Source organism: Hylobates moloch, unplaced genomic scaffold (assembly GCF_009828535.3).
Source record: "Hylobates moloch isolate HMO894 unplaced genomic scaffold, HMol_V3 SCAFFOLD_10, whole genome shotgun sequence".
Lineage (NCBI taxonomy): Eukaryota > Metazoa > Chordata > Mammalia > Primates > Hylobatidae > Hylobates > Hylobates moloch.
The window spans coordinates 30,441,878-30,712,523 of record NW_026652285.1 but is presented as its reverse complement, the minus strand read 5'-3'; the positions used below and the strand labels follow the sequence as shown (position 1 = coordinate 30,712,523).

General features: G+C 44.0%; 5 protein-coding genes, 1 long non-coding RNA gene and 2 pseudogenes across 30 annotated transcripts in view; 3 read left to right on the top strand and 5 right to left on the bottom strand.

Annotated features, from left to right (window-relative positions):
* The first annotated feature begins 24,785 nt into the window (after window positions 1–24,785).
* On the top strand, window positions 24,786–26,165 carry LOC116475020 (inosine-5'-monophosphate dehydrogenase 1-like; annotated as a pseudogene).
* Window positions 26,166–32,887: 6,722 nt separating this feature from the next.
* Window positions 32,888–157,793, top strand: DCAF12 (DDB1 and CUL4 associated factor 12). Of its 2 annotated transcripts, XR_009215068.1 has the most exons (13): window positions 33,894–34,049; window positions 34,384–34,638; window positions 54,287–54,493; window positions 55,365–55,425; window positions 63,982–64,175; window positions 65,719–65,784; window positions 69,397–69,559; window positions 73,252–73,430; window positions 74,661–75,170; window positions 77,202–77,254; window positions 142,714–142,861; window positions 147,530–147,584; window positions 157,474–157,793. XR_009215068.1 is itself a non-coding variant. In XM_032163991.2 (9 exons), exons 1-9 carry the CDS (start codon window positions 33,234–33,236, stop codon window positions 74,817–74,819), a joined length of 1,362 nt encoding a protein of 453 aa, XP_032019882.1. In that variant the 5' UTR covers window positions 32,888–33,233; the 3' UTR covers window positions 74,820–74,852. The 2 variants fall into 2 exon arrangements, 1 of the variants encoding a protein (XP_032019882.1); XM_032163991.2 differs by lacking the exons at window positions 33,894–34,049; window positions 77,202–77,254; window positions 142,714–142,861; window positions 147,530–147,584; window positions 157,474–157,793 and adding an exon at window positions 32,888–33,311 and having other exon boundaries at window positions 74,661–74,852.
* On the bottom strand, window positions 36,173–120,057 carry EFCAB13 (EF-hand calcium binding domain 13). Of its 11 annotated transcripts, none has more exons than XM_058444735.1 (13): window positions 117,704–117,827; window positions 116,897–116,979; window positions 113,763–113,906; window positions 111,618–111,692; window positions 101,434–101,577; window positions 92,497–92,568; window positions 88,056–88,550; window positions 85,090–85,233; window positions 80,696–80,839; window positions 72,862–73,036; window positions 55,674–55,791; window positions 52,439–52,533; window positions 36,173–36,182 (listed from the first exon to the last, which is right to left on the bottom strand). In XM_058444735.1, exons 2-10 carry the CDS (start codon window positions 116,967–116,969, stop codon window positions 72,972–72,974), a joined length of 1,356 nt encoding a protein of 451 aa, XP_058300718.1. In that variant the 5' UTR covers window positions 116,970–116,979; window positions 117,704–117,827; the 3' UTR covers window positions 36,173–36,182; window positions 52,439–52,533; window positions 55,674–55,791; window positions 72,862–72,971. The 11 variants fall into 11 exon arrangements, with proteins under 11 accessions (XP_058300718.1, XP_058300728.1, XP_058300725.1 ...); XM_058444745.1 differs by lacking the exon at window positions 36,173–36,182 and adding an exon at window positions 119,948–120,057 and having other exon boundaries at window positions 52,248–52,533; window positions 117,704–117,831; XM_058444742.1 differs by lacking the exon at window positions 36,173–36,182 and having other exon boundaries at window positions 52,248–52,533; window positions 113,763–113,837.
* Window positions 93,142–95,839, bottom strand: LOC116475016 (UDP-N-acetylhexosamine pyrophosphorylase-like; annotated as a pseudogene).
* Window positions 123,708–137,762, bottom strand: LOC131384333 (uncharacterized). The gene is made up of 5 exons (XR_009215069.1): window positions 137,635–137,762; window positions 135,213–135,374; window positions 133,237–133,351; window positions 126,582–126,742; window positions 123,708–126,273 (listed from the first exon to the last, which is right to left on the bottom strand). It is a non-coding gene; the product is annotated as an uncharacterized LOC131384333 (long non-coding RNA).
* ITGB3 (integrin subunit beta 3) lies at window positions 151,084–206,043 on the bottom strand. The gene is made up of 15 exons (XM_032163990.2): window positions 205,965–206,043; window positions 185,167–185,252; window positions 177,784–177,979; window positions 176,636–176,888; window positions 174,914–175,076; window positions 174,111–174,272; window positions 171,625–171,720; window positions 171,130–171,219; window positions 170,310–170,444; window positions 168,669–169,098; window positions 161,728–161,950; window positions 160,671–160,771; window positions 158,413–158,532; window positions 153,647–153,813; window positions 151,084–151,149 (listed from the first exon to the last, which is right to left on the bottom strand). Exons 1-15 carry the CDS (start codon window positions 206,041–206,043, stop codon window positions 151,084–151,086), a joined length of 2,367 nt encoding a protein of 788 aa, XP_032019881.1.
* Window positions 206,044–230,842: 24,799 nt separating this feature from the next.
* Window positions 230,843–265,773, bottom strand: MYL4 (myosin light chain 4). Of its 4 annotated transcripts, none has more exons than XM_032163989.2 (8): window positions 265,592–265,773; window positions 244,970–245,132; window positions 240,692–240,719; window positions 234,464–234,613; window positions 232,673–232,846; window positions 232,071–232,148; window positions 231,466–231,509; window positions 230,843–231,013 (listed from the first exon to the last, which is right to left on the bottom strand). In XM_032163989.2, exons 2-7 carry the CDS (start codon window positions 245,096–245,098, stop codon window positions 231,481–231,483), a joined length of 588 nt encoding a protein of 195 aa, XP_032019880.1. In that variant the 5' UTR covers window positions 245,099–245,132; window positions 265,592–265,773; the 3' UTR covers window positions 230,843–231,013; window positions 231,466–231,480. The 4 variants fall into 4 exon arrangements, with proteins under 4 accessions (XP_032019880.1, XP_058300868.1, XP_058300867.1 ...); XM_058444885.1 differs by lacking the exon at window positions 265,592–265,773 and adding an exon at window positions 265,389–265,518 and having other exon boundaries at window positions 230,871–231,013; XM_058444884.1 differs by lacking the exon at window positions 265,592–265,773 and adding an exon at window positions 265,363–265,497 and having other exon boundaries at window positions 230,871–231,013.
* Window positions 265,758–270,646, top strand: part of CDC27 (cell division cycle 27) — a 65,154-nt gene continuing 60,265 nt past the window's right edge. For 5 of the 11 annotated variants that reach the window (XR_004249801.2, XM_032163986.2, XM_032163983.2 and 2 more), the window contains exon 1: window positions 265,794–265,917. Coding sequence is in view for 7 of the 11 variants with exons in the window: in XM_032163986.2 (XP_032019877.1) it covers window positions 265,891–265,917 (27 nt within the window). In the remaining 4 variants the exon portion in view is untranslated. Of the gene's footprint in view, window positions 265,918–270,646 lie in introns of all 11 variants that reach the window. The other 6 variants (XM_032163981.2, XM_032163980.2, XM_032163978.2 and 3 more) reach the window with 5 other exon arrangements.

The following is a 270,646-nucleotide window of genomic DNA, read 5'->3' as shown; positions in this document are numbered from 1 at the left end:
ATAGATAGATAGATAGATAGATAGGGTTTCACCATGTTGGTCTGGCTGGTCTTGAACTCCTGATCTCAAGTGATCCACCTGCCCTGCCTCGGCCTCTATTTAAAAAAAAAAATAGAGATGGGGTCTCGCTCTCTTGCCTAGGCTGGTCTTGAACTCCTGGACTCAAGCAATTCCTTCCCACCTTGGCCTCCCCAAATGCTAGGATTACAGGCATGAGCCACTGTGCCTGGCATATATATTCTGAAGGGACTTTCATCATCTGGATACACCACAGAACATCACATTGTTGCCGGTATGGAGGACAGAAAAGTAATCAGACTGGATGTGTAAAAAATGGCAAATTCATTGGAAGTCTTTTAAAGATGTATGTGCTTTCAAATGTGGGAGATCAACTTGATGAAGATTCAAAGGTCCACCACAACAGTTAAGGGTTTTTTTTTTGTCCGTTTTGATTTTTTCGAGACAGAGTCTCACTCTGTTGCCCAGGCTGGAGTGAAGTGGTGCCATCTCGGCTCACTGCAACCTCTGCCTCCCGGGTTCAAGCGATTCTCCTGCCTCAGCCTCCCAAGTAGCTGGGATTACAGGAGTGCACCATGCCCGGCTAATTTGTGTGTGTGTGTGTGTGTGTGTGTGTGTGTGTGTGTGTGTGTGTGTGTTTCGAGATGGGGTCTCACTGTGTCGCCCAGGCTGGAGTGCAGTGGCGCGATCTCAGCTCACTGCAAGTTCTGCCTCCCGGGTTCACACCATTCTCCTGCCTCAGCCTCCTGAGTAGCTGGGACTACAGGCGCCCACCACCACGCCCAGCTAATTTTTTGTATTTTTAGTAGAGACGGGGTTTCACCGTGTTAGCCAGGATGGTCTCGATCTCTTGACCTCATGATCCGCCTGCCTCGGCCTCCCAAAGTGCTGGGATTACAGGCGTGTGCCACTGCACCCGGCCTAATTTTTGTGTTTTTAATAGAGACAGGGTTTCACTGTGTTGGTCAGGCTGGTCTTGAACTCCTGACCTCAGGTGATCCACCCGCCTCGGCCTCCCAAAGTGCTGGGATTACAGGTGTGAGCCACCGTGCCCGGCTAACAGTTAAGTTTTGGGTAGTCTAGTAGTTTGGGAAATGCTGGGACATTCCCTTCAAGTAAAAGACAAATTACAATATTGCATCTCTCATTCCCCACGCCCTCAACTAAGGTGTCTTTGTTCTGGAGGCAGAGTATTAGTCCTTACTTGGGAATATCTCTCTAATCCATATACTGGCTGACACAAAAGGCTGCCAGCTTCGAGTGGGTCCAGGATAAGTGAAGTGCTCAGCAGCAGCTCCAGGCTGGGGTGCAAATGGTCCTACTGTTGGAACCATAGAACCCAGCAGAACCTATGGTGGTGGCTGCTATAGTCTGAATGTTTGTGTCCCTCCAAAGTTTACACTGAAACTTAATCTCCAGGGCAATAGTGGGGACTTTAGGAGATAATTAAGTCATGAGGTCTCCTCCCTCATAAATGGTATTAAGACCCTTATAAAAGAAGCTTCACAGTGTTCAGTCCTTTTTGCCCTTGCTCCTTTCACCATGTGAGGACATAGCGAGAGGCATCATCTTGGAATCAGACAGCAACTCTCACCAGACACCAAACACGCTGGCTCCATGATCTTGGACCTCCCAGCTTCCAGAACTGTGGGAAATAAATTTCTATTCTTTATAAATTACCCTATCTCAGGTATTTTATTAAAGCAGAACAAACACACTAAGACAGTGGCAAAACGCATCATGTGGAGTTTCTGACAAGCTCCAATAAGAGAATCACAACCTAGACCCCTAGGGTTCCACAGTAAGGCTATGACATCTGCAGCAGATAATTACAAATTTTTAAAGAATCAGGCTGGGTGAGGTGGCTCACGTCTGTAATCCTAACACTTTGGGAGGTTGAGGCAGGGCAGGTGGATCATCTGAGATCAGGAGTTCAAGACCAGCCTGACCAACATGGTGAAACCCCATCTCTACTACAAATACAAAAATTAGCCAGGCGTGGTGGCATGTACCGGTAATTCCAGCTACTCAGGAGGCTGAGGCATGAGAATTGCTTGAACCTGGGAGGTGGAGGTTGCAGTGAGCTGAGACTGCACCCCTGCACTCCAGCCTGGGTGACAGAGTGAGGCTGTGTCTCAAAAAATAAAATAATCAGCATCTGACCATGGCAAAGATGAAGTGCCTGACCGTAGGACATCAACCACATAGACAATACAATCCTTCATAAATTCTGTTTCTCAGGCCGGTGTGGGGGCTCAAACCTGTAATCCCAGCACTTTGGGAGACCCAGGTGGGTGGATCACTTAAGACCAGGAGTTCAAGACCAGCCCGGCCAACATGGTGAAACCCCATCTCTACTAAAAACACAAAAAATTAGCCAGGCGTGGTGGCACATGCCTGTAATTCCAGGTACTCGGGAGGCTGAGGCACGAGAATTGCTTGAACCTGGGAGGTGAAGGTTGCGGTGAGCCAAGATTGCACCATTGCACTCCAGCCTGGGCAACAGAGCGAGATTCTGTCTCAACAAAAAAAGTTTTGTTTCTCAGACTCACCACATCATAAGGTGGATGGGCCAGCAGCAATCTGTTGCAATGCAGAAGTGGTACATTCAGGAGCAGACACAAATACAGCTAAAGTGCATTAGCTGCAGGTGGCACGAGCCCCCAGTCATCTACTGCTCTTACCTTAGCACCTCTTAGCTTATATCTATTGCCATATATGCTCTTGCGGCCAGCTAACAGAGGAGGTTGGCTTGGTGGGTGAGAAAACACAAGCAGAAAATAGGACATAGTGAGGACCCTGAAAGACAAGGTGTTAAAGAGCAATCCTCCTAACTGGGAAGCTTTGGCAGATGCACCATCTAATTTTGGTGAATAAAAGTAGCCTGAGGTTACGATATATTCAGAATCATGGATAGTGGTGAGTGACTTGGTTGGTTGGTTAGAGGCCTTGAATGAGAAAGACTGGAAAAATCGGGAATAAGGAGATCTAAGGACAAAGAATTCCAAGTGAACATATAGGAAGGGGCATGAGTATGAAGATCTTTGTATCACATGGGTACTTGTTTGCTAGGGTTGCCATAACAAAATACTATAGACTGGATGGATTAAACAACATAAATTTATTTTCTCACAGTTCTGGAGGCCAGAAGTCCAAGGTCAAGATGTCAAGAGGTTTGGTTTCTTCTCAGGCCTCTCTCCTTAGCTTTCGCCTTCTCACTGTATCCTCAACTCTATGCCTTTTCTCTGTGCACTCACGTCTCTGGTATCTCTGTGTGTCCAGATTTCTTCCTTATAAGGCCACCAGTCAGATTGCATTAGGATCTTTAATCACCTCCTTAAAGGCCCTGTCTCCAAATACAGTCACATTCTGAGGTAAGTGGGGTGGTTAGGACTTCAACATGAGAACTTAGAGGGGCGGGGCACAATTCAGTTCATAACAACATGTTAAGGCATACCAGAGAGAATGCACGACCTAAGAGGCACTGAACGGCCAAGTAAACAAAATGACTCAGCTAGTTGATGATAGACTGTGTCATTAACCCCCCCAGAGCAGGCACAGTGTGCACATGAACAAAGTAGCCATACTGGCAGGAATGCAGGCTTTTTGTAGGTCCAGGGCCATGAATTCCCACTCACCACAGCTTCCCCATTTCTCCAAATTGCGTGTCAAACAGATTTCTTTACACTGGAACCAAAGTGTATGAAGGTAGCTGTTTTGCTGTATTCTTGCCAACATTTAAAATTTTTTTGATTTTGCTAAAAAAAAAGAGAGAGAGAGAGAGACAGAGTCTTGCTCTGTCGCTGAGGCTGGTGTGTACTGGCCCAATCATAACTTGCTGCAGCCTCAAATTCCGGGACTTAAGTGATCCTTCCGCCTCAGCCTACAAAGTAGATGTGACTACAGGCATGCACCACCACGCCCAGCTAATTTTTTAGTTTTTTGTAGAGACAGGGATCTTGCTATGTTGCCCAGGCTGGCCTCAAACTCCTGGGTTCAAGTGATCCTTCCACCTTGACCTCCCAAAGCGTGAGCTTTGGGATGGTTACAAGTGTGAGCCATCCTGCCAAGCCAATGAATGGTTTTTCATTGGATTTTAATTTGTATTTCCTTATGCTGTATATTTCTTGTGTTTATTGACCATTTGTGAATTGCTTGTTATTATCCTCTGCCCATTTTACCACTGGGTTGTTTCCTTTTTTCTTATGTATTTGAAGGAGCTGGCATATTCCATACATTATTCTTCTGTTAAATATATTTAAAAAGATCTCTCCTTGCCATTTACCTTTTAAGTCTTATGGTGTCCACCTTCATTTTTTTCCCTTTTCTTTACTCCAACCCAATTAAATTAATTATTAAAAGTTTATCAAAAATGAAATCCTAAGTTCCTCTAATAGTTGTTACTGGACTTGCCCTCTGGTGATAAAGAATGAGAAAAGTAGACAAATTTATATGAAATACCTATTATCAGACACTGGACAAGGAGTACAGGACTCTGTTCCCTGAGAGACGAAAAAAACAAATAAGATGAGCCTAAAAACACTTTGGCTTTCTGCCTGTAGACAGTTTCTAGGCTTCTGCTCAGGGTGGGGAAATCCAAGCAGAACATAGCAGTGTTCATGAGGTGAGGAAGAAGAGATCAAGTTTGAGGAAACTAAGGCAGCTGGGATTTGGGGGGCAAGTTTCATACAGAGAAGAGCTGTATGAAAAAGAGGACCAGAAATGTATTGTGGTCCCACTGAGTCTGATGCCGAACACTAAGCCACATGTAAATAGAGTGAAATTCCATAACGCTGGTCAACATCTTGTCAAAGATAAACAAATAAACTAGTTACAGTGGTAAGGACACATATTCATCAGTAATACTCCTTTGCAATAGGGAAGAGGGTGCAGCATGAACTGAACTCAGCTTCCATTTTTAGAGGTAACTAGGCTTTACAAAGAGAGAAAGACATAGGATGTTAGTTGTGGGCTTAAAAAAAAATTCAGGCCAGGTGGGGTGGCACACACCTGTAATCCCAGCATTTTGGGAGGCCAAGGCAGGTGGATCACCTGAGGTCAGGAGTTCGAGACCACCATGGCCAAAATGGTGAAACCCCATCTCTACTAAAAATACAAAAATTTAGCCAGGCATGGTGGCGGGTGCCTATAATCCCGGATGCTCAGGAGACTAAGGCAGGAGAATCATCTGAACCTGGGAAGCAGAGGTTGCAGTGAGCCGAGATCGTGCCATTGCGCTCCAGCGTGGGCAACAAGAGTGAAACTTCGTCTCAAAAAAATAAAAAAATAAAATAAAAATCGGTTTGCCAGGCATGGTGGCTCACACCTGTAATCCTAGCACTTTGGGAGACCGAGGCAGGTGGATCACAAGGTCAGGAGATGGAGATCAAGACCCGCTTGGCCAACAATAGTGAAACTCCATCTCTACTAAAAATACAAAAATTTACCTGGGCATGGTGGTGGGCACCTGTAATCCCAGCTACTCAGGAGGCTGAGGCAGGAGAATTGCTTGAACCTGGGAGGTGGAGGTTGCAGTGAGCTGAGATTGTGTCACTGCACTCCAGTCTGGGCGACAGTGTGAGACTCCATCTCAAAAAAAAAAGAAAAAAAAATCGGTCAGGCGTGGTGGCTCATGCCTGTAATCCCAGCACTTTGGGAGGCTGAGGTAGGTGGATCGTTTGACGTCAGGAGTTCAAGACTAGCTGGCCAATGTGGCAAAACCCCATCTCTACTGAAAATACAAAAATTAGCCTGGTGTGGTGCACCCAGCTACTCAGGAGGCTGAGGCAGGAGAATCACTTGAACCCAGGAGGCGGAGGTTGCAGTGAGCCAAGATCACGCCACTGCACTCCAGCCTGGGTGACAGAGGAAGACTCTGTCTCAAAAATAATAATAATAATAAATTAAAAAATAAAGACAAAGACTGAGTTGTGGGATAGAACAGAGGGCGCTGAGTCAGGAAAAATTACAAAGGATTGGTTGGTGTAAATGCCAATTAGGCCACCTTGGCAATTAACGAGTTAGAATTCTATCCTCCCAGAGAGACTAGGGGACAGAGGCCCTATCCTTTCCAATGATTACATTTCAATGGAATAGCTTTCAGGTCCTTGAGAAAGACACTCCTGAATTATGGGAGATACATATATCTTTCAAAGACACAGAGGAAGGATCCACAATTCTAAGCCCTTTTAAGTAAATGCTCTAAGAAATGGTGGTCAGGAACCTATCTGTAGGTGCTGCTTTTTTAGCTTCCTCGGGCAGACACTTTAAGCCAGCAGGTGGGGCTAGGCTAAGGTCATCCTAGGAATGCAGACATCAGGTATTAGAAATTATGTTAGTGTGTATTTAAGTCTTTTAAAAATGGGGGGGGGGGGGGTGTTTGTGGTCCTTTTTTTTTTTTTTTTTTTTAAGACGGAGTTTTGCTCTTGTTGCCCAGGCTGAAGTGCAATGGCACAATCTCGGCTCACTGCAACCTCTGCCTCCTGGGTTCAAGTGATTCTCCTGCCTCAGCCTCCTAAGTAGCTGGGATTACAGGCATGTGCCACCATGTCCAGCTAATTTTGTATTTTTAGTAGAGATGGGGTTTCTCCATGTTAACCAGGTGTGGTGGTGTGTGCCTGTAATCCCAGCTACTCAGGAGGCTGAGGCAGGAGAATCACTTGAACTCAGGAGGCGGTGCCGGGCACGGTGGCTCACGCTTGTAATCCCAGCACTTTGGGAGGCCGAGGCGGGCGGATCACGAGGTCAGGAGATCGAGACCACAGTGAAACCCCGTCTCTACTAAACATACAAAAAAATTAGCCGGGCGTGGTGGCGGGCGCCTGTAGTCCCAGCTACTCGGAGAGGCTGAGGCAGGAGAATGGCGTGAACCCGGGAGGCGGAGCTTGCAGTGAGCCGAGATTGCGCCACTGCACTCCAGCCTGGGCGACAGAGCGAGACTCCGTCTCAAAAAAAAAATAATAATAAAATAAAATGAACTCAGGAGGCGGAGTTTGCAGTGAGCCAATATTGTGCTACTGCACTCCAGCCTGGTCAAAAGAATGAGACTCCATCTCAAAAAGAAAAAAAAGCCAGGCGCGGTGCCTCACGCTTGTAATCCCAGCACTTTGGGGGGCCAAGGCGGGCAGATCACAAGGTCAAGAGATCGAGACCATCCTGGCCAACATGGTGAAACCTCGTCTCTATTAAAAATACAAAAATTAGCTGGGTGTGGTGGTGCGCACCTGTAGTCCCAGCTACTTGGGAGGCTGAGGCACGAGAATCATTTGCAGTAAGCCAAGATCACGCCACTGCACTCCAGCCTGGTGACAGAGTGAGACTCCGTCTCAAAAAAAAAAAAAAAAAGAAAGAAAACCTCTTTTACATTAAAAGAGGCTTAAGGAACATAGCACCTGGATTCTAAGATTTGAAGTGTCATCTGTGATTGGATCCTAGTTTGGACAGAATGCGTGTATAAGTAATTTTTGGTATAATTGGAGAAATTTGAGTAGAAATTATGAATTAAAACTTTTTGACTATGTAATATAAGAGAGTTAAGAATGTCTACAGTTATTTTAAAACACTTCAGCATAAAAAACTTGAAAGGGAAAAAATCATTGACTAAAATCCATAGACTAACATGACTTGAAGTGACTAAAATTAAAAAGAAATGTTGACTTGTTCCTAAAGCAATTACCACTTTTCTAAAATCATTACAATGTTAAATTTAATTTTTTAGAATTATTGGTTAAAAATTTTTTAAAGAATAAAAAATAAAGTAAATGAAATTATTGGTTTAAGCTGTGTGCAGTGGCACAAGTCAGTAGTTTCAGCTGCTTGGGAGGCTGAGGTGGGAGGACTGCTTGAGACAAGGAATTCAAGGCTGCAGTGTTCCATAATCACACCTGTGAAAAGCCACTACACTCTAGCCTGGGCAACATAGTGAAACCCTGTATCTAAAATAAATTAATTTTAAAAAGTAAAAGACAAAAACTAGGTAGCTACAGAGATCTAGATGGCAAAAACTATCGGATAGTCTTTTCAGAATGACACCTGGTATGAATCAGCTCCAACCATTTTCCATCTCCATTTCACCCCCAAAAGGATTCAAATTACAGGCAACAAGGATCTGGCTAGCCTAACTTGGGTAATATGCCCACTTGGCTGGAGAAGTAGGGAATTTTGACTGGCAGTTTTAGCATTAGAGTGTGCAGAAGAGGAAGGGCAGTTCCCTAAAGAAAAAATCAAATTATGCTACCAGAAAAAGGAAAAATTAGATTCTAGAATGGGCAAAAAAAAAAAAATAGATTTCACAACTTCACATGTGTTTGGCATACACACACATCATTTCATTTACCCTGCATAATAACCCTATGTAGTAGGTATTAACATCTCAGAGAAAGGCTCAGAGAGGTTCTGTAACTTATCCAAGATCACAAAGCAACTAGGCAGCATAGCCAGCATTTGAACTCAGATTAAAACCCTACTTTCAAAACCCACGCTTTTTCTGTTACACCATGTGTGTACTGGGAAAAACAAACTAAACAAACTGTTTTCTCCTACTATACTCTTAACATAGAACACTTCTGTAACAAGATGTATGGGTTTTTTTTCTCCCATACACCAGGCAGTTCTCCAGTGGACACCAACTGGGTGTCATATAATTCAGTTCAATTCTGATACTATCTACATGAAGTTAGAATTAGATCCCAAACCTTAAGGGCTCAGTCCCACCAGACTGCCCTGCACCTCAGATGCCAGTTGCAAGTTTGGGCCTCCAGAATTTCTGGCTATAAATTGGGAGTTCCCATCACTCCCTCCTAGTTAACTTGCTAGGGAGGCTCACAGAACTCAGGGAAACATTTTATTACATCTATTGGTTTATTACAAAGGATATTACAAAGGATACAGATGGACAGACACATGAAGAGATACATAGGACAAGGTCTTGAAAGGTCCTTAGCACGGGTGCTTCTGTCCCTGTGGAGTTGGTATGTACCATCCTCCCAGCACATGGATGTGTTCCCCAACCCAAAAACTGTACCTTTGGGTTTTTTTGTTTTGTTTTTTTTTTGTTTTGTTTTGTTTTTTTGTTTTTTTTTTGAGACGTAGTCTTGCTCTGTCCTCTGTCGCCCAGGCTGCAGTGCAGTGGCATGATCTCGGCTCACTGCAACCTCTGCCTCCTGGGTTCAAGTGATTCTCCTGCCTCAGCCTCCTGAATAACTGGGATTACAGGCACCAGCCACCACGCATGGCTAATTTTTTTTTTTTTTCTGAGACGGAGTCTCGCTCTGTCGCCCAGGCTGGAGTGCAGTGGTGTGATCTCAGCTCACTGCAAGCTCCACCTCCCGGGTTCACGCCATTCTCTTGCCTCAGCCTCCCGAGTAGCTGGGACTACGGGCGCCCGCCACCAGGCTTAGCTAATTTTTTGTATTTTTAGTAGAGACAGGGTTTCACCATATTGGCCAGGACAGTCGTGAACTCCTGACCTCAGGTGATCCAGCCACCCTGGCCTCCCAAAGTGCTGGGATTACAGGCGTGAGCCACCGTGCCCGGCCACCTTTGGGATTTTTATGAAGGCTCCATCATGTAGGCATGACTGATTTGTTTTTTTCTTTAAGACAAAGTTTCACTCTGTCACCCAGGCTGGAGTGCAGTGGCGCAGTCTCTGCTCCCTGCAACCTCTGCCTCCCGGGTTCAAGTGATTCTTGTGCCTCAACCACCCGAGTAGCTGGGACTATAGGCACCTGCTACCATGACTGGCTAGTTTTTGTTTGTTTTTGTTTTTTTTGAGGCGGAGTCTCACTCTGTTGCCCAGGCTGGAGTGCAGTGGTGCAATCTCGGCTCACTGCAACCTCCGCCTCTCGGGTTCAAGTGATTCTCCTGCTTCACCCTCCTGAGTAACTGGGACTACAGGCTCACACCACCACACCCAGCTAATTTTTTTTTTCTATTTTTTGCTATTTTTAGTAGAGACAGGGTTTAGTAGAGACATGTTGGCTAGGCTAGTCTAGAACTCCTGACCTCAAGTGATCTGCCCACCTTGGCCTCCCAAAGTGTTGTGATTACAGGCGTGAGCCACTGTGCCTGGCCATGACTGATTATTAATGCCATTTCCAGCCCTCTCTCCTCTCCAGAAAATGGGAGGTAGGGGTGAAAGTTCCAAGCTTCAAATTATGACTTGGTCTTTCTGGTGGTTAGCCCCCATCCAGGAGCTCACAGAGTTGCTTCAGAGCAAAATGCACTTCTATCAACTGAAATTCCAAGAGATTTAGGAGCTCTATATCAGAAGCTCCAATCACTCAGAAAATTACACAGTTCTTAGAAGCTCTGTGTCAGACAGGAACCATGGTCAAAGACCAATACGCATATTTCTTATTATTTTACACCATGCCATTACGCAAGGCAGACAATTACATTTCTTCTATTCTTCAGTTTCCCAATCAGTAGAAAGAAGTAACAACTTGCTCTGGGTCTCTTGAGTAGCTTGGATATCATAGCTAACTAACAGGTTTGCAGAGCAGCCAGAGCTCCCTTGGAAGTGACTTCCTATTTCCTTAATTTTTCTGACATTGATTAGAAGGGGAAAAAAAGGAAAAAAAATGAAATGCATAATATTAACGACTTTTAAAATACTTCTTTTGTTCCAAGCGTAGTATTTTATATCTCTCTGTGCATTCAGTTCTCTTAATAGTCCTGTAACGAACACAGTATTATTAACCCCAATTTGCAACGAAGGAAACACGTTTAGAGAGTGGAAGTTATTACTCAGGATCACTGGCTTTCAACCCAAGTCGGTCTGACTCCAAAACTGGGTGCTCCAAACAACAGTACCCCACTACCCACTCTCCTGATCTTTTTGCCACTGAGGCCCGAAGATGCCTTCCCTTCTTGATGAGAGAAGGGGTAGTCTCAGTCTCCTCGCCTACATAATAAAGGAGTCAGAATCACTTCTTTCCCAAGGCCGCTTTACCTCTGACTGCTGCTGCTACTGGCAAGGCCAAGAGCTGAGTTCTGTGCTGATCACAGAGAAGAGCAAGGCCTCACTGAGTGAATGGACTTTATGTCCCAACGGGAGCTCTCAACTAAGGTACATGACTTACTCCGGCAAAGAAGGGGCACTCTGGATGTCTGCAGATAAGGAGGTGGGCTGCAGATCAGGCAGAGAAATTGCTGGGTAGAATCAATAATGATAGACAAGAAAAAGACATTGATAAGAAAAGCAGGCCACTTTTTGAGGCAACCTTTTTCTTTTTCTCCTCTGGCCCTCATCTTTAGCTCTCTTTTATTCGTCTCTCAGATTCTTCAGAGAGTGAGGAGGGGTAGATGAAATTGAAGGGAAATTGCTGCTCAATAGCTAAAAATAAAAGGATGCACGAGGGTCACGCCTGTAATCCCAACACTTTGGGAGGCTGAGGTGGGCGGATCACGAGGTCAGGAGACTGAGACAATCCTGGCTAACACGGTGAAACCCCGTCTCCACTAAAAATACAAAAATTAGCCGGGCGTGGTGCTGGGCGCCTGTAGTCCCAGCTACTTGGGAAGCTGAAGCAGGAGAATGGCGTGAACCCGGGATGTGGAGGTTACAGTGAGCCAACATCGCGCCACTGCACTCCAGCCTGGGCGACAGAGCGAGACTCCATTTCAAAAAAAAAAAAAAAAATAGGATACAATAACTTAAATCAACTTTCTCCTCTTCCCAAACAGCCTGTAATAAGTCTGTCTCATTCTAGACAGTAAATAGGAATCTGAAAAACCAATTTTTGCTTGTGGCTTTTCATTATAGAGAATAATTTTTGTTGCTGTTGTTTCCCAAGTAGCTGAGACTACAGGCACCCAAGGAGTAAAGTGCCCCCCACGTTCACCATGGAGACTTTTGCAGTTTTATCTCCCTTCAGCAGACCTGACTTGAGTTCAAGGCTGAGTCATCAGGGTGAGCATGGGAGTATTTTTCTTATGCTTAAATACAGGTTAATGACATTATAGCAGAATTCTAGTAAAGAGGGCATGTTTATCCAGTTAAAATTTATTCTTGGCTGTGCGCAGTGGCTCACGCCTGTAATCCCAGCATTTTGGGAGGCTGAGGTGGGGGGATCACTTGAGGTCAGGAGCTTGAGACCAGCCTGGCCAACATGGTAAAACCCCATCTGTACTAAAAGAAATACAAAAATTAGCTGGTGTGGTGGCACGTGCCTGTAATCACAGCTACATGGGAGGCTGAGGCCAGAGAATCTCTTGAACCCAGGCATCAGAGGTTGCAGTGAGCCAAGATCATGCCACTGCACTCCAGCCTGGGCAACAGAGTGAGACTCTCAAAAACAATAACAACAACAGCAACAAAATTATTCTCTATAATGAAAAGCAGAAAACAGTAGGCAAACAACTGCAACAAACAGCAGTAAAGCAAAAAACAGTAGGTTTCTGCCCAGACGCAGCTCTTGGAAACTGGCTGGTGACCACTGGTGGCTGATGTCAAATGGTCCTCTGATGATTGTCAGTCCCCAGAGTATCAGGGGCACAGCTGTGCGGGGAGGATTTCTGTCTAGAGCTCCATCTCCCAGTCCTACTCTCTGACAAAAGTGATCCCATAGCCAATTGGTGGGGGATGAGGAGTAGGAAAGCCTGGAGAAAAGGGGCTTTGGCAGAGCACCACATGGTTCTCTGGGCAGAGCAGGGACTCCTGTGTCAAAGCGGGGCACAGATGGTCTTCCAAGTAATTAGAGAAATTAAATCCCTGGCATATTTTAATCCCTGTACAGCTAGACTGCTAAAAAAGGAAGGAAGGAAAAGGAAAGGAAAAAGAAAAGGAAAAGGAAAAAAAAAGAAATGGACAATTCTTGGTATTGTCTAGGATGTGGGGAAATGGGCACTCTCATTTACAAGGAAAATGTAAAAATGTAAATTAGAATTTTTTTTTTTTTTTTTTGAGACGTTGTCTCAATCTGTCACCCAGCCTGAAGTACAGTGGCGCAACCTCGGCTCCTTGCAATCTCCGCCTCCCGGGTTCAAGCGATTCTCCTGCCTCAGCCTCCGGAGCAGCTGGGATTAGAGACAGCCATCACCACACTCAGCTAATTTTTTTGTATTTTTAGTAGTGACGGGACGGGGCTTCACCATGTTGGCCAGGCTGGTCTCAAACTCCTTACCTCAAGTGATCTGCTGCCTTGGCCTCCCAAAATGATGGGATTACAGACATGAGCCACCACGCCCGGCCGTAAATTAGTATCTTTAGAGGACAATATGACAGTATCTTCTCCACTCCACTCCAAGTTTCAAAACAGAACCAGGCCAGGAACGATGGCTCACACCTGTAATCCCAGCACTTTGGGAGGCCAAGGTGGGAGGATCACTTGAGGTCAGGAGCTCAAGACCAGCCTGGCCAACATGGTGAAACCCCGTCTCTACTAAAAAAAAAAAAAAAAAATTAGCTGGGCTACTCAGGCGGTTGAGGCACAAGAATCACTTCAACCTGGGAGGTGGAGGTCGCAGTGAACCAAAATTGTGCCACTGCACTCTAGCCTGAGCGACACAGTGAGACTCTGTCTCAAAAACAAACAAACAAACAAACAAAAAAACAAACAAAAAAACAGGCCATGAAAAGGAAGAGAGGTCTCCCTAGATCACATATCCATTTGACAGATAAGGAAACCAATGTTCAGATATATTCCCCAGATTTGTTCAGAGTCTCTCTGTTACTATGTGCCAGAGACCCTAAATGTGGATGGACATGGTGGCTCACACCTGTAATCTCAGCACTTTGGGAGGCCCAGGCAGGAGAATTTCTTTTTTTTTTTGAGATGGAGTCTCGCTCTGTCACCCAGGCTGGAGTGCAGTGGTGCGATCTCGGCTCACTGCAAGCTCCGCCTCCCGGGTTCACGCCATTCTCCTGCCTCAGCCTCCCGAGTAGCTGGGACTACAGGCGCCCGCCAACACGCCCGGCTAATTTTTTGTATTTTTAGTAGAGACGGGGTTTCACCGTGTTAGCCAGGATGGTCTCGATCTCCTGACCTCATGATCCGCCCGCCTCAGCCTCCCAAAGTGCTGGGATTACAGGCTTGAGCCACCGCGCCCAGCCAGGAGAATTTCTTGAGCAGAGGAGTTCAAGACCAGCTTGGCAACATAGTAAGACTCCCATTTCTACAAAAAAATACAAAAAAATTTAGCTGGGCATGGGGGTGTGTACCTGTAATCGCAGCTACTGGGGAGGCTAAGCAGGAGGATCCCTTGAGCCCAGGAGGTGGAAGCTGCAGTGAGCTGTGATGTGCCACCGCCCTCTAGCCTGGGCTATAGAGTGAAACCCTGTCAATACCAACAAACTTAAACCCCAACTGATGCCTTTTTAAATTTCTTTTCTTTTCTTTTTTTTTTTTTTGAGACAGAGTCTCGCTCTGTCGCCCAGGCTGGAGTGCAGTGGTGTGATATCAGCTCACGGCAAGCTCCACCTGCTGGGTTTACGCTATTCTCCTGCCTCAGCCTCCCGAGTAGCTGGGACTACAGGCGCCCGCCACCACACCTGGCTAAATTTTTATTTTTTATTTTTAGTAGAGATGGGATTTCACCACATTAGCCAGGATGATCTCGATCTCCTGACCTTGTGATCCGCCCACCTCAGCCTTCCAAAGTGCTGGGATTACAGGTGTGAGCCACTGCGCCCGGCCTGCCTTTTTTTCTTATAGCAAAATAAAACACAAAGGAGGGACCTTCTTGCTAGAAGGGACCATCAGTACTTTCTGGAATAAGATGAAACTTAATTACATTCATCAAAATCTGGGTAGGCATATCATCTGCCAAAATGTCATTTAGAGAGCTGACAAATAGTTTTTATATCCCTTGTAGATTAGTCAAAAGGTATTTGGTTTCCAATGACAGAAGCTCTACTCAAACTGAAGGAGCTTCCCAGACAGTGTCATCAGGATTGGCTTCTATCTCTTGGGTCTATGTTTCTCAGTGTTGACTTCATTCTTAGACAGGCTCCCCTACCGAATGGCAAGCTGATACCAGCAGCTCCAGCCTTATATTCTTCTAGTATATTAGCCCCAGCACTAAGGAGCTTTGTTCCCAATAGTTCCAGCTTTGGAAAGAACTAGATTACATATCCAATCCTAGAGTAATGGCCAGGTCGTCCCCAGTCAAACCACATAGCCTGAAATTAAGAGTATAATCAGGATTCTCTATCAAAAGAAGGGTGCGCAGATACCAGGAAAGCCAAAACAATAGTTATCCATTCCACCCTGTAAGGGAATGTAAACAAGGAAGAAATTTTTATGGAAAAGGGAGCATAAAGCATTTGTGATCTCCACATTTAAGACTTCCTCAAAATATCCTTTATGGAAAGATACAAAGCTTCCCAAGAACAACACAGCCCCTCTATTCCCTTCAAATATGATTGTACAAAGAAAGCAATACCCTTCTGCCTACTATGAGTGAATAGATGTGTCTGTCCACTGTCTGGCCAGCTGTCAACTGCCTCACTGTGCCCTGGAGAGAGTTTTTTTTTTTTTGAGATGGAGTCTCACTCTGTGGCCCAGGCTGGAGTGCAGTGGGGCGATCTTGGTTCACTGCAACCTCTGCCTCCAGGGTTCAAGCAATTCTCCTGCCTCAGCTTCCGAAGTAGGTGGGATTAGAGGCATGTGCCACCATGCCTGGCTAATTTTTTTGTATTTTTAGTAGAGACAGAGTTTCACCATATTTGCCAGGCTGGTCTCCAACTCCTGATCTTGTGATCTACCAGCCTTGGCCTCCCAAAGTGCTGGGATTACAGGCGTGAGCCACCGCGCCTGGCCCTAGGAGAGAGTTTTTTTTGTTTTGTTTTTTGTTTGTTTGTTTTTTTTTTTGAGACAGAGTCTCGCTCTGTCGCCCAGGCTGGAGTGCAGTGGCATGATCTTGGCTCACAGCAAGCTCTGCCTCCCGGGTTCACACCATTCTCCTGCCTCAGCCTCCCGAGTAGCTGTGACTACAGGCACCCGCCACCACGCCTGGCTAATTTTTTGTGTTTTTAGTAGAGATAGGGTTTCACCGTGTTAGCCAGGATGGTCTCGATCTCCTGGCCTTGTGATCCACCCGCCTCAGCCTCCCAAAGTGCTGGGATTACAGGCGTGAGCCACCGCGCCCGGCCAGGAGAGAGCTTTTTGAGGGAGGAAATGGTTTTCATTCTTACAGGCTGTTTCACAGGAGGCTGGATTGACAGGAAAAACAAGAAGATGTAAATCTGTCTATATATCTGGTGCTAAAAATCTGGAACCAGTGAAATATGGAGGAGCAAATCTGTGTGTGTGTGTGTGTGTGTGTGTGTGTGTGTCCCTTTATGTAGACTACAGGAAAAGAAGGGTTAGAAGAAAGGGAAGGAAAACCAAGAGAGAAAAGGCCTGGTCTGCTGGCTCATGCCTCTTGTGCCTGTAATCCTAGTGTTTTGGGAAGTCCAGGCGGGAGGATCCTTTGAAGCCAGGAGTTGTAGACCATGCTGGCCAATATATAGTGAGACCTTGTCTCTACAAAATTAAAAAGTTAGCTGGGTGTGGTGGCATGTGCTTGTAGTCCCAGCTATTCCGGAGGCTGAAGTAGGAGGAATGTTTAGGCCCAGGAGGTCGAGGCTGCAGTAAGCTATAATTGTGCCACTGCACTCCAGCCTGGGCAACAGAGGGAGACCCCGCCTCAAAAAAAAAAAAAAAAAGAGAGAGAGAGAGAGTTTGATTTTCTAAGCAGGTTTTATTTTTTATTTTATTTATTTTTTTTTTTGAGATGGAGCCTCCCTCTGTTGCCAGGCTAGAGTGCAGTGGCATGATCTCGGCTCACTGCAACCTCTGCCTCCAAGGTTCAAGCAATTCTCCTGCCTCAACCTCCTGAGTAGCTGGGACTACAGGTGCGTGCCACCACGCCCAGCTAATTTTTGTATTTTTAGTAGAGACAGGGTTTCACCATGTTGGCCAGGATGGTCTCGATCTCTTGACCTCGTGATCCGCCTGCCTCAGCCTCCCAAAGTGCTGGAATTACAGGCATGAGCCACTGCACCTGGCCAACAGGTTTTATATTCTTATTGTCTTTTTTTTCTTCCTGTTTTCATTAGTTAGGATATTGACCAGACAGAGACAAAATTATCAGTGGCTTTTTCAAGGTAGAAGTTCTGTATTTCTCGGCTGGGCACGGTGGCTCATGCCTGTAATCCCAGCACCTTGGGAGGCCGAGGCAGGTGGATCACCTGAACTCAGGAGTTTGAGACCAGCCTGGCCAACATGGTGAAACCGTCTCTACTAAAAATACAAAAATTAGCCAGGTGTGGTAGCGGGTGCCTGTAATCCCAGCTACACAGAAGGCTGAGGCAGGAGAATCACTTGAACCTAGGAGGAGGAGGTTGCAATGAGCCAAGATCGCACCATTGCACTCTAGCCTGGGCAACAAGAGAGAAACTCCGTCTCAGAAAAAAAAAAAAAAAGTTCTGTTTTTCTCCCAGGTAAAAGTCTAAGCTGGCAGATTATACAGGGCCAGTCAGGGACTCTGTCCCCCTAGGCCCTCTGGGACTCATTTCTTCCATCTCGTTGCTTTGCCATCCTCCATGGTGTTACACTTGTCACAGGATCAGAGCTGACTCACCTCCCATACATCTTAAAGGGGGGAAAGCAAAGGGCAAGCAGCTTCTTATTAAGGCATGATCTGAAAGTTGCCAACATCACTTTCCCTTTGGCCAGAGTATTGTCTCATGGTCATATCTAGATGCAAGAGAGAGCTGCAGCTGGCAAGCACTCAGCTAAACTCAGGGGGAGGGCCGGGAGCAGTGGCTCACGCCTGTAATCGCAGCACTTTGGGAGACCAAGGCGGGTGGATCACTTGAGGTCAGGAGAGTGAATACAGCCTGGCCAACATGGTGAAACCCCGTCTCAACTAAAAACACAAAAATTAGCCGGGCATGGTAGTGGGTGCCTGTAATCCCAGCTACTCAGGAGGCTGAGGCAGGAGAATCACTTGAACCCAGGAAGTAGAGGTTGCAGTGAGCCAAGATCACGCCATTGCACTCCAGCCTGGGCAACAGAGTGAGACTCCATCTCAAAAAGTAAAAAAAAAAAAAAATTCAGGGGGAATCCATTACTAAAATGTGGGGATATTGGGGAACAATTAGCAACCAGTCTCCTTCACTCTTCTTTTTTTTCTTGAGACAGAGACTTGCCTGTTGCCTAGGATGGAGTGCAGTGGAGAGATCCTAGCTCACTATAGCCTTGACCTCCTTGGTTCAAGTGATCCTCCGACCTCAGCCTCCCAAACAGCTGGGACTACAGGCACCTGCCATTATGCCTGGCCCTTCTTCACTCTTCTAATCAAAGCTAGTTCTACCCATTTCTCTCTTAAAATCCTCTACACTCTTATTTGCTTATGTGACTTCATTTTTTTTTTTTTTTTTTTTTGAGATGGAGTCTCTCGCTCTGTCACCCAGGCAGGAGTGCAGTGGCGCAACCTCGGCTTACTGCAACCTCCAGCTCCCGGGTTCAAGCCATTCCTCTGCCTCAGCCTCTCGTGTAGCTGGGATTACAGGTGCCCACGACCATGTCCGACTAATTTTTGTATTTTTAGTAGAGATGCGGTTATGCCATGTTGGCCAAGCTGGCCTCAAAACTCCTGACCTCAGGTGATCCACCCGCCTCAGCCTCCCAAAGTGCTGGGATTACAGATGTGAGCCACCACATTAGGCCTATGTGACTTCTCTCTTTTTTTTTTTTTTTTTTGAAACGGAGTTTCGCTCTGTCGCCCAGGCTGGAGTGCAGTGGCGTGATCTCAGCTCGCTGCAAGCTCCACCTCCTGGGTTCACGCCATTCTCCTGCCTCAGCCTCCCGAGTAGCTGGGACTATAAGCGCCTGCCACCATGCATGGCTAATTTTTTTTGTATTTTTGGTAGAGACGGGGTTTCACTGTGTTAGTCAGGATGGTCTCGATCTCGTGACCTCGTGATCCACCCGCCTCGGCCTCCCAAAGTGCTGGGATTACAGGCGTGAGCCACCGTGCCCGGCCATGTGACTTCTTTTAAGGCGCCATTCTTGATCGTCTTCCTCTGCTGAGCTCCCACAGCTCTGTTCATACTCCTTATGGTCCTTAGACTACCAAGTGCTTTAGTTGGATGGGTTCCCTACTAGTCTATGAGCTCCTTAAGGACAGGGAGGAGAACCACTTCACATCTCTGCTTACCCACCACACATATCACACTGTAGGGCCTAAGAAATGATTGCTAAAGGAATGAATCTTTTTCACTTTTCTGACAAGAAATTGGAAATATTAGAATGTTGGAAAGTTGAAAACTCGTAAGTACTGTATTTCAGTGTTCATTTCTTTTTTTTTTTTTTGAGACAGAGTCTTGCTCTGTCGCGCGGGCTGGAGTGCAGTGGCGTGATCTCAGCTCACTGCAAGCTCTGCCTCCCAGGTTCACGCCATTCTCCTGCCTTGGCCTCCCGAGTATCTGGGACTACAGGTGCCCGCCACCATGCCCAGCTAATTTCCAGCTAATTTTTTTTTCGTATTTTTAGTAGAGACGGGGTTTCACCATGTTAGCCAGGATGGTCTCGATCTCCTGACCTCGTAATCCGCCTGCCTCGGGCCTCCCAAAGTGCTGGGATTACAGGCATGAGCCACCGCGCCCGGCCCAGTGTTGGCTTCTTAAAAGCAAGGACCAACCGGGCACTGTGGCTCATGCCTGCAATGCTAGCACTTTGGTAGGCCAAGGCAGGTGGATTGACTGAACTCAGGAGTTCAAGACCACCCTGGGCAACATGGTGAAACCCTGTCTCTACTAAAATACAAAAAATTAGCCGGGCATGGTAGTGGGGGCCTGTAGTCCCAGCTATTCAGGAGGCTGAGACACAAGAATTGCTTGAGCCTGGGAGGCAGAGGTTGAGCCGAGATCACACCACTGCACTCCAGCATGGGCAACAGAGCGAGACCCAGCCTTCAAAAAAAGAAAAAAAAGCCAGAACCTTCTCTTACATAACCATATTTTTTTATTGTGGTTTGACAGATGTTTCCTTAAATGCCTGGAGAAAAGGAAACAAGGGAGGGGAAAAAAGCAGTAGAAAAGAAAAGAAAATTTTCCAGGCCTTTGCAGATTGGCTCTATGTTGGATCACTCCTTCTATGTTTAGCCATGCTGTTTGCAACTCTGCCTTAACCTCCACTTCTTGCTTGCACTGAGTCTAAAAATCAGGCAGAGGTGAAAACTCATGGTCTTCCCAGTTTTTCTCTAAGCATGTGTCCTTCTCTTGGCATGTGTGTGGCCTTCTAGATTCCCCAGTAAACATAGAAAACTTTCAAAGCTCTTATTGTCCCCCAAAATCTCATTCTCTGGATTTTCCTCTCAGGCTTTCAACATGTCTGTTGTTTGATCTAGCTGTTTTTTGATTGTTTGTTTTGCCCAGGCCATGGCAGTTCATTCATTTGTTCTTAATTGCTTTTAGGAAAAGACTGTGTAGCTGCTCTATCCTAGTAGAGTTCCAAGTTAGTTACAACAAAGAGAAACCCTAGTTAGGTTCAAAAGACAAATCCTGGGCCGGCACGGCGGCTCACGCCTGTAATCCTAGTACTTTGGAAGGCCAAGGTGAGTGGATCACCTGAGGTCAAGAGTTTGAGACCAGCCTGGCCAACATGGTGAAACACCCTCTCTACTAAAAATACAGCAAATTTTTTTATTTTTAGTAGAGACAGCGTTTCACCATATTGGTCAGGCTGATCTTGAACTCCTGGTCTCAGGTGATCCATCCGCCTTGGCCTCCCAAACTGCTGGGATTACAAGCATGAGCCACCGCACCCAGCCCGTTGCTGTAAACTTTTAACTATCTCCTAGCATTCTGATAAGGTTGAATTCCGACAGGTTTTGCCAAGTTTTTCAGTGTTTCTGGGGAGAAATGGATCCCCTACTCTGCCATTTTCAATTAATGCCACTTCTAACCTCCATGCCTTTTTACTATACTCAATTTCTATCTTTTTATGTTGTTCTCTCTTTTTTTTTTTTTTTTTTTTTTGAGGTGGAGTCTCCTCTGTCACCCAGGCTGGAGCATAATGGTGTGATCTCGGCTCACTGCAACCTCCACCTCCCAGATTCAAGTGATTCTCCTGCCTCAGCCTCCTGAGCAGCTAGGATTACAGGCACCTGCCACCACACCCAGCCAATTTTTGTTTTTTGTTTTTCAGTTTTTTTGAGATGGAGTCTCGCTCGGTTGCTTGGCCTGGAGTGCGGTGGTGTGATCTCAGCTCACTGCAGCCTCCGCCTCCCCAGTTCAAGCTATTCTTCAGCCTTAGCCTCCTGAGTAGCTGGGATTACAGGTATGCGCCACTGTGTCTGGCTAATTTTTGTATTTTTTAGTAGAGATGGGGTTTCACCATGTTGTCCAGGCTGATCTCGAACTCCTGACCTCAGGTGATTCGCCCACCTCGGCCTCTCAAAGTGCTAGGATTACAAGTGTGAAACACTGTGCCTGGTCAATTTGTATGCTGTTCTCTAAGCCACTTCCTTAGAACCGTCTTCTAATTCACTAACACTCTGTTTGTCTATGTCCATCTAAGATAATGTATATCTAGTTTATTGAGGGTTTATTCCCAATAACTTACTTTTTCATTTAGGAAATTATTTCCAGGATTTCTAATTGATTCATTTATTTTTAATTTTTAAACTTTTCATTTTGAAATAATTTTAGATTTACAGAAGAGCTTCAGAGATAGCATAGCAGATTCTTGTTTATCCTCCACCCAGCTTTCCCTAATGTTAACAGTTACGTAATATCTTGCATAACTCTGAGACATTTATCAAAAGTAAGAAACTAAACTTGATATAATACTATTAACTTTATTCAGATTTCCTTAATTTTTCTTTTTTCCTTTTTTTCTGTTCAGGACACCATGTTGAATCTAGTTGTCAAGTCTCAAACCCGTGACTGTTTCTCAGTCTTTCATTGTGTCATGACCCTGGCATTTTTAAAGAGTACTGGGCAGGTTATTTTGTCTAATGTTCCTCAATTTAGGTTTTTGTCTGATGTTTTCTGTTAAGCCAGGGTTATAGATTTTGGGGAAGAATGCTACAGAGGTAAAGTGCCCTTCTCATCACATCATATAAGGGGATATAAGATATCAGTCTGACATTATTATTTAGGTTCACTTGATCACTTGGTTAAGGTGGTATCTCCATTGTGCAGTTGCTATTTTTCCCTTTCCATATTCTATGCATTAGAATTGAGTCACTGAGTCCAGGCAATACTGAAGAAGAGAGAAATTGAGCTGTACTTCCCGGAGGGAGATGAATCAAAGAATATGTGTTCTTTCTTTCTTTATTTATTTAGAGACAGGGTCTCACTATATCTCCCAGGCTGTTCTCAAACCCCTGGCCTCAAATGATCCTCCTGTCTTGGCCTCCCACAGTGCTGGGATTATCGGCATGAGCCAATGCACCAGATATCTTTTTACGTTTATTCAATTTGTTGTTCTTCCTTTATCCCTTTGAGGATCCAAGGCATACTTGTGTTGAAGCCTTTTATTTCTGTTGGTTTTTTCTTAGATTGAGAGTATCTGTGGAAAAAAGTCTTTTAAAGATTGTTCTTTGCATTTATCTATAGTGAATTACCCTCCTAATTATGGAGGATTTTATTTTGTTTGTTTTTTTGGGTTTTTTCTTTTTTTTTGGTGGTGAGGAATCTGTCCTGTCTACAATTAATTTTAATAAGTTGAGGAAATTTGTTTGCAGATTCATCTTAGAGTGGGAAGTTTTGCAATTTTGTTCTGTTTTGTTTTGCTATATCCTTCCTTCTTTCTCACTGCTCTCACCATCCTTATCTAGGGTTTTTGTGAATTCAGTCATGGCCCTGTATGTTTGGCACGGATTCCGGTTTTGTGGCCATGTCTTATGTTGGCCTGGTTCCTGGGTATGAGAGTTACAAAAGCTGCTGTCCCAGGCAGCAGAGGGCAGCAGCTTGTTTCAGCCTTTTTTTCTCACCTCAGCCCCTAGTTTTATGTATAAACAGGATTTCATCATGTTGCTCAGACTAGTCTCGAACTCCTGGCCTCAAGTGATCCACCCATCTCTGCCTCCCAAAGTGCTATGATTACAGGTGTGAGCCACCATGCCCAGCCAAAAATGATGTTTTTAATAGACACAAAAATAAAATAGATAAGTTCTCATAAAATTACTATATTTAAGCAATAGGGGCCAGGCGCAGTGGCTAACACCTGTAATCCCAGCACTTTGGGAGGCTGAGGCAGGCGGATCTTTGAGGTCAGGAGCTCAAAACCAGCCTGGCCAACATGGTGAAATCCCATCTCTACTAAAAACACAAAAGATTAGCCGGGCATGGTGGTGGGCACCTGTAATCCCAACTACTTGGGAGGATGAGGCAGGAGAATTGCTTGAGCCCGAGAGGTGGAGGTTGCAGTGAGCCGAGATCGTGCCATTGCACTCCAGCCTGGGCGACAGAGCAAGACTCTGTCTCAGAAAGCAAACAAACAAACATACAAAAAACCAACAGGGAAAAATTTATGTCTGCAATTTTATTTCAATAAATAAACACACAAATAGGTGGTAAGAATACACACACAGAGAAGGAACATCACAATATGTATTGCATTTATTTCTTGGAAATGGTTTTTGGTTGTTGTTTTGAGACAGGTCTCACGGCAAACTGCACCTCCTGGGCTCTAAAAAACCTCTAACCTCAGCCCCACCCCCAGTAGCTGGGACTACAAGTGCACACCACCACACCTGGCTAATTTTTGTATTTTTTTGTAGTAACAGGGTTTCACCATGTTGCCCGGGCTGGCTGTAAACTCCTAGCCTCAAGTGATCTGCCTGCCTCGGCCTCCCAAAGTGCTGAGATTACAGGCATGAGCCACCACCAGCCGGTAATGGTCTTTAAAGACATTTTTGGACATTTGTGATCAGAGGAAAAACGTTGCCTAATTATCTAATAATTTTTTTAAAATATTTGTTCCATTTCGTAAGCCATTTTATTTTCCTATCATTAGTTGATGCCTATGTGTTTGTTTTTATGCCAAGACTGTGTTGTATTTGAGTCAAAAAATATGACTGATGGAAGATTCCTCAACAAAATTGGTAGGTAATATTTGTGTACAATTTTTATATTTATCTATAACCCCACGTTAGTCATTTCAGAAATGTATGAAGGTGGTAGGAAGATAGCATGAGAAGGATGAGGTACATTGTTTTTCTTCCAATTCGCTATTTGTCTATTTTTTATTTTATTTTATTTTATTTATTTTATTTTTTGAGATGGAGTCTTGCTCTGTTGCCCAGGCTGGAGTGCAGTGGCACGATCTCAGCTCACTGCAACCTCTACCTCCCGGGTTCAAGTGATTATCCTGCCTCAGCCTCCCTAGTAGCTGGGATTATAGGCGCCTGCCACCACGCCCAGCTAGTTTTTGTATTTTTAGTAGAGATGGAGTTTCACCATGTTGGCCAGGCTGGTCTCAAACTCATGAACTCAAGTGATCCATCTGCCTCAGTCTCTCAAAGTGCTGGATTTACAGCCCCCTTGTCCAGCCATTTTTTTAAAAAGTAAACTTCTTGGCCAGGCGCAGCGGCTCACCCTGTAATCCCAGCGGTGGCGGCGGTGGCGGCCCAGCAGGTGTTTCTGTCGGGTTGCGGGGTCTCGCGGCAGCGTGGTGGACTACCTGATCAGCGGTGGCACCGGCTACATGCCCGAGGATGGGCTCATCGCGCAGCAGCTCTTCGCCAGCGCCTAAGGCCTCACCTAGGACGACTTCCTGATTCTCCCAGGACTCATAGACTTCATAGCTGAGGTGGACCTGACCTCAGCCCTGACCCGGAAGATCATGCTGAAGACACTGCTGATCTCCTCCCCCATGGACACTGTGACAGAGACTGACATGGCCATCGCGATGGCTCTGATGGGAGATATTGGTTTCATTCACCACAACTGCACCCCAGAGCTCCAGGCCAAGGAGCTACGGAAGGTCAAGAAGTTTGAACAGGGCTTCATCACGGACCCCATGATGCTGAGCCCCTCGCACACTGTAGGTGATGTGCTGGAGGCCAAGATGCGGCATGGCTTCTCTGGCATCCCCATCACTGAGACGGGCACCATGGGCAGCAAGCTGGTGGGCATCGTCACTTCCCGAGACATCAACTTTCTTGCTGAGAAGGACCACACCACCCTCCTCAGTGAGGTGATGACGCCAAGGCTCAAGCTGGTGGTGGCTCCAGCATGTGTGACGTTGAAAGAGGCAAGTGAGATCCTGCAGCGTAGCAAGAAAGGGAAGCTGCCTATCGTCAACGATCGTGATGAGCTGGTGGCCATTATCACCGGCAGCGACCTGAAGAAGAACCAAGACTACCTTCTGGCCTCCAAGGATTCCCACAAGCAGCTGCTGTGCGGGGCAGCTGTGGGCACCCGTGAGGATGACAAATATCGCCTGGACCTGCTCACCCAGGCGGGCGTCGATGTCATAGTCTTGGACTCGTCCCAAGGGAACTCGGTGTATCAGATCACCATGATGCATTACATCAAACAGAAGTACCCCCACCTCCAGGTGATTGGCAGGAACGTGGTGACAGCAGCCTAGGCCAAGAACCTGATTGACGCTGGTGTGGACGGGCTGTGCGTGGGCATGGGCTGTGGCTCCATCTGTGTCACCCGGGAAGTGATGGCTTGTGGTCGGCCCCAGGGCACTGCTGTGAACAAGGTGGCTGAGTATGCCTGGCGCTCTGGTGTGCCCATCATAGCCAATGGCGGCATCCAGACCGTGGGGCACATAGTCAAGGCCCTGGCCCTTGGAGTCTCCACAGTGATGATGGGCTCCCTGCTGGCCACCACCACGGAGGCCCCTGGTGAGTACTTCTCAGACGAGGTGCGGCTGAAGAAGTACCAGGGCATGGGCTCGCTGGATGCCATGGAGAAGAGCAGCAGCAGCCAGAAATGATACTTCAGCAAGGGGGATAAGATGAAGATCGCGCAGGATGTCTTGGGCTCCATCCAGGACAAAGGGTCCATTCAGAAGTTCGTGTCCTACCTCATAGTGGGCATCCAGCACGGCTGCCAGGATATCGAGGCCCACAGCCTGTCTGTCCCTCGGTCCATGATGTACTCAGGAGAGCTCAAGTTTGAGAAGCGGATCATGTCAGCCCAGATCGAGGGTGGCGTCCATGGTCTGCACTCTTACGAGAAGCGGCTGTACTGAGGACAGCAGGGGAGGTCGAGGTGGTGGAGGGGGCGCACCCCAGTGTCCCCCTTCGGGCACAACCTCCCTCCATGACTGAGTGGTCCACAGATTTGCATTACGGGTTCCCCAGCTCCTTTCCAGGGAGAGAGGAGGGGAGGCCCTGAGGGCTCTCCAGGCCCTGAGCCCTCACTGGGCATCCCCTGCAGAGTCAGGACTGCTCCCTGGGCCAGGCTGCCCTGGAAGCCCCCTGAGCCCAGCCAGCCGGGTTCTCAGGCTCTGCACCTGCCTCAGGTCTTTCTTGCTGCAGCCTACTCCAGCCCTGCCCCCATCCCAGGGGCAGGCAGCCCCTCCTGGTTTCTCCTGTAGGGTACCTCCCTGCCCCCAACCCCCCCCAGGAAATGGTGCTCTCCTGGCCCTGCCTCTGGCTCTTCCTGGGCCGCTGCCCCCTCAGCCATGTGGCACTTCTGAGCTCCTGACCTAGGCCAAGGGGAGGTCTCTGCCCTCTTCCCCAGCCCTGGGCTACCCTTGGGTCCTGCTCCTCAGGCCACTCCCCGTCCCTGGCCCTGGGGAGGAGGCTGCCCTGGTCATGGCCATCTGTCTGTCATTCCTGACTCATCACTGTCCCCAGTGAACCATTCCTGCCCTCTCCTCAGCTGCAGTTGAAGGCTTTAACTTTGCACACTTTGGGATCATAGTTGCATCATTGTGTATTAAGTATTTGGAATAAATCAAGCAGGTCTCAAGGCCGAAAGAAAGAAAAGAAAAGAAGGAAGGAAGGAAGGAAGGAAGAAAGGAAAGGAAAGAAGGAAGGAAGGAAGGAAGGAAGGAAGGAAGGAAGGAAGGAAGGAAAAGAAAGAAAGGTAGAAAAGAAAAGAAAGAAGAGAAAAGAAAAAAGAAAAGAAAAGAAAGAATTATTAGACCAGAGTTCATGGGTTCCAGCTCTGGCTTATCTCTTGTCTGGCTGCATGACTTGTCATTTTGGGCCTTAGTTTTCTTTAAAACTGTAAGTTTAAGACATGAGCTGTCTCTCTATATCTACCACTTTTTTTTGAGACGGAGTCTCACTCTGTTGCACAGGCTGGAGTGCATTGGCTCAATCTCAACTCACTGCTACCTCCACCTCCCGAATTCAAGTGATTCTCCTGCCTCAGCCTCCTGAGTAGCTGGGATTACAGGTGTCCTTCACCATGCCTAGCTAATTTTTGTATTTTTAATAGAGGCCTCAAGTGATCCACCTGCCTTAGTCTCCCAAAGTGCTGGGATTACAAGTGTGAGCCACTTCGCCCAGCCTATATCTTCCACTTTTAATAACCTATGCCCAGGATCTGAAAAATACTTCCACAGTGGTTGAAGTAATTACGATTCCATGCCTCAGAGACCTCTAACATCCCTACGTCATCAGACAGCCGTTTTTGCACGCTTACCATCTGTGTTCATTTGTGTCCTATGTCCTCCGGGTCTCTTTCCTTGCTATGTTTTATTATGTTTGTATGAATTAAAATCCAAAATCCTTTTTCCTAACAGAAATACTTTCCTCCTGAGCTCTCACTTGCCCCTTTGCTAGCAAGATAGTTAATTAGCTCCAACACATGAAGGGTAGAGTCAAACAGGGAATTGTATTAACATCCGCTTTGGGCCGGGTGCGGTGGCTCACGCTTGTAATCCCAGCACTTTGGGAGGCCGAGGCGGGCGGATCACGAGGTCAGGAGATCGAGACCACAGTGAAACCCCGTCTCTACTAAAAATACAAAAAATTAGCCGGGCGTGGTGGCGGGCGCCTGTAGTCCCAGCTACTCGGAGAGGCTGAGGCAGGAGAATGGCGTGAACCCGGGAGGCGGAGCTTGCAGTGAGCCGAGATCGCGCCACCGCACTCCAGCCTGGGTGACAGAGCGAGACTCCGTCTCAAAAAAAAAAAAAAAAAAAAAAAATCCGCTTTGTTTGTTCCAGGAAACCGATGCAAATAAACAAGAGAACATTCTGTTACTAAGCAAGTATAACACAATTCAGTTTGCCCAAAACACTTTATAGTATTTCTTATTGTTTATTCTTCCTGGCAAGACCAAGGCAAGAGAAGGTAACAGGTGCAGGTCCATTAATGAGCCTCTAGCAGCACATTGCATTGTGATGAAATGGTTATAAGAACTGAATTGGAGGAGTGGGGTTAGAGAAGATTGGAACTGTTGGGGTTTTTATTTGAGGCTACAAAATAGTATAGTTTGAGGGCCAGACACTGTGGCTCACACCTGTAATATCAGCACTTTGGGAGGCCGAGGCATGCAGATCACTTGAGGTCAGGAGTTCTAGACAAGCCTGGCAAACATGGGGAAACCCTGCCTCTACTAAAAATACAAAAATCAGGGCCAGGAGTGGTGGCTCACCCCTGTAATCCCAGCACTTTGGGAGGCCGAGGCAGGCAGATGACCTGAGGTCAGGAGTTTGAGACCATCCTGACCAACATGGAAAAACCCTGTCTCTACTAAAAATACAAAAAAATTAGCCAGGCATGGTGGTGGGCACCTGTAATCCCAGCTACTCAGGAGGCTCAGGCAGGAGAATCGCTTGAACTCAGGAGGCAGAGGTTGCAGTGAGCTGAGGTTGCGCCACTGCACCCAGCCTGGGCAATGAAGTGAGACTATCTCACCAAAAAAAAAAAAAAAGAAAAATGAAAGATATTTCCAGGCTAGGCATGGTGGCTGATGCCTATAACCCCAGCACTTTGGGAAGCCAAGGCGGGTGGATCACCTGAGGTCAGGAGTTTGAGACCAGCCTGGCCAACACGGTGAAACCCCATCTCTACCAAAAATATAAAAATTAGCCAGGTGTGGTGGCGCAGGCCTGTAGTCCCAGCTACTTGGGACTGAGGCAGGAGAATCACTTGAACCCAGAAGGCAGAGGTTGCAGTGAGCTGAGATCGCACCACTGCACCCCAGCCTGGGCAGGAGAGTGAGACTCTGTCTCAAAAAGAAAAAAAAGAAATTTCCAGAACCTCAGAAGGCTCCCTGAGGTCCCCTGCCAGTTAGTAATCCTGCTTAAGGGTAATGACTGATTTCTCTTACATGGATCAGTTGTGCCTGTTTTCATACTTCATAAACATGAAATTAGGCATTTACTAATTACATTTAGGAATTACTGCTTTGGTTGGGCTCAGTGTCTCATACTTGTAATCCCAGGACTTTGGGAGGCCAAGGTGGGAAGACTGCTTAAGCCCAGGAGTTCAAGACCAGCCTGGGCAACAAGGCGAGACCCTGTCGCTACAAAAGATAAAAAATGAGCTGGGTGTGGTGGCACACGCATGCCATGCCACTGCACTCCAGCCTGGGCAACAAAGCGAGAGTTTGTCGCTCAAAAAATAAAAATAAAAAAAGGAATTACTGCTTTGTGTTTGATTTTTTTGGAGGCAGGTCTGGATCTCCCAGGCTGGAGTGCAGTGGCATGATATTGGCTCTCCACCTGCAACCTCCACCTCCTAGGCTCAAGCTATCCTCCCACCTCAGCCTGCCAACTCCCAAGTAGCTGGGACTACAGGTGCATGCCACCCCACCCAGCTAATTTTTGTATGTTTCTATAGAGACAGGATTTTCCCATGTTGCCCATGCTGGTCTCAAACTCCTGAGTTCAAGCAATCTATCTGCCTCAGCCACCCAAAGTGCTAGGATTACAGGGGTGAGGGGTGAGCCCCGTGCCCAGCAGTGTGTTTGATTTTTTTTCTTTTCTTTCTTTTTTTTTTTTTTTTTTGAGACAGAATCTCATTCTGTTGCCCAGGCTGGAGTGCAGTGGCTCGATCTCGGCTTACTGAAGCCTTGGTCTCCTGGGTTCAAGCAATTCTCCTGCCTCAGCCTCCTGAGTAGCTGGGACTACTGGCAGGCATCACCACGCCCAGCTAATTTTTGTATTTTTAGTAGAGACGGGGTTTCACCACGTTGGACAGGCTGGTCTCAAACTCCTGACCTAAGGTAATCTACCCGCCTTGGCATCCCAAAGTGATGGGATTACAGGTGTAAGCCACCTCGCCTGGCCTGATATCTATTATGCAATATTATAAAATTCATTCATATAGTTTTGTCAAGGTGAAATAAAATATATAGACGAATCTCTGAAATTAAAATGTTTTGTGAAGCAGGAATTGTACTTCAGGGCACACGCAGACTGGGTGGTCTTTGGCATGTCTGCAGAACGAAGAGAAGGTTGGAAGTTTTATAAAAAGGAAAAGTGTTACGTATTGCTCTTCAAGAAAGTTCACTGGCACTAGTAAGGTTTTGGGGAGCTGGCACATTTTGATTGGTAAGTGAAGGCAATAAGTAAAACTATTTCTGAGAGTCACAGTAGGTTGTTTTAACAGCTGTTAGATAAAACTGCTTTCAGATTACAGCAGGCAGTTTCAGCAGTGAGGCTCACTAAGAATGCCATTCTTGGAGTAGTTACGTGCCCTGAGTACTTTTTCCCCCAGCCACTCTACTACTTTACTATTGTTATCATTATTATTTTATTATTTTATTTTTTAGACAGGGTCTTGCTCTGTCACCCTGGCTGGAGTCCAGTGGCATGATCTCAGCTCACTGCAACCCAGCTACTCAGAGGCTGGTCTCGAACTCCTGACCTCAGGTGATTGGCCCAACTCGGCCTCCCAATGTGCTGGGATTACAGGCGTGAGCCACCGCACCTGGCCTGCAGTCTTTTAAAAGCAATTGTCAATTAAATTTCCAAAATGGACTTTCATTCTGTTATTTGCATAGAAATGGTGAGCTCTTGGCCAGGCGTGGTGGCTCACACCTGTAATCCTAGCACTTTGGGAGGCCGAGGTGGGCGGATCACCTGAGGTCAGGATTTTGAGACCAGCCTGGCCAACATGGTGAAACCCCATCTCCACTAAAAATACAAAAATTAGTGGGCAACCATCCTGGCTAACACGGTGAAACCCCATCTCTACTAAAAATACAAAAAATTAGCCAGGCATGGTGGCGGGCGCCTGTAGTCTCAGCTATTTGGGAAGCTGAGGCAGGAGAATGGCGTGAACCCGGAAGGCGGAGCTTGCAGTGAGCCGAGATCGCACCACTGCACTCCATCCTGGGCGACAGAGCGAGACTCTGTCTCAAAAAAGAAAAAACAAAAAATTAGCTGGGCAACGTGGCGAGCACCTGTAATTTGAGCTACTCAGGAGGCTGAGGTAGGAGAATCACTTGAACCCAGAAGGCAGAGGTTGCAGTGAGCCGAGATTGTGCCACCGCACTCCAGCCTAGGCTACAGAGTGAGACTCCATCTCAAAAAAAAAAAAAAAGAAAAGAAATGGCGAGCTCTGCCATAAGGTGCATTTGGGGATGGTTCCTGGGATGTGAAGATGAAGTAAAGGAACTTTGAGAAAGAGACTGCAGCAGTGCCCAGTGTGCCCCTCTTGGCACTGACAGCTCAATCTGAGCCTAGAGATTCTCAAAGGATTCCAGACTCTTGCTCAAGGGCTCCTGGGTCATCCAGAGCATTGCAGGGCAAGACAATTAGAACAGACTCAAAAAAGAAAGCTGACCCACTCATGACCCATTCACTATGTGCATATCTCTAAAGGGACAGGCCTGACCAAATAAGATGGAGCTGCCTTTTCCAAGACATTAGGGGTTAGTGGCAGTGCCAACTTGGGATGGCAGGAGACCCTGCTTCAATCTGGTCTTTGATTCGGCTTGGAAAACAAATCCAGATCTCCTTGTTGACAGAACTTGAGATGGTCCAACAGAGTTCCTTGGAGGTATAAGGCCTGAGGCCTGAAGCCTGAAGGGACCAGCAGGTAACTGGGCACCACAGCCTGAGGCCAATCAGCCCCAAGCAAGAGCATCCTGCTTCCTCAGAGGGTTTGTTTGCCTGAGGAAAGTGAAGGCTGGCAGTCATATTCCTTCAAGATCCTCCAAAAATGTTGGCAACGGTGATCCTGATGAAGCCCCCTTGTTTGGAGGCCAATGCCAGCTCTAACTGGACTGGCAAGCCAAAAATGACCACTCTCTTTCCTGTAGTTCAGAATTCCCGACCTGCCCTAATGGAGACGCAACCTGAATCCAAGAGTGAGGCAGGCAGCGACAGATAAGTTACAGCGTGATGCCTACTTCATAAAGCACAAAAGACCATGTGGTTTAGATGGCAGGTCATGGAAATCTAAAGGGAATGGTGAAGTTGCACCGTAAGGGGAAGGTGACGGAGGGGCTGAAGCAGTTCGGACAGAAGAAAAGATCAGGAGACAGAGCGGAGAATGGAGCCTCAGGGCTATCCAGGGGTGGGAAGAGGGTAGCCAGAGACTCGTGGGGCGGCCTGGGTTTGTTGTGCTGGGCAGGTTCTCAGTGGTGGGAAAGTCTGGCCACACTGCCCTGGCTTCCTGACTGGACTTCACCTCGAGGGTGGGGGCGGTTTCTGCCCCACCCCTCACCCCCCTGTCCAGCCCTTGGAGCCAGGGCACGGTTTGTGACAGATTCCGGGAAACGTTTGGTGCCAGATGGGAGGTAACCGGTGGCGGCTACCGGGTTAAGGCCTGCACTAGGGAGGATTCCTTCCCCCAGCAGCGGTGGTGGTCCTCACTTCCGGGGGCCTGCGGTGGACGGGCTGGGGTCGGAGGTCGGCGGCCAGAAGTCAGATTCCCCTGGCCCCAGCTCGTCCACTTCCATCCAGCGGCTGCCAAACAACAGTTGAAAATGGCCTGGCGGCGGCCGGGAAACACCAGCGAACTATTTTCCAACCCCGAGATCCCGCCCCTCTCGTTCCGGCCGTGTTTCCGTGGCGACGCTGTCCGCAGTGCGGCTGCGCAAGGGTGACGGCGCGCGAGCAAGGGGGCGGGGGGGTGTTTTGGTTCTAGCCGCTCGCCGTCCTTGCAGGCTCTGCCGTTGGAAAGCCTCTCATTCTCGCTTCCCCTTCCCTTTCCCGGCCCAAGTCCTTCCTCTCTCTTTCTTTTCTTTCCGCGTATCATTTTTCTGCTGCCGCTCCGGGTCCGGGCCATTTTCCGGGCCGGGCGCACTAAGGTGCGCGGCCCCGGGGCCCAGTATATGACCTGCCGTCCTGCTATCCCTCGCTTCCCCCGCCCCATGTGGCTGCGGGGCCGCGGCGGCGCTGTCCACTATGGCCCGGAAAGCAGTTAGCAGGAAGCGGAAAGCGCCCGCCTCGCCGGGAGCTGGGAGCGACGCTCAGGGCCCGCAGGTGAGGGTTGAGAGGCCGGCACCTGGGTGGTGAGGCCGAGGAACCAAGATGGGCTTAGGGTCTGCAGATCGTGCGACAGGAATCGGGGTCCAAGGTCTGCAGTCAGAGGCAAAACAGGAATGGGGCCAGGGCCTATAGAGTCAGGACTGGACCCTCGTTAACTGGAGGGCAGATAGGCCAGGGCGGTGAGGAGCCAAAGGGGAACTCAGCAATGGGACATAATCCGCGGGAGGCCTGCAGTCGTGGATAGGGCTTGAAAAGAAACCAGAATCTTGGCTTTGGAGGAAGGGGAAACCGAAGTTAAGGGAATCGGAAACAAACTCTGGTAGAGTGAACTCTACCTTCCATGGGCCCTAGGAAGCTGGGATGATTGCGTCCCTCCTGGAAGAAGTTTCCCTATATGTATACCCAACCCTGAGCTGGGCCTTTTGGCATTTAGACCCCAAAAGAAACAACAGTTCCCAGGTATCATCTCTATACCGCCGCCTTTCGAGGGGAAGGCCTTCTTGGACATAGATATGGCCTCTGATTTCCCGGGGGCCTACTACCCCGTTGGTGGTTGATTTTTCGAATTCTGCAACTACCTGGAGCGCGGGCATGATGACAGAGGAACGGTCATTGATGATGCGTCCCTGGAAGACCTGGGAGCCAGGTCTGGCTCCTTGGACTGTATCTTCCCTGCTCCAGTGGGAGTACAGACTGAGAGGGAGAAGGGGGCTGGGTAGAGATGCAGCCCAGGTCGGTATGGGAATCACTCGACCTCTCATTTCCTTTAATCTTTCACTCCTAAAATGTCTAGTAAACCTTTTAGTCTGTTCTATTCTGCATTCATTCCCTTGACTTTCAGCCCTTGTAATTCACATAGGTAAGTTTGACTGTGAGCAATATCTTTTTAATGTTGGAAGAGTTAAACGACTTTCTGGATTGAGATTCTTGTTCTCTTGTGTTTGTATTTGTGTTGTTTGTAAATTCTGCAGTGTGAGTTATGAGTCGTTGGTGATTTCTGTAATACAGTAGGATCCGTTCTGAAGAAGAGTAGCCAAAGCCCTGATTTCTAATGTTGTTTCCACAGTTTGGCTGGGATCACTCGCTTCACAAAAGGAAAAGACTTCCTCCTGTGAAGAGATCCTTAGTATACTACTTGAAGAACCGGGAAGTCAGGCTACAGAATGAAACCAGCTACTCTCGAGTGTTGCATGGTTATGCAGCACAGCAACTTCCCAGTCTCCTGAAGGAGAGAGAGTTTCACCTTGGGACCCTTAATAAAGTGTTTGCATCTCAGTGGTTGAATCATAGGCAAGTGGTGTGTGGCACAAAATGCAACACGGTAAGTGTCTGGGGGGATGTGACCTCTCCCCTAGGTCGTGGATATATTGCTCCACTTGCTCTAGAACCTCTGCTAGTTTTCCCATCTGTTTCTTTTAGGAGGGACTTGCCTTACTCTCCTTTCCATTCTTTCCCGTTGGTGACTTCTTCCTCTTTTTGTGCTCCTTTTTTCACTCATACATTTCTTTTCTGATAAGTCTTCAAAGGAGTGTATTTCTTTAGGCCCTCTCTGGATGTGCTGCTTCTAGAGGGTTGTTTATTTGTTTTTGCCTCATCTTTTTATGCTGGTTTTTAAGTCATAGGCCTCAAAGAAAAGACTTAAGAAATAATGATGCTCAGAGCATCATTCAGGATACGTAACAGTGAAAACAGCCTAAGAACGTATGTCGAAGTATTTAAAATAGCACACTTGGCTGTTTTTTATTTTTATTTTTTATTTATTTATTTATTTATTTATTTATTTATTTATTTATTTATTTTGAGACGGAGTCTTGCTCTGTCGCCCAGGCTGGAGTGCAGTGGCGCCATCTCGGCTCACTGCAAGCTCCGCCTCCCGGGTTCACGCCATTCTCCAGCCTCAGCCTCTCCGAGTAGCTGGGACTACAGGCGCCTGCCACCACGCCCGGCTAATTTTTTGTATTTTTAGTAGAGACGGGGTTTCACCGTGGTCTTGATCTCCTGACCTCGTGATCCGCCCGCCTCGGCCTCCCAAAGTGCTGGAATTACAAGCGTGAGCCACCGCGCCCGGCCACTTGGCTGTTTTTTAGTGAACAGAATCTAAAAATACATAAACTGAAATATGAGAAATACATGAACTGTTTCCTATAAGGAAGGCAGGGAATGTGTGTCTGGTAGTATATTTCAGGGTATAAGCATTTGCTGTTTGGAAAGTAGCCTTTTTAAGAGTGAATAGAAAGACAGTTATAAATGAATGAAGTGAAAAATTTCTCAGTAAGCTTTGTAACCAACCCAGTTGTAGGCCAGGATAAAATAAGTCAAAGGGCGGAAATGTTTGGAACAGAGTCCACGAATAGCATGATGTCAGAGGATTGGCAAATGAAAAGAGGCAGGGCCTAGGGCCTAGGGGTGGGAAATGATTACGCCCAGCCCTCCCTCCGTTTTCACCTCACCCTGTGTGAATGGACAAGTAATGTCATAATGTGTGAGTAAATTGACCCTGGACTGAAACACATTTTGGATCATTAAAAGAGAGAAGATTGCTCTAGATCAAGAAAGTCTTAAGTACTAGGAGAAGTGTCTGTTTATAAAGGACATAGGCAAAAATTTAAACAGTTTTAAGGAAGGAAATAATAGCATGGTGGTTGGTCTGTTTATAAAGGACATAGGCAAAAATTTAAACAGTTTTGAGGAAGGAAATAATACCATGGTGGTTGGGGCCAACCTTTCGTTTCCTCTTCTGTTGAGAGTCGCTTGTCTTACACAGAAGCCTTTCAAAACTAAGTGGTGGCAACAGGCCTCCACAGAACTTCCTTTTCTTGGTCTCTCCAGCTGCCCACTCATGGTTGAGAACTGTCATCCTTGTCACTTGGAGAAGAAAAAGAGTCTCCTGCTTGAAAGAGTTCATTCCACTCCCTGCACATGCATTATAGTGTTTAGCCTAGCAAATATTACTGAATTGTAAACTGAATTAATCATCATAACCTCTTGCTTCTTGAATTTATTGACACTATTTTGAAGGCGAGCATAACAAGTAATAATTTAACCTACTCTTAATTCCTACCTCTTTCTGTCTTCCTACATCCTCATAAGTGTTTGGGGCAAGGGGAGCAAGCTGTTTTCATTTTATAGTTAGTATTTGTTTGTTTTTGCTTAGCTTCTAGAACCAAAGCAGGGAGCTAGGAATGGTGCTCTTCTCTGAACTTTGTGACATTGGGCAAATGATTCCCTTATTTGTGCTTTTGTTTTTGCATCAGCAAAATGGGAATGATAATACCTGGTGCTGAGAAGGTGTCTGCATGCATCTGGGAAATATTCTAAGTTAGCAAATATCTTACTTATTTAGAAGTACTAGTAGCGGTAAAAATGATTCCATAACCTTTTCCCACAATTTGAAGAGAGGAAAATTATTTAAAAATTGGAACTGTCTTTGGATAATGTGTGAAGATTTCAGAGGTGGGAGAGATTATGTTGTATTCTCAATAGTAAAGTTTTGATGTAGAATGTCCTTGTGCTGGGTTAACAATCAAACTAGGGCAGTCATTCAATCCCCAGATTTCTTGGCCCCAGCTAGCACAGCAGTAACAGCAAGGATAGCCAACTGTTGTTTTTATCATTAATTAACAATACAGTCATATTTTTACTCAACTACTTAAGTAGAGATGGTATAACCTTAATTAGAACATGGATCTGGCAGCTGGGATGGGTTAGGCATATGTTCGTGGTTTAGACTCACGCAAATTCAGATTGGCTGCAGAGCCAGACAGAAAAGCTAAGTGAAGAAAAGTTTGCTAGGCACAAGACAGTAAGGAGTAGTAGGGGCTGCAAAGAACTACAGAAGGCATTCTTGACTTTACCCAACTGTTGCCGTGTAGGAATTTGAGCCTAGTGTTAAAAAGATTTTCTTTTGCAGGGCAAGGTGGCTCACACCTGTAATCCCAGCACTTTGGAAGGCCAAGGCGGGCGGATCACCTGAGGTCAGGAGTTCGAGACCAGCCTGGCCAACATGGTGAAACCCTGTCTGTATAAAAGTACAAACAGGTTGGGCGCAGTGGCTCACGCTTGTAATCCCAGCACATTGGGAGGCCGAGGCGGGCGGATCACGAGGTCAGGAGATCGAGACCACAGTGAAACCCCATCTCTACTAAAAATACAAAAAATTAGCGGGGCGTGGTGGCGGGCGCCTGTAGTCCCAGCTACTCGGAGAGGCTGAGGCAGGAGAATGGCGTGAACCCGGGAGGCAGAGCTTGCAGTGAGCCGAGATTGCGCCACTGCACTCCAGCCTGGGCGACAGAGCGAGACTCCGTCTCAAAAAAAAAAAAAAAAAAAAAGTACAAACAAATTAGCTGGGCATGATGGTGGGTGCCTGTAATCCCAGCGACTCGGGAGGCTGAGGCAGGAGAATTGCTTGAACCCGGGAGGCGGAGGTTGTAGTGAGCTGAGATTGCGCCATTCTACTCCAGCCTGGGCAACAGAGCAAGACTGTCTCAAAAAAAAAAAAAAAAAAAAAATGATACTAATGCCTTGAATCTATGTAACTGGAAAGATGGCAGGGTGAATGTTAAGGAACAGATTTGGGTTTTGTCCTTTTCATCAATTAGTTGAAGCTTGGCAGAGAGTAAGGATTGAAGTTAGTGATTTGGCAGTCATTTATGTAGAAGGAATTATTGAAATTGTTACATTACCATGGGAAAGACAGTAGAGAGCAGGCATTCCTGGCTTGAGTTGTGAGTTGTGTAAACTTTCCCTAAAATTGCAAAGTTTTGATTATATGTGTACTTTCTGGGCAAGATTTTGCGGGGGGTGGTGTGGGAAGTAGTTCTTAGTTTTTGTCCTTAGATTTTCGAAGAGTGTACTATGAGCCAAAAATGGTTAAGAACCACTGATACTGACAGATAAGCTAAGGAGAGAACCTTGGAAAACATGTACATTTACACGGCAAGAAGAACTGCTGTGGGGGAGCAGGGAACTCAGGAAAACCAGGAGAATACAGAAAAGAATTCAAGAAAAGAGGACTCTATTTTTGTGTTTTTTTGTTTGTTTGTTTGTTTTTTGAGACAGAGTCTCGCTATGTCGCCAGGCTGGAGTGCAGTGGCGCGATCTCGGCTCACTGCAACCTCTGCCTCCTGGGTTCAAGCAATTCTCCTGCCTCAGCCTCCCGAGTAGCTGGGATTACAGGTACGTGCCACCATGCCCAGCTAATTTTTGTATTTTTAGTAGAGATAGAGTTTCACCCTGCTGGTCAGGATGGTCTCGATCTTCTGACCTCGTGATCCGCCTGCCTCGGCCTCCCAAAGTGCTGGGATTACAGGCATGAGCCACCGCGCCTGGTGGAAAAGAGGACTCTTGAAGGAGCTGGGGGTGGGGCGTGATTTGAGGAGAAGGATGGCAATCGGCAGAGTGATGATCTACACAGTTGGAGGTATTTAGTTTTGGACGTGAACTCTTACTTCCCGTTGTCAGCACTCTCCAGCCAAAGATTCTCAGGGACTGTTGTTGTAGCAGAACAAGTCAGATACAGTTGCTTGTTGTACCTAGGAGAACCTTCACCGTAGGGGAGTGAGGGACCTCTCGGTAAGAGTGCCGGAAAGGAGTTACAACACTGGGACTTGTTGCACGTGATTTGGGGGAAGGCTTAAGGATATAGCACTTTGCTCCAGATGGATACTGTCACGACAGGGGCAAATTCTATATTTGGGTATCTTAATCTTATCTAGCAGGAGGTTAAAGCTGTAATTGATAAAGATGAAACAGTCATTTATATTAGCCAGGTTAAGGGGATGTTTGATCTTTTTGTGGTTTAGGCAGTGTTCTTGGGTTTTTTGTTTGTTTGTTTTTTGAGATGGAGTCTCGCTCTGTCACTCAGGCTGGAGTACAGTGGCACGATCTTGGCTCACTGCAACCTCCATCTCCCAGGTTCAAGTGATGCTCTCACCTCTGCCTCCCAAGTGGCTGGGACTACAGGCACATGCCACCACACACAGCTAATTTTCGTATTTTTAGTAGAGACAGGGTTTCACCATGTTGGCCAGGCTGGTCTCGAACTCCTGACCTCAGGTGATCCACCCGCTTCGGCCTCCTAAAGTGCTGAGATTACAGGTGTGAGCCACCTTGCCTGGCCAGTGTGCTTGTTTTGGTCTGTGTTCAGGTATGATTATAGAGTGGTCTTGTTTTTGTCTTTATCACAGTTACAGAGTGGCCTTGTCTGATGTTGATATTCTCTGAAATTATTTATTTACACTAGGACACCAAGGCCTACCTGAGAGTATCAGGCTAACCCATTATGTCAGGGTTGCTTTGTTTTCTTTTTTTTCTTTTTTTTTTGAGACCACGTCTTGCTGTGTTGCCCAGGCTGGAGTGCAGTGGCGCGATCTTGGCTCACTGTAACCTCTGCCTCCGGGTTCAAGCGATTTTTGTGCCTCAGCCTCCCGACTAGCTGGGACTACAGGCGTGTGCTACCATGCCTGGCCAATTTTTGTATTTTTAGTAGAGATGGGGTTTCACCATGCTGGCCAGGCTGGTCTCAAATGCCTGACCTCATGTAATCTGCCCGCCTCAGCCTCCCAAAGTGCTGGGATTACAAACGTGAGCCACCGTGCCCGGCTGCTTTATTGTTTTTCAAGACAGCGTTTTGCACTCAGGGTGGAGTACAGTGGTGCAGTCATGGCTCACTGCAGCTTCAAATTCCTGGGCTCAAGGGATCCTCCTGCCCCAGAATCCTGAGTAGCTGGGACTATACCACATGCCATCATACCTGGCCTTTTTTTTTTTTTTTTTTGAGATGGACTTTCGTTCTTGTTGTCCAGGCTGAAGTGCAGTGGCTCGGTTTCAGCTCACTGCAACCTCCGCCTCCCAGGTTCAAGTGATTCTCCTGCCTCAGCCTCTTGAGTAGCTGGGATTATAGGTGCCTACCACCAAGCCCGGCTAATTTTTTGGTGTTTTTTAGTAGAGACGGGGTTTCACCATGTTGGCCAGTATTGGCTGGGCATAGTGGCTCATGACTGTAATCCAGCACTTTGGGAAGCCGAGACAGGAAGATCACTTGAGCCCAGAGATTCAAGACCAGCCTGGGCAATGTAGTGAGACCCCATCTCTACAAAATATTTAAGAATTAGCTGGGCATGGTGGCTTGTGCCTTTGGTCCTAGCTATTCAGGAGGCTGAAGTGGGAGGATGGCTTGAGTCTGGGAAGTGGAGGCTGCAGTTAAATGGGATTACACCACTGCACTCTAGCCTGGGTGACAGAGCATGACCCTGTCTCAAAAAAAAAAAAAACAAAAAAAACCCACAAAAGTACATAGTATTTGTTGAAAGAAGAGCCTAAAAATGTTATACCCTTTCGCCTAAAATGTTCACACCTGAGAATTTATCCAAAGGAAAAGTTGTTTTTAACAAGATCATAATTGGAAGCTACTTAATCTAAATACTAACAATCGAATACTTAAGTAAATAGTGATAAATCTGGATGGTATTATGCAGACATTAACATAATTATGGAGACTGTAATGTGTAAAGCATTCAATATGTTTAATGAAATGAGATACAAAATCCTGTCTCTGCTGATGATAGCTGTGCACAATTATAATATATATGTGGTTGAAGACTAAACAGGAACCTGACAAATGAAAAACAGATTTTAAAAGAGAAGATTCTGAGTGATCTTTCTTGCATTTTAAATTTCTGTATTGTTGATGAAGTATTGTTTGTACAATAAACACTCATCTTTTAAAATTGTTGTTTCAGTTAGAGGAACCTTGCATTTTCTTATCCTAAAATGATGGTGAGAAGGACTGAAGTAGGGGCTCAAAAATACAGTAGTAGAATATGCAACAAAAGGAGTTGCTCCTCGGCCGGGCGCGGTGGCTCACACCTGTAATCCCAGCACTTTGGGAGGCCGAGGCGGGCGGATCAGGAGGTCAGGAGATCGAGACCATCCTGGCTAACACAGTGAAACCCCGTCTCTACTAAAAATACAAAAAATTAGCCGGGCGAGGTGGCGGGCGCCTGTAGTCCCAGCTACTCGGGAGGCTGAGGCAGGAGAATGGCGTCAACCCCGGGGGGCGGAGCCTGCAGTGAGCCAAGATCTCGCCACTGCACTCCAGCCTGGGCGACAGCGAGACTCTGTCTCAAAAAAAAAAAAAACAAAAACGGAGTTGCTCCTCTTAGTCACACAGTGAGTTTTTTGGAGCTCAAAATAGTCCCTGGAGAGGGCTCTGGATTCTCAATGCGCAAATACACAACCGTATGGTCCTGGTCCTCAAGTCTTAATGCTGTTACACTTAGGAAGTAAGTGTGAGATAAGAGAGATATTATTATTATTATTATTATTATTATTTTCTTTTTTTAGACAGGGTCTTACTCTGTTGCCCAGGCTGGAGTGCAGTGGCGCAATCTTGGCTCACTGCAACCTCCGCCTCCCAGGTTCAAGCGATTCTCCTGCCTCAGCCCCACCAAGTAGCTGGGATTACAGGCGTGTGCCACCATGCCCAGCTAATTTTTGTATTTTTAGTAGAGACGGGGGTCTTGCCATATTGGCCAGCCTGGTTTTGAACTCTTGACCTCAGGTGATCTGCCCACCTCTGCCTCCCAAAGTGCTGGGATTATACGCATGACCCACCACTCCCGGCCATATTATTACTTAACACTATTGTTAAGAGTTTATAATCGCTTATACCAGATATGTATAGTTTGCAAGTTAGGGATAAAGCTCCCTGTTAATTCTGAGTAGAAGGCCTCATACCTGGAAATATCACCAGGGAACAAAAACCTGAAAGTTTCCTGTGTAGAGATTTTCTCCTGAATAACTTACATGTTAACTATTAGCATCCTTGAGTATACAGAAATCAATTTCAGGCCGGGCGCAGTGGCTCACTCCTGTAATCCCAGCACTTTGGGAGGCTGAGGCAGCTGGATCACTTGAGGCCAGGAGTTCGAGACCAGCCCAGCCAACACGGTGAAACCTCGTCAAAGGTAGCCGGGCGCGGTGGCTCACGCCTGTAATCCTAGCACTTTAGGAGGCCGAGGCGGGCGGATCATGAGGTCAGGAGATCGAGACCATCCTGGCTAACACAGTGAAACCCTGTTTCTACTAAAAAAAAAAAGTACAAAAAATGAGCCGGGCGTGGTGGCAGGCGCCTGTAGTCCTAGCTACTCGGGAGGCTGAGGCAGGAGAATGGCCTGAACCCGGGAGGCAGAGCTTGCAGTGAGCCGAGATTGTGCCACTGTACTCCAGCCTGGGCTACAGAGCGAGACTCCACCTCAAAAAAAAAACACAACAAAAAAAACCCTGTCTCTACTAAAAACACAAAAATTAGCCGGGCATGATGCCGCATGCCTGTGGTCCCGGCTACTCGGGAGTCTGAGGCAGGACAATCGCTTGAACCCAGGAGGCGGAGGTTGTAGTGAACTGAGATTGTGCCACTGCACTCCAGCCTGGGCGACAGAGTGAGTCTGTCTTTTTTTCCATCTTGGAAAAAAAACAAAAGAAATAAATCAATTTCCATCTTCTATAGGAAGAAATAAAGATTCTTATGAAATCAGACTATTGGACCAATCCTTTTATTTCGCCTTTCATTTTTCAGATTGGTATCAGTTGGAAATAGGTGATGGGATTTGTAAACGTAAAAGCAATACTAAATAGGGTTCTGATTTAACAGTCCAAGAATAATTTCTTTTTTTTGTTTGTTTTTTTGACACAGAGTTTCGCTCTTGTTGCCAGGCTGGAGTGTGATGGCGCAATCTCGGCTCACCGCAACCTCCGCCTCCTGGGTTCAAGCGATTCTCCTGCCTCAGCCTCCCGAGTAGCTGGAATTACAGGCATGCGCCACCACGCCCAGCTAATTTTGTATTTTTAGTGGAGATGGGGTTTCTCCATGTTAGTGAGGCTGGTCTCAAACTCCCAACCTCAGGTGATCCGCCTGCCTGGGCCCCCCAAAGTGCTGGGATTACAGGCGTAAGCCACTGCACCCAGCAAGAATTTCTTTTTAACAAATATTTGTTTAGATAGATGCTTATGGTAGCTAAACCTCTATTGTATGTTGTCAAAGTTTATGTGGTGACTTTGGTGGGTACTAGGTAAAATCAAGGTGTCTTGCCAAAGCTGGCTTTTAGGACTCAGTCGATTTTTAACAGAGACCTCCAAAATCAAGGATTAGAGGCCGGGCGCAGTGGCTCACACCTGTAATCCCAGCACTTTGGCCGGCCGAGGCAGGCAGATCACGAGGTGAGGAGATCAAGACCATCCTGGCTAACACGGTGAAACCCCGTCTCTACTAAAAATACAAAAAATTAGCCGGGCATGGTGGTGAGTGCCTTTTTTTTTTTTTGAGCTCCATCTCAAAAAAAAAAAAAAATCAAGGATTAGAAATCAATTTACTGCTAGATATAAATCTTATAAGAATTATGTCACTTAAATCCAAAATAATTGTAAATCCTAATGTGGCCCTCCTTCCACGAAGTCATGATTCTGTGGCGAAACATCAGAATTCAAGACCTGTTATGAAGTACCATTACTTATCTTAGCTAGCTAGTGGTGTAGCCCATCTTGTGTAGGAACAGTTTAGATTCACAGCTCAGAGTGTCTAAGATCTTGGTGTAGCGCAGACACATGGATTGATTGATGATTGATTTTTGAGACGGAGTCTCGCTCTATTGCCCAGGCTGGAGTGTAGGGGCATGATCTCCGCTCACTGCAACCTCTGCCTCTTGGGTTCAAGCGATTCTTCTGCCTCATCCTCCCGAGTAGCTGGGATTATGCACCCGCCACTGTGCCCGGCTAATTTATGTATTTTTAGTAGAGATGGTGTTTCGCCATGTTGGCCAGGGTGGTCTCAAACTTCTGACCTAGAGTGATCTGCCCCCCTCAGCCTCCCAAATGCTAGGATTACAGGCGTGAGCCACCGTGCCCAGCCGGATGTATTTATTAATTTATTATTATTATTTGAGACAGAGTCTTGCCCTGTTGCCCAGGTTGAGTGGTGCCATCTTGGCTCACTACAATGTCCACCACCCGAGTTCAGGCGATTCTCCTGCTTCAGCCTCCCAAGTAGCTGGGACTACAGGTGCACACTGCCATGCCCGGCTAATTTTTGTATTTTTAATGGAGACAGGGTTTCATTCACTGTGTTGGCCAGGCTGATCTTGAACTCCTGACCTCGAGTGATCTGCCTGCCTTGACCGCCCAAAGTGCTGGGATTGCAGCTGTGAGCCACTGTGCCCAGCCAGATTTATTTATTTATTTGTATTATTTATTTATTTATTTTTGAGATGGACTCTCACTCTGTCACCCAGGCTGGAGTTCAGTGGCGCGATCTCTGCAGCCTACCCCTCCTGGGTTTAAGCGATTCTCCTACCTCAGCCTCCTGAGTAACTGAGATTAGTAACTGCCACCATGCCCGGCTAATTTTTATATTTTTAGTAGAGACAGGGTTTGCCATGTTTGCCAGGCTGGTCTTGAACTCCTGACCTCAGTTGATCTGCCCACCTCCCAAAGTGTTAGGATTACAGGCGTGAGCCACCGCCTCCAGCCCTGGATTTATTTATTTAATTTTTTTCCTCCTTATGCCCCAGTACTAAGAGGAGGCCCTGGATTTCAGTAAAACAACGTTCATTGCCATGTTTTGTATTACTAAAAATTTAGACATGGCATAAATGTTCAATAATAGGGAATTAATTCAATTAATGTTAGTAAATTCATGCAGTGAACTACCTTATCGCCGTTAAAGGCATGTAGTGGCAAGGCATGATGGCTCATGTCTGTAATCCCGCACTTTGGGAGGCTAAGGCGGGAGGATTGCTTGAGCCCAGGAGGGTTTTATTACAACATGGGCAACAAAGTGGGACCCTGTCTCTATAATTAAAAAAGATGTACAGTAGTTCAAACTGTTCACCCATCACTATTTCCTCAGTGTAAGTTCCTAAAATTGGTATTACAAGCTATATATATATGGAGAGGCTGCAGAGACTGTAGGCTCCTGCTACGTATATATATACTTTTTTTTTTTTTTTGAGACGGAGTCTTGCTCTGTCGCCAGGCTGGAGTGCAGTGGCGCTATCTCGGCTCACTGCAACCTCCGCCTCCCAGGTTCAAGTAATTCTTCTGCCTCAGCCTCCCGAGTAGCTGGGACTACAGGTGCACGCCACCATGCCCAGCTCATTTTTTTTTTTTTTTTTTTTTTTGAGATGGAGTCTCACTCTGTGGCCCAGGCTGGAATACAGTGGTGTGATCTCAGTTCACTGCAAGCTCTGCCTCCCGGGTTCACGCCATTCTCCTGCCTCAGCCTCCCAAGTAGCTGGGACTACAGGTGCCCGCCACTGCGCCCGGGTAATTTTTTGTATTTTTAGTAGAGGCGGGGTTTCACCAGGTTAGCCAGGATGGTCTCGATCTCCTGACCACGTGATCCGCCCGCCTCAGCCTCCCAAAGTGCTGGTATTACAGGTGTGAGCCACCGTGCCCAGCTGCCCAGCTAATTTCTGTATTTTTAGTAGAGGCGGGGTTTCACCAGGTTAGCCAGGATGGGCTTGATCTCCTGACCACGTGATCCACCCGCCTCGGCCTCCCAAAGTGCTGGGATTACAGGTGTGAGCCACCGTGCCCGGCCGCTATACATATTTTTAATGTTTGATACATACTCTCTGTCCATTTTCCGTTGTGTTTCTTGGTCTTGGCTCTCTCCTTTGCTCCTCCCCACTGTCTCAGATTGGGATAGTGAATAGATTCTTCTGCTTTGATTTCACTTGTCTTTCCTTTCCCCACCTCTCCACAGACAGGTTGCCTACCTGTCTTTTACTGACTGCAACATAGTGTGTCTTGTCTGTATGACCTGCATAGAATTACTTTCCTTTCTCATTGGGCTCCAGTCTGAAACACCCTTGAATTTTAGAAACATTGTAAGGTTACCCCTTCCTCTTTTTTTTGTTTTTGTGTTTTTTGTTTTTAGAGGCAAGGTCTTGCTCTGTCACCCAGGCTGGAGGGCGGTGGCACAATTATAGCTCACTGAAGCCTTGACCTCCTGGGCCCATGGGATCCTCGTTCTTCAGCCTCCCAAACAGCTGGGACTGTAGGCTCCTGCTACCACATCTGACTCCTTTTTTTTAAGCTATCTTCGTCTTTGTGTACATTCATTTACATTTGTGTAGATACACATGAATGCATGCAGAGGTAGACTTACTAGTCTTACATGTCTCTTTTCCCCCCTGTCCTAGAATGTAAACTGCAGGGAGCCTGAGCCTCGAGCTTACCTTGCTGCACTGCTAGTTTCTGGCAGGGATCCCAGTAGGTTAATGTGGAGCAGGCTCATTCTGGGAAATGTTACTGGAGCTGCATGAATCCTTGGACCCTTGTCAAAGAGCTTGGGAAGAGATTCTGTGGCAGCTCATCCACATCCCTGTTTCTTCCCATGAAGAAGCCGGATGGCTCTATCCTTCAAGTGGTTCATTGTCATTCCTCTGCAATAATGAGGGTGAGGTTGGGGGCACACTCTTAGTTTAGCTAATTTTTGGATTTTTAGTAGAGACAGGGTTTCACCACATTGGCCAGGCTGGTCTCAAACTCCTGACCTCAGGTGATCCACCAGCCTCGGACTCCCAAAGTACTGGGATTACAGGCGTGAGCCACCACGTCCAGCCAAGATCAACTTTTTAAGGTTCTACATATAAGTGAGGTCATTCAGTATTCTGTACTTGGCTTGTTTCACTTAACATAATGTCCTCTAGGTTCATCCATGTTGTCCAAAGGATTTCATTCTTTTTTATAGCTAAACAGTATTGCATTGTGTATCTGTGCCACATTTTTTTTTGAGACGGAGTATTTGCCCTGTCGCCCAGGCTGGAGTGCAGTGGCGTGATCTCGGCTCACTGCAAGCTCCACCTCCCAGGTTCACGCCGTTCTCCTGCCTCAGCCTCCTGAGTAGCTGGGACTACAGGTACCCGCCACCAGGCTTGGCTAATTTTTTTGTATTTTTAGTAGAGACGGGGTTTCACTGTGTTAGCCAGGATGGTCTCTATCTCCTAACCTCATGATCCGCCTGCCTCGGCCTCCCAAGTGCTGGGATTACAGGCATGAGCCACTGCGCCTGGCCTGTGCCACATTTCTTTATGCATTTATTCATTGATGCACACTTAGGCTGATTCCATATCTTGGCTATTGTGAATAATGCTGCAGTAAACATGCAAATTCAGAAATGCCTAATGGAAGAGTTTTAGGGTAAGGCCTGGGAATTGTTTTTGTTTTGTAGTGTTTTGTATTTTTTTTTTCTTTTTAAAGAAAATTCAGCCTGGGTGCGGTGGCTCATGCTTGTAATCCCAGCACTTTCGGAGGCTGAGATGAGCGGATCACTTGAGGTCAGGAATTCGAGACCAGTCTCGCTAATATGGTGAAACCCTGTCTCTACTAAAATTTCAAAAATTAGCTGGCACAGTGGTGTTCACCTGCCATCCCAGCGATTTGGGAGGTTGAGGCACGAGAATCATTTGAACCCGGGAGCCGAGATCACGCCACAGATTCCAGCTTGGGTGACAGAGCTAGACTCTGTTTCAGAAAAAAAATAAGAAAAAATTCAGGCTGCGTACAGTGGCCCATGCCTGTAATCCCAGCACTTTTGGAGACCAAGGCAGGCAGATCACCTGAGATGAGGAGTTTGAGACCAGCCTGGCCAACATGGTGAAACCCCATCTCTACTAAAAATACAAAAATTAGCCGGGCGTGGTGGTAGGCACCTGTAATCCCAGGTACTCGGCGAGGCTGAGGCAGGAGAATTGCTTGTACCCAAGAGGCAGAGGTTGTGGTGAGCCAAGATCATGCCATTGCACTCCAGCCTGGGCAACAAGAATGAGACTCTATCTCAAAAAATATTTTAATCAGCTGTTTGGGGATCCCTGGTCTAAAAGCTACATGTTATGGTTGCATTGTCTCACACAACACAAATATGTGAGTGGGCAATTAATTTTGTTTCAGGAAATAATTTGAGGATTATCTGGTTAGGGATCATTTGTTTATTGTTAGTTTGTTTGTTTGTTTATTTTTTGAGACAGAGTTTCGCTCTTATTGCCCAGGTTGGAGTGCAATGGCGTGATCTCAGCTCACCTCAACCTCTGCCTCCCGGGTTCAAGCAATTCACCTGCCTCAGCCTCCCAAGTAGCTGGGATTACAGGCATGGGCCACCACGCCTGGCTAATTTTGTATTTTTAGTAGAGATGAGGTTTCTCCATGTTGGTCAGGCTGGTTTCGAACTCCCAACCTCAGATGATCCGCCTGCCTCGGCCTCCCAAAGTACTGGGATTACAGGCGTGAGCCACCGCACCCGGCCAATATTTTTTATTTTTTGTTTTTGAGACGGATTCTCACTCTGTCACCCAGGCTGGAGTGCAGTGGTGTGATCTCGGCTCATTGCAACCTCCACCTCCTGGGTCCAAGCAATTCTCCTGCCTCAGCCTCCCAAGTAGCTGAGATTACAGACTCAGGCCACCACACCTCGCTGATTTTTGTATTTTTAGTAGAGACAGGGTTTCGTCATGTTGGCCAGGCTGGTCTTGAAGTCCTGACCCCAGGTGATCCACCTGCCTTGGCCTCCCAAAATGCTGGGATTACAGGCGTGAACCACCACGCTGAGCCTGGGATCATTTGTTTAAAAGGGTAAGAAACCCACTCACATTTATTGGAAAGACTAGTTCACAAACCCCAAGAACAGAAAGTATTACTGGATCTCAGAGAGGAGTGGAAACAGGAATTGAAAAGCCACTAGGAACCAAGGATGTCCATGTTTCCTGTCTTTTTTTTTTTTTTTTTTTTTTTTTTTGAGATGGCGTCTCACAGTGTCACCCAGGCTGGAGTGCAATGGCATGACCTCTGCTCACTGCAACCTCCGCCTCCTGAGGTTAAGCAATTCTCCTGTCTCAGCCTCCCGAGTAGCTGGGATTACAGGCGCCCGCCACCACGTCCAGCTAATTTTTTTTTTTTGTATTTTTAGTAGAGATGGGGTTTTACCATGTTTGCAAGGCTAGTCTTGAACTCCTGACCTGAAGTGATCCACCCGCCTCGGCCTCCCTAAGTGCTGGGATTACAGGCATAAGCCACTGCGCCTGGCCCATGCTTCATGTCTTAAGTTTTCTTTTCTCAGAGGACTGGCTTTGGTAAAAAGTGGCCACCTAGGCAGTTTGGTGTAGTGCCACCAGCCAGTTACACATTCCCTAAAGAATCTGAATGGCCTAGTCCAATCTAGCCTTTGGACTGATTCTCCTGAAACTCCCTCTAGACTGTGCTGTGATCGGGGGGTCTAGGCTTATATCAAATAAAACAGCTACAGAGCCTCACCCTCAGGGGGATGTGGGGGCTTACTACAGTAGTTGGGCAGGCCCTCTGAAAGATGACTGTTGTAAATGCTTAAGTAGTTGCTGGGGCAGGATTGTAGAATCAAATAAGATAAATTATCTGCGCTTACAATTGGGAGAGAGTTAATAGCTTTATGAGGAAGACAAATAAGTAAATATTTTAAATCAGTGCGATATGGTCTAAGTGTTGTGGGTAGAGGGATATCTTGGGATCCTACAAGAGAGGCACTTAATCAGCCTGGACATTGTGAGAGTAGTCCAAGAGGACATGTCTGAACTGAATGATGAAAGATAAGTACATGTTGGCCAGGTAAAAGAGTAGGAGAGGCTGGGTGCGGTGGCTCATGCCCGTAATGCCAGCACTTTGGGAGGCTGAGGCAGGTGGATCACAAGGTCAGGAGTTCCAGACCAGCCTGGCCAACATGGTGAAACCCCATCTTTAGTAAAAATACAAAAATTAGCTGGGCGTGGTGGTGCACACCTGTAGTCCCAGCTGCTCGGAGGGCTGAGGCAGGAGAATTGCTTGAACCCAGGAGGCAGAGGTTGCAGTGAGCCGAGATCATGCCACTGCACTCCAGCCTGGGCGACAGAGCAAGACTTGGTCTCAAAAAAAAAAAAAAAACAAAACAAAAGAATAGGAGAATCATTTCTGGCATTGTGAACAGCATGAGCATAAAACAAAATAATTATATTTCATTGAAGAATTTTTCATATATATATATATATATTTTTTTTTTTTTTTTTTTTTTTTGAGAAGGAGTCTTGCTCTTTCACCCAGGCTGGAGTGCAGTGGCGCGATCTCGGCTCACTGCAGGCTCCGCCCCCCCGGGGTTCACGCCATTCTCCTGCCTCAGCCTCCTGCGTAGCTGGGACTACAGGCGCCCGCCACCTCGCCCGGGTAATTTTTTGTATTTTTAGTAGGGGTTTCACCGTGTTAGCCAGGATGGTCTCGATTTCCTGACCACGTGATCCACCCGCCTCGGCCTCCCAAAGTGCTGGGATTACAGGCGTGAGCTACTGTGCCCGGCCTCATGTATGATATTTATAAGCAATTATTTCTAGAGTTTGAAGTCCATGGCAAGACGTGAAGATAGTAGGGGCTGGACTGAGGAGACTCTTGGTTTTGTTTTGTTTTGTCGAGGCAGGGTCTTGCTCTGTCACCCAGGTGGGAGTGCAGTGGCACCATCACGGCTCACTGCAGCCTTGACCTCCTGGGCTCAAGTAGAGACAGGGTCTCACTGTGCTGCCTGAGCTGGTCATAAATTCCTGGGCTGAAGTAATCCTTCTTCCTCGGCCTTCCAAAGTCTGGCCCCGAGGAGAGTCTTAATGCCATGCTAAGTATCTCAGATTTAGGTGACGGGGAGTCATTGGATGTTTTTTAGTTGGGGACTGGCATGGGAAGATTTCCATTTTTAGGGAGATGACTCTGCTTATAATAGAATAATTCTGATAGCAGTGTTGCCTGAAGGCACAAAGACTAACTGTGGTTGTCCAAGGAGAAGTGATGAGTGAGGAAGCAGAGGAAGGAGCCAGCTGTAAGAATATTTAGGAGGTAGGTTAGGCAGGACTAGAATGATGGAAATGAGGGAGAAGGAGTAATCTAGGACAAAATCCACACTTGAGTGACAGGGTAGATAGTGGTGGTGTTAGGAAAGTGAGCAATTTGAGGAGCAAGGTTATTTGTTTTGGGCATATTCAGTTTCAGATGCTTGTGGGATGCATCAGCAATGATGCCAGTTAGGCAGGGAGTCTGCTGCTCTCAGGTAGTTGCCAGTTTGGGAGTGGTTTGTCTCCTCCTTCCCCCTGCTCCCACTCAGTTTCTGTCTGACACTCTTCTAGCTACTCCTCTCTCTCTCTGTCTCTAATAAATATATATAATATATATATTTAAATATATAAAGTACATATTTTATATATATATAATTATATGTAATTTAAATATTTATATATGTATCCAGTGTAATACCCCCACCCAAGGTGTTGGACATGGTGGTAGAGCCCTACAATGTCACCGTCTCAGTCCACCAGCTCACAGAAAACACAGACGAGACCTTTTGCATTGATAAGGAAGCTCTCTAAGACATCTGCTTCCGAACCCTAAAGCTGCCCACACCCACCTACAGTGTCCTGAGCCACCTGGTGTCTGCACTGTGAGTGGGGTCACCACCTGCCTGAGCTTCCAGGGCCAGCTCAATGGCCATGAACATGGTCCTATTCCCCCACTTCTTCATGTCTGGACTCATCCAGACCATCCAGGACAGCCAGCAGTACTGAGCCCCGATGGTGCCCTAGCCCACCCAGCGGATATTTGATGCCAAGAATATGATGGCTGCCTGGGACCCCCCTCTGTGGCTGTTGCTTCGCAGCTGCCACGTTCAGGGGCTGTACGTGCATGGAGGAGGTGGATAAGTAAATGCTTAATCTCCAAAACAAGGACAGCAGCTACTTTGTTCATTGAATCCCCCACAAGGTAAAAACAGCTGTTGGTAACATCCCACCCAGGGGGCTAAAGATGGCTGCCACTGTCATTGGCAACAGCACAGCCATCTAGGAGCTGTTCAGGTGCATCTCGGAACAGTTCACAGCCATATTCTGGCACAAAGCCTTCCTGCACCAGTACATGGGAAGTGGCATGGATGAGAGGGAGTTCACTGAGGCTGTGAGCAGCATGAATGTGTCCGAGTACAGCATACCACAGCCAAGGAGGAGAGACAGTTTGAGGAGTGGGCCTATGAGGAGGTGGCCTAGAGCCTTCTGTTACTGGGTAAAGGGAAGAAGTGATGTGAACTTTTTATTCACCCACAGTCTGTTCTGTGATAGCCATGTCTGTGTGTGCAGTTGTTCTTCATGTCTTGACATCACAGCTCTAAAGACACTCCAATGAAACCATTTTCCTAGTGAAAAAAAAACCATATATATATATAAGCATATACATAAAATACTTATATTTGTTTGAGACAGGGTCTTGCTGTTTTGCCCAGGCTGGACTCAGTGATCCTTATGCCTCAGCCTCCTGAGTAGCTAAGTAGTCGGGACTATAGGCACTGCAACCTTGTCCACCTCATTCATATATATATATGTGTGTGTATATATATATATATGTGTGTGTATATATATGTGTGTGTATATATATGTGTGTGTGTATATATATATATATATATTTTTTTTTTTGCTGGGCGCAGTGGCTCACGCTTGTAATCCCAGCACTTTGGGAGGCCGAGGCGGGCGGATCACGAGGTCAGGAGATCGAGACCACGGTGAAACCCCGTCTCTACTAAAAATACAAAAAAATTAGCCGGGCGTGGTGGCAGGCGCCTGTAGTCCCAGCTACTTGGAGAGGCTGAGGCTGGAGAATGGCATGAACCCGGGAGGCGGAGCTTGCAGTGAGCCAAGATTGCGCCACTGCACTCCAGCCTGGGCAACAGAGTGAGACCAAGTCTCACATGTTGCCCAGGCTGGAGTGCAGTGGCTCAATCCCGGCTCACTGCAACCTCCGCCTCCTTGATTCAAGCGATTCTTCTGCCTCAACCTCCCGAGTAGCTGAGATTACAGGTGTGTGCCACCATGCCCAGCTAATTTTGTAAATTTAGTAGAGTTTTCACCATGTTAGCCAGGCTGATCTCGAACTCTCAAGCTCTGGTGATCCGCCCGCCTCAGCCTCCTAAAGTGCTGGCATTACAGGTGTGAGCCACCGTGCCCGGCCCTTTTTATATTTTAAACTTAAGACTCACCTAGTTTCTCCTTTCATATATCTTCTGTGTAAGCAGCAGGTTTATTTATGTAAAGGTTTGACATGTTTGGCTTCAACATGAGAATTGCTGACAGGATTTCAGCCTCTTAGGCTATAAGGTGTATCTATTAGGGCAGATATTATTTCTCTCATTCATAGCTGTGTTTATAACACTTAGAACAGTACTGGCAAATAAGTGAGTGTCTGAAGGAATGAACTGTTGAATCACTGAAGAGTTTGACTCTTCTAAGGGCCGTCCTTTCGCTAAGACTGATTTTTCCATAAAGCATTTCTCTAAGTTGAATCTTGGAGGGTAAAGAGGTGGAAGAGAGCCTTTCAGGCAGAGGTAGCAGCAAGAGCAAAGGCAGGGAGGAATAGAACTGAATGGGATGTGTGTGTATAGAGAACAGCCATGAGATATTAATAATACTTCCTTGTCGTATGTCTCTGGTCATTCCAGAAAACTTAGTAATATTAATAGGTATATTAGTAGCCATGATGTGTTCTGGGAATTGTGTTTCGTTTAAAAGTTTCTGTGCATGGTGTGGTTAAGTGAGGATTCAATGTATAAAATATGACCAAACTGACAGAAAACTGTGTTGGTCTTGCTCTTTGTTTCCATGGCCTAATACAAGGCCTCTTGGAAATCTTCTCTGAATCCCAGGCAGAACTTACTACTTCCTAATCTGTGTTCATGTAGCATATTATTCCTATCTCTAATATTGTGTTATATTGACTTATTTCATGTTTCATGTCATTAGTAGTCCTGACCATGCCTTTAATAATTCCTAGGATCTAACATGTAGTAGTTGTTAATTAAATGTTGACGAACAGTTGAACAAAAGGATGTTTATACCCTGTATTGGCCACGTTAAATCAGAACTATGTTCAGCTTCTGTATCCATTTTTTCTTGTAGCTATTTGTAGTAGATGTCCAGACAAGCCAGATCACCAAGATCCCCATTCTGAAAGACCGGGAGCCTGGAGGTGTGACCCAGCAGGGCTGTGGTATCCATGCCATCGAGCTGAATCCTTCTAGAACACTGCTAGCCACTGGAGGAGACAACCCCAACAGTCTTGCCATCTATCGACTACCTACACTGGATCCTGTGTGTGTAGGAGATGTAAGTTTTCCCAGTAGTTGTAGTTAAGCCTTGTTTTCAAATGGGTCTCAGTGGTTAACATGGACCCTCCTCTCAGCAGCCCAGAGTGGGGACTGGACTCCCCACAGGGCACAGTATATGTTTGATAAAGGGGCAAGCAGCACACCTCAGGGGCCAACAGTATTGGGTTGCTGTTTGAATCCATAGTGTCCACATACTTCCCACTGCCTATAGTCAGAGAATAGCAGTTTACTAAATCATCCATTCATTCATCAGGCATTTATTGAGTCTTCTATGGCTAGGCGTTGTTTGAGACATGGTTTGAGACATAGCAGTGAACAGAACAGATAAAGCCCCTGTCCTCTGGAAGCCTACATTCTAGTGGAGGGTGACATATAGACCAAAATATAAACTATATAAACTAATATTTACCAGTAATATGTCAGAGTGTGATAAATGCCATGGAGAAGAATAAAGGCAGCATAAAGGGACTGAGAGTAAGGTGGAGGATGCTGTATCAGAAGATAAAGTTTCATTGATAGGATGATACTTGAGCAGGGAGACTTAAAGGAAATGAGGTACAAGCCATGTAGATGTCTAGATGTCTGGAGGAAGAGAGTTCCAGATAGAAGATGGGACCCAGAGGTAGAAGGCAAGAGCTATGTGTCCACTACCCACAGTAGTGCCAATTTCATTCCAGCTTTGAGCTCCTCAAGATAGAAGGTAAAGATTGATCATTCTCTATGGGTTGAGACCACCAGAGATCAGAGTTGTAATTTCTACAAAAATATTTTCAGTCTGACTTGTATGCTTCTTTAGAGAGTTTATTACAATCCTTATTTTACTAATTTCTTATTTTCTTCCCTGTACCTGTTACTCCCTGCTCTCCAAGGATGGACACAAGGACTGGATCTTTTCCATCGCATGGATCAGCGACACTATGGCAGTGTCTGGTAAAGTTGCCCTTTTATAGGGAGCTTTTGATGTGGCAGGGATTGGGGGCTAGAGATTGAAAAGAGATAGTAGTGTGATAGGAAACAGCCTAGCTGGGCGCAGTGACTCACGCCTATAATCCCAGCACTTTGGGAGGCTGAGGTGGGTGGATCACTTGAGCCCAAGAATTCAATACCAGCCTGGGCAACGTATGAGACCCCAACTCTACAATTTTTTTTTTTAATTAGTTGAGTGTGGTACTGCATACCTGTTGTCCCAGATACTCAGAAGGTTGAGGCAGGAGGATTGCTTGAGCCCAGGAGAACCAGGCTGCATCAAGCGGTGATCGTGCCACTGCACTCCAGCCTACATGACAGAGGGTGACCCTGTAGAATAATAATTTTTTATTTAGTGTAAAAGTGATGCACATTTATTGTAAGAAATTTTTAAAATATAGGCCAGGTGTGGTGGCTCACACCTGTAATCCCAGCACTTTGGGAGGCCGAGGTGGGTGGATTACGAGGTCAGGAGTTCAAGACCAGGCTGGCCAGCATGGTGAAACCCTGTCTCTACTAAAAGTACAAAAAAATTAGCTGAGTGTGGTCCTGGGCGCTTGTAGTCCCAGCTACTCAGGAGACTGAGGCAGGAGAATTGCTTGAACCCAGCAGGCAGAGGTTGCAGTGAGCTGAGATCGCGCCACTGCACTCCAGCCTGAGCGACAGCGTGAGACTCCATCTCAAAAAAAAAAATGGGCTGGGCGCGGTGGCTCACGCTTGTAATCCCAGCACTTTGGGAGGCCGAGGCGGGCGAATCATGAGGTCAGGAGATCGAGACCACGGTGAAACCCTGTCTCTACTAAAAATATAAAAAATTAGCCGGGCGTGGTGGCGGGCGCCTGTAGTCCCAGCTACTCGGAGAGGCTGAGGCAGGAGAATGGTGTGAACCCGGGAGGCGGAGCTTGCAGTGAGCCGAGATTGCGCCACTGAACTCCAGCCTGGGCGACAGAGCAAGACTCTGTCTCAAAAAAAAAAAAAAAAAAAAATGGATAGATAGATAGATAGATAAAAAAGGAAGTAAGGACCACCCACAAGATCTCTATCCAGAGATAACCACTTTTTTTTGTGGGTTGTTTTGTTTTCTTTTTGAGACAGTGTCTCATTTTGTCACCCAGGCTTGAGTACAGTGGCACGATCCTAGCTCAATGCATCCTTGAGCTCTTGGGCTCAAGTGATCCTTCTGCCTCAGGCTCCCAGGTAGCTGGGACTGTAGGCACACACCATCACACCCAGCTAATAATAACCACTGTTGACATTTTAAAATATAACTTGCTAGTTTTTTTTTTAGTACCTTTTTTCTTTTCCTTTAGACACAGGGTCTTGCTCTATCGCCCAGGCTGGAGTGCAGTGGCACCATCATGGCTCACTGCAGCCTTGAACTCCTGGGCCCAAGCTATCCTCCTGCCTCAGCCTCCCAAAGTGCTTAGATTATACAGGCATGAGCCACTGCACCCAGCCTTAGTATGATTTTTTTTTTTTTTTGAGACAGTCTCACTCTGTCTTCCAGGCTGGAGTGCAGTAGCACGACCTCGGCTCACCACAACCTCCACTTCCCAGGTTCAAGCGATTCCCCTGCTTCAGCCTCCCGAGTAGCTGGGATTACAGGCGCCCACCACCATGCCAGGCTAATTTTTCTATTTTAGTAGAGATGGGGTTTCACCATATTGTCCAGGCTGGTCTCAAACTCCTGACCTCAGTGATTCGCCTGCCTCGGCCTCCCAAAATGCTGGGATTACAGGCGTGAGCCTCCATGCCTGGCCCATATCTTTTAGTTGGTTAATATGAGATCATTTAGAAGATGTATATATAGAATTCTTTGTGAAATTCTTTCTTTTTTTTGGAGATGGAGTCTTGCTGTATTGCCCAGGCTAAAGTGCAATGGTGCAATCTTGGCTCACTGCAACCTCTGCCTCCTGGGTTCAAGCACTTCTCCCTGCCTTAAGCCTCCTGAGTAGCTGGGATTACAGGTGCCCACCGCCACGCCTGGCTAATTTTTGTATTTTTTAGTAGAGATTTGGTTTTGCCATGTTGGCCAGGCTGGTCTTGAATGCCTGACCTCAGTTGATCGCCTGCCTCGGCCTCCTAAAATGCTAGGATTACAGGCATGAGCCACTGCACCCGGCCTCATTTTATTACACTTTAAAATTTTCATAATAAAACTTTGATGGGGTAAGTGAGATCACACTGTACACAAAGTAATCTTCTGAAACACAGTTATCTAATTTTCTCACTCCGATGCTCAAATCTTTGAGAGACTTTCTAGTATCTGTAAGATGAAAAACCAATTTCATAGCACAGCATACAAGGCCCATGCCCATCTTTCCAACTTTCTCTCTCATAGCTTCCATGCTTGCACCCCGTAATCCAGCATAACAAACCATGTCTAGTTCTCCAGATGTGCCTTTGTCTCTGTGGCCTTTCCTAATTTCACATAATTAACATTCTACTTTGAATTGATGTGTCTGTCATTTTAGATGTTTTTTTCTTTTTTTTTTTTTAATTTTTGAGACAGATTCTCACTCTGTCGCCCAGGCTGGAGTGCATCTTGGCTCACTGCAACCTCTGCCTCCCAGGTTCAAACACTTCTCTTGCCTCGGCCTCCCAAGTAGCTGGGACTACAGGTGCGTGCCACTGTGCCTGGCTAATTTTTGTATTCTTAGGAGAGACAGGGTTTCACCATGTTGGCCAGGCTGGTCTCAAACTCCTGACTTCAAGTGATCTGCCTGCGTCGGCCTCCCAAAGTGCTGCAATTTCAGGCGTGAGCTACTGCGCCCCGCCTAGATGTTTTTTTCTATGAGGTGTTCAGGAGATTAGCAGTGTGGGAAGGGCACCTTCTTGGTCTCAAAGGAGAACTGGCAAATAACTTTACTGGAAAAAGAATTTTAAAACACATTTTCATTGTTGTTGTTGTTGTTGTTGTTGTTGTTGTTGAGACAGGGTCTCACTCTGTTACCTAGGCTGGAGTGCAGTGTGTGACTATTGCTCACTGCAACCTCGAACTCCCAGGATTAAGAGATCCCCTCAAGTAGGTGGGACTACAGGCACACATCACCACACCCAGTTAATTATTTCTATTTTTTATAGAGACTGGGTCTCGCTTTGTTGTCTGGGCTGCTGTTGAACTCCTAGGCTCAAGCGATCCTCCCACTTCAGCCTCTCGAAGTGCTGGTATTACAGGCATGAGCCACTATGCCCAGCCTAAAACACAATTTCTTGATACTCCATTTTATGGATATAATATAACCCTATTGTTGAACATACTGAGTGTTCTGAATAAACATCTTTGTATATGGGTATTGTGATAGTGGATTGTTTCTGAATGGGAATATAAACTTTTATTTTTGTTTGTTTCTCTTTTTTTTTGAGACGGAGTCCTCCTCTGTCGCCCAGCTGGAGTGCAGTGGCCATGTCTTAGCTCACTGCAACTTCCGCCTCCCAGATTCAAGCGATTTTTCTGCCTCAGCCTTCTGAGTAGCTGGGACTACAGGCGCGTGCCACCACGCCTGGCTGGTTTGTCTTTTTAGTAGAGATGGCTTACAACATGTTCGCTGGGGTGGTCTCGAACTCCTGACCTCATGATCCACCCGCCTCGGCCTCCTAAAGTGCCGAGATTACAGGCATGAGCCACTGCACCCAGCTGTTGTTTCTCTTTTTTTTTTTTGGAGTTAAGATCTCGCTCTTGTGACCTAGGATGGAGTACAGTGGCATGATCATGACTCACTGCAGCCTTGACCTCCCAGTCTCAAACAGTCCTCCTGTCTCAGCACCCAACCCCTGTCCCTGAGTAGCTGGGACTACAAGCATGTGCCACCATGCCTGGCTAGTTTTTTGTATTTTTTTGTACTGATGGTGTTTCGACATTTGCCCAGGCTGGTCTCGACCTCCTGGCCTCAAGCGATCTGCCTGCCTAAGCTTCCCAAAGTGTTGGGATTACAGTCGTGAGCCACTGCACCCAGCCAGGAATATAAAATTTCCTTGCTGCAGGTTGCTCAGTTGTACTCTAGAAAGATACCATTTTAGCTTGCCACCAACAGTATGTTCAGGGCTCAATTCACAGAAAAGTGTTCTTGTTTTTTGTTGTTGTTGTTTGTTTGTTTGTTTTGAGATGGAGTCTCTGTCATCCAGGCTGGAGTGCAGTGGTGTGATCTCGGCTCACTGCAACCTCCGTCTCCTGGGTTCAAGCAATTCTCCTGCCTCAGCCTCCTGAGTAACGGATTACAGGCACACGCCCGACTAATTTTTGTATTTTTAGTAGAGACAGGGTTTCACCATGTTGGTCAGGCTGGTCTCAAACTCCTGACCTCGTTATCTGCCTGCCTCAGCCTCCCAAAGTTCTGGGGTTACAGACGTGAGCCACCCTGTCTGGCCTGGGTTTTTAAGTGCTTTATTATTGTTTGCTAAGAAAACTGATTTATCTTTTTAAGCATTCATTTTATGTAAAACAGTCATTCTTTTGTTTTGTTTTTTTTTGGAGGCAGGGTCTTACTCTGTTGCCTAGATTGGTGGTGTGATCCCAGCTCACTGCACCCTTGACCTCTCCAGGCTCCAGTGACCCTCCCACATCAGCCTCCCGGGTAGCTGGTATTACAGGTTTGTGCCACCATGCCTGGCTAATTTTGTATTTTTTGTAGAGACAGGGTTTTGCCATGTTACCCAGCCTCCCAGAGTGCTGGGATTAAAGGCATATACCACTGTACCCAGCCTAGAATAGTCGTCATTATTATCTTTTTTTTTTTTTTTGAGACAGGGTCTCACTCTGTCACCCAGGTTGGAGTCTGTGGCACAATCTGAGCTCACTGCAACTTCTACTTCCCAGGCTCAAGCTATCCTCCCAGTTCAGCCTCCTGAGTAGCTGGGACCACAGGCGTGCACCACCACGCCTAGCTAATTTTTTGTATTTTTGGTAGAGATGGGGTTTTGCCATGTTGCTCAGGCTGGTCTCAAACTCTTGAGCTCCGGCGGTCCACCTGCCTCAGCCTCCCAAGTTGCTGGGATTACAGGTGTGAGCAGTAATTCTTAATAAAGAACAGTCTAGAACAGTCATTCTTAATAAAAGGATTGTGGGCCGGGTGCAGTGGCTCACGCCGGTAATCCTTGCACTTTGGGAGGCTGAGGAGGGCGGATCATCTGAGGTCAGGAGTTCAAGACCAGCCTGACCAATATGGAGAAACCCCATCTCTACTAAAAATACAAAATTAGCCGGGTGTGGTGGCACATGCCTGTAATCCCAGCTACTCGGAAGGCTGAGGTAGGGGAATCACTGGAACCCAGTAGGCAGAGGTTGCGGTGAGCCAAGATCGTGCCATTGCACTCCAGCCTGGGCAACAAGAATGAAACTCTGTCCCCCAACCAAAATAAATAAATAAATAAATAATAAAGGAATTGTGGCTGGGCACAGTGGCTCACACTTGTAGTCCCAGTATTTTGAGAGACTGAAGCAGGAGTTTGAGGTCAGGAGTCCAAGACCAGCCTGGGTAACATAGTGAGACCCCATTTCTACAAAAAAATAAAAATAAAAAATTACCTGGGCATGAGGATACATGCCTGTAGACCCAGCTATTTGGGACGCTGGGGCAGGAGAATTGCTGAAGCCCAGGAGGTTGAGGCTGCAATGAGCCATAATCATGTTATTGCACTCCAGCTTGGGTGACGGAGCCAGAACCTGTCTCATTAAAAAAAAAAAAAAAAAGGTTGGGGAGGGTTTGTGGTCCCTGTGGGTTCATGGAAAGCCCACGGATTTCAGGAAATCCATGGATCTCCCTGAAATTGAATGTAAAATGTGGTGTTTTTGGGTAATTTTCTAGAAAAAGAGGCCTAGTCTGGGTATGGTGGCTCACGCCTTTAATCCTAGCACTTTGAGAGGCTGAGGTATGAGGATCACTTTAGGCCAGGGGTTCAAAACTAGCCTTGGCAACAAATTGAGACCCCCATCTCTACAAAAAAAATTTAAAAAATAAGGCTAGGCTTGCCGGGCGCGGTGGCTCACGCTTGTAATCCCAGCACTTTGGGAGGCTGAGGCGGGCGGATCACGAGGTCAGGAGATCGAGACCACGGTGAAACCCCGTCTCTACCAAAAATACAAAAAATTAGCCGGGCGTGGTGGCGGGCGCCTGTAGTCCCAGCTACTCGGAGAGGCTGAGGCAGGAGAATGGCGTGAACCCGGGAGGAGGAGCTTGCAGTGAGCCGAGATCGCGCCACTGCACTCCAGCCTGGGCGACAGAGCAAGACTCTGTCTCAAAAAAAAAAAAAAATAATAAAAAAAATAAGGCTAGGCTTGGTGGCTCATACCTGTAATCCCAACACTTTGACAGGATGAGGCACCTAGATCACTTGAGCCCAGGTGTTTAAGACAAGGCTGGGCAATATGACAAAACCCTGTCTATACAAAAAAAATGCAAAAATTTGCCAGGTGTGGTAGGGCGTGCCTGTAGTCACAGCTACTCAGGAGGCTGAGGTGAGAGGATCACTTGTGCTCAGGAGGTGGAGGTTGCGATGAGCTGAGATTGCACCACTGCACTCCAGCGTGGGCAACAGAGTGAGGCCTTGTATTTAAAAAAAAAAAAGGCTGGGCACGGTGGCTCACTCCTGTAATCCCAGCACTTTGGGAGGCTGAGGCAGGCGGATCACAAGGTCAGGAGATCGAGACCATCCTGGCTAACACAGTGAAACCCTGTCTCTACTAAAAATACAAAAAATTAGCCAGGCGTGGTGGCGGGCCCCTGTAGTCCCAGCTACTCAGGAGGCTGAGGCAGGAGAATGTCATGAACCCAGGAGGCGGAGCTTGCAGTGAGCCGAGATCGCACCACTGCACTCCAGCCTGGGCGACAGTGCGAGACTCCATCTCAAAAAAAAAAAAAAAAGCCAGTCATGGGGGTGCATAGCTACTCAGGAGGCTGAGGCAGGAGGACCACTTAGGCCCAGGAAGTTGAGCCTGCAGTGAGCTATGATTGTGCCACTATTGCCCTGTCTACCCTGAGCCCCAAAGTGAGACCCTGTCTCTAAAAAAAGAGAGACATAAGGGGGTCCAAGGCTCAAAAGGCTCAAAAAAGGTTAAGCACCACTGTTCTAGAGGGGAGGGCTCCCAAGCCCTACTGCCCACTAAAAGTCAGCTGTGGATGCATGCCGAGAGACCTAAACATTTGGCATAGAAAATTACTAAGCTTTGACCAGGTGCACTGGCTCACGCCTGTAATCCCAGCACTTTGGGAGGTTGAGGCGGGTGGTTCACGAGGTCAGGAGTTCGACACCAGCCTGGCCAGCATGGTGAAACCCCGTCTCTACTAAAAATACAAAAATTAGCCAGGCGTGGTGATGTGTGCCTGTAGTCCCAACTGCTTGGGAGGCTGAGGCAGGAGAATCGCTTGAACCCGGGAGGTGGTGGTTGCAGTGAGCCAAGATCACGCCATTGCACTCCAGCCTGGGTGACAGAGCGAGACTTCATCTCCAAAAAAAGGGGAAAAAGAAAAAAGAAAATTAGTGAGCTTTATCAAAATGTATAAAATTCTCATTAAAAAATTTCGAGTAAGGCACGGTGGCTCATGCCTTGTAATCCCAGAACTTTGAGAGGCTGAGGCAGGTGGATCACTTGAGGTCAGGAGTTCGAGGCCAGCCTGGCCAATATGGTGAAACCCCGTCTCTACTAAAAATACAAAAATTAGCTGGGCGTGGTGGCACGCGCCTGTAGTCTCAGCTACAGGCTGGGGCAGGAGAATCACTTGAACCTGGGTAGCGGAGGTTGCAGTGAGCCAAGATTGCGCCTCCAGCCTAGGCATCACAGCAAGACTCCATTTCAAAAATAAAAAGAATTAGCAGGGCATGGTAGCATGTGCCTGTGATCTCAGCTACTTGGGAGGCTGAGGCAGGAGAATCGCTAGAACCCAGGAGGCCGAGGTTGCGGTGAGCCAAGATTGTGCTACTGCACTCCAGCCTGCGCGATAGAGCGAGACTGTGTCTCAAAAAAAAAAAGCAGGCCAGGTGTGGTGGCTCACACCTGTAATCCTAGCACTTTGGGAGGCCAAGGCAGGCTGATCGCTGGAACTCAGGAGTTCAAGACCAGCTTGGGCAACATGGTAAAACCCCGTCTCTACTAAAAATACAAAAAAAATAGCCGGGCATGGAGCAGGCACCTGTAATCCCAGCTACTCGGGAGAATGAGGCACGGGAATCGCTTGAACCCAGGAGACGGAGGTTGCAGTGAGCTGAGATTGCACCACTGCACTCCAGCCTGGGTGACAAAGTGAGACTCTGTCTCAAAAAATAATAATAATAAAAAATAAATTTCAACAACCATGTCAAACTTAAAAGTTATATTTTAATGCCTAGACCTTAGGTGAATAATCCTCTTAATGTAGCTATTAAAATGCCTACTGCTCTGTGTTTAGGGTGGGCCATCTGGCCAAGCTTCAGCACATATGAGGATGATGCACAAACAGCTAGACTATGAAAGCCCTCTTTGGCATCTGTGGGATTTCCCATAGAGGGGTGGGTATATCTGACATCTGTGTTCTCCTGGCCCTGCAGGCTCACGTGATGGTTCTATGGGACTCTGGGAGGTGACAGATGATGTTTTGACTAAAAGTGATGCGAGACACAATGTGTCACGGGTCCCTGTGTATGCACACATCACTCACAAGGCCTTAAAGGACATCCCCAAAGAAGACACAAACCCTGACAACTGCAAGGTTCGGGCTCTGGCCTTCAACAACAAGAACAAGGTATGAACTTGTATAGGGATCCGTGACGTCTATTCCTCTTGCTTATGTCTTGGGATATGCACTCCTTTTTCCTTCCCCATCAGTGCTTGCTACATAGCATGGTTCTGAGCCCACAGAACACCTCTTAAAGGCTGAGTGATGCTGGTGAGAAATTATAACTGAGGCTCTGAAACCCACCCCTTCAATTGGTCTCTGCAGTATTTCTCTGCGTGGTCTATATTTGTGGGTCAGCCTCACAGAATTCCCCTCGGGCCACCCTGATTTGACTGTCTCTCATTTGCACATGCCTTTGCAGGTGCTCTATTCCGGGCATGATTTTCATACCTGCTTCTGAAAACAATCACTTTTTTCCTCTTTGGTATTCTTTCCTTTTTTTTTTTTCTTTTTGAGACTGTGTTTTGCTCTTGTCACCTAGGCAGGAGTGCAGTGGCGCGATCTCAGCTCACAGCAACCTCCGCCTCCCAGGTTCAAGCAGTTCTTCTGCCTCAGATTCTCAAGTAGCTGAGACTACAGGCATGCACCGCTACACATGGCTAATTTTGTATTTTTAGTAGAAACGGAGTTTCACCATGTTGGCCAGGCTGGTCTCGAACTCCTGACCTCAGTCGATCCGCTCTCCTTGGCCTCCCAAAGTGCTGGGATTACAGGCGTGAGGCACCACGCCTGGCCAGTATTCTTTACTGCCTACTTTCTCTTCACATTTCCACTAAGTCTTATCTTATCGAGTCAAATCTGATGCTGAGGTTTTAATAAAAGCAGAGTGTCGCCCAGGTGCAGTGACTCGCACCTGTAATCCCTGCACTTTTGGTGGCCGAGGCAGGCAGATCACAAGGTCATGAGTTTGAGACTAGCCTGGGCCAACATGATAAAACCCCATCTTTACTGAAAATACAAAAAAATTAGCCGGGCATGGTGGCATATGCCTGTATTCCCAGCTACTCAGGAGGCTGAGGCAGGAGAATTACATGAACCTGAGAGGCGGAGGTTGCAGTGACCCAAGATTGCGCCACTGCACTCCAGCCTGGGTGACAGAGCAAGACTCCATCTCGAAAAAAAAAAAAAAAAAAAGCAGTGTCAGAATATATACCCAGAGCCAGAGAAAGGCTTCTCCAATATCTGAATCAGGCCGCAGTTTGAAGGGTAGTTCCCTGAGCCTCTTATCCCATCTATATTTATGGCCTAAGGGTAGATTCATCTCTCCTAGATTAGACTCTTCACTTATAGAAATTCTCACACTAGATTATGAAACTGTCCTTCACATGTGTGCCCTGCTTTAACTCTCCAACAGGATGTTGAGGGAGTGATAGCATAGTGAGGAGTTTTTCAACCATGGGTGCCTGTGTTATTGCTGGCAGCCTCAATTTAATATGCCATTCAGCTAGGTTCTGTAGGGTGAACTAATGGTCTAATAATTACTGGCACCTCTGCTGGAATCATCCCGAGACAGGAGTAAAGGACCCTGACCTTAGAATCCTCGCCTGCTTATTGTCGTACACTAGTTGCTATAGATGATAATATAACCTGGTTTTCATTGCTCTTGTAGGAACTGGGAGCAGTGTCTCTGGATGGCTACTTTCATCTCTGGAAGGCTGAAAATACACTATCTAAGGTGTGATGAACATGATTTTGTGGTTTTACCTAATAATTCACCTTACAGTTAAAATACTGTAATTCTTAGGCCGGGCGCGGTGGCTCACGCTTGTAATCCCAGCACTTTGGGAGGCCGAGGCGGGCGGATCACGAGGTCAGGAGATCGAGACCACGGTGAAACCCCGTCTCTACTAAAAATACAAAAAAATTAGCCGGGTTTGGTGGCGGGCGCCTGTAGCCCCAGCTACTCGGAGAGGCTGAGGCAGGAGAATGGCGTGAACCTGGGAGGCGGAGCTTGCAGTGAGCCGAGATTGCGCCACTGCACTCTAGCCGGGGCGACAGAGCGAGACTCCGTCTCAAAAAAAAAAAAAAACAAAACTGTAATTCTTGCTGAGATTTTTCATTCATGTTTATTTTATCTATTTATTTATTTTTGAGACAGAGTCTCGCTCTGATGCCCAGGCTGGAGTGCAGTGGTGCAATCTCGGCTCACTGCAACCTCTGCCTCCTGGGTTCAACCAGTTCTTGTGCCTCAGCCACCTGAGTAGCTGCTGGGATTATAGGCGTCTGCCAACATGCCCAGATTTTTTTTGTATTTTTAGTAGGAACGTGGTCTCACCATGTTGGTCAGGTTGGTATTTTTATTTTTAAAGACAATAAATATAGGGTCTCACTGTGTCACCCAAGTTGGAGTGCAGTCATGGCTCACAGATCAGTGCAGCCTTGAACTCCTGGGCATAAGCGATCCTCTTGCCTCACTCTCCCAAGTAGCTGAGACTATGGGCATGTGTTACCACACCCATCTGGTTGGTTTTGTTTTGTTTTGTTTTGTTTTAATTTTTTGTAGAGACAGAGTCTCACTATGTTTCCCAGGCTGGTTTTGAACTCCTGACCTCAAGTGATCCTCCCACCTTGGTCACCCGAAGTGCTGGGCATTCAGGCATGAGCCATTGCACCTGGTCTCAATTCTTGTTTAAAAGACCAGTTCTCGCGCGGTGGCTCACGCTTGTAATCCCAGCACTTTGGGAGGCTGAGGCGGGCGGATCACGAGGTCAGGAGATCGAGACCACGGTGAAACCCCGTCTCTACGAAAAATACAAAAAATTAGCCGGGCGTGGTGGCGGGCGCCTGTAGTCCCAGCTACTCGGAGAGGCTGAGGCAGGAGAATGGCGTGAACCTGGGAGGCAGAGCTAGCAGTGAGCCGAGATCGCGCCACTGTACTCCAGCCTGGGTGACAGAGCGAGACTCCGTCTCAAAAAAAATAAAATAAAGTAAAATAAAAATAAATAAATAAAAGACCAGTTCTCCAAAGGCCTGGGCATGTTTTTGCACAGTACATGAAATTTTGAGTCTGGTATGCCTCTCTTGCAGGAAAGTCTTTTAAAGAGTAAGACAGGGTGATTCTTTCATGTTGCATAAGCTTCCTGAGAGGCTCCTTTGACTAGCAGTCCTCCTCAACAATGCATTTAAGTATTTCTTTATAGATTGATGACTACTTGGCATGCTGTAAGGGAAGGAAAACCTAAGTGTTAGGAACCTTTGGCAATTGAAGATTGATCAAATTAAGATAAACCATCTCTGAAATAATCATGTAAGGTAATGAGAAAATAGACTTAATTTACAGTACAAATTGATCATCCCTAATCCAGAATGCTCCAAAATCCAGTTGGGCACAATGCCTTATGCCAATCCCAACACTTTGGGAGGCTGAAGCAGGATGATTGCTTGAGCCCAGGAGTTCAAAACTAGCCTGGGCAACACAGACCCTATCTCTGCAAAAAAATTTAAAAATTAGCCATACGTTGTGGCATATGCCTGTATTCCCAGCTACTGGAGGGTGGCGGTGCTGAGGCGGGAGGACCACTTGAGCCGAGGAGGTCACGGCTGCAGTGAGCCGTAATTTTGCCACTGCACTCCAGCCTGGGTGACAGAGCGAGACCCTATCTCAAAAAAAAAAAAAAAAAAAAAACGCTCCAAAGTCCAAAACTTTTTGAGCACCAACACAATGCCACAAATGGAAAATTTCACACCAGACACCTTTGCTTTCTGACGGGTCAGTGTACCAAACATTGTTTAATGCAGAAAATTATTTAAAATATTGCATAAAATTACCTTCAGTCTATGTGTATAAGATGTATATGAAACATAAATGAATTTTGTGGTTAGACTTGGGTGCCATCAAGTCTAAGCTATCTTGTAATGACAAGATAGCTCATTACGTATATGTAGATATTTAAAAATCTGGGCCGGGTGTGATGGCTCACGCCTATAATCCCAGCACCTTGGGAGGCCAAGGAGGGCGGATCGCAAGGTCAGGAGATCGAGACCATCCTGGCTAACATGGTGAAACCCCGTCTCTACTAAAAATACAAAAAATTAGCCAGGCGTGGTGGCGGGCACCTGTAGTCCCAGCTACCCAGGAAGCTGAGGCAGGAGAATGGTATGAACCCAGGAGAATGGTGTGAACCCAGGAGGTGGAGCTTGCAGTGAGCCGAGATCGCGCCACTGTACTGCAGCCTGGGCGACAGTGCAAGACTCCGTCTCAAAAAAGAAAAAAAAAATCTAGAGAAATCTGAAATTCAAAACATTTGTAGTCACAAGCCTTTTGGATAAGGGAGATTCAACAAGCAACCTTTACATAGAGTTAAACCTACTTGTGAATCATTTGTCTTTTTTTTTTTTTTTTTTTTTTGAGACAGAGTCTCACTTTGTTGCCCAGGCTAGAATGCAGTGGCACGATCTTGGCTCACTGCAACCTCTGCCTCCCAGGTTTAAGTGATTCTCCTGCCTCAGCCTCCTGAGTAGCTGGGATTACAGGCATGCACCACTACCCCTAGCTAATTTTTTGTATTTTTAGTAGAGACAGTGTCTCACCAGGTTGGCCAGCCTGGTCTCAAACTCCTGACCTCAGGTGATCTGCCTGCCTCAGCCTCCCAAAGTGCTGAGATTACAGGTGTTAGCCACCACGCCCAGCTTTTTGTCTTCTTCTTATCCTAGAGGACTTTGCAAAAGGAAGCAGGATTCCAGGAATTAGTGATTCCTTCATGTCACAATAGCCTTTGAGCTCCACTGACCTTGTATGCTGTCTTATGTGTAGTATGCACCCACTGAGGATTTGCTAACTGACAAAGACCCAGGGTTAAGGCTGATGTGGGTTATCTGGGATTAAGCTAATCACATGGGTGTGCTTTCTATAGCAAACAATTCCCATTCAGGTGGGAAGGTGAGCTGGGGGTAGCCAGAGATCAGCCTCTTTATCTGAAAACACTGAGGTGGCCCTTCCTGGCAGACAGAACAGAGTGGGACCATGGCTTTAGTGCCCTGGAGCGATTCCCAGAAACAACCTGAATAGTTGAAACAGCCTACCAAGAAAGTCCTTGGCCTTTCCAGCTACTTCTGATTATTTATTCCAGATTTACCTTTTCCCCAACCTGTCTCCTTCAGTATCTAGGTCTTACTGTTTATTAACAGTCACCTCCTCTTTCTCCTGTATACCTAGGGGTGGAACAGAGTGTTATTTCTGTAATCAGGGCTTGATTTTATGTGGCTTTTGTAGATGGGAGTCCAGAAACAATATCCCTGCCTTACCCTCTCTGCTGATGCCATGGTTATATCTCTCCTCTATTTTCAGCTCCTCTCTACCAAACTGCCATATTGCCGTGAGAATGTGTGTCTGGCCTATGGTAGTGAATGGTCAGTTTATGCAGTGGGCTCCCAAGCTCATGTCTCCTTCTTAGATCCACGGCAGCCATCATACAACGTCAAGTCTGTCTGTTCCAGGGAGCGAGGCAGTGGTAAGAGTCCCTGTGTGCACCTCAGGCCTACAGCTGCACTGCATATGGGTTCTGACTTTCAGTTTCTTTGTTGGTTTCCAAACAGGTATAGTGCTCTGTATGGAACATATGGAAGTGTGTTCAAAAAGGGGAGCGACGGCTAAGTGCGGTGGCTTATGCCTGTAATCCCAGCACTTTGGGAGGCCGAGGCAGGCGGTTCACCTGAGGTCAGGAGTTTGAGACCAGCCTGACCAATAAATATGGAGAAACCCCGTCTCTACTAAAAATACAAAATTAGCCGGGCGCAGTGGCGCATGCTTGTAATCCCAGCTACTCGGGAGGCTGAGGCAGGAGAATTGCTTGAACCTGGGAGGCGGAGGATGCGGTGAGCTGAGATCGCACCATTGCACTCCAGCCTGGGCAATGAGAGCGAAATTCTGTCTCAAAAAGAAAAAAAAAGGGTGTGGGGAGAGTGACACAAAAGGGCACTAGACTTTCAAACACTACAGACAAATGTGTGGCCACAGAAGCCTTTGTTGGGAGCCACCAGTCAGGATATTAGTTAGTAGTTTCCATATTCTTTTAGAAAGCTCTATTTTTTTTTTTTTTTTGAGACAGAGTTTTGCTCCGTCACCAGGCTGGAGTGCAGTGGCGCGATCTCAGCTCACTGCAACCTCTGCCTTCCGAGTTCAAGTGATTCTCCTGCCTCAGCCTCCCGAGTAGGTGGGACTACAGGCACACACCAACACGCCTAGCTAATTTTTGTATTTTTAGTAGAGGCGGGGTTTCACCATATTGGCCAGGATGGCCTTGATCTCTTGACCTTGTGATCTGCCCGCCTCAGCCTCCTGAAGTGCTGAGATTACAGGCATGAGCCACTGCACTTGGCCGAGAACCCTACTTTCTATCCTGTGGTAATTTTTTTGCTGTGGTCCTGCCTGAACTAAAATTCTATTTATGCTAAGATGTGGCATGGTGGGATAAGGAGAAAGTTTACAAAGGGCATGAGGAAACCTCAGGGTAATGAGTATGTTCATTATGTAGATTGTGGTTATGATGTCATGGATATATACATATGTCAGAACCTCAAATTGTATACTTTATGTGCTGTATATTGTATGACAAACCTCAATAAGGCTGAAGAAAATACTAAGTTTAGTTCTGACCGAGTAAATTAAGCTTCCACCTCAAATCTTTTATAACATATTCTCTGTAAGAGCACCCTCATTCTTTATTGAAGAGGGAAAAAAGACTTATTCTAGTGTACTTTGAAGGTTTCAAAATACCTTTTTCTGACATCCCATTTCATCATACCAAGAACCCTGTGGGAAGCAGATGAGAAAAGATAGTTTTACATATAAGACCTACAGCCAGCTAAATAACTTGCCCAGCATCACACAGCTTGATGGGGGAACAGCTAGGGACCAGAATCCAACTTAACAAATTGTATTTTCTTTACCTCACTTTATCCCGTTTCTCACTTTATCTTGTATCTCACTTTATCCCATTTCTCATGCAAAAAATATGGCTGTGTTATCCTGAGAGTCCTAAAAGGCACACTATGGATTACAGTTCACCCTCTCTTTTTCAAGTAGTGTTTATTCCTGTGCAGATACTGCAAAGTAGCTTTTGTTTGGGGTTTTTGGGTTTTTTTTTTTTTTTTTTTTTTGAAGACAGGGTCTTCACTCTATCGGCCAGGCTGGAGGAAAGTGGCGCAATCTCGGCTTACTGCAGCTTCCACCTGCCAGGCTCAAGCAGTCCTCCCACCTCCCGAGTAGCTGGGACTATAAGCATCCACCACCTCATTCAGCTAATTTTTGTATTTTTTTAGAGACAGGTTCTCATCATGTTGCCCAGAGTTGTCTCAAACTCTTGAACCACCCACCTCAGTCTCCCAAAGTATGTTCTAAGATTACAGGGATTACGGGCATGAGCCACTGTGCCCAACCATTTCTTTTTTGTTGTTGTTGTTGCTGTTGAGATGAGTCTTGCTCTGTCACCTAGGCTGGAGTGGAGTGGTGTGATCTCAGCTCACTGCACCCTCTGTCTCCCAGGTTCAAGCGATTCTCCTGCCTTAGCCTCCTGAGTAGCTGGGACTACAGGCGCGTACCACCACGCCCAGCTAATTTTTGTGTCTTTAGTGGAGATGGAGTTTTACCATGTTGGCCAGACTAGTTTTGAACTCCTGACCTCAAGTGATCCACTCGCCTTGGGCCTCCCAAAGAACTGGGATTACAGGCTTGAGCCACCGCACCTGGCCTATTTGTTCTTAATTATAGTTAAAATGCTTATATTTTAGAACAAAGAATAATGTATAATGAGAGTAGTAGAGAAAGGAATAAATAGGGCCGGGCACGGTGGCTGATGCCTGTAATCCCAGCACTTTGGGAGCCTGAGGCAGGTGGATCACCTGAGGTCAGGAGTTCAAGACCAGCCTGATCAACATGGTGAAACCCCGTCTCTACTAAACATACAAAAAAAATTAGCTGGAGGTCGTAGCGGGTGCCTGTAGTTCCAGCTACTTGGGAGGTTGAGGCGGGAGAATCACTTGAATCTGGGAGGCGGAGGTTGCAGTGAGCCAGGATTGTGCCACAGCACTCCAGCTTTGGCAACAGAGCTCAAAAAAAAAAGAGAAAAGACTAAATAGGTTTGGCTGTAATAATGTATGCAGTGAAAAGTTTTAAGAGATTTTTGGTACTGTTTAATGGGGGTAACTTTCATACCTAATAAGGAAATACTGGTTCCACAAATATTATCCAGTTCTTCTGTGCCAAGAGACATCTTCATATCCCAAGCACTGATTTGATCCCCAAATACAGCAGATGTGTTTTCCTTGTGATCTAAAGTAATTACATGACTTGTCTTAAACATCTTTGGGTATTTAAGTTCTGGGCTTTTTGCCACTTTCAAAACACCTAATACTAGATAAAGACTTCTTGCATTGTGGCCGGGCACGGTGGCTCATGCCTATAATCCCAGCACTTTGGGAGGCTGAGGTGGATCAGTTGAAGTCAGGTGTTCAAGACCAGCCTGGCCAACATGGTGAAACCCTGTCTCTACTGAAAATGCAAGAATTAGCTGAGTGTGGTGGCGGGAGCCTGTAATCCCAGCTACTTGGGAGGCTAAGGTAGGAGAATCGCTTGAACCCAGAAGGCAGAGGTTGCAGTGAGCCAAGATCACGCCATTGCACTCCAGCCTGGGCAACAGAGCGAGACTCCATCTCAAAAAATAAAAAAAGACATCTTGCATTTGCCACAGTAGTGGTTTTAGGTCAAATATAAGGAATCGTTGATGACTTAATGATTTATAAATATGCAGATTACCTTGAGTTGCAGTGTAGGTTGGAAACATGATGGAGAAAAGCTTAGAGTTAGGAAAGCTGATTCCGGAGTGAGTTGAGAGGAAGCAAGGAAGTTCTGAGCACTTATGGTCTTCAGCCAAAAGCATCTTGAGCATCATTGGGAATCTGACACTTTTCCAAGGCTTCTTGAATGGTTTCTGTTAGTGTGTGGATAGGCAGGATGGCATCAGGATTCTCTCTGCTTTTGCATGAGCTAACTTGCCACTGGGAAAACACTGTCTGATACTTTGTGGGGCGGGTGGAGGGGAGCGGGGTGGACATTGAAAACTCAGTGTTGGAGAAATTCAGGCTAGCAGACAGTCGAGCAAATATTCTCTCCCGCCTCACTGCCTTTTACTTTTCTCTCTTTCAGGAATCCGGTCAGTGAGTTTCTATGAGCACATCATCACTGTGGGAACAGGGCAGGGCTCCCTGCTGTTCTATGACATCCGAGCTCAGAGATTTCTGGAAGAGAGGCTCTCAGCTTGTTATGGGTCCAAGCCCAGACTAGCAGGGGAGAATCTGAAACTAACCACTGGCAAAGGCTGGCTGGTGAGTAAGCCCCTGCCTGAGATGACTGCTACACAGTAACAGAAAAATTATCTTCCTCTACCCCTCAGCCCCCACTGACACACCATCTACTCATACTTTTTCACTAGTAAGAGGCACTCATTGGAACAGGAAAAGACTTCCTCCTGATTTTGCTTTTATGTCTGCACATTGTCTGTGGGAAAACTGAGGCCCAGTAAAACACACTGGTAGACTTAGGATTTTCCCCAAGCCGTAATAGAGCAAGAAGGATAAGAGGATAAGGAACCTCCCACCACAGCTGTCAGCGAGTTGTTTTTTGTTTTTTTTTTTTTTTGAGACAGGGTCACTCTGTTGCCTAGGCTGGAGTGTAGTGGTGTGATCATAGCTTACTGTATGTAGCCTTGAACTCCTGGGTTCAAGCAGTCCTCCTGCCTCAGCCTCCCAAGTAGCTGGGACCACAGGCATATGCACTGTGCCTGGCTAATTTATTTTTTTTAGTAGAGATGGGGTCTCGCCATGTTGCCCAGGCTGGTCTTAAACTCCTGGGCTCAAGTGATTCTCTCACCTTGGCCTCCTAAAATTCTGGGATTACTGGGCCGGGCACGGTGGCTCACGCCTGTAATCCCAGCACTTTGGGAGGCCGAGGCGGGTGGATCACGAGGTCAGGAGATCGAGACCATCCTGGCTAACAGGTGAAACCCCGTCTCTACTAAAAATACAGAAAAATTAGCTGGGCGTAGTGGCGGGAGCCTGTAGTCCCAGCTACTTGGGAGGCTGAGGCAGGAGAATGGCGTGAACCTGGGAGGCGGAGCTTGCAGTGAGCCGAGATTGCGCCACTGCACTCCAGCCTGGGCGACAGAGCGAGACTCCGTCTCAAAAAAAAAAAAAAAAAAAAATTCTGGGATTACAGCCATGAACCACTGCACCCCACCTCCAGTGAATTATTCAAGTGTTTAGTTCTTCCTCCTGTGCCTAGCAGGTGGAGGGAAAACAGAACTTTGGTTCTAACTCTCCTGAGAAGAACTGAGCCTTGTATAGCAATTCTTCAGCTGCTCTGTTCTTCTCTAATGTTTAGTTGGAAAAATGAGGCCCTGATTCCCATGAGAACCAACCAGCCAATCTCCTGACATGAGGTTGTACCTGTAGAACCCTGTTCCCTTAAGGAGACCAGAAAGCATTCCTGTCCCTTCCTCCCCCCTTTCCTGCCCCATGGCTAGAGGTGCTAATTGTAGTCTCTTTCTCTTCCCGTAGAATCATGATGAAACCTGGAGGAATTACTTTTCAGACATTGACTTCTTCCCCAATGCTGTTTACACCCACTGCTACGACTCATCCGGAACAAAACTCTTTGTGGCAGGAGGTCCCCTCCCTTCAGGGCTCCATGGAAACTATGCTGGGCTCTGGAGTTAATGACAACTCCCCAAATGCAGAGATTTATACTAACTTCTATTCTCAGTTTCCTTTTTTCTTTTGATTTTTTTTTCCTAATTGTGTGAGGCTCTTGTGTTTTAGTGGGAACACCAAAGTTTGCCTATAGTTTAGGCACTTAATAGGAAGAAGCTCTGTACAGAAATCTGAAAGTTGTTTTGTTTTTTGTTTTCCCCTTTGATAATCAGAATTTTACTATCTTTTATTATTTCTGGCTTTTCAACCAAACGTTGCTAATCCCTATTTTTCTTTAAGTGACACACATTCTCCCGTCTCTGGCTTCTTTAGGCTGAAATGACATAGTCTTTCTCACCCTTACTTCACTCTTGAGAGGTAGGGCTCCTTTATAATTATATGGTTGCTCTCAGACTTTCTGTGAAAGTTTGAGAGCTGTGTGTGTGTGTGTGTGTGAGAGAGAGAGAGATCTTGTCTGCGTGTGTGTGTGTGATCTTGTGTGCCTGTAGGTACTGTGTGTCACTGAAATTACCTGGAGTGAGGATTACTTGTAATTAAAATATTTATAAAAGAAACAACTTTATTCACAGAGTCCAGCTTTGGGACTAGTCTGTATCTTGTTTTTTAAAGTCTAACAACACTGATAATAGGAAGTAAAAACAGAAAGGAAAAGAAATTACCACTGGGAAAATCTTTTTAGTTAGATTGTAGGCTTCCTGGGGCCTCCCGTGCCAGGACTGCAAAGTGATCCAGCCCTACCTGTCTTCCCACTTGTGTGTCCCCCATGTGGGAAGTTGGTGTCACTTCCCCTTCCCACCCTCACATCTGCTTAGCCAGTAGCCACACTCCTAAAACATCAGACTCACCATCCAGGTGCAGCTCTAGAGGCTGCAAAAGGCTTCATGGGACTTGAATCCCCATCCTAGCTTCTCTCTCCTTCCCCTCAAGACCTGATCTGGTTTTAAAGGGGCCTGGAGCTGGGAGTCTCAAGTCTGCTAAGATTCACATCCATAGTCCCCTTGGCTTTGAGGAGAATCCTCTCTGCCATTCTTTAATCTCCCCAATGGGTTTTGCTATTATTTTCTAAATTGGGTTAAGTCTAAGAAGGTGGGGGTGAGCAGGGGGTTTATCTGTGTGTAGTGAGTGCTTCATGTGTGGAATATTCATTTTCTCACTGCAGTGGGACTTGGGGTTGAAGCCACCCCTCCTACTCTGTTGGCTTAGCCCTGAGATGGTGACAGGCTGGCCTGCAGTCAGCATCATTGTGCATGTAACAGCATCAATGTGATTAGTAATTTGTCTGTTCCTCCCTTGAACTATCTGTTTAGTCTGAGGTTCTTAAACTTGCAGGCAGCTGACTGTGATGTCCTCTTGTTCCCTGATTTTTACACATCATGTCAAAGATAACAGGTGTTCCCACCCACGAATTCCTCTAAGCACATACTCCGCTTTTCTGTCAACATCCCATTGTGGGGAAAGGAAAAGTCATATTTATTCCTGTACCCCAGTTTTTTAACTTGCTCTCCCAGTTGTCCCCCTCTTCTCTGGGTGTAAGAAGGGAAATTGGGGGAAAAAAAAAAAAAATATATATATATATATATATATATATTCTCCTTTTAATGGTGCGGGGCTGCTGGAGAGGAGAGACAGCAAGTCCACCCTAACTTGTTACACAGCACATACCACAGGTTCTGGAATTCTCATCTTTGAACCTAGAGAAATAGGTGCTATAAACAGGGAATTAAGCAAAATGCTGGATGCTATAGATCTTTTAATTGTCTTAATTTTTTTTCTATTATTAAACTACAGGCTGTAGATTTCTTAGTTCTCACAGAACTTCTATCATTTTAAACTGACTTGTATATTTAAAAAAAAAAAATCTTCAGTAGGATGTTTTGTACTATTGCCAGACCCTCTTCTGTAATGGGTAATGCGTTTGATTGTTTGAGATTTTCTGTTTTTAAAAATGTAGCACTTGACTTTTTGCCAAGGAAAAAAATAAAAATTATTCCAGTGCAAAATGGTGTGAGTGAGTATTGTGTAGCCAGGAGCCTGCCAAAAAGGCCCCACATGACTAGTTGGAAGGTTGGCTTGAGCTGTTGGGATTGCTTGTGGCAGAAGGGGAATACAAGCCATTACCTCCAGGTTAGAGGCAGGTCAAGTGCAGACACAAATACTAAGACCTACTTGCTCCGGGTCCCCAACTCTAGCCCAAGATCAGTTGCTCTGAGGTCCAGCTGAGGGTGGATATGCCCAGGAGACTGAAGTAGTGCGACGTTACTTCTCTTACATAAGTAAGGGTTGGTAATAGGCCCTGTCTGCTTGGATGGTGCCCTGAGAATGACTCTGAAAGTGCTTGCATAGTACTCTGGGAATAGGATATTAATTTTTGTTTTTTGTTTTTTGTAGTTGGAACCATAGACCTTCACTGCCCTTTGTAAGGGGAAGACACAGTGACCACAGTGAGTGATGCTCTTCTAGAGCCTATTTGGAGCTGTAGCTGAGAGAAACTGCTAAATCATACCACCCTTCCTCACACAGTCATCTCTGGGAAACCCACCAGGGCTAGGCCACAGAGCCTGGCAAGGCCGTCCCTATTCTTCTGCCACATGGTACTTGTTCTTTCCAGGGCAAGCCAGGCACAGCTGCTCTATGCACCTGCCTTAGAGACCGACTGGTTCAGAACATGACACATGGGTTCCTATATGATCAAAGGCTGCAAGACAGGAAGGGGGGATGAGTAAGTTAAATCAATTTGAGAGGGCTCCCCAGAGGAGACGAGTTACATTTGGAAAGGGCTGAAACTAGCCTTTCCCAAAATGAATTTAGAAGATATTTGTAAAATCTTCATTGTCAGCCGGGTGCAGTGGCTCACACCTGTAATCCGAGCACTTTGGGAGGCCCAGGTGGGTGGATCACCTGAGGTCAGGAGTTTGAGACCAGCCCAGCCAACATGGTGAAACCCCATCTCTACCAAAAATACAAAAATTAGCTCGTTAACTCAGTCACCTAAATGGAGTCCCCTCTGAATCTAGTTCTTGGTATGTATAATCAAGTAGAACTAAATCACAGCTACTTAGAATTCTGGAAGGAAAGGAAGGGAAGGGAAGGAGAGGGGAGCAGAGGGGAGGAGAAGGGAGGGAATCGAAGGAGGGAGGGAGAGCGGGAAGGGAAGGGAGGGAGAGAGGCAAGGAGGCAAAGAAAGAAAGGAAGCAGGGAGCCATCTAAGGTCAACAGGTACTGATAACACTAACAAAATTTACAGCTAGCTTTGGACCTGTTTACCAAGGGACCCAAATCTGTAAGCATGACCTGTGATCTCATTTGATCCTTAGGTTCATATAACTTGCTGAAATAGAATAGCAACTACCGATATTAGGAAGGATTTCCTGGATATCTTTAAATAAATCCTGTGAAAAGACATGTGGATGGATAGAGCTGCTGTCAAGAATTTGTAGCTCAATTATTCTTTGCTAAACCACCAAAACAGGGTTAATCACAGGTGATGCCAGGTTGTAAAGTTAGAGCCTGAAACAAAGATTCAGATCTGGCTTCAATGGATATTGCATAAAAAATCATGAAGATAAGTTCAGAGTCTTGTTGCCAAGCCGAAAAGAAAACGAAGTTATTAAGCTAATTTCAAACACATCAGATATCAGAGTCAGGAGAAACAGAGAATATCAGTTTAAGTTTAAAAATCTAAAACAAATAAAGCTAGAGAAACCACCAGCAGAGAAGAGATTGTCCCAGGCCTTAAATGCCTAACAACACCTATTAATGATTTCCTCTAATTCTTAGCCTATGGATTCAATGTCTCACATTCACCTTGACCATTTTCCATACCATCTTACCTATTTTTGCTCAACACCAACTTTCTTCACCCAGGTCTTTCAGAAGAAACAAGAGAGCTCATAAGCTACATAACTAGATATTTGGGAAGCATTTCTGACATATGCCAAATGATAAATTATCTTTTCTATTTTTCAATGCTTTTTTTGTAATCATCATAAAATTATTTTTTAATTTTAAATATATTTTAAAATATTAAGGAGTCAATATGGAATACCACCAATAACCAAGAACTCACTTTTCAATTTCACTAGAGAGAATCTGAATCAGTTGTTTTTCAAGTTTTTTTTTCTGGTCAAAATAATACCCTAGATCAGTACTTTTAAGTTCTTTCTTATATTTCTAAGGTCTTATGGAGCTGTTTCAGCAGTCCACTTGGTCATTTCTCCCACTTTGGTCAGAGAAGCTCAACTTTAATTTTTATATATTAGGATACTGTATAAGATTTAATTTGGAAAAAAAGCATTCTGCTTTAACAATATCAAATATAAACAAAAATAACAAATCTCAAAATTTTGCAAACCACTGCATTAAAATAAGAACTAAATACCTTTGTACTAAGTGCACAATGTTAAAAGAAGAAATGATATGACAAATGGTGTACAGATACAGTTTGCAATATCATGTGTGTATTTAGGCTTAAATTGTAAAATCTGCATTTTATATACTGTCTTTTGCTTCATAAGTACAGAATAATAAACACAGGCCTGGTGCGGTAGCTCATGCCTGTAATCCCAGCACTTAGGGAGGCCAAGGCCAGCAGATCGCCTGAACTCAGGAGTTTGAGACCAGCCTAGACAATATGACAAAATCCCGTCTCTACAAAAAATTAGCCAGGCACAGTGCTGTGCACCTGTAGTCCCAGCTACTTGGGAGGCTGAGGCAGCAGAATCGCTTGAATCGGGAGGCAGAGGTTGCAGTGAGCCAAGACTGCGCCACTGCACTCCAGCCTGGGTGACAAAGCAAGACCTTGTCCCCTCCAAAGAAAGAATAATAAACACAATATATGAGTTTTTATTATCATAAAAAATACTTTTCTAGTTACTTTCATATCTCATAATACTTCGTTGGTCTCGTTCAAATAAATGCTATTACTTTCTGTGGTACATGTTGCTTATAAATTCCATTAACTTTAACAAAAACCTGAAGCACTGCCACAGAGAAAAAGGGAAGAAAATCTATATTATTGGGCAGAAATTAGCCTTCTTTTTATCATCAACCTTTTCACCTCAAATCTTCCAATAAACAAAATAATCAATACATTTAAAGCCCAAAACTGCTAGCCTCAACTAAACAGAAGCTTAATGGATGAAAAGGATAATAAATGATTACAGAAAAAGTTCTTTGCCAAAGACCCCTGACAGCATGCTCATGTTACTAATCTAGTTCTGTATAAACATTCCACATAAAAGAATATAAACGTACTAGGCATGTTTTTAACTTCTAGGCACTAAGACTATGAGAGAGTAGAAATGTCTACCTGTAGCCTGTGTGCTCTCCTTCCTGCATGTAGAATATCAGCAGTAAATGATGGAGACTTACTTTACATTTACATTTTTTAGTCTATAGTCTTTGTTATACAATACTTTTTTGAACTTTGTTTTTATTTTTTTTTTAACTTGCTAAATAGAGGTGGTAGCTATCAGCAGGTGTGTTTTTCTACCAAATTAAATAAAAGCCTATTTCAACAAAACAGTATGAATATTCCAAGTGCTGTTATTATAAAATTTAAATAGATCTTTTACCATTTCCTAATCATGCCCTCTGTGTTCATTGGGATATGCCATTTTCCAGTAACATACTACACAACTTGAAGGTACTCAATGCATATTTGATCAATTTAGAGCAATAATAAATTACATAATAATATTTTTATATTGAATAGCCAAACAATCTGAACTTTCTTTATACAGTATTTCCTAAATGCATATGTTGGCATTTCAGTCATATTGGAACACTCCGTCTCACCAAGTACAAGATACAACGACAAGAGTTGACAGAAAATAAAGTAGTATCTTGGTATACTTCTTAATTTTAGTATTTGTAACACTCACCATCAACTGTCACTAGTTTCAATGCAGCTAGAAATTCATCCTTTTTTAAATTACTATTCAAACTAGACAGAGTATTCCACAGGTCAGAAACACTCATCGTCTCCTTTCTGAGATTGTCGAGGGTTTCAGTAGCATCAGGCAATACTAAAGGGTAGATAAAACACAAGTTTTACGAATGCTTATGCAAGAAGTTAATACAGTAAACTGTCATCTGGAATAGACAAAAATTAAGGTTTTTATGGTTTAAAAGAATAATAAATATAGCATAAATGAACTGCCAACTTTCAAATATGAAAACATAATAAAATATTTAGCCTCAAATATAATGTATTTTTTAGGATCTTGAAATACTTTAAGAACTTACAGTGCCCCAACCCTGAATAAACATTATAAATAATAATTTTTATTGAATTTAGATTTTTAAAAGTGTGAATTCAGAAACATTTTCAATTGATAATACAATTAAGTAGCTTTTGTTCTATATCTCTCCCTAAAATTCTCCTCTGGCTCCTACTTCCTCTTCAATCTACCACTGTAGACAATAAAAAGAAAGACTATTTCAATACAAAATCACTGGAGCATCTTAAACAAAGGAGTGCAATTATCTTACTACAAATTTGTAAAAAGTCACTGTGCTGCTATATAGAGAATGGATTCTCAGGAAGATTAGACATTAGGAAGAGCTAGCAGATATTAGTGACCAAGATTTTGTTTATAACCTGTACAATCTTCCCAGCTATGTGATTTTCTCCAGAAATGCTGTCAGACACAAGAAGGAGGGTAATTGGGTTCATTTGGGGTTGAAAGTTTTGACAGATAGGTGCAACAAAAGTACACGGAGGCAAGACAGTCTAGGGTATTAGGTATATATAGATAAGATAATTTAAACTAAACAAGGAAGAAAAGTGAAAACAGGAGGAGACTGATGGATTAGGAGAAAGTGGAGGGGTAAAGGGATATAAGGTCCCAATGAGGTATATGGAACCAATAAAGAAGACATGCTCTGAGCAGTCTAATGAAGAAAAAAGAAAAAGAAGTAAACATAAACATGCAATATTAACAATGATATATAAAATACAATGACAGAGATAGATTAGGTAATATACTATATAACTCTGTGCTAATAAAATTTTAATCTCCATAAAACTAAATTTCCTAGGAAAAATGAGGTAACTGATAATCTCTTTCTCTGTATGATGTACCCCTGTATAGGAGACAAATTAAATCTTATATTGTAAGGTAAAAGGAGCTGCTACTTAAAATCTACTGTTACCTAACATATAAGAACAAAATAATACAATGTTACTTTCAGCCCCAATTTTTAGAATGCATACTAACTTCACTCCATTAAAAATATACATATGTGACCTTACACTTCTTTATGGTGAACTTCTGAGTGGCAAAACTATCTTTTCCATATTACCACACTTACAGCTTAACATAAAGCCTAGTACATATTAATGGTTCATAAATGTTACTGAATACATTGGAAGATAGAAAGAAATGGGAATAGATGTAACCAGAAATTCTCATATTAGTACTCAGGCACTAGATGGCATCATTTTTCCTAAGTTGAAAGACATTTTAAATCTTTTCCCCAAAACGAACGCTATACATGGTTCTAGCCCTCTATAAGTGTGCTAATGAAAAATAAAATTATGATAGCTTTTAATTCACTTGCATGTAGAAGACATTCTAGAATTAGGGGTCATTAGGGAAGATTAAAGCCAAATATAGCAGCAGGAAGCCAGGCATTTATTTGCCGGATGACCTGCAGGATAACCAGCTCTATAAGAGACTAAAAGAGTGTTTACGCTCTTTTAAAATCTGTCAAACCATTTGGTCCACAAAAACCAGAAGACATGATATTCTTATGTACATAATTTTTCAGAGAAGCATTCTGTGTTGCTCATCATAGTACTGATGAATTCTTTAAAATTCACTTTTTTTATTTCTACAGGAAAAAGAAACATTTTTTTCGGTATCTTTTAAGTATTAAATTATTATGAAAAATTTTGAATTATATAAAATAAGTTATATATTCAGAAATATATAATTATATCCATCAGGTAATATTAACCAATAAAAATACATAGGTATAAAGGGGAAAAGCAAATCAATTTACAGTAGAGAAGTAAACGCTGAAAAACACCAAGAAAACTGGTCAAAATTCTTCCAGTCCCTCTCAAGCATATATAATATTTTTAACTTTAATTTATATTTATTTATTTATTTATTTATTTATTTATTTATTTATTTATTTTTGAGACACAGTCTCACTCTGTTGCTCACGCTAGAGTGCAGTGGTGCAACCTCAGCTCGCTGAAACCTCCACCTCCCAGGTTCAAGCGATTCTCCCGCCTCACCCTCCCAAGCAGCTGGGATTACAGGCACGACACCATGCCCAGTTAATTTTAGTATTTTTAGTAGAGACAGGGTTTCCATTATATGAATACACAATGGTGTATACCACAATTTATGTACACATTCTGTGGATGAATATCATGTTGCTTTCTTTCTCCTTTTTTGCCATTAAGATCAGTGCTGCCATGTACATTCTTGAACATGCTTCCTGGTAATTAAGTCCAAGAGATTTGCCAGGATTTATAGCTAAGAATAGTATTTCTAAACCATGGGGTATGCAAACTTTACAAGATACTACATATTATTTTCCAAAGTAGTTTTACCACTTTCACCATATTTACCAATACTTAGAATAACATATTTCTTAATTTTTCCCAATTTTAGTGAATATAAAAATGTATCTCATGAGCCAGGCATGGTGGCTTGTGCCTGTAGTCCCAGCTACTCAGGAAGATGAGGTGGGAGGATTGCTTGAGCCCAGGAGTTTGAGGCCAAAAGATCCCTCTTTTTTTTTTTTTTTTTTAAGTATCTCATTATGACCTAAACTTTGCATTTTCCTAATTACTAAGGATGTTGAGAACCTTTTCATGTGATTATTAGCAACTTGTGTCTTCATGTGGAAAATTTTTATAATTTCTGTTGAGTTGTTAGTTTGTAAAAGTTGCCTATATATTCTCTACCATAATCATCACTGTTGTAAGTGTTGCAAATAACTAGTGTGTGGCTTGTATTTCATTCTCTTTGTTGTATCTTTTAACAAAGAGAAGTTCTTAATGTATTCAAAGTTATCAATCTTTTCTAGTTTCTTATTTCATATCTTAAAAAATCCTACATCAGAAAATTTTTCTTCTATTTGTTTTCTAAAACTTAGTTTTCACACCTGGAAATTATTGAATACGGAATGAGACAGGGATCTAACTCTATTCTTTCCATTTGAATAAGTAATTATTTCAGTACCATTTATTAAATGGTCCTTCTTTCCCCAGTTATCCACCACTTTATCATATATGTTGCCATGTATGTTTGTGGATATGTTTGGAAGTTCCTTATCTTGTCCTATTGGTAAATTTCTCTAGCCCTGTGCCATTCTCACACTCTTTTAGTCACTATGGCTTTAAAAGGAGTGTTGATATCCAGGAGAGATATCAACCCCCATCCCCCAACACACACACATCTCCACAAATGTTCTTCTTCAAGAGTGCTTTAGCTATTCTTAGCCTTTGGTCATTCATATAAATATTAGAATTAGCTTACAAAAAAGTCAGGGTTTTATTAGAATTGCTTTGAATAAATAAGTTAATTAGAGAATTGAGTCTTGGGTCTCTGAATCTACAGACATGGGATACATTCTTATTTATCTAGATTTTAATGTCTTCACAAAGTCTTATTCTCTCTATACAGGTGTCATACAACTTAGATATTCCTTTTTTTACTTTTTATTATGGAAAATGTTAAATATACACAAAATAGAATAGTGTAATATGTTCATATATTATCGCTAGCATCAACAATTATCAACTCATAGACAATATTTCATCTATAACCCCAGTCTCCTGTCGAGCCACTCTCACCCTTTCCCTTTAGAAGAGCTGCTACTAGGTTATATGGGCACAGATACTCAAAAATGGCATACCTTTATTGTGAATTGTAGGTTTTGACATAATAATGAATCCCTATTTGCCCCCATTTAATACCTTTTGTCCTGACTTCTACCTTGTCAGACAGCAATACCACAAATTCTGCTTTCTTTTTGTTTGCATTTTTGCCTAGGAAAAAAATCTTAAAAAGACTATTTTAAAAATAAATAAATAAATTTTTTTTTAATTAAAAAGACTATTAATACTGGTTATTCCTAAAAAATAGGCTTTTGAGTGTTTTCTTGTACTTTTGAGTACTTCCATACTTTTTGTATTAGTTTAATTTTAACATTTTATAATAAAAAAATTAGTCATTTTTCTAAGGAAAAAAATAACAAATTGACCCTCCTTCCAGATGTGTCAATGCAGTTTGCCTGAAAATATATCACTCACCACCAGCTTCAGTCAATTCTGTGATCTTCTTAAATTCTGGCTTAGAAAGGTAAATATCCAAATTTTGAAGACAAGTATTTAGATCCTCATAATCCATATTTTTATCTTTAATTTTATCAATGGCTTTAATGACACCAGGCAACACTAAAAATAAAGGAGTATGCTAATAAGTATTAAATATAAGTCAAAAATAAAACACCACTAATAAGATGAATTTTAGTTCTAACACTAAATTAACAAAAATATAAATCACTTCAGCAGTGTTATATACTAAAAGCACATCTAGAATCTTTAATTAAAAAAACAGTAAGTATCAAAATCAAAGTCAAAAATATATTATTCTAGGCCACACACAGTAGCTCACACCCGTCCTAACATTCTATAAACATTTATAATCTACTTGTTTGGGGGAACAGCCTGTTCCAGTGGCCCAGCCAATGCTGCTTGCTTCTGATTAAAATAAAATTAATGAGGCCAGGTATGGTGGCTCCTGCCTGTAATCACAGCACTTCGGGAGGCCAAGGCAGGTGGGTCATTGGAAGTCAAGAGTTTGAGATCTGCCTGGCCAACATGGTGAAACCCTGTCTCTACTAAAAATACAAAAATTAGCCGGGTGTGATGGCGCATGTGTGTAGTACCAGCTACTCAAGAGGCTGAGGCGGAAGGATCACTTGAACCCGGGAGGCAGAGGTCGCAGTGCACTGAGATCACACCACTGCACTCCAGCCTGAGTGTGTGTGTGTGTCTGTGTGTGTGTAAAATTAATGAGTCCAAGAAATAAAAACACCGAAGTGTTTTGTTTAAATTGAAGAATTCCAAGCAAAAATGTAGAGTTCTTCACCCTCCCATTAATTTACCCTACCATGTTTTCAGTTCATTAACCTTCAAAAAATAAAATCTTAGAAGCAAATACACGTAGACGTCATGTGCTTCTTACTATGATGCACTGAGATGGGTACAATATCACTTCTGAGGTAATCTGACCAAAAATGCATAACCTGAATTTATCTGTGAAGGAATAAAAGAAAAATCCAGAATGAAGGGTATTATACAAGACAACTAGTCAATACTCTTCAAAAGTGTCAAGGTCATGAAAAATTGAGGAAGCATCCCAGACTGAAGGAGACTAAGGAAAAGTGACAACTAAATGTAATGGGTGATTCTGGATTAGATCCTGGAATTGAAAAAGAACATTCATGGAACAACTGACAAAATTTGAATAAGGTCTGTAGATCAGTAACAGTATTGCATCAGTGTTAATTTCCTGGTTTAGGTCATGTCCTAATGGAAATGTTTGTACTATTTTTGTGACTCTTAAGAATGTAAAGTTATTTAAAAATGAAAAGTTAGAATTTTTTAATGTAAATCATACAGGCAGTCATATTCCATAAAAGTCCAATTACCATCAATTTGTTTCAGGAAGTTATGCCACATAAACTATTTCATACTTCTCTATATTCAGAACATTAAGTATGGCTGTGGTAGGTGACATAATTTTATTTTAGTGACACGAGAAAGGTAGATATCACTTTCTTCTGATAGCCTCTTCTACCCATGTCTGTCTGCTGTTTCATTATTCCTTTAACCCAAGGTTTTAATTCTTTTGAAATAAAAATAACTCTCAGAAATACAAATGAGGCACAAAGTAGCAGCAGTGCATTGGTAAAGGAATCAGAATCAGGATGATAATCACTGTGCCTCCTTAATAGATCACATTCCTTTTTTCCATCGAGTTATTTGAATTATGCACTAATGTATGAATCACAAAATTTTCACTAAACAATCATTTTATCTATTACATTAAATACTAAATGTGATATGAAGGTCAGTAAGTTTTTAAAAGAGCATAAATATGACTTAAGTAACTTCAGCAGAGGACTACAGGAAGAAATCTTTAATTGGGTTCCACACACACTGCTTCTATGATGAAAGTAATACAAGGAGAGAAAATATATTGGTTGGGAAACCATTGCTCATCTTTGAGAAAAATCATAAAGACTTGGAGACCTAGATATATACTATTATTTTTTCCTGATATTCTCCTTCCATAAGAGATAATACCTGAAGTACTATGAATATTATATATTTAAATTACAGCACTCTAAGCAAAAATTTCACATAGATTTCCTACTTGTTTAAATGTTTAGTAAATTACAAAATAAACATTTCTAAAAGAAGCCAGGCCTTCTACTTCCTAGGGAATATTGATGACTCCAATTAATCACTGAGTAAGTTTCTCAGGAAAAGTTAAGCTCCTCCCTAAAGGGGGCATCTGGAAAGGAATTATCATCAAAATCACAATATTATATCCATTAGTTTATGTGTCAGAAGTGGCAGGCCAGACGTGGTGGCTCATGCCTGTAATCGCAGATCCTTGGGAGGCCAAGACAGGAGCACTACTTGGGGCCAGGAGTTCAAGACCAGCCTTGGGAACATTATTGGACCCCGTCTCTATGAAAAAAGAAAAAGTTAGCTGGGTGTGGTGGCATGTGCCTATGCTCCCAGCTACATGAGAGGCTGAGGAGGTGGGACGATCACTTGAACACAAAAGGTCGAGGCTGCAGTGAGCTAGGATCACGCCACTACACTCCAGCCTGGTTGACAGAGTGAGATTCTGACTCAAAAAATAAATAATAAATAAACATACAATTCAGTGGCATTAATCACATGTACAAAGTTGTACCACCATCACTACTGTACATTTCCAGAATTTTTGCATAGGCATGGTGGTTCACGCCTGTAATCCCAGTACTTTGGGAGGCCAATGCAGGAGGATTGCTTGAGGCCAGGGGTTTGAGACCAGCCTGGGCAACCCTGTCTCTATAAATAATTTAAAAATTAAAAAAAAAGAAGTGATGGTTACCCAGGGTGTTAACAATTGAAATGCTTACAACTATCTAATAATTGATTCATGCTGTTCATTTCTGTGATGACTGAAGAACTCAAGAACCTAGATTTTTTCTTACCCAGAGTATTAATTGCAGTTTTTTCTGTAGACGAAACCTGTTTTAGGAGACTGGAACGCTTTCTTACAGCTGGCTTCTGAAGTTTTGGGATACTAGAAATATCACTTTTATCCAGAGACTTACTGAGGCTTGTACTACATTTCAAGCTTTGTGGTTTAGACTTTGAGTCATGAATTTCACCCTTCTCTGAATGTTTTTTAAAGTTTATGCCATTCTTTGAATATGGTTCTTGGACTTCTACATTACTGCTGCCAACCCCACCCAGAAATTTTCTTATTTGCCAAGTATTTTTTGGTCTTTTAGATTCAAGGTCATCATTCTCCATAATTTTGCTATAATATTGGTTGCTGTTTTTATTTAACTTTTTGGATATTGAAGGTTCAGGGAGTTTGTAAGACAAACTGTTTTTCTTCTTATATTTTAGATAGCATTCTGCTATACTTGATAACTTTCTGTCTGAAGTAATTTCATCCAAAGGTGATCCTTCTGTAATTGCTAAAAATAAGAGAAATATACAATTATTTCATTTACCTGTATAATTTGCAATACATTTCAAAAATAGCAACTAAGTCCTCATGAAAACTATTCAAGAAATTATCAGTTGCTTAAACATATAAAACAAACCGAAAAAATTAAAGAACTGACAGTCAAAAGATTGGACTATTAACTAGGTCAAATATAATGTGCTGCTTTAATATATTTACATATTCCCATCCAAAGCTATTTAAAGTTACACTGAAACTAAAATGATAGCCTAATGAAGTATATGGTTCTCATTCCCCACTCCTTCCCAATTGACAAAGATAACAGATTAATAAGCTAATACAGATAGAAATTCCTTACTTATAAAAGTGCAGAACTATGAGGAAAGGGGAGATTTTATTTATAAAATTAGAACTTAAGTAATTACTCTCCTAAATATTCTTGGTATTTGTGGAGGAAAAAATAACTTCATATATAAAACAACATCTTTAGAAAAATATTAACACAATGCCCCAAACTGGGACTTCATTTACAAAATTTATCTGATGTTTCAGAATCTTATCTTACATTTGAATAACACATTTTAAAATATTTCGAATGTTATAATATTTGATCCTCAAAACAACTCTATGAGACTGTCAAGCAGCAGCAGTATAATCTCAACTATGAATAAATTTTGCCTAGAGGAAATAAAAAAGTTTCTTATCTTAGACTCTATGAGAATAAACAATTGAAAATAATTAAATGACAATATTTTAATATTAAAGTCTGAAAATACTTAAAGATGGTGCTATACATGTATCTCTAAGTGCACTATGTATCAGATAAATAGGTTAGTGAGCAGGTAAAAATATAATCTTTGACACTTCTGATTTAGGCTTTTGGACCACACCAAACAACCTGCCCAGAATCTCTGATTCTGACTGATTAAGTGCCTTCCCAGTCCTTCAAATGCAGAGACATCAACATAAGGCAACAAGAAACATGAAAAATCAAGGAGACATAATGCTACCAAAAGAGCACAATAATCTCCTGATAGCTGACCTCAAAGAAACGAAGATATAGAAACTTCCTGACAGAATTCAAACTAATTGTCTAGAGAAAGTTCAGGGAATAAAATTAATGACATACAGAGAAAAAAATTCAGTGAAATCAGGAAAACAATAAATGACCAAAAATAGAATTTTACAGAGACACTGAAATTACACAAAAGAAAATAAATAAACAAAAATCAAAAGATGAAAAGTGTAATTAAAGAAATGGAAAATACAATAGAGAACTCAACAACATAACTGATTAAGCAAAAGAATGAATCTGTGAACCTGACAAGTTATTCAAAAATATATAGTCTGTGGTGAATAAAATAAAAAGAATGAAAAATAATGGGGAAAGCTTACAGGATTTATGGGACAGCATCCAAAGAGAAAATAGTCAAGTTATAAGAGTTTATGAAGGAGAAGAGAAAGACAAAAGAGTAGAAAACTTACATAAAGAGGAACAGAAAACAATCCAAATTTGGGCAAATATATAAATATCCAGGTACAGGAAGGCCAAATGCCTCCAATCAGATGAATTCAAACAAGACTACACCAAGACATATTATAATCAAACTGTCAGATATCAAGAACAAGAGGGAGATTCTGAAAATAGCAAGAGTAAAGTAAATAACATATATGTTCCAATAAGGAGAGCAAATTTCTCAGCAGACACCTTATGGGTCCATAGAGAATGGACTATATATTCAGAGTACTGAAGGAAATAAACTGCCAACCAATAATACTGTACCTAGAAAAACTGTCCTTCAGAAATGAAGATAAAGACTTTCCCAGACAAAAGCTGAAAGAGTTCATCCCCTATATTTGTCTTACATGAAATGTCAAAAAGAGTTCTTCAAGCCAAAACAAAAGGATACTGTTTAGTAACACAAAAAATAAATGTGTAAAACTCACTGGTAAAAGTAAGTACACAGTCAAAGTCAGAATACACTAATACCATAATGGTGGTGTGCACTTCACTTACATAGTATGAAGGTTAAAAATAATAAAAGCTACAATGATTTGTTAAGGGAAACAATATACAAATCTGTAAATTGTGACATCAAAAATTATAAATGCAAAAGGAGAGATGAGGTAAAAGCACAGTTTGTTTATGCAAGCAAAGCTAACTTGCTATCAGCTTAAAATTGCCTGTCATGACTACAAGAGATTTTGTAAGCTTCAGAGTAGCCACAAATCAAAAACCTACAGTAAATACACAAAAGATAAAAAGTAAAAAAACTCAATAGAGAAAAATCAATCACAAAAGAAGAGAAAAATAAGGAAACAAAGGATCTATGAAACAAGCAGAAACAATTAACAAAATGGTAGTAGTAAAATCCTTCCATATCAATAACTACCTTGAATGTAAATGAATTAAAATCTCCAAAGAAAAGACATAAAGTGCTATGTGGAACTGTGAATCAATTAAATGTCTTTCCTTTATAAATTACACAGTCTCACGTATGTCTTTTTTAGCAGCATGAGAAAAGACTAATACAGCAACCAAAACAGTATGTATAAAAATAGACACAGAGGCCGGGCACAGTGGCTCACACCTGTAATCCCAGCACTTTGGGAGGCTGAGGCAGGTGGATCACCTGAGATCAGAAGTTCAAGACCAGCCTGACCAATATGCTGAAACCCCGTCTCTACTAAAAATACAAAAATTAGCCAGTGATGGTCATGCATGCCTGTAATCCCAGCTACTCAAGAGGCTGAGGCAGGAGAATCGCTTGAACCCAGGAGGCAGAGGTTGCAGTGAGCTGAGATCACGCCACTGCACTCCAGCCTGAGTGACAGAGCGTGACTCCATCTCAAAAAAAATGGACACAGAGACCAATGGAACAGAATAAAGAACCCAGAAATAAAGTCACATATTTACACCCAACTGATCAACTGTTGGTTTACACCCAACAAAGCAACAAAGCCAACAAAGCAGTCAAGAATATACACTGAGGAAAGGATACCCTCTTCAATAAATGGTGCTGGGAAAAGTGGATAACCATATGCAGAAGAATGAAACTAAACCCCTATCTCTCATCATATACTAAAAACAACTCAAGCTGAATTAAAGACTTAAACATAAGATCTGAAACTAAAAAACTGTTTGATGATAACATAGGGAGAAGTCTACAGGACATTGGTCTAGGCAAAGATTTTATGACCAAGATCTCAAAAGCACCAGCAACAAAAATAAAAATAGACAAATGAGACTATATTAAACTAAAAAGCTTCTGCACAGCCAAAGAAATAACAAAATGAAGAGACAACATCTTGAATGGGAGAAAATATTTGCAAACTATTCATCTGAGAAGGGATTAATATCCAGAATTTATAAGGAATTCAAGGAATTCAAACAACTCAACAGTAAAAAAAAAAAAAAAAATCCCATTAAAAATTAGGCAAAGAGGCAGACACGGTGGCTCACGCCTGTAATCTCAGCACTTTGGGAGGCTGAGGCAGGTGGATCACCTGAGGTCAGGAGTTCAAGACCAGCCTGACCAACATGGTGAAACCCTCGCTCTACTAAAATTACAAAATTAGCTGGGCGTGGTGGCATATGCCTGTTATTCCAGCTACTTGGGAGGCTGAGGCAGGAGAATCACTTGAGCCCAGGAGGCAGAGGTTGCAGTGAGCCAAGATCGCGCCACTGCACTCCAGCCTGGGCAACAAGAGCAAAACTCCGCCTCAAAAAAAAAAAAAAAAAAAAAAAACTAGGCAAAGAATATGCATAGACATTTCTAAAAAGAGGACATGTAAATAGCATTTTGAGTATTATATTTCATCTCCCTGATTTAAGAAGGTAAATTATTCAGAGAAGGTTTTCAAAACCCTTTATAAAATAAAACTTATAAATTAAGATTTAATGTAAAGACTTTAACTATAAACAAAACTTGTCATAGCAACAAGAGCTCACTTACAAACATCCTCATACTGTTCCTGTAGCTCATTCAAAATAAATATAATATCCCCAATATCTACCATGTGGTTTCCTGTAATAGAATAAGTTCAAATACTGTATTTACTTTTGAACACAGATATATCTGCCATCCTATTCTAATATGAAAACAACACAGAATGTGTGGCTAGTAGGAACAAAGAGCCAACTATTACGAGTTTTGAATAAAACCTGAAATCATGAATTAATAACTCAGAACACACCCAACATAAGAGTAAGACCATGGTCTTTTCTCCTTAATAAAAGAGTTTTTCATCAAAAGAAATAGTCATGTTTTAAGCTCTCGTGCTAATCAGGATATTTTTTCATTTTACATGTTTTTTAGAGTTTATTACAGGTATTTATTTACTCTTTTGACTTCATTTCTAGATTGTGAACTCCTCAAGAACAAAGGATGTGTTTTTCCTTTGTTTCCCCAATGCCTCACAAAGTACCTACTTCTTATCACTAAAAATTATTTTTGGTTGAACAAAGTATACAGAAGGTGATAAAAAACAATGCAATGTCTACATAGTGAATAGCAGACAACGATTTACTTTGTACCTTCTCTGTGTCCAGCACTCATAACTTCCCACTATTCCTGCCCCTGCCCGTCTAAGATCATTTTACTTCTTGGATAATGCATGACTGAGGATATGTTCAGATGCAGTCACCTCGAATAATGTCATTTCAATTGTGCACAGAGATAGAAAATGCTTTGCCCAATAGTTCTTGCCTCCAAATATTTGATTTTGCTTGCCATCCAAGATGAAAAAGACTGAAAATTTACTTATCTATAATAGTGATGGTTTTTTTCTTCAGTCTATTCATAAGAAATCAACTGTTCAATAATATGCATAAGTGAAAACTCTGAGAGGAAGAAGCAAATTTTTATTGTTTTCCAGAAACAAGAAGATACGTTTATTTTACTGTCCAATTATTTCATTTAAAAAGTTGAATGTTTGATAAAATAAACTTTTGGTACCATAGAAACCTTTCAACATCTACAATGACATATTATTACTATGCACAACTTCAAAAACAAATGCCTCCAGCTCCAAGTAAAGTGATGTTGAACATCCTGACTATAGTTCAGCTGTAGGAAATTTCTTGTATTGCCAATGGTTTCCTTGCCTTGGAAAGAAATACACAATTGAAAAATATAAATAAGACCTTCAATGAGTTGGGAATCATAAAAATGCTATCTGAAGTTCAGTAATCTAGATCTTGGGAAGTTGCAGTAGCTCTAAGAGTTCAACAAGCAAAATAAAACCCTGTGAATATTTAAACTTCAGTCATCCAGGAGGTCCTGTAGGTTCACAGTTGGTCTATCAAAAACAAAAGCTATTCCTATTGTGGTAGAACTTGGTATCAGGCTCATATACCATTTTCACCACCTCATGAACTCCATTCTCATCGATGATTAAAGGTGCATGGAATTCTATATCTGCCACATAACTTTCTATTCCTTCCTCAGCATTAGAGATAAGAAGAGAGGTTTCACACTGGATTGGTACATCATTGGCATCCTTTAAGTGGGAAATTGCTGGAAGATGAGAGCCATTTTCATCTATAAAGTGACCCCTGCAATGAGAACCCAGCAATAACGAAGTGTGCCTTGCGGTAGTAGAGTTGTCTTTCCCATTCTGACTGTCAGCATTCTTTAGTGTGGAAAAGTCATCTTCCCCTAATACTTCATAAACCACAAACTTCTTTGCGAACTAGAAGATGTCAAAGACAAATTTTTCCATACTTATTCCACTGGGTTTATCTGGCTTAATTAAGTGCTGTTGGGTATCCACATAAGGAATCTTCTTTTGAGCCACATGGTGCTGCAACTGAGGTTCATAAACATTGACAACATCTCTCAGAAATGGTACAGTGAATAAATGGTTGGCAATATTCCCCACATTGAACAGCAGTCATCCATCTGAGCTTCATTTCTGAGCTGTTGCCAGGGAAATATCACTATATTCTACCACCTGGTAAAGTCCATCCACTTGGCAAACCACTCCAACCGGTTCTGTAGGGTTTGTTTTCTCTACCACCTTTGCTCCACAGTCTGCTCCTTTCTGAATGCAAAATCCAGTGAACCGTGGGTCTGCCATTTTTACTAATACGCTGTCAACACAATAGACATGAATGCTCCAAATGCCTCTTTGCTCCGTATCCTCCACAATATGCCAGGCTGCAAGAGCCCGATGAAGACCAGCATTCTCATCTGGAGCCATAGAAACTTTGTTCTTCTCTTCCAAAATAACTTGCCCATCAAAACTCATGGCAGGGAGCATTCCTTGCTGATAAAAAGATTATATATTTTCTATTTTTTTTAAACCAAAGTACTTGTGCTTGGTGAAGAACTCCTTTGTAGATTCTGCTGTTCTGCCACTGATCATTATATGGAATAATGCATTTGTTGCCATAATATTTTTCAGCTAACTGTTGTAGCTTCAGGATATGCTCTGCTTGAATCTGAAAAACTGTCTTATGGGATGGCAAACCAACATCATACATCCCCTTTGGATATGCAACGAGTCTAGTCCCCTGCCCACCAGCTAGAAGAACTGTGACTTTGTTCTGAGAAATCTGGAAAACTTTGCTTTCCCAGGCCTGGAGCTGATCTAGCTTCCCTGCAGCACTGCCCAGTACCTCTTGAGGGACAGGTTCCATTCACGCATCCACCTTTTCTTGATGAGAGGACTGGTTAAATCCTTCAATGGCCTTTTGGAAAAAGAAGTTCAGTTCCTGAAAGTTGATGGCCTGGAGCTCTGCATAAAGTTCTACCTGTCAGGCTTCTTCAAGCTCATTCCAGAAACGTAGTGGGTGTTCTTGCTCAGCTTTGGACAACCTGAGTTTGAGGTCATTAGTGTTCATAATGCTCTGATAGCCAAGCTTTGTGAAAATAGGGATGCAATGCATGTATCTATAAAGCTTCCTCAGCGCGACCACAGCTCCACCCGGCCCCTTCTGTGCCGGCGTCCTGCGTCCCCTCCAAATATATACGCTCATCCTGGGCCATGGTGGTGGGGCGGGGCAAGCCGGGACCAGGGCCGAGGGGAGTGGCCCAGCCACTCTGCCCCTCTTGCTGCCACGGGAAGCAAATATGTAAATCAAAGAATAGTATCATTTTGATCTTGGGTCCACCTGATTCACTCTGATTCTCTGAAAATTGGTAAACTATGTATTTCAGGTAAAGGCCTTTAAATCACTGCAAAGCAAGTACTATGTGTTTGAACCAATCAAAGAAATGCTAGACAAAATTGGTGCTAAACTGCCTTCTGATTAGAGATTGCTTCCTACATTCTGGTTTCTTATTTCCTTGGTATTTATCCTCATTCTGGTTTTGATTATAGTTCTAACACTTCCCATAACCTCCCCAGTAACTGGCACTTACGGTAGATTGATTCCATGTCCCATGTTCTTAGATCATGGCTTAAGTCCTAAGACAACTCAAAGCTTCAACCCTCAAGCTCTTGAATCTGATCACTGAAAAGTATTCTGTTAGACCATACATGTATTAATCCAGTGGAAAAGGCCGTCTTGCTTTTACCTGCTCTTCATTTAGAAAACTCCTTTCTCTGAACAGAAGTCCAACGTCAACTAGTAAGAGTATGGTAGTCAACCATGTTCACAGATTCATTAGCTCTTGCTCAAATTTATTCCTTGCATCTATGCAATAATAAACACCTATTATGAAACTCCCAAACAAATATTACCTACTTAAATAGTCCCTAGTGGCCGAAGATGCATTCCAGAATCTGAAATGACTATCTTGGTCCCTATCTAACTTAGCAAAACCTTAAAGAATGATTCCTGGTTGAAACCAAGGCAATCAATATGGTCATAGGTATCATTTATTTCCTAAGGTATATAATTCTGGAGGAAATTCATCCTGGAAAATGCAACTACGTACTGTGAGAGGAAAAAATGATCCTAATTATTAAGGTCATATATGCAAGGCAACATTACTCTGAAGGTGCTAAGTGACCATTAACACTACATTTCTGTAGTCTTCAGGTAGCTCCACGATATCAAAAGCCTCCTCTAGCAAAAACTGCACTAGTCACAACTTCCCACCCAGTTCAATTTCCAGATCTCTAACCTCCATGAGAGAAAAAAAAAAACAAAACTGCTATACCAATACACTATTTCAGAAACCAAAATACCTGGCCCTCTAAGAACTGCCATCAGCTGATTTTCCATATGGCACTTTTTGCCATATCTTAATAAAGCAAATCCTCCTTGGACTTTCCTGAAAATTTCAGGGGGCTAATTCCTTCTCCCTCATTGCAAACATCTATAAAGATGAACATATTATCTACCTATCATCTCCAACAATATACCAAATGCAAAAATAAGATGCTGGAACAGTACCTGCAGTGCTATGTCTTCTTTCAGCAGGACTGTGTTATATTATTCCTTACTGCAAAATTCTGCTACAGAAAAATTAACATCTCCTACCTGGGCGACCCAAAATTTTTGGCATCCTGGGGTCAACGTTTCCTTTAATATTAAAATAGCTCAGACCCCAGAGCATATACTAACATAAATCAATACCTTGACCAAAATTTGAGGATTCCTGGGTCACTTGTGCTCTTTTTGTTTATTTTTGCTTTGTTTCTCTATTCCCATGGACTCTTGATCTCACTCACATTATTACTTTCCACAGGTGCAATCCTCCTTCTGCCCCAAGAAGATCGAACATAGAACTTATAGGTCTTTATCCTTGAAATCTCCCCACCAACAATACTAATACAAGTCTATTATATATATCCAACTTTTATTGGTAATTTGCAATTGATGGGAGTAAGGGAGTTCTTAAGAAGCACAGCAAGCAACTACATACTATAGTCCTAAAGTTCTATGGTTACTCTACCCTCACTCACTCTTAGGTTCTATCCATCTTCTTCCTCCACTACTGAGCCACTACTATATTTCAAATTCCTGTTGCTTTCTTATGTACAATACTTTACCTTACCTTTTTGCTCAATCTAGGTGTTTCCCAGTATGTTTTAACTCTCATAATCTAACATATCTATTAAGATTATTTTCCTGGTCAAAAGATAAGGACCTTCCTTATGAGGAATTTTGTCTCAAACTGCAGCCAGCTTATTCATATGATAAAATGAAGAACATTTTGTTCTTTCTGACTGGAAGATGTGGCATGAGGAATCAGAATTATTCATTCATTCAACAAATATTTGTTGAGCGGTTAATATGTGCCATAAGCACCATGCTAGGTACTGAAGATACAATATTAAGCTAAAGCAGACATGATATCTGCTCACCTGATGCTCAGTCTTATTTGAAATATCAACGTCAATCAAACAAAAATACAAATTTCAATTGTGAATAGTGCTATGAGAGTGTATAACATGAGAATCTGACCTACTCAGAGAAGTCTGGGAAAACATCCCTGAGGAAAAGACAGTTGAGTTTGGATCTAAAGTATAAGTAGGAATTACCTAAGGGGAGAAAAAGGTTCAAGGAAGAGAAATGAACACATGCAACAGCTATTTGGCAAGAAGGGGAATGGTATATAGTTGAAACTCTAAGAAGGCACAGAGAGCAAGGAAGAATATGGTCTCAGATAAAGCTGAAGCTCTGGGTAAAAGCCAGAACACACAAGGCCCTGTAAACCACACTAAAAGAGTTATTTATCCCAAGAGGTATTATTAGATTTTATGTGAGGAGAATAACATGATCAGACCTGTACTTGAACGAAGATCATTATGGCTGCAGTATAAAGGAACATAAGAGTGGATAGGGATATACTTGTTAGGTTGAACTGCAATGGTCCTGAGGAAAGGTTATGTGAACTTGGACTAAGATAGGGAGATAAGGAGAAATAGATTACGTCTGTAATCCCAGCACTGTGGGAGGCCAAGGCGGGTGGATCACAAGGTCAGGAGATCGAGACCATCCTGGCCAACATGGTGAAACCCTGTCTCTACTAAAAATACAAAAATTAGCTGGGCATGGTGGCATGCGCCTGTAATCCCAGCTACTCGGAGGCCGAGGCAGGAGAACCGCTTGAACCAGGGAGTCGGAGGTTGCAGTGAGCCGAGATCACACCACCGCACTACAGTCTGGCGACAGAGCGGAGTAAAAAAAAGAGAGAAATAGAAAGACTTAAGAGATATCTATCTTATATACAGAAAAAAGGAGAAAAGTTTTTAAAAAGATGTATCTAAGACTTTAAATAAGGGAACTATTGCATGAGGAATAGAGAAGTAGAGTTGCCAAGGATGACTCTCAGGTTTCTGCCTCACCCTTCTTCTGTCTGTTCTAGGTGCCAAGCACTGTGATAAATGTTTATATTTAATTCCTATAACAATTCTATAAAATTAGTATCATTTGTCCAATATACCGCCCCAAATAAAGCAGGAGACCTGGAGACCCAGACCAGAACTCCATAAGCCAAAAAGCAAGGTACTGCAGCTATTTCGTATATGATTTCTGTTGTTCCTGGTAGGGCATGCCCTAAAGTCTTAAGATTAGTCTTTAAAATCCCCATTTTACATTTTCATACCCCATCATATCCTTCCGCTCATGCCTCACCCCAGAGCCCACCATACCTGACTTCCTAAGAGAACTCCATGTGGCCTGATTCTATCTCCAGACCACATATCAGCAACCAAAAGCCCACTACAAAACCACCATTAATAAATGACAAAAACTAGTGGAAGCCCACTCAAAAAGATGTCATGTCTGATTATTTTTCTGCCATATTTACACAAACTGTTCCTTTGGCTTAAGATGTTTTTCTCACTCTTTGCTACCACCTTCAACTACTTAATTCATACTGATCCTTCAAGATTTAACTCAGACATCAGGCCCTCTGATAATCTTTCCCTAAGGCTTCCAGTATGTATTAGCAGCCTATGTACACTCTATTATAGTATTTGCCATGGAGCATTTTAATTTTCAGTGTACTTGACTCTTTCCACACTTGAACGTGAGCTCCCTCAAAAAAAAAAAGAAGTGTGTTTTATTCATCTTTGCATCACCTAGCACAGTTCCAGGCATAGTAGATATTAAATGACTGACTATCTGATTCATTAAGTGAATGAATCAGGCTGGGCCCAGCGGCTCATGCCTGTAATTCCAGCTACTCAGCAGGCTGAGGCAGGAGGATCACTTGCAGCCAGAAGTTTGAGACCAGCCTAGGAAACATAGCAAGACCTCATCTCTACAAAATAAAAATTAGCCTGGCATGATGGTGCACACCTATAGGCCTAGCAATTCAGGAAGATGAGGTGGGAGGATTATTGAGCCTAGGAGGTCAAGATTACAGCAAGCTATGATCACAACACTGCACTACAGCCTGGGCAACAGAGTGAGACATTGTCTCTAAAAATAATAAAATAACTGTAGGGTCCAGCCCCACAGGGTCAGTGGGTTTTCTGCCCGTGTGTGCAGATGAGAGAGTGTAGAAATAAAGACACAAGACAAAGAGATAAAAGAAAAGACAGCTGGGCCCGGGGGACCACTACCACCAAGACGCGGGGACCGGCAGTGGCCCCGAATGCCAGGCTGCGCTGACATTTATTGGATACAAAACAAAGGGGCAGGGTAAGGAGTGTGAGCCATCTCCATTGATAGGTAAGGTCACGTGGGTCGCGTGTCCACTGGACAGGGGGCCCTTCCCTGCCTGGCAGCCGAGGCAGAGAGAGAGAGACAGAGAGACAGACTGCTTATGCCATTATTTCTGCTTATTAGAGACTTTTAGTACTTTCACTAATTTGCTACCGCTGTCTAAAAGGGAGAGCCAGGTGTACAGGATGGAACATGAAGGCGGACTAGGAGCATGACCACTGAAGCACAACATCACAGGGAGATGGTTAGGCCTCCGGATAACTGCGGGCAGGCCTGACATCAGGCCCTCCGTCAGGCCCTCCACAAGAGGTGGAGGAGTAGAGTCTTCTCTAAACTCCCCCAGGGAAAGGGACTGCCTTTCCCAGTCTGCTAAGTAGCGGGTGTTTTTCCTTGACACTGACGCTACCACTAGACCACAGTCCGCTTGGCAACGGGCATCTTCCCAGATGCTGGCATTACCGCTAGACCAAGGAGCCCTCTGGTGGCCCTGTCCAGGCATAACAGAAGGCTCACACTCCTGGTCACTTCTCAGTATGTCCCCTAAGCTCCTATCTCTGTATGGCCTGGTTTTTCCTAGGTTATAATTGTAGAGTGAGGATTATTATAATACTGAAATAAAGAGTAATTGCTACAAACTAATGATTAATGATATTCATATATAATCATATCTAAGATCTATATCTAGTATAACTATACTTATTTTATATATTTTATTATACTGGAACAGCTCATGCCCTCAGTCTCTTGCCTCAGCACCTGGGTGGCTTGCCGCCCACAATAATAAAACAAATGAATCAATCAATTAATCACTAATTATTATAGGACATCCTCTGGTTACAAGTAAACATGTAATACAAAACACCTGCTAAATATTTTTATCATGTTTAAAGCAATCCACATTGTGCAGAGAGCAACTGAAGGGCATAGCAAAATTGTTTAATCAAAGCTACATAATAAAATTGAGAATTCAAGAAATTTAGGTCTTCTAACTTGTGGAGTCAATGCCCTTGACACTACAAGAAACTACTTCTCCACAAAGACCAGAAATGACTTGGAAAAGAGATATAAGGCTGAACTTTTTAAAATTCATTTTATTCTTTAACCAAACATACCAAACTATAACAATTTTAGAAACCTCTCATTTAATTTTTCTAGACTATTTCTTACTATAGACACCAGTAAACAGTGTCAATGGCAAAATGTAAGAATCAAGAGAAAAAAGGAGAAGCAAAGGACAGATCACAAAATTGATATCCAGAAAAAAATGTATAAATATATTCACATATATATTGACATACATATCTCAATGCAAATAACTCACTGTCAATATAGGTATGTTTTATCACTTCTTCTAAAATTTCAGGGTTTACAGGGATACCCATGCTATCCAAAACAGCAAACACTTCATCAGTTGAAACTCGACCACCTTTTATCCTACAGTAAATCTTCAAGGCATCCTGGAATGCTGCAAAAAACAAATTATTATACCATGAGAATCAACAGCTTTTCTTGGAAAAGGAGCTGATTTTGTGTCAATAGCCTTCTAAGGGAAAATAACCTTGTATAAGCACGGGGTTTTATAAATATTTATCTACAAGTAAACCACTGTTATAAAATAACTTTATAATAGTGGTTAAAACATTGGTCTTTTATTTCTCCATAGGAATTTCATATTCTTATGTTAACAATCCTTAGCATATAAAATGAATTGAAAAGAACCTATTCAGAAGGAAATATTCAGCATGGCCCTGACTAGCAAACCAAATCTGGGGGTCCCCAAGACATCTACTTCTGAATGTTAGATTCTATAATTTTAAAACAATTTAACTAAAATAAATTAAATACCAAATCACTTTATCATTTTCTAAAATTTTTAGGGTCACATCAGAGAGCTCAGTATATTTTTAATTTTAAAAAGAAAATATTCAGATAAATTATAATTTTCCACAAAAAACCTTAAAAATTAAACAGATTGAAAGCAGATTGAATATAAACTGCTAAATTTATATTCTCCCTGACCACTACACCCCTAAATTAGCCTTGACAAAAAAAAAACACAATTCCCGTTATCAATTTCAGATGGAAAATCATTTATAGTCAGACTAGACTTTCTTGAAATTCATCATATAATAAACTAATGATTACTAAGTTCTTTGATAAGCACAGTCAAAGAGGAAAAAATGGGCATTATTTGTTCATTCAATTAGTCTTTTTTTTAATTAATTAATTTTTTTTTTTTAAGACAGGGTATCTCTCTGTAGCCCAGGTTGGAATGCAATCACACGATCTCGGCTTACTGCAACCTCTGCCTCCCCAGCTCAAGCAATCCTCCCACCTCAGCCCGTTGAGTAGCTGGGACTACAGACACATACCACTACGCCCCGCTAATTTCTTTGTATTTTTGTAGAGATGGGTTTTTGCCATGTTGCCCAGGCTGGTCTCGAACTCCTGGGCTTAAGTGATCCACCCGCCTTGGCCTCCCAAAGTGCTGGGACTACAGGCATGAGCCACCATGCCTGGCCTCAACTAGTCATTATTGATCAAGTGAACAAAAATAGCAGAGGAAGGGACCTCCAGAAACCCTCTCCTCCATAAAAGCAATGAGAACTCTGGCAAAAATGATCAGAACCAACTTGTTTCAAAATTCTGAAAATAAGCCAAAGGCTTGCAGCTATCTGAGGAATTTCTTCAAGAAAAATGACTGAGTCTTAGTAAGAACAGTGAGCTTTGTGGCATTTAAACTTGCCCTATTCCCATCTACCCACCTCCAGGTTCCCTGGAACATTGAAAACCAGTACTCTACAATCATGATGAAAATGTGTGTGTGTACTATTGAGGTGAGAAAGGCCCCTTTAAGCACAACTCAAAACTCATAAGACATAAAGAAGAAATAATAAATTTTGTGACAAAACGTAACAGTCCCATTCCAAAAACCAAAGACACCATTTCAAAATTAAAAGAGAAACAATAGATTAGAAGAAAACATTTGTAATATACATAACAAAGGATTAATAGCCAGAATATGAAAACTCCTACAAATCAATGAGATGAACAACCCAGTTTTTTAAATGAAAAGTGTATATGAAAAGCCAATTCATAGAAAAAAATATATGAATGACCAGTAATTATATTAAAAGATTACTAATTTCATACTAGAGAAATATAAGTAAACAAGATAGTTCTTGCAAAACAAGGTGGCAAAATTTCTTTTTCTCTTAAGAAAAAGATATTTGCATTTTTCCCTTTTATTTTTCTCTAGGGAGTCTCTTGATTTCTAACTGTATGCTTGATCTTTTTACTAGTTTCTATGAGACCTAGGTCCTTTGCTTCCACTCTGCCTAGTAATTGATAACTCATTTTGCCTTGACAAAACATAAATTATATATATGTATGTGCATATAAAAAGAATTCTCAGGTCAGTATTAAACTGTAGCAATCTTAGAGGGGTTAAAGAAAGTCTTTCATATCTTTATACACATATATTGCTTGGATATTTTATTAAAACAATATATTCAAGCATTATGTGTGTTCTTTTAAAAGGAACAAAAGAAACCTGAGAGTTCTTGATTAGTCTCAGAACACTGTCCGTAAACAGAAAATAAGGTCAAAATAGGAAACCAGGACTTGAAAAATCAAGGAATATAGGGAAGTAAATAAGCTATTCTAAGTTGTGATTCAAAAAGTGGTCTCTACACGCTGCTCTGTCTGTCCGAGTGAAAGCTGCAAGTTAGTCCTGCCTCCCATCCATCATTTTTCCCTATTGTCTGGAACTCAACTTACATTTTTTTCTGACTATAGATTTATATGTGTGTTTGGACTCCTAAGTACTGACCACAGATACATATATATAATTTATGTTTTGTAGCAGGGCATAGTGGCTCACACCTGTAATCCCAGCACTTTGGGAGGCCAAGGCAGGTGGATCGCCTGAGGTTAGGAGCTCGAGACAGCCTGGCCAACATGGTGAAATCCCACTTCTATGAAAAATACAAAACTTAGCCAGGCATGGTGATGTGGGCTTGTAATCCCAGTTACTCAGGAGGCTGAGGCAGGAGAATTGCTTGAACCAGGGAGGCAGAGGTTGCAGTGAGCGAGGTCGCGCCATTGCACTCCGGCCTGGGCAACAAGAGTGAAATTACATCCAAAAAAATAATAGTAATTTATGCTTTGTCAAGGCAAAATGAATTATCAAAACGTCAAAATAGGAAACCAGGACTTGAAAAATCAAGAAATATAGGAAAGTAAATAAGCTATTCTAAGTTGTGATTTAAAAAGTAGTCAGTTAGTAGACACTCACATCGTGAACTTTTGCTCCAAGAACTACTGCAGGAACATACCAGGAAAGCCAAGAGAATCCACAGACCCCTTGAAGAAGGTGGATGCCCTTGCAGGCTCTTGGGACAGGCAAGTAACTGAGTCGGCTTGCTTTCTCAGTGGGGAGGCTTGTAGCTTGGGGCAAGTTCTCATCCCTGCTCACCGCCTGCCTGGAAATAAATTCGGTGCTATAGGTGAAGCACAGTGGGAGTGAAACCAGTCTTTCAGACTGTGGGCTGCGTGGAAGCTGGGTGAGGCCTATCGCTGCTGGCTTTCCCCCACTTCCCTGGCGACCTGTCAGGCAGCAGAGGCAGCCATAATCCTCCCAGGAACATAACTCCATTGGCCTGGAAACCACACCTTCACCCCAACAGCAGCTGCAGCAAGGCCCACCCAAAGAGAGTTTGAGCTCAGACATGCCTAACCTGCCCCACCTGATGGTCTTTCTCTACCAATCCTGGTAGCAGAAGACAAAGAACATAATCTCTTGAGAGCTCTGTGGCCCTGCCCACCACCTGACCCTAGGGCAAGCTTGTAATCTCCCTATACTACTGCAGCTGATGTGCTCTTGAAAGTGCCACCTCCTGGCTGGAGGCCAACCAACACAAAACCAGCACACTAAACAAAAATACAACCAAGGACCCTAATAGAGTCCGCTTCACTCCCCTGCTACCTCCATTGGTGCAGGTGCTGGTATTCACGGCTGAGAGACCTGAAGATGGAACACATCACAGGACTCTTTGCAGACACTCTCCAGTACCAGCCTGGAGCCTGGTGGCTCCACTGGGTGGCTAGATCCAAAAGAGAAATAACAATCACTGCAGTTTGGCTCTCAGGAAGCCCCTTGTCCAGGAAGCCCTATGTCTCAGGAAGCCCTTAGGGGAAGGAGAAAAGCACCAAATCAAGGGAGCACCCTGAGGGACAAAAGAACCTGAACAGCAGCCCTTGAGTCCCAGAGCTTCCCTCTGACATAGTCTACCCAAATGAGAAGGAACCAGAAAAACAATTCTGGTAATATGACAAAACAACGTTCTTTTACATCTCCAGAAGATCACACTCAAAAGCTTAGCAGCAATGGATCCAAATCAAGAAGAAATATCTGAATTGCCAGAAAAATAATTCAGAATGTCAATTATTAGGCTAATCAAGGAGGCACCAGAAAAAGGTGAAGTCTAACTTAAAGAAACCAAAAAAAAAAAAAAAAAAAGATACAGGATATGTATGGGAAAATCTCCAGTGAAATAACATAAATAAAAAACAATCATAACTTCTGGAAATGAAGGACACACTTAGAGAAATGCAAAATGTGCTGGAAAGTCTCAGTAATAGAATCAAGTAAGTAGAAGAAAAAACTTCAGAGCATGAAGACAAGGCTTTCTAATTAACCCAAGACAACAAAAACAAAGAAGAATTTTTTAAAATGAACAGGCCAGGTGCAGTGGCTCACACCTGTAATCCCAGCACTTTGGGAGGCTGAGGCAGGCGGATCATGAGGTCAAGCAATCGAGGCCATCCTGGCCAACCTGGTGAAACCCCATCTCTACTAAAAATACAAAAATTAGCTGGGTTTGGTGGCGCGCAACTGTAGTCCCAGCTACTCGGGAGGCTGAGGTAGGAGAATCACTTGAACCCGGAAGGCAGAGGTTGCAGTAAGCCGAGATTGCGTCACTACACTCCAGCCTGGTGACAGAGCGAGACTCTGTCTCAAAAAAAAAAAAAAAAAAAAAAAATGAACAAAGCCTCCAGGAAGTTTGGGATTACGTTCAATGACCAAGCCTAAGAATAACTGGTGTTTCCAAAGCAGAAGAGAAATCTAAAAGTTTGTTAAAACATATTTGAGGGAATAATCGAGAGAAACTTCCCCGGCCTTGTGAGAGGTCTAGACATCCAAATACAAAAAGCTCAAAGAACACCTGAGAAGTTCATCGCAAAAAGATCGTTGCCTTGGCACATAGTCATCAGGTTATCTAAAGTCAGGATGAAGGAAAGAATCTTAAGAGCTGTGTGGCAAAAGCATCAGGTAACCTATAAAGGAAAACCTATCAGATTAACAGCAGATTTCTCAGCAGAAACCCTACAAGCTAGAAAGGATTGGGTCCTATCTTTAGTCTCCTTAAACAAACAATTATCAGCCAAGAATTTTGTATCCAGTGAAACTAAGCTTCATAAATGAGGGAAAAATACAGTCTTTTTCAAACAAATGCTGAGAGAATTTGCCATTACCAAACCAGCACTACTGACTGCTAAAAGAACTGCTAAAAGGAGCTCTAAATCTTGAAACAAATCCTCAAAATACATCAAAACAGAATCTCCTTAAAGCATAAATTTCACAGGACCTATAAAACAATAACACAAGAAAAAAAAACCCAAGATATTCTGTCAACAAATAGCACAATGAATAGAATAGTATCTCACATCTCAACACTAACATTGAATGTAAATGGTCTAAATGCTCCACTTAAAAGGCAGAGAATGGCAGAATGGATAAGAATTCACCAACCAAGTATCTGCTGTCTTCAAGAGACTCACCTGACACTTAAGGACTCACTCACATAAACCTAAAATAAAGGGGTGGAAAAAGATACTCCATGCAAATGGACACCAAAAGCAAGCAGGAGTAGCTATTCCTATATCAGACAAAACAAACTTAAAGCAACAGCAGTTTAAAAAGACAAAGAGGGACATTATATAATAATAGGACTAGTCCAACAGGAAAATATCATAATCCTAAATATATATGCACCTAACACTGGAGCACCCAAATTTATAAAACAGTTACTACTAGACCTAAGAAATGAGATAGACAGCAACAGTAGTAGGGGGCTTCAATACTCAACTGACAGCATTAGACAGGTCATCAAGACAGAAAGTCAACAAAGAAACAATGGACTTAAACTATACTCTAAAAAAAATTGATCTAACAGAAATTTACAGAACATTCTACCCAATAAATGCAGACTATGAATTCTATTCATCAGCACATGGAACATCCTCCAAGATAGACCATATGGTAGGCCACAAAACAAGCCTCAACAAATTTAAGAAAATTAAAATTACAGCAAGTACTCTTGCTACAGTGAAATAAACTGGAAATCAACTCCAAAAGGAACCCTCAAAACCATGCAAATACAGGGAAATTAAAGAATCTGCTCCTGAATAATCACTGGGTCAACAATGAAATCAAGATGGAAATTTAAAAATTCTTTGAACTGAACAATAATAGTGACACAACCTATCAAAACCTCTGGGATACAGTAAAGGCAGTATTAAGAGGAAAGTTAATAGCATAAAATGACTACATCAAAAAGTCTGAAAGAGCACAAATTGGCAATCTAAGGTCACACCTCAAGGTACTAGAGAAACAAGAACAAACCAAACCCAAACCCAGCAGAAGAAAAGAAATAACCAAGATCAGAGAAGAACTACATGAAACTGAAACAAGAAAAAAAATGTAAGTCAAAAACCAAGTAGACAAAAGAGAACCAGGAAAATCCTAATGCCATGGAGTCCATCAAAATGCCAAAAAGAAAAAGCAAGCGAAGCATCATATCTATATTATTCACTGCTTCATATATAGGCATAATTAATGTTTATTACATAAATGAGTAAATAAGTATTGAAGAGTTTTCATTGCCTTTTACTTGCTAATCCAGTTCTATAAAGACTATCACATTCACATATCCTTGATTCTAACAAAATAAAATCTGGGCCGGGTGCAGTGGCTCACGCCTGTAATTCCAACACTTTGGGAGACCAAGGCAGGCGGATCACTTGAGGTCAGGAGTTCGAAATCAACCTGGCCAACATGGTAAAACCCCATCTCTACTAAAAATACAAAAATTTAGCCAGGCATGATGGTGCACGCCTGTAGTCCCAGTTACTTGGGAGGCTGAGGCAGGAGAGTCCCTTGAACCTGGGAGGCAGAGGTTGCAGTGAGCTGAGATTGTGCCACTGCACTCCAGCCTGCATGACAGAGCAAGACTCCATCTCAAAAAATAAATAAATAATAAATAAATAAATATACAATCTGATTCACTATAAAAGGAACATACCTCAAAATAATAAAGGCCATATACGACAAACCCACAGCCAACATCCTACTGAATGGGGAAATGTTTAAAGCATTCCCCCTAAGAACCAAAACAAAACAAGGATGCCTACTTTCACCACTCCTATTGAATATATTACTGGAAGACCTAGCCAGAGCAATCAGGCAAGAGAAAAAAAGTAAGAGGCATCCAAGTTGGAAAAGAGAAAGTCAAATTATGTCTGTTTGCTGATGATATAATCTTATACTGAGAAAACCCTAAAGACTCCTCCCAAAAAACCCTTAGATTTGATAAACAAATTTGGTAATGTTTAAGTAGATAAAATCAACATACAAAAATCGGTGGCATTTCTATACACTAGTATCAAGCTGAGAACCAATCAAGAAGGCAATGCCATTTAGCTTAGCTACAAAAAACAAAGTACCTAGTAATACATTTAACCAAAGAGGTGAAAGATCTCTACAAGGAAAACTACAAAACAGTGATGAAATAAACTATAGAGAACACAAACAAGTGGAAAAACATCCCATGCTCATGGATCAAAAACTTAATATCATGAAAATGACCAAAATGCCCAAAGCAATCTACAGATTCAGTGCAATCTCTATCAAAATGCCAATGTCATTTTTCACAGAAATAGAAAAAATAATCCTAAAATTTACATGGAACTAAAGGAGCCCAAATAGCCAAAGTAATCCTAAACAAAAGAACAAAGCTGGAGACATCACATTACCTGACATCAAATTATACTATAATAGTAACCAAAACAGCATGGTACTGATATAAAAGTAGAAACATAAATCAGTGGAATAGAAAACAGAATCCAGAAATGAAGCTTCATATCTATAGCCACCTGATCTTTGACAAAGTTGACAAAAACATACACTGGTGAAAGGACACTCTTTTCAATAAATGGTAAAGGGAAAATTGGATTGCCATTTGCTGAAGAATGAAACTGGACCCCTATCTCCCACCATATACAAAATCAACTCAAGATGGATCTAAACTTAAATGTAATACTTGAAGCTTTAAGAATACTAGATGAGGCCGGGTGCGGTGGCTCACGCCTGTAATCCCAGCACTTTGGGAGGCCAAGGCGGGCGGATCATCAGGTCAGGAGATCAAGACCATCCTGGCTAACGCGGTGAAACCCCGTCTCCACTAAAAACACAAAAAAATTAGCCAGGCGTGGTGGTAGGCACCTGTAGTACCAGCTACTTGGGAGGCTGAGGCAGGAGAATGGTGTGAACCCAGGAGGCAGAGCTTGCAGTGAGCCAAGATCACGCCACTGCACTCCAGCCTGGGCAACAGAGTGAGACTCCATCTAAAAAAAAAAAAAAGAATACTACATGAAAACCCAAGGAAAACTCTTACTGACATTGGTCTAGGCAAAGAATTCATGACTAAGAACTCGAAAGCACAAGCAACAACAACAAAAAAAAGACAAATGAGACAACTAAACTAAAAAGCTTCTGCACAGCAAAAGAAATAATCAACAGAATGATTGATTGAACAGACAATGAATGAACAGACAACTTGAAGAATAGGAGAAAAGATTTGCAAACTATGCATCCAACAAGGACTGACATCCAGAATGTACAAAGAACTCAAACAGATCAACGACAACAAAAGCAACAAATAATCCTGTTAAAAAGTGGGCAAATGACATGAATAGACATTTTTCAAAAGAAGACATACAAATGGCCAAATGAGCATTATGAAAAAATGGGAAGCAGTGTGGAGATTTCTCAAAGAACTAAAAATAGAACTACTGTATGATCCAACAATTCCACTACTAAGTATATATACACCCAAAGGAAAAGAAACCATTATCTCAAAAAGATACCTGTACTCATATGTTTATCACAGCACAATCCACAATAGCAAAGACATAAAATCAACCTAAGTGTCCACCAATGGATGACTGGATAAAGAAAATGTGGTACACACACACACACACACACACACAGTGGAATACTAGTCAGCCATAAAAAAGAATAAAATAACATATTTCACAGCAACATGGATGAAACTATTATCTATCTGACTTTCTGTTTCTGACTTGTTTCACTTAAGATAATGAAAGCCATTTATAGGTAGAAGCCAAATTTATAGGTGGGAGCCAAATGTGTACACATGGACATAGAGCATGAAATAATAGTTACTGGAGACTTGGAAGTGTGGGAAGGGGGTGAAGGATGAAAAATTACTTAATAAGTACAATGTATAACTATTCGAATAATGGTTACACTAAAAGCCAGACTTTACCAGGATGCAATATATCTATGTAACAAAACTGCATTTGCACCCCTTAAATTTATACAAATAAAAAATAAAAATATATAATTCCAAGGACCGAGCATAAGAACTTGATATCGCCTAATGGAGGAATAGAAGAATTGCTAACATCAGGTCATGAACACCACAGATTTCGTGTTTTTTGAGATACTGTTTCTACCATTAGTACGAATACCCTTTCCAACCACTTTATTTATAATGTATAGGTAATGTAAACTAAAGGTTACTAGGAGACCCATAAGTATCTGAAATTTTTAGGAAAAGATACAAACAAGACTCCTGGCAAAAGGAAGAAAGTATTGTTAAGGATGAAGAACAAAACAGATGTGAGATTTCAACAGAAAAAAAAAACATGCACACAAACAAAGGCATGGGAGTAAGAATTATATTGGCATGTATGGAGATTTATGACTAACTGGAGTATGCGGTTCTTGCCTGGGAAAGGTTCTGTGATAAAGGGAAGAGTGGTGAACAAAATTATGAAGGGGTGAGGAGGCTAAGCATGAGAGTTTGGCCTCTATAGACTCATTTGATAATAGGAAGAGCATCTAAATTCTTGAGCAGGAAAATGACATGGTGAAAATAGTATTTTAAGAGAATTAGTCTAGCAGTTAATGTGCAGGAAAAACTAGAGATTAGAGATAGAATGTTTGAATATTGGGGCAGTATGAGCCAGGTTTTGTAATGCCTTTTATGACAAAATTCACTCCTCATTTTTCTCAGCCTACACTAGTGGGAGATTTGTAAAATATAAATTAATTCATATATTAAATACCACCCCTCCCAACCCCAAAATCAGTTACAAAAGTATTATCTTCTATACTTTTGAAGAAGTCTTTTTTACCTGGATTCTGAGAGACCAAATAAGAAACATCAGCCACAGCTTTAAGGAAATTTGAAAAATCCAGCATTCCATTAACTATAAAAATGGTTCCAAAACAGAAGGGAAAAAAACTCCATCAGCAAACATTATTAGCAAACTCACTAAGAACATAAGATAAAAGTGGCAACTAAAAATGTAAATAGAATTAACTAATGAAGGCCGGGAGCGGTGGCTCACGCCTGTAATCCCAGCACTGTGGGAGGCCAAGGTGGGCGGATCACGAGGTCAGGAGATCGAGACCACGGTGAAACCCCGTCTCTACTAAAAATACAAAAAAATTAGCCAGGCGTGGTGGCAGGCGCCTGTAGTCCCAGCTACTTGGAGAGGCTGAGGCAGGAGAATGGCGTGAACCCGGGAGGCGGAGCTTGCAGTGAGCCGAAATCGCGCCATTGCACTCCAGCCTGGGTGACAGAGCGAGACCCCGTCTCAAAAAAAAAAAAAAAAAAAGAATTAACTAATGACATTAGAATACTATTATCTATACACAGAGCAGTCGACATTATACATAGAATGTAAAAAGAATATTTACCAGAAAAAAATTTACATATTGTAATTAGGTAGTAAATAGTGTTCCAGCAGTAATAAGAAAGCTATGGGACTAGTACTGTAGATACTGCAGTGCTCTTTGCTCAAGACTAATTTTTATATTTGTAGTTCTTCAAGATTCTTCAAGTTAAATAACTATGAATTCATCTTCTGCTGTCATTAAATAAATGAGCCCAACTTTGACAGGGTTTATTTACATCAGTGATGTTATCTAAGTCACGAAGAAAACAAGTATAAACTTATATTTCAATTTAATGTCATCTGAGCAGAAATAGCCTATAGAGGAATACTTCAGTGCTTCCAATTGTCTGCAGAGGAAATGACAAGGCTTGGTTGTTCTCACTTCCATACCACAGAAGCACTTTCTCCAATACTGAAAAGTCTGTCAAGTTGTCTGTCTCCACTTCTTCAGTGTAACAACTTGAGAGTGGATTCTCCCTTCTTTCAAAAACAGTGAAACATCTGTCCAAATTTTAATGAACTACTTTGACTTGTTTTCTAATATTGTTGTGACTTTGCGTTGGCAAAGATCTTTTAGATAAGATATCAAAGGCAATTCATGAAAGAAAAAATTGCAGACTGGACTTCATCAAAAGTATGAACTTCTCCTTTTCTAAAAACATTCTTAAGAGAATAAAAAGACAAGCAACAGAATGGAATAAAATATCTACGAATCACATATCCAATAAAGGACTTATATTCAGAATATATAAAGGATCTCAAAATACAATAATAAGAACACAATTTTTCAATGGGCAAAAAATATACAAATGGCAAACAAGCACATGAAAAGATATTCAACATTATTTAATCATTCAGGAAATGCAAATTAAAACCACAGTCAGATAATAACCGTATATCTATTAGAACAACCATAATTTTTAAAGGCTGATCAATTCAAGGGTGGCAAGAGCAAGAGCATACAAAAAAAGCAGTATACAACAGTATGAATAAATCTTAGTCATATAATATTAAGTGAAAAAAACAAAAGATTATATATATCATGAAAAACTGTTTACTAAAGTTTTTTAAACAACTAAAATTTTTGAACTATTTTACAAAAATACCTATCCATAACAATAATACTATTTAAACAGAAAAATAAGAGAATAATGAATATAGGATTCAAGATAATTCTTACCTCAGGTTGGGGAAAACAGACTAATAGGTTGCTTAGGAAAGTTTACAGTTAGATGTAAATTACTGACAAGGTCCTACTTTTTATTTTGGGTGGTTGGGTCAAGTATTTATTACATTATTTAAATTATATAACTAAATAAGATTAGAACATGCATGGAACAATAATGAGAATATGCCATAATCCAGTCTAGTAATTAATCAATCCAATTACACAAACCTGAGGCTAATTTTCAATATCATTATTGTAAGTAATGTTCTTGTAACATGTAAAAATGTTTCGTAACATATAATATGACCAAAAATGATGTTTTTATAATATATTTTAAGGTTTAGCTTTCCTATCATTTGTAATTAATCTGACAAACATAACATATTTATGATTGCAGACCCTTAAACTAATGCTGAAAAGATAAAACTTACCGTCAATATCAACAGTCTTTAGTGCCTGTCGCATTTCTAAATCACTTATAGAAATTCTCAAGATGCAAAGGATCACTGGAAGATCATTCACATAAATCTTACCACTTCGAATTTTACTAAAAATTTTACAGGCTTTATGAAGTGCTGCACACACATAACAAAACATTTAGTTAATTACCAAAAAGAATAATTATCCTTATTCCCCCCACTATCTCTCAAAAAAATAATAATCACTAAAAGGGGAGCCAATCTGTGTTTTCAGCCTTTCAAACTTCTTTTTTACCCCACCCGCTTCAATCTTTTAATATTCAAATCTTTCAACCTGTTTCCTAAAGAACTTTCAGAAACTGTCAGAAAAGTCACACAAGGGCACATAGGCAAAGACTTCCACAACTTGCCCTGGGAACAGTAAATTTTTCCTCTGTGTTCCCATAGCACTTACTATGAATCTCAGTGAAAGCCCTTGATATTATGATTGCTTGCATGTCAGTATCCCTCACTAAACTGTCAGCTTCTGCGGAGCAAGATTTTTCATTCTTCTGTTTCCAGTGCCTAATTAAGAAATTCTCAAAAAAATGTCTATTGAACTGAATTTTTTGGTTCAGTGGATACTACACTTTATTTTCAGAAAAGAGGCAATTGGTGATAGTGCTGTTTTTGTTTGTCTTTTTAGAGCCAGAGTTTCTCTGTTGCCCAGGCTGGAATGCAGTAGTGCGATCATGGCTCACTGCAGTCTCAAACTCCTGTCTCGAAATCCTAGGCTTAAACAATCCTCCTACCTCAGCCTCTCCAGTAGCTAGGACTACAACTGTGTGCCAACATGCCCAACTAATTTTTGTTTTTATTATTTTTTGTAGAGATGGGATCTCACTATCTATATTGCCCAGGCTGGTCTTGAACTCCTGGTCGTAAATGATCCTCCCACATTGGCCTTCCGAAGTGCTGGGAATATAGGCATAAGCCACCTCACCCAGCCCTAACAGTGATAAATACAAAATAATGACTAAAGAGTTGATAATAATGGCTTTAATAAAATAAGTTTTAGTAGAATTTTGGAGGTGGAAGCCAGATTTCCATGAAATGGGAAGAGAGAAAATTCAGCAACTAATGAAAACAACTCCTTCAAAAGGCTTCTGTGAAAAATATTGAGTATAAAATTAGCAAAGCATAGACCTTGAGAAAGCAGAAGAAAATCAAGAAATGAAAGGATTAGTCTGGTGAAAGGGCACCTTTTCCAATGAGACAAGATGAAAGGATATGAACATTGTTTGTAGGTAAGAATATCAAGGAGTTGGCCGGGCACGGTGGCTCACGCTTGTAATCCCAGCACTTTGGGAGGCCGAGGCGGGCGGATCACAAGGTCAGGAGATCGAGACCACGGTGAAACCCCATCTCTACTAAAAATACAAAAAAAAAGCCAGGCATGGTGGCGGGCGCCTGTAGTCCCAGCTACTCAGAGAGGCTGAGGCAGGAGAATGGCGTGAACCCAGGAGGCGGAGCTTGCAGTGAGCCGAGATTGTGCCACTGCACTCCAGCCTGGGCAACAGAGCGAGACTCCGTCTCAAAAAAAAAAAAAAAAAAAGAATATCAAGGAGTTTAGGAAGCTTCCCAACAGCCCTTACTGTCTATGAAAAAGCAAAGCCACATGATCCAGTAATCCCACTTCTGGGTATTTATCCAAAAGAATTAAAATCAGGATTTTGAAGAGACAGTAGTACTCCCCTGTTCACTGCAGTACTATTCACAATAGCCAACCTATGGAAAACAATCTAAATATCTGTGGAAACAACCTAAATGTCAGATAAATGGGGGGGGAAAAGTACGTTATATACATATGATAGAATATCATTCAGCCTTTAAAAAGAAGAAAATCCTGTAATATGTAATAACATGAATGAATCTGAAGGACATTATGCTAAGTGAAATAAGCCAGTTACAGAAGGACAAATACTACAGAATTCCAATTATATAAAGTATCTAAAATAGTCAAACTTATGAAACAAAGAACAGAATTGTAGTTGCCAGGAGCAGGGGGTATGAGGAAATAGTGAGTTGCTAATCAGTGAGTATAAAATTTCAGTTACACAAGATGAATAAGTTCTATAGAAATACTGTACAATATTGTGCCTATAGATAAGAATAACTTACATTTTTAAAATCTGTTAAGAGGGTAGATCTCATGTTAAATATTCTTACCACAATAAAATTTTTTTCAAAAGTAACAGGGGAGAAAAGATTCAGTTTCATAGATTTCAGACTAGCAAGTTTTAATTTTATTTTAATTAAGTAAAACATTTTTAAATGTTTAAAGTTGGATAGGTAACATAATTGAGTATTTGAGGAGAGTAGTGAAGGTTTGGAATAGATACCAAAGGAAACAGGAGAGATCACACCAAAACTTAAAGGGAATACCAACTGGTGCTAAGGGCAGCTGAGGTTGGAAATCATACAATCACAGTGGCACCAAATGGAGAGGTCAAGGAAATAAAATTCTAAATAAAAAGAGATGGTGCGTGAAGAATAAGACATTAAAGTCTGAGATTTTCACATAATGACAATGTGTAATTTGTGGCCATCAGTGTTGGTCAGGGGAATCAAGGTAAAATAATTGGTTTTGAAAGTGTGAAGCTACAGCAGTATGAGTCACCCATTTGGACACTAAGATACACAGTATGACAACTCGAGTTAAGGTAAAAGGAAAACTATGCGAAATTATTCCATAAGTATAAAGGAGAAGCCCAAGATAGGGAGAGGTCAGTGTCATGAAGGAGTGAAGGATAGTATAAGCCTTAATATTAAGATACCAAAGACTAAATTCCAGTGATATCAGTGACTCCAGCACTTACTAATTTATCCATGGGATGTAATATGCAGACATTTTTCCAAAAAATACATTTGGACTAGTATAAGCTACATATTATATTTTCCCTATCTTACCAATACAACCAAAGATATTTATGTATTGAACGATCTACTTTTGCTTCCTCACAGCCCACAGCATTTGCTATATCAGGTATTATCAGTTGATACCACAAGCCATTAGGAGTAGATGAAGAGGCACTAACTGCTGAAACAATTCCTAAAAAGCACATAATCAGGAAATGTATTCAAGAAATTTTAGAACCTCTTATTACCACTTAATTCTTTTGAGTGTAAATATCCATGAGTTACTTCATCATCTAATGTCATGTAGAGGTTAGACAGCATTTCCTTTTCCCTGTCAAAGAAACAGCCATATTAGAAAATGGCAATGAAAATATGCAAATTCCATTTTAAAATATTAGCAAACCTACCAATAGTCTGAGATTCATAAGAACCTTTCTTGAAGAACTGTCCAAGTTATGGAAAATTCCATATTCTTCACCTCAGAAATCCCACCTTATTTCTTTTTGAGATATTTTTCTATAAAGCAGAATTTACCCTAGTCTGTAAATAGTGTCTATGACCCACTATCCTTTGACTGTGGTCCAATTTTTCCTATTCTTAATCTAAGTCACAGCAAATTTTTAAGAAAGTTATAATAATAAAGCAAACGAGAACATCTTTAAACAGCCAAAGAATCTCAGATTCCATTACCTATCAGGAAAAATGTCTGGAAAAGACGATTCATCTAATACTGTAACATGTAAATAACCGAAATCATATAATGTTAGTGTTGGAAGACATCTTAAGAGTCCATTTAGTACAAGGTCCTTATACAGATGTGGAAAGTGATGCCCAGAGATGTAAATTTTACAAAAGTCTAATCATGTGAGGTCAATCAGGACTCAAATCTAAGTCTTCCAATTCCATATACAGTGCTATTATCTCTACACAATTCTAACAGCACAGTTAGCATAAACTACTTGATATTCTTTATGTAGAAGGGATAAATGATTCTGGAGAGAAACACCCAAGTCTGAACCCAACATTTAAAAAATAGAGAATAAGGATTTAAATACCGAGTAATTGCGGAAGATGTACAAAGAGGTGAAGTCTTGTGAACGCTGTACTGATTTGGCAACTTGCATAAAGAGTTTTCTTTCCTAGTCACCTTCTCCTTTGACAGCTTCAGAAAAGGAGGGATAATCTAGAGCCAAATGCAAGTATGTTGGTGCCTGGGGTGACACTGGTAATTCAGCATTCTTGGATGATAAAACTCTTAAAAGATAATTAATCATACCCGCTCCTCATTAATTATGCTTCTGGTGTAAAATTGCCTTTTGTAATTAAATTACATTTAATATAAACTAAAATTTTAATAAACTATACAATGTTGTTTTGCAAAGCCATGGTTTTCTTAAGTATGCAGTTAATCATGTCATTAATAGTTGGTAAATATATAGTAATGGATTTTGCAAAGCAGGGAAAACCTATGGTATAGAGAGAACAAGAAGACTCAGCCACCAGACTCTAGGCTACATATAAAGGCTTTGACTTAAGTGCAATGTGGAGAATCAACACAGTTATTCAAATGATACAGGTAATTTTGTTTTCAATTATCCCTATCATTGAGTAAATTATCCACTTAAGATTGCATGTATAAACATGATTCCAAAAAGGCAAGCAGCTAGGTGGATAGAAAAGTAGCACTTTAGAAAAATGAGAATTCTAATTGTGTCTTCAATTTTACATGGAACCCTGAGCGTTGAGTTTTAATGACCATGCAAGATGTGGAAAAAACACTCTCACGTTACACAAGATTGACAGGAATTGGTACTTAGATGCCACACAGAACCAAAATCTTCAAAAGACAATGTTTTCAGCAAGAGTGGGGAAAGAAAAAACTTATCCCCCAATGAAAAAGTATGATTAAAACATGTCTGTATCCCAGCTCCAGGTTTGAAAAAAAGAAAGACTATTCCTCCTGATTAGTCATAATCATAACTCTACATACATGAGTTTGGAACTCAAATCTACACTAAATATATGGGTCAGGGAAACAGAAACCAAAAAATTCATTTAAAATGACCTCAGATTTGTAACACTTCTGAAGTGCATGGCAAAGACAAAAGCAAATTTTCTTTTTAAAAATTCTCTTGAAGGGCAAACTGAAGATTCCCACAGATTTAGATCAACTATATATGAAAGAATGTACAAAGTATATATAACACCCAAAGAACAAGTTAACGTGAGTGAGAATCAGACAAAACAACAAACACAACATTTGGATCCCCCAAGAATTTCATATAGTGAATTGATCAGATATCAATCTTGAAATAACTATAGAATATGAGCAAAAAACATGACACAGGGCATATTTTAAGAACCATCAAATAAAATTTCTGGAGGTAAAAAATAGAATCACTGAAATTAAAATCTGAGAGGAAAGGTTAAATTGCAGATTAGATTCAGCTAGATAAAGAATAAATGAAGTAGACAGTAGATGGGGAGAAATTACCAAGAACAAAATAGAGAGACAGAATAGACAAAAAATATGAAGCAATGTTAAAGAATATAGAAAACAGGATGACAAAATCTAATACACACCTAATAGGAGATACAAAGGGACAGTAAAGAGATTGAAAGAGGGGAAATATTCTAAAAGATAATATATTAGAATTTTCCAAAATTGAAGAAAGGCATGCATTCTCAGATTTAAGAAGCACAGCAAATACTAAGAGGGGAAAAAAGGAAATATACCTCTAAGTATATCATAGTGAGTGACTACACAAAAAGATATTCCATGTTCTAATATCTGAAACCTGTGAGTATCACCTTATTTGGAGAAAATGTCTTTGCAGATGTAATCAAGTTAAGATCTTGAAATGAAATATACAATGACAGACGTGCTTGTAAGAGAAAGGAAGAAGGAGATGAGACACAGACACAGGAAAAAAGGCCATGTGAAGACTCATGAGAAGATGGAGGCAGAGACTGGAGTTATGCTGCCACAAACCAAAGAACACCTAGGGTTCCTGTTAAAAAAGCAAAAATGTTAGCAGAGAGCACAGTAAAAAAAGACAAAAAAATGAAAAAACGCAAATTTTTCATAAGCTCCTGAAAACATTCCTTGTTCTATTTTTTTTTTTTTTTTTTTAGGGAGAAGGAAAAGGAGAATTAAAAACAGAAGAGGTGGAGCAAGAGCAGGTAGTAATATTTAAGACTGTGACATTTCAACACTTGGACTAAAAAATATAAGGGAATGTTTGAGGGCTAAGGAAAACACTTGAAGGTAAAAGAAAAATTGCCAAATCTTTATTTACCTCAGTTCTTTTACTGTGCCGTTGTACTTGTAAACTCTTTCTCCCAACTTTTTTTTCTCCTGAAAAATCAGAGGACTTTTCTTCTCCACAAAGGATTATTGATGTTTCAAATCAAATGACACAGAAATTGGAATCACTCTTGAATTTCTTTTTGCTTTTTCTTATTCTTTTCAGCTTTTAATTATGGAAATTTTCTAACATATACAAAAGTATACAGAATCCCATCACCCAGTTTCAACAGTAGTCAATCCAATTCCATCTATATCCCATCCCTGTTCCCATCCCTTATTATTTTTGAAATAAATCACAGTATATTATTTCCATCTGTAAATATTTTAATAGAAATCTCTACAAGGTGTCTTTTTTTGTAGAGATTGGGCTGGGTGCGGTGGCACACACCTGTAATCCCAGAACTTTGGGAGGCCAAGGTGGGCAGATTGCTTGAGGTCAGAAGCTCAAGACCAGCCTGGCCAACATGGTGAAACTCCATCTCTACTAAAAATACCAAAAAAAAATAGACAGACATGGTGACACACGCCTGTAGCCCCAGCTACTCAGGAGGCTGAGGCACAAGAATCGCTTGAACCTGGGAAGTGAGCTGAGATCGAGCCACTGCACTCCAGCCTGGGTGACATAGCAAGACTCCATCTCAAAAACAAAACAAAACAAAACAAAAACCACCATATGACAGCTAAAAATTAATAATTTCTTAATATCATCAAATATACAGGCAGCATTCACATTTCCAGTTGTCTCGTAAATGTCATAAAATTTTTTTAACATTTTGCATCAGGACTCAATAAAATCCCAGCATTATAATTGACTGAAATGTCTTTTTAACTTCTTTTCATCTATAAGTTCTCCTTCTACACCTTTTATTATCATTATAATTATTATTACTAGGTCATTTGTCCTGTAGATTTTCCAGTCAGGATTTTGCTGATTGTATCACCATGGTTGTAGGATTCTAGAGGCTTGAACATATTAACGTTCAATAGTTGAGGGAGATGCAAAATCACTCTCTAGGTGGTGATGTTATTCCATCAGGAAGTACATAATGTCCAACTGGCTATTTGTGGTATTAGCAGCTACTTATACATAAGAACTAGATCCAGTAAATCATGAGGGACTGGCTGGGCATGGTGACTCATGCCTGTAATCACAGCACTTTGGGAAGCCAAGGTGGGCAAATCACCTGAGGTTGGGAGTTCAAGACTAGCCTGGACAATATGGTGAAACCCCGTCTCTACTAAAAAAAAAAAAAAAAAAAATAAATATATATATATATATATACACACAAAAATTAGCCAGGTGTGGTGGTGCACACCTGTAGTTCCAGCTACTCAGGAGGCTGAGGCAGGAGAATTGCTTGAACCTGGGAGGCAGAGGTTGCGAGCCAAGATCGCACCACTGCACTCCAGCCTGGGTGATAGGGCAAGACTCTGTCTCAAAAATAAATAAATAAAAATAAAAATAATAAATCATGAGAGACTGCAAAGTGGTTATATTATAAATCTATCATTCCTTCAGTCATTAGCTAGAATATTTCTTTTTTGTATGTGTAGAGATGGGATCTTGCTAAGTTGCCCAGACTGGAGTACACTGACTATTCACAGGTATGATTATAGTACACACTACAGTTTCAAACTCCCAGGCTCAAGTGATTGTCCCACCTCAGCCTCCTGAGTACTGAATTATAGGCACACACCACCATGCCTGGCTGCTAGAATATTTCTACAAATAGAAACTTTCTCTCATGTACTATTGGGTTGCCTAGTGGTACAGTTCATATAGAAAGGCAAGATATAGACAGATTCAACTGATTTAAAAAAAAAAAAAAAAGAACAAGAAAGAAAGAAAGGCTCACTTGTAACCTCTAAAAATGACAAAATAATTTTATACCATTTTGAACACAAAGACTTAAATACATTTGATGCAGTTTAATTCCCTGAAATTATTATACTTATTGATGCTCTAATTTTCTCATCTTTTATAGGAAAAGGTGGGAGCCTCTTCGAGTAGGCTCTTGAGTCCTTCTGATGAGTCCCTGGTAGCAGTCTTTTTTATTAATAGTTTCCTTATCTCCAGAAGACAAGATGTTCCAGGCTTACTGTACATTTCCTTTCACAGACATGCAATCAGCATTTCTCTAAAGAGCCTTTTAATAAGAAATGGTATTTCAAGACTAAAGTTTGGGCACTAGAAGCTGAACTTCTTTTTAATCAACATTCTTCTTTCTTATTGTTTGATTTTCTCTTATTTCTCTTTTTTCCTCTTCTTATTGGACTGTCAAAAACTTTTTTTTTTTTTTTTGAGATGGAGCCTCGCTCTGTCGCCCAGGCTAAAAGCACAGTGGTACGATCTGAAGACCTTTCATAACACAAACATTCCATAAACCAGGGGTCCCCAACCTCTGGCCTGTGAACCAAAACTGGTCCACACAGTAGGAGGTAAGTGGCTGGAGAGTAAGCATTACCACCTGAGCTCCACCTCCTGTCAGATCAGCGGCGGCATTAGATTCTCACAGGGGCACAAACCTTACTGTGAACTGTGCATGCAAGGGATCTAGGTTGTGCCTCCTTATGAGAATCTAATGCCTGATGATCTTCTGAGGTGGAACAGTTTCATCCAGAAACCGCCCCTGCCTCCTCCCCATCCCCTTGTCCGTGGAAATATTATCTCCCATGAAACTGGTCCCTAGTGCCAAAAAGTCTGGAGACCACTGCCATAAACTATACAACAATAAGATAAAATGTAATTATGAATTACATTTGAATTAAATTTTAGAAGAGAAGACACATACTCTTAGAAAGTGCTTCAAGTAATCCAGGGTAGACTTAAATTTCAAGAACAACCCATCAGGACAGTGACTAACTAGACTATATCTACAACAGCTTCAGGTGAACTCAGCCCTAAGCAAAACTGTGACATAAAAAAAAACTATAATTCATGCCACTCCCCTTCTTTAGTAAGTACCTTGGCCTTTTTTTCCAATTTTATTTATTTATTTTAAATTGATAGATAAAATTATATGTATTTATTGCGTTTCTTAAATTTATTTTTAATTGACAAATAAAATCATATGTATTTATGGTGTACCCTGCTTTTTTCTGACTTATTTCTCCAAGAAAAAGTATCTTGCTTTTTTGACACACTATCCTTTTAAATCCAATCTCCCAAATTTATACCCTGTGAACCCCCATACTTTGCTCTTCACTTCCCTGAAGCTTCCATATGATTAGATCCCTCTGCAGTCCTCTAGTCTCAAAGCAAGGATTTTCAACTATTTTGCCTATGACCCACAGTCAAAAGTACATTTTCTATTGAGGTACAATATACATATACAGAGAGAAGAGGTGCAATAGAAAGCAAGGGAGAGAGAGGAGGAGGAAAAAGCACTCTAATGTTTTCTATTCTATTCTAACTTATTTATTAAAAAAAAAAAAAAAACTAGTAGTAAACCAGCTGCAGTGGCTCTCACCTGTAATCCCAGCACTTTGCGAGGCCAAAGTGGGAGGACTACTTCAGGCCAGGAGTTCAAGACCAGCCTGGGCAATATAGTGGGACCTCACCTCTCCAAAAAATTTAAAAATTAGCTAGGTGTGGTGGTGCACACCTGTAATCCTAGCTACTCAGGAGTCTGAGGCAGGAGAATCCCTTAAGCCCAGGAGTTCCAGGCTGCAATGAGCTACGATCATGCCATTGCACTCCAGCCAGGGTGACAGAGTAAACTCCTGCCTCAAGAAAGAAAGAAACAAACAAACAAAAAAAAAAACTAGTAGTGACCTCCTAAACTGATTTCATGACCCATTAATGAGTCACAAACTGCAGTTTACTGGTGCTTTATATCCCCCATATATCCTTATTGAAGTTGAGCCTTCTTATTTCTAGTATAATCATGACTTCCACTCAATTACATGACTTTTGATCTTTCATCTTTTTTCAAAAAATGATAAAGAAAATAAATTTTTAATCTGATGAATGCAAGGCCTCTTTAAATTATCAGGCCCAAAGAGGCATTAAAATGAGATAGCAGTCACTGTCTCACATCCCCTTGAGCTAAGCAATTATTTCAAAGTTGCCTGCTATGTGGACTCTAGACTGTCACCAAGTAGCCACAAATTAACCTAACAATGCCATACACTGGATACCATAACTCACACGCTATAGTTCAGCAATATATAGCCAATCACTAATCAATGTTATTTCTGTAAGCCAGTAAGAATTCCTGAAAAACAACTTTTGTAATCAATCCATCTCCTGATTGCTTCCTTTTTTCTTTAAAATATTGAACCTCTCCTTTGCTCTCCAGAGTACCTCCCAGTGTTTCCCAGGCTGCAGTCCTCAGCCTGGGCCTAAACACTCTACTTATATTAATTTTGCCTCAGTTTCCTTATCTAGGTAAACAAAAGTATAAGTGTATTTTTTAATTATGAGCTGCTTCGCACATTTCATAGAATAAGGATGATTTGGTATAAATAATGAATAAGTAAAAACATTTGTCCTGTACCCCATTTTTAAATTTTTTTTATTTTTATATATTTAGAGGGTACAAGTGCAGATTTCTTACATGCACATAGACATTGTGGTGAGTTTAGGCTTTCAGTGTACCCATCACCAAATTCAACCCTCACCCCTCCTCCTACCTTTTGTAGTCCCAATGTCTATTATTCTACTCTGTATGTCCATGTGTACCCATTGTTTAGCTCCCACTTACAAGGGAAAACATGCACTGTACCCCAGTCTTTTGAGGCATGTGCTTCCCACAGTGCTAACCTATCTTGAGGAATGTTAATGGAAGAAGGTAAAGGGATGCTCCCACGACCTTCCTTTTCTTCCTAGGTAACAAGTTTCATTGTAGTCTTCTAGAAATAATTGCTTCATCTTTTGCCATCTAACAAACAGGAGTAGTGGTGAAAATGTTAGATTAAATAAAAGTGAAATACAGATTTCTGGAAGGTAGAGGAGATTTTTATTTAGGCGCCTCTCCAATCACAATGTGTAGGTAATTTCCAGTTTCACCAACAGGTAAGATGAGCATTTAGTTAAAGATAATAAAGTGACATAAGCTCTGAATGTTTTCCCAGAGGCTTTTAGATTTTTTTTTTATTTTTTAGTCATTTTATAAATAATAAATACAGATTGAGTATTTCTCTTACATGCATCTAAAATGCTAGAACTTCTATGACTAACAAAAGGCAACCAGGCAATGCAGCATACAAGAAAGAACTGCTAAAAGATTCAAATAGCTTGGCCAGGCACAGTGGCTCATGCCTGTAATCCCAGCACTTTGGGAGGCTCAGGTGGGCAGATCACGAGGTCAGGAGTTCAAGACCAGCCTAGCCAATATGGTGAAATCCTGTATCTACTAAAAATACAAAAAAAAAAAAAAAATTGGCCGGGTGCGGTGGCTCACGCCTGTAATCCCAGCACTTTGTGAGGCAGAAGCGGGCGGATCATGAGGTCAGGAGATCAAGACCATCATGGGTAACATGGTGAAACCCTGTCTCTACTAAAAATACAAACAATTAGCCATGCATGGTGGTGGTCACCTATAATCCCAGCTACTCGGGAGGCTGAGGCAGGAGAATGGCTTGAACCCAGGAGGCGGAGCTTGCAGTGAGCCAAGATCGTGCCACTGCACTCCGGCCTGCGCAACACAGCAAGACTCCATTTCAAAAAAAAAAAAAAATAGCCGAGTGTGATGGTACACACCTGTAGTCCCAGCTACTCGGGAGGCTGAGGCAGAAGAATCACTTGAACCCAGGAGGGGGAGGTTGCAGTGAGCCATGGCTGCGCCACTGCACTCCAACCTGGGTGACAGAGTAAGACTCCATCTCAAAAAAAAAAAAAAAAAACTATTCAAATATCTTAATTTCATGGAAGGCACAAAGCCAAGCCTAGAGGAAAGAACCTTCTGTTTCCTTCTTAAATTCTCTTTAAGACAAACTTAACAGACATATGGGTAATTGTTCTCCTCTAACTAGAATCCTATGATTCCAGTTAGCCTATAGCTTCCTTATAAGCTTCCACATGTGATATAGTTTGACTCTGTGTCCTTACCTAAATCTCATGTTGAATTGTAATCCCCAATACTGGGGGAGAGACCTGGTAGAAAGTGATTGGATCATGGCGGCAGATTTCCCACTTTGCTGTTCTCACGTTACTGAGTGAGTTCTCATGAGATCTGTTTGTTTAAAAGTATGTGGCACTTCCCTCTTCACTCTCTCTCCTGCTGGCCTTGTGAAGATATGCTTGCTCCCCCTTCCCCTTCCACCATGATTCTAAGTTTCCTGAGGCTTCCCCAGCCTTGCTTCCTGTAAAGTCTGCAGAACCATGAGCAATTAAACCTCTTTTCTTTATAAATTACGTAGTCTCAAGTAGTTCTTTATAACAATGTGAAAACCAACTTAGACAACATGGAAGCCTATAGACTTCCACATGGCTGTGAGAGAAATCAGAAAAAATCTAAGAACAGCTATTTAGGAGTTAAAATTATGCTACTGAAAGAATGACCACAAATATGCATGATCCTATACACATGGTACATTATGAGAACACATAAGCTACATTATGGCACTCTTAACTTGCAAAAGTATAATTCAATAAAGTAAGTTCAGAGTTTTTAACTTACATTTGTTTATATTCTGGGCTCAAACTCCTAATTTCTGGTGAAATTTTCTTCTCTATTGTTTTAGAAAACTTGATGTATTTCTTGTGGTTGATAGCTCCTGATGGCAAGTCAGTTGCAAAAGAATTAGAGCCATCATCTATTAAGTCAATATTTTCCTCTGCCTGGGGAATATAAGAGCCACAATCAAGCATGTCCTCTTTGCACATACATATTAAATATGACATTCTGGGTCAATCATTCATTTTAGATCGATATTCTTTCTCAAATAGTGCTACCGAAGAGAATTTTGTTGAAAAAGGTTTTACTCACTAATGTATTATTTTTCCAGATTCAGTACATACTCTAAATAACTCCAATTATCCTTAGTACATTATACAGCTATAAAATGAACATCATTTATGAATATGTCTAACAGTTATTGCATTTAGCACTTTTTCTTTTTTTGAGACAGGATCTCTTTTTGTTGCCTAGAGTGGAGTCCGGTGGTGCAATCATGTCTCACTGCAGCCTTGACCTCCCAGGCTCAAGCAATTCTCCCACCTCAGCCTCCTGAGAAGCTGAGACCACAGACATGCACCATCACGCCTGGCTAATTTTTTTATTATTTGTAGCGACAAGGTCTCTCTACATTGCCAAGGCTGGTCTCGAACTTCTGAGCTCAAGCAGTCCTCCCATCTCAGCCTCCCAAAGTGCTAAGATTACAGGCATGAGCTACCTCTCCCAGCCTGGATCTAGCTCTTAAGGCATCAAAGTACAAAAGTTTATCATACTCTTTGCCAAGCAAGGTACAAAAGTTTATCATACTCTTTGCCAAGCAAGGTACAAAAGTTTATCATACTCTTTGCAAAGCAGTATTTTTATTATAAAAATTAACTCGATTTTAGATATAAACCGAAGCCATGATCCATGAAAGAAATAATCGATAAGTTAAACTTCATTTAAATTAAAAGCTTCTGCTCTGTGAAAGACACCATATCAAGACAATGAAAGGACAAGTCACAGACTGGGAGAAAACGTTTTCAAAAGACATATCTCATAAAGAACTGTTATCCAAAATATACAAAGAACTCTTAAAACATAATAAAAAAGAACTCAATTTTAAAATGAGCTAAAGACTTGAACAGACACCTCACCAAAGAAGATATACAGAAACATGGTAAATAATGATATGAAAAGATGCTCAACATTATAATGGGATTAGGGAACTGCAAATTAAAAGGAAATATCATTACATACCTGTTAGAATGATGAAATTTTAACAAAAAAAAACTATAAAACTTTGATAAAAGAAACTGAAGAAGACACAAATAAATGAGAAAATAGCCCAAGTTCATAGATTCAAAAAGTTAATATTGTTTAAATGTCCATACTTTCCAATGCTATCTACAGATTCAATGCAATTCTTCTCAAAATTTCAATGTCATTTTTCACAGAAATAAAAAAATCCTAACATTCATATGGAAACAGAAAACACCCCATATAGCCAAAGCAATCTTAAGTAAAAAGAACAAAGTTGGAGGCACCACACTTCCTAATTTCAAAACAGATGATAAAGCTATAGTAATCAAAACAGAATGTTACTGGCATAAAAACAGACACACCAATCAATAGGACAGGATAGAAAGCCTAGAAATTTTCCAAATATTTACAGTCAGCTGATTTTCAACAAAGGTGCCAAGTACACACAATGGGGAAAGAACAGTCTCTTCAATAAACGGCATTGGGAAAACTGGATATCCTTCTGCAGAAAAATGAAATTGGGACATTATCTCACACCATATACAAAAATCAATTTAAAATGCATTAAAGATTTAAACACAAGACCTAAAACTGTAAAGTTACAAGAAGATAGGGGAAAAGCTCTACCACATTGGTCTGGGGAATGATTTGTTGGATAAGACTCTATAAGCATAGGCAACAAAAGCAAAAATGGAAAATGGGATTATATGAAACCAAAAAGCTTCTGTACAGCAAGGGAAACAATCAACAGGGGACGAACAACCCACAGAAGGGGAGAAAATATTTGCAAACCTTACATCTGTTAAGGGGATAAGGGGTTTATACCCAAATTACATAAGGAACTCAAGCAAGAAAACAAACTATCCAATTAAAAAATGTGTGAAGGATCTGAACAGACATTCTCAAAAGAAGACATACAAATGGCCTATAGGTTTGTGAAAAAATGCTCAATATCACTAATTATTAGGGAAATGCAAACTAAAACCACAATGAGATATCATCTCATACTAGTCTGTTAGATATTCTGTTAGCTATTCTGTTAGAATAGCTATTATCAAAAAGACAAAGGATAATAAGTGTTGGCAAGGATGTGGAGAAAAGGGAACATCTGCACACTGTTGGTATGAATGTTAGTACAGCCATTCTAGAAAACAGTATGGAGGTTCCTCAAAAACTAAAAACAGAATTACCATACGTTCCAGCAATCCCACTTCTGGGTATATATCCAAAGGAATTGAAATTAATATGTTGATGAGATATCTGCACTCCCATATTCATTTCAGCATTATTCACAATAGCCAAGATATAAAAGTAACCTAAGTGTCCATCAACAGATGAATACATTAAGAAAATGTGGTGAATATATACAAATGAATACTATACAGCCTTTAAAAAGAAGGAAATTTGGTCATTCACCATAACATGGATAGAACTGGAAGACATTATGCTAAGTAAAATAAGCCAGGCACAGAAAGACAAACGCTGTATGATCTCACTTACATGTGAAATCTAAAAATATTGTTCTCATAGAAACAGGAAGTAGAAAGATGGTTATCAGAGGCTGGGGGGTGGAGAGGTTTGGGGGAAGAAGAGGGATGGGGAATGGGAAGACATTGATCAAAGGGTACAGAGTTTCAGTTAGACTGGAGGAACAAGTTTTAGTGATCTAATGCATTGGTGAACATGGTTAGTAAATAATATATACTTCAAAATCACTAAAATATTTTTTATGTTCTTACCACAAAAAAAAAGATTATGTTAATAGCTAGATTAAATATTTCTATAATGTACACATAGATCAAAATACTACATTATGCCCCAAAAATACACACAATTATTATTATTTGTCAATTTAAAATAATAATAAAAAACTCAATTAAGAAAAAAGAATGGCAATAATCCAAAACACTGACAACAACAAATGCCGGCAAGGATGTGAAGCAAGAACTCTCATAATTGCTGATGGGAATGCAAAATGGTACAACCACTTTGGAAGACAGTTTGGCAGTTTCTTACAAAACTAAACATACTTTTACCATACAATCCAACTACTGCACTTGTTGGTATTTACTCAAACAAGCTGAAACTTTATTTCCACATAAAAACCTACAATTGGATGTTTATAGTAGCTGTACTCATAATTGCCAAAACTTGAAAGCTATCAAGATGTCCTTCAGTAATTAATAAACTGTGTTAAATGTAGAGAATGGGATATTATTTAGTGCTAAAAAGAAGTGAGCTATCAAGCCTTGAAAATACATTTAAAAACTTTAAATGCACATTAAGTGAAAAATTCCCGACCTGAATGGTTCCATATTGTATAATTCCAACAATATGACATTCTGGAAAAGGCAAAACTATGGAGACAGTAAAAAATCAGTGTTTGCCAGGGGATGGGGGAAGGAGAAGCAAATAGCTAGAGCACAGAGGATTTTAGGGCAATGTGATTATTCTGTATGATACAAAATAAATAAATGAGACCTAATTAAACTCAGAAGCTCTTGCACAGCAAAAATAATAATCAACACAGTCAACAGACAACCAACAGATGGGAGAAAATATTTGCAAACTATACATCCAACAAAGGACTAATATCCAGAATTTACAAGGAATTCAAACAAATCAGCCGAAAAAAAACAAGTACTCCCATTAAAAAGTGGGAAAATAACATGAGCAGATATTTCTCAAAAGAAGATATACAAATGGTCAACTAATATATGAAAAATGCTCAACATCACCAGGGAAATGCAAATTAAAACCACAATAAGATATCACCTTACCCCAGTCAGAATGGCCATTATTAAAAAGTCAAAAAACAATAAATGTTGGTGCAGATGGGATGAAAAGGGAAAATTTATACACTGCTAGTGGGAATGTAAATTAGTATAATTTCCACAGAAAACAGTATGGAGATTTCTCAAAGAAATAAAGGTAGATCTATCATTCAATCCAGCAATCCCACTACTGGGTATCTACCCAAAGAGAAAAAAAAGTTATTGTATCAAAAAAAAACCCTACACATAAATGTTTATCTCAGCACAATTCACAATACCAAAGGTATGGAACCAACCTAAGTGCCCATCAACCGATGAGAGGTTAAAGAAAATGTGGTATATATACTATGGAATACTACTCATCCATAAAAAAGAACAAAATTATGTCTTTTGCAGCAACTTGGATGAAACTGGAGGCCATTATCCTAAGTGAAGTAACTCAGGAACAAAAAAACCAAATACCACATATTCTCATTTATAAATGGATCCAAAAAGCTATGGATCCAAAAAGGCATATAGAGTGGTACAGATTCAGAAGTGGAGAGGGGGCAGGGAAGTGAAGGATGAAAAACTACCTGTTGGGTACAATGTATACTATTCAGGTAACAGGTACACTAAAAGCCCAGACTTCACCACTGTATAATTCAGCCATGTAACCAAAAACCACTTGTACCCCTGAAGCTATTGAAATAAAAAACATTAAATAAATAAATAAATTTCTCTACAAAAAATAACAAAAAACAAAGCCTATATTTAAAAAAGAAGCTATATTGCTTCTAAATAGACACCTCTCCCCACCCCCCCCCCCAAAAAAGAAATAGAGTTTAGTGACAATAAACATGTTTAGAAAAAGAAGAATGCAGTTGGAAATATTCTCTCCTGAAATTTGGCTGTTTGCTTAAGACAACTGGCGGCATCCAGTCAATCAAAGGTGCATTAGTCCTGAGTCTTTGAACCCAAAGGTGACCCTCAAGATTACACAGACAATTTATAAAGATTACCAAGGAAGTTTAGAGAGAACCTCTATTTCCACAGAATGGAAATTAACAGAACTATTTCAGTGACTTTTAGAATCTGCATCATTTGTCTTATAACAAAGGCATACCTTTAAATTGTTTCAAAAAGACAATTCGATTTGCTGCCTTGATGAGATGTGTATTACAAATGATGAAAGGATTCCTAAAGAGATTGAAAAAAATGACCCAAAATAGAAAGCTGAGGGGGAAAAGGGGTAGGAAATTTAAAAAGACAGAAAAACCTGTTACCAAAGGCCAAGTGAATGAAAACAAAGAGTGAGTAGAAGTTTTTGACACAGAAGAAGAAAAGAATCTCAGAAACACTGCAGTAAAAGGTGAGCCATCTGGGAAGTATAAATTATACAGTCTAAGGAAAACAAACTGGTATGATACTTTAATATTAATTTTTAAGAATTCATCTTCAAAATCAGTTTATAAGGGCAAAATCAACAAAGTAGTAGGTATAAAAAGGTAAACTTTAAATGTATATATGTGTATATATATGATATAAAGTACATATCTCAGCACTTTTCAAGAGTCTCTGAGATTATTTTTCAAACTATAGTACAGGTACATGTTTTACACAGTAGCGTCAGATCTGTTAAAAGGATAAATTTAAAAGATTAGGACTCTCAATTGACAATGCTGAATTTCACTTGAGCCCTAAACTCCCAGAAAACAGTGAGGGTTAAAGGAATCCCCCACCCTTTTGTGTTCTGGAAAATGGCTTACTGCAAACCACCCCTCCCCATGTGACTTAGGTAAGACTCTGGAATGCCCCCCTTGTTTACTTATTACAATGCCAGACACACCCCCTCAAAATTCCCTTTCTTTTTGTCATAAATTATTAGCTGAATTGTTTTATCCCCACTGATAATCAGAACAAAATAGACTGACTTCATGACAAAATACTCTCCAATATACTTATCTAATCATTCTACTGTTTCATCCCATTTCCCCACACCTGGTTCTTTCTAGCATCTCTCTATAAAAGAAAACTCTTTCTGCCCAACCCTTGAGACACCTGCAGATCTTACGATCACAGCATTCTTCCCATTGCAATAGTCCTCCTCCTCTTCCAATTTCAATAGTCCCTTTTTTACCTTGCAACAATTATTTTGAATAAAGTCTCTGCTTACTAAGTCCAGATTTGTTTTTATTTGAAAAAAATTGTCTTATTTGACACAATACTAGCAAAAAAAAAAAGGCAGAGGCATCTAAAAAGACAGAAGGGCATAAAAATCTGAAGTACAGATAAGAGGGCTAAAGAAATTTGATGTCCTCTACATTATTTTTTGGTTATACTCTCACATCATTAATTATATTATCTACGACCTCTCATGTAAGTTTAACCCTTTTGATCTCCACAAAAATTATCCAGGTCCGTACCCCACCAAAATACTCTCATCACACAGCACAGAAGATCTCTCAGTATTATATGGGTTGTTGGGATGGGAGTTCAATACATGTTCACTAAAATGACTCAAAAGTCATCTCAGTTACTTGGCCGGGTTCCTTATAACTATTACTCTATGAATTTGCTTACTGATTATGAATATGAGGTAACGTAAACTAATTTTAAAAAGAAGAAAGAAGAAATCTTTGGAAACTGTTTTAAATAAATACCTGGCAGAATAAATGTACTTTAGTTTCCATCTTTCTGTTTAAAGGTAAATTCTGTCCTTAAGGACTCCAGGCTTTGATGAACAAGTATGAATGAGCAATAGTACAAAAGGATTTCCTGCCAAAAAAAAAGAGAAAGAAAAAATCATATGCTTGTTTAGGACACTTAAGCAATTATATTTACCTACCTGAAGTTATCTCTTCAATGTAACATTGACACAATATTTCACCAACACAGATATGTGGGCAAACACTAGAAAAAGCAGTTAGTAGACTATAAATCACAGATCATCCAGTTCCTTAACTTTACCTTTCGTGGTATGAGGAGAAATCCAGTTTCAAATGGCATACAAAGCAGAGAAATCCAATTACCTATTTATTTAAATAAACCCTGAGAAGCAGAACTGCTAAGACAGTAGTAATCACGCATGTTACTGAATGCTTACTGTGTGCTAAATATTATGATAAAGACTTGAAGAGATCAAGTTTCCCAAGATCACACAGCCAGCAAATAGCAGAGACAGAATTTGAATTCAGACAATTTAACTCCAAGCCTGTGGTCTTCAGTCCCATAGAACATTGCCTCTCAAAACAATGCTACTGCAAACAAAAGATGGTGTAGGCTGGGCGCGGTGGTTCATATCTGTAATCCCAGCACTATGGGAGGCCGAGGCGGGCAGATCACGAGGTCAAGAGATCGAGACTATCCTGGCCAACATAGTGAAACCCCGTCTCTACTAAAAATATAAATCAATTAGTTGGGCGTAGTGGCATGTGCCTATAATCCCAGCTACTCAGGATGCTGAGGCAGGAGAATCGCTTGAATCCAGGAGGCGGAGATTGCAGTGAGCCAAGATCACACCACTGCACTCCAGCCTGGGATATACAGCAAGATTGTCTCAGAAAAAAAAAGGCCAGGCATGGTGACTCACACCTGTAATCCCAGCACTTTGAGACGCCAAGGCAGGTGGATCACGAGGTCAGGAGTTCAAGACCAGCCTGGCCAAGATGATGAAACCCTGTCTCTACTAAAAATACAAAAATTAGCCCAGTGTGGTGGCATGCGCCTATAATCCCAGCTACTCAGGAGGCTGAGGCAGAGAACTGCTTGAACCCGGGAGGCAGAAGTTGCAGTGGGCCAAGATCACACCACTGCACGCCAACCTGGGTGCAAGACTCTGTATCAAAAAAAAAAAAAAGAAAAAGAAAAGAAAGAAAGAAAAGATGGTGTAGCCTCACTTCAATCCAAAGACTTTCACATTATTCAAATGTGATAACCAACACTTAGAAATTCCTCAAATTTTCACATTTTCAACTCACATCTGAGTTACATTTGATGAGCTATTTATCACAGTGCTAGCTATATTACATTATATTACATTGCTAGTTATAATAGTCTTTTTCTTGTAAAGTTTAACTGCAAGTATTAATATTCTAATGAAGACAGAGCACTTAAAATCATTTTTATTTATTTCTGACATATGTTAATAGTCATTATTTTTCAATGTGATATGTCCAACATTCCTGGAATTCAAAATATGTTAAAATAAAATAGAACCACATTGAAAATACCCATCTCAGAAAATACTGGAAATCTATGCAGGTCTCCCCAGTAACCCATCCTATGTAATCTCTTCTAGATCTTCTCCAACCAGTTCAATATTTACCTCTAAACTACTGTGCATAGCACTTACTGTCTTCACTATTCTTGTCTTCACTATTTAACTGACATTAATCATTTGCCTTGTATTTGTATTTAATTTTCATATGTATACCTCCTATACCAACTATAGCCTAAATTTATAAAGAACTGGGACTGGTAACTTATCATTCTTAAAATTATTTCTCACAGTATCAAATACAATGGTATATATATAATGAAGGAAAGAGTAGAGGAGAGGAGGAAAGGTATGGAGGGAGGGGAAAAGAGAGGGAGAGAGGGATGAATGAACAAATTCCCTTCCTACTAAGCTACTCACCAAGAGTTCTTAAATCATCAAAGTGCTTAATTAAGCAGAGTTGACACGTTTTGAATAAATCTTGAAAGGAACAATTGTTCTGTAATTTATTGACCAGATTATCAAAAAGTTGGCAGGTCTTAATTTGCTGGATGAATCAGGTGCCGCATAAGCCTCTCCAAACTTAAAAGAAAAAATTAACTTAGAAAGTCTATTCCCTGTATCTCTGACAATAAATTGTTTCTCAACTATTTCAATCCTATCTTCTATCTGTGAACTTGCAGGAACAAATCAAGAGAAATGGAGGGAGTCATATCCCTTTTCTCCAGTCGTCTACCCATTCACCTTTCTATCCATGAATTCAACGTTTATGTCTGCATGCTTAGCCTAGGTTCTCTCCCAGGCTCTAGGGATATAGCAATGAACAAAATATATATAAATATATATAAAATCTGCCCTCATGAAGCTTACATTCTAGTCAGGGAGTGAAATGATAAAATAGAAAAATAAAACATATCGTATGTTATCTGCAATAAGTACAAAAAAAAAAGTAAAGCAGGGAGGGGAATATGAAATATAGTATAGGGGAAGAGATGCAGGGAACAGAATGGGTGGCCAAGGAAGACCTTATTGAGAAGGAGACTTTTGAGTACAGACCTGCGGGAACTGAAGTAGGGAGCTGATTAATACCTTAGGGAAGAGCATTTCAGCCAGAAAGAAAAGTTAAGTACAAAAGTCCCGAGGCAAGAAGAATGTTCAAGGAATAGTGGGAAGGCCCCAGGAGGCTGAAGCAGGAGAGATCAGAGAAGCTAAGGGAAGGTGGCAGATCATGGAGGAACCCTAGATGACAGTAAGAACTGTGGCTTGTACTCTGAAGGAGTGACAAGCATTGGAAGAGTTCTGAGAAGGATTACATAATCTGAAGTTCTTTCTGAAAGGATCACTCTAGTTACTGTGAGGAGGGAAATCAGGTAGGTCTGGGTTCCTGAATGCCAAGTGAAGAGGGTACTTCAAGAGGTGAGCAATCAGGCTGTGCGTGGTGGCTTATGCAGGTAATCCCAACACTTTGGTGCGGGGGGGTGGGTGCGGGTCTAAGCAGGAGGGCTGCTTAAGGCCAGGAGTTCAAGACCAGCCTGGGCAACAGTGAAACTCCCACCTCTACAGAATTTTATTTTTTAATTAGCTGGACATGGCGACCTTAGTCCCAGCTACTCCAAAGCCTGAGGCAGGAGGATCTTTTGAGCCCAGGAGTTTGAAGCTGCAGTGGGCTATGATTGCACCACTGCACTCCAGCCTGGGCGACAGAGTGAGACCTTGTCTCAAAAAAAAAAAAAAAAAAAAAAAAAAAAGGGGGGGGGGGGGTGGAGGGCTAAGCTCAGTACTGAATGGTTCGCTAGGTTTCACAACACGGAGGACACCGACAACCTTGAAAGGAGCCATCTGGGTGGGGTGGTAAGGAGACAATGTCCTCAGAGCGAGTACAAGAGAGAACAGGGTAAAGAAACTGAACCCAGCCAGTAGGGTAGGCTCTTTCAAGGAGTTATGTTGTTAAGAGAAATAAGGTAGTAGCTGAGAGGAAAACGGGGCTGTGGGGGTTTAAGATGAGAAAAACAAAGGCATCTTCACTGAAGCATGACTCTGTACGACATCCCTTCACAAAATACCTTCCTCTTTCCTCTCATGCCACATTTCCCTCACAAGCCGCCCCACTCGCTCGCTTTTCTCTCGCTAGAGGGACTGAAAACGTCATTAATACCAACTGCATACACAACTCCATTGCAGCTACTGCCATTCATGAACGCTCAAACTTTCGTCACCCTGTTTTCATATTTGTGTAACAAACGTCGAGTGAACCTCCACCTCTTCCAAGAACCCACGCTGAGGAGGCTTCCCATAGACCCTGCTCTTATGAAGCCAACGACTTCTACAGGAAGAAACAGGACCTGTAAGCTAGGGTGAACGACCCGCAAGATGGAAATGAGTGCCCTAATAGAGGTCTCCGCCTCACGCTGAAGGAGCAGGGAAGTGACCCCAACCCCGGGACCGCCAGCCTTCTACAACAACCACCATTTCTGAGGAACCACCTGATCAGTCCCAGTCACCCTTCACCCTGCCCCTTTGTCCCACTCGGTCCCCTAACTGCTCCTTTCTGGAACCTTCCTTCACCCGGCCCCACCACTGTTCTCCTTCCACCCTCGCACCCTACTGCATTCTCCACCCTCCACCTCGAAGGCTCCCCTCCCAACTCCTCAGCGGGTCTCGCCTCCCCTCCCCACCTCTGTCCCCCAAGGTTCCCACTACCGGCCCGAGCTGCCCTCCCCTCCTCTTGGCTCGAGGCCCCCGCGCTCTCTGCGGTCAGCCCCTGGGGTCCCTCGGGCGGCGCTGCTCTAGCTCCGCAGCCTTCCCAGGCTCCCGTGCAGCGCGGTCCCGCCCCCGCGGTCACCTGACCGAGCCCGACGCTCCGCCCACCGAGCGTCGCGAGCGGAGCGGGCACATTGCCGCCGTCGAGCCGGTGCTGCCACGGCCACCGCCACCGCCCAGGGGCTCCGGGGCCGTGGGGAGCGGCTGAACTCAACACCGCCTCCGCGCCGACTGGAAGGCGCTGCGGCCGCGCCTGCCTGCCCCACCTCATAGGGGCCAGTGACCTCACGAGGCGAGCCGCCGGGCGCTGCATTCGAGCGGCGGGGCTCCTGTCCGTGCGCTTTCCTCCCGCAGCCCCGGCCGGGATTCCGCCCTCCGTCCTTGCCACCCGCTCGCCACTCTTCCCTAATCGCTGTTCATTCTCCGGTGCGCTGTCCCGCCATGGTCTGACCCCACTTCAGTTTTATCTTCGGTCCACCCTTTGAACACCCCGACCCCCGACCCCTTTCTTCTAAAACATTCCATCCTTCTTGGCTTCTGCTGCTCAATAATGGACAGCAGCTCCAAGGCCATGTGTCCCACGGCTTTGCTGAAATTTGTCTTGGGTTGCCTTTCAGGAGACTGTCGTTTCCTTTTGAAAGAGATACTTTGGTTGGTTTGGTTTTATTCTGTGTGTTTGTTTTTCCTATGTATTTATTGTATGCAGTTGGGCAAAATATTTATGCTCTCTGAGTCTCGATTTTCTCATTCTTCCAGGGTTGTGGGAATTCAAAAACATATACGTAGTGCTCAATCAATGTTACAATATTTAATCCCTTCCATGATACTACTGTGTTCATTTATATCTTAAACCTTGCTTTGTAGGCATTTAATATTTGATTTGTATTTATTATTATTAAATATATATACAAATCATAATTGTAAATATTTAGTGGGGTACAATGTGATAATATATGTATACAATACGGAATGACTAAGTCAAGCTTAACATACCCATCACCTCATTTAACGTTTTTTATGGTGAGATATTTGAAATTTACTCTTAGCAGTTTTGAGATATGCGATATATTATTTTTAGCTATAGTCACCACGCTATGCAATAGACCTCAGAAACTTGCTGCTTTTGTCTGACTGAACCTTGTACCCTTTGAACAGCATCTCCCCATCCTCCATCTCCTACCTGCCCCGTCCCTTCCCAGCCTCTAACCACTATTCTACTGTCTACTTCTATGAGTTTGACTTTTTAAGATTCCACATATAAGTGAGATCATGTGGTATGTGTCTGTCTGTGCCTGGCTTTTTTCACTTACTATGTCCTCCAAGTTCATTCATGTTGTCACAAATGACAGAAATTCTTTTTTAAGGCTGAATAGTATCCATTGTATATGTTTACCACATTTTCTTTATTCATCCATTGGTGGACAAAGGTTGATTCCATTATCTCAGCGATTGTGCATAATACTGAAATGAACATGGAAGTGCAAATAAGTCTTTGATATACTGATTTCAGTTACTCGATATATGCCCAGAAATAGCATCGCTGGATTATATGGTAGTTCTACTTTTAATTTTTCGGGAAGCCTCCATATAGTTTTCCATAATGGCTGTAACACCAACAGTGTAAAAGTTTTCTCCACATCCTCACCAACACATTATTTTTCATCATTTTGATAACAGCCATTCTTTTTTTTTTTTTTTTTGAGATGGAGTTACTCTGTTGCCCAGGCTGGAGTGCAGTGGCGCAATCTCAGATCCCTGCAACCTCCATTCCTGGGTTCAAGCGATCTTCCTGCCTCAGCCTCCCAAGTAGCTGGGATTACAAGCATGTGCCACCACACTTGGCTAATTTCTGTATTTTTAGTAGAGATGGGGTTTCACCATGTTGGCTAGGCTGGTCTCAAACTCCTGACCCTCAAGTAATCTGCCCACCTCAGCCTCCCAAAGTACTGAGATTACAGGTGTGAGCCACCACACCCAGCTTAATAGCCATGCTAACAGATGTGAGGTGATATTGTAATTTCATCTTGCATTTCCCTAATAATAGGTCTGAGACCAGCCTGGGCAACATAGTGAGGCCTCATCTCTACAAAAAAAAATTTTTTTTTAAGTCTGTTCAGATTATTTGCCTATTTTTAAAATCAGGTTATTTGCTTTCTTGCTACTGAGTTTCTTGTATATCTTGGATGTTAACCCCTTGTCAGATGTATGATTTGTAAATATTTTCTCCCATTCAGTGGGTTGTCTCTTCACTCTATTAACTGTTTGCTTTGATATGCAGAAGTTTCTAGTTTCATGTAATCCCATGTGTTTATTTTTTGTTTTCTCACCTGTATTTTTGAGGTCATGTCCAAAAAAATGCCCAGACCAATGTAGTGGAGCTTTCCACCTATGTTTTCTTCTAGTGGCTTTCTTCTATTTTTTCCTCTAGTAGCTTTCCCCCATGTTTTCTTCTAGTAGTTCCAGTCTTACATGTAAGTCTTTAATCCATTTTGACTTTTGTGTATGGTGTGAGATAAGGGTCCAATTTCATTTTTCTACACATGGATATCCAGTTTCCCAACAGTTTTTATCAAAGAGATTCCTTTCCCCATTGAGTGTTCTTGGATCCTTATCAAAATACAATTGTCTGTAAGTTCTGGACTCTCTAGTATGTTCTATTGGCCAATGTATCTGCTTTTATGGAATACCATGCTGTTTTGATTACTGTAACTTTGTCATTTATTTTAAAGTCAGCTACTGTGATGCCTTCGGCTTTGTTCTTTTTTTTTTTTTTTTTTTTTGAGATAGAGTCTGGCTCTGTCTCTCAGGCTAGAGTGCAGTGGCACAATCTTGGCTCACTGCAACCTCCACCTCCTGGGTTCAAGTGATTCTCCTGCCTCAGCCTCCCGAGTATCTGGGACTAGAGGCGCATACCACCACACCTGGCTAATTTTTTTGTATTATTAGTAGAGACGGGGTTTTTTTTACCATGTTGGCCAGGCTGGTCTTGAACTCCTGACCTCATGATCTGCCCGCCTTGGCCTCCCAAAGTATTGGGATTACAGGCATGAGCCACCGCACCTGGCCCAGGTTTGTTCTTTTTGCTCAAGATTGCTTTGGTTAGTTGGGATCTTTTACAGTTCCATATGAATTTTAGGATTTTTTTATTTCCATGAAAAATAACTGTGGAATTTTGATAGGAATTGCACTGAATCCATAGATCACTTTGAGTAGCATGGGCATTTTAATTATATTAATTATTCCAATCCAAGAACATGGGATGTCTTTTCGTTTATTTGTGTTTTTTCCAATTTCTTTCATCAGTGTTTTTCAGTTTTTAGTATAAAGATCTTTCACTTTCTTGGTTAAATTTACACCTTTTTTGTTTCAGTTTTGGTTTTTGCTAATGTAAGTAGAATTATTTTCTTAATTTCTTTTTTGGATTTGTTGTTGGCATCTAGAAATGCTGCTGATTTTTGTGCGTTGACTGTGTACAGCAATTTTACTGAATTTATTAGTTCTAACGGTTTTTTTTGGTGGAGTCTTTTGGGTTTTCTATGTATAAGATCATGTTGTCGACAAAGAGAAAATTCCAATGCTTCCTTTCTATTAAGATGCCTTTTATTTCTCTTGCTTAATTATTCTGACTAGAACTTCCAGTGCTATGTTGAAAAAAAAAAAAAGCAGTAAGAGTGGGCATCCTTTTCTTGTTCCTGATCTTAAAGGAAATGCCTTTAAGATCTTTCACTGTTGAGAATGTTAGCTGTAGACTTGTCATATATGACCTTTATTGTGTTGAGGTACGTTCCTTGTATACCTAATTTGTTGAGAATTTTCATCATGAAAGGACGTTTCATTTCATCAAATGCTTTTTATGTATCTATTGAAATAATCATATGATTTTTGTTTATGTGGTGTATCACATTTATAGATTCCCATATGTTGAACCATCCTTGCATCCCAGGGATAAATCCCACTTGATCATGGTGAATTATTCTTTGAATGTATTGTTGAAGTCAGTATGCTAGTATTTTGTTGAGGATTTTTGTTATCTATACTCATTAGGGATATGACCTGTAATTCTTTAGTGCTTTTTAAATGTATATAGTTTATCTCCCCAAAGATTCTGAAATATCTGAGGGCTGAGACCATGTCTTTTATTTTTGTAAATACCCCTCAATCCACCCTCCATCCCCCACTTTCCCACTCCCCACGCCTGTTGTGTTTAAGGGTGGTAGCTCAGAGTACTGTTCAATCAGGCAAAAGACCCTCTAAAGATTTTAAGAGTGGCTGGGTGCAGTGGCTCACGCCTGTAATCCCAACACTTTGAGAGGCTGAGGCAGGTGGATCACCTGAGGTCAGGAGTTGGAGACCAGCCTGGCCAACATGGTGAAACTTCATCTCTACAAAAATACAAAAAATTAGCCGAGCGTGGTGGTGGGTGCCTGTAATCCCAGCTACTCAGGAGGCTGAGGCTGGAGGATTGCTTGATCCCGGGAGGCAGAGATTGCGGTGACCCAAGATCTTGCCACTGCACTCCAGCCTGGGTGACAGAGTAAGACTCCATCTCAGAAAAAAGATTTTAAGAGTATGGCTCACAGGTCCTCTCATTCAAACAACAGGGCTTCTAAGAAACTTAAGGTCTTTGTCCTTCAGCAGAAGCCCAAGCTAGAAAAAGAACGTATCTCAAAGGTATTTGCTGCCATGGCTTTTGTCTCCTGGACTAAAACCCAGTAAGATTCACAGTAGATTCAAAAATTGTTTTAAGAGAATTGTATTGTCAGAAATACTGTCAGCTCGAGCTGAAAGAGAGTACAAAAAGGAAAGGGGCCTTTGGACCCTTTCTACAAACACATTTCTACAAACAGGAAGCAGGCTAAGACAACTGTTTAGGTCCAAACACATCTCCCTTTCACCCAAAAAAGGATGACTTAGAGGATAAAACCAAGAGCCCAGAGGGTGGAAACAAAAGCCATAGGGAGTTATTCCCAGGCTTTGAATGCAGAACTGCAAACCTGTACTCAAATGGATTTCAGAATTGCTATGAACTAGTGATTTCTGTGCACCTTGTTTTCCAACTGTTAGAACAGGAGTGTCTATAGCAGTTATCTCTCTGCCCCTGCCGTTTTACATTGGTTGCTGTGGGGAAAGGAGCATATGACCTTTTCCTTTTTGTTCGCAGAACTTCAGATTGAAAGGCATGTACTTGAGTAGCTGTATTTAAGGAATTACACCCAAGAAGTCTCATCTTCCCTGGACTTATGTAGAGGATAAGATTCTGAACTTTGAATTGATGCTATAATGGGATAAGACTCGGGGCCTTAGAAGGGGTAAGTTTATTTTGCATGTGGGAGAACTATAAATAATTTGTGACCAGAGGATGGCCTGAGGTAGTCTTAAAATATGTCCACAAACACTTTGATATTTGTATTCATTTCCTATGCTGTGGTAACAGATTACTACAAACTTAGTGGCTTAAATAGCACAAATTTATTATCCCAAATTTCTGGAGGCCAGAAGTACAAAATGAGCTTTACAGTGTTAAAAGCAAAGGCTGCATTTCTTATTGAGGTTGTGGAGGAGAATCCATTCTTTGCCTTTTCCAACTTCTACGGGCTGTATACATTCCTTGACTTATGGCCATATCGGTCTGACCCACTTCCATTCACTCTCACTCTGGCCCTCCTAACTCCCTCCTCTTTTTTTTTTTTTTTGAGATAGAGTATTACTGTGTCATCCCGGCTGGAGTGCTGTGGCACAATCTCAGCTCACTGTAACCTTTGCCTCCTGGGTTCAAGTGATTCTCATGCCTCGGCCTCACAAGTAGTTGGGATTACAGGTGCGTGCCACCATGCCCAACTAATTTTTTTGTATTTTTAGTAGAGACAGAGTTTGGCCATGTTGGCCAGGCTGGTCTCAAACTCATGGCCTCAAGTGATCCAACCACCTCAGCCTCCCAAAGTCCTGGGATTACAGGCATGAGCCACTAAGCCCAACCCTGACCCCTTCTTGTAAGGACACTTGCGATTACATTGAGCCTCCCTAGATAACCCAGGATGATTGCCTCATCTAAAGATCATTAATTATGTCAACAAAGTTGTTTGTTCCACGTAAGGTAACATATTCACAGGTTCTGGAGATGGGGATGTGGCTGTCTTTGGGGAGCAATGACTCTGTACACAATGCTCCTACCTTCAAGAGGTGGCATCTATTTCCCTCCTCTTGAATGTTGGCTGGATTTAGTGAGCTACTTCTAATGAATAGTGTATGGCAGAAATTATGGTGTGACACTTACAAAACTAAGTCATAAAAAAAATTGTGGCTTCCTCCCTGTTCTCTCTTGGATTACTCCCTCTGGGAGAAACTAGCTGACATGTCATGCAGACACTCAAGCAGTCCTATAGAGATGTCCAAGTGGTGAGGAACTAAGGCCTATTGCCAATAGCCAGCATGGAATTGATGCCTCCTGCCAACAGCCATGTGAGTAAGCCATCTTAGAAAAGGATTCTCCAGCCCTTTTTAGCCTTCAACCGACTACAGCCCTGGCCAACAGTTTGACTCCAACCTCATGAGAGTCTCTGAGCCAGAACCACCCAGCTAAGCCATTCCTAAATTCCTGACCACAGAAACAGCAAGATAAGTTTATTGTTTTAAGCTACTAAATTATGGAGTAATTTCTTATGCAGCAACAGATAACTAATACAATCCCCACTGGGTACGGTGGCATGCACCTGTAGTCCCAGCTACTTGGGGAGGTTGAGGTGGGAGGATTGCTTGAACCCAGGAGTTCGAGTCCAACCTGGGCAACATAGCAAGACCTCACCTCCTTAAAAAAAATTTAAAAATAAATAAAATAATACAATCCCCAAGGTCACATACTGAGCTATGAGGGCTACTTAACTTCTGGGTATTAACTCTGCATTCCACCCTGCAAGATGAAGGAAATGAAGAAAAGTATGTTCCTTCCCTTAAACAGCATTTACTGGAAGTTGCATACACCTCTTTCATTTACATCTCATTGTCTATGAGATGGACATGGCACATATAGCTATAAGATTTTTGCATGCTAACTTTGTATCCAGCAACTTTACTAAATTTGCTTATTAGTAATAAAAGAATAATATTTATTCTGGGCAACCATGTGCCCAACTAAACAGCAGAAGTTCTAATATTATGTGAGAAGGAGAAAACATACTGGGCACAATCAGCAATCTCTGTCACAATGGTGAGTGTAAGGGTCAGGAAAAGCAAAGTCCAGCAGCACACACCCATCAACATTTTTTTCCAATTTCTTAACGAAGTATTTCCATTGGCCACCAAAGTGATATTTACACATCATCACTGTGATCTCTCCAAAGAATCAAGCCAATTCTGTATGAGTCACTGGAAAATCCAATTACTATACTAAAATAAAATCAATTGTGAAACTTTTTCCTTACAAGTTCTTATTGGGGACACTGCTAAAGAATAATTTAAAATGGACATTTTGTTTAAAGGCTCCTAAATTTTCTAAATGGTGCTTTCTGTGAGCAATCTTTGATGTGTCAGAAAATACATAGCCGATGAAAGTGTTTCCTTTATGCAAGGAGTTGGAGGGGCTTCATTATAACATTAGCAGCCTCAGAGAAGGCAGTCATGTTCCTAACCTCTTCATTTTCTTTTCACATACAAACCCTTCTTAGGTAGCCACATTAAGTGGATTTTTAAATTTTTATGTAATGATATACTTAACCCTAATCACAAGCTTCTAAGACTGCCTCCTTGCATGTTTTAATCTAACTAAAACAAATTAGGAATATATACTTCCATAAATATACTGTATTATAAAACCAATTAGAAATGATTTTTAAATGGCTTATTTGCAGAGCATACGTTATGGTTCCATTATATCATTGTGAAAATTGAGTAATTCCCAGGCAATCTGCTTGTAATTGGTCCCAGTGGTCATTAGATGGCTCTGTTACTGTAGAGTTTGGACTACCGAAGCCAAGAGTTAAAGAATTACAAATGTGGCTTGACATATAGCTTTTCATCTCATTTTACATAAGATCCTCTATTTTCATCCAGACATTTAGTCAGCAGTTACCAAGACGTAAATAAAACATAGTGAATCTCACAAGATTTCACCATAAAAGGTCTCAGTCTGTGTTCACATAATCTAATGATGTCATGTATTGTTCATGCTCAAAAAATGTACATTATGTTAGAAATTTAAGACTCAGGCCAGGCACTGTAGCTCACGCTTGTAATTCCAGTACTTTGGGAGGTAAGGGTGGAAGGATTGCTTGAGCCCAGGAGTTTGAGACCAGCTTGGGCAATATAGTGAGACCTCATCTCTACAAAAAATATGTTTTTAATTAGCCGAGTATGGTGGCATGTGCCTGTAGTCCCAATGCTTTGGAAGGCCAAGGCAGGAGAATCCCTTGAGCTTGGGAGGTCAAGGCTGCAGTGGCCACGATGATCCCACTGCACTCTGGCAACAAAATGAGACCCTGTCTGCCAAAAAAAAAAAAAGGACTTAAAGATTATGTTATCAGTGTTCTGTAAGGTACTTCAGTCCCACACTGTTGGTGCTCAATAAATTTTAAACAGCCAAAAGTAAAGTAAAAAATTCTAAGTATTATTCTAGCATCCTATAGGATAATGTTAATAATTAAGATTTTGATCCCATCTCCTGTGAATAAATTCTGTAAGAATATTTCCTTGCTTGCGTCTTGGTACACATAAAAAGCATCCTGTTAGTTTTTCCCCAGGATTCTATTCTTTCAGTTATTCATGGGAATTTGTGGTCATGAGTGAAACCAAGATGCCCAAGATCATTTAACCTGGAAAATGGGTCAAAGTAGATTTTCATTTTGTGTGGGTGGATATTTCATCTTCTGAGTATGTCAGGCAAGATTTGCTATTAACTGTATAGTAACTAAGCTGCCTTACTATAAAGTTCTTTCTAGGCAAGAAGGCTAAATATGTGACTCCTTAAATCAGTTGTTCTTAAACTTGAGCATGAATTAGAATCACCAGAGAGGCTTCTTAAAACAGATCATGGGTCCCCACTCCCAGATTTTCTGATTCAGCAGCTGTGGGGTGGGGCCTGTCGATTTTCATTTCTAACAAGTTTCCAGCTGATACTGATGTTGCTGGTCTTGGGACCACACTTTGACACCCACTGCCTTAAATAAAATTTAGGCATTTAAATAGTCCTGTAAATAATTTGCCATTAAGCTATTATTTTATCCATTTATGCTTCCTACAAACAAAATCTAGGCTACACTGGCAGTCTGTTCTTTTGAGGTTGCACAAGTTCCTAAATAATACTCAATTAAAAAAAAAAAACTCAAACTCTTAGAACAGTAATAACCTACTCATTTAAAAAACATTAAGTCTAAAGAGGGCCGGGCCTGGTGGCTCACACCTATAATTCCAGCACTTTGGGAAGCTGAGGCCGGCGGATCAGTTGAGGTCAGGAGTTCGTGACCAGCCTGGCCAACATGGTGAAACCCTGTCTCTACTAAAAATACAAAAATTAGCCAGATGTGGTGATGCACGCCTGTAATCCCAGCTACTCGGGAGGCTGAGGCAGGAGAATCTCTTGAGCCCCGGAGGCAGATGTTGCAGTGAGCAGGGATCACACCACTGTACTCCAGCCTGGGCAACACAGCGAGACTCCATCTCAAAAATAAATACATAAAAATACAAAAATTTGCCAGGCATGGTGGTGGGCGCCTGTAATCCCAGCCACTCGGGAGGCTGAGGCAGGAGAATCTCTTGAGCCCAGGAGGCAGAGGTTGCAGTGAGCCGAGATCGCGCTCACTGTGCTCCAGCCTGGGCAACAGAGTGAGACTCCATCTCAAAAAAAAAAAAAAAAATCTAAAGAGAAGCTCTGGATTCTGAAGCTAGCTTCAGTACCCATAGTAGTCATCATTCTGTTACATTTAGAAACATGCTTGCTCTAAAATAATCATTTCTGAGTCAATGACACCTATTCTTTTCATCCAAAGGAAACAGAAATAACAACACAGGAAGCACTGGGCAGCCTTAGGCCAATTCTTTTTGGTAAGTACATTTAATTTACTGTTGCACAAACCCAGAGAAGGTGGTTAGGAAGTCAGGAAGGCACTTAAGAAATTTCAACCACAGCTGGGCGCGGTGGCTCACTCCTGTAATCCCAGCACTTTGGGAGGCCGAGTCAGGCGGATCACAAGGTCAGGAGATCGAGACCATCCTGGTTAACACCGTGAAACCCTGTCTCTACTAAAAATACAAAACAAAATTAGCCGGGCATGGTAGCAGGCGCCTATAGTCCCAGCTACTCGGGAGGCTGAGGCAGGAGAATGGCGTGAACCCAGGAGGCGGAGCTTGCAGTGAGCCGAGATCGTGCCACTGCACTCCAGCCTGGGTAATAGAGCAAGACTCTGTCTCAAAAAAAATAAAAAACAAAAGAAAAGAAATTTCAACCAGGAAAACTTTACAAACAAAAAGAGGCCTTTGGACCCCCACGTTAAAATCACGGATGACAGGCCAGGCACAGTGGCTCACGCCTGTAATCCGAGCACTTTGGGAGGCAACGGAGGGCGGATCGCCTGAGGTCAGGAGTTCGAGACCAGCCTGGCCAACATGGTGAAACCCCGTCTCTACTAAAAATACAAAAATTAGCTGGGCATGGCAGCGGGTGCCTGTAATCCCAGCTACTGGGAAGGCTAAGGCAGGAGAATGGCTTGAATCCGAAAGGCAGAGGTTGCAGTGAGCTGAGATCTTGCCATTGCATTCCAGCCTGGGCGACAAGAGTGAGGCTTCATTTCAAATTAAAAATAAAAAAAAAAATAATGGATGACCTGGGATGATCACAGAAGTAAAGAACCACTCCTAATATGGCAACTTGTGAGGAATATTCAAAGTTTCCCATTATTGTCCACAGATCCTGAGACTGGACATAAATTTTCTCCAAAAGAGCAAGACACAATCCCTTTGTGCCGTGTTATCTGATGCCAGAACACTGTTTAGCTGTTCACCCCACAGGCCAAAACTGCTATTTGCTACCTCATGAATGCAGCTACAGGTTATCCCCACATATTGACAAATAGTATTGGTCTTCAAGACCTGTGAACTTCATTCCAGTAGCTCAGACAAGATTCCTGATTTGATTCACCCGTTAAATACATTTTCTTCCCCCTTTGATACAGTTTCTTCATATAAAACATCTTATCTAAAGAAAATGTCCTGTTAACACTCTCATGGACTCTGTCTTAGTAACTGAAGATTATAATTACAGGCGTGAGCCACCACACCTGTTCCCTGCCACTATTTCTAAAGACTTCTTGGATCCATGACTATCCCTCCCCGTCCCCTATTTATCCCTCTACCATATTCCCATTCCCTACAGTAAGGAGTAATCCATGGGTGAGACAGGGCTCAGTCATTGCCTCATATCTAATTCCAAGGCTTATTCTCAATGTTAACACAATAATACAGAATAGATATTTCAGCTACTTATGGATTCCTCTTCCCTAATATGTGGATGCAAATGTGTGCAAAGTGAATAAAGGAATAATAACTAAATGAAGCTTAAGTGCTATGTCGGGAGAGATGTAGCTATTAACAAATGTTGGAAAAGGGGTTTGGAGAGAGGATAGAATGAGACTTTCATTGAGAAAGATGATAGGGAATGACATCTGCTCTTGCCAAAGCCAGGTCTCTCTGATCTCCCAACTAAAAACACAAACAGTATCAATATCCCACAGAATCTTAACCACACATTTGATGCCACAGTAAGTCCCAGCATCTTAGAATGTTGATACTGAAAGAGACCTTCAAGACCGGCTGCTAAAAATCCATCATTTCTCAAACTAGAAAACAGCCTTAAGAAGAAGAAAGTGACTTGCCTTAATTAGAGTTAAAGATTATTTAGCTGTAACACTGAGGGCAGAACTCCAGTTTTCTGCTCATGGAACAACTGTTGATAAGTCTTTCTTTTTTTCTTGGGCATTTGGGGGTGGCTTTTAATGTTGGATGTATGTCAACACCAATGGAGCCACTGCTTTTCTGGGACAAAAGAACAGTCCCTCTTTCTCAGGAAAGGTCCAATGTGTCCATACATCTATCCCCATAGCCTTCCATCATGAGAGAGCCCCTCACAGATCCAGCCACTGACCAGTGACTTGCTGTGAATGATGCCAAGTGGGAGTGTCTGTACCCTGCCCAAGTCTGTGTAGTTTCCTATGCTCTCCTTCTTTGCCATCACATAAATTTACAAATATAATGCAAGCATGTATATATACATGTTATTTTAAGTTAAGAAAACCTCATCATGAGAAAAATAAAATAAAATTGCACTGTGGCCTCTCAGATTAAAGACTGAGTTAAAATGAGGTTGTCCAACCCATAGAAGAACAGGCCACACATGCTGATACAACTGACCCATCATTCCATCCTGGCACTTATTCCCAGCCAACTCAGGGGAATAATTCCTTCACAAGGCAGCCAAGAGGTAGAAGGTAAATACAATCAGCCCCATGGATGGATACAGCACACCAAGGCACAGGGCCGGGTATGTGGAGGTGCTATGGATGAGGGACAGGAGGCCGGAAGCGTAGGGCCAGACCTCTGGCTCTACAATAGCACTCTCTCTCTTTGAGGAAAAGCATTTGGTCATGAGAGACATCCCCAGCTCATAGCAAATGTCTACAGCAGTGAGGGTGTGGAATTAGGAGGTAAAGAGATGGTGCTGGCCTAAGGGTGACACACTTCTTCTAAACAAACCTCCAAAGTAGAGCTGCCAATAAGGCAAATCTGAAGGGTTGTGATTATGAACTGGGAGATGCTGGTACATCCCCCAGGCCATGAATGACCCCTGAGTGGCCCAGACATCCTCACTCCCAACAGGTCAAAGAATTAGCTTGCGAGGACTTCCCTTGCGAGAGAACCATAGCTGGGTTGAGGGGATGGCAAACGGCACAGGCAGCTCTGATAGTTCAGCTCTCCCTGACTCCTCCTTCGGCCTGAGGGAGGGGAAAGGAGGCAGAGGTACAGATGACCCAGACTGCCAAGCCCAGCAGTTCCCACCATAGCTGCTGAGAGTCAGGCCCGAGAACCGTAAACTTATGAACTCAGGGTAGAGCCAAGGCTTGGCGTCCCTTCCTCTGGAATGAGAGGCCTCAGCCCTGCCCTTCTCTTCAGGGACAATGGCCTGATGAGGAAAGCTGGCTTCTCACTGAGGTAATGAAGAACACCTGCTCAGCTCCATAGTCACCCTCAAGCTAAGCAGGAAGAATCCCTGCAGGAGGCATTCTGGGACAAAGGCTAAGGAGCTCAGCTTATCAGGACACATCACAATTTTAAATTACACACTCCCACACACAACATGCACACATAAACACACAGACCCACACACACACACACACACAGACCCACACTTCCACATACTGACATTCTCCCACCCCACCCCACTCTGAGCCCCAAATCCCTTCCCACAAATACTGTCCTCTGTAAACATGATGGCAGAGACTCCTGCAATCGTGGCACAGGCTGATAATGATCTGAGGATGACTGCTTATCATTAAGTGCCCCGGTACGTGATATTGGTGAAGGTAGATGTGGCCTCTTTATACAGTGGGTTGTTGGCCTGTGGAGGAAACAGAAAAGCATCTTACAGTGACTTCCTCAATCCTTCCCTACCCTGAATGTTTAAAATTCATCTCAGAAGTTTTCCCAAGGCACCGTTCTCTGGAATACACCATCAATGAAACAGAATAATGTTCATTTTGCTAACACTTTAGTTCTTGGCATGGGAATTGACAGGAAATAACAGGAGGAGATGAGGTAGAATGCCATCCTGCCACCGTTTCTTTTTTTTTTTTTTTCAGACAGGGTCTCATTTTGTTGCCCAGGCTGGAGTGCAGTGGCACAATCTCGGCTTACTGAAACCTCCACCTCCCCTGACTCAAGACATCCTCCCACCTCAGCCTTCCAAGTAGCTAGGACTATAGGCACACACCACCATGTCTGGCTAATTTTTGCATTTTTTTGTAGAGATGGGGTTTCATCATGTTGCCCAGGCTGGTCTCAAACTCCTGAGCTCAAGCGATCCACCTGCCTCAGCCTCCCAAAGTGCTGGAATTACAGGCATGAGCCACCACACCTGTTCCCTGCCACTATTTCTAAGGAGCTAAATTCAGCCTATCACTCTTCAGTGATCCCACAGCATTTGGGGATAGAACCTCTCCTATTTCACCCCTGTGTCCCCCCTCTCTTTTGCCCTTCTCCTATTTTACATTCCCTGTGACAGTGATAGGAGATGTGGACAAGGGACAGAAATGTAGCAGGTGGAATTCAGAACACAGAGGAAAGCTTTTGCCCAAGTAATTATTAATTTGTTTTCATCTAATCTGGCCAAGCACTAACCATGGCCAGGCATGGTGGTTTATGCCTATAATCCCAGCACTTTTAGGGGCCAAGGTAGGAAGATCACTTGAGCCCAGGAGTTCTAGACCAGCCTGGGTAACAGAGTGAGACCCTGTCTCTACAAGGGAAAAAAAATACAAAAATTAGCTGGCTTGGTGATGTGTGCCTGTAGTCCTGGCTACTTGGGAGGGTGAGGTGGGAGGATCACTTGAGCCCAGGAGATTGAGGCTGCATTGAGCCATGATGGCACCACTGCACTCCAGCATGGGTGACAGAGCGAGACCCTGTCTCAAAAAAAGAAGGAAGGAGGGAAGGGAAGGGAAAGAAAAGGAGAGGAGGGGAGGAAGGGAAGGGGAGGGGAGGAAAGGTAAAAGGAAGGGGAGGGAGGGAAGGAGAGAGGAGGGGAGAGAAAGAGAAAGCACTATCCACAAACTGTCATGTTATCAGGACAAAGTAAGACCCTCACTAGGTTTCCCAAACTGTTTTCCAACAGAAAGTAATAAATCCTATAAGGTCTAGTAGTCCTTAATGGTAGCTTCAAGAAACACATTCTTGGCCAGGCGCAGTGGCTCACGCCTGGAATCCTAGCACTTTGGGAGGCCGAGGCGGGTGATCACGAGGTCAGGAGTTCGAGACCAGTCTGGCCAACATGGTGAAACACCGTCTCTACTAAAAATAGAAAAAATAGCTGGGCGCGGTGGCTGGCGCCTGTAATCCCAGTTACTCAGGAGGCTGAGGCAGGAGAATCGCTTGAACCTGGGAGGCCGAGGTTGCAGTGAGCCAAGATTACTGCACTCAAGCCTGGGTGACAGAGCAAGACTCTATCTCCAAAAAAAAAGAGAAAGAAACATGCCTGTGGCCCTCATAGGTACAGAATGTTCCACACTGTTCTAACAGAAACATCTCAGTTTCTTGGGACCCTTGAGTATAAAGCTCTGTGGTCAACATCAAATGGGAACAAACTTGCAGCCTAACTCTGGACATTTGGGGAGTCAAATAGCCATTTGGAGGGTTCAGGAAAAAAGTTGAAATGTGAAAGAAGAGCCAAAAGAGAATAGAGTAAGATTAAGTATATAGAAAGTTCTCAGTAAATGCTTATTTAATTGGAATAAATCAGGATAAAAGAGTAGAGTCTGATTTGGAAGTAACCTTTTATTTTATTTTATTATTATTATTATTATTATTATTATTATTTTTGAGACCAAGTCCTGCTCTGTCACCCAGAGCAGGGTGCAATCTCAGCTCACTACAACCTCTACCTACTGGGTTCAAGCAATCCTCCTGCTTCAGCCTCCCAAATAGCTGGGATTACAGGCATGCACCACCACACTCGGCTAATTTTTAGTTATTAATAGAGACGGGGTTTCACCATGTTGCCCAGGCTGGTCTCGAACTCCTGAGCTCAAGTGATCTGCCCACCTTGGCCTCTCAAAGTGCTGGGATTACAGGCACGAGCCACCAGGCCCGGCCTGGAAGTAACCATTTATTTGAGAAGAAAGAAGACAATGAGGTGGAATGACATCCTGCCACTATTTCTAAGAGGCTGAAGGAAGCTGAAGGACAAGGGGATAGTAAGACCATCTCTCCCAGTTTCCAGAACAGAGGATAACAGAAAGACGATGGTACTGGCTGAACATGACCACCCAAAGCATCTGCTGCTTCCACTTAAGGGTCTCAGACCAATGAGTTTAGAATAAACGCCCAGCCCTGTCTCTTACTGTGTCCCATTTTGCTCTGGCGCGTTCTTCCTCAAATTTAGCAAACTCTTTTCGGTCATGAATGGTGATGAGGAGCTTCCAGATGAGCAGAGCGGCAAGGCCGATGAGCAGAATGGCCCCCATCACTGAGAGCAGGACCACCAGGATGTCAGGGCCCTTGGGACACTCTGTGAGGAAGAAGCACAGAGCAGGGCAGTTGTGAATGAAGCAGGAATCACTTGAACTGGCTATGAATAAGGTGTTCTTGACAAAGTAATTAAGGTCCTTGAAGGAAATAGGACAGTTTTCAAAAATTAATTTTTTTAAGGAGACAATCATTAGGACAGCAATAATCTGCGCTGAGTGGCTCAAATCAGAAGTCTAGACCTGGTAACCCCTAGACAGAACCCAGCCACACCTTTGTGTGGGGGTTCACTCAAGTGTTTATTTTAAAAATTAAACACAAAGAAGAGGACAACAGACACTGGGACCTACTTGAGGGTGGAGGTGGGGAAGAGGTGGGGATCGAAAAACTACCTATGAGTCACTATGCTTATTACCTGGGTGATGAAATAATAGGTACACCAGACCCCCATGACTGACAATTTATCTACAGAACAAACCCACACATGTACCCCTAAAGCTAAAATAAAATTTTTTTAAAAATTTAAAAATAAAAAGCCAAGTGTGGTGGCTCACACCTGTAATCCCAGCACTTTGGGAGGCCAAGGTGGGCAGAGCACCTGAGGTCAGGAGTTTGAGACCAGCCTGGCCAACATGGTGAAACCCCGTCTCTACTAAAACTACAAAAATTAGCCTAGCATGGTAGTGGGCACCTGTAATCCCAGCTACTCGGGAGGCTGAAGCACAGAATCACTTGAACCTGGGAGGTAGAGGTTAAAGTGAACCAAGATCACACCACTGCACTCCAGCCTGGGTAATAGAGCAAAACTCCATCTCAAAAAAAATAAATAAATAAAAATAAATAAGAATTGATTTTATTGGCAATATTGAATAATCAGGAGATTCTCCCCCTAAAATTTCATATTAGTCTCTAAAAAGAAAATCCAGGCCAGGCACAGTGGCTCATGCCTATAATGCCAGCACTTGGGAAGCCAAGGCAGGAGGATAGCTTGAGTCCAGAAGTTCAAGACCAGCCTGGGCAACATAGTGAGGCCCTGCCTCTACAAAATTTTTTTTTTTAATTAGCCAGGCATTGTGGCATATGCCTGTAGTCCCAGCTACTCAGGAGGCTGAGGTGGGAGGATCTTTTGAGCCTGGGAGGTCAAGGTCATAGTGAGCCATGATCATGCCACTGCTCTCCAGCCTGGATGACAGAGGGAGAGCCTATCTCAAAAGAAAGAAAGAGAGAAATACAGAAAGCGAGAGATTCCTGTATTCCTGCAGGGCAGCAGCTAGCTAGAGCTGAGGAGGAGCTGCTGCTTTTAGTTGGAATGCATGTTTTCTAGTTTACCAGAATCCCCACCACTCTCCCTTCTCTCTCCTAGAGGAAGGCAGAGTGACTTGTTGGTGTCTCTGTGCTCCTGTGGATGTTAGAGCCAGACTCCCTGAGTTTGAATCCTGACTTACCACTTAACTTTGATACATGATCTTTGGAAAATTACTTAACCTTTCTGAATGTCTGTTTCCTGTTTCTCCATCTTTAAAATGAAGATAGTAATAGCACTGACTTTAAAAGACACTTGTTATGAGGAATAATTAAATTAAATATATCTTAAAAACTCAGAACAATGCCTGGCACAGAATAAGTGCTCAGTAAATATCAGCTACCGTTGTAACTGATCTTCTTACACCCAGTTGTTTTCACTAACTTATTTGCTTCCTTAGCCACTGTAAGTATTTGTGTCTGTCACCCTGGTTCAGATATTTACATTCCTGAGGGCTGTGAACGTAATGACATTTTTTGCATTCTTAGAGACCAGGACCGGCCAGCCAAGACAATATTTTGGGTTATTTCCCAAAATATTTAGTCATCTAAAATCATAACCCTATTGAAAGCTGACTTCCTGTTCAACCCCAGTCAACAACTAAAACAGGCATGTCACCCCTCTGGGGGTCAGGCTGAGTATACTCTGCAGAGCTCTGCTTCCCACAAATGTCAGGTATCTAATAGGTGATCTTATTCCAGTAACCTCAAGTGTTATGAAACCAGGTGTTTATATTTGAGGGTGCTAATGAGCCTGGAGAGGAAGTCACACCCACTTTCCACACTGTCTCCCACCTTCTTCTCCAAACATATACCCAATGCTCACCACACACACCACAAAAACAACCACCACCATAACCCAAGCTGGCTATCTCCCAACCTGCCAAATTACAACCTGCCTATAATTAAATGAGTGCCTGGAGAGAGGCTGTGAGGTTCCAGCGTTCAAGTTCCCAAGAGTGCAGGGTCCCAGTTCTGGGAAAAACAATTATGGATTCTCTGGAAGATTTGGGTAGGCTGACCCTCAATTATCCAAGTAAAATCTCTTTAATTCTGCACATTAGTATGGGCAGGACAGGTAGGGTGCCAGAAGGTCTTCAGGGGAAAACAATCTGTTAACCATGTGTCCTGAAAGGAGTTTGGGGTGGGCTTCCTGGAAGCAGAAGGCAAGATCAGGTGACCTCTGGAGGGCCCTTCCAGCCACAGCGGTGGACCAATGGCAAATGACCCAAGGTCAGAGAAGTCTGGGTAGGGTTGGCAGATTTAGCAAACAAAAACACAGGTGCAGTGGCTCACACCTGGAATTCCAGCACTTCAGGAGGCCAAGGCAGCCAGATCACTTGAAGTCAGGAGTTCAAGACCAGCCTGGCCAACATGGTGAAACCCTGTCTCTACTAAAAATACAAAAGTTAGTCAGGTGTGGTGGTGGGTGCCTGTAATCCCAGCTACTCGGGAGGCTGAGGCAGGAGAATTGCATGAACCCGGGAGGCAGAGATTGCAGTGAGCCAAGCTCACGCCACTGTACTCCACTCTGGGCAACAGAGCAAGACTCTGTCTCAAAAAAAACAAAAAAAAAAACAAGACAAAAAAACAAACAAAACCCCAAGAAGCCAAGACAAATTTGAATTTCAGATAAACGATTATTTTTTACTATCATTGTGTACCAAATATTGCATGGGACCTAGTGTATTTTATTTGGCAACCCCATCTGGGAGTGATAAGAGCCCAGCTCAAGAGCCCATTCCATGTGGTTAAATTCCATTTGGTCAATGCCAAAACTTTTGGCAGTGTTGTCTTTACTGCCCTATAGTGGCTTAGCCCTTCAAGAAGAGCATCTGCAAGAGCACGAGTTAGGAAAGAGAAAGAGAATGATCTCCCCCATTGTCTGAGGCCCCAGCTGCAACATTCTACTCAAAGCCAGGAAATGATTGGAGTTGGGAGATGAGCAGGGAGGCAGAGCCTAGAATTCCAGAGCAACAACATAGGAAATGTTGGCCCTGTGTGTTGGCTCACACCTGTAATCCCAACACTTTGGGGGGCTGAGGCGGGGGGATCACTTGAGTCCCGGAGTTTGAGACTAGCCAGGGCAACATAGTAAGACTTCATCTCTACAAAAAATAAAAATTAAAAAGTAGACAGGTGTGGTAGTGTACGCCTGTAGTCCCAGGGAGGGTGGGATGGGAGGATTGTGTGAGCCGAAGAGGTTGAGACTGCAGTGAGCCAAGGTCGCACCACTGCACTCCAACCTGGGCTACAAAATGAGACCCTATCTCAAAAAAAAAAGATAGGAAACGTGGGTCTATGGATCTGGGGTCTGTTCTCCTAATGTGGAGGAAGGGGTCTGCTGGCAGTGAATACTCAAAAATGTTTTCTAATAATTCATCTTAATGTGTTGTTTAAGGAGAACAAAGGCCATAAAGGTGTTAAAGGGAAGCAAGCAATCAACAGCATTGGATGGTGACAAACCCGTGGCTGGTCTGTGTATGATGGTATGGATTCCTCCTGGTCCCAGAAGGCACTGTCCTTTCAGTGTTCAGGGCAGCCTTGCCTTAGTGCCTCAAACCCATCCTACATCCTGCGGTAAACTTGGAAAGGTAACACCTCTAACCATCAGGCCTTCCTCTGAAGCACAGTCAAGTTGCTCCTGGCAACCATCTCAATTTTAATAGTGCAGATGCCATGTGCTGTAAAGTCCTAAAATTTAAATTCTTTATTTCTTGACATCATTGCCTCAAAAAAATGCAGTGATATATTTTGTCCATTAATGAGATCCATATCTATCTTCTCCTTACCTGCTTTCTGATTTTCCTGTCTCCTCAATTAACAAGTCACTTTCTTGATAATATTTGTGTTTATAAATACCCTTCACCCAGATGACAGTCCCTAACTTATCGTTTGTTTTTTTTATTGTTGTTGTTTGTTTGTTTTTTTGAGACAGAGTCTCACTCTGTTGCCCAAGCTGGAGTGCAGTGGCGCAATCTCAGCTCACTGCAACCTCCGCCTCCCGGGTTCAAGTGAGTCTCCTGCCTCAGCCTCCCAAGGAGCTGGGATTACAGGCATGCGCCACCATGCCCGGCTAATGTTTTTGTATTGTTAGTAGAGACAGGGTTTCACCATGTTGGCCAGGCTGGTCTTGAACTCCTGACCTCAGATGATCCACCCACCTCGGCCTTCCAAACTGCCGGGATTACAGGTGTGAGCCACCACACCTGGCCCCTAACTTACCACTTACAGGCTTAACCTGTTTTGCTTAAGAGCATCGATGAGTAGAGATTCCTGCCTAACATGGTTCTCCCTTTCCCTCCTGGGGCAGGGCCAGGAGCCCTCAGGGTTCACTCACCTGGCTCTTCTACCACATACAGGATGGACTTTCCACTAGAATCTTCATAGTACTGGAATCTGACGACACAGTCATCCTCATTCTTATAGGTACAATTCACTGCATCCTTGCCAGTGTCCTCTGGGAGTAGGGAAAATGGAGGAATAAAAAGTGAGACAACTACTGGAAGATGGGCCCACTCCAAACCCCTATCACAGGACTTCGGGGAAACTATGTGACAGGAAACCCTGTGCCTCATGGGCACGATGCCTAGATTCAAGGTGGCTGTTGTGTCTGGCAGTTGCCACTCACTGACCCTCACTGATGTATTTCGTACTGCACAGGCCCTTTTTGGTTCCTAATCCTTCCTCTGAAAGGGACATGATATAACAGTATTACACAATTTAATTCAAATTCTGGCTTCACTACCTACCTGTTGTGTGATCTTGGGTAAGTTACCTGACCTCATCAAGTCTTTCTTCATCTATAAAAAGGAAATGATACCCCCACCTCACAAAGTCGGTGAACTAAACAGCATAAAGTAAACAGTGTCTAACATATAGTAGGTGTACTCTTCCCTCTCTTTCCTTTCTCTGCTGCTTAGTGATTCTTAATAGTTTGCTTATGCAGCTGTTCTATTTCTTCCATTTCTGTTTCTGATCCAGTATACCTCCCCAGAGCTATCCTCTTCTCTGACTCCCACCATGTTTTGTAGACTTCATCTCTTCTAATTCTAAAGCCTGTTATTCTGCCAATGATACTAGGGGTTACCCTCCACCAGCTGCACTATGCCCCATACTGATGAAATCAGATGAGTAAAACTGACACATGATGAAATTAAGCAAATGTACCCAGGTCACACAGCAAATGAGTGATGAAGCAGAACAAGAACAGGAGTCTCAAAGCACATCCTGCAGACTTGAACTCAACAACCCTTCAGAAAACCAGTGGTATTATAATAGAGGGAAAAGAGTATGAATTTCAGGATCTAGTTATTATCTTAATTTGCCATTCCCTTGCTTAGGCCAGTTATTTAACTTTCCTGAGACTCAAAATGAAGATAATAATAGTACTGTAGTTCTACTTCACTAGGCTATTGACAGAAAAATAAGATAATGTATAGGAAAGATACTTTACAACTTTTACAAGCTATAAAATTCCCTACAAATAAGCATTTATTTTAATATGCTTATTTCCATACTCTTTTCCCTGTACTATAATACCACAGGTAGAGGGGAGGTGGAAGTACAGAACTACTTATCAATTAACTTGTAATACCCACCTAGTCTAGATGATAAAAATAACTCAACATCTCAGCAGCCTCTCCTCTCTGAACTAATCATAGCAAGCCTAATCTCCTCCAGAGGAAAAAGTGTTTCTACAAACTCAATCCCCAAATCACTAACCTCACCCCAGCCCTACTTCTGATATTAGCCAAAAGGCCCAGAGATCTGACTCTTTTCCGTAACACCCCCACCAGGAAGCTGACTGGCTGGCTGTGTCTTACTGTAGCTCTCTCTGAAATGTGTTTCTGCCTTCATGGGACATTGCTATCTGTGGAGAGATTGCCATCTCTCTAGTACTACCCAATGCTTCACTGGCCCACATAACTATATCAGATGTGACGACAGCAGCAAAGATCATCTCCTTTTAAGTTAAGATGAAGTACAGAGAATACTTCAAGAATAATTGCAGGCAAGATTTTTTTTTCTCCCCATTGTTTGTATTTCTGTCTGTCTTATTTCAAAAGGGGTTCCAGAGAGGCAGAAGGACTTCAGATAAAGCTTTTGGTTGCCTATCCATAAGGTTGAAGATTTCCCTCCAAACCTGCAAAGCTTTAAGCAAAATCTTGGGCACTGCATAACACTTTTAGTTAAGTAAACTTGGTAAACACTTACTAGCCTACTGAGCTAAGATGATGACTATCACAGGCAACCACTTCCCAGCTCTGTGCCTCAGTTTTTTCATCTGTAAAATGGGATACATTCTCTTCCCTTCCTTAGGGAGGCACTTGCTCCCTTTGCTTTGCAGGCTCTTGCTGAGTCTGTGGGCTCTGGGAAGCAGAAGTGGTGGATGGCTGCACACACTAGTAAGAAAGGAGGACGACTCTCAGAGACACCAGCTCACATCAAGTGTCAGTTGTTCCTCAAGCCTGCACAACATTCCCTGAGGTAGGAGTCACACTTCCATTTTACAGATGGGAGTTGGATAGGTTCTGGGATTGAATTAGAAACATTTAGAACCTGGGTGTGTGCAACTCTAAGATGTGCTGAACTTACTAAGCTCTTTCACTGACTCGATCTCGTCACGGCAGTAACGGTTGCAGGTATTTTCATCATGTAGGGCTCCCCGGTCAAACTTCTTACACTCCACACATTCTCTGAAGGAGAGAGGACACGGTGATTAAGGGAAAGAAGGAGGAAGCCTAAGCGTATCCCAGTCCAGCTGCGATCTCCATGCATTCAGAAAGCTGCTCCACCTCCATTAAAACACACACACACACACACACACACACACACACACACACACACGCCTGTAAGACAGTCCTGGGGACCTGAATGGCAAGTGTGGAGTTCAGGGGTGGGAGTGTCCCCCTCACCCGTAGGCAGCACCTGGCAGCCAGAAGCCTCCCAGGTCCTTCATTAAACGTCCCACCCCATCCAGGGCTGTGCCAGGATGGTGAACCCTATGCCACTTCTGAGAACTATGAAGTCCGAACCAGTCATGTCATTTGGGGGCCCAGTGCAAAATGAAAATGTCAGCTCTCTTGTTCAAAGATTAGTAAGAATGTCAAGAGAGTGATGGCAAACCTTTAAAACAAGCATGAGGCCCTTCTAGGCATAGGGCCCTGTACAGCTGCACAGGTTGCATGCTCGTAAATCTGGCCCTGCTTAAAGTGGTAAGCAGAATGACAGTGCCATGGACTTGGGCTGATGGGGCTTCCTCTGGCCCCTAAAGTGGGAGGTTTGTAGTAGTTTCACAGTGTCGTCCATAATTCCAGCCCTCACATCTCCCACTGAATCAGAATATTAGCACTGGAATGTTCCTCAGACCGGTTTAGCCTTCCTCCCAACTCGGAGGGATTCAGGATGTCACCCTAGGAGAGGACATTCTCCAATCGAAGTCCAGCTCATTTAACTTTGGCGCCTTCACAGTCGGCTCTATTCCAACTTGCCCAAAGCCTTTGGCAAAAGGAGAGGTAGCCATCTGGCTGGAGTGGACTCCTCTCCCTAAGGCTCTAGTGAGCAAGAAACACACCTGGAGAGCTGGGGATTCTAGTCAGGGGATCCTCTCCTACCTCCCAGCCTCCCAGCTCTCTCCAAACTCCACACTCACTTCTTAAAGGTGCAGGCATCTGGGCAGGTGGGGCACTTCTCACAGGTGTCCCCATAGGAGCCCGGCTGGATACAGACACAGCTGCCACATTCACACTTGCCGCGGCCACTGCACAGCAGCCCATTGCTAGACATGCAGGTGTCAGTACGCGTGGTACAGTTGCAGTAGTAGCCGGTCCAGTCGGAGTCACACAGGCAGTCCCCACAGCTGCACTGGCCATGGCCTGAAAACACACAGCCCAGGAAGGTGGACTAGCTGGCGAGAGCTCCACTCCCAGGGCAGCAGGCTACACACAACCACCCTGCTCTCCCAACCACACAGATAATGATCCTCCGGGTTGGCAGGGAATTGGCTTACCCTCCAGGGGGAGTCCTACCTAGCAGGGACAAACTCAGTTTTCTAGGTGTCCCAAGGTATGGCAGGACTTGCTCAGAGCCACTGTAGAGCAAAAGATTCTCAGGAACTAAGTCTCCTGGGCCTCTTGCCCTCTCTCTTGCCCTTTTCTGAATACCTCTGCCTTCTGAGAAAGGCAAGAGAAAGGGTAGGAGGCTTAGGAGACTTAGTTCCTTCTAGTCTAAGAACTAGAAGCAAGCTCTTTAGCCCTGAGGGCTGACAGCACAAAGCCACAGCCCTGAACCTACACAGGGCACTCAGTAGCCCTGACGGTGTGACCTGATGATGGCAAAATGCCTCACAGGCCCCAAAACTCTCTCCCTTTGACCTGACACGGGGCTGCTCGCCTCTCCTACCTGATCTAAGAGGCCTACCATTGTCGTCATCGTGGCCACCCAGTTGGGTTAGACAACAACATAGGGTCCAGTTGGAAGAGCTGGTCCCATCCCACTAACAAAGCAACCACCACTTCCATTTCTCCAGTCAGCTAGGTGTTACCTTGCAGGATGAGAAGCAGGGCTCTGAGGGCACATGCGCAAGACAGGAAAATTGTGGCATGGGGAAAGAAGGAAAGGAGAGATTCAGGGCACGGGGTTATTCCAAATGCAGAGAGGGAAAGTGCACACAGAGCACCCTGAACGTATGGGTGGATGGGGCGGGGCATCCAAGGGGCAGAGGGACGGCACTGAGAGCCCATGGAGTTGGCCAACGGAGCCAAGTAAGCAGAGAGAACAAATATCCCCTCTCTCCCAGACTGCCGAGGGCCAGTGCAGTTAAACAAATCCCATGGATGCCATAGAGAAAAGAAGTCAGAAATTGGAGAAATTAAATGAAAAAAAGAGAGATTTTCCTAAGGTGAACAGCAGTAGAGACAATCACTAGTAATGACCTCACGTAGCCCGATGGCCTCCCCCATGCCCCTGTTGACTCATCTTGGTTCCTGCTTCTGCACTCAACAGTTGGAGAAATGTTTGCCACAATTAAACATTTTTAAATTATTAATTATTTAAAGTTACAGGCACAGTTCAAGTTCACCAACACAACCTGTCTTTCTTGACCTGGTTCTCTTCTCAATCTGACCTCATCATATCATATCTGGGAGTGTAGTGGAACAGACTTGGAAAGCATTTAGAGAAGAGAATGTGTATCTATTTTCCAAACCAATCAAGGAGGCATTTAATGTGTGTCAAGCACTGTGCCAAGTTCTTTTTCTTTTTATTTATTTGCTTTTTTTTTTTTTTGCAACAGAGTCTCACCCTATCACCCAGGCTACAGTGCAGTGGTGCAATCATTGCTCACTGTAACTTCAAACTCCTGGGCTCAAGTGATCTTCCCACCTTAGCCTCCTGAGTAGCTGGGACTACAGGCATGTGCCACCACAGCTGGCTAATTATTTTTGTTTTTGTACAGATGGGAGTCTTATTATATTGCCTAGGCTTGTGGGCTTGTGCCAAGTTCATTTTTTTTTTTTTTTGAAAGTCTCAGTGTCACCCAGGCTGGAGTGCAGTGGCGCCATCTTGACTCACTGTAACCTCCACCTCCCGTGTTCAAGTGATTCTCCTGCCTCAGCCTCCCAAGTAGCTAGGACTACAGGCGTGCACCACCATGCCCGGCTAATGTTTGTATTTTTAGTAGAGATGAGGGTCTCACCATGTTGGCCAGCCTGGCCTTGAACTCCTAACCTCAGGTGATCCATGTGCCTTGCCCTCCAAAAGAGCTGTGATTACATGCCCGGCCAGCTGGTCCACCACGCCCAGCTGCAAGTTCTTTAGTATGTTATCCTTTTCATTTCTTATAACAACCCTTTGAGGTCAGAGAGGTTAAGTAACTTTCCCAAGGCCATACGCCTTGTAAATGGCAAGGTCAGGACTCAAACTGAAGTCACTGTGACTTCAGATCCCAAGTGCTTAGCCTCTATGCAGTGTCATAAGCAATGCTTTTCCCTATTTATACTAATATGGTCTTTCCAGAAGATGTCTCTAACTTACAGAGAAAATGGCCTTAACCAGTAGAAGATGGAGCCAGTTTTAATGGAATATTCTTCAAATTGACCAGTGGAGGAAGAAAAGAGACCAAAGTAGTAAGAAAGAAGTTATGGAAAGTCCAGTAACTAGGCTTGATCTCAATGAGAAATTTCAAGGAGGGAACATTTTAGGAGTCAAATGTTCTGAACTATTTAAGCAAAGGGTGGATGGGCCTCACTGTAGACATTTCCATGCCCTGTCCTCAGCCTGGTCCTGTCTCCAGATAATTAAGTCATCTCCCCTTCTCCAGGTGATTGTCAATTCCTCTGTGGCCAGGATTCTCTTTGTAAAATGTGATTTCTCAACCTTGGTACTTTTCAATATTTGGGGCCAGATAATTTTTTGTTGTGTACGACTGTCCTGTACATAAGGATGTTTAGCTTGAGCTCCACCCTCTAGACATCAGTAGCACTTCTCCAGTTGTAACAATCAAAAATATCACCAGACATTGCCAAATGTGCCCTGGGAGACAAAATGTCTCCTTCCTCTCAGTTGAGAACCACTGTTTTAAAGTATCAGTCAACTTGATCATGCCACTCACCTGCTTAAAAACCTTCAAAGGCCAAGTGTGGTGGCTCATGCCTGTAATCTCAACACTCTGGGAGGCCGAGGCAGGTTGATCACTTGAGCCCAGGAGTTCAAGACTAGCCTGGGCAACATAGCGAGATCCCATCTCTACAAATTTTTTAAAAATTATCCGGGCATGATGGTAAGAGCCTGTAGTCCTAGCTACTTGGGAGACTAAGGCAGAAGAATCACTTGAGCCCAGGAGTTCAAGGCTGCAGTAAGCCATGATCATGCCACTGCACTATGGGCTGGGTATGAAAAGAAATGTCTGCTTCCCAGGAAGGATGGGGAACATAACCCAAGCTGCCCCAGCTGCCAAGTATATCTGGAAAGTAGAGATGTTGGGCTGCCGGAAGGGTGGAGAAAGCAGAAAGGCTGTGTCCCAAGGCTAGGTTCCCTAGAAGTACAGCTTGGATGAGGATCTTATTTAAGGGACTCACTGAGGAAGTAGAAAGGAGGGAGAGAAACAGGACATGGCAAGAGGCAGAGCTGGCAGGAATGCGGTCTCAGCCAGATGCCCTCCAGCCTGATCCTACGTGAATGGCACCAAAAAGCCAGGCCCACCCTGAGGCAAAGAGTCTAGCCTTGAGTAACCCCTTCTCCATCAGTCATTGGCCAACATCTAGGGGCAAGACAGCTCCTGTCAGCCGAGGGTAGTTCTCCACAGAAGGGGCAGCTGTGAGCTGCTATTGGCCAACCTCACAGCAGCCGGGGGAGGAGTGCGCCAGCCAGCAGAGCTGCTCCCCCGCCTGCCCCCGGGCCTTCCAATATACCCTGCATTTGGCCACTGCTCCTGGATGGGAAAGACCAACACCACAGGGGCCTGGCAGCACTCAGAGGCCTCCGCCTCCTCAGAAACTCTTGTCCCATAGTGTTTCCTTTGTGAGGCTAAACAAAATGATCTTTGACAAGATGGGCCAGCCAGGGAGTGAGGTTGGGAGTGGAAGTGACAGGTCAGAGCCAGCAGGCTGACCCCAAGCCTTGGTAGGGTTAGTCCTTAAAAGGAAGCCACAGTGTGGTAATGTCACAGGACTGGCACCCTTCCAGCAAAAGGGAGGCTGAGCCCGGGTTCATCGGAAAGTCAGGGGAGTAAAGTAAGAAATGAAAAGTGTAAGAGGAGAAAGGGAGGGAAGCCAGAAAAGGGAGGGAGGAACAGGTACTTAAGGTCATTGGGAACACAAGCCCCACAGCTAGACCTTCTGGGCTGATGCTCGCTCCACTCCTTTCCGTCCTGAGCCTGCCCTTCCTCTGAGATCCGTCAGACATCCCACCTCCTCCATGAAGCCACCCAGGCCTACCCTGTCCCCAGTCAGTCTCGCTCCAGTGGAGTCCTATAACATTCCCTGAGCACCCCACACTTCCTGGATCTGTCAGATTCAACCTCATATTGGGAATTATCCTTGGTTAACTGTCTTATTCATGCCTCTCTATCCTACTCCACAACAGCACAGAATCTGGCTCACGAGGGTGCCTGACTGATCTGTGGCTGTGGCAAGTGGAAAACTCCCTTGAGGATGTGCACTTCTTGATGTTTGAGGCAGGAATGTTGATCATGAGCAACCATGAAGACCAGGCCCAAAGTAGGGAGGGGACAACAGGGATGGCCAGGGAACCAGCTGCCATGCTTACAGGCCATGGGCTAGGGAAATAGCTGAGTCACAGCACACCTGCCTCCTGAGCCCCTGCTTGTGGCAAAGAATGGAGCATAGAGCCAGCAGCTCTGGCAACGGGCAATGGTGAGTGGGGCTTTAAGCTTGGAGAGGTCAGGGATCATGCATGACCCCTTGTTCACTCATATGGACCAAATGATGGCACAGAGCAAGTGCTCAATGATGTGTGCCCCTGAGTATCTGTCACTGGATTATGTGATGATGGCACCACGAGGTCTAGATCTGAGGCTGGGTGGGCACCTGACACCCTAGCAAGACATGGTAAAGGGAGGCTGCAGTGGCTGCCCTGGTTCCCTCATGGATTAGACTGGAATGCACTGAGGAGGAGCTGTTCTTGCACTGGTGAGAGGCAGGAACCAGGGCTTCTAACCCAGTCAGCTTTGTTTTGTGGCTTTAGTGGGGTAGCAGCCAAAAGAAACATGCTCTGGCTGGGATCCTGCCGCAGTGCCTCACACCAGACCAGGAACCATCAGGCCATGGAGGAGGACTAGGGGTGCCCCCGTGGCCCAGCCGTACTCCTTTCCTGGGACCACCCTCTCTCCCTCAGTCCCCAGTCTTCTTCTCAGGGGTTTCCCACTTGAAACTTACCCATTTCCTTTGGTACCTTGAATTAGATGTAAATACTTTAAAGAGTAAAATGAAGTGAAACTCCTGCCTCACCCCCTAATTCAAATGGTTGTTGTTTGTGTGCTTTCATCTGTGTGTGTCTGATCTCTTGCTCTCCCCTAATCGTTCTGATAATACTTCCTTCCAAACTCTCTAAAATTTTGACAGCATGAGTAAAGGAAACAGTGTTGTAGATAATAAAAAAGCCGTCATTTTTGTGTTACTGGCATGCTTTAGAATCACACAGATCGACCTAAGTGACCTTTTTTAAAGGCTAATATCAGTATTAAAGTGAGTATCTTCATGGATTAGCTCAACTGATTAGAACCCCAATGCCAGCCGGGCGCGGTGGCTCACGCCTGTAATCCCAGCACTTTGGGAGGCCGAGGCGGGAGGATCACAAGGTCAAGAGATCGAGACCATCCTGGTCAATGTGGTGAAACCCCATCTCTATTAAAAATACAAAAATTAGCTGGGCATGGTGGCACATGCCTATAGTCCCAACTACTTAGGAGGCTGAGGCAGGAGAATTGCTTGAACTGGGAGGCAGAGGTTGCAGTGAGCCAATATCGCACCACTGCACTCCAGCCTGGCAATAGAGCAAGACTCCGTCTCAAAAAAAAAAAAAAAGAACCCCAATGCCAATGAAGCCAATCTGAGTCAAGGGTCATCCCCAGAAAACAATTATAATCTCTCTGTTTGGCCACACAATACACCCGTAACCCAGTCCCAACCAACTTGTAAGTGTCTGTCCCAAGAGGGATTAAGCCACAGTGATTATGGCCCAGTAAAAACCCATCCTCAGTGCCCCAGGAACAACTCAGACCATTTGCCCTCTGAGAGTGTTGTCAACATGTCTGCGGATAAAGACTACATTAACATTAGTTCAACTTCTAGCTGGGGAGGTACCCCAGGAGTGGTTCTTGGGGCAAGGAGAAACTAATTTGAGATTATCAGTGGGCCTCAAGATTTTACTGAATTTTGCAATGAGAAGGACAACTCAGCACCCTGCTGAGTAGAAGGACTTAAAATCATAATCCCCAATCTGTCAGCAGGGACTCTCTGTGGCAGTGCTATCCAAGAGAACTTTCTGTCACATTGAAATGTTCTAAATCTGTGCTGTCCAATATACCAGCCACTAGCTATATGTGGCCACTGATCAGCTGAAGAACTGAATTTTTAATTTTTTTATTTTGGTTAATTTAAATAGCCACATGAGGCTAAAGGCTACCATACTGGAGAGCAAAGATCTAGAATCCAAAAAATAACAGTAGTACCAATAGCAGTAATAGTGATAACAAAATAGTGCTAACATTAACAAGAGCATGACACCATTTTCCAGACATTGTTCAAGCACACTCCAGTGTCTTGCATATATACTACTATTTTCCAGATCTCTTGTGATACAAAGAAAAACTCATATAAAATTATTACTAACCTTACTACATATTCTGACATGTGTTTTCTAAGTCTATAAATACTAAAAATTTAATTGCCATTTATCAGTAACTTTTTTTTTTAACCTGAAAAGGGGATTGGTCCTTATACTCAAAAAGATTAGGAACCACTGACTTACACCTCTGCCTGCAAAGACCCATCTCAGGCCTTCACCTATGTTTCCAGGGGTTGCAGGTATATGAGGGGGTGTGGGTTCCAGGACAGGGGGCCCTGCAGTTCTCACCTGAGCACATCTCCCCCTTGTAGCGGACACAGGAGAAGTCATCACACTCACAGTACTTGCCCGTGATCTTGCCAAAGTCACTGCTGTGGCAGACACATTGACCACAGAGGCACTCGCCCCGCTGGCTGCAGACGGGCTGACCCTCCCGGGGGCTGCACTCATCCTGCTGGGAAGGGCGATAGTCCTCCTCTGAGCACTCACACTGGGATCCCAGCCAGCCAGGCCCACAACGGCATACCCCACACTCAAAGGTCCCATTGCCATTGTTGCAGCGATGGCTATTAGGTTCAGCTTGGGCCTGGCAGGCACAGTCGCAATCAAAGGTGACCTGGACAATCAGGCTGTCCTTGAAGCCCACGGGCTTGATGGTAAAGGACTTCTCCTTCTCCTGGGGACAGCCTCGCACCTTGGCCTCAATGCTGAAGCTCACCTGGATGGAAAGCAAGATTGTATTTAGACACAGCTGGGCCCAGTTAACACTCCAGCTCTGGAGGAAAAAAAAAGTTCTTCCCTGCCCTGCCAAGGAATACCCAAATTGGGTGTCTTATGCTTTTGCAATCTGGAGTTCCTCAGCCTTCCCTCTACGAAGGTCTGCAAAGCAAAAACACAAGCACGGGAATAGTATCATTGTGACATATCTAGCTGGATGCAGAGACATGGTTTACTGTCAATAAATAATAAAAGGCTGTTTTTTCACTCCACATATGAAATAGACCAGCTCAAACTGAACAGAACCTGTGATCATATAAACACCCTGCTCTGGCCTGATTATAATTATCAGCAAGCTGGACTGATTATAACTATCAGCAAGATGCACAAAGCACTATTTTGCACCACACAATCCTACATGGTGGTCAATCATAAGCTCAGGATCTACTTCAGTTTCCACACATTTCATAGCTTATGCAATAAAGCATGTTTCAGGACAATATTTCTAACATGGGATGTTTGCACAAGTGCCTGAGAGATAGATAGATCAATAGAAAGGATCAGTGCATCCAAAGATCTATTTTCTTTCCCTCCTTCCTCCCCTCCCACCAACCCCTCTCCCCTTAGGCAGAAGCAGAGGAGAAATGACCAATAAGGAAAGTCGTGGAGAGACTGGAGTGGTGAAATGAACATCTGGTTTCAAAAATTCCATGAGGGTAGGTATTTTTGCCTGTTCCATTTGCTGCTAAATCCTCAGCAGCTAGAACAATGCCTAAAACATTGTCAGTGCTCAATAAATATTTATAGATGATGTTGTCATTTTACATTTTAGATTTTACTTTCTTGTGTCATTTTACAAAAGAAAGGTATTAATTACCTTGGGAAGGCTGGAGACTGGTGAGGGACTGAAGGTAAAGAAATATTTTCCTTTGCAATCAACTGTGCATACACAAACAAAGGTAACCAAATTGTAAGTTTTTTAAATTCCTGAGAGTAAAGTTCATGTAACAGAAATGGCTTATGCAACAGAAGCTTCAGAGGAAAAGATTGGTGGATCCATTACATCTAACTTGGAATGACTTTCAGGAAAGGTATTTTTCTTGCTCGTATTTTTTTCTGGCAGAAGGGGGCCATTTTTAGTCACTACAAAAGGAAGAAAGGGGGTTGGGACACAGATGCTACAGGACAAAGGCCCTGCCCAGCCCACCTCACCGTGTCTCCAATCTTGAGTCCCATACAAGACTTGAGGCCAGGGATGACCTCATTGTTGAGGCAGGTGGCGTTGAAGGATAGAGACAACTCTTCAGGGAGGTCACGCACTTCCAGCTCGACTTTAGAGCGGATTTTCTGAGCAGAAAGGGGCATAAGAAGACAAGAAAATGAGCTGAAATGAAATGGGAAATGGCAAGAGCCAGTTCCATCCCAAGCCACATCTGCCAAGTAGCTCTGGATTCACCCCAGCAGTGCCAGAGGCTAAGGTTTGACCTGGAAGCTGCCGGAGCACCGCTAGGTCTCTGTTTCCTGCTCTGTTTCCTGCGCAGGAACCTGCTCCCTCTTTCCATCTCCGCTTGCATCTAGGTGAGTCTGGGTAAAATGTACCAGCTACACCCTCCTGCAGGCCTCATAGATGTTGCAAAAGGGGAGTGCCAATACTGGTCACCTTGGAAAGCGGCATTTTCTACCTAATGTTTCATCAACCTCACCTTCCCCATGTCTCAGCTCTCTCTTTTCCCTGTTATTGCAGCCCAGTTTTCCTTCACTCTGCCCCCACAATTCCAGGGCTCTGCTCCTTCTCCATCTAATCCCCATCCCCATCCCCATCCCCATCCCCTTTCTTTCTTTCTGGGCTACTTCCTTCTCAGAAGGCTGCATCCCTTCTAGAGCGGGCCATTGCCTAGGCTCTGGGAGCACACAGAGAAGGCAGTAAGACCGTGTGGTAGACTGGCAACTGGGACTCACAAATCTGAGCCCTGCTGTGTAAGCCAAATGAGGTGGACTCTCCGCAGGACTATTCCCAGCACAAGACACTTACCCCATAAGCATCAACAATGAGCTGGAGGACATTGCTGGAATCCACGGACAGAACCCCGACTGTGGTCCCTGGGATGAGCTCACTATAGTTCTAGAAAGGAAGACAAAGTCCAGAGCTTACTGAAGGAAGGTGGTGGTCTCCAAAAGCCCTCCCCAAATCCCACTGAGAGTCCTGAGATGAAGATTGGAGGAAGGTATAGGATATTTCAATTGTCACTGCCAGGAATATATCTAGCAGTTTTTCAGCCCTGAGCAAAAGTAGAGGAAACCTCTCACACCCCTCACCACCTCCCCTCCACTACCACAAACACCAACACACACCTAGTAAGTTCAAGGTTGCAGGAAAAAGGCCCAGAGTGCAATCTTTAGCTCCTGGGGAGTGGATTAGGGAAGAGTCTTCCCTGGTTGGGGACTATGGCCAATGCTAGCACAGGCTGGCTACCTGGGGCTCCCACCATCACAGGGCCCACACCAGGAAGCCTGAAGGCACAGTCACCTGATAGAGACTGACTACATTTTCCGTCACTGCAAAGATCAAATTGATGTTTTTCTGGGATAGCTTCTCAGTCATCAGCCCCAAAGAGGGATAATCCTAGGAAAATGACGGATGTAGAGGTTAATGAAGTCTCATGTACATCCCTAGGGTCTAAACTTAGAACTTATCTTGCTTGGGCTGTGGCTGAGTGTGGTGGTGCTTAAACCGTTTCACTTCGTGCTGAAAGTGAGACAAGAGCCTGGGCAACAGAGCAAGACCCCATCTCTACAAAAAAAAAAAATTTTATTTGCCAGATGTGGTGGTAAGTGCCTATAGTCCTAGCTACTGGGGAGGCTGAGGCAGGAGGATCACTTCAGCCCAGGAGTTGGAGGTTACAGTGAGCTATGATTGCACCACTGCACTCCAGCCTGGGCAGCAGAGCAAGACACTGTATTTAAAAAAAAAAAAAAATGGTGGGGTGACAGTGAAACAAGAAGGGTAAGTATCACAGAAGTCTACTTGTGAACTCCAGGGTAGACGAAGAGGTACAGGCCAGTGGTGTCAAAACTAAGCACCTCTTTCTTCCTGCTTGAATTAAATGCACTAATACTATGGAGCTGCTTCTGCGCACAAGGCACTGGGTTAGGCCTCTGTTTTGGAACTACTGACAAATGCCTTGGCCTGGCCCTCGTGATCTTCCACCGTGTGGTCTCAGTCTTTCTTTCCAAATATCACTCACCTCTCTCCCTCTTCCACTCAGCAGTGATCTGGCCCACTGTCTCCCACCTGGAGTGGCCTTCTTGTTGGTAATTCTCCTCCTTTCTTAGGGCCTAGCTTAACCCCCACCTTCTTCAGGATACTTCCTTGGCCATCCCAGCTCATGAGCTTTCCTCCCTTGGATACGTATAGCCACATTGGCTGTGCCACACCCATTTAGCACTAATCATGCATCTTGTGTTATTGTAAATATATATATCCTTTCTCCTCAACTAGACCAAAAACTCCCTAAGGATAGAACTATACATAGTCTTGTTACCTCCCTCAGCTCCTGGCCCAGTGCCTTGCATAGATTAGGTGTCAAAGGTTGCTGACTCATTGTCTGATAGTGCTTGACTTGGATATTGCTGACACCAAGGAACTCAAGGACGCTGTGGGGGTGGGGTGGTGAATCGTGAACATGTCCATGGGATCCTAGACCTTGCAGGGAGCTCATTAGATCCTCAGCTCAGTCTCCTGCCTTTACACAGGTATACCTTGAAGTCACCTAGATGCGGAAGTTGCTATATTATCCTTAGGAGACAAAGAGTTCACACCTGCCCCAGATACCTAGAGCATTACAGCACATTTATGGCTTATAGTAATTTCTCCTGATTCAATTTAAATATTTTCCTCTTGTTTAACCTTCTATGGCCATATAAAACAACTTATAAGTTCTCTCATGTATAAGCTAAATCATCCTTTAGCCTTCTTTCTTTCAAGCTAAATGACTCTGGCCCTTTAATCTTTCCTCGTAGGACCTGTTCACCATGTCTTTTATGTTCTTCCCCGCCCCCCTTCTAAGAGAAGGGGTCTCCAATAGGAGCAATGGCTCACGCCTGTAATCCCAGCACTTTGGGAGGCTTAAGCAGGCAGATTGCTTAAGCCAAGGAGTTCGAGACCAGCCTGGGCAACACAGCAAGACCCTGTTTTCAAAAATTAGCCGGGCATGGTAGTGCATGCCTGTGGTCCCAGCTATTCAGGAGACTGAGGTGGTGAAGGCTTGTGAGCCAAGATTGCACTACTGCACTCCAGCTGGGCAACACAGCAAGACTCTATATCAAAAAAAAAAAAAAAAGCAGGGGTAGTTCTTGCTCTGTCACTCAGGCTGGAGTGTAGTGGCAAGGTCACAGCTCACTGCGGCCTCAGACTACTGGGCTCAAGAGATCTTTCTGCCTCAGCCCCACAAGTAGCTGGGACCACAAGCCACCACACTCAACAAATTTTTGCATTTTTTTGTAGAGGCAGGGTCTCACTATATTTCCTAAGCTGGTTTCAAACTCCTGGACTCAAGTGATCCTCCCACCTCAGCCTCCCAAAGTGCTGAGATTACAGGCATGAGCCATCACATGCCTGGCCAATCTTTCTCTTTTTTTCCTCTATCTTCTTCCAATAACCACAAATTAGTATGGTATTCCAAGAAAGGGCTAATCAGAGTGGAGAGGAAGACCTGCTTTCCAGCTGGGTTGTAAAAATCCTTTGGGTCCATTCTGGATCCCATGATGCTGCTGCTATGCTGGTGACAGTGAAGGCAGTGATAACACCACAATCAGGGACATCTCTAATGGTTATATAGGTTGTATGCTGGATAACGGTGTCCAGTTGGTAAGGGATAGGGGCAAGCTGAAACCGAGCCCTGCACCCTGCCCAGAAGGAGGGGCTGCCATTTTCATATTCACACAGACTCTGCCTGGGTTAGGGCAACCCTCACCATCATGAATAGAAATCATAGGTGGTGCCAGAGATCTCACCATGGTAGTGGAGGCAGAGTAGTGATTGTCACTACCAACATGACACTGCCCATCATTGGGCTGGACAATGCCTGCCAGCCTTCCGTCCAGTGCTATGTGAGTCTTGGCATCAGTGGTAAACACCAGCAAGTGGGATGCATCATTCCTCCAGCCAATCTTTTCCTGTTAAAAGAAAACAAAAAACAAAGGCAGAGGAGACAAAACAAATTCAGCCATGTCACCGGTAGAGAACAGAGACCCAGGGCGCTCCCTGGCTAAAGGGCTGGACAGCTTGTTTTGAAGAAGGGTCTCAGTCCCAGTCCTTGGAACCGAAGCTGAAGCTTTCCAGTTCAGGGGTTTCATTCTCTTCAGAAAACAGTCTCATAGCTGATTAGTTCAAGCAGCTGAATGAGATCCTCTTAAACTCCAAACTTAACTCTTCTAATGACAGTCACATTGCTCATCTAGAAACTGACGTGCATCCACAGAGCTGACCTGGCCTAGAGGAGATCTCATCTGAACATCTGCCTACTTTGCTGAGGTTAAGTTAACCCAGCCTTAACTCTGAAGTAACTCTGAAGGTGGGAAGATGCTCTCCCCTGGGAACACCTGAGACCACTGGGGTTCAAAGAAATGTCAGCTCAGGCCAGGGAGTGGATCTAAGCCGAGGCTGAATATCAGGAGCAACTTACTACTCATAACTGCAGGAAGCTCTGCTTAGTTCTCATCTCATTTTACACCAGAAATCCCCAGAGTTCAGCCACTTCCGTCCCCATTTTGATCTATGCCAACCACACCTGGCACTCCAAGTCCTCCAAACTCACATCACAGACTGTAGCCTGCATGATGGCATCAAAGCCACCCTCTGGGGCATCTCGGTTCCGTGACACACTCTGCTTCTTCACTTCCTCATTGAAGCGGGTCACCTGGTCAGTTAGCGTCAGCACGTGTTTGTAGCCAAACATGGGCAAGCAGGTGGTCTTCATACTGGGGAGGGATGGGAGATAATTTAAGCAGACACCTTGATGGAAAAGGCAGCATGGGAATTGGGAGAAAGAGAAGGGACAAATATAGACAGTGGTATGCCCAGGCCAGTTCCATACAACCACACTTACCCAGACAGTTCAGACTCCAAAATCCTCAAATTACCTGAGGCTCCCCATCAACCTTACCCCCATCCAGCTAACCTAGAGGATAAGAGATTGAACTGGAAACAAGACTCCCTGAGCTTAGATCCCAGCTGCCCTCTTTACTAGCCATGGGACCTTTGGCAAGCCTCTCAATCCAACCTGTGAAAGTGGGGCCAGGATAGCATATAGCCCATAAGAGTTGTGAGACTTAAGTAAGTTCATACACACAAAGCACTTAGACCAGAGCAAGGCTCGAGTTGCTGTTACTATCACCTTATACTTAACACTTTCCTAAAGTAACAATAAAGCAAAAGTTCATCAGTAAGTTAAGGTCCCTGAACCATCAATAAATTGATAGATCATGCAGGACAGGAGCATTTCTGCCCCCAGCCAAAATAGTGTGTTTAATTAATAGCTGATGTCTTGCTTGGGAACCTTGCAACCCAGATAGAAGGTTGAATGCCACATCATATAACTTCAAAACTTTTTTTTTTTTAGAGACAGTTGTGCTCCATTGCCCAGATTGGAGTGCAGTGGCACAATCATGGCTCACTGCAGCCTCAACCTCCCAGGCTCAATCAATGCTCCCACCTCAGCCTCCCTGTAGTCCTGGGGACTGCAGGCATGCACCATCACACACAGCTAATTTTTTTGTAATTTTTGTAGAGATGGGGGTCTCACTATGTTGCCTAGGCTGAACTCAAACTCCTAAGCTCAAGTGATCCTCCCACCTTGGTCTCCCAAAGTGCTGGGATTACAGAAGTGAGCCACCCCACCTGGCCATAACTTTGAAAACTAAAAAGTAAATTCACACCTTTTCAGACTCAGCAACCAGCATTGTTAAGTTATTCTAATACATGGATTTGCACAGTCTCCACCAATTAAATAAATAAGCCGTTCAGTTTTAAGCCAAAGTGTCAAACAGAGGCACAAGTTATCCATTTACAGACTATAAAAGTGTTCAACAAATGTCATTTCCACTCTTTTATATTCCTTAGCCCATCATTTCTTCTGTTTTCACCCTGCAGGATGCACGGCCTTGATGAAGACAATAACGCCAACAATGGAATCGATCCTTCTGTAATCATAATTTCTCGGTTTACTTATCCATAAATTTCTTTCTACTTTTGACCTCATTTCCCTCCCATCCTCTCTTGCCTCCTATTTATTTGTTACCAAGACTAAGAAGCTGATGAATTTTCTTTCTAGGTTCTCCAAACAGCCTTAGGCTCCACTGACACAATACTCTAGATCCATAAGCTAGCCCATTTGCCAGACAGGGAGACCAAGGTAGAGAGGAGCTATAGTTTGGCCAGAAGACAGCCAACAAAGTGATCCTAGAGCTAGAAATAGGAACAGGACTTGGACCCTCCTGGGGCAAAGGATGCTGTTCTGGCATCTGGAGGAGGGACTTACTCATAGCAGGGGTTTTCGAGGGCCTCCGGTGGGGAGATATACATGTATGGTGACACAGGCTTGTCCACAAACGCCCCGAAGCCAATCCGCAGGTTACTGGTGAGCTTTCGCATCTGGGTGGCCAGCTTGGTACCCAGGTTCTGGATGCTCCACAGATCGTCCTTCATGGAGTAAGACAGGTCCATCAAGTAGTAGATGTCCACAGGGTAATCCTCCACCTGCCGCACTTGGATGGAGAAATTCTTTGAATCATCTGGAAGGCAGAAAGATGTTAGTTTTTATCTTCTTCTCCCACCAAGATTGAATAAGCAGATTTGGATACAGTTGGGACTAAGAAATTGCATGATCAAAGCAAACCAGAAAGCCCTGGTCCCTTTTCCTCTTCCTTTGCAATTCTATTACTCTTCTAATCTCTTGACCCCCTATTTTTAACCTCTTCTTTTCCATTCTAAAATTTTCCACTTTCTCTAAATCCCCAGGGGATTTCTAATCCTGTGAGTTCCATGGGTCTATCACTGTGAGTCACAGAGATTTTGATAGTTACTACACTTCAGACTCTGTAAAAGACAGAAACTGCACCCTACCCTTCTCTGAATCCTATTGCATCCAACACATGCCTTGATAGTAGGTAAATCCTTCTTGCCTTAGTTGGAAAGTCAAAATCAATGCTTCAAAATTTCTGTCTCTTAGTCTAACCCTTCCTCCCTCTAAAGGTCTTGTGTACCTATTGTGTCTGCCCCCATTCTCCTGTCCCAATCCCCCATGAAAGGGGGGCTTACAAGTTGCTTTCTTGTTCTGTATCTCATTTGCACCTCAACACAAAGCTCTAAGCTAGGTAAAACAGGCACTTGGGTAAAGAAGAAACAAATGTTTTTTGAGCACCTACTATGTCAGAAGGGTTTAAGTAACTTGTCCAAGGTCAAATAGCTAATATATGATACAGTCGAGATTCAACTCAGATCTTCTGACTCAAGTCCTAACATCTCTTATTTTCTTCCATTCTCTTGCCCACAGCTCCCCGCTCATCCTTGTCTTCCCACCCCATTTCCATTCTGAGCTACTTCCCCAAGAATTCCTCCTCAGACCTCCACCTTGTGCTCTATGCCCACCTGTTTCAGGTCTCTCCCCGCAAAGGGTCCCATCCCTACCTGGTCGGAGCCGGAGTGCAATCCTCTGGGGACTGACTTGAGTGACCTGGGAGCTGTCTCCAGAGCCCTTGTCGCTGAGAGGCCTGTCCTCTAGTACTCGGGCCTCACTCACTGGGAACTCGATGGATTCTGGGGCACAGTTATCCTTCAGCAGATTCTCCTTCAGGTCACAGCGAGGTGAGCCCAGAGGCAGGGCCTGTAAGACAGGAGCCCAAAGAGAAGTCCAGCAATCAGAGCTATGGTGACTCTCTGCCTCCTGCAGGCCCTACCACTTCCCAATAGCTAAGAGTTTACCCCATAACATTGGAGCATAAACAAATTGTTGTGGTCTTTCCTGGGATAATCCCTTAGGACCGTTGTACAGAAAGGGGAAATTGATACTTTGGGAGGCCAAGGCAGGAGGACTGCTTGAGGCCAAGAGTTCAAGACCAGCCTAGGCAACATAGCTAGACACTGTGTCTACCAAAAAAAAAAAAGGAAAAAGAAAAGAGAAATTGAGATATCAGGAAGGCCTATTCATGGAGTTGTAGCTAGAAGGAGAGCCTGTACAGTAAGATGCCTGGTAGACCAGCATTTTTTAACTGTGGAATACCACACACTTGTGGGTCCCAAAATCAATTTAGCAGGTGTCAACTATCATTTTGTTAAATAAAATACAATAGAATAGAATAGAAAATATGAAAGTGTACAAATAGTCAAAGTGTTGTTTTGTGAAACTCTTATATTGTTGGAGGAGAGTGGGGAATAACACATATAATAAATAACTATACCCAGTACAATGTGTTTCTTTCTGTAGGTCAGAGTCAAAACAGTTTGGAAGCTACTGTGTTTGACACGGGTTAGACTGTGAGATCCATGAAGTCAGGGACTGTGTGTGTCTTGGCCCCTCTCATTTCCCAGCATCCGACCTAGGACTTTCCACAAACGTGATAGGGAAAGGTAGTGTAAGGAGGCAGGAGAGAGTCAGGGCTAAGAGCACAGGAGTAAATCTCAGCATTGCACTTACAACTGCCTACTAAGGCAAGTCACCTAATTCCTCCAAGCCTAGTTTCCTCAGCTGTAACACGAACATAATAACAGTCCCTCCTTCAGTACTTAAGAGCAATCAAAATCATAGAGTCAAAAAGTAGAATAGTAGTTTCCAGGGACTTGGAGGAATAGAGAATTATTGTTTGATGGGTACAGAGTTTAAGTTTTACAAGATGAAAAGAGTTAAGGAGATAGATAGTGGTGATGGGTTTCATGACATTATGAATGTACTTCATGCCACTGAACTGTACGCTTAAAAATGGTTAAGATGGGCCAGGCACAGTTGCTTACGCCTGTAATCCTAGCACTTTGGGAGGCCGAGGTGGGCAGATCACCTGAGGTCAGGAGTTCGAGACCAGCCTGGCCAACCTAGCGAAAACCCGTCTCTACTGAAAATACAAAAATTAGCCAGGTGTGGTGGCGTGCACCTGTAGTTCCAGCTACTTGAGAGACAGGCAGGAGAATCACTTAAACCTGGGAGGTGGAGGTTGCAGCGAGCCGAGATCATGCCACTCCACTCCAGCCTGGGTGACAGAGCAGGACTTGATCTCACAAAACAAAACAAAATGGTTAAGATGATAAATCCTATGTTATGGGTATTCACCTCTCCTACCTCTTCCTCCTCTGGAAAGTCTTTTTCTTGCTCAAAAAAGCCCCAATCCTATCTCTGATTCCAGCTGCCCACAAAGCCCCAGGGAGAAAACCTTCCCAAAGAGGCAGTGGATAAATCAGAATGCAGTGAGGAGCGGATCCTTTCCAGGACCAAGACAGATGCTGAAGAAGACAGAAGGGACCGGAGCCCAGCAAACTGGATGAGAGCAGCAAGGCCATCACGCATCTTCAGGCTCCATCAGCAGAGGGAGAGAATGCGTTAGACGGGAGTTTCCTGACTCCTATTTTCTAATGTGGCAGTCCTAATGAGAAGAGGGTTTGAAGCACTAAGATGTGCTGACGGTCCTAATGGTTTGTTATGAGTTTCCTTAGAAAAATTAAACACTGAAAACCAAAACTGCCTCCCTCCCTCCCTTTGTGGTTGCTGACATCAGAGGTCAGGAATATAACAGGCCTGCTCGTCAGCCAAGCTCTCCACGAGAGCCCTCTGTTCCAGAAGAGCACCAAGGCAGTGACCTCAACATACTTGGGCAACATTCCCTTTCTTGGTAACCCAGGCTGAGAAGGTAGAAGGAATGTCTCCAGGTTATGCAGGAAGAAAGCTAGAAGGGGGAGGGGTGAATATTAAAGTTCCAGTTCTCAGGGAAACCGGATATTACACAAAAAGGGCAAAAATAGCCAAGACCCAGGGGAAGGGCCCGAGCACAGAGGTGGGAGGTTCCAGCCGGCGCCCTGCGAGCTGGCTGAATTACCTCCCTCTCCTGGGAGGGTGACACACGCTCTTGGTACCATTCTCCATTAATCCCACTTTGGAAATTGGGAAAATATAACATGAATAGTTGTCATTATCCTGCCTATTTCACAGGGTTAGTCAGGAAGTAAAAGAAGACTCTGAATGTGAAATGCTTTCAAAATATAAAAATCTCAGCATAAGTTAACTATACTGAAATCCACTAGGACAGAGGTCCCCAACCTTTTAGGCACCAGGGACTGGTTTCATGGAAGACAATTTTTCCATGGACAGGGAGGTAGGGATGGTTTCAGAATGAAACTGTTCCACCCCAGATCATCAGGCATTAGTTTGATTCTCATAAGGAGTGAACAACCTAGATCCCTCCCATGCGCAGTTCACAGTAGGGTTTGAACTCCTATGAGAATCTAATGCCACCACGGATCTGACGGATCTGGTGGAGCTCAGGCGGTAATGCTCACTCGCCTGCTGCTGACCTCCTGCTGTGTGGCTCGGTTCCTAACAGGCCATGGACTAGGAATTGGAGCCCCTGCTTTAGGACATAGTACAAACAAATAAATGCAAATATAAAGTGACTTTTTTTTTTTTAGATGGAGTTTCGCTCTTGTTGCCCAGGCTGGAGTAGTGCAATGGCACAATCTCGGCTCACTGCAACCTCCACCTCCCAGGTTCAAGCAATTCTCCTGCCTCAGCCTCCCTAGTAGCTGGGGTTACAGGCCTGCACCACCACGCCCAGCTAATTTTGTATTTTTAGTAGAGACGGGGTTTCGCCATGTTGGTCACGCTGGTTTCAAACTCACCTCAAGTGATCTGCCTCAAGTGATCTGCCCACCTTGGCCCTTCTGGGATTACAGGAGTGAGCCACCACACCTGGCAGGTGACTCTTTTTTACAGTTACCGCAATAACTACTATTATTTCATACTCTTTTCTTGGAGAGCGAGAGTCGATATGCCCCAGTACTTTTTTTACCCCAGAGCGCCACCAAAACATCTCCCATCCATGGTTGTCTTGATTAACTCATCTGGTGAGGACAAGAAATCACTTGAACACGCAAAGAGAAAAGAATGAAGAGGGCAGAAAGGAGGAGGGGAGGAACATGAAGCATTTTTGTTTATAGTTGTTGGTATTCACATTTCATTGTTTACAAGAAGAGGAGCACTCTTAATATTATACTTCCTTTTACAATAATAAGTTGGAGCAAAACTCTCAAGATGAACATTTGTCCTCCAGATTAAAAAGAAATAGAAAGAAGACAAGTCAGAATAAAATTATGTTTGTGATTACATAGAAATGTAAATCATGGCCTATGTCTTGCTCCTGCAGTTGCAGAGAAGAAAACGAGAAGGAAATCCTATTAGAGTCTTCCTCTACTTCGCTAGACTCAAACCCCTTCTTCCTCTGTCACCCTTGGTTGTCAGGCTAAGTGGGAAGCTGGCCCACCTTCCAGGCTGTACTCGGGTTTATATAAGAATTCCTAGTATTTCCCTCCACTGTAGGGTTGCCAAATTTAGCAAATATTTGGGACATACTTATACTAGAAATTATTTTTTAATTCAAATTTAAGTGGATGTTCTGTAGTCTAGATTGATTTTTTAGAGACAGGATCTCCCTGTGTTACCCAGGCTGGAGTGCAGTGGCTATTAACAGACATGATCATGGTGCACTATAGCCTCAAACTCCTGGGCTCAGAGGATTCTCCCACTCCAGCCTCCTGAGTAGCTGGGACTACACGCACCAGGCTGGATGTTCTGTATTTATCTGGCAACTTTAACTCCACCTCCATCCACCTTGACCCCAACCCCAATGGCCCTTCGATTAGCAATGTTTGCCAAACTTGCTATCATAAAAACCCATTCTGATGTAACAGACCCAGGGTCCATCCTGGGAAGCTTTATTTTTAACAAGCACCCCAGGCAATTCTCAACACCAAATGAGTTTGGGAGGTTCTAGACTCCAGCATGGCACCACTGAGACTAAGACTATGAGTTGAGTCTCTGTATAAAGCCGGCCTCTTTGCTAGATTTACAGACCAGAGAGAGCACACCACCCCAACCCGTGTCAGTATCCAGCCCTCCAAGAACACACCCTACGCAGATGGGCCCAAAACTCCGTGCTCATCTACATTGGCTATGTTTTCCTCTTACCCAGCCAAGCTCTCACTATACACACCCAAGAGCTCCGGTCCTCTAGGACCAAGGGGAAAGCCGAGCCCAACCAGTTGTTTTTCCAGGCACTGCCAGCTTGCCTGGAACAGCCAACTCAGGGGAGGAATAACAGAGGGCTCTCCAGGGTTTGATTATTCAACAAATTACCTACAAAATGGACCAGACAGTTCACCTTTGGTTTTTTGAAGTCAATGTCCAAGGCATTTTCAGCAGTTAAACTTGGCCTATCCAGGGGAAGCCCTGCTCCTCTCAAGAACAAAATAGTATTTATGTTCAGGTTAAAGTCCAGGATTCCCACCTCCCATCCCTCCCTGGTCACCACATTCTGTCCCACACTGGGCTCCTCCACCTTCCTTCCCTCACTCCTCCCTCTTGCTCAGGGATAGTTGTAGTCCTTCACTAACCTCGGCCCTGCCTCCTTTCATGTTCATATGCCATTCTCCCAGGGAATATCTTACTGTACTTTCTACCTCCCTCCATTTGTTTTCTTTGGTCCTAGCTGCGCCCATTTCCTCGCTGACTGCACCCCTCATTCCTAGGCTGGTCCTATGTCATGCTCTGATCTACCCTGCACCTTTCCCTCTGCCCTCCCCAGGCCTGCCCCAGGGGACAAGGAGCACAACAGTCACCCACAAATATTCTACATTTGCATCTTTGAAATCCGGTTATGTGACCTAAGGGCTTTGTCTGGTCAGTCCCCAGCCCTCCTCAGCTGCATGGCTAGTCCCTACGCAGATCAAGAGGGATGAAAAATGGGGGATAGGGAGCAGGACAGACCCTCCAAGAAGGTTTTCTTTTTCCCCAGATTCTCTGGGCCAGAGATACCTGCATTTTCTCTTGCTTTGGGTTGGAAAGGAGGGAAGGAGGAAAAGGGGGAAGCACCCTTTGAGTGACACTAGGGCTTCTGTCCTGACCTTCCTCTCCTCCTGAAGGCTTTGGGCTACCCAAGGCCCCCTCCGCATTCAGCTCTGCCTTCTTCCAGCATTCAGTTGCAGAATTGCAACTTCCTGGTAAAAGAAGCTTTAGTAATATCACGATGGGAGGAAGGAGGACATAGTGAATAAGGAGGGAGGAGGCTACATCACACTGAGCAGCCCGCTCGGCACAGAGGGGAGGAGAACCTGCGGGGGTGGAGGAGAAGGTCTCATCCATGCCCCCCTTACTCCCCTTCCCCAGCCCCAGGGAATGTTTCATTTGCTAAATGAAGTCAATGTGGCCCAGATGTTGGGCAGCTGCCTCTGGAAGCAGTTCCCGTGCTGAACGGCAAAGAGGCCAAAGCAACGTGCGGAGCTGGCCTCTGCTGCTCTGGCAGCCCTCCTGGCCAGTGATAAACACAGCCTCCCAGCTCCCGCCCCTCCCCCCAGCCGGCCAGGGAGGTTGCCTTTTTAGGAAACTCAGCAGATCTGGAAAAGAAGCAGACAGAGAGACTGAGGGCGGGATTGGAGCGGTCATAAACTGGAGAGGGCTGGGACTTGATGTGGGACAGAGAGGACGCCTCAGGTAGCTGAGCCGCAGCCAGGCCAGGAACTCAGGTAACCACCTGCTGGCCGGGCCAGTGACTCAGCCTCAGACTGTACAATCACCCAATCTCTTCAACCACATTCATCTCCCACCCCCACCCCATCAGCTCTTGCCAGCTCCAAATTTCCATCCCAGCCACAAACATAGCCATTCCCTCAGACACACTCATTCCCTAGGGCCCCAGACACAACAAACCCTCTGCCTGGACACAACTAACCCTTTCCTGTCCCCCTTCCGTCCTCACCAAGTAGGCCCAGCTCCTTTCCTCAACACCTGTGTGAGAAGGAAGGAAGGAAAGAAGAGAAAGAAAAATGTAAAGCCGGGGGGCCCGATCGTCAAAGAGAAGGGAAGAGAAAAGATCTTCTGACTAAACATCCCCACACACAAGCACAAGATTCCTCTTCTATTTGCCTTTTTTTTAACCTCTAGGAAAAAGAAGTAAGCCAGCACCCCTTCCCAACCCCATCCATACCTATACCCCTTGCTGCCTCTCCTTTTGAGACCTGACACCCTGCCTCCCCGGGATATTCCACCCCAAGAAATGCAAGCAAAGGGCTGGGCATGGTGGCTCACACATGAAATCCCAGCACATTGGGAGGCCAAGGTGGGAGGATCTCTTGAGTCTAGGAATTCGAGACCAGCCTGGGCAACATAGTGAGACCCTGTCTCTACCAAAAAATTAAAAATAAACTATTTTTCTTAGGAAAAAAAAGCAAGCAAAGTGTGAGAAAGGGCAGCAGTGGTTACAGAGAGGACAGGAGGTCGAGCCAAACTGGCAAGGGCCAGGGGCTATATGGTAGACTCGGGATAGTATTCCTAGCAACATCCCCATGACGGCTCCTCACCATGCATCAATGGGAAAAAGTCATCAAAGTTTTGCTTAGAAGGGACAAGGGGGCCGGGCACGGTGGCTCACGCTTGTAATCCCAGCACTGTGGGAGGCCGAGGCGGGTGGATCACGAGGTCAGGAGATCGAGACCACGGAGAAACCCCGTCTCTACTAAAAAAAATACAAAAAAATTAGCTGGGCGCGGTGGCGGGCACCTGTAGTCCCAGCTACTCGGAGAGGCTGAGGCAGGAGAATGGTGTGAACTCAGGAGGCGGAGCTTGCAGTGAGCCGAGATTGCGTCACTGCACTCTAGCCTGGGTGACAGAGTGAGACTCCGTCTCAAAAAAAAAAAAAAAAAAAAAGAAGGGACAAGGGGCATGTGTATTCAAGAGGGAGGTGATAACTTCATGGGTCTGTTTCTGCACAAAAGCAGCTTAGTCTGGAGAAGAAACAAGGTCTGGTATCTGCTCCTTACCTCATCAGAGCACCAGGCACACATGGGGCTCACAGCCAGGCACTGCTGGCAGGAGCTCACACCTCGCGTGGTACAGATGTTGGGCCCTGCAACAGACAGACAAAGGCATTAGCACCAGATTTGGCTCAGTGAAGGTACTTGCCTGCCTCATCCTTCCCAACTTTCCCAATGTCCAGGTTTACAGCTCTCAGGTGCACACAAACACACCCTAACCATACCACAGATGTCTACCAAATACAGGTTATTGGTAAGAAGGAGGAGGAGGAAAATCAGGGGAAACTCAACACTGCTCTCAACCGATGAGGCCACAGTGGTAACAAGTGATAGGGCAAGGCTGAGCCACGGACCCAAGTCTCAGATTGTAACTGATGGAAAGGCTTTAATTAACAACTGGTTTGACACCTACATTGTGCAAATGAAAATATCTCTGGGGCTCAGAAAAATGGCAATGTATCCCCTCTTCAGTCATTCTAGTGATATTCACAGCCACTACACAGGGGATCCAAGGCCCAGATGCACTAACATTAACACACAGCCTAAATACAGTGGGGGCGTGGAGGGTGAGGTGACTTTGGTGGCAGTGTCCCACTGGCTGGCAAAAGAAAAGCAAATTTGAAATCTTCTCAAGCTTCTCAATACATATATCTTGGAATCCAACCATAAAATGCTCTAGGGGGAAGTGCAGAAATGTTAGAAAAGGCTGACTGATATACACTGAAAGAACATGGAATTTTAGAGTTGGAAGGTTTGTGCTTGAATTCTGAATGTTCTTCCTACTAACTACTTCATGACCTTGGGCAACTCAACTAGCCTCTATGGGATGACAATATCTGTCTCACAGGATTTGTACAAGAATTCAGTGAGGTAAGAGGAAGCACTTGGTACACTATAAGGTGCTGTTCAAATGTGAACAGTCCTCATACTGTCAAAGGACAGAACAAAGGCTAGGAGGAGGAGGAGGAACAACCAGGAGAACCAAAATTACCTTGAGAAGCTCAGCCAGGAAGCCAAACCCAGGCATCTGCTTAGACAGAAGCCACTGTCCTCTCTAATTGCCTAGCTCAGCATTCCTGCTCCAGCCAGGTGAACCCTTCTTCCTGCAGTGCCTTAAGGAGGTTTTTTCCAATATAAGGAGCAGAATGTGAGGGACCTGTTCCTCTCCATGACCCAGTTACCCTGACAGCTCCTTCATGCAGTTTTCCAAAGGGACCTCTTTGCCCCCAGCTGGTAAAACCAGCAAACCTATTTTGGAGAAATCAGCCTGATCATTGCGATGTTTTCCCGGTGTCCCCAAAACTTCTCATTTAGCTGTCTCCATTCATTTTATTACAGTGTGACTGAATTCCCTACTTCCCAACACCTGGACAAAAACACACTTAGAAAATGAGTGTATACACACACACACACACAATATTGTAAAGAAAAATTATGGCCGGGCGTGGTGGCTCATGCCTGTAATCCCCCTACTTTGGGAGGACGAGGCAGGCAGATCACTTGAGTTCAAGAGTTTGAGACCAGCCTGGCCAACATGGTGAAACTCCGTCTCTGCTAAAAAATACAAAATTAGCCGGGCATAGTGGTGCATGCCTGCAATCCCAGCTACTCAGGAGGCTGAGGCAGGAGAATCACTTGAACCAGGGAGGCAGAGGTTGCAGTTAGCTGAGATCATGCCACTGCACTCCAGCCTGGGTGACAGAGTGAGACTCCATCTCAGAAAAGAAAAAAAAGAAGGAAGGAAGGAAGGAAGGAAGGAAGGAGAAAGGAAGAAAGGACGAAAGAAAGAAAGAAGAAAGAAAGAAAGAGAAAGAAAGGAAGGAAGGAAGGAAGGAAGGAAGGAAGGAAGGAAGGAAGGAAGGAAGGAAGGAAAAAATTATATAAAATTTGGAAACAGGCAAAGAAAATACGAATGTCCTTTCAATGTAATGCAGAGTGTTGACTAGCTGACCCACCATGCTTAGGGATTATCTGATTTTCTGGGAGTATTTACCTATTATTTGGCTTCTATTAATCAGGATATTTTACAATACTGTAAGAGTAGATGTTGACCTATCGAAAACCATAAAAATGGAAATGATCACCATTGCACTCCAACCCCGGGCAATAGTGCGAGACTCCGTCTCAAAAAAGAAAAAGAAATGATTTTTGGTGAGAACAATGTATATTATTCTTTAAAAAAAAAAAAAAAAAAAAAGCCGGGCACGGTGGCTCATGCCTGTAATCCCAGCACTTTGGGAGGCCAAGGCGGGTGGATCACAAGTTCAGGAGATCAAGACCATCCTGGCTAACACAGTGAAACCCTGTCTCTACTAAAATACAAAAAATTAGCTGGGCGTGGTGGCGGGCGCCTGTAGTCCCAGCTACTCAGGAGGCTGAGGCAGGAGATGAGGTGGCTCATGCCTGTAATCCCAGCACTTTGGGAGGCCGAGGCAGGTAGATCACCTGAGGTCAGGAGTTCAAGACCAGCCTGACCAACATGGTGAAAACCCGTCTCTATTAAAAATACAAAAAATTTGCCAGGCATTGGGGTGGGCGCCTGTAATCCCAGCTACTTGGGAGGCTACTCAGGAGGGGCAGGAGAATCACTTGAACCCAGGAGGCAGAGGTTGCAGTGAGCCAAGATCACGCCACTGCACTCTGCCTGGGCAACAAGAGCGAGACTCCGTCTCTAAATAAATAAATAAATGTTTGCTGTTTCAGCCACCCAGTTTATGGCATTTTGTTATAGCTGCTAGAACTGGCTAAGACAACATTTTAATCTAATCATGATCGTATTGTGGTGTATAAGGTAAATTATTTAGATAAGAGAACAATGTATATTATTCTTATCCAACAACAATACCATTGATTTCTGTCTGGTAGAAAAGGTTATCCCCCACAGGTTAAGGTTTATTGCCTTGTAGAATATTAACCAATTTTGAATCTATTCACTAATTCACTTCAGCATTCCTTTGACTGATCAACTATAAATCTCCCTTCTTTGAAATTCCTTTTGAACTACTCCTAATGTCTTACTGGTTCTTTAATTACTAAAGTTGAATAAAATATTTTACAAATATGTCCTTTATATTTGTGTAGAAATCATAGTTTTAACTCTGTGAAAATTATATATACTTTAACAGTACCCATTTCAGGACCTTACTTGGGGGCCAGGAGGTCTAACAGAGTGGGTACACACAATGAGTAGACTGTCATCCTAATCGAGTCACCCACTAATAGTGTGGCCATGGGTGAATCATTTAACTCCTCTCAGCCTCCATTTCTTCAATACTAATATTCCTACCACATCATAATAATTTACGTGTCTGCCTTAACAACACTGCCACCCAACAGATTTTAAGTCCCTTTAGACCTGCTCTGCCCCCTGCCCAGCTCAGCTCCCATTCTTACTCAGTGGAGACGCTCAGTAAATATGCACTGGGGCAAAATGAAAGGTAGGGGAATAGATGAAGTTTTGCTTTGCTTTTTTAAGCAACTGAGCTCATTTCTCAAAATTATGCATAGAATTCCAATATAAAACATGTAAATTGGCTGCAACAGTTCCTCAGGCAATTTAAACTTTCACTGTTCTCCCAAAAACCCTAGATTATATGTGGAATCCTTGAAGCACCTCCTGGAAGTCCCAGGTTTCCTCAGAGCCTTGAGTCCATCTAACTTCAAAGGCCTTGCCCAACTTTAAAATTCTACAAGTGAGATGCCATTATGAGCCCATGAGTAACCTCTGGGGCTCCACTCTCTGACTTAACTATAACTTCAGAATGTAAGTGTGAGGCCCGTGAGTGGGAATGATGACACTGGTTCCAAGCCTGGCCTTAAAGCCTCAAGGTCACCTCTGAGATGGAGCAGCCCTGAACCATGCAATGCCTATAATGAAAGAAAAGTAGCTGCTAGTTTCAGGATTCCTGAATGTTCACAACGAACAATGCAACCCAAGACTTCTCCCTGCATGAGCTGCCTGGCCATCTCTTAGCCTTATAATTGCTCTCTTCCCAGGAATATGTGGACGTAGCCTCCCTTTTTCCCCTATCAGAAGACTTCTGAGAGGAGCACAGCCTGAACTATTTTAGGTATCTCCCTCTCTTTCTGGAGTTTCCATGGGAATTGGCATGCAAAGGAGTAATTCTGGACATAAATGCCATTGATATTCACAAGAGAGAGAAGCGCAAGGAGACATCAAGAAGGGTTAGAAGAGGGAAGAGGACCATAGGAGATATGGGCACTGCTATGGTTTGGCTGTGTCTCCACCCAAATCTCATCTTGAATTGTAGTACCCATAATCCCAACAGGTCATGAGAGGGACCCAGTGGGATGTAATAGAATCACGGGGATGATTACCCTCATGTTGCTGTTCTCTTAATAGTAAGTTCTCACAAGATCTGATGGTTTAATAAAAGGCTTTTCCTCCCTTTGCTCAGCACTTCTCCATCCTGCCACCATGTGAAGAAGGATGTGTTTGCTTCCCCTTCCACCGTGATTGTAAGTTTCCCGAGGCCTTCTCAGCCATGCTAAACTGTGAGTCAACGAAATCTCTTTCTTTTATAAATTACCTGGTATTGGGTATATCTTTATTAGCAGTGTGAGAACAGACTATTACAGTAAATTGGCAATGGTAGAGTGGAGTGCTGCTATAAGGTACCAAAAATGTGGAAGTGACTTTGGAACTGAGTAACAGGCAGAAATTGAAACAGTTTGGAGGGCTCAGAAGAAGATAGGAAAATGTGGGAAAGTTTGGAGCTTCCTAGAAACTTGGAGGGCTCAGAATACAGGAAAATGTGGTAAAGTCTGGAACTTCCTAGAGTTGAATGACTTTGACCAAAATGCTGATAGTGATATGGACAATGAAGTCCAGGCTGAGGTGGTCTCAGAAGGAGATTAGGAACTTATTGGGAACTGGAGTAAAGGTCATGCTTCCTATGCTTTAGCAAAGAGACTGGCAGCATTTTGCCCCTGCCCTAGAGCTCTGTGGAATATTGAACGTGAGAGAGATGATTTAGGGTATCCGTCAGATGAAATTTCTAAAGAGCAAAGCATAAAGCAGCAGGAAGCAGAGCATAAAGGTGTGGAAAATTTGCAGCTTGATGATGTGATAGAAAAGAAAAACCCATTTTCTGTGGAGAAATTCAAGCCAGCTGCAGAAATAAGTAACAAGGAGCTGAATGTTAATTACCAAGACAATGGGGAAAATGTCTCCAGGGCATGTCAGAGACCTTCATGGTAGCCCCTCTCATCACAGGCACAGAGGCCTAGGAGGAAAAAATGGTTTCCTGGGCCAGGCCCAGGGCCTCCCTGCTACGTGCAGCCTAGGAACTTGGTGAACTGCATCCCAGCCACTCTAGCCATGGCTAAAAGTGACCAACATAGAGCTCAGGCCGTGGTTTTGGAGGATACAAGCCCCAAGCCTTGGCAGCTTCCATATGGTGTTGAGCCTACAGGTGCACAGAAGTCAAGAATTGATGTTTGGGAACCTCTGCCTAGATTTCAGAGGATGTATGGAAACACCTGGATGTCCAGGCAGAAGTTTGCTACAGGGCAGGGCCCTCATGGAGAGCCTCTGCTAGGGGAGTGCACAAGGGAAATATGGGTTGAGGCCCCCACATAGAGCCCCCCACTTGGGCACTGCCTAGAGGAGCTGTGAGAAGAGGGCCACCATCCTCCAGACCCCAGAATGGTAGATCCATTGACAGCCTGCACCATGTGCCTGGAAAAGCCGCAGACATTCAATGCCAGCCCATGAAAGTGGCTGGGAGAGAGGCTGTACCCTGCAAAGCCACAAGGGTGGAGCTGCCCAAGGCCATGGGAGCCCACTTCTTGCAACAATATGACCTAGATGTGAGACATGGAGTCAAAAGAGATCATTTTGGAGCTTTAAGATTTGACTGTCCTGCTGGATTTCAGATTTGCGTGGGGCCAGTAGCCCGTTTGTTTTGGCCAATTTCTCCCATTTGGAATGGCTGTATTTACCCAATGCCTGTACTCCCATTGTATCTAGGAAGTAACTAATTTGCTTTCAATTTTACAGTCTCATAGGCAGAAGGGACTTGCCTTGTCTCAGATGAGACTTTGGACTTGGACTTTCGGGTTAATCCTGGAACGAGTTAAGATTTGAAGGAACTGCTGGGAAGTCATGACTGTGTTTTGAAATGCGAGGACATGGGATTTGGGAGGGGCTAGGGGTGAAATGATATGGTTTGGCAGTGTGCCCCACCCCCCAAATCTCCTCTTGAATTGTAGTTCCCATAACCCTCGTGTGTTGTGGGAGGGACCTGATGGGAAGTAATTGAATCATGGGGGCAGTTACCTCCATGCTGCTGTTCTCATGATATTAAGTGAGTTCTCATGAGATCTGATGGTTTTATAAGGGGCTTTTCTCCCTTTTGCTTGGCACTTATCCTTCCTGCCACCATGTGAAGAAGGACGTGTTTGCTTCCCCTTCCACCATGGTTGTAAGTTTCCTGAGGCCTCCCCAGCCATGTTGAACTGTGAGTCAATTAAACCTCTTTCCTTTATAAACTACAAAATCTTGGATATGTTTTTATAAGCAGCATGAAAATGAACTAATGCAGACACTGTCAGATTACTTTTTAGGACTTTTCCCAGTCTATTCATTTAACCATCCATTCATTCTCAAATTAGCATTTCCCTATGAGTCCTTGACTTGTAGCCACAATAGAAAGCTTTGCAAGATACAAAATAAATAACACCAAGTCCCTCCCAGTGAACTAATGGTCCCTGACCCCAAAGGATAAAATTAGGTGCTAGGATTTGTTCTTTAGGAAATCATGCCTGCAGAGTCATGGTTACCCAGTCCCTTTATCCACTCTTTTTAATGAATCACAGGTTGATTTTATAAGAACCAATGAACCCCCCATGATATCCCCAACCAAGTCCTGCTACCCAGGCAGATTCCCTGGAATGCAGTGGTTAAAAGTGACTGACTCATCAGAAGTCTCTGCACTGAGCCCATGCTGATTCAATGAGTTGTTGTTCTGAGCCCACCCCTCCCTCCTGAACATGTGGAAGGAGTTGGACCTCTGTTTCCAGTCATTCATAAAGCCTATGTTCCTGCTCATTCTCTGGGGCCCAGACTCAGTCCTGCTAAAGTGAGAATCTTCACCATAATGTCACTTAAAGAACAAACAGCTCCTACCTCCTACCACCCCTTTCCTCTGACAGGTTAGCCAGAGCCAGGGAAAAGGTGGATTGACCCCAGTCTTCACAGGGTGGTTGTAAGGATGAAATAAACCAAACCCTGTAAAACTCTGAGCACAACAGCTGGAACACAGAAAGTACTCAATAAATGCTGCTGCTGCTGCTGCTGTAATTTATATTTGTTTTATTGCTGTTTTTATCCTGAGTCTCAAGTTGTTTAGGGCAGGTGAATACTTTTTTTCCTTGATGACATCATTCTAGGGGACACTAGATATGAAGTTAAGTATGCCCTGAGCAGAAGGAGTTGTGGGAGTGTGGAGCCAGAAAGTATCACACCAGGGTAAAATGTTTACTTGTCAGATCTGGCTACTAAATGGGGTTAGGAATATTAGTCTTCGAAAATCCAGGCTCATGCCTGTAATCCCAGCATTCTGGGAGGCCAAGGCAGGAGGATTGCTTGAGCTCAGTCGTTGGCGACTAGTCTGGGCAACATAGTGAGACCCCCATCTCTATGAAAATTGTTATAAAAATTAGCTGGACATGGTAGCATGCACCAGTAGTCCCAGCTACTCAGGAGGCTGAGGCAGGAAAATCAGCTGGGCCTGGGAGGTTGAGGCTGCAGTGAGCTGTGATCATGCCACTGCATTCCAGCCTGGGCAACAAAGTGAGACCCTGCCTCAAAAAAGTTTTTTGAAAATAAAAATTTTAATCCAATCAAGACCAGCCAAGAAGTTTGCCTGGAAAGTAGAAGTAGAAGGCTGTGGTTTGGCACATCAGCTTGAATCACAGAAGCAGAAGAGAGACAAAGGGTGGGAAAAATGGAGGAACAAAGGAAGAAAGGGAGGAAATTGGATCCAGTGGAAGTCATAATGCGTCAATGGGGGCTATTTTGAGGACATGTTGTCCAATGAGACAGGATGCTGGACTGTAGGAACAGGCCACCCTAATGAGGACAGGGGACACAGGAGAGGGCTAAGTCAGAGTGACAGGTGTTTATTGAGAAGAGAGGATGTTCCGCTAACACTATGGACATCTATCACTCTGCCAGAAAGGAGTTCTAATCTGGGTCCCCAGCCCTGCCACTGACCTTTGACTGGTGACTTCCCAACTAGGTCCATGGGGACAGTGGGTGACTCACATGGTGCCTCATTGTAGTCACCTGGCCACGTGACTCATGAAAAAACAAAACATCTCATGTTTACTGTCCCACATAGGCACAAGTGGTTTCTCTAGAGCAAGTTGCTAAGAAAGTTTATTTTAATTTTGTTCCTTCCTTAAATGTAGCATCAGCTAAGTAACCCAAGGAAGGAGAAGGAGACAGGGAGGTGTAATTTAAGGTAACACACACCTCTGTGCTCTGAGCAAAAAGCTCCAGTAAGCATCACCCAAAGCTGTAGAGAACCCAGGCAACCATATTTCATCAAATCTAACACTATGGATATGGTATATATCCTGATTTCAGAGATTTAGAACTGTTTTTAAGTATATCAGAGCCAGTTAAATACGGTATTTAACATTGGAAAACATTTGTGTTAACTTGCCTCCACCAATATTAAAATGTGTTATAAGTTGACTTATGTCCCCAAAAAAGATATGCTGAAGTCCTTACCCCAGTGCCCATGACCATGACCTTACAGAGAAATCAGGTCTTTGCAGATGTAATCAATTGATGTCGTTAGGGTGGGCCCTAATCCAACATGACTGATGTCCTTATGAGAAGAGGAAAACACCACAAGAAGAGAGAGACATAAAGAGAGAATGCCACATGAGGCAGAGATTGGAGCGATACAGCCAGAAACTAAGGAACACCAAGGATTGCCAGCCAACACCAGAAGCTAGGAAGGAGGAAAGATTCTACCCAGAGTCTCAGAGGGACCATGGGCCTGCTGACACCTTCATTTCAGATTTCTAGCTTCCAACAAAAATAAATTTCTGTTGTTTTATGCCACCCAGTTTGTGGTGCTTTGTTACAACAGCCCTAAGAAACTAATACAAAATGGGTTTGCATCTCCATCATGTATATGGCATGATTTTGAAGAACATTGCCATGAAATACTTTGCATGATTGAAAAAAGCCAGCATGAAATGAAATTTTTGTTGCATTTAATCCACGTATGGATAAGGTTTGAAAAATGATTACTTTAGCTGTACATTTTTCTACCTATATATATATATCAATGGTGTCAGCATTCATTGATTCATTCATTCATTTACTCGACAAATATTCATTGAGCATCTACCTGTGCCAGGCACTCTCCTAGGCACTGGAGACACACTGATTAACTAAACAAAGACCCTGCTCTTTTGAAGCTTACGTTTTAGTGAGGAAGATGATAACAAAAAATACACTACAAAAATGCACAATTTCAAACATTGGCAAATGCTGTAAGAAAATAAAACAGGATAAAGAAATAACAACCAATGAGGGAAAGGACTCTCTTTCAGAGCATGTGATCAGAAAAGGTCTCTCTGTGGAGCTGACATTTCAAAATGATGTTAAAGAGTGAATCATGGTAAGATCTAAGGCACAGACATTCCAGAAAGAACCCAAGACAAGACCTGGATGGACATCAGCCTGTTAAAGAAATAGCAGGCGGCGAAAGAAAGGAGGAAGAGAGAAGCACAGAGGAGGTTAGAGGAGCAGTTAGGGACCAGAACACTAGGAAGCTATAGGCCATGGTAGAGAGTGTGGCTTTTTTCTCCACATAGTGGGAAGCCACTGGAGGAATCTGAGCAGAGGTGAGCACAAAAAGATCATCCTGGCTGCTGAGCGGAAGACAGAAAGAAGGGAAGCAAAAAGGAAAGAGACTTATTATTCAATTAGAAACGTACTAAAATAATCCAGGCAACAGAAGGCAGTGGATTTGGACGGTAGCTGAGCCAATGATGTGGTGAGACTGTAGATACGTTCCATCTAAAGACTTGCTGATGGATGGCTCATAGGGCATGAGGGTGTGAACAAATGTGAACCTGAAAGAGCCAATCCTTCGAGATAGATCCGGAGTGGCTAAGTGGGCCTAAATTTTAAATAGAGCAAAGCTGCCATTTGCTGACTAGAGGTCACAACCCACTTTGAGTTCCCTGAAAATCAACACCTCTGTTCAACTTTGGGACCTCCAGAGCTAACCTAAAATAACCAGTCAGGGCTCTGCTGCCTTGACCAATCAGGCCTCAGTTGTTTCAACCAAATAGAACTAAGCAAGTTGGAATTGTTCATTTGCATAAGCGGACCTCATCAGGATCCTGGGCAGGAACTTTCATTATAAACCCCCAATTCTGACACCAACAGTTGAGTTTCCCCAGTTTCCAAACTGTTCATTGGAATAAAGTCTTTCCTCCCAATTCCTTTTCAGAGAACTTTTGTTCACAAGGGAAAAACAGGAAGGATTTTTGTCTGAGCAAGTGGATTCCCTGTAGACAAAGTTCAAATGTCTTGACCACTGGTCATATCCTTTCATTGACCCTTCATGCAGTAAGAAAATAAAGCAGGATAGGCCGGGCATGGTGGCTCACACTGTAATCTTAGCACTTTGGGAGGCCAAGGCGGGTAGATCACCTGAGGTCAGGAGTTCAAGACCAGCCTGGCCAACATGGCGAAACCCTGTGTTTACTAAAACTACAAAAATTAGCTGGCCATGATGGCGTGTGCCTGTAATCCCAGCTACTGGGGAGGCTGAGGCAGGAGAATTGCTTGAACACGGGAGGCGGAGTTTGCAGTGAGCCAAGATCGTGACACTGCACTCCAGCTTGTGTGATGGAGTGAGACTCTGTCTTAAAGGGAAAAAAAAGGGGGGGTGGGGCAGGGAATAGCAAGCAATGAGGCAAGGAGTCTCCTTTAGAGCATGTGGTCAGGAAAGGTCTCTCTGTGGAGCTGACACTCCAAGATGATGTTAATGGGAAGATCTAGGGCAGGTCCTGTCCTTGTAAATGAAGCAAGATTATGTCTGGTTATCACCTCCAATGAGGTTAATTAGGTCGCCATGTGCTGAAGACTGCATAAAGCCCACCCTGGGACAGAGTCCTGTCTTCTCTAAGGTCGTGGTCTAAAATTAACACCCAGCTCCTGAGAAATGTGGTAAGGCAGGGGCAGTAAAATAACAGACACGGTGGACATGGCAGAAAAAGCAAGCAAAGCAGCAGGAAACCTCACATCTAAAGCCTTCTTTGCCCTTCCTCTGGCCGTATGACCTCAAGCACATCCCTTCATCTCTCTGGTGCTCTCTCTAAGGCCCAGTGCCTCTTTGAGTCTATGTCACATTCATAGTCAAGAAGATATAACTGCTCTGTAGTATTTAGTGGGTTTAACCAGCCACATCAGCCAAGCACTGCTTGGCTCCAAACAGCTGCTTCCTTTCCACAGTGCTCCCAAGTTGTTAGGATTAAATGACATAACACATATGAAAGAACCCTCTATAGCGGATGCTCAATAAATGTTCATTTCCTTCTGCCTTACTTTCACTCTAGTCACTTCCTACACCAGGAATCCCCATCCCCTCGCCTCCACCTCAGGGTCAGATGTGAAAGGGCCCTTTGTCTCTAACAGGATATAGTGAAGAAATCACTCTGGGCAGGAGACAAGAGCCCCCAGGGAGAGACCCAACCAATGCCACTAAGCCAGTTGTATGATCTTGGACAAGTCACTTCACTTCTCAGGAACTCCCTTTTTGCTTTTTCGTAAAACAAACAGGTGTCAAATTAGATGATCTTCAAGGTGCTGCCAGTCCTGGAAGTATCCTCTCTTCCAGCCAGAAAGCATCAATAGGGGGACTCATACCCTAGAAAGCCTAGCAACCCCAGGCATGAGAACCCTCAAGCAATGCACAAGTGGCCATTTCTTCCTGATGGCCTGATATTTGACTCAAATGCTGCATCTCAAGAGTTCTGGAAAATTTTAGTAGCATGGACCCCACCTCTAATCTGACTCATTCAGTATACAGAAGAAGCAGGTCTGTACCAAGCTGTCCAAGGCTCAGCCCAGGGGTGCCTTATTGGTGACCTCCTTGGCATCCTGCTGTCCAGTTCTGCAGCCTTCCTCCCCCAGCTCATGTGTTATGGATGTGGACAGCAGGCCATGGTGCTATCACCAGTCCTTACTGCCAGCCTGGCTTGGTAGGAAAGCAAACTGGTTCAACTGTTTTGGAGGACAAATTGACAACATCTATTAAAATTTAAATTTAAAATATGCATGCCCTTCGACCCACCAACTTTAGTTCAAGAAATTAAGTCTGTAGAAACACTTGAACAAAGGTGCATAATAAATGAATAAGGATATCCCCTGCAGCTTTATTTGTAGTAGCAAATAATTGGGAATGACCCCAATGTCTGCCAACAGGGAATTGGTTAAGTAAATTCTGATATATTCATATAATGAACAGTATGCCTTATGGCTAGAATTATAGCTCTTGGGATAAATAATGGAAAGCCATAAACTGACATAAAAAGATGCCCAGAGTATATTATTAAGAGACAATGGGCCAGGTGCGGTGGCTTATGCCTGTGATCCCAGCACTTTGGGAGGCTGAGGCGGGTGGATCACCTGAGATCAGGAGTTCAAGACCAGCCTGGCCAACATGGCCAAATCCTGTCTCTACTGAAAATACAAGAAATAGCTGGGCGTGGTGGCAAATGCCTGTGATCCCAGCTACTCTGGAAGCTGAGGCAGGAGAACTGCTTGAACCCAGGAGGCGGAGGTTGCAGTGGGCCGGGATGGTGCAACTGCACTCCAGCCTGGGCAACAGAGTGAGACTCCGTCTCAAAAAAAAAAAAAAAAAAAAAGACAATGATCCTATTATTGATTATCCTATTTGAGAAATAACAATAATGATAAATAATTATATATGTTGACAAATACATAGAAAAAAACTCTGCAGTAACTATCAACAGTGGTTATCTTTAAGGACAAGACTACAAGAACTGGTACTTGTACTTTCTGCATTATATTTCTGAGCTGCCTTTTTTTTAAATAATAAGCTTAATTACTTTTATACACTAAAAGAAAATTAAAGCTAATTTGAAATGTCCTCTGTTCTGCCTCCCTGTCGACATTTGCATTTATTTAAATGTAGGCTCCCCAGAGTCTGCTGGGCTTTCTACAAAGTGCACCTTCAGCATCAAAACCTCTTGGAACGGCAAACTCAGCAGGAACACAAGAATGAGCTTTGGGGTATGGTTTGCATGAGGAGATGCTGGTCAAGGGATATAAATTTTTAGTTAGACAAGAGGAATAAGTTCAAGAGATCCACTGTACAACATGGTGACTATAGTTAATAACCATATGTCGTCTACCTGAAAATTGCTGAGAGGAGATTTTTAAGTGTTCTCACCACAAATAAATGATAAGTATGTGTGTGAGGTAATGCATATATTATTTAACTTCATTTAACCATTCCACAATGTGTACATATTTCAAGACATCATGTTGTACATCATAAATATATATAATTTTTATTTGTCGATTTTAAACAATAATAATGATAAAAGAGAATGGAAAAAAAAAAGGAATAAACTTTGTCAGGCCCACTCTCACAGCCTTCAAGAACTGCCCAGGGAAGCATGGTCTGTTCTCAACTTGCGGAAGTCCCAGAAAGGAAACACCACCCTCCTCTCCACTGGGGATTGGTCAAACATGCTCCTTGCAGGCAGCTCCGGCAAAGGCTCAATCTGGAGTTCAACACGTGCGATGGCTAAAGTTGGGGTTTGGAGCCATCAGTGGATCTCATAGACCCAGGTTTCTCTATCCAAAAATTCCATTAGCAAAGAGATGTAGGGTTGACTACAGGGACTTTTTAAGTGGCTACTGAATGTGTCTTTTGCCAAACTTCTAGAGCTCTCTTCTAGTGCAGTTTTTCAAGCTTGATTTTAACCGCAGGATCTTCTTTTTTTCCCAAAGAAATCCTTACATGAAATCCAAATTGTTAATTAGTTAAAGGAGTTCCAGTTGAAGGTGGTGGGGAGGGGCAGGAGCAAATTGAAGTATCTCCCTTCATCTTCTCTGTCCCACTTTGCAGCCCCTGGGACACCAAGAGACTGAGGCCTAAAGGTAAGGTGACTTGTTCAAAGTCACCCAGCAAGCTGATGAAAAAGCCTGCAGAACTGTGAATCGAATGTAGGTTTCTTAATTCCAGATACATTGTTCTTTCCACACTGAGCTTTTTTCTATATGAAAGGAAGTACTATATATCATGGGTTTAAGTAAAGGAATACACACACACACACACACACACACACACACACACACAAATAATCATAAATGCGAGGGGAAATGTCTAAATAGAACACACCACCTGATTAATATGAACATTATAGGGGAATAGAATTAGAAGGGAACCAGCAATTTTAATGACTGACAATGATCCTATGTGGATGAACCTATTTGAGAAATAACAATATTTGTTTTGTTTTGTTCTGTTTTTTGAGACAGAGTTTCGCTCTTGTTGCTCAGGCTGGAGTGCAATGGCTCGATCTCGGCTCACTGCAACCTCTGCCTCCTGGGTTCAAGCGATTCTCCTGCCTCAGCCTCCCGAGTAGCTGGGATTACAGGCTCCCACCACCGTGCCCAGCTAATTTTGTATTTTTAGTAGAGACGGGGTTTCTCCTTGTTGGTCAGGCTGTTCTCAAACTCCTGACTTCAGGTGATCCGCCCACCTCGGCCTCCCAAAGTGCTGGGATTACAGGCATGAGCCACGGTGCCCAGCCGAGAAATAACAATATTTGTTATTTTGACTTCTTTAAAATGAACATCACCTCATTTTTCCTCTTTCTTTCTCTCCTTGAATATTTAAATATCTTCACTAACTGAACTAAGAAACTGAACTAACTCAACTATAAAACCGAGAGAGGGGGGTTAGTAAATAGTCTTTTCATGGGAACATGACAGAAAAACAGAAGACATCCGGAGTTAGATCTAGTGTTAGAATCTGTCTAGCAAGCTTTCTGGTTTTGGCCAAAAAGCCAGCCACCCACCCACCCACTACCCCCAAAAAAGAGAAAAAAGGCCAGGCGCGGTGGCTCACGCTTGTAATCCCAGCACTTTGGGAGGCCGAGGCGGGCCGATCACGAGGTCAGGAGATCGAGACCACGGTGAAACCCCGTCTCTACTAAAAATGCAAAAAATTAGCCGGGTGTGGTGGCGGGCGCCTGTAGTCCCAGCTACTCGGAGAGGCTGAGGCAGGAGAATGGCGTGAACCCGGGAGGAGGAGCTTGCAGCGAGCCAAGATTGTGCCACTGCACTCCAGCCTGGGCGACAGAGCGAGACTCTGTCTCAAAAAAAAAAAAAGAAAAGAAAAAGAAAAAAAAAGTTGAGTGGATTGTTTTTCCAGAGATGCTACCAAAAATGTAAAAATGTAGAATAGCCCCAGGTTTACTTAACAACTTCTGACTCCAAGCATCATGACATACAATATTTGGCCACAAAATATCTGTTACTCCTATGAGCAAGAATAATAAGTGTTGGTTGCTACAAAATCCTCTCTAATATCCTGAAGTCTTTAACTACTTAGCACATGGAAAATCTAATGGCTTATATATAGCCGAATACATCCATCCAATTAGAAAATTTAGAAGCTGAAAGCTGGGCAGCACCTCCAAGGTTTAATGGATCCAGTCCCACTGCTTTCAGGGTAACTGTTCCAACATGGAGGATGATGGAGTGGCCTCAGACAACATCTCAGAGTTACTGATAGATGCAGCATCATAGATTAACCCCAAATGTATTGTGCTAAGTGAAAGAAACCAGACTGAAAGTCTATACACTGCATGATTTCATTTATATGACATTTTGTAAAACATAGAACTGCAGGGACAGGAAACAGATCAGCGGTTGCAACCGAGGAGGGTTGAGGGTATGGTATCGATTACAAAAGAGCTGGGGGGTACCTGGCACAGTAGCTCACGCCTGTAATCCCAACACTTTGGGAGGCCGAGGTGGGCAGATTGCCTGAGCTCAGAAGTTCGAGACCAGCCTGGGCAATATGGTGAGACCCTGCCTCTATAAAGAAAAAGAAGGAAAAAAATAGCTTGGGGGAATTTGGGGGGATGATGGAAATATTGTGTATCTTGATAATGGCAATGGTTACTTGACTGTATGCATTTGTCAAAATTCATAGAACTGTATGCACTAAAAAGGGTGAATTTTACTGTACATAAATTATACCTGAATTATCTAACCAAAAAAAAAAGAGTGTTTCTGGTGAGACTGTGTGCATGGACAGAAAGGCAGATGCTATCACTTTTTTGCTGAAGAGTCTCACGTTTCAATAAATGCCAGCAGTTCCCACACGGGGAATACGCAGTTCCCCTAAACAGAGTCATTTCTCTGCTCCCACCATCATTTCCACCAGTGGCCTGAGTTCCATCAGGCACAATGAAGGTCCCACTCAGGAAGCGCCAAGGTTCAGGAAGAGGGAGCAGAGGCGATGGGGTGGGGCAGCAGGCCCACTCTGTGGGCAGCAGAGAAGGCTGGGTAAAACGAAGCGGTTCATCCCCGAAGCTGCTCAGTCACTCCCTCGGTTAATTATCTGCCTGCTGATTCATGAGTTGTGGTTCCTGTGGGCATGCTTCCTGGAGATTGCTGCCAACAAGGGAAGAAGGGTTCTTGGGACTGGGAGGGGATGATAACCAGAGGTCCCACGTAGGTGGGGAGCTTTGGAGGAGAAATTTCGATCAGGAAATTCTAAAGTCATAGCCAGACTCCCCCTCCTCACTGTGGTGTGCTTGACCCATCTTATGATCTTCCCAAGAGACCTCTGTCACTCCTCACCTTTGCCCTCACACCCACACGTCCAAGGCGGAGAAAGGAGAATGTTGCCCTTCTAATGGCTCCTCCCAGGAGGGAAAAAAAGGCAGACACTTTACAGAGGATCCATTGAGTTTTTCATACTCTCAGATCACAGGTCTAAATGGTGCAACAGTGCGGCGGCCCAAATGCCCAAAGAATTCATGATCTTGGCTATGTTTTAATACCCTCCAGATTATCCAAACAGAGCACTTGAGGCTCTTACATGAATGAGTGCAAATATCCAAATATTGGGTTTCTTAAAGGGAGGCACATCATCTATAGATGCCTTTTCATAGCATTCCATAGATATTTATTTTGCTGCCTATGTGCCAGGCAGTGGGCATAGAGTATTGAACAAAATAGACATGACCCTCTCCTCATGGAACTTGAAATCTTATAGATCCTTTTATCTTCCTCTTTTTTCAGATACAGGGCTTGAAGTTTTCTCATGGGTAAAGCAAATGTATAAGCCTTTTTCCTTCTTGGCTTCTTCTGTGGGTTCTTGCCAGGTTAGAGTAGCTGAGATATGCCAAGCCAGCAAGGAGGAACAAGTTGAAATAAGAGGGACCCCTCTCTCACATATGTGTGGGGAAAGGGACCCCGTCAGTTTCATTCTGGAAGCCTGCATAGCGCATATGCATGAAGCAGTAACAGCTTTTGCCTCCGATACATGGTAGATAGCATGGATAGGAAGAATAATGACAATAGTAGTTGTCATTTATTAGACACTTATCTTGTGCCTCTGTTTCATTTAATCAGCATAATCATAGGCATTGTTTCCTCTGCCTTACAAATGAGGAAACTGAGGACTCAAGAGATTAGGTAACTTATTTAAGGCCACACAGCCTACAGGAGACAAAGTCAAGAATCAAACCCACATCTTACTGGCTTTAAACCATAGCTCTCCCTTTCCAAAGCCAACAAGCCTTCCTGCTGTGTTTCTCCAGGACCTGAGGATTCCTGCAGAGGGCTTCGATTGGAGAGTTTCTAGGATATAAACTCCAGAAGAGAAATAAGCACCTCAGCTTAGACCTAATTAGGTCAGAATAAAAACCTAAACACGAGGAAGACAAAAAACCCATACTTCGTGGGTGAAGCTAAAAAGATCATCTTTGTACATAAAATAAAAAACTTGATGCTATCCTCAATCAACCTCTCTTCTCCCCAAAGCAGACTCTGCTACTCTGGGACAACCTCTCTGTGCCACTCAGCTCTTTCTGTGCCCCTTCAACACTTGGAGTCCCAACACAACTCTCCTACTCTTATCCCACCATCTGCTTCCCCAGGGATCTGAGGACCCTGCCACCAACACTGGGATGGCAGATATAAATATAGTAGAAACTGCTTTGCGGGGTTGGGGGTGAGGTATTACTCTGGAAGTCTGACTTTAGAGCCCCTGCCCTTAATCAGAACTGTACACTGCTTCTCAGACAGAGTGTGGGGCTAGCTCAGCACAACCCATCACCACTTCTGGAATCGCCCCAATCACAAGATTAATCTGTGAACAGATCTCCTAAGGATTTTTTTTTTAATTTTAGTAGAGATTAGGTCTCACTATGTTGCCCAAGCTGGTCTCGAACTCCTGGGCTCAAGCAATCCTTCTACTTCCACTTCCCAAAGTGGTGGGATTACAGGCATGAGCCACCGTGCCTGACCAGATATCTTAAAGGATCTTTTAATGCAAACTTAGGTATGTCAATGCAGTGGAATCCAATACACTCCAAAGTGAATTTAGAAGACTGTGAATGTGAAAAATTTTTAATGACAGCAAAAATTGTTGTAAGTGCATGGAAGCAAGCATCTCATCCTGGACAAGGCAAGGATACCTTTTTTTTTTTTTTTGACTGAGTTGCCCTGGTGGATTTCTCCATTCCCTGCATCAATAGCCAGCAGCATCTGACCCAAGGCTCCACATGTCCCAGGGCAGAATGCTGGAGATTCCTATTTCTGTGTCATAGTCATCAGACTGCTCACTGCAAGCTAATACTATCAGCTGATCTGTTTTAGTCCCTGTCACATAGGAAATGCAGCAATAACCACTGCAATATTCCCCTATATATCAACTGCAATCCCTCCTTCAAGATACCCTTGGCCGGGTGCGGTGGCTCACGCCTGTAATCCCAGCACCTTGGGAGGCCAAGGCAGGCGGATCACGGGGTCAAGAGATCGAGAAGATCCTGCCAACATGGGGAAATCCCGTCTCTACTAAAAATACAAAAATTAGCTGGGTGTGGTGGGTGCCTGTAATCCCAGCTACTCGGGAGGCTGAGGCAGGAGAATCGCGTGAACCCGGGAGGCAGAGGTTGCAGTGAGCCGAGATCGCGCCACTGCACTCCAGCTTGGCGACAGCGAGAGTCCATCTCAAAAAAAAAAAAACAAAAAAAACCAAGATATCCTTGCCCTGTCCAGGATGAGTTATACGTCTATACATACACAGAAGAGTCTTGAAGGGAATCACTGAAGTATTTTCGAATAGTTTATCTTTGAAGTGAACTTATCAACAAATCTTCCCTTTTTAAAATAAATCCTGGCCAGGTGCGGTGGCTCACGCCTGTATTCCCAGCACTTTGAGAGGGTGAGGTGGGCGGATTACTTGAGGCCAGCAGCTCCAGACCAGCCTGGCCAACATGGTGAAACCCCGTCTCTATTAAAAATACAAAAATTAGTCGGCCGTGGTGGCAGGCGCCTGTAATCCCAGCTACTCGGGAGACTGAGCCAGAAGAATCGCTTAAACCCAGGAGGCAGAAGTTGCAGTGAGCCGAGAACCCACCACTGCACTCCAGCCTGGGCGACGGAGCGAGACTCCGTCTCAAAATAAATAAATAAATAAATAAATAAATAAATAAATAAATAAATAAATAAATAAATAAATAACAAATCCCTTCTGCAGGGTGTAGATTGTTTTACGAGTACTACAGTTTTTATTAAAAATACTCACATGCACTCTTGTGTCATCCTCTGAGGCAGAGGCGGCTCCAGCAGACCAGGAGCCAGGGTTTCTCTCCACCCCAGGCAAAATCACCAAGGACTCAGAGAGGACCACGGGCAGCAACCCCGGGCTGTGCCTGCTCCATCCCTCCACCTGTGTCCCCAGCACCAAAGAGGCCGAATGCCAATTGCCCTGACGGCTGACGGTGTGCGCAGCAGCCAGAGACAAAGCCAAGGATCCCACCGGCCCAAGGGAGCCTTTTCATGGCTCCCCGAATACACTAGAGATTTTTCGGGTGCAGGGTCTGCCCTGGGAGCAGAGGCACCGCTGCCACCTGGGACACTGGAGGAGGCAAAGCCCTCATCCTGCTCCAAAACAATCCCGCAGGAAGCCAAGTTGAAGGAAAAAAAAAAGAAAGAAAAAAAAAGGAAAAGAAAAAACCTTCTGGAGAAAGCGTAACAGGAGAAATTGGAAATGTGAGGAAACTGGCAAACCCGCGCGCGCGCACGCTCTCACCCAGGAAGCTACAGCGGCATCCCTCTGCCAAGGCGCGGGAATAACCCCCGGAAGTCCCACCTCGCCTTGGCTCCTGGGCCAGTCGTCCTTGGCCCGACCAAGACCACCCGCGACGCGCGCAGCCCGGGCTGATCGCGGGGCTCAGAGATGCGCCCACCGCACCGTGCGCGCCGCGGCGGCTGGGAAGGCGCTTAGCCTGGCTGATGGCTTCGGCGTCCCGGAGGACCCGCTCCCAGGCACCAGGCGCCTCTCAGCCCCGCCACCGCCGGGCCAGGAAGGTCCCCAGCTCCCGACTCCGACCGCGCCAGCCAGGACCCGCGCATTCCCAGCGCAGACGCGCGGGACCAGCCCTCCGGGTTTCCCGGCTCCAAGTCCGCAACTTGACGGCGGCGCAGACTTGGGGCAGCTGCGACGCTGCCGAGCCTCACTTACCTCCTACGCCAACGCCCGCCAGCGCCCCCAGCGCCAGCACAGTCGCCCAGAGCGGCCGGGGCCGCGGCCGCGCTCGCATCTCGTCCGCCTCCCGCGGCGCTCCACCCGCCCCACAGTGAGCGCCGCCGTCCGCGGCCGCTTTTCCCGCAGCGGGAGGGGAGGGGACGCGGTGGGTGGGACGCAACGGGGCGGGCCGCAGACTCGCGCTTCCTCCCCTCGGGCTTCTCTAGACCCTGCGCCTGAGAGGGAGCGGTGGGAAACTGCTACTCCTCTCCCGCCGCCTCCCTCGTCTCGCCCACGAGGACCCACCTGCCAGCCGGGTCGTCAGCGCATCCTGGTCCCGGGGGTCCGCGACTGGGCACTTGGTGTGCTCAGAAAGGCCAGGAGCCTATGGCCCCTCTCTAGACCCTTCCAGTCCCGCCTCCTGGGAGACCCTATTTCGCTGGATTCTTGGAACACATTCACCCACTGCCTCGAGTTTCATTCATTCACACTTTAATTCATTTGATTGGCAAACATCTGTTGAATGCCTTCTCTGAACCAGTTCAGTCCTTTATTATTCACTAGTTTTTTTCTTGCCTTAGTTTGGTTTTCCGGTAGGCTACCTACCGGTTGAGGGCGAGACCACATCCCAAGCTTGTGTAAGCAGTGAAAGGTCCATGAAGAGCCTCGCCCTACAAACACTGGCTTGCACCTAGCCAGTGTCTGAAAACGTCTCAGAACACAGTCAGCATATTGCCTCCAAATTCACACTCACAGGCTTTGCGACTTTATCTATTTTCCTCAAAGGCCTCCTGCCTGACTCCCCCAACCTGTGGCCCCTTAACTCCCACTCCAATCTTTCTTTGAGGCCCTGGATCTTCCCCAGACTTAAAACCTCTGGAAGCTCAGAGAGGCAAAATACTATGGCTATGAGCAAGAGGCCACCAGAAAGTAGCTGGGGTAGTGCAGCCGGCCTCAATGGGTAGTCCTGATGGTGATAAAAACAAGGCCTGAGGCATCAGTTCCCCTTTAGGGCTTTCACAGTGGCCCTGGGCTTCCCTATGCAGCGTGCCCACCCTCTTCTAAGACACACAAGATGCCAGACAACTGGCCCTGACCCATCTCTCCAGCCCATCTCCTGCCCTAGTCCAAGAAGATACTTGTCATTCACAAATGCTCCATGCCTTCCTATCTGACTGATTTTCCTTCCTTTTTCCACTTGGAAAATTCCACTTATCTTTCAAAACATCTCAGATGCCATCTTTTCCATGTGATTTTTTTCTGACAATCCTCCACCTCCTGCCTCACCCTCCCAAACACTAGGACCTTAATAGTAACACACATCAGCAGAAGCGTCACTAGCAATTTGCAAGGGGAAGAGCCAGCTCTGCAAAGGGTAGTTGGGCCCTCTGACCTGGGCTTTCAGGCTGAAGCTCCATCTACCTCCCCTGCCTGCAGAGGGCCTCTAGGCCAGAAGCATTTTAACAGCAGAGTCAACGCGCTGGAGCAAAGTTCAGGTCACATGGCCTGGTTATATCTCTGCCTAAATATTTACTTATCTGCTGCATTCCCATATATATAAAACCAATCTCCAGCCACTTAGGTGTCTCCTCAGCCTATCCCTGCTGGCTGCAACCACTGGGGTGGGCACTGGCCTCAGCAAATATGCTAAGTCCACAACCCTAGCCCAAGCCCTAGCAAACATGACATAATTGTGCAAGTGACTCCATCCTGCACTCCCAGCCCCAGGGAAGGCAAAGGAGCTAGTCCATTCACATTTAGTATAGTAATTGATGGTTGTGTTTACATTTACTATCTTGTTATTCGTTCTTTTTGGCTGGTTTCTCTGTTTCTGTTTTTCTGCTTTCTTTTGGGATAATTATTTTTTCTCTACGGGCTTCCTAGCTACACCTCGTTTGTGTGTGTGTGTGTGTGTGTGTGTGTGTGTGTGTGTGTGTGTGTGTTTGCTCTAGGTATTACAATATTCCTCCTTAACTTATCATACAGTAGCCGATGTTGAATTAATATTGAACAATTCTATGTAAATTGTAAGAACCTGTAAACTACAAATAAAATTCTAAGCCCCCCCAAAACTGTCTGAACTAACCCTTCCTCTCAGCCAAGGGCATTCCAAAGTTAATCTGAAAAACTAGTTCAGACCATGATGTGAAGCAGGTTTGGGGAAGGTGGGGGTGGGGGTGGTTGAATATGCCTCACAGCTGACCAGCATTAGCATCAACACAAAGACCTTAAGGCTGATAGAATAGACTCTCTAAGTCTGATAAGAAACATTAACACTCTATTCTGTCTGAAGCCTTTGGCTTCATCTGCATGATAAAACTTTGGTCTCCACAACCTTTTATCCTAACTCAGACATTCCTTTCTGTTGATTCTAGGTCTTTAGATAATAACTCTTACAACCAATTGCCAATCAAAAAATCTCTTAATCCGTCTCTGACCTGGAAGTCCCTGTGTCAGATGTCCCGCATTTCTGGACTGAACCAATGTTCAGTGTACATGTATTGATTGATGTCTTTTGTCTCCCTAAAATGGATAAAACCAAGCTGTAGCCCGACCACCTTGGGCAAGTGTCTTCAGGACTTCTTGAGGCTGTGTTATGGGCATGTGCTTAACCTTGGCCAAATAAACTTCTAAATTGATTGAGACTTGTCTCTTTAAGTACATTAAAGATGGTCTGCTGTTTGCTGTCTCCATCATCTCTGGTGAAAAGTCTGCCATCCTTTATATTCTTGTTGCTCTTTCTTCTCCTCCTGGATTTTTTTCTGTAACTTTTTATTTTTAAATCATTAATACTTACAGAAGAGTTACAAAATACTAAAGAGAGTTTTCTTATGTCCTTCACCCAGCTTCCCCAATGTTCACATCTTATATTTCTACATCATAATTATCAAACACAGGAAATTAACATTGATATAATACTATCAGTCTAGCTACAGAATTTGAATTTTACCATTTTTTTCCCACTAATGTTCTTTTTCTAGTCCAGGATCTAATTCATTGTATTTAGTCATCATGTCTCCTTAGTTGGCCTCAATCTGTGACATTTTCTCAGTCTTTCTCATTCATCACTTTGACACTTTTGAAAAGTCTAGGCCAGCTGGGTGCGGTAGCTAATGCCCATAATCCCAGCACTTTGGGAGGCCAAGGCAGGTGGATCACTTGAGGTCAGGAGTTCAAGACTAGCCTGGCCAAGATGGCAAAATGCTATCCCTACTAAAAATACAAAAAAAGGGCCAGGCGTGGTGGCTCACACCTGTAATCCCAGCACTTTGGGAGGCTAAGATGCGCAGATCACCTGAGGTCAGGAGTTTGAGGTCAGCCTGGCCAACATGGTGAAACCCTGTCTCTATCAAAAATACAAAAAATTAGCCAGGCATCATGGCAGGCACTTGTAATCCCAGCTGCTTGGGAGGCTGAGACAGGAGAATCGCTTGAACCTGGGAGGTGGAGTTGCAGTGAGCCAAGATCACACCACTGCACTCCAGCCTCGGTGACAGAGCAAGACTCCATCATACACACACACACACACACACACACATTAGCTGGGCATGGTGGTACGTGCCTGTAGTCCCAGCTACTCAGGAGGCTGAGGCAGGAGAATCACTTGAACCTGGGAGGCAGATGTTGCTGTGAGCCAAGATTGCACTACTGCACTCCAGCCTGGGTGACAGAGGAAGACTCCATCTCAAAAAGAAAAAAAAAGAAAAGAAAAGTCTAGGCCAGTTTTTTGTAGTGTTATGTTTATTTGGGGCTTGTCTGTTGTTTTCTCATTTTGGACAATAATGCCACAAAAATGATGCTGTGCCTTCTCAGTACATCATATCAAGGAGTATGTGATGTTGATATGGCTTATTACTTTGATCACATTGTTAAGGTGGTGTCTGCCAGGTTTATTCACTATAAAGCTACCATTTCTGTGAATGACAGGGCCTTAGCAGATGGATAATAAAAAGTAAAAAAATACAAAAAAAAAAGCTACCATTTTTCTCTTTGTAATCTATACATATTTAATGGGAGGATACTTTAATTTTATGCAAATATCATAATGGTTTCATAATTTCACCCACTAATTTTACCATCCATTGATGATTCTGAACTGCAATAATTATTACTGTGGCATTTGATTCATAGTGATTTTCTATTTTCTTTTTTCTTATACAGTTATTAATTAACATTCAACAGTAAAGAAGAGCTGTCCCTTCTCTTCCACTTTAAAATTTGTTTATGTCAGTATAAACTCACAGATATTTATTTTATTGCAGGACAGATAATCCAGTACTATCATTATTATGCTGCTCAAATTGTCCCAGGTTTTTCCCTAGCTACTCTATTCAACATCATCTAGATATCATCCATCTATTTGGAGACAGTTTCCAAATCCTTTCTAAGATTTATGCTCTCTAGGTGATATGACCCCAATTTATCTTATTTTATTTTATTTTATTTTATTTCATTTCATTTCATTTTTGACACAGGATCTTGCTCTGTTGCCCAGGCTAGAGTGCAGTGACATGATCATAGCTGATTGTAGCCTTGAACTCCTGGGCTCAAGCAATCCTCCCACTCCAGCCTCCTGAGTATCTAGGACTATAGGCACACACCACCACATCCAGATAATTTTTAAATTCTTTGTAGAGACAGAGTCTTCCTATGTTGCCCAGGGTTGTCTCAAACTCCTGGCCTCAAGTGATCCTCCTGTCTTGGCCTCCCAAAGTCCTGGGATTACAGGCATGAGACACTATGCCTAGCCTTCTCTAGTTACTTTTAAGTTCTTTATCTTTTTTTTTTTTTTGAGATGGAGTCTTGCTCTGTCACCCAAGCTGGAGTACAGTGGTGCAATCTCTGCTCACTGCAACCTCTGCCTCCTGGGTTCAAGCAATTCTCCTGCCTCAGCCTCCTGAGTAGCTGAGATTACAGGCACCCACCACCACACCCAGCTAATTTTTTTGTATTTTTAGTAGAGACAGGGTTTCACCATGTTTGCCAGGCTGGTCTCGAACTCCTGACCTCAAGTGATCCACCTGCCTTTGCCTCCCAAAGTGCTGGGATTACAGGCTTGAGCCCGGCCTCCTTATTTGTATTCTTAAAAGACAGGTTTGAATCCTAGAGCCTCCATTTCCTAGCTGAGGGACCCTGGCGAGTTACTTGACTGCCCTAAGCCTCCATTTCCTCATCTGTGAAATACAGTTAGAAGGGACATGGTGGCTCACACCTGTAATCCCAGTGCTTGGGGAGGCTGAGGCAGGAGGATCACTTGAGCCCAGGAGTTCAAGACCAGCCTGAGAATCAAAGCAAGACTTCATCTCTACAGAAATGTTTAAAAATTAGCTGGGTGCACTGGCACACACCTGTAGTCCTAGCTACTTGGGAGGCTGAGGTGGGAGGACTGCTTGAGCCCAGAAGTTCAAGGCTGCAGTGAGCTATGATCATGCCACTGCACTCCAACCTGGGCAACAGAGCAAGACCATCTCTTAAAAATATAAAACATAAATAAATGTTTTAAATGAGGTTAAATGAAAAAAATTAATGTAAGCCACTTAGCACAGAAATTAGCATGTAATAAGTATTCAATAAGTGGTGGGCATGGTGACTCACACCTATAATCCCTGTGTGGGAGATTTTAGGTGTGAGCATTGTGGGAGGCCAAGGAGAGGATCCCTTGAGACTAAGAGTTTAAAACCAGCCTGGACAAAATGGTGAAACCCCATCTCTAAAAGTAAGTAAGTAAGTAAATAAATAAATAAATAAATAAATAAGAGCTATTTTTTCCTCTTAGCATTAACTCATCTATGCTGGTTTAATCTACCCCCACATTCTGCCTATGAGTCAGGATACCCACTGATTTTCATTGTTGCTGCCCATCGCTAGCCCCCTGGCCAATGTTGGCTGAATGGAGGCAGGAGGATGTTGCATACTGTCTGGGTAGCGTCTTTACCAGTCAAACTGAGCATCCTCTGACAGCTCCTGGATCAGGTCCTGTGCCCTGTGCCAACCCATGGGTGGATCTAGTGTCTAGTCCTTGGGCTTAATTAGTGGTGGTGGGACAAGTCCACCAGGTTTCTTCACCTGAAGTCCCTTGATGAGTTCCTGGGGATCTGTCAGGCACCTCTAATATGCAAACATTTGTGTGATACACATTTTTCTATAGAAATGGTCCTCAGTTTTCACTAGCTTCTCAAATGGGTCTGTGATGTCTAGGGTTAACAACAATTGTTCCACCTTCTTAAAGAACTAAAAGTAGATCTACCACTCCATCCAGCAATCTCACTACTGGGTATCTACCCAAAGGAAAAGAAGTCATTGCCTCAAAAAGACACCTGCATGTGTAGGTTTATCACAGCACAATTCACAACTGCAAAGATATGGAACCAACCTAAGTACCTATTAACTGATGAGTGGATAAAGAAAATGTGGTAGCTGGGCATGGTGGCTCACGCCTATAATCCCAGCACTTTGGGAGGCCGAGGCGGGTGGATCACCTGAGATCAGGGGTTCGAGACCAGCCGGGCCAACGTGGTGAAACCCCGTCTCTACTAAAAATACAAAAGTTAGCTGGGGATGGAGGTGCACACCTGTAACCACAACTACTCGGGAGGCTGAGGCAGGAGAACCGCTTGAACCTGGGAGGCAGAGGTTGCAGTGAGCCGAGATTGCACCATCGCACTCCAGCCTGGACGACAGAGTGAGACTCGGTCTCAAAAATAAAAAAGAAAATGTGGTATATAGACACCATGGGATACTACTCAGCCATAAAAAGGAAGGACATAATGTCTTTTGCAGTAACTTGGATGGAGCTGGAGGCCATCATTCTAAGTGAAGTAACTCAGGAGTGGAAAACCAAATACTGTATGTTCTCACTTATAAGTGGGAGCTAAACTATGGGTATGCAAAGGCATACAGAGTGGTATAATGGACTTTGGAGACTCAGAAGGGGGAAGGTTGAGGGGCGGTAAGGGATTAAAAAAAACACATATTGGGTACAATATATACTACTCAGGTGATGGGTGCAGCAAAATATCAGACTTCACCATTATACAATTCATCCATATAACTAAAAACCGCTTGTACTCTAAAAGCTATTGAAATTTTTAAAAACATATCTATAAGAAGAAAAAAAAAAGAACAATTGCTCCAGAGGAATCCTAGGATCTAGAACACCATGAAGCTAGTTTGGGCCACTGAGGACTGAGGAAGGCCCTTGCTATAGCCAGTACCCACACTATCAGGTATGTCCTGTCACTACTCCAGCCTGCCACTCACCAGCTTCTCTGGAGTAGTAGGACCTAGTGAGTTCTCCCAAATCTGCCCGAATTCAGTGCCAGTCCATTGTCCAGTCCCTGACATTTCTACTCAACAGAGGGGGTTAACTCCACAGGTCTACTCCAGCCAGGGACTGACCTCCCTTCCCCCAACCCCACTTCCCTTCAGCACATGAGCTGCTCACCCAGTTCCTCTTCCCCAGTGTTTGGCTCTCCTCCACGAGAAGAAACTAGAATTTGACAGCACCTACCATATACCACCTTCTATACAAATATTGATTATTTCCCTCAATCCTCATTTTACAGAGGTGCAAACTGAAGCTTGGTGGATGAAGGCACAGTGATGATGACAATGATGATTTTACTAGATGCCATTTATTTTGAGGTTATTGTGTTCAAGATACTATGCTAAGCATTCTTTCATACTTTTTTTTTAGTCTGCGGGAAAATCCTGATTTTACAAGTGAAAAAATGGAGGCACAGAGAGATGAGGTAATTCGCTCAAGAGCACCAGGGGGTTAGTGGCAAAGATGGGGTTCAGAAAAGTTCAGCCTGACTTCAGTGCTTACCCTACAACCTACTGTCTCCCTTACTGTAAGTGTGGGTATAGAATATCAGGCACTCCCAAATGTTTCAAGTCAGCGTTGCTATGATAATGGGAGAAATTCCTGTTTGTCATAAAACACTACTGGATTTCCCATTGTCTGAGATAAAATTGGGAAATCCATGAAGACATTATCTCTAGCGTCGCTGCAGCCCAGGCCAAGTCCAGGAATTCTGTGCCACCAGCCTGAGGAGGCACCCAGAGCTGGGTCAGTCCTACCCACCCCCAAGGGCTGCTCTATTTCCAGGTCCTGACCACTTCCTGTCTTGACTATTACAAGAAGTTACCAACCACGTCTGGCTGAATCCTGAGATACGATAGTGGCACCGGAAAAACCTGGGCATTGGGCCAAGTTCTGAGCTAAACAGAGGGCCCTCGGGATACAGCTTTTCCTTGACAGGATGACAAACAGAGAGATGACTGTGAGCTGGAAGTATGAATAGCAGCATGTCTCACTTCCCCCATGGCACTATCTGTTTCCAACCCAGTAAGACCTGCCTGGAAGCCATGAAGCCCGAGGAAGCAGCCATGAGGCCACACCTCCTTCACTGCACAGGACCCCTGGCAGGAGCGCCCCTCTGCCTCTCTGGTCCTGCGTCCTCCCTCTCCTCTCCACCCCTCTGGCTCCATTATCCTCCCTTCAGGGACTCAGATACCTGTGCCTACCCCAAGGGCTGTGTTCCCCATCCCTGGGCAGTTAGTCTCAACCGCCATCCTCTGTCTGCCTCACCCTGATTCTTTGGTCCTTCCCTAGGAACTCTTTGCCTGCACGCCCATCCCTTAAATGCTCAGAGGATTCTGTACATGGTAAAACTTTCAGCCTAAGGCCATTCTAGTTAATGAATGCCCTGTTTCCTAATGCTTTTCTTTGCTCGGGTCATAAAATGGACTCGTTGTGCCTCAGAATTCTACTAGGCAATGCACTGAATAAGATTTAAGCTTATAAGGACAAGAATGTTGATAACTTTACCTCTGACATTTATTGAGGGCTCATTGTGGGCCAGGTGTTATTCTAATAAGTACCTCATACATATTACCTTGTAACATCCTCACAACATCCCTTAATGAGGTGGGTGTTGTTTTTATCCCCATTTTACAGAGAAGGATGCCAAGGTGCAGAAAGGAAGAGGAGTCTCCAGTTCTAAACTCTGCCATTCTGGCTTCAGAAACCAAACACTCAATAATCAAGCCATGTCCAGAAGCCTTCAATGCCTACACCCCCAAAAAGTAATTAATAATGGATATTTGGGACACTGTGGCAGGTGACCATGGATGCCCTTCAAGGTAGGGGGATAGAACTCTCAAAGTCCCTCAAAATCTAATTGTAATATGGCAGAGGATGGGAGGGAAGCGCGTGAAGATTTGGCTATGATATTAATTACATAGGTTATAAGATATAAGCCCCAGCTCTGTTTATCTGTGCCAACTTTTTAAGTTGTATTTTTTCATCGAGACAGACGGGGGAAAAAAGTACCTTAAAAATATGAGCTAGCCAGGCACAGTGGCATGTGCTACTCAGGTGGCTAAGATGGGAGGATGGCATGAACCCAGAAGTTCGAATCCTCATCTCTAAAATTAAAAATATTTTAAAAAACATAAAAATACGAGAGTGATTTTGTAGCAAGACTATTCTTACTGATGGCAGCAGCGGGCCATCCAAAGCGGCAGCGACCATCACACCAGCTGCAGCAGGGAGGAGCCAGCAGTGGCGGCAGGAGCAGGTGTGGGAGCATCAGTGGCGGCGGTGGGACCCCTGCGCTCCACCTCTCACGTGCCCTGCATCCCGAGGCAGCCGACTGCACCGCCCCCACCATCGCACGGCTGGGTGGGACCCGCCCCCAGGCCTGGAGCCTCCATCACTTTTGACCCTGGCCCCATGTCGCCGCTGTCGTCCACCGCGGCTGCAGGGAGGGCGTGGGGAGGAGGCGGACAGTCCTCAGAGTCCAGCCCAGGGAGCTGCCCCAGAGCCTGCCGCCCTGGGGGCCACTGCAATGGGGCCAGGCCCAGTCACCAGCCTGCAGGGGAACAATGCAGTTGGGCACAGAGAGGTGGGCAGAGAGGGGCCTGTGGTGCAGAGCTGGGGCCGAGCTTCGGGGACCAGGGGTGGAAAGTGGGAGCGGCACCTGCTTAGAGACCCAGCCAGCAGTACGGCCACGTGCCCAACCCACTGAGAGCACGGGTTCCTGTGCCTCAAGAGGAGGCTCTGCGCAGGGCCGCCGGGGCTGCATCCCCAGGATCTGCCCTGCATCAGGGTGGCCACCGAGCCTGACACTCCAGATGGCCAGGCTCAGGACTTATAGTCCACTCTCGAAGTCACTCCCGGAGGTGCCCCTGGGCAGGGCCTGATGCGGGGGAGCCCTGGGCCACCCCTGAGTGCTGGGGCCATGGTAACTCATGACAATAACACCCCTACACCAGATGCCGGCCCAGGCCCAGTGAGAACTTGAAGACCTCACTCCAGGCTGTGAGGAGGCACTGCCAGGGCTGATCGCTCCACAGAGCCAGCAGGAGCCAGGGACAAGCAGAAGCCCCACCCCTGCCAAGTTGGCGGGTGGGAACTCCCCAGGTGCTGCTGCAGCCACCCTGCCCTGTGGAATCAGGCATCTCTGCACTCTTGAGAGCCCAGGAAGATCCCTCTGCCCCCTGCAAGCTTGGGGGTGCCTACTCCCGCTGCCTGGCTTCTCTCCACTGTTGGCATCCACTCTGATCTCAGAGCAAGGCCAGGGCCTAGCCTGGGCACTGTCACAGCCCTGCCTGGGATGCACACACTTGGGGCAGTGCTGACACACTAGGCCCCTGCTGCCTTGGTCCCCTCTGGACTGTGGGTGCCAACAAACACAGGAAGGAGGCTGAGGGGGGTGCTGAGGACAACCCAGAGCTGGCCTGCAGACTGAACAGCCTGGGCACCATGAAGTGGGCAGGAGGCAGACAGGCTCCTGGGTGGAAGAGGGAGGGTCCCCAGTGAAGCCCCACTTTCAAGGGAGTGGCGGGGTGGGGGGCAGCAGCCAGTCCAAGACCAGAGAGGGAACCTGAAGTGCTTTTCTCTGAGCCCTGCCCATAGCCACCTATGGACCAATCAGCATTCACTTCCTCCCTTATGAAGCCCATAAAAACCCTGGACTCAGACAGACTGAGCAGAGGATGGAAAGCATGACACCCAGGGAGGTGATGATCAGCTGCAGAGAGGAGCTGCCCTCCCCAGAGGAGCTGCCCACCCCAGGGTCTCCTCTCTGCTGAGAGCTGAGGAGATGACCATCTGCAGAGAGGAGCTACCCTCTCTGCTGAGAGCTGAACACTCATTGGGACACCCTGGCTATGGAGAGGAGCTGCTCACTACAGGTCTCCTCTGAGCTGTTCTTTGCTCCATAAAGCTCCTCTTCATCTTGCGCACCCTCCACTTGTCTGTGTACTCATTCTTCCTGGTCGCAGGGCAATAACTTGCGACCTGCCAAATGGCAAGGCTAAAAGAGCTGTAACGCAAACAGTGCTGAAATGTGCCCCTTGTTTGCCCCATTGGGGACAAAGAGGAGAGAAAATCTGTGGCCCTTCAGGAATCTCAGACCTGGGAGCTCCCCAAGCCAGGGCTGTGACTCCCTCTTTGGGGCCCTGCAGTTCCTGGCATCTCCAAGCTTCTGGGTGCCACTGCATTCCCCAGTGCCAGCCGGGGAAGCTGTTTATGCACCCAGTCCAGCAGCAGCCTCACAGAGAGCTGGCACCCATGCTACCACCTGGAGCTGCCCACCCTGTGGCAGCAGCCGGCATGTCCAACTGTGCACAGTGGCTAGACCCCGTGCTCACCCATGCACCCCTTACCACTCCATGCCTGACCTGCAGTCTCCCTTGGAGGCATGGGATTCAGGCCAATAATGTGAGCAGAGCATGGCCTGCCAGGCCGAGTGGGCGGAACGAGCCCAGCAGGCCTGAGTGAAACTTGGGCAAAGGCGCTACCAGCTGCAGAGATTTCCAGCCAGAAAAACAACACCCCAAAGATCCAATAACACTACCAAGTCCAAATAATCTGAGTCCCATCCACAGAAAAAAGAAATTTAGTAATAAGTATACCTGAGTTACAAATCACATGACACAAGTGACTTACTGTCTCTCCTGCTACTCCCTACCCACTCCATCTCTTCTCCCACAACCCACAAGACTCATTGCAACCAGATGCCACAAAGAAAGGACCAGAGGGACAGGGTCACCAGGACACATCCCCTCACTCCACCTTCCCAACTGGAGCCCCAAGCAGCATTCCTCATTTCCTTTAAGGTCTCTTTGGCTCTTATTCCTGGGAAGTGTCCCTAACTCAGCTCTAGTCTCTGATCATTTCTGTACTCTAAATCATTTCAGTATTTCTGCCCTAATTTTGTTAAGTGTTGCTTGGATTTATTTATTTATTTATTTTTTACCTGCTAGCGGGTTTGTACCAAGGGGCCTGAATGCTTTGCTCTACACTTCTTTGAGTATTCCTAGTGTCATGTTATTTGATGGCCAGAATGGTACATGATGGCCGAGTAACCAAAGCTGCAGAAGAGCGGAGAAAAAGAGCTGGAAGGGATCCCAGAGCACCTTTGTCTCCTATACTGCAAAAGGAAACTGAAGCCCAGGAGGAGAAAGTGACTTGACAAGGTGACAAGTTTGACTGGTGGTGAGGGAGAACCAGGTAGTTTTTGTTTCCTACTTCACGGCATTGGGTAGAGAGAATTGGGGTGGGGCCAAGGAAAGCAAAGGGCAATAAGGCATGGCGCTAAGAATGCAGGCAGCGAGCTGATGTGGGTCTGATTCCTGAAGCTTCCACCCACTCACTGAGTGCCCTGGTGAGAGTTACTTAACCTCCAGAAGCCTCAGTTTTCTCATCTGTAGAATGGGGATAATCACACCTACCTCATGAGGAATCTCTGGGAAGGGTAAATGAACATGTACACAGAGCACTTGAAACAGCATTAGCGCAGGGGAAGTATGCAGAAGAGGGAGGGGTTCTTATTATTATGAGCAGTATTTCTCTCTCCATTTGTCTTCTAGGCAATTTTAATTCTTCTTTCTTTCTTTCTTTCTTTCTTTTTTCTCTTTTTTCTTTTTTGGTCGGGGGCAGGGTCCCACTCTGTTGCCCAGGCTGGAGTGCAGAGGCACGATCAAGGCTCACTACACCATTGACCTCCCAGGCTCAAGTGATCCTCCCACCTCAGCCATCGGAGTAGCAGGGACCAGAGACACACACCACCACACTGGCTTTTTTTTTTTTTTTTTTTCACTTTTTGTAGAGACAGGGTCTCACCGTGTTGCCCAGGCTGGTCTTGAAGTCCTGGGCTTATGTGATCCTCCCACCCCGATCTCCCAAAGTGCTGGGATATCAGATGTGAGCCATGTGAGCCACACCCAGCCATTTCTATTATTTTTGAGTTTTCTAAAAGAATAATGGTTCTTTCATTTTCCTTCTTTTGCTAAGGCTATTCCCATTGCTTAAGATATCCTTCTCCCCTACAGAGTCCTTACTATATTGCAGACACTGTTTTAAGTGCTTTACACGTTTTAAATTATTTGATCTTCTTAATAACCAAATTGGGTCAGTACGACTGTTATCCCCAGTTTATAGATTAGGAAATTAGCCAGGCATGGTGGCTCACTCCTGTAATCCAAGCACCTTGGGAGGCTGAGGAAAGAGGATTGCTTGAGGCCAGGTGTTTGAGACCAGCCTGGGCAACACAGTAAGACCCCATCTCTACAAAAAGTAAAACAATAAAATAAAATAGCTAGGCATGGTGGCATCCACCTGTAGTCCCAGCTACTTGGGAAGCTGAGGCAGAAGGATGACTTGAGCCCAGGAGTTTGAGGTTGAAATGAACTATGCACAGCAAGACTCTGTCTCAAAAAAAAAAAAAGGTAAGTTCTAATTCAAAACAAAACCAGCAATACAATGCATTAAGGACATGATTATGAAACTAACTACACAGAGTTCTCTCCACATTCTGACTGGTAACTAAGCTTTTAATGCTAGATCTTTGACTTCTAGTTTTGTTTGTTTGTTTGTTTGTTTGTTTGTTTTGAGACAGTGTCTCACTCTGTTGCCCAGGCTGTAGTGCAGTGGCATGATCTCAGCTTACTGCAACCTCCACCTCCCAGGTCCAAGCGATTCTCCTGCCTCAGCCTCCCAGGTAGCTTGGATTACAGACATGAGCCACCATGCCCAACTAATTTTTGTGTTTTTAGTAGAGATGGGGTTTCACCATGTTAGCCAGGCTGGTCTCGAACTCCTGACCTCAAGTGATCCACCACCTGGGCTTCCAAAAGTGCTAGGATTACAGGTGTGAGCCACTACACTCAGCCAACTTCTAGCTTTTTTCATTAGCTTGTAGAGCACAGACAGACTGAGCTGATTACTGAAGAGTGTGGGTGGAAATGGAAAGGGAGAAGGTAGGGCCAAGGGGGCCATTATTGAATCTCCTTTGAAGCTCCAGGGCCAGGAAGTTGAGACCAGCTCTGCCAGATGTGCAGTTTCAAATTCTCAGATGCCAAGACCAAAGTGTCACACATCACAAAGAAAACTGAGACATGGATGCCCCCAGTTCCCTGTACCTACATCGACCACAGCCATCAGTTACAAAATGACACTTCTGTCCCTAATAACTAATATCATACAAGATTTATGTAAATGCAAAATGACTGAGATTTTTAGGAACTGCACATACTCTCTTGAGCATGACCAAAAATTTGTGAGAGGAGAATCACTTCCATTGACAATGAACTTTATTCTAAAGAAAAATTAGGCCGAGTGCAGTGGCTCACACCTGTAATCCCAGCACTTTGGGAGGCCGAGGCAGGTGGATTATCTGAGGTCAAGAGTTTGAGACCAGCCTGGCCAATATGGTGAAACCCCATCTCTACTAAAAACACAAAAATCAGCTGGGTATGGTGGAAGGCGCCTGTAATCCCAGCTACTCAGGAGGCTGAGGCACGAGAATCACTTGAACCTGAGAGGCAGAGGTTGCAGTGAGCTGAGATCACACCACTGCACTCCAGCCTGGGCAACAGAGCAAGACTCTGTCTCAAAAATAAAACAAAAGAAAGGAAGAAAGGAAGAAAGAAAAGAAAGAAAGAAAGAGAAAGAGAAAGAGAAGAAAGAGAAAGAGAAAGAAAGAGAAAGAGAAAGGAAGAAAGGAAGGAATGAAACTGATAGGAATGGAGGCATGTGAGTAAGTGCTGATCATCAGGAAGATTCAGATCTACTGGGGACCTGCCCATCTGAGGGAGGACACCCAGTGGAGGCCATCACAACATGATAAAGGAAGAGAGGAAAAGAGGTGGCCTCAGTGGTGTGCGAGCCCGTGTGCCCTCAGTTCCTACCAGGGGATATGTGCCCCGTGCAGTTCCAGCAGGGTTTGGAACAAGATTGAGAGGAGCTTGGTGTTTATGCAGATCAAAGTGGCCCCACAGAAGAAGTAAAAGTTATAAGTGGAACTGTCTCTTTAAACCCAAGTGTGACCCAAAGAATGGCGGGGGGCAGAGCTGGAAGTGAAGAGAGTCCTGAGAGAAAGAGATGAGCTATCTTGGAGTTCATGGTAGCCTGAGAGGAAGACTGGCTACACCAGATGCAATGTCAAAACATTCAGGAAAAAGATAAACAGAATCCCACAAAGGCCCTGCAACAGCAGCTTTTAACCGTTTTTTTTTTAGACCTCTGACCCCTTTGAAAATAAAACAAAAAGGGCAAATCCTCCCCTTGGAAAAAGAGCAGAAATATGCCTACAAGGTTCTTCTAGGGTTAAGAACCTCTGTTTCTATTGTAAAAAGAATGAATGGTACTCAAGATTGAAATTCTAGGCCGGGCACGGTGGCTCATGCTTATAATCCCAGCACTTTAGGAGGCCAAGGCAGGAGAATCACCTGAGGCCAGGAGTTCAAGCCCAGCCTGGGAAACATAGCAAGACCCTGTCTCTATGAAAAAAAAATGTTTAGTTAACAAAGCATGGTGGCATATGCCTATAGTCCTCGCTACTCAGGAGGCTGAGGCAGGAAGATGGCTTGAGCCCAGGAGTCCAAGGGTGCAGTGAACTATGGTCATGCCACTGTACTCCAGCCTGGGAGCAGGGTTCCAGTCAGGAGGCACAGGGTGCCTTCCTCTTTGCCAACATAACCACAGTTTCTACCTTTTAGGATTTGGGTAAAAAGAAGTAAAGAAGAATAAAAGAAGAGTGAGAAAGGGAACTGGAAAATGGGATGGAGGCAAGGAAAAGGGAAAAAAGACAGGGTGGAGCGGGGAGCACCCATTCACTCTGGAGTGATGTGTACCCATTCAGAGGTCGAGAAGCAAAGTGAAACAATCTGAAGATAGGTCAGGTGTGGTGGCTCATGCCTGTGATCTCAGCACTTTTGGAGGCTGAGCAGGGCCGATCCCTTGAGCCGAGGAGGTCGAGACCAGCCTGGGCAATGTGGCAAAACTCCATCTGTACAAAAAATAGAAAAATTAGCCAGGCATGCTTGTAGTCCCAGCTACGTGGGAAACTGAGGTGGGAAGATCACCTGTTCCCCCCGGCAAGGCTGGGGCTACAGTGAGCCGTGACTGCACCACACTGTGCTCCAGGCTGGGCGATGAAGTGAAACCCTGTCTCAAAAAAAAAAAAAAAAAAAAAAAATCTGAAGGTGAGCTGGGAAAGCACTCATTCTTTTCTCCCCTAATCTTGTAGAACCACAGAATCATAAGTTTCAGGGTTGGAAGAGATCTTTAGTTCAAACTCTTCCATAAAGCCCCATGAAATATTTGCTAGTGTTCACTTGAATACCTACCGTGACATGGGACTCAATACTTTGCAAGGTAGACCATTCCATTTGAGAAAACCTCTAGTTCACATTAAATTTTTCCTAGTAGGGATCTGACATCTATATCCCTGAGGTTTTCATCCACTGATCCTGGATATGCCCCCAAAGTGACCCAGAAAAAATGTAGGACAATTTCCCATGATAGAAGTTGCTGTTTCCCCATTTCTCAGCCAAGTACTTTCCAGCAGGTGCTTGTTCTAGACGAAGATTCTTGAATCTGTATTATGTGGCCATTTGCTCTGAAACCTGTTTTATCTTGGGTCTCAGTTCCCTCTAAGGTACGTATTTTCATATTTTAGAGTCAGAAGATTAATCTCCTTGACAGAAAAGATGGAACTGAGGTCAAAATAGCGGTTGAGTTCTACTAATGTCACACTGCTGGCACAAAGGGCGGTGCCCTTCCTGGTCTTCTTGCTCTTAACATAAGTAAAAGCATATATTTGTTGATTTTAACATATAAACATTTTCATTTCATTTTAGACTTATGCCCTCTTGGCTTGTTCTCACAGCTCTATGCCACAACTTTATGTCCATCAGTGGCTCTCAGTTCACCTTCAGAATTTTTTTTTTTTTTTTTTTTAGACAGAGTTTCACTTCATTGCCCAGGCTGGAGCACGGTGTGGCGCAATCATGGCTCACTGCAGCCTCAACCTTCCCAGGGGGGAACAGGTGATCTTCCCACCTCAGTCTCCCACATAGCTGGGACTACAGACATGCCTGACTAATTTTTCTATTTTTGTAGAGACGGGGTTTCGCCACATTGCCCAGGCTGGTCTTGACCTCCTGGGCTCAAGGGATCAGCCCTGTTCAGCCTCCAAAAGTGCTGGGATTCGGAGTGAGCCACCGCGCCTGACCTATCTTCAGGTTGTTTCACTTTGCTTCTCTACCTCTGAACAGGTACATGTCCCTCCAGAGTGAATTGGTGCTCCCCGCTCCACCTTGTCTTTTTTCCCTTTTCCTTGCCTCACATCCCATTCTCCAGTTCTTTTTCTCACTCTTCTTTTATTCTTCTTTACTTCTTTTTACCCAAATTCTAAAAGGCAGGAACTGTGGTTATGTTGGCAAAGATGAAGGCACCCTGTGCCTCCTTACTGGAATCCCGCTCCCCGAGTTCTCTTCTATTGATATTCCATCAGAGCTTGCCACCTCTCTTCCTTGAAAGCCCTCCCTGACCACCCCTCCTCCTCTGAGCTCCTAGTGTCCTGGTCCCACACCTCTCCCTTGCTCCTTAGACATATACTGCCTAGTGTCATTTCGATTATTTTGTCTTTTAATATAGTTCAGCTCCACTTTTATATTTTTTCCCTCAAGTAGAGTATAAACTCATAGAGGGAGAAACCATAGATGACTTTGCTTTTACATCCTGAAGTACCTACTGCTGTGCACTCAATAATTTATTTTGAATGAATGCTTCCCACGGCTGAAGATTCTAAACACACATATACAATAAGGATCAAAATAAAACAAATGGACTAAGGCTGACTGTAGTGAGGGAGTTGTTGAATGCTAAATGATTAGTATCAGAGAGCTGGAAGGGACATGAACCATGATCTAATCGACTCCCTCATTTTGCCACCTGTGGACTGAGCCTGAGTGGGGATGTGACTTGACCAGGTCCCCACATGTCCACAAGTGTCCTCTCTATGACCCTCATTGCAAAACCTTTGTGGGGGTACTGAAGCAAACGAACGAATTGCTGTGAGTCTTTAAAAGTAAACAAAAACTCCATTTGTCTGAAGGCAAAGAGACAGACTAGGTGACTTCTCAAGTTTCCTTTCAGCCCGGGCTGGCAATCGGTTTTCTTCAGCGTCTCAGGAACATGTCAAACGTGGGCGTCCTGTTGGAAGCACGCTGTTGCAAGTTTGTCATCTAGTGGTGGAAGGTAGGTATTGCACCACCAGCCATCTCCGCCAACCCAGTTTTCTCTAAAAGCCCTGGTCAACGGAGTTTGTGTAGGATGCCAAACGCGTGATGACACTCTGCTAACCGTGGCCCTCAGGTGATTACACTCTACTAGAAGTCTGCAGGGTCTCCTGTAGCTCTACAGTTCCAATCTGGCGACTGTGTTAGGGAGACTAAATTGTGACCATCACTAATACGAATGGGAAAATCTCTAGGGAAGGGGTGAGCCTGACTTGCGTCTTGAAGGGTGGGAATAACGTGGATGAGCAGAATGGGGCACATATCAGGAGAGAGGAACAAGATGAATCAAGAGGTCGTGGGGTGAGGAGAGAGGGGGAGAGGGAAGCAGCATTGGGGAACTAACAGAAAGAAAGATCAGCTGGCTTCAGCCAGTGGTGCCTCTAGCAAATTTGGGGCAAATAAAGATCTTAGAAATTAGAAAGGTTTGAAAATGACCCAGTAGGGGATAGGAGCTCTTTTAAGTCCTAATTGGGGAAGAAATTTGATTAAAACGGTGTTTTAGGAATATTAATATGCCATGCTACCATCTTTTTTTCTTTTTTCTTCTTCTCACCACCGCCCCATGACCGGCCCCACCCCCGAGACGGAGTCTTGCTCTGTCACACAGGCTGGAGTGCAGTGGTGCATTCTCAGCTCACTGCAACCTCCGCCTCCCAGGTTTAAGCAATTATCCTGACTCAGCCTCCCAGGTAGCTGGGATTACAGGCACCCACCACCGCGCCTGGCTAGTTTCACCACATTTGCCAGGCTAGTCTCGAACTCCTGACCTTGTGATCCACCTGCCTCAGCCTCCCAAAGTGCTGGATTACAAGTGTAAGCCACCGCACCCGGCCTTTTTTTTTTTTTTAAGATGGATTCTCAGTCTGTTGTCCAGGCTGGAGTACAGTGGTGCGATCTCGGCTCACTGCAACCTCCACCTCCTGGGTTCAAGTGATTCTCCTGCCTCAGCCTCCTGAGTAGCTGGGATTACAGGCGTCCAACACCATGCCCGGCTAATTTTTGTATTTTTAGTAGAAACAGCGTTTCACCATGTTGGCCAAGTTGGTCTTGAACTCATGACCTCAGGGGATCTGCCCACGTCGGCCTCCCAAAGTGCTGGGATTACAGGCGTGAACCACCGTGCCCGGCCCATGCTACCATCTTTAACTGGAGAGGGGAAACTAGAAAAATTATGAGTCGAGTTTGTTGTTATTATTCTTCCTATATATTTTTAAATTAATAAATTTTAATTAATACATATTTTTGATTAATAAATACAGAAACTCCTGAACTGCTATGAGAGATGATAGAAGTGCTTAGCATAGTGCCAGCACATAGTAGGTGCTCAGTAAGTTGATGATGCTCTTTATTATCATCTCTCTGAAATTCACCTTTGACATCAGGGCACCTCATATGATGATCGCCTTAGCTCTAGTAACTGCTTTGCTCATTTTCTCTCCGCTGGGTAGTAGAGGCTCTGGCCTCTGTCAGGGGCCTGTGACAGTGGGCAGGGAGGAGACTTACAGAAGGCCTCTGAATACCCTCTCCCCCTCTGCTCCTTTCCCACGTCCCTCCTGAAGGTCACTGGCTGTTCGTTCCTCTGACAGTGGGAAGTTTCCATGAAGATACCCATCCTCTCTGACAACTTTCTGGGCAACTTTCTCCCCAGCATCTGTCCACGGGGAGCAGAGAGCCTGGCCTTTGGGGGACACACAGTAATACTCTCTTTCCACAGAAGCAGCTTCCCTGTGTCCCCTCATGTGTCATCATCCCCTCAGGATAGTGCCATTGCTGGCTCCAGGCCAGAGCCCCCCTTAAATCTTCCCCAGAGCTGGGACACCCTCCCCCTCCTCCTTCTGGCCCACTTACTCACACTCATCCTGCCTGAGATGCCACCTTCTCAGGCCCTCATTCAGGAACCCCTCAGGGTGGTGGAAGGGCCCCCAGTGGGCTCAGTCCTATTTCCATGAATTACGATTGACCCATGAACAACGTGGAGGCTGGAGGCACCAACCCACGTGCAATCAAAATGTGCATATAACTTTTGATTCCCCAAAAACTTAACTACTAATGGCCTACTGTTGACTGGAAGCATTACCAAAAACATAAACAATTAACACATATTTTGTATCTATATATTATAGACTGTATTCTTATAATAAAGTAAGTTGGAGAAAAGAAAATATTAAGAAAATCATAAGGAAAAGAAAATATATTTGCTACTAAGTGGAAGTGGATAATCTTCAAGGCCTTCATCTTCCTCATCTTCAGGATGAGTAGGCTGAGGAGGAGGAAGGGATGGTCTTGCGGTCCCAGGGTGGCAGAGGTAGAAGAGGAGGTGGAGGTGAAAGGAGAGGGAGGAGGGACAGGTACATTCAGTGTAAGTTTTATTGAAAAATGTCTGTATATAAGTGGATCCACACAGTTCAAGCCCATGCTGTTCAAGAGTCAACTGTACATGGTCTGGATCTGGGTTTGAAATAGTGGAAGTCAGTCTAGTTGAAGAAAGTCGTGAACTTTATTTAGTCACTTTTTATGCATACCTCTTCCCAGGAGGGGCAAGTGCCGAACCTTAGTTATGGGCCGGGAAAAGTACGGGGTTGGGGAAGGGATGACTAGGAGGACAAGAGTCTCTTCTGTCTTCAGATAAACAAGCCCAACACCACGGAGGCAGCGAATAAGTTGCACTGGTTCCCAAGGAGGTTTGTGAAGTAGAAAATGCTTCCCGGCCGGGCACGGTGGTTCACACCTGTAATCCCAGCACTTTGGGAGGCCAAGGCGGGTGGATCACCTGAGGTCAGGAGTTTGAGACCAGCCTGGCCAACACGGTGAAACCCCATCTCTACTAAAAATACAAAAAATTAGCCGGGTGTGGTGGCACGTGCCTGTAATCTCAGCTACTCGGGAGGCTGAGGCAGGAGAATCGCTTGAACCTGGGAGGCAGAGGTTGCAGTGAGCTGAGATCGTGCCACTGCACTCCAGCCTGGGTCACAGAGTGAGACTCCATTTCAAAAAAAAAAGAGAGAGAGAGAGAGAAAAGAAAACAAAGAAAAGAAAAAAAAGGAAAGGAAAGGAAAGAAAAAGAAAAGAAAAGAAAAGAAAAGAAAAAAAAAGAAAAGAAAAGAAAAATGCATCCTGAACTATTCTCTCAGTGGAAGTGATAGCTGAGCTGGAGCAGCATCTTAAACCATGTGTAGAGGTCACACACTGAGACACCATACGATAAAAGAACTTGAGTCCCTGAGGACTGTGGAGCATGCCGGCTGTGCCAGCCAGGGACTGCCAATCTCTGGATTGTAATGGGAGGAAGAAACGCACTTCCATGTCTCTTAAGCCACTGTGTTTTGGTCTCCATACGCACAGCCAAATATAATCTTAATTAATACTGTGTTCAATAAATGTTGGCTGATGTTGTCACATGATTATAACTAATGTCTGTCTTCCCACTAGACTGAAAGCTCCATGAGGACAGGGGCCATGTCTGTGTGGTTCAGTATATCCCCAAGGCTCATGCCAGTGCCATGTGCACAGCAGGTACCCAATGGGCATCTGTTGAATTAGTGAGTGAGCTATGACCTCTGTTCATGCTCTTCTTCTCCCTGGGCCTAAGCACCAACCTTGGGGCACCTTTTCCTGAAAGGTCTCACTGAAAGCCCTTCTCCCAGAGAAAATATTTGTAATGCCTCACTTCCTTCTGGTTCCTCCTCTTATTGGTTCCTTATAAAACTTACACTGTATGTTGCATAGATGGAGTTATCCCTATGCTATTTGGGGATCATTCTCTATTTATCCCTGGATACTTATGTGCTTGCTTAAGTGGACAGTAAGCTACTTTGGGCAAGGAAAACACTTTCAGTTTTCAAATCACTGGGAACCTTAACTCCAGTTCCTCACAAGTGAATACAGTGAGCAATAAATACTTGCTGAAGAAAGAAAGAAGAGAGGGAGGAGGGTGAGGATCAAAAAACTACCTATCAGGTACTATGTGTATTACCTAGGTGGTGAAATAATCTGTACACCAAACCCCTGAGACATGCAATTTACCTACATAACAAACCTGCACATGTGCCCCTGAACCTAAAATAAATGTTAAAAAAGAAAAAAAAAAAAAAAAGAAGGGAAGGAGGAAAACCTGACGGGGCCCCAGTGCTAAGGAGAATGTTGGCATTTCAAGTTGGGGGTGTGATTTAAAGAAAAGGAGCAGAAAGTGAGGCCAAAAAGAGCAGTCTGTGAGGTAGGGACAAGGAAAAGAGTCCTAAGAGCTAAGCTTGGAAAACATTTCAAAGGCAGGTTGAAAATGGTGTGTTGAAAATTGAAAAAATGTAGAATTCAGGGGACCTTGTCAACATTAGCTGTGACCTTGATTAAGTCACTTCCCCTTTAAGGATCTGTTTTCCTGATTTTGACACTTAGGAAGTCTGACTAATCGGTGAACTGGCTCTGCTCCAAGGAGCCTAGTTAGAGGCTCCAAGAAGCCTGAACCCAGCCCTCTCCTCCTCAGTCAGAGAAACTCTGTTCTCTTCAGCTTCACGCACTGACTTCCCCGTAAAATTTAGTTCGAACAAAAGGCTATGGGGATAAACCAAAGTTTGAGAGCCACTGGATTCAACGAACCCCTCCTCAACAGTATAAAGATCCCTGGTTTTGAGATTCAACCAGTCACTCCCAAAGCTGAAACCCTTCCTCAAAGAAAATCTGGGAAACAAAGGGCATGTACATAGACCTTGGCCTTGTCTCCCCAGCCAGACTGCAAATTCTAGGAAGAGCAAACTTGGGCTCATGGTTCTCAGCTTCCCATGACAGGCAGGCAGCCTTGGCTGAATTCATAGATGTTCCACAGAGTTCTGTGGCTGGATGCTTGACAGTTAGGTAATAGAAAGGCCATGGGAAGGATTTACTTCACCTTGGGGAGTCCTCAGGGATGTAAGGACGCCCTTTCTGGGATGACTGGACCCCTGTGCTCCCATATAAATATTTCTACTCATATACATGTGTGTTTAACTTCCTCACATCATCTTGCTCCTTCTTCTCAATTGCTGGTTTTCAGGCGTCTCTTTTGCACGTGCCTCTCCCCACTCTCCTCCTCTCTCAGCCTGACGTTCCTGACCTCTGACCCTGACTCTTTCCAGGGCACTGAGCTGGAATCCTGGGTCTGGAGTCAATGAGATGTCCAGAACAGGAAGGAATGAACCAGGTACTGGGAACTTTGCACTCAGAGGAAGAGGCACCTAAAAAAGCGAGGACCAAACCAAACTGTGGTCAACCTATACAATGGGATATGATTCCGCCTTAAAAAAGGAATACGAGGACATTGTGCTAAGTGAAATAAGCCGGCCACAATTGCCAAACACTGTCTGATTTCACTTATCCAGAGTGGTCAAATTCCTAGAAATGGAAATAGAATGCTGATTGCCAGGGGCTGGGGGAAGGAGGGAATGGGGAGTTGTTTAATGAGTACAGAGTTTCTGCTGGTGGAAATGAAAAGGTTCTGGAGATTGATTACTGATATGGTTTGGCTGTGTCCCCACTCAAATCTCATCTTGAATTCCCACATGTTGTGGGAGGGACCCAGTAGGAGGTAACTTTCCCATGCTGTTCTCACGATAGTGAATAAGTCTCACAAGATCTGATGGTTTTTAAAAGGGGAATTTCCCTGCACAAGCTCTCTTTGCCTGCCGCCATCCATGTAAGATATGCCTTTCCTCCTCTTTGCCTTCCACCATGATTGTGAGGCCTCCTCAGCCATGTGGAACTGTAAATCCATTAAACCTCTTTTTCTTCCCAATTTCAGGTATGTCTTTATCAGTAGCATGAAAAGAGACTAATACAGTTACACAACAATGTGAATATACCTCACTCTACTGAATTGTATGCCTAAAAATGGTTAAGATGGTAAATTTTATGTTATGTGTATTTTACAACAATTTTTGTTTAAAAGCAGCAATAGCAAGGACCAAAGGAGGAGTCCCTGCCTCAGCCTGGCCCCTCTCTGCCTGCCATCTGGAGGTGTGATTAGGTAGAGGGTGAGCCCAAAGGGAATAAAACTCCTCCAGGTGACAACTCCTCAAGCTGCTGGCCTTCCAGAGCTTGCTCTCCTGGGTCTGACCCCAATATCTCTAGATCCACAGGCTTTTGTCCTTGTCTTCTAGCTCCCAGATACTACTCATTTCTCTGAGCACACATGAGGCCTCAGGTGACTTTATCTCACACACACACACACACACACACACAAACACACACAACACAAACCAACGCAATTTGTTAATTAGTTTTAAAAAAACAAACAAAACAGAGACTGGTCAGAATCCCAGAGCCCAGCCTGGCCGTATGAGAGCTGTTTATTAACAGGAAGGGCCTGTAAGGTCCTTGGGGCAGTGGTGTGGTGATAAGTTGAGGACTCCATCTCAGCTCAGCCATCCGGGGCCTCTCTCTAACGCACCCTGGTATGGCTAGGGCCAAGGGCCAGGCACCTGAAAGAAAGTGCTAGGTGGAAAGGGCATTTCACTCTCCTATACCCAGCCCCTTACCACACCCGGGGGGATCCCAGGGAAAACCTAGGGAAAGAAGTGAGGAAGAACAAGGTCAAGAGCACAGGCCAGGGACCTTCTCTTCCACTTGGGATCTGGCATTCTCACTCCCAGGAGCCTGTACAGGAGGCCCCAGGCCTGAGGGAAGGGCATTGCCTTGAGAGATCCTGGGAGAGGTGAGAGGAGGTGACTGATAGGGTCAAGACAGGGTGAACAGGCAACGGCAGGCAGGAGACAGGAGATGGTGAGTGAGCAGGGCTGTCCTCACGTCCTGATCCCAAGAGGTTTCCTCTTAAGGGGTCAGGGCTGGGGCAGATGCCTTCCAGGGCACGTGGTGTTATTCTTAAGGCCCTATGTGACCCCGGAAGGGACCAGGAGGGAGAGGCTGCACTCACCTGGAACACTCTGCTTCACCCTGACATGATGTGCTTGACAAAGGCTAGGAAAAAAGTGAAAATCAGCCACCATGTGGCTCAGTGCCTCTAGGCCCATAAACCACTTGTCCCTTCTCCACACTGCCTGACTTCTAACCCTCCTGTTCCCCTTTCTCCAGACTGTGGAGAATAAGTTCCTGCTCTTATTTGGGGATTGGTGGGGAGAAGGTGAATGGAGGGCAGATACCTAAACTCTGCTCTGTGCCCACTCTCTGTGCTGATTCTCAACACAAATGGAATGAACTACATTATGTCTATGAATCCCCACAGCCTTGAGAAGGTGCCAGCATCACCCCCATCCCTCAGATGAGAAAACTGAGGCTCAGAGAAAATAAGTGACTTAATCAAGCCCACCAGCTAATATATCACAGAGCTATCTCCAAAATCCATGCTCCCGCCATTACACTAGGAGGTTCACTCACAAGATGGAAAAGAACAACATCCAATGGGGGGTCTACCAAAGCCCACCTCAGACACATACCCTCCAGCTCCTGGGCCCACCCCATCCAAGCTGTTCCCACCCTACTATCCCTGGCTGCCCTGGGAAGCAAGGCGTGGCTTAATACCTTCGTAATTGATGCAGCCATTGGCATCCTCTTGCCCAGCTAACAGCTGCTCCACTTCAGCCTCAGTCATCTTCTCTCCTGCGGTGGGTTTGGGAGGTGGTGCGCTCTTAATTACAGATGACAAAGGAGGAACTGGCGATACCCAAGTACCCCCTTAAGTGTGAAGGTCCAAGACTGCCTGGATCTGGGAGGTGGTTCAAACCAAGCCTCCCCCACAGGTTTTGAAGGGTGGGGCCAAGGGTCTACAGGTCTTGCCTAGTCTCCGAAGCCTGCCCCTCTGCCTTACAGCTTCCAGGGCCTCAGTGTTTCAGGCAAAGACAAGGACAGAAGCCCTGAGTCCCACCTCTCAGGCCTCAGTAGTAACCCCTGCTCTGCCAGCCTGCTCTCCCCTCCTCTCCCAAACCCTGGTACCTGCTGAGCAAACCCAACTGGGAATGGTTGTTCTTGCAGAGCCCAGGGAGGCAGGGCCCGGATCAGGTCATTATCCTCAGGATGCAAAGACCCTTGTATACCACCCCCTGCCCAACCAGCATATGGCACCTTGGCACCTCCCACCCCTCGATTCCTCCCACTTGGTCTTCATCTCTGCCCAGCTGGCATACCCAGGGTGGCAAGGACATGCCGAAGCTCAGCACCCATGACCGTGCCATTGCTCTCTTTGTCAAAGACACGCAGGCCCTCCACGAAGTCCTCATAGGTGCCCTGCTCCTTGTTGCGGGAAATGTGCTGCAGGATGGGCAAGAATGTCTCAAAGTCCAGCATCTTGACATTCATCTCTTTAGGCAGGCAGGGTAAAGAAAGAGAAAGCAATGTGAGCAGGTGCTCAAGGGAGCAGAGGGTCAAGAGGGGGCCTCACCCCAAGTCTGACAGCACCCAGGGCTTGGGCTGCAGCCACTTCTGGGTGGTACACCCATTAGTGCTCCTAGAGGACACAGAGCTGCCCATCCAAGAAAGGTAGGGGACTGGGGACTGGGGAGATGGTCTCAGGGCCCTCTTTTCTCAGTGAAAGCAGTAGGGTGGAAGGAAAAAGGAACCCTTCACCCAGACCTCTAAGCACCAGGTGGCCAGCCAAGTGGAGGAGCTGAGGGTGGCAGCAGCAGGATGTGAGGGGCCCGAAGTGCCATGCAGCCCGGGCCTCACACTCAGTTTAGACCCTTGACATGTGACAGACCTATAATCACAGGGGCAAACCGACAGGATTGAAAAAAGAAATGTTTGCATGGGGTCCCATCACTAGACCACACTGCTTGAAGCTACTCTGAATCAATAATTCTTATAAATTCACAGTTCTCTTGTGAATAGCACACTTCTCTCACATGCTAGTGTATTTAAAAGGCTTTAATTTAATAGAGGCAAACTATTTTTAAATATCACAAATGTGGGCATTTTTTTATTTTATAAGCACCCAGGACTTGCTTCTGACTTCTGAGATGCAAGCTCCTAGCCCTCTGGTCCTTTCCTGCCCACATCCTTCACCCCCGTGGTTATCTTCAGCCAGAGGAGAAGGGGGACGGGCCAGAACCAAGGGATGGAGAGGGAACAACTATGGGGCCCAGGAAGCCTTCAGAGACAGCCCACCCTTGCTGAGAGGCTCACCCCATCCCAAACCCCATGCCAACACCACTGAGGAGAAGCATGTGTGTGTGTTTTAGAGCAGCTGTTAACTTGACTGGCACACATGACAGACGACATTCACAAACAGGACACACTCTCTCGCACCTCTTTTCATCTGCCGTAATGATTGACAGAGGCACAGCTCACATGAGTATGCACACTCAACTATCACACTTAAGCCACAAAAGAATCGTTTGCACCACTTTCTAAGCACTCACTCACCATTCTAAACACTCACTCACCAAAACCTATTGAAATTCAAATGAATGAAAGAGGCATCACGTAGAGCTAAGAATCTTGAAGCTGCTCTAATTTATATCAAACAATTTGCAAACGTCAGTACTCTAACCATTATTAGAAACAAATTGTCTGTAATACAGCTCACAATGGCCACCACAAGATACCTCGGTGCTGTGACAGATGCCCCTCCTGAGAGCTCCTGGGCTGGGAAGTGGGAACCATCAGTTATCAGATTTCCAGATTCCCACTCAGCCCTCCTCAGACACTGAGGGAACAGAATGTGGCTTTTGCCCCACAGGAGCTCCCAACCTCGTGAGGGAAACAAGCCCAGGCTACATTCCTCAAGGGTCACTTAAGTACGGGGACATCTAGATAAATTCTCAAAATGGGACTAGGGTAAGCTGGGTAGGTGAGGCTGGTCCTGAGGGGCTAAAGCGGGAGAAGAGAGAGCGCAGATGGCAGAGAAAATCTGGACAAGGAGGGAGCCAAGGGGCTGCCAGGCTGACCCTGGGAGAGGTCTGCCACGCGGCCGCACTGACCTTCGGGCTTGGGCTTGCCCAGCACGCGCAGCACCTCGGCGTTGGTAGGGTTCTGGCCCAGGGCCCGCAGTACATCCCCGCACTGGCCATAGGTGATCTTCATCTCTCCAGTTGGGGTCCGGTCAAACAATGAAAAGGCCTCTTTGAACTCTGTGGAGAGAAGACCCAGCTATACCCCCCGATCCCCAGTGAAGGTGGTGGCTGGTGGCCTAATCAGCCTCTATCCAAGCTGAATAGCAGGTGAGTATGGTTGTTAAAATATTCCAATATTTCTCTTTGTCCATTATCCCAGGCCCTCCCTCGAACCCGTCCCCATCCCATCTTCTGTCAACCAAAGAGGCAGCCTGGTGCCTCCACGACCCATTCCACGGCTGGGCCTGGGATCTCTTCTATTGCTTCGTTGTTATAAAATTCAAATGTTGGGAGGCTGTGGCCCGAGAATCGCTTGAGCTTGGGAGGCAGAGGTTGCAGTGAGCCGAGATCGCACCACTGCACTCCAGCCTGGGAGACAGAGTGAAACTCCATCTCAGGAAAAAAAAAAAAAAATTCAAATGTCTCCCTGGCCTCCACCCCTCCCACCTACAATCCTGCTCTGGTGTAGGTGAGGTTCCTGACTGCTGAAATGACAGACAAGTGAAAACAGCACTGGCCCAGAACTGAGGATTCCTAAATTCTCATCTTGGCTCTGCCTCAGAGTGCAGGATAAGCTGGGCTGGGTCTCACCTTCCTGTGCACACAAAGGGAGTGACAACTACACCCCACTCCCTGGGCCTGTCACTGTGAGAGCAAAGGGAGGTCGCAGTGCGTGGAAGCACTTTACAAAGTGATAAGACCGCTGGAAAGTCAGCTGTTATCAGTACTGCCTGTTCCATGCTTAAAGGTGGCTCCCAGGCCAGATGAGGCAATGGTCAGACCACCCCAGCTCTGCCATCGACTCGCATACAGCCTTGGGCAAACTATTAACCCCTGTGGGCCCTCGTTTTCTTAGCTCTAAGTGGAGATACAATGATCACTTGAGTGGGTTGCAGGTGGGATCACAAAGCACACCAAGCAATGTCCAGCATATGGTAAGGGAATCGACAAATGGTGGTTACAACTGTTTCCTAGTTCTGTTTCCTACTTACCAGCTCAGAATCACAGGGACTGGACTCCTTGAAGGCAGCAGGGCAAGTAACCCTGCAGCAAGACCAAAGGAAGGCACTCCTGGTCCCTTTTTCAAAGAACCTTAACTCTTCATTGATTTGTTTTGCTTTTGTTTTTGTTTTTGTTTGAGACAGAGTCTCGCTCTGTCACCCAGGCTGGAGTGCAGTGGTGTGATCTCGGTTCACTGCAACTTCTGCATCCCAGATTCAAGCAATTCCTGTGCCTCAGCCTCCTGAGTAGCTGGGACTACAGGCGCTCACCACCACCACACCTGGCTAATTTTTGTATTTTAGCAGAGACAGGGTTTCACCATGTTGGCCAGGCTGGTCTCGAATTCCTGGCCTCAAGTGATCCATCTGCCTTGGCCTCCCTAGTGCTGGGATGACAGGCGTGAGCCATCATACCCGGGCCCAGTGCTTCATTGATTGGGATTCAACCAATTCATTAGTGGAGGTAATTTGGCCTGGGAGGGGCATTTAAGTAACCTTATGCTACCCACAAAGAAGTGGTTTACTAAGCAGATTAACAGTATAAGCCAAAAAAGAATTCATGAACTACTTAGGAAAAAAAGCCAGTTTTAATCCTTTCCAAGTACTTCTTTCCTTAGAGGCTGCATATGGATTATTTACAAATCATTCCACATATCACAGAAGATTCCCAAAACCTTTACTTTCAACTCTTTCTTCGGCTTTATATGAATTTAAAAGACATAAAACCACATTTCTTTCACATTACTGAATAATCGAGTTCAAATTTCATTCCCATTGCTTACTTGACTTTGGACAAATAAATATTTAACCTCTAAAAACCTCTTCTATAAATGGTACCTACATCATAGGTTTCTTTTTAGTTAGATTTTCTTTTTTTTTTTTTTTTTGAGATGGAGTTCCACTCATGTTGCCCAGGCTGGAGTGCAAAGTCGCGATTTCGGCTCACTGCAACCTCTGCCTCCCAGGTTTAAGCAATTCTCCTGCCTCAGCCTCCTGAGTAGCTGGGATTACAGGCATGTGCCACCATGCCTGGCTAATGTTTCGGTACTGTCAGTAGAGACGGGGTTTCTCCATGTTGGTCAGGCTGGTCTCAAACTCCCGACCTCAGGTGATCAGCCCATGTCGGCCTCCCAAAGTGCTGGGATTACAGGTGTGAGTCACTGCACCCGGCTATCATAGGTTTCTTAAATTACATTCAAATTAATATAATAATGTATGTAAATATACTATGTATATAAATACAATAATGCATGTAAAAATTTTTAACACAATGTCCAGCACATAGTAAATGCATCAACAATGCTGCTAGTATTATCTTATTGAGTTTAATCCTAATTTGGATCACTTAACCATGTGATCTTGGCAAAATCATTTAACTTTGTTGAATCTTGGTTTCCTGCTTTGTAAAAAGGAAATAACAGCTACCTCATAGCCTTGTTATAAGGATGTAATTTTTTTTTTTTTTTTTGGAGACAAAGTCTTGCTCTGTCACCTGGGCTGGAGTGCAGTGGCACAATCTCAGCTCAGTGCAACCTCCACCTCCCAGGTTCAAGCAATTCTCCTGCCTCAGCCTCCCGAGTAGCTGAGATTACAGGTGCATGCCATCATCCCCAACTAATTTTTTATACTCTTGGTAGAGGCCGGGTTTCACCATGTTGGCCAGGCTGGTCTCAAACTCATGACCTCAAGTGATCCACCCGCCTCAGCCTCCCAAAGTGCTGAGATTATAGGTATGAGCCACCGCACCCAGCCAGGATTTAATCCTTTTTACCTTTAAAACAATTAGCATGGTGTCTGGCACAAATTCAGTACTCAATAAATAGCTATTTGTTAGTTGAATCTGAAGTCAGACTTTTTGATCTCCTAGTTCATTCAGAAGAGCGAGGTCAAGTTTAACAAAAGAGGAAGTCTCCTCAAAAGAAGACGTAACGATGTGCCAGGCACAGTGGCTCACGCCTGTAATCCCAGTACTTTGGGAGGCTGAGGCGGGCGGATCACCTGAGGTTGGGAGTTCGAGACCAGCCTGACCAACATGGAGAAACCCCTTCTATACTAAAAATACAAAATCAGCTGGGCGTGGTGATGCATGCCTGTAATCCCAGCTACTCAGGAGGCTGAGGCAGGAGAATTGCTTGAACCCGGGAGGCAGAGGTTGCAGTGAGCAGAGATCACACCATCGCACTCCAGCCTGGGCAACAGGAGCAAAACTCTGTCTCAAAAAAAAAAAAAGAAAGAAAAAGAAAAAGAAAAAAAAAGATGTCACGATGCTTAATAAGAGGGTGAAAACTGAAGAGGAAGGTAATAAGAACAATGACCTATAATTTGAGCACTTACCATGAACCAGGCTGAGCAAATAATTTTGCATAGAACACTTTATTAATCTTTATGAAAAAATATGCTATAGGTATTATTATCCTCATGTAAAAGCCAATGTAGATATGACTTATGATCAACTATTAAAGAAACCAAGGAAATGATGGGGAGGAAGGAGGAAGAGAAGGAGACCTGCTTGTTATAACTGCTAATGCTCCAACCAATCACCTGGCCTGCTGGGAAGCCTGGTATGCACATAAAAAAATCAAACACTGAAGCTTAGGACTACAACTAGAAAAAAAAAAAAAAGCCAGTGCGATCTTCAGGTATTAGAGGTGATGTTCAAGGGTCCAGAAGAGACCTTTCCTCAATAATCTGCAGTAGTGTAGTCACCTGCTTACTAGAGCAATGAGTCCAGTGGTAGTAACCCTTCTCTAAAAGAATACAGAAATCTGGAGAGGGATGAGAAGGAAGCCAAAGGTTAGAAGCTAATTCCTATGAGAAAAAAAAAAAGCACAAAAGAAATTGGGAGGCCAGGCACAGTGACTTAATGCCTATAATCCCAGCACTGTGGGAGGCCAAGGTGGGAGGATTGCTTGAGGCCAGGAGTTGGAGTCCAGTCTGGGCAACATAGCGAGACCCCCATCTCTACAAAACATAAAAACAATGGTACATGCCTGTAGTACAAGCTACTCAGGAGACTGAGGTGAAAGGATTGCTTAAAACCAGGAATTCAAGGTTACAGTGAGCTATGATAGCACCATTGCACTCCGGCCTAGCTGAGAGAGCAAGACCTTGTCTCAAAATAAAATAAAATGATAAAATAAAATAAAATAAATAAATTGAGTCATATCACCTAGAGAATATAAATCTTAGGAGAGATTTGAAAACTATCTCCAAATAGATGGAGGATATCTAGAGGATGCTGAATGGACTAGAATTTCTGAATTGAAACCCAAATACCCTCACTTTGTAGATAGGAAAATTAAGATTTAAAGAAGTGACTTGTCCAAAGTCTCATGGCCAATAATGGAAGAATTAGGGCTAATACGAAAGTCTCCTAATTCCAAATTATGTTCTTTCCACCATAACCAAGATGACAATGAGAAAACCATTATCATCTTCACCAAAAAACAAATGAAAAGATCGCTGGGGTAAAATTAAAGGAAAAACAATTCTGATTCAACAGAAGGAAAAATGTCTTCAAGGTCGGAGGGATAAAAGATCAGAATGAGTTGTCCCCTCCCCATCAGCCCTGAAAGTCTTCAGGAGAGAAGAGATAACCATCTGTTTCAGTTGGCCATTTGGGAAATTAAAATTTTAAATCATTCGTTGATTTTCCAGTCCTCACTAGTGTCATTGTGTTTCTATATCCACGTAAGTATATATTTAACTAAAATGCATTGAAATTAATGCTGCAAGTGAGTATCCACTGAATATTATGAAAACAGAGTCAGGCTCAATTCACTAGTTTCAGAATGCATATGCCAGCTCTCATGCTGCATTTGTGGGTAAACTGGTGTCACTTTTTTGGAGAGCAACCTGGCAATAACCATTATAATTTAAAATGCACCATCCTTTAAACCACGGCTAGGAAGGCCACAGGTGAAAGAAAGCTGATATCCTCCAACCGGAAACAATCTGAAAGCCTATCAATATAGTCCTGATTAAATTAAAAGGGTACATCTGTGTGTGAGAGTCTATATAATTGTGTAAAAGAATGAGGTAGAACTGTTTGTGTTAATTTTGAAAAGATATCCAAATACTATATATTATTAAATCCAAGTATATATTTAATAAAAGGTGGACAATGTGTATCACATGGCTTGATTTGTATAAACTGTATACACTCATACATACACACAAACGTGTCATTATATATTTTTCTGAAAGGATACATAAACACCTGTTCACAGTGGTTGTCTTTGGGAGAGGAATCAGCATGGAAAAAAAGGATTTTTATTTTTATTTACTTTTAAGTAACATGTGTGTGCTTTTTTGCTTTTTTGTTTTACCATGTGCAAATATTCATTTAAGTTTTAAAAGAGAGTATGTGCTTAAAATGAGGGGGTTGGATTAGGTGATTTTTCAAGGTCCCTTCCAATTCCTGTAATTTTATGTCCTAGAGGCGTTTGGTGGAGGAAACAGAGGGATACGCTGCAATGACATTGAGTCCTGTGTTACAGCTGGGGACACAGAGCATCACATGATAAAACATTTCATTGGCGCTGCCACCATTAGTGGGTTAGCATCTTGGCAGACTTCATGGTGGGAGGAGGGGAAGCTGGTAAACTACAGAGGGCTTTCCAATAATGGGAACAGAAATGAGGGCTTCCAAATATCTTAGATAGATCTTTGGGGCCAACAAAAAAAGGCACTAACTTTTGTTAAGCATCTAACTATGCTCCAAGCAGTCTGGCAGAGTAGTTGAGGAAACAGATCTGGAATCAGATTGCCTGAGTTTGAATCTTAGCTCTACTGCTGACTGCCATGTGAGACTGGGCAAGTCACCCAATCTCTATGTGTCTCAGTTTATCACTTGTAAAATGGGGGAGGTAACAATTGCTACCTCATGGCGTTGTTATGAGAATTAAAGGAGTTAATCCATATAAAGTGCCTAGGACTGTGCCTGACACATGGTAGATGCTCAATACAGGTTTGCTATGATGATGATAGTGATTACTATTACCATGAGGACAACTACTCATCTTCTTCCTCCTCCTCCTCCTTCTCCTCCAGGAAAGTGCAATAGAGATGGAGAGGTGGGGTGGTCCATACTCACCTTCAATCTGGTCGGCAGTGAAGTCTATCTGTAGGGAGGGAAATAAGAGTGAGGGCTTGGATTGCTAAAAGCAATTGTAAAGGCCCCCAAAGGGAAGTAGAAGCAGAAGTGGCTTCCAATACAGTCTGGCCACCTCCAGCAGGCCACTGATAAGCAGGGAAAGAGACTTGTGCTAAGGGTAAAACACAAGTCTCCTGATGAATGAGCCACAACTGACAGGCTATAAAATACAGTCGGCCCTCCTCCCCAGGTTCAACCAACTCTGGATTGAAAATATTCAGAAAACAATAAATAACCACACGACAATAAAATATAATACAAAAAATATATAACATAACAACTATCAGAGAGTATTCACATTGTACTAGGTATTATAAGTAACCTAGAGATGATTTAAATTATACAGGAGGCTGTGTGTAGATTATATGCAAACTTTACATAGGAGACTTGAGCATCCTTAGATTTTGGTATCCATGGGGGTCCTGGAACCAATCCCCTACAGATAACGAGGGACAACTGTAATGCAGACTCCAAAGCTCTCTCAATACCACTTATTAAGTGTGGCTCCAGGTAAGAGGGAAAGGGAAAGAAAAATTCCCTAGATAATTCTAGAACCTACGCAGACTGCCTATTGCAATGCCTTTGGGTCTGAGGTAAATTCTTCATCCTAGCCACCCACAAAGTGCCCTCACTGTTGCCCCTTCAATCTCTTCCTAGTCCATAGTCCTCTGACAAGCTGCACTTCTGCCCTCTTTGGGCACCACCACTCCCCACCCTCGGACTGCTCTTTCTATTTGATTCTGATTTTAAATCCACTCCCTTCAATGAAGGCTTCCCACACTGCATCCCACTCCAACCCCTCCTTCAGCACATATCCCTTGTTAAGTACAATTCATAAGAGGCCATTGGTTTGTACTGAGCTCTTACACTAGGCCCAACAGACCAAACCAAAATAGATTCACTCATGCTGAAGTTCCATGTCACCAAGCTGAAACTACATTGTTCATCTGATTTTCCAAGAAATCAGGAAAGTAAGAGATAATAGCCAAATCCCCAAACACGACAGTTTCAGCCAGCTTGATAAGAAAGTGCCATCTACTTTAACCTTTACAAGAAAAGTAACTTTGCAATGAACAATTTGCATTTTGCTCTTCGTTTCTGCTTACCTCAGCCTTTCTTTGTCTATAATACCACCTCCTCTGCTTGGCTCATTGTTGCCAGATTCTAGACTCAAACATAAAAGCCAATTCAGATCTTTAAACTAAAATGCCTTCTAATTTTGTCTTCTGACACACTCTTAGGCACTCTGGGACAGCAAGAGTAATTGGCATGGGCCCTCCACGCTTCCTAATTGTTTCCAGTCACGACTTTATGTGCACTCTGTCTCCTTGAAGCCACTGTTCCCTCAGGCAAGGATTCTTGTTATTGTTCACTGAAATGAACAATACATAGTAGGCACTGAAAAAAATATTTGTTGAATGAAGTAATACATTTTAGATTTCTCCCTCATAATGCATAATAATCTAATGCTGAGTACAAAAGAGGAGAGTGAATGACAATGGCCAAGCATAAGTCATCATTTTATTTTATTTTTTATTCTTATTTTTTGAGATGAAGTTTTGCACTTGTCACCCAGGCTGGAGTGCAATGGTGTGATCTTGGCTCACTGCGACGTCCGCCTCCCAGGTTCAAGTGATTCTCCTGCCTCAGTAGCTGAGATTACAGGCACCCGCCATAACGCCCAGCTAATTTTTGTATTTTTAGTAGAGACAGGGTTTCACCATGTTGGCCAGGCTGGCCTCGAACTCCTGACCTCAGGTGATCCACCCGCCTCGACCTCCCAAAGTGCTGAGATTACAGGCGTGAGCCACCACACCCAGCCCAAGTCATCATTTTGATTTAAGATCTTGTATGTTACCTCGTGGTCCTTATGCACCCCATCCCACCCCATCCCATCCCATCCCCTCTCCACTGGTGGTGGTTCCCATCCTGGAGCCACTTCTTCAAGTGCCATCATTCCTAGTTCTAATTCTGCTGCTGCTTGTGCTGTGCCCATCCCGTCTCATCTCCGAGAACTGACCTCCATTCATGAGGACCCAGAGGTGGCAGCCATGAGCTGGGGATAGGTTGGGGCAGTGGGGAGTTAACTGGGTTGGAAAGAAAACTAGTTGTGGCTAGGAATAGACTGCAAAAAGTAGGGGGTGGTCAGAAAGTTAAAGGAATCCCCTAGATGGGGTGAAGGATGCTCTGCATTCACTCTCTGAGGCACAGTTTGCCTTACTTTGCAATGCTTTAAGTACCAGGAATAAACATGTAAGAGCAATTAATGTAAAAACATAAAATCTCAATAGACATGGTCATAAGTGCACACATTGGGCTGAAGTTTGCTTCTGTTCTATCTTTGAATCTTTTTTATAATTTATTTATTTATTTGTAGAGACAAGGATCTTGCCATGTTGCCCAGGTTGGACTCAAATGCCTGGCCTCAAATGACCCTTCTGCCTCAGCCTCCCAAAGGGCTGGGATTATAAACATGAGTCACCTCATCTGGCTTCTGCTCTGTCTTGGAGTAAAGAACCTTCTAATCAAAGGAACTGGGTAAGTATAACACAATAATAGGGAAAATGGCTCTCATAAAAGATACCTATTTTTTTTCTACTTCAAAGCAACTTCAACAACCCCCATGAAGATGCAGATATGGAAAAGAGGATTGCAACCAGGGGTGCAATTTCTCACGGGTGAGAAATTGAGAGAGGAGAGTGAATGAAAAAAGTGGCAGGCCAAGAGAAGGACACCAGTTTGATGCCACTAGGCAGCTGTTGCCCAGACACCAGGGACCAGGCCTGGCAACCCACCCAAAGGCACAGTGCTTTATGGGAACAAATCAGAAATAAAGGCGAGGAGGGATCCGGAAGGGGGAAATAGTCAGCTTTTCCTGCCAGGCTCAGCTTGTAAATGGAGTGATGTATGACCTAGAAAACCTGCAGGTGCAGGTGTTTTCAGGGTCCTCCAGTAGCCTCAGTTTCCCCAGAGTGAGCCATAACCAAGCTCAGAAATGGGTCAATTGCCTCCATCTCTTGGCTAAACAGTTCCACCTTAACTCCTGTCCCTTGCGGCGACTGGGTCTTTGGCATAATAATTGTAGGGTTATCCCGGCTGTGGGTATGAGAGGAATTCTCAGAGGGCAGGGAGGTCATACAATTAGAGCTCTGGGTTTTAATTTCCCTGCCTGCTTGTCACAGAACCTGGTCCTGTGCTCTTATTTTGACCTGATCCCTCACCACCCCCAGCCCTGTCCTAAGGCTGAGATCCCTGGGGGCTCAGCACTCCCAACCTGTTATTAATAGCTCTTCATACCAGTAGCCACTTGACCTTTTCCACTCTGGTGCCAAGGCTTAAAACTGCTCCTCTCCAGAGGTCTCTGGCCCCCTCCCTCTTCAGGCCACCCCTCTCCCATCAGTTCCATTCCTTCAGCAGCTGGGCCAGAGAGCTGGGAGGTCTAAAATGACTGAGTCAGCAGGCAGGGCCCACACCAGCTCCAGGGAGAGGAATGTTTTGTGTGAGGAGAGCAGGGTGGGGCAAAGGAACCAGGCCCAGCTTCCTGACCCGGTTGGAGAGAGGGTCTCAGCCCAGGGTGGGCCAGTCCTCTGCATGCTACAGATAGGAACCCAGGCTAAGGCCACAGAAGGAAAGGCCCGTCTGGGTAAGGAAAGAGACAGAGGAATCCAGGCTCCTCTTACTTGAACCACAACCTCCTTCCCAACCTGCCCCCAACTGCCGTAAGAGTGTTTGTGAGTGAAGACTTTCCCAAACTGCCTTGCACAGGGAGGATATTCCCTGACTGTTTATATCACTTACTCCAAGTTATACTGGCAGCTGCCATGATGTGTCTGTTCTCCATAAAGATATCCCACCACCTCCTAGGAAAAGGCTAGTCTCTTTTACTTTGCTATAGTGGTCCTCATAACGCCTTATAAAAGGGTGGATGGATGGTTGCTTGTATCTCCCCCCATTCCCAACTTAGCTGCACAAATCTAGGGTAGTAGGACAGGGCTCCCTCAAAGCAGCACCTCATTCTTGACGGAAAAGGTTTATGACCCAATCTCCCCCTCATCAGCCCCAACACCCGCTCCACTGCCCCATGGGACTGCAGTCTGGGGCATGGACACCCTAGTCCTCATCCCAGTCCAGCCCACATAAAGTAGATCGCTAAGCTCCAGAGCAAAAGGACTCTGAATGTCATCCCCACCTCCATCCCAATGGCTGAGCCTCACTTACCTTTACACTCTTGGGGTCAAAGGCAGGTTCCTTGGGAGCCTCAGGAGCCGGGGCAGGGGCTGGTGCAGGGGCTGGAGCTGGAGCTGGCTTGGCCGCCTCCTTCTTAGGCTCAGGCTTCTTGGGAGCCATGTTGTCTCGTTGGGATCCTTGGCAGAGGAGTGATCTAAGAAGAAACCAACAGACGTGGCGTCTGGGAGACGAGATAGGAGCCTGGGCCGCCTCCCTGCCCTTTTATCCTGAGCAGGAGCCCCCACAGAGGGGCTGGGTGAAAGCAAGAGCAACTGCTGCTGACTATAAAAGGAAGAAACGCCAGCAGGGTACAGCTGACAACTGTGTATTGTCACCAGGTTTGGGGCCACTAGCCCCCTCCCCTTCACGCCACACCTCTCTCTTCACCTCTAGGACAGGCTGATCCCTTCCTGCCAATTGGTGGAAACCCAGAAGGACCAGGGAAACAGACCTTCTCAAATATGCCAGAGCAGCCAGAGAGATGAGCTGACTTGAGCAGTTGATAACCCTCACACAAAGCCCAGGGGAGGGTGAGGCTTTTTTTAGCCCCTCCCGAGCAGAGGCAGCCCACTGCACATTCTTTCTAAGCCAAGCTCCTTTAAGCTGAGAGCCACCCTGGGCCCTCAGCTCTGCCTAGAGGCCCAACTCTCCAGGCATGGAGCTCTGAAGCAACAGCTGGTCCAGCCAACCCACACTGCCCCACACCCTCCCAACTCACAGGATGAAAGCCTCCATTTTCCAGAGCAGGCATCCCAGGAACTCCATAGACCTCAGATCCCTAGATCTACCCCCTTACACACAACCTCAGTCATTCATTCAACAAGTAGTAAGCACTGAACCCATGCCTAGGCACCTAGGAGAGAAGCAGAGAGATGTGGTAGAAAGTCGAGGAGACTGAGGGTCAGAAAACTTGGGGTTTAGTTTTCACTTTACCTCTAACTCATTCTGTTCTCTGTGTGTGTGTGTGTGTGTAGTGCTTACTACTATCAGTACCAGGAACTGTTAAGTGCTATTCATATAAAATCTCATTAAATCTTCACCATGATCCTATAAGGTAGATACTATTTTGTTTGTTTGTTTGTTTGTTTTAACAGAAACAAGGTATCACTCTGTTGCTCAGGTTGGAGTGCAGTGGCGCAATCACAGCTCACTGCAGCCTCGTCTTTCCTGGCTCAAGCGATTCTCCCACCTCAGCCTTCCAAGTAGCTGGGACTACAGGTGCACACCACCACACCTGGCTAATTTTGGGAGAGTTTTTTTGTTTTTTGTTTTTCAGTAGAGATGAGGTCTTGCTAAATTTCCCAGGTTGGTCTTGAACTCCTGAGCTCAAGGGATCCACTAGCCTCGGCCTTCCAAAGTGCTGGGATTACAGGCGTGAGCCGCCACGCCAGGCCAGGTAGATACTATTATTATTTTCATTTTACACACGGGGAGAATGAGACTAAAACTGGATGAACAACTTGGCCAAGGTCACTCAAATAATTAGCTATAAGCTGGGATTAGACTCTAGATATGTCTGATTCTAAAGTCTATGCTTGAATAATATATATGATAATCCAGTTGTGGGGGAGAGACATACAAGTTTGTGCATTCATTGGAGGAGTCAGGATGGATACACGCTGAACTGTTAACAGAGACACCTCTGGGGACCTGGGGGTAAGGGTGGGAGGATAACAGCAATTTGCAGTTTTTTACTTTTTTCACTTCCTGTATTAATGGAAATTTTTATAACGAGCATTTACTGTTTATGTAAAAAAAACTTTGAAAGTCAACAAAATAATTCAGAAAAATAACAACAAAAAAGCTTATGTATCCACTACACAAAACTGCTTTGTGCTGAATCTTTAGACTCTACAGTTCAGAAGAAAAGAGGAATAAAGCTGAGAGAAGCAAAAAAAATCACTTTGCCTTTCTAGGCCCAGTTTCCTCACCTGTAAAGCAAGATTGCTAGACTACAGAATCCTGGTTGCTGTTAGCTCCTAAGCCTGCAATTCGGGGTGCTCTGGAGCCCAAATCTGCCCATTCCCCAGCTCTCTAACTACAGGTTCCATGCCCCAGATCATTGCTTTCAGAGCCAGAAGGACCCTTGGAGATCATCTGGCCCCATCCTGTTTTACAGGCAAGGAATCTAAGGTCCAGGGAAATGTTTAAGTTGCCTCAAGACATTCAGCTACTTATAGGCAGAGCTGGGCCAACTAATTCTGTTTCCCGGGGTGCAGTGCTCTCTGTAGCACACTGCTCTTCACTGCTCCTCCTGTAGCCTATACATGCTCACTCGTGGTGACAGAGAAGCCCTCAAAGGAAACAGGCAGGAAAAAGGGCCAGGACTTGCTCAAGGGAATACTAGAACAAGACCAGGGCCCAGATTCTAGCCCAGCCCTGGTCCTGAGTTGGGATGGTGGCTCCTTTGCTCTATGTACCTCACCTCCTCCTCCCCTCATCTTCTGCCTCACCTCTCTTCCTTGTCGGCTACCAAACTTGATCCCTTGTACCTTCGCTCGCACTCTTCTATAATCCCTGTCAGTCCTCTCCTGACCTACCCCATTCCCCACAGGGGTTGGGAGTTCAGGTTGTTGGTGATGAGGAAAGAGAAAAAGTGGAAACCCAGGCCCTCCTCCTTCTCCTCCTCCACCTGCATCCCTTCCTGGACTGCATGCATCCTGCGGAGTTTGTGCAAAAATAATACAAACTGGGATTTCTATAAAAAGCTGCAGGATAGAAGCTGGGAGACCCAGGCACTAGTCCTGACTCTGCCAGCCACTTACCTCTCTGGGCCTCAGCTTGCTTATTTTAAAAGGAAAAACAATCAGGAGACTTTAAAACCATGTTCAACAGAATCCTGAGACTAGCACTCTTGCTCTCTTGCTTTATAGGTGACATGCTTCTGGCTGCAGGGGACATAGAAAGGCCAGGCCTTGGAGCTCCTTCCACCACCATCTCTTCAGTCACCACCACTCCTGTGTTTTACATACTGGAGCTCCCAGTATGTAAAACAGTATCATTTTCTAATGGTTCCACGGCCTAAAATTTTTTTAAATAATCACTGAATGACACATGCCCCCTTCCAGTTAAAACACACACGCACACACAACAAGTTATTATTATGTTATTGTTGTAGTTATTCTACAAAGACATATGATCCTCAGAAGAAAAAGCTGGAAGGTTGTTCTTTTCTTTTCTTTTCCTTTTTTCCCCCCAACCCACTCCCCTTTCTTTTCTAAATTCTACGAAGCAAAATATCAAGTCTGCTTTGGAACAGAGCTATGAGGTTAGAAAGCTGGGAAAGCCAAATGGGGCTCCGGAGACATCCAAAATCACGCAAAGACTGTGGACTCTGGAGGTAGACAGTGATGGGTCTGAAGCCTGGTTTTGCCACTTTCTAATCTAGGCCCGAGTAGCCTCAGGACCTTTGAGAGTAAACATTTCCTTTACAAATTGTCATGAGATTTGTATGAAATAATGTAAGTAAGGCACTGAAAACAACCTCTGCCACGTGGGAAACATTCAAAGATATTCATTTCACTTTCCTCTGCCAAGCAGGTTGAAGTTAGAGGTGCATTCAGGCTCCCCAGATTTGGAACTTCCAGAGAGAGATCCACTTGAGAAAGGGACAAGGTAAGGTGACAGTGGCTAAAGGGATTTTAAGGTGTGGGATTAGGAATGAGGAAGAGGTGGAAAGGAATGGAAGCGGGGGGAAGGGCAGCAGCTGGGAACTCCTGGTGTAAAATATTTGTGGCTCAGAAAGCACGTGGCAGGTCTCTAGGGCCAGGCAGCCTGTCTGACGGAGAACACTCAGAGAAGGCGCGCCCAACCACCTGAAACCTTAGGCACAGGTGCCTCAGCAGGGGAGGAGACGCTCCTCAAATCAGTTTCGGATTCGTTTTCAGCAGCCCCAGTGAAAAAAGTGCCTGGCACTTCAGAAACAAGTGGAGGAGAGCTGTGGTTTCAGGGAAAGAGCTGTGCATGAAGAAGCAACATATCAACCCCTGGCCTTGTTTTTACTAAAATTCATGACGCCACGCTTCATTAGAGCCCACTAACTGGAGTCCGAGCTTCCATCTTCTTATGGTCTTCATTCTGTTTCATGGCCAGTGACTTTCACCTTCAAATCTTACCAATCGAGAGTATCCTTCCCAGGGCCTATGACACAGACTTGCCCTACAATATGTGTTGGCCCATGAGAGCCAAGGAAAGAAGGAGATGTAGTAGTGTGAAGAGGCAAGTATGGCAGTGGGTACTGGCAGCCAAACAACTTTCTCTGGGAAACATCTGGTGGTTTCTGAGCCAGAGTTGCTGAGGCTCACCCAAATGCTCCCATGAGGGACTTCCAATTCAGCAGACTGAAAACACAAGACAGAATTTAACACCAACCGGTTTACATCAGATGTCAAATTCAGACACAAATGCACAAAGGAGAAGTGACATCAGCCCTCATTTGGGCTGAGCTTGCAAACGCTCACCCCTCCTCCTCCCTTCATCTCTAACCACACAGAGCCTGTCTGTGTCCTGCTCAGACAGAGGTCCATTAGAGTCTCCTGCCTGGGATCAAATGCTGCTGACAGCTAGCCTGGCTGTTAATGCCTTGTTCCTGTCACCCTCTCTCTCTTTCCTCTGACCAATGTCTCATAAGCCTGGACATCACAGGGCAACGCCCTGGCCAACACTATGTCAGTCGTCCCTATAGAGAGCACTGGATAATTTGGGTTTCACTGCAAGGCAGAGGTTAAGAAGGCTGACTCATGAATCAGACTGCCTGGTTTAGAGTCCTGGTTTAGTTAGTTAACTTTTTTTTTTTTTTTTTGAGACAGGGTCTCACTTTGTTACTCAGGCTGGAGTGCAGTGGTGAAACACAGTTCATTGCAGCCTCCATTTCCCTGGTTCAAGTGATTCTCCTGCCTCAGTCTGCCAAGTATCTGGGACTACAGGTGCACCCTACCACACCTGGCTACTTTTTAACTTCTTTAGGCCTCAGTTTTCTCATCTGTAAAATGTGGCTGTTATAACTACAAGGTAGTTGTGAAGATTAAATGAGTTAATACAGGTGGCACATGTAGAACAAAGTGTCTAGCACAAAGCAACTACTCAAGATCTTTAAGCTTGGATCCTGATGGAACTACTGTGACTGTGGCTCCCTATCCCAAGATCACCCGCAGAAGAGTTACAAAGAGAAAATATCAAGAAATGAAGAAAACCTCGAGAAACCCCTTGGGTGAATGACAGGACCTTGTTTTGAATTGGTGTGTGTGGTAGAAGCGTGGCTTTGATTAGAGGCAGGAAGTGGCCAGGCACAGCTGTGGAATGATTAAAAAAATAAAGGAGCTCTCAGGATTCTGATCTCTCTTTTCCTCCACCACTGTCTTATGACAAACAGTGCTACTCCCTCACTTGCCATGACTCAAACTGTGGTCCGGGTGTTGGTAAGAGTAACAGCAAAGCACTGGAGATGCACTGTACTTGTGATCAAAACAGGTAAGGGGCAACCCAACTTTAGACAGATGTTCCCCCTCCTGAGCCCTCTAAATTTCCAGGGCATGTGAACTACACTCTAAGAAGTGTTTTGGCCACAGACACGGTGGCTCACGCCTGTACTCCTAAGGCTGCTTTTCCCTGACAGGAGGGCAAAGGGTGAAGTCCTGACATGGAGAGTTATTTTATGAGTCTGAGCATGACGGACTTGGGAGTTTGGGAGCCAAGGGTTCTCAGTTTTAGGGCTCATTCATCCCCAGCCTTCAACTTCTAAGCTCAATGGCACTAGTATGCATTGCTGGACAGAACAACCTGTATGGCCAAGGACAAAATAACAAGACACCTGAATAGCACAACTCATCCGAAGGGATACAACTTACTTGATTACACAGTGTAACTTAAGTGGAAATATGACAACATATGGACCAAGATTTTAAAAGTAGCCCAAAAATCGTGCTAAGAGAGATAAAGGAAAATATTACTAATATGACACCAGGACCAGAAAATGTAAAGAACAAACAGATTATCAACTATAAAAAGTATAATAGATGAAATAAGAAAAAAATTTTTAAAAAAACAAGCAGATACCTTATGTATGAAAAAGTAATCACCAAAATACAGCACATGATAGATTTGAAAAGTGGCAGAATAGATATAGCTGGGAAACAAATTAGGGAATTGAAAAACAAAAGAAAGACTATCTCCCAGAAGAAAAAAACAGGGCAAAGAAATAGAAAACATAAAAGAAAAGCTAAGAGATATGGAGGATAGTACGTTTATATTTAATTGACAATTTAAAAAAAGGGATATGAAAGATAGAAGTCGAAATGTTTTAGCCCAGTATTCCCAGCACTTTGGGAGGCTGAGGCAAGCAGATGACTTGAGGTCAGGAGCTCAAGACCAGCCTGGCCAACATGGTGAAACCCTGTCTCTACTAAAAATACAAAAATTAGCTGGGCATGGCGGTGCATGCCTGTAATTCCAGATACTCAGGAGGCTGAGACAAGAGAATTGCTTGAACTAGGGAGGCAGTGGCTGCAGTGAGCCAAGATTGTACCACTCCACTCCAGCCTGGGCAACAGAATGAGACTCTGTCTATAAGTAAGTAAATAAATAAATAAATAAATAAATAAATAAATAAATAAATTTAAGCTTCAAGGAAAGAAAACATCTCTGACTTATCTAGATAGGTGCAAGAATTTATGCTCAAATTGAAACATTTCACAATACAAATCAATATACATTATTTCAACATAAGTATGCAGAAGATTCTAATTGTAATAAACAGTATTATGTAAATTGGCTACAAAAACAAGAAAAGTTTAAAGAATGCTTTGTTGATATTAATAAATTTAGAGTTGCTTTTTCAATTTATACAATACCTCTTTGAATTTCATGTTAATAATCTGAGTTGACACAAGAGTTGGTGAATTTACTTAACTTGGACAGATGTAGTTTTAAACTGATATGTTTTTACTTCAAAGTCAGGTCAATTCTGCTAAAATAAATATGACTAATGTGACTAATATGAAGTAGTTTTGTCAGTTTGCATGTAAACATTAAAGAAAAATACTTTTTTGATATTTGATTATTAGAAAACTTTTAAGTATGCTTGGGACAACTTAGGTATATGAATCTACTTTTTCAACTGTGCATTTTATGAAATCTAAATACAGATTAAGTGTTTATAATGAAAATTTACCATCCAAATTGAGATATGCTGTAACAGGAAAATACATACTGGATTTTGAAGTACAAAAAAAGGATGTGGGCCGGGCACGGTGGCTCACGCCTGTAATCCCAACACTTTGGGAGGCCAAGGCAGGTGGATCACTTCAGGTCAGGAGTTTGAGACCAGCCTGGCCAACATGGTGAAACCCCTTCTCTACCAAAAATACAAAAATTAGTTGGGCGTGGTGGCACATGCCTGTAATCCCAGCTATTCGGGAGGCTGAGGCAGGAGAATCACTTGAACGCCGGAAGCGGAGATTGCAGTGAGCCGAGATCGAGCCACTCCACTCTAGCCTGGGCGACAGAATGAGACTTGTCTCAAAAAAGAAGACAAAGAAGAATGTAACATATCTCATATTGATTACATGTTGAAATGATAACATTTTGGGTGTATTGAGCTAAATAGTATTAAAATTTTTAATAATACACACACACTAGAAGCATTACCCGTTATCCAAGAACACATACAAACAAAAAAATACACATTAAAATATTCAATAATTGCCTAGAGTGGGTGTGATTTGGATGGGTGGGGCAATGAGATAAAAGAAAATAAATAAGTAATCTGGCCAGGCACAGTGGCTCACGCCTGTAATCCCAGCACTTTGGGAGGCCGAAGCGAGTGGATCACCTGAGGTCGGGAGTTCGAGACCAGCCTGACCAACATGGAGAAACCTTGTCTCTACTAAAAATACAAAATTAGCTGGGTGTGGTGGCGCATGCCTGTAATCTCAGCTACTTGGGAAACTGAGACACGAGAATCTCTTGAACCTGGGAGAGGCAGAGGTTGCAGTGAGCAGAGATCGTGCCATTGCACTGCAGCCTGGGCAACAAGAGCAAAACTCCGTCTCAAAAAAGAAAAAAAAAAGGAAAAGAAAATAAATAAGTAATTAAACAAGAAAGGCCTTGCATGGACCACTGAAGAAAGAAGGCCATAAATCAGGAGAATGATTAACCCAATCCTCTGTATATAAGAATCCTTCCCACCAAGGAGGGAGGAAAAAAAAAGCAATGAATCACCTGAAGGCTTAATAATTCATAAGGCCCAGAACACCAAAAATGAAAGCAGAAAAGGAGGGGAAAGGTGTCTAAAATCAAAGTTCAAGGACCACAGTAAAACTAGCTATCACAAAACTTTATTTTTTACTTATTTATTTTTTGAGATGGAGTCTCACTCTGTCACCCAGGCTGGAGTGCAGTGGCTCAATCTCGGCTTACTGCAACCTCCGCCTCCCTAGTTCAAGCGATTCTTCTGCCTCAGCCTCCTGAGTAGCTGGGATTACAGGTGCCCACCACCATGCCCAGCTAATTTTTGTATTTTTAGTAGAGACAGGGTTTCACCATGTTGGCCAGGATGGTCTCAAACTCCTGACCCCAAGTGATCCACCTGCCTTGGCCTCCCAAAGTGCTGGGATTACAGGAATGAGCCATAGCGCCTGGCCAACACTTTAAATCATCCTCTCAAACTTCATTTCCTTGACTGCTTTAGCATAGGTGGAGAATGCTGTATGTTCAGCCTCATCACTCAATTGTTTAAATGGTTGAAGCTCATTTCTGTACTGCAATCAAGGCAGTGCTGTCTAGTGACATATGTGTGAACTGAATCCTGTGAGAAGGACACTGGGAGGGAGCCTGCCTAAGGTGGGTTAAAGTCTACCTAGGGATATAAAGCAGAAGGCAGGATAGCTGGTGTTTGGCAGAGATTTATAGTTGCAAAGCAGCAGAGAGCAAGTTGGAATCCTCACCAGTCATCCAGACTGCACCATCCCAGATATGCTAACAGCTACAAGGAACTTCAGAGGTCCAGAGAGAAGGAGGTGACTTGCCCAACGTCATACTGAGTTATGACCGACCTGAGACTAGAATGCAGGATGCTAAGACAACCATGGGAGCTGGCAGAACTGACACAAGGGTTCTCTGAGGGAGAAGCCTAGCCCCCAAGGGGGCAAGGAAGCAAGGAGACATCAGTGGAAGAGATGTCCCTGGAACCCACAGCATGGGTAGCTCTCAGTGAGGAAAAAGAGCCCAAATCCTTTCTCAGCAATTGGGGATATATTTTTAATGCTAAAGATTATTCTCTCTTCTCAGTTTCCCTCTCCACCGACTTCCTCTTTTACTTCTTGAATTCTGACTTCCTCTCTAGCATACCACCAGTGACTTCTCTGTGACTAGATCTAGTGTGCTTGTCTTGGGCCTTCTCTGCTATGCTTGTAACACCAAAGTTCTGCCACCAACTCTCCTCTCCCTCATTCAGATTACTCTCATTCATTCAACTAACACTTATTGAGGCCAGGCGTGGTGGCTCACACCTATAATTCCAGCACTTTGGGAGGCCAAGGCAGGTGGATCACTTGAGCCCAGGAATTCAAGGCCTGCCTGGGTAACATGGTGAAACCCTGTCTCTACAAAAAAAAACACAAAAATTAGCCAGGTATGGTGGCACATGCCTGTAGTCCCAGCTACTCCAGAGGCTGAGGTGGGAGGATCGCTTGAACCCAGGAACTAGAGGTTGCAGTGAGCTGAGATGGCGCCACTGCTTTACAGCGTGGGTGACAGAGACCCTGTCTCAAAAAAAAAAAAAAAAGACTTTACTACAACTAAGATGTATCGAGCACCTACAGTATGCGGGTACTTTTTTTTTTTTTTTTAGACAGGGTCTCCAAGAAGCTGGGATTACAGGTACACATTTGTTAATGTAATGCCTTGTAAAATCTTTGTGAAACTATTTATCATTATATTAAAACTATGTATTTGTATGTCTGCATCCTCTACACCAGACAGTGAGCTCCTTGGGGCCAGGAATGGTCTCTTATTCATCTTAGTAAAAGTACCTGCAGGCAGCCGGGCGCGGTGGCTCACGCCTGTAATCCCAGCACTTTGGGAGGCCGAGGAGGGCGGATCACGAGGTCAGGAGATCGAGACCATCCTGGCTAACACAGTGAAACCCCGTCTCTACTAAAAATACAAAAAATTAGCCGGGCGAGGTGGCGGGCACCTGTAGTCCCAGCTACTCGGGAGGCTGAGGCAGGAGAATGGCGTGAACCCCAGGGGCAGAGCCTGCAGTGAGCAGAGATCGCGCCACTGCACTCCAGCCTGGGCGACAGCGAGACTCCATCTCAAAAACCATAAAAAATCTTTTATTCTGCCTGAAAATTCTTCTCATCCCAAATTTTTCCTGTTTGTTTTTGTGAGGTGTTTTTTTTTTTTTTTCTTGCTGTATCTCTCCAGCTGGAATACAGTGGTATAATTTTTTTTTTTTTTTTGAGACAGAGTCTTGCTCTGCTGCCCAGGCTGGAGTGCAGTGGCGCAATCTCGGCTCATTGCAAGCTCCACCTCCTGGGGTCACACCATTCTCCTGCCTCAGCCTCCCAAGTAGCTGGGACTACAGGTGCCCGCCACCACGCCCGGCTAAATTTGTATTTTTTTTTTTTTAGTAGAGACGGGGTTTCACCTTGTTAGCCAGGATGGTGTTGATCCCTTGACCTCGTGATCCACCCGCCTCGGCCTCCCAAAGTGCTGGGATTACAGGCGTGAGCCACCATGCCTGGCCATACAGTGCTATAATTTTAACTTACTGCAACTTCGAACTCCTAGGTTCAAGAGATCCTCCCACCTCAGCCTCCCAAGTAGCTAAGACTAGAGGCATACACAACCATGCCCGTTATTTTTTTGTGGAGATGAGGGTCTCGCTTTGTTGCCCAGGCTGTTCTCGAACTCCTGGCCTCGAGTGATCCTCCTTAACTTCCAAAGTGCTGGGATCACAGGCGTGAGCTACTGTGCCTGGCCAAGCTTCATGTTTTCAATTTTTTTTTTTTTTTTTTTTTTTTTTTTGAGACGGCGTCTCGCTCTGTCGCCCAGGCTGGAGTGCAGTGGCACAATCTCGGCTCGCTGCAAGCTCCGCCTCCCAGGTTCACGCCATTCTCCTGCCTCAGCCTCTCCAAGTAGCTGGGACTACAGGCGCCCGCCACCATGCCCGGCTAATTTTTTGTATTTTTTTTTTTTTTAGTAGAGACGGGGTTTCACTGTGTTAGCCAGGATGGCCTCGATCTCCTGACCTCGTGATCCGCCCGCCTCGGCCTCCCAAAGTGCTGGGATTACAAGCGTGAGCCACCGTGCCCGGCCATGTTTTCAATTAACCTTTGGATATTTCTCATCTGAGGCTTTCCAAACTCAGTCTGGTTTAAACCTAGATCAGCCTCTATCTCCCAAATCACATATGGGTAACAAAAACAAAGTCTATTCAAGACAGCTACGGTCTATACTGAACACTAAAATATAATCGATCTGCGTTTAATCCATTGCTCTGCAATTTACCCAGAGAAAAAATGAGGCTGCTTAGAGCCTAGTTAGAAAAGAGAGAAGCAAATAATCTATTATTTGGTGGGCATCCACTCCAGATGCTATAGGTATTTTTTATCTAGTAGTCAGGTATATACGTCACTTCTGAGAAAAAAAAGAGACAACAGCCACTAAGATCATTAAATTTACTCTTTTTGTTCTAAGTCTGTACTCAGTAAGCAGTCTTCTGGTTAGAATCTGAATGCCTTCAGGACAAGGAATTGGATAAGAATATTTCTCATTTTAAATTAGTAACTCGAAACTGTTTAAATTTTCTATCTTTTTTCAGATTCAACCGTCTAAGATCCTAGAATAGTGAATATTCAGAGTTGCCCAGACTCCCTGGCAGCCTCTCTGCTGCATTCCTAACCCCTAGTCTTTCTCTCCTCCAATGCACATAATCCTCAGCTGTTAGCATAATCTTTTTCAAATTCTGGTCTCATGAGGTCATTCTCCAGCTCAATCATCATCAACAGCTCCTTCGGTCTATTTTATCAAAACTAAAGTTTTGCCAGGAACCCAAAGGTTTTTATCAGCTGTCCCCAACACCACCATTTCAACCAAGCTTATACAGCCTCCAGTCCAGACAAGCTAATTTGCTTTTAGTCTCCTGCCTTTATTACAGATGCTCCCCACCATCAGTTGACAATATCAAGTCAAAAATGCATTTAATACACCTAACCTACTGAACATCATAGTTTAGCAAAGCCTATCTTAAACGTGCTTAGAACACTCACCTTAGCCTACAGTTGGGCAAAGCCATCTAACACAAATCCTATTTTATAATAAAGTGCTGAATATCTCATGTATTGAATACTGTACTGAAAGTGAGACACAGAATGGTTGTATAGGTATCTGAAGTACAGTTTCTACTGAATGCACATTGCTTCTACACCATGGTAAAGTCAAAATATCATAACTTGGGGGCTGTCTGTAGTTTATTTCCCTGTGCTTTTGAGTCAGCCCTAGGCGCCCTAGTCATAGGCCATTTAGCACATCTCAGAGCTCATCTCAATCAGGATGCATTTTCTGAATAGTCTCAATACTTCAGATACTGCCTTGACTTTAAATCCCTTAAGGATTTAGCCGGGTGCAGTGGCTCATGCCTGTAATCTCAGCACTTTGGGAGGCCAAGGCGGGCAGATCACGAGGTCAGGAGATCGAGACCATCCTGGCTAACACGGTGAAACCCTGTCTCTACTCAAAATACAAAAAATTAGCCGGGCGTGGTGGCAGACGCCTATAGTCCCAGCTATTCGGGAGGCTGAAGCAGGAGAATGGCATGAACCCGGGAAGTGGAGCTTGCAGTGAGCCGAGATGGCGCCACTGCACTCCAGCCTGGTCGACAGTGCGAGACTCCGTCTCAAAAAAAAAAAAAAAAAAAAACCCTTAAGGATTTATGTGCAAGACCAGCATGTTCTCTGGACCCAGAAAGGGGGAGTCAAAAAAAAAAAAAAGCATCATGTTTAGATCAGTGAGATGAAATTAAGTGATCAAGTCATTCAATCATCAGATATTTCAAAAATATTTATATATTTACAATATTTTAATGAAACAAGAGCGAAATATTATAATATTTTAACAAAACAAGAGCAAAAAATATTTATATATTTTATAATATTTGTGCAGGGCACTGAACTAGGTGATGGGGACATAATGTTCAAACCAAGGTCCCTGCCTTCAATGCAGCTTATATTAAACAAATACGATTAAAATTACCATACATACTACGAAAGAAACGAACAAAAATGTCATGAGAGAGAATAACAGAGTGGAGCTAAGAATTTAAATTAGGTAGGTCTAGGAATATTCTGAGGATGTGATACTGAAGCTGAGGCTTGAAGGATAAATAGAATTTCACTGGTCAAAGAGTAAGGGAAATGTATTTCAGGAAGAAAGAATAATATGTAGAAAGACTTCCACTTTAATCACTCAGTCAATATTTCTTAAGAATTTTCTACATATGTGGTGTTTTTCAAAGAACAATATAGAGAAATATAAGACTTGGCCCTTGCATTAGGGAGACAAGACATAAACAGAATAATCAATTATATAAGTTTACCTGGGCTTGCTATAACAACATACCACACACTGGGTGGCTTGAACAATAGAGATTTATTTTCTCGCTGTTCTGGAGGCTAGAGGTCCATGATCAAAGTGCTGGCAAAACAGATTCTGCTGAGGGCTCTCTTCCTAGATGTTGGCCTTCTCCCTGTGTCCTCCTATGACCCTTCTTTGGTGAATGCCCACAGAGAGATCAAACTTTCCGGTGCGTCTTTTTATAAGGACACTAATTCTGTCGGATCAGGGCCCCATCTTTATGATATCATTTAACTTTAATCACTTCCTTAGAGAACCCATGTCCAAATACAGCCACACTAGGGGTTAGCTTCAACATATGAATTTTGAGGAGATGCAACCAGTCTATAACATCAATCAACAAACAAAAATAATACTAAGAACACAGTGAGTTAGAATTATTCTATTCATTCATTAAACAAATAATACTAAGTTCCCATTATATGCCAGATACTGTACTAAGTGTCGAGAATACACAGGGAACAAGGCAGACAGGGCTTCTGCCCTATGGAACTTATAGGCTAGACCAGAAGTAGACAATTAAACAGATAATTACAGCAAAGAGTGATGGGAGTAATGACAAGTCTGGTAGCACTAGAGTAATAGCAGAGAGAGCCAACCTATCCCAGAGGAGCAGAAAAGGCCTGAAAGAAGTATATTTGGAGGATAAGCAGAGCTAGCCAGATGAAGATAGAATTAAGATGAAGAGTGGAATTAAGAGGGTTCTGGGGAGAGTGCAGTACATGCAAAGCCTGTGAGGCAAGAGAGTGGGTGACTTTGGGAGGCCATGGCAGGCGGATCACCTGAGATTAGGAGTTGGAGACCAGCCTGGCCAACATGGTAAAACCCCGTCTCTACTAAAAATACTTGGCTGGGCACGGTGGCTCACACCTGTAATTCCAACACTTTGAGAGGCCAAGGCAGGCAGATCACCTGAGGTTGGGAGTTCGAGACCAGCCTGACCAAAATGGAGAAACCCGATCTCTACTAAAAATACAAAATTAGCCGGGCATGGTGGTCTATGCCTGTAATCCCAGCTACTTGGGAGGCTGAGGCAGGAGAATCGCTTGAATCTGGGAGGCAGAGGTTGTGGTGAGCCAAGATCATGCCATTGCACTCCAGCCTGAGCAACAAGAGCAAAACCCCGTCTCAAAAAAAAAAAAAAAAAAAAAAAAATTAGCCCAGTGTGGTGGCGTGCACCTGTAATCCCAGCTACTTACTTAGGAGTCTGAGGCAGGAGAATTGCTTGAACCCAGGAGGCAGAGTTTGCAGTGAGCCGAGATTGCACCATTGCACTCCAGCCTGGGTGACAAGAGTGAGACTCTGTCTCAAAAAAAAAAGAAGTTCCATGAAGGGGCTGGGCACGGTGGCTCACGCCTGTAATCCCAGCACTTTGGGAGGCTGAGACGGGTGGGCCACTTGAGCTCAGGAGTTCGAGAAGAGCCTGAGCAACATGGCAAAACCCCGTCTCTACAAAAGATACAAAAAATAGCCAGGCGTGGTGGCATGCACCTGTAGCCCCAGCTACTTGGGAAGCTAAGGTGAGAGGATCACTTGAGCCTGGGAGGTTAAGGCTACAGTAAGCTTCCAGCCTGGGTGGAACAGGGAGACCCTGTCTCAAAAAAAAAAAAAAAACTCTATGTAGTTGGAAGGTGGACTATAAAGGAGAGATGAGTGAGATAAGGCTGAATAAAGGGGCAGGTACTAGACCTGAAGGTAAGTCCCGAATTTGGGGGGTGGGGGAAGACAGAGAGAGGAGTCCTAACATGATCAGACTTATTTTTGGAGGTAGGTAAGATACAGGAAGGGAGAAACATGAAGATATATTTAGGAGGTAAAATTGGCAGGTCATTGTGACTAGATATTGGAATTGTAGAGTCAAAATATGCCACACTGATATATGCCACTTTGGCATAAGGATTATTTTGAGAATAATATACACTTGAAAAACAGCATATGCAAGAAGAGCACTCTGGCCTTCCTTTTTCTTACTGAAACCAAGAGATAAAACTCCCATGTAAAAGATGCCCTCCTTGTACCAGGAGAAAGCCATTCTTATCACCAGAGACAGAGCTGAGGCTGGAAGAAATCTGTACAAACCTTGTTAAACTAACCCTTATCTAATCTTTTGGGCAATGGAAAAGATGGTGATATCTGAAACTGGGATAGGAAATATTTTAAGAGAATGAGGGGTTCCATTCCGAACAAAGTGCCTATGAGACATCCAGATAAAGAGGTCCTCTTGGCAGTTAGTCATTTGGGCCTGAAGCTCTAAAAAGTAGTCTGGCTGGAGACACAAATTTTTCAAACCATTTGTAGATGAGAAACTGGGGCCACAAGAATGGATAGGGGTGGGGTATGGTGGCTTATGCCTATAATCCCAGCACTTTGGGAGGCCAAGGTGGGTGGATCACCTAAGGTCAGGAGACCAGCCTGGCCAACATGGCGAAACCCCATCTCTACTAAAAATACAAAAATTAGCCCGGCGTGGTGGCGTGTGCCTGTGGTCCCAGCTACTCGGGAGGCTGAGGCAGGAGAATCGCTTGAACTTGGGAGGTGGAGGTCACAGCGGGCTGAGATCACGCCACCGCACTCCAGCCTGGGTGACAGAGTGAGACTCCGTCTCAAAAGAAAGGAAAGAAAGAAAGGAAAGAAGGAAGGAAGGAAGGAAGGAAGGAAGGAAGGAAGGAAGGAAGGAAGGAAGGAAGGAAGGAAGGAAAGAAGGAAGGAAGATTGGTTTTGCCTAAAACCGTCCTAAGAAGAATGTGTAGGGTGGGTGAGAAGAAGGCCTAGAACAGGTCCCTGAAGCACGCTTAATACTAAGTGGGCTGGCAGAGGAGCTGCAAAGGAAACCGATTAAAAAACAGAGCAGTAGGCCAGGCACAGTGGCTCATGCCTGTAATCCCAGCATTTTGGAAGGCCAAGGCAGGCAGATCACTTGAGGTCAGGAGTTCGAGACCAGCCCAGCCAACATGGCGAAACCCCATCTCTACTGAAAATACAAAAATTAGCTGAGTGTGGTGGCGCACACCTGTAAATTCAGCTACTCAAGGGGCTGAGGCAGGAGAATCACTTGAACCTAGCAGATGGAGGCTGCAGTGAGCCAAGATAGCGCCATTGCACTCCAGCCTGGGTGACAGAGCGAGACTCTCTCAAACAAACAAACAAAAACAGAACAGTAGGAGGAAAGCTAGGAGATGGTGTCATTAGAGAAGCCAAAAGAAGAGGATGATTTGACCAAAGAATAAACATTGTGAGGGTGGGGTGGGGGTGGTGGGATGCAAGGTCAGGTAAGGAGGCCATAAGACCACATGCAACAGGGACAAAATGAAGGGTACAGACAAGGAAGACTGAAAGACTTCAGGAGAGTACGCTTACTCTGGGCTATGTTTCCGTGGGACCTACATTTTGCTAATGATACCATGTCTAGCTTTTTGAATAGTTCCCTAAATGCCAGCCTCCAAATCTGACTGAATATGAAATAGACCAAGAAGCAGGCTTAGGAGAAAAAATAATTTTCCAATTCCATTTTTGGAATAATGCTGTTGTAACCCAACTCCACTCACTAGCCAAACATTGGATAACGGATGACAGCAGGATGTCCAAGTGGTTGATGAATAGTGAGTTTAAGTAGGTCAATTAGGAGCAGAGAAGGAAGTAAAAACACTCCAAAATACCCCATCAAAGTACTTCAAACAATGTGGCTTTGCTGTGGATGAGTAGAAACCACAACAGATGTATTAACCTGGTCAACAACAATCAGAAAGGAGATGCTTTTTTTTTTTTTTTTTTTGAGACACAGTCTGGCACTGTCACCTAGGCTGGAGTGCAGTGGCCCGATCTCGGCTCACTGCAAGCTCCGCCTCCCGGATTCACGCCATTCTCCTGCCTCAGCCTCCCGAGTAGCTGGGGACTACAGGTGCCCGCCACCACACCCGGCTAATTTTTTGTATTTTTAGTAGAGATGGGGTTTCACCATGTTAGCCAGGATGGTCTCGATCTCCTGACCTTGTGATCCGCCTGCCTCAGCCTCCTAAAGTGCTAGGATTACAGGTGTGAGCCACTGTGCCTGGCCTTTTTTTTTTTTTTTTGAGATGGAGTTTTGCTCTTGTTGCCCAGGCTGGAGTGCCATGGTGCAATCTCAGCTCACCGCAACCTCCACCTCCCAGGTTCAAGTGATTCTCCTGCCTCAGCCTCCCGAGTAGCTGGGATTACAGGCATGTGCCACCACGCCTGGCTAATTTTGTATTTTTAGTAGAGACAGGGTTTCTCCATGTTGGTCAGGATGGTCTGGAACGCCTGACCTCAGGTGATCCATCTGCCTTGGCCTCCCAAAGTGTTGGGATTACAGGCGTGAGCCACCTCACCCAGCCAGGAAATGCTCTTTTTTAGGTTGAAAAAAGAAAAAAGCCTTTAGGCAAATTCTAAGTCTACAAGCCAGAGTGCCCAGCATCAGAGGCTCTTTAAATGCTGACTCTAGATCCATATTTTCACAAAGTATCATCTTAATGTATCCTCTGTGGTAAGGTCCTATATTTAGGTTTACAAAACTCTGCTGCACACATACAAGACTTGGGTTGGCAGCATGTTGTGTGAAAGAGCTGAGTCCGTAAATGACCACACAAGTTTAGCATGAGCAAACAGTGTCATGTGACGGCTAAAAAATGTAAATACAGGCTGGGCACAGTGGCTCACGCCTGTAATCCCAGCACTTTGGGAGGCCGAGATGGGCGGATCATGAGATCAGGAGTTTGAGACCAGCCTGGCCAACATGGTGAAACCCCATCTCTACTAAAAATACAAAAATTAACCGGGTGTGGTGGCGCACACCTGCAATCCCAGCTATTCAGGACGCTGAGACAGGAGAATTGCTTGAACCCCGGAGGCGGAGGTTGCAGTCAGTTGAGATTGCACCATTACACTCCAGCTCTGGGCAACAGAGCAAGATTCAGTCTCGGAAAAAAAAAAAAAAAATGTAAATACAACTGTAGTCCACTTTAATAGACGTGTCCAGATAATAATAGTCCAACTGCATTCTGAATTAATCAGAATAAATCTGGAGTACCGTGTTCAGTTGAAAGGGTCACATTTTAAGAGTGATAGCTCTTACTTATCCCTTTCTTTCCATTCCCAATCTTAGATACTCTCATCTCATACCTAGTGTGGTAGATTGTTTCCAAAGATGACCCAAAAACTCCTCCGATGGCACATGCCTTTTGTGGTGTTACTTTGCCACTCTTCCCATTAAGAAGTAGACTCTATTTCTCCTGGTGAATCCAGGGTGGCTCTGAGGCTTACTCTGACCAACAAGAAGTGATGCTCACAGACCTAGGCCTAAGGGACCTCACAGCTTCTATTTTTGCACACTTTGTTGTCAACCACTAAGTCAAGAAGCTGGAGCTAAACTACTGACTGATAAGAGGCCAATGTGAAAAGAGAGGTCATGCAGAGGAGAAATGAAGGACCCAGCCAACAGCTACCACTGACACCCTAGACATGTGAGTGAAGCCATCTTGAATCTTTCAGCCCTAGCCAAGCCAATGCTGGTGATGTTCTATATCTGTGTGACTGTCCAACATGGCAGTCACTAGCCACATACAGGGCTACTGAATCCTTGGAATGTGGCCAGGGCATCTGAAGAACTTCATTTTTAACTTCATTTTATTTTAACTTAAACTTTAAATAGCTAATGGCTACTTTCTAGGCCAGCGTAAAAGTCTGTTACCACTCAAGTCATCCAGCATAATCCCGCTAAAGCAACTGGGCACAGGGCAGCCAAAAATCACCTTAGCACCTGCCCTTTAGGGGTTATAAGTACATATACAGTGACAAGAGAAGGCGGTGGAGAAGGATGCAGTGTAGCTCTGTCAGCCTTGTTTTTAAAAATGAAAGAAAAAATATCTCCCTCCAACATCACCCAAAGGGAAATTTCCAGGCAATGGAATATATCATGAGTCTCACATCTAGCCTAGAGAACTCCTGACTAGAAAAGTAACTTTCAAAAACGGTTTTCCTCATCTGCTGAAAAACAAAATTAAAACAGTTCCCTGGTTCACTCTTTTTGGGGGGAGAGGAGGAGCAGAAAGGAAATATGAGAGAGTCGACATTGTGTGCTAGACACAGCCACATTTGTAATACATCGAATTCTCTTAATCCTTTTTTTTCAAACTAAGCGAACATAAGTTCAGAGAGGTAATTTGCCAAGGACCTATGACTAGTTAGTGCTAAAGATAAAATTCAAAACCAGGCCTCTGAATTTCCGATCCCCTACTCTTCCTACCACAGCGGGATGCCTCACCTATTAAAAATAAAAATTTCTAATGGCCTATTGAGCTTTTCCATGATCTCTTCACCTAAGTAACTATTTCCAATTAATGCCTTCTTAGCAGACTGATACCATTTTTCCTCCCTTCACTTTCCTATACTTCTTTTTCCTCTAATTTTACCCATCCTTCAAACTCCATTTTAAACTTTTTCCTTCCATAAAACTTTCCTCATCTTAACATAATTTCCCTCTCTGAATTTTTATATTACTTATAATACGCACCATATAATATAGCGTTCTCTGTTACACTGCTTTTCCCTTAAAAAGACCTTAATCTCCTTGAGGACAGAAGCTATCCTATCTCTTTGGGGAGTGGCAATCTTTCCAAATTTCTTTAGCTTTCCCCCAGAGCCGTGAGTAGATACTTCTGGAATGGACGAATGATCTAAACTCAATAGACAAATACTTGTTGATTCATTAAAAGCCCCAAACTCTGCTGTTTTACCCTTTGCTTTACAATCTACAGCACACCAATTAATTCAGAAGGGCTGAGGGGCGAATCCAGAAGGGCTGAGGGGCGAGTCCACACTGCAGCCCCGCCACGTAACGATCCCCGCCCGCTCTGTCACGCCACGCCCAGCCTGCTGGTTGCCGATTTGGCGTGGCCCAATCCTGGGACGGCCGATTGGGCGTGGTGTGCGTGGCTGAAGGCGTGGCTGAGAAGAAAAACTTACGCTTTGGGTCAGACTCGGTAGTTTCCGGTAATCTTCGACAATTGCCGGCAGCGGTTTTCTCTCTCGTCGACCAACCTCGGGTATTTCCGGCCCATTTCGGGCCTTTCCGTGTGGTTCCCGCTCGGCTTTCTCCACTTCGGGTATTCCCGTGTTCCGCTCGGAAGCACTCGGCAATCGCTCGGCCTCCCCCATCCCCCGGTAACGGTCGCTGGTGAGTTTAAATGAGCCGGGGCTGGCCGGGCCGGAGCCGCTACAGGGGGGGCCTGAGGCACTGCAGAAAGTGGGCCTGAGCCTCGAGGATGACGGTGCTGCAGGAACCCGTCCAGGTAATGATAACCTTCTTCTCTGAGGCTTGGCTCGCAGCCTCGGTCGGGAAGCAGCGTAGGGCCACTCCGCGGCCTGGTGCGGCCTAGGCCCGGCTGCTTCTCCCGCCTCCCCTGCTGCCGTGTCCTGCCTATCTTTCGTCAGTTCGGAGGCCTTGCCCACAGCCTAAGCCGTGTTACCTCTGGCCCTACATTACTTCACCCTTAGTGTGAGCGGCTTCGGCGAGAATAACCGCCTTTCCCGTCCGAGCCAACGTCCGGCCAGCCCTTCCTGTCAGTCCAGGGGCCTGGCTTGACTGGGGGTGGGAGATGAGGGGCCGAAAATGCACCCCAGGCGCTTCCTTGCCTAAAAGATGATCGAGAAGCACATTTGATCGGAGCTTGTATGATCTTCGTGACGGTAGGGCAAGTTTACGGAGGTTTTTTTCTTTTGTCTTATGTGAGAGGGTGGAGGGAGAGTAGGATCGGTCTTTTTAATACTAATTTCTATTTTGGTAACAGACTTCCTATCCCACGTTTCCTTTCTCGGTGAATTTCCCACCGGACAATGATGGTTTGAGAAGACAACTCCAAGCCTCAGTGCTGAGGTGCAAGCACCAATACCAGAGGAGGAGGTGGAAAGGGCACATCTGGGTTGTTTTCATCCTCTCTGATGGGGATCAGGAGCATTTTGTTGTGCATGTTTATAAGGCATTCAGGAAATGAAAGACAAATAATGGTGTTTCTGTCCATTTCACTGACTTTACACCAGGGTATGCGTTGACGCACAGTGCTGTGTTGCATTAAAGGAACCCTATTGGATTTTAAGTGTGTGATGCGGTGCCAAGTCATTTTCCCCCCTGACATCTGGAGAAACTGAATCTTTTGTGCCTTGGTAATGGACCAAGTCTGGGAGACTTCATCCCACTATATGATCTTTGACTTGATCAGAATTGACCTCTATCAACTGCTGTCATTGAGTCATGGACTTTATTTTGAAGTTATAAAGCAAACCGATTTTTAGAAATTCCTTCATATTGCCCTTAAAAGGCTTGAGGTATAAAATAGTAAATATTTTAATATGACTACTTTCATATTTATTTCATTTTTCTAAACAGCATGAAATACTCATTTCTTCTAGTTTGGCTTTTTCTCCAGCTGTTTACATATAGCAGCTATTAGTGTTTGAATTAATAAAATGTAAGATTATATCTTATGAAATTTACCTGTCTGTAAGTTGTATCAGTTTTTCTAGAGCTATTTCCATCCAAATTCTTTTTACCAGTATAGTTTCTTTTAAGATTTTTTTTTATTCTGGCTGTAGATGAGGTAGTTATATATATATATAATTTTTTAAGGCCTAACATGAACTTAAATAGATAAGCAGATTACTCAAGTTATTTAATTTCTGTTGCATATTCATGTAATTTTGTTTTAATAGTTAATGGTTTTTTTTTTTTTTTTTTTGCTTTCTCTGGCCCCAGAAGTCTTCTAAAGTGGTAAACTAGTTGCATTGATAGACTATAACCACCATTTAATAATAATTTCAGACTTTATAAAAGCATGGAAGGCCGGGCGCCGTGGCTTACACCTGTAATCCCAGCACTTTGGGAGGCCGAGGCGGGTGGATCACCTGAGGTCAGGAGTTCGAGACCTGCCTGGCCAACACGGTGAAACCCCATCTCTACTAAAAATATAAAAAATTAGCTGGGCGTGGTGGTGGGCGCCTGTAATCCCAGCTACTTGGGAGACTGAGGCAGGAGAATTGCCTGAACCCAGTAGATGGAGGTTGCAGTGAGCCGACATGGTCCTGCTGCACTCCAGCCTGGGCAACAGAGTGAGACTCCGTCTCAAAATAAATAAATAAAAAATAAAAGCATGGAAAAGAAAAGGAATATGTAGCCTGTTTCTAGATAGTACCCATCAGGTTTCCTGTTTGTCCTTAAAGTACTCTGAGCAGTAATACACTTTGATATTTTTAAGGCTTAAATGTCAAATTTGCTTCTTTTTCATACTAGCATTTTCCATTAGATTTTTGAGATAGTGGTAGAAAGTTTTAGGATATGACTAGGGGAAAATTTTGGTTGTATAGTATAAGAAGCCATTCAAGAAGGGATTTGGAGCAGTGAGAAGAACAAGCAACTTTGGCTACAATGATAAAGATCAATGATCAGGGATAGTGCTGCAAATGGGAAAGAATTAGGAAGAGAATAAAAATAGGACAGATATATAAGATACTGTCTTTATTAAAAAAACTATGATGACAGATTGCATGTATTTGGAAAGCAATGAGAGTAAATTGGAAAATTGTTCTTTCTTGGAATGTCTCAGAGTTGATGGTATTACTAGGCATAGGAAAAAGTTCACAGAAAAGATGAACAACTGTTTTCTGCATGTTTTTCTTTAAAGTTTTAACGTAGAATGGCCAGTCTGATATACCATATATGCCTAAATTAAAACTCCGTCTCAAATTACTACTTCCCAGAAGAGTATTACTTTGTATTTGAGTCCTTACCAAAGTCTCACATATGAGGCAGAAGTTCTGTCGGTTCTTTTATTTTTAATAGTAGCTATTTGGAAAGACACACTAGCCTAAGTGACTTCAGTGAGAGCTTTTTGGATATTTATAAAAGTCACCTGATGAAATTGGTTTTTAAAAAAGAAGCAAAGAGATTTTATATAGATTTAGCAATTATTCCTAGGGGTTAAGACTTCACAGAAGTGTTAGATGAAGTTGTAAATAAGCCTTTCAAAAATTAATTTAATAAGCAATATAGCAATTGGGTACTATATACATGATATTGTTTTAGAGATATCAGATGGTGAAGGAGTACTCTTGGCTGGGGATAAAATGTTCAGGGACAGCATCTAACATGGACTCAAAGGGTAACATATTTTGGCTACTCAATGAGAAATTCAGATTTAATGTACATTGGTAATGAATAACCATTATATGAGCAGAAGAGTTTTTGAGCAGAGGAATTATGTAATAAAAGCACCACTTTGGGAATATTTATCTGGTGCTGTTGGAAAGGGAGGAAGAGACAAGAGTTAGACATACAGACTAACATACAGACATAGCAGAATAATCCAACTGCATGATCACGTAGACCAGGGCTGCTTAATCTGGGCACTATTGACATTTGGGGCAAGCTAATACTTTGTTGGAAGCTGTGCATTGTAGAATGGCTTCTAACCACTGGATGACCCCTCCATTTGTGACAACCAAAAATACCCTCTAGACATTGCTAAATGTTGGGGCATTAGTTGAGAGTAAGGAGGCAAAATTGCCCAGAGTAAGAACCACTGATGTGCATCTAAACTAAATCAGTATCCTAGAAATTCAATTATAATGTATAATATGAAATTTCAACCGTGATTTTTTTTTCTTTACATCTTCTTACATTGTCTGAAGCCTTTATTATCCATTTCTTTTATGGTTTTTAAAAAAGGGCAGCTGACTGGGCACAGTGGCCCACACTTGTAATCCCAACACTTTGAGAGGCTGAGGCAGACAGATACTTGAGCCAAGGAGTTCAAGACCAACAAATAAAATAAAATAAAGACAGCTTTTTTGACAAAAACAAGAACACAAAATGTTTTAAAAATTTAACAAAAACAAGTGTAAAAATTTTTTATAATAAGCTTTCTCTAACAAAAAATTTATAGTGATTACAGGTGGGGCACGGTGCCTCACGCCTGTAATCCCAGCACTTTGGGAGGCTGAGGTGGGCGGATCACGAGGTCAGGAGATGAAGACCATCCTGGCCAACACGGTGAAACCGCTTCTCTACTAAAAATACAAAAAAAATTAGCCGGGCGTGGTGGCAGGCACCTGTAGTCCCAGCTACTCGGGAGGCTGAGGCAGGAGAATGGCGTGAACCCAGGAGGTGGAACTTGCAGTGAGCCGAGATCGTGCCACTGCACTCCAGCCTGGGTGACAGAGTGAGACTCTGTCTCAAAAAAAAGAGAGAAAAATTTATGGTGATTACATTTAAGTCTGAGTACAACTTATAGAGGTTTGTTTATATTTTAAATAATATTTTATATTTAAGAATAGCTAGCTGGTAAGGAATTTTGCAACTTTAAGCTGTTGGTTTATTTATCTTTTAAATTAGTGCACCTGGGGACTAACCCATTAATCAGTCAGATTTCTCTTAAACATTTTTTAGGGGAGAGGGAGAGAAGCGTTGTTCTTTTTGGCTTCATAACTTTCTTTTAGCAGCATTTCATCCATCTGGCTTTAATTTGTAGAACTCTAGTGGTAATGCACTGGGTGTTGTTCTTTTAAGGGAAGTCCCACACCATCAGTTGGGCAGAGGTGCTGATTTTAGCCCTATTCATCATCAGCTACTAATCTGTAGTGCCTTAGAGAATAATCTGTTCTCCCCCCAATCCCCGCACAAGAGACACTGTTAGTCAGGAACTTAGAATTGATTGAGCAAAGCAGGATGGAAGCAGTATGTGAGATTCTCGAGATGGCAGGTTTTTTCTGATGCTCTTAAGAATTGGTGATAAGGGAATGATGTTCTGAGCAAAGCTTGATTTTAAGTCAGAAATGGATACAACTCTTCAATATGATACCTTTTTTCCTTCTTTTTTTCCCCCGCCCTTGCCTTTTATTTCTTTAATTTTAAAAGGACAGAAAAAATTTCAAAGTTCTAAGACTTTTTGACTTTAGTATATGTGTGTGAAATTTTCCTAGTGGTCCATAGTAGTAAAATAGCTGGTAAATCATTTGAGTCTTTTGTGG

Coding starts and splice junctions, on each gene's coding strand:
- MYL4 (XM_032163989.2), bottom strand. CDS start 245,098: ATGGCTCCCAAGAAGCCTGAGCCTAAGAAGGAGGCGGCCAAGCCAGCT. Junction 232,847..234,463: donor GGGCAAGCCCAAGCCCGAAG/GTCAGTGCGGCC, acceptor GCCTGCCTAAAG/AGATGAATGTCAAGATGCTG. Junction 232,149..232,672: donor GCATGTCCTTGCCACCCTGG/GTATGCCAGCTG, acceptor AACCCACCGCAG/GAGAGAAGATGACTGAGGCT.
- ITGB3 (XM_032163990.2), bottom strand. CDS start 206,043: ATGCGAGCGCGGCCGCGGCCCCGGCCGCTCTGGGCGACTGTGCTGGCG. Junction 171,721..174,110: donor ACTCTGCCTCCACTACCATG/GTGAGATCTCTG, acceptor TCATTTTCCTAG/GATTATCCCTCTTTGGGGCT. Junction 153,814..158,412: donor GTATGTGGTAGAAGAGCCAG/GTGAGTGAACCC, acceptor TCTTCCTCACAG/AGTGTCCCAAGGGCCCTGAC.
- DCAF12 (XM_032163991.2), top strand. CDS start 33,234: ATGGCCCGGAAAGCAGTTAGCAGGAAGCGGAAAGCGCCCGCCTCGCCG. Junction 33,312..34,383: donor GCGACGCTCAGGGCCCGCAG/GTGAGGGTTGAG, acceptor TTGTTTCCACAG/TTTGGCTGGGATCACTCGCT. Junction 55,426..63,981: donor CGACACTATGGCAGTGTCTG/GTAAAGTTGCCC, acceptor CTGGCCCTGCAG/GCTCACGTGATGGTTCTATG.
- EFCAB13 (XM_058444745.1), bottom strand. CDS start 116,969: ATGCTGTCTAACCTCTACATGACATTAGATGATGAAGTAACTCATGGA. Junction 113,907..116,896: donor ACACTCAAAAGAATTAAGTG/GTAATAAGAGGT, acceptor ATGTGTGTGCAG/CACTTCATAAAGCCTGTAAA. Junction 73,037..80,695: donor GAAACTAGTGACAGTTGATG/GTGAGTGTTACA, acceptor ACACACTAACAG/AAACCATTCAAGAAGCCTTG.